The following is a 288,358-nucleotide window of genomic DNA, read 5'->3' on the forward strand; positions in this document are numbered from 1 at the left end:
GGTCTCTATACAGTATATAAGTTGGCAAGAGAAGGAGCTGGCAAAGTAATCACTTCCTTCAATGAGCTACCAAAGAAACAATAGGTCTATAACATAGGTCCTGCAACATAGGGTCCATAATATAGGCCCTGTAATATAGAAGCCAGTCACATTATACTGCCGTTATTACATTTTTATTCCTTGTGTCCCCCTAATAGGTTTCTTATTTATTTTTGTATCAAAAAGGTCCCTCCCTGAGCTTACCACATAGTAAACATTCAATAAATATTTGTGGAATAAATATATGCCTGAATAAATTTTCTGTGACTTGGCCAAGAAAAATTTTAAAACATATTTATGGGCAAAAATAAATGGTCCAAAGCAACACTTAAATCTCCTATTACTGGAAGACCATGATAATGTATTCCTCTGTAAATCAAACATTTTATTTTCTCTAATCTCATAGTTTATTATTGACACCTCAACTTTCTTTCAATTTGTTTTTACCTCATTGCTTCCGTATTTATAACTCTTTCATATTCTGTTACTTATTACTTTTCTCTGTTTAGAGGCCAAGCATCTTTCCCATCATCAACTTTATTTCTATCACTGACTGTTCTCTCCACCATTCCAAATGCAGATCAGTTTCCACAAGGATGCTCAGTCACTGTCTATTGGCTCAATGGTCAAACTTTAAGGTATACACAGCATATGAGACTAAATACGATAGAGTATACAGGCTCTCTGATAGCACACCTATGCCTGCGGGCAGGTATCTGCAGATGATTGGCTTCAGGTGTTTGCCTGTGGGAGCTCATTGAAAGTCAATGCAAATGAGGCCATTTTCCCTAGCAGAAGACATTAACCTGCAGGAACCTTGTAGGCACAGGTGTATTTTGGGACCGTAACAGTGTACTTCTTAAACATATGTATAATATTATACATTAATCATAAATACTAGGTCAACAAAGTGAGGAGTACTCAGTAAAGTAGGCAAAAGAAGTGATGAGTCAATAAGCAGAATGTTACAATTAGAGGGAATGTTTTTGTCTACCTCTGTATCTCGTATACTTCGTCCCCGCCACCATTCTGGCTCTCATTCTGCCATGATTGTAAGAAAAGGTAATTTGATAACTAACCTTAAAGCATGTTGATAAATGGAAAATATGAGTGAACAAAATGCATCTTATTTGAAATTCTGTTCTGTTTTAAATACAATAAATTAATTAAATTTAAGCTGAGCCACATAGGGTTCAAAAGCATTTTTCTATTTCTGACTTATACCAAGTGTTCATTGCTAAAGTTTAATAATTCTACAAGGTCACATTGAGCTGTAAATCTGGGTAGCAATTGAAAGGTTGTTCTATACTTTCTGCTTTTTAAAATTGTTAGCACTTGGATACATTTTATCAGTGAAAGCATTATATAAACTCACCTCCTTCCCTAGCTAACCACCTCATGGTGATCTTTTCCTAACCAAGAATCTCCTCAGATGCACTTCATCACCACCCACACGCTTATATGTTGCCTTAGGAACCAACTATTTCACTTATATAAGGCTTTTTTTACCCCCTCTTCACTTACATTATAACTTTCCTTAAACTAGGAAACATATTCTCTATTTTCTATATATCTTTTCACCCCTGCCTCCACAACATGCATTCTTATTGAATTGAATTGTATAGAAAATTCTTAAAAATAAACTGTTTCTTTGAATATACAATGGAGTTTAATATATGTGATATTCTTCAGATTCAAGGCAGTACTGGAGGGCATCGAAGAGAAGTTACAACGCTTTATGCGTATTATGCAGCACACAAATTAAAACATATATATTCGACAATTGCAAGGGATTTAGACTCGGCTATAATTTCATATGCAGGTGGGTGCTTAATAAATAATTTTTGGTGATAAGCCAAGAATGTGCTGTATATAGGATTTGAGCATATGCTCCATGATATTAATGATAAAACATATGTTTAAAAACATTTCCATCCAAGCCTGAGACATATTGCCTCCATCCTTGACTGAACATCTCCTCCAAAAAGGCCTCCTCATCTTGAAATAAAACCATATTAAAATCTAGGAACGTTCCGCTGCTCTAGTTCTTTCTCCCACTTGCCAATAGCGTGACCTTCAGAAATATGAGTCTGATACTGCCTGTCTTGCTTAAAAACTTGCCAAGTCTATAACATGGCACCTGGGACCCTTCACACATTTTCAATCTGATCCTAGTCTACTATGATTTTCCTGTCTTGTTTTTTACTGCGCACTCCTCCCACCCTATTATACAGCTATATCGTTCACTGCTCTCTGAACACGTTGTGAAGTTTCACACCTCCATGCTCTTTTTAGTACTATTTAATCAGCCTGGAATGGATTTTCCAACCTTCTCCGCTTGGTGAGCTCGTCTGAGACTCTAATACCCTTTTGAGAAAGTTTTCTCCACCGAGAGTTCTTCCTCGATTTCCTGACCCTTCTCTGCCCTGTCCCACTTCATCTACAAGCTTAATTGTTCCAACTTGGCGACTCTCTTATTTGCACTCTCACACTCTCCTTGGCTTATGTTTATAGAGTGTGGGATATGGCACAGGCGACAGGGAAAACCACGGTTAAGCCGGATTCCTTAGGAGAGTCTTCACGTCTATACTGCTCACTCTGGATACTCCATACATTTATTTATTTTTTTGGTAACTAGCTTTTAAATTTTTTGTTTATTGCAGTAACATTGGTTTATAACATTGTAAAAATTTCAGGTGTACATCATTGTACTTCTATTTCTGCATAGATTACATCATGTTCACCACCAAAATACTAATTACAACCCATCACCACACACATGTACCCAATTATCCCTTTCACCCTCCTCCCTCCCCCCTTCCCCTCTGGTAACCACCAATCCAATCTCTGTCCCTATGTGTTTGTTTATTGTTGTTATTATCTACTACTTAATGAAGGAAATCATACGGTATTTGACCTTCTCCCTCTGACTTATTTCACTTTGCATCATGCCCTCAATGTCCATCCATGTTGTCACAAATGGCTGGATTTCATCGTTTCTTATGGCTGAGTAGTATTCCATTGTGTATATATACCACAGCTTTTTTATCCATTCGTCCCTTGATGGGCACTTAGGTTGCTTCCAAGTCTTGGCTATTGTGAATGAGGCTGCAATGAACACAGGGGTGCATGTACCTTTGCAAATTGGTGTTTTCAAGTTCTTTGGATAAATACCCAACAGTGGAATAGCTGGATCATATGGTAGTTCTATCCTTGATTTTTTGAGGAATCTCCATACTGTTTTCCATAGTGGCTGCACCAGTTTGCACTCCCACCAGCAGTGTATGAGAGTTCCCTTCTCTCCACAACCTCTCCAACACATGTTGTTTCCTGTCTTGTTAATTATAGCCATTCTGACGGGCGTGAGGTGATATCTCATTGTAGTTTTGATTTGCATTTCCCTGATAGTTAGTGATTTTGAACATCTTTTCATGTGTCTGTTGGCCATCTGTATATCTTCTTTGGAGAAATGTCTGTTCAGGTCTTTTGCCCATTTTTTAATTGGGTTGGTAGTTTTCTTGTTGTTGAGATGCATGAGTTCTTTATATATTTTGGAGATTAAGCCCTTATCAGATGTATGGTTTGCAAATATCTTCTCCCAATTGTTAGGTTGTCTTTTCGTTTTGTTGATGGTTTCCTTTGCTGTGCAGAAGCTTTTTAGTTTGATGCAGTCCCATTTGTTTATTTTTTCTATTGTTTCTCTTGCCCGGTCAGATGTGGTGTTTGAAAAGATGTTGCTAAGACCGATGTGGAAGAGCGAACTGCCTATGTTTCCTTCTAGAAGTTTCACAGTTTCAGGTCTTACATTCAAGTCTTTAATCCATTTGGAGTTAATTTTTGTGCATGGTGGAAGGTAAGGGTCTACTTTCATTTTTTTGCATGTGGCTATCCAGTTTTCCCAACACCATTTGTTGAAGAGACTTTCTTTTCCCCATTGTATGTTCTTGGCTCCTTTGTCAAAGATTATCTGTCCATAGATGTGTGGGTTTATTTCTGGGCTTTCGATTCTATTCCATTGATCTGTGTGTCTGTTTTTGTGCCAGTACCATGCTGTTTTGGTTACTATAGCTTTGTAGTATATTTTGAAATCAGGGAGTGTGATACCTCCAGCTTTGTTCTTTTTTCTCAGGATTCCTTTAGCTATTCGGGGTCTTTTGTTGTTCCATATAAATTTTAGGATTCTTTGTTCTATTTCTGTGAAAAATGTTGTTGGAACTTTGATAGGGATTGCATTGAATCTATAGATGGCTTTAGGAAGTATGGACATCTTAACTATGTTAATTCTTCCAATCCAAGAGCACGGAATATCTTTCCATTTCTTTGTGTCTTCTTCAATTTCTTTCAGAAATGTTTTATAGTTTTCGGTGTACAGATCTTTCACCTCTTTGGTTAAGTTTATTCCTAGGTATTTTATTCTTTTTGTTGTAATGGTGAATGGGATGGTATTCTTAATTTCTCTTTCTGCTACTTCGTTGTTAGTGTACAGAAATGCAACTGATTTTTGTATGTTGATTTTGTATCCTGCAACTTTACCATATTCGTTTATTACTTCTAAAAGTTTTCTGGTGGATTCTTTAGGGTTTTCTATATATAAAATCATGTCATCTGCAAATAGTGACAGTTTCACTTCTTCCTTTCCAATTTGGATCCCTTTTATTTCTTTCTCTTGCCTGATTGCTCTGGCTAGGACTTCCAATACTATGTTAAATAGGAGTGGTGACAGTGGGCATCCTTGTCTGGTTCCTGTTCTTAGAGGGATAGCTTTCAGTTTTTCACCATTGAGGATGATATTAGCTGTGGGTTTCTCATATATGGTCTTTATTATGTTGAGGTACTTTCCTTCTATACCCATTTTATTCAGAGTTTTTATCATAAATGGATGCTGGATCTTGTCAAATGCTTTCTCTGCATCTATTGAGATGATCATGTGATTTTTGTTCTTCATTTTATTAATGTGGTGTATTACGTTGATTGATTTGCGAATGTTAAACCATCCCTGCATACCTGGCATAAATCCCACTTGATCATGGTGTATAATCTTTTTAACGTATTGTTGTATGCGATTTGCTAGTATTTTGTTGAGGATTTTAGCATCGATGTTCATCAGTGATATTGGCCTGTAATTTTCTTTTTTTGTGTTGTCCTTGTCTGGTTTTGGTATCAGGGTAATGTCAGCTTCATAGAATGAGTTAGGAGCTTCCCCCTCCTCAATTTTTGGAAGAGTTTGAGAAGGATAGGTATTAAGTCTTCTTTGAATGTTTGGTAGAATTCACCAGGGAAGCCGTCTGGTCCTGGACTTTTATTTTTGGGGAGGTTTTTGATTACTGTTTCGATCTCCTTACTGGTGATTGGTCTATTCAAATTCTCTACTTCTTCTTGATCCAGTTTTGGAAGGTTGTATGATTCTAAGAATTTATCCATTTCTTCCAGATTGTCGAATTGGTTGGCATATAGTTTTTCATAGTATTCTCCTATAATCTTTTGTATTTCTGAGGTGTCTGTTGTAACCTCTCCTCTTTCATTTCTGATTTTACTTATTTGTGCCTTCTCTCTTTTTTCTTGGTGAGTCTAGCTAAAGGTTTGTCTATTTTGTTGATCTTTTCAAAGAACCAGCTCTTGGTTTTATTAATTTTTTCTATTGTTTTTTTGGTCTCTATTTCATTTATTTCTGCTCTGATTTTTATTATTTCCCTTCTTCTACTGATTTTGGGCTTTGTTTGTTCTTCTTTTTCCAGTTCCTTTAGGTGCATTGTTGGATTGTTTATTTGAGATTTTTCTTGTTTGTTGAGATAGGCCTGTATTGCTATAAACTTCCCTCTTAGAACCGCTTTTGCTGTATCCCATAAATTCTGGCATGTCGTATTTTCATTTTCATTTGTCTCCAGGTATTTTTTGATTTCTTCTTTGATTTCTTCATTAACCCAGTCGTTGTTCAGTAGCATTTTGTTTAATCTCCATGTATTTGTGGCTTTTCTGATTTTCTTCCTATAGTTGATTTCTAGTTTCATACCTTTGTGGTCAGAAAAGATGCTTGGTATTATTTCAATCTTCTTAAATTTATGGAGACTTGTTTTGTGGCCTAATATGTGATCAATCCTGGAGAACGTTCCATGTGCATTTGAAAAGAATGTGTATTCTTCGGTTTTTGGATGGAATGCTCTGTATATATCTACTAGGTCCATCTGTTGTAGTGTGTCATTTAAGGCCAATGTTTCCTTATTGATCTTCTGTTTGGATGATCTATCCGTTGGTGTAAGTGGAGTGTTAAAGTCCCCTACTATTATTGTGTTACTGTCTATTTCTGTTTTTATGTCTGTTAATAATTGCTTTATATATTTAGGTGCACCTACATTGGGTGCGTAGATATTTACAAGTGTTATATCCTCTTGTTGGATTGTTCCCTTGATCATTATGTAATGCCCTTCTTTGTCTCGTTTTACAGTTTTTGTTTTAAAGTCTATTTTGTCTGATATGAGTACTGCTACCCCAGCTTTCTTTTCATTGCCATTTGCGTGGAGTATCTTTTTCCATCCCTTCACTTTCAGTTTGTGAGTGTCTTTAGGTCTGAAGTGTGTCTCTTGTATGCAGCATATATATGGGTCTTGTTTTTATCCAGTCAGCCACCCTATGCCTTTTAATTGGAGCATTTAGTCCATTGACGGTTAAAGTAGCTATTGATAAGTATGTACTTACTGCCATTTTTAACTTTTTTTTTTTTCCTCAGTGTTTTAGTAGTCCTTCTCTGTTCCTTACTTCTTCTATACAGAATTGATGGTCACTTTAGTTTGACCTCTGTCTGAAAGCTGTACTCTTTAACTACCCTCCTCCCTCCTTTTATGTTTTTGATATCATATCCAACCTCTTTTTTGTGCATTTGTATCCATTACGTTCTAATCGTGGAAATAGATAATTTTTCCTATTTGTGGTCTTCTCTTTTCCCCTTAAATCAGTCCCTTTAACATTTCTTGTAACACTGGTTTCTTGGTGACAAACTCCTTTAATTTTTGCTTATCTGGGAAAATTTTGATCTCTCCTTCCATTTTGAACGATAACCTTGCTGGGTAGAGTATTCTTGGCTGTAAGTTTTTTCCTTTTAGCACTTTAAATATATCATGCCATTCTCTTCTAGCCTGTAAGGTTTCTGCTGAGAAGTCAGCTGATAGCCTTATGGGGTTTCCTTTGTAAGTAACTTGACATTCTCTTGCAGCTTTTAGGATTCTCTCTTTATCTTTAATTCTGGACATTTTGATTATGATGTGTCTTGGTGTGGGCCTCTTGGGGTTTATCTTGTTTGGGGCTCTCTGTGCCTCCTGTACCTGGATGTCTGTTTCCTTCCTTAGGTTAGGGAAGTTTTCATCTATTATTTCTTGAAATAGATTCTCTGCCCCCTTGTCTCGCTCTTCTCCTTCCGGGACACCTATAACACGGATGTTAGTGCGCTTGATGTTGTCCCAGAGGTCCCTTAGACTGTCCTCACTCTTTTTAATTCTTTTCTCTTTTACCTGTTCACCTTGGGTAATTTCTTCTAGTCTTTCTTCCAGCTCACAGATCCGTTCTTCTGTATCCTCTACTCTGCTTTTGAGTCCCTCTAATGAGTTTTTCATTTCCAGTATTGTATTCTTCATTTCTGATTGGTTCTTTTTATATCTTCCATTTCTTTGTTGACATTCTCACTGAGTCCATCTATTCTTCTCCCCAGATCAGTGAGCATCCTTAACACTCTTAGTTTGAACTCTCTGTCGGGTAGGTTGCTCATTTCTGTTTCACTAAGTTCCTTTTCTGGGGTTTTGTCCTGTTCCCTTACTTGGAATGTATTCTTTTGCCTCTTCATTTTGCCTCTTTCCCTGTGCTTGTGTCTACGTATTAGGTTGGTCAGCTACGTCTACTGCTCTTGGATAGGTGACCTTATGTAAGTGATGGCTTAGGAGGCTTCCAGTGTGCTTCCCTCAGTTCTCAATGTTCCAGGGTGACCCCTATGTGGGCTACGTGTATCCTTCTGCTGTGGCCTGTTTGCTCTCCCTGTAGGCGCCCAGGGAGGCTGAGTTATGCTCCTGGCCAGCTGTTGTAATGCTCAGCTGCTTGTAGTTGTTGTGGGCCCTTCAGTCTCTTTATCAGCTGTGGGGAGCCCCAGCACAGTTGGCTGCAAGTTCTAATACCACATTTGTGTTGCAGTATTTCTTTTAAGTGAGTAGGCCCCCACCGTGGCAGGTTGTTAGGCTCAGGGCCTTACAATTGCTGTAAGCCTCTAGCCTATTAGGTCTCTTGTCAGCTCTCTGAGGATTGCAGCTGGGTGGGGCTGGCCTCAGGCACAGGAGCACCCAATTGTTTCAGGTTTTGGAAGGTGGAGCAAACCTCCTATGTGGGTCTTTGAGAAGTACAAGTCTTCTGTGGCTGAGAAGCCCTGCCGCCCACAGGTCCACACACACAGTCAACACAGTCCTGCCCGTGTGAGCGCCCCGACCTCCCCAAGTGGACCCAGTCTCTCCACGGCGGGAGCCCCACACACTCTGCCACCGCCCCACACTCTCCACCCGCTCCTTGTGCACACCCTGCCCCGCTCAAGTCAGCTCAGTTGCCAGGCTGCAGAGAATCCAGTCACCAATCTATGCCGGCCCACACGTTGCCTGAGGGCTTGTTGTTGGGTGGGGCCAGTCTCTAGGGTGGGCTGCCTGCCCTGGCTGAGCTGGATTAAATCGGTGCTCTAGCGGGTGGAGCAGACCCTGGGCTAGCAGGTCTGAGGGAGAACTCCAATGGCGTGTGTCAGCACGCTCACACCAGGCCACAACAATGGCTGCCGCCAATGTCCCAGTCCCTGGAGAGGTCTCACCCCTCACCGAGATGCACTCAGGGCCTATTAGGTGAGTCTCTTGTCACCAAAGCACTGTGCACCTTTCTTTCTGGTGATTTTAGGATGCTTTCTGGAACAGGTGAGTTTGTGCGTGGGCCCTTTAAGAGCCAGTTTTAGTTTCTTTGTGAACCGGGTTTGCTGGCGGTGCTACCCAATGCTTTAGTAGCAGGCAAAGTCAGATATTATGCCGCTGGTCTCAATTGTGCTGGGTCCACAAAATGCCCACAGCGGGGGCGCTCCCCGGCTCAGGGCCCCGCGCCTCCACGGACGCTGCGTACCTGTGAGCTGCTCCCGGCGGCCGTGAAGCTGGTGGCTTGTGAAGGCGGCGTTTTTCCTCTCCAGAAGGGAGTCTCTGCCTCTTCTACCCCAGTTAGGATTGTCCGTTGTTGCAGGAGTTCCTCTTATCCAGTTTTCAGTTCTGTCTCAGGGGTAATTTTTCCACGAGTAGTTGTAAATTGGCTGTGTCCACGGGAGGAGGTGAGTTCAGAGTCTGCCTACGCCGCCATCTTGACTCCGCCCCCGGTAACTAGCTTTTAAACTTCACAAATAACATGTTTTTTTAGGAATAATGTGATCAGTAAAGTTGTACACGATAAAGATATGGAGAAAATATGTAGACAATGTAGAAAATTATTCAGTGACCTCAGTTCCTTAATTCAGAAGTAAATATTTCAAACAGCCTAATGTATATTTGTTCAGAGTTCTTTTTTTCTATGCATGTTCTCAGATATAGAAAGCCAGCTAGATTGTTTTTAATTGTATCTTTTTAATATGCACCTGAATTTTGCTCAATTGTGGTCCTCTTTGTACATCAGAACAGCCAGATCTACCTTATAACTTTATATCTAATATCTTATACCTTAAATCTTTAACATCTGCATAGGTGGCTGTGAATTACTTATTTATAGTTTTTATAGGTATTTAGGCTGTTTCCAGTTGTTTATTATACTCAACAAAGCTACAGTGTATTTCCTTGGATATATGTCTTTCCCCATTTGGGACACCAAAAACTAGGGTCTACCTTGTTCAGCTTTCTATCCATAAGAATAACCAAAAGATTGATTACTCCAGAAGAAATAAATATAAAAAAGGAAATAGCAGAGATACTATGAAACATGAACTGTGTATGTGGCTTCCTTACTTAAGCATGATTATATATAGCAAACCATAACTATTAAGTAGCAGAGTTCTCTATATTATTTTCCAATTCCTCCTCACTTAATCTTTGAAGCCCTTAGCCTTGTGGCTCAAGAAATTGCCTTTGACCTGATCTGAAGTATTTCTTTTCCTTAACAATCAACAATCGTCTCTTTTTTTTAACTGTATAAGGTACTTGTTCCAGGCCCACCTAAACTAGAGTAGTCTGTTTTTTGTATCGGAATTCTTAATATTAATTACAGATTGTTCCCAGTTCCTATATCACTATTGCTGAGGGGTTAAATACTGAGTTTCCAGTCACTGCATAGAACAGGAGTTACTTTCCTTTAATGTATTGCAAAATGCCAATTTCTTTTCATCAAACCATGAAAGCTGTTACCATTTGCAGGGCTCTGAGGCATTCTGCTCTTTTTTAAGCTGTAGTCATGTCTCTGACCAGTTGTGTATTTGGATGGGCAACTACTTTTAATTTTATTTTTATGCTATTTGCTACTCTTCAGGCATAGAAAATAGCGCTCCTTTTTGGAAAGAAGAACTCCCAGATTGCGGATGGTCTGTTCAGCAGATCCTTGTGTGGAAGAGCTATTGTGCACCTCTCTAGCCACAGCAGCCTTTGCTTTCACTATTTAACCATTTCCTACCACCATGTTGTAGGCTATAATGACATCTGTGCTCACACGATATTGTGTCTATTTGTACTCATGTCTTTCCCCCCAGCGGAAATTTGAGCTACTAGTAGGAAGCGCAAATTCATCTTTGTTCCCTTGTGTTGGGCAGAATACTTGACTCAAATTAGTTGCTCAATCAACTTTTGATGAAAGCGTTAATATATATATAAATGAATAAAATTTCTCTTTATTAAAGATGGAATTATAAAGATAGTGCATTTTTAAGTAATTTAATGATATTGATCATATTGATTCAGTTGAAATTGTATGTGTTATATGGAAAGAGAAAGGTAGCCATAGCTTAGAATTTTTATTCTCAAATATAGTGTTTAAAATTTTTCATAAGGGCATGAACAACCTCTTCTTTTGGGTATAGCTTTTTTAAAAATAAGTTCTGGAAAAACTTCTTGCTATGAAGCATTGAAATCCAAGGGCCATTTTTTAACCTTTTGCACAGAAACAAAATTTCTTACTGAAAAAAAAAAGTGCATGAAAGAAAAGTTACAGTGCAACTAATATTTGGAGAAAATAATGCTTATTGGGAAAAGGAGAGTGTTTATGCTTCAACTTGATGAATCATTTTCCCTCATCACAATTAGAGCTTATTCTTTACAGTTATTTTCTTCATCTTTATCTTAGAAGACAAATTAGAAGGCAGCTAGAAGGGGCAATCTACAGTTTTGTCACAACCAACTGTTCATGTTGACCATCTGATGATAGAATGAACATATAATGGAGGCAGCAAACTCTGAGGCTGTTCAAACCCTTCATTTTCATTTCTGCTAGTGGCCTCCACCATACTTCTGCAAATAATTATATTTCTCTGTAGGAACAATTTGACTGTCATTGCTCCTAGCAGATCTCTTTAAATGTGCTCTTTGAAAATCTGGCTGGAAATTATTGTAAAACCATATACAGTTCCTTAACCTCAGAGCCTGAATGTACTGTTGCCCGTCCTGAATGAGACTAGGAACTAGAGAATGCAGTTTCCCATGAATTCAGTCTCCTGTGTAAGCATGAGGCTAATCCATGTTTGGCTTTCTAGAATATACTTTCTGGTTACTGGTAGTAGCTTGTACTGTAAAAGAATTCTGGACACATCCACTGACCTTTGCAGGTATACTCTCTGATCACTTTGTATATTTTGACAGTTGCTATTGAATATATATGTGACTACTCTGGTTTTGTGTGATCACCAATTAATTTACTCTCACAATTGTCTTTTGTTGTACACTTTCTCAATCCCATTTTTCGGGTAAGTGAACTATAAAAGTGGAAACATCAGCCTCCGAATCACTTAGATAGAAAATATTAGATGTGAAATTTTATTTATAATTCGTTTGTCCAGAGGTACTAATATGTTTTATTTTTAATTCTTTCCCCACCATGCTAATGGTGAGTAAAATGCAGTCAGAACCCTCCAGGCTTGCTTAAAGACTTGTAGCCCACTGAAATTCAGCAGACTATATGTCAGGCATTTTTTATGGGTCTGTGTATTTACAAAGTGTTTCTCTTCCCCTGGAAAATGAGCAAGCGTAGAAGTATAATATATTCACTATATAGTATTAGGTTTAAAAATATCTACATAACACATTGGGAAAATACCAAATGTTTTTAGCCTTTAACATAAGCATCTTAACAGTATGCAGGAATCTTCGAAATGCCAGGCAGTTACACAACTTTACTGAAACATTTTTTTTCCTGACTAAAAGTATTCACCTAGAAGTCCTGAAACCCCAAGAAATTATTCCAAATGAGTACTAGACATCCAATTGTCAACTTTAGTTGACATATTAATCTATCTCTCCCTTGGCTATGCTTTGGTAAGTCAACTGCAATGTGTTCATCAGAGGGCTAGTGGATGGGATTGGATAACAACTTTGTAAAAGGGGGAGAATGTAGGGAAAATGCATACATTCATATCTGGCTTAGCATCGAAGTAGGAAATTCTAAATAAATCTACAAGTTAGCTGTCAATTCATATGCACTAAAATCAGAAAGCAGCAATCTCCAAAGATACTAGCTGATTCAAATTAATATAATTTTCAAAGAATTTGGAACTTATTTACAACTTATCCTACAAAGAGTAGGAACTTATTTCTTATGAGCAGACATTTCGATCTATGGACAGTCATGCATGCCATAAAAACAGTAATAAAAGTACACTGCACCTTAATTCATTAGGGTGGCCATTCTGAGCCTGTTCAGTGGTTCTAAGTTAACCCCAAACGCCACTTGATATTTCCTATTAAATGACATTTGAAAATCTAATTCCTAGCCAATTTTTATTTTCTGGTTTATGGTAGATATCTAGAAGGTGAAGAATACTCTCAGGTCATTATTAATTCAAAACTTATTTGTTAATTCTAATCAAGAATTTAGTAGTGCTTTCATTAATTCTACCTCTGTAACTCCTCAAAGAGATGCATTGTGTGGAGTTATCAAGTTAGTATATTTTTATGATTTATTCAATTTGTAGTTATAGAACATTGAAATTATAAATTTAATGTAACCAAATGACCACAGTGAGAAATAATGTTTTCTACTTTTCCAGTTCTGATATTTTGGAACAAAAAAAAAGGGAAGCTTTTTCTTATTCATCCTCCAGGTAGCCTTAAAATATTTGGCCAACTTAAAATAATAAATAAAAATTCACAGAATGTTTTCTCTTTGGTACTAAGTTGTAGTCAGGAATGAATTTGTAATAAATATGAAAAGACATAAGAACAGGAGATCTTGGCACGTTTGTAGGAATTCACAACTTTGTTCCTCACAAAGATACTTTTAAATTATTTTAATTTATCTACATTTTACACATAAATATTTTTTATTCCGATGACAGAAAACAGTTTAACTCATAATCATATCTAATTAGGAGACATTTCGCCAATTTAATTTTATAGGTGGGTTTTCCAGGATGATTGCATAAAATCTCCTGATGTGACTGTAAATATTAAAAAAAAAAGAAAAGAAAAAAACTGAAACAATCTTCTCCCTAGTGATTTAGAAGCTATATTTGTCAGCATGTAATAGCAACCCTCCTCATCTATGTTTCAATCTCAGACGTCATTTCCGATCTCTAAATTTTTTTTTGTAAATTGTTAATAACATAACATCTGGATGTTAGGCATTGAAAGAAGAGGAAAATATCTAGTGAATGGAATGGAATGTCTCTCCAAGCCATGTTCACTAAAGTGTACATATATTGCTCAAATTCTAAGAATGTTGCCTTGAATTGAATGTTATGGTCCAATAAAATTATTGATAAATTCTAGAATAAAATTTAAAAATGGCAGGCTTATACTTGTAGCATCTGAAAGCTCTGTATTTGCAGATATAGAGTTTGTGGATTTCAGTGGGACAGTAGGAAAAGCAACAAAGTAATTGTGGATGGAAACAGTCTAGTTCATTAACAGGCTTTCTTCAAGAACCCAGGGAGGGTATGATTAGAGCCAGTTCTTTGTGGGTAGTAGAGTATCTCTTAAAGACATAGCTGCAAAATTAATGCAAGCTTAGAAATGGAAGCCAAAGGCTGTGTTATCGTCTTACAAATAAACACATATCTTTCAGAACACTAATATTTTACCGTGAGCAAGTAATTCACAATTTAGATAGAGAGAGAAAAAGAGATAAACTTAAGCTTCTCTCATACTTGAAGCTGGATTTTTAAAAATCCTGTTGGTAAGTCCTTTGTATCTGGGTGCAGGAATGTAATATACTCTCTTGCTTGAGATAAAACATTAACATCAACCCAAATCACTAAAGAAAGTCCAATTTTCAACAGGAATTTTGGATAATTTGAGATCATCATAGAGATAAGCCCACATTCATCAGTGCCCCTGAAGGGTCTGGAGTGATTTCCTTGGCTGCCTGCACATAGCGGTGCCCTAGCTTCTTAATATATCTTGTTTTACAATATGTAGACTCTGAAAATACGTCCAATCCAAAATAAAATTCGACTCAGTTCTTTTGTTCTTTCTACCATATAACTTTAAATCGTTTTTTAGAAATAATCACCAGCTTGATTTCCAATTTCACCGATTTCAGAGGGAAATCAAATTTCTTCTTGTTGAACTGTGCATTTTGCATGAACTTATACATTTAATTTCTTACACCATTTTCCTGCTACGGGAACACACATTCAGCAAGATTTTGTGTTTGTTTATTTTTAGTGTTGCTTTGATTTTTTTGTTTTTCTCAACCACGGATGCCTAATGCTAGGACAACTAACACCATTGGCACGATCTAGGAAATTCGTTATAACCTCAGACAGTGCTTTTGTAAAAGACAGAATCAGTAAAGGGAACGTTAGGGATTGGGGAAAGGCATCCAAAAATTATACAACAATCAAATAAAGTGAGTGCCATTGGACAGTTATAGCACATAATATACAAACTTTAAAATGTTGCCTTTCAAATATCTGTACTTCATTTGTTAGGAAGGAAAAGAAAATAGATGTCACGCAGTTAGGGTGATTATAGGAGTGAATCAGTTTTCCAACTTTTGAGCTACTCAGTGCTTGTTATGCTGATTGCCAATCTAGTTAAAACAAAATGACCAAGAACCAAGACTTTGCTTCCTACGCTGCTTATCTCAGAGGATTTCAGGGTTTTCTTCCCACATTGTACCCTGGCTACCCTTAGAGTGTTGGCTGCCCAAGCTCTGTTCAGTTACAAACCTAATTTATAAGTCAATTCCATACAGATTAAATCAGTGCTAAATAAGGATTTTTAATAATGACCTGTGAACTTATCTGAACCAGGTAATTCATAGTTTACAAAATCTTAGTTTAAATTAAATTTATATTAGTTCACAAAGGATGTTCTATGAGGGTTTTACCTTTCAGTTACTGTCAGCATAGAAATTATATTAGGTAGCACAAAAGAATAAAAAGGAAGGAGCGTTTTCATAAAGCCATCGATCAACCTAAAAAACTACCTCTCATTATGTTATGAAAATCAAATCGTATTCCTGCTAATTTTCTCTGTTCTTATTTATTCAATGGCCATATAGTCAAATCCAGGCCTCTTTATTATGTCATTAATTATTTATAAATAAATACTGTTACAGTAACCTTTTTGCAACCTCCAACTAAAATGTCCAAGAAAAGCTGTATTCTGGGACTAAATTGACAAAGAGATGGCAAAGGTATTGCTGAATCAGCTAAACATGACAAACTGCTTAGAGTAAGCATCTAGGTTTCACATACACAAAAATCTAGTTTTCTTTTCCCAAGTTACTGTCAGTTTTTTAAAATGGCATGTTAAACTGCTGCTTCTGCTCTTTCATAAGTGTTTATTCGAAAATGATTGGGTACTGTCGATTAAAATCACGTAGAAAAGTGTTTACCTATGAAAGAAGCTATGTTGTTATGTTAATTAGCACCTAACATTTGATCTTAGGTTTTCATATATGTTTAAAGATTTGCTGCTGACAGATGATCGTTGTGATGACTGCATCTGGGACTACATAGACTTTAGGAGAGCAAATTTACTACAGCCATAAAAATGACATTTGATTTCTGCCCATTTTGACCTCTTTTACTGGAATAGCCACTAGATAAGGCTAAACTGGAATTGATTTATTATACTGGGTTCCAATGTACCTCCAAAGTGCATGTTATTTTCTACTGTTTCCCACTGACTTCCTTTTCAGCTCTCCTTTCAATTTCTTTCTCTCTCAGTTCTAATTCTTGGGCAAATCCTAAGCATTCTCTTTTCCCTCCTGGCTATTTCCATCTCTTCTTTATCCCCCCAAATTTCCAAAGTTGTATTCTGCACATTAAGTCATTCAGCAGATCAGACAGACACGAAAGGAAAACTACCCTGCCCTTCATTGTTTCTGCCCCTTCAAATTCTGTCAAATTTAGTAATAAACATGGAACTTGCTGAGTTTTCTATCACGACTTTTATTGCTATGCTTAACATTTTGATGCTGCATCTAAAGTTTCTGACATTTTAATTCCATTTGCTTCACAAAGTCTATATTAATTTTGCTTTATCTTAAGAGATATGACTGGAACATCACATCTAGAGATGATATGGGATTATAACAATCTTTAAAATTAGAGAAATTGATGCCTTTGTTTGAGGTATGTCAAATCTCTAGTACATAGCAAGTATCCAATTAAGAATGCTTATTATATCAGGTTCATATTTTGCTGTCATTTTAAGGTATGAATAGCCCTCTAAAATATTAAAAACATTCCTATGAGGATTATTCTAAAAACTAGGAAAAATAGAAAAGATGAAGAAAAAGGGAAGTAATCATTCATAATAAACTAGTACCCATTTGCACAATTCTTTTCAGTCTTTCCTTTATGTATTTTTTGCATCACAAAGTGATCCTGGACATGCAAGTCAATATCTTGCCTTTAAAAAAAATCTATTAACGTAGTTTCATATCACCAGCGCTTTCTAAAGACATTTTATGTAGTAATTAGAACATAGACTCTGGAGCCCATCTTCCTGGGTTTTACTCCTGGCTCCGCCACTTATTAGCTGTAAGTGAAGTATTCGATTCTTGTCACGTAATTAGTGCTGATTAAGGGTAAGCTACTATGCTTTACAAATATTTTAGACCATTTAGTATTCCAACATAAGTTGTAATAGATTTTATTAATGCTTTTCATAATATTTTACACAGGCCATATTTAGTCTTAACTATTATAAATAATGCTGCAAAGAACATCTTTAAGAGGTATCTTTCTTTTTTTCTAAACTTCTGCTTGTTTCCCTGAAGAGAGATTCACAGATGTAGAATTACTGGGTTAATGGGAATTACTGTTTAAATGCTCCTGCTACATACTGGCAAAGTAATTTCCAGAGGTGTCACCACATTATTCTCAAGCAATCTATGAAGGAGCCACATTCAGTACATCCATGTCAATGCTGTCCTTTTGAAGTGATGCTCCTTTCTGTCTCTATAGTGACATAAATTGTGCTTCTCAGATTTAGAAAGGGTTTTCTCTTAGAGAAGGTTCTGGAAAAGCTACACGTTAGTGTATCATGTACAGTGTGCTATGTGCTGGTCTTGCATTTGGTACTTCTCTGGTGAACCGGAATTGCTTTCCAGAATATAAAAATGATTTTCACATTTTTTTTTTGTCTATACATGTTTATTTACATGAATAAAGAAAGCACATTTCTAGATCAGAGCTGCATCGAAGTACGCTGGCCGATTGATCTACTCAAATACCCATTCTACAGTCATATAGGTAATTCTTCTCTATTAACAGTTCTTCTTCCTTGGCAAATTTGTAGATTCACCTCCCTTGTAAACCATTAGTTGAATTTACTAAATGCTTTGGTCAGGATTCTCTTATTGTACCATGTGTGTGTGTATTTGTGTGGATTTGTTTGTGTGTTTTAATCTGTCTTGTGGTAGGTCAGGTCCCTATGATCTAACTTCCAGCCTCTCTACCAGAAAGTGAACTTCTCAAAGGCAGATATAAAAGATCTGCCTATATGAAAGATCTGATCTATATAAAAGATCTTTATAGATCACCTTTATTTTACATAAGACATATGTCAAGGAAAATAAAAAATGTACAGGGGTTTACAAGTAAGTATGGAGTAATACTATGAATATTTTTTAATTCTTAGTATGCCCTGAAACAAGCTGGTGAGTGAATTTATTGTTTCAAGGATCATCTGAAGAATGGGCAAACATTTGAAACTAAAGAAAGAGTAAGGCCTCTAAATATGCTTTGACCTCAGGTGAGAATGGCTAAGCAGTTCTTTCTCTTAATTTACTCCTCTGATTTCATCCTCTCGGGTTTTAGAGATTGTCACTTTATTGAGCATTAAAACAAAAAAAATTCTTGCAAGAAGTGTAGACAAAAGGATGGATTTGAGACCTCTAAAAATTAACTTGAGGCTAATTCTTTTAATTTTAGTTTGTGAAGTATCTTTCTAGAAATAACTTGCTGCTAATGAAGTTTCATATCCCCCCAAATTTTTGTTGTTCTCAGCAAAACTTCATGTAGACGATTTGTGTTTTAAAGTCACTTTATAGTCATAAGCCAAATGCTGTTAGCTTTAGAAATTCTTAATGTTCAGTGAATCTTTTTTTCATAGAAGATTACAAAGAGTCTCAAAGGAGAATTCACTTTTTAAAATAAATTATTTTAGTGTTTTGGATGATCTGAGATGACTAAATAACATGAGTCGTATAATCTAACTTTATAGAAGAACTTAACAAAATGTTTGGAGAAAGCTGCTATACAGGGAAGCTTCAAGATAGTAGTTACTGTAGAATGGAGCCAGGGCAAGGAGACAAAATGTAGCAGGACCTAGTTGATGGAAGAATGGAGTTGGTTGTGTCTATCTTGGGCTTATTTACATTGGGGAATATTACATTCATTAGCCTGGCTCCCTGAATGCTAAGAACAGTACCAGGCTTTCTGACTTCTCAGTAAATTTGAATTAAATCTAACGAAACAAATTAATGGAGTAAAATAATCTTGGTAATTTCTTCTACTATATTGTTCATAATGTATATCATTATTTTAGTTAGGAATCATGTCACTGTGAATAATAATGATAATAGCTAATATTATTTTAGTGGTTTCTAGGTTTCAAGCACAATATTAAACATTATATCTAGATTTTTTTTTTTAATTATTCCTCACAGCAATGCCCTGAGGTAGGTTGTTAATGACACAGATGAGAAAACTGAAGTTAACTTGCAAGTGATACAGCAGAGATGTAAGAAATATGCAATAGAAGCCAGCAAAATTATGTAAAATGAGCTATGAAAAAGTCCATTTTTAGTTTTGAGAAGCATTACTTCCTCTGCTCTATATTTCCTCATGGAAGACTATTACCAGGTCCCCAACTTCACTTGTGGGTGGACGCTTGATCTGTTCATGTTAGAGAAGAACAACACCCATGTGGTTCTTAAACTTTCTAGGTTGATGGGACCCTTGGCGTTTCAATAATTATTTCATGGCACTCTGTGGCCAAAATAAATACCTAACGGTTTCATTTATGAAGTAGTTAGGTCCAAACAACTTAAACATTTGAAAAAAATAGTACATGGAAATTACAAGAAAAAAATTTATTTTTAAGTATGATTACATAGATGGAAGGTCTATACCTGCTGAGTACTGTACAATTAAACAGTATAATCTGATCTGATACCATCATCTTAATTTCCTGTTTTTTGTTTTTTACTTGGGACTTGCTTTCTATCACAGCAATTTCCAAAATCCCAGCTTTGTGAAAATACGACATCTTCAAAAAGAAAGTAATAATCAAATGTTGAAACTTGTGAATTGCCTCAACCTAGTAGTTTGCATGGTATTCGATAGATATAGAATTGAAGGATACTTCAAAATTTTTAAATATTTCACAGTGGTTCTGTGTGTTTCTTGCAGTGCTCCAGAACACCTCAGCACAAAGGTTAGAATCTGTGGGACTATACCTTATGGGCTGGTCTTCAAGTCACATCATTCATGTGTGAGTCACCCTCTCTCATATGGGAAGATAATTTTCAGAAATTGATGTTTTTATTTAGATACTTCCAGCTATGACAGAGTTGTCATTAAAATTTGACTCTAGTACAAATTTCTGACTCTGTTTCTTATCAGATTAAGAGAGAGAGAAGGAGGCAATAATACTGACTTAATGGGTTATCCTAAGTTCTCAATTAAATAGTAGATCCATTCTTATTCCTTCTATCTGACATTAATAGCCACGAAACCATGGGCAATCACTTTGCCTCTGTGGCTTTAAATTTCCTCGTGGATGAAATGAGGGAATTGAGCTAGGCAGTCTCTGAAGAAAGTTTCAACTCAAAAATTCTTTGTTTCCATGACACTATGTAGATAGATTTCCTTGACTCTGTTTCCTCAGCTCAAAGTACCTTGCTAGTATTCTGTAGGTGTTGGCATTTACGAGCAATTAAAACCACACACACAAAGCTGACTTGCAGATATGCTTGTTTTCAATTATTTTCCTTTCTTAGCAATTTCTTTTGATTGAAATTATATCATAGGCAGCAGGGTTGTTTTTTTGTTTTTTTTTTTGTTTTTTTATCTTTTGAACTGCTACACACACAAAAAAATCTATCAAAATCTTCAATAATGGAAAAGTCAGCAGTTTGGAACTACGATTTTCTTTCACAGTAAATTATGTAGGTCAAATTTCTTTTAGAAAAAAGGATTTCAACATCTATTGTTAATTTGTATGTGACTATACCATCAGACATGATTTATTCATCAAAATTTTGGGGCTTTTTGGCTATATGTTCCCTGGAATGCTTAAATACGGTCAAATGAGAAACAGAGTCTCAGTTTACTGTATCAAACAAGAGAAGAAAAAGAATATTGTATATCTCTAAGGAGGATGGGTTGTAAAAAATCGTAATCTCTAACCCAACCAAAATTGAAAGACGCGAGTTTAATTTACATGTTGATGAGTGTTTGTTACCCCTCAAAAAATACTACAAATTCTGGAAGTTTGCTAACCTCTGTTGACCAATTTAGAATGAGGAACATGTTCAAGAGGGAAATTTGCTCATAAGAAATTTGATTAAATATTCTTAAAAATATACCTTGAGTTGTCCAAGCCTCATCACTTAGTGGGTAAAAAGAAGTCTAAATTAACAGAATTAATTCAAATGGTTCTCACTCCCTTCAAAATCTTAGCCAGTATTGTGTAAAAGTCCTCAAGTGCATCTCAATGACCTAAAAAATACGTTTCTTGTCCTTATCAACTTCTATTCTCTCCATTACTTTTCAATATTTTGGAAGCTACTTGGATGCAGTTCCTAAGTGTTACAAAACTTGTTGGTGCTGCCTGAGGTCCATTGTGACAAACAGCAATGGGGGCGCTGGTATTGCTTAAAATGCCCGACAGGCGCCATCTCCAATTTCTAAATATATGACTCTGAAATCTGCATTTATAATCATGGCTTCAATTTTGACCTCAAGACTCTGAAAATCTATGGGGCATCTCTGGCTGGATCTTATATAGGTATTTCCAGTGCAGCAAATCAAAACAGAATTCAATAAATTTCCTATCAGATCTGCTGGGCCCCTGTGCTTCCCATTGTAGCTACTGGCATCATCATGCCTCCAGTAATTCACTTTAGAAAATTTGAAGCTATTTTCAAGTCCAACTTTTTCATCAACTTTCGTATTCAATAGGAAACCAAGCCCTTGATTTTTGCTCTATAGTGTCTATGAAATCTATCTGCTATTCTTCATTCTCAAGTATTGCCTTGGGGATATTCCCTCCTATGGTGATAACTCCCTAATTAGTTTTCATATTCTTCTCTTTCTCACATTTAATTTAATCTATACACTAGCTCTACAATATACTTTCTGTAACTTAGATCTGTCATTCTTTGTTGCCTACAAAAACAAAAACAAACAAAAAATGTCTAAACCAACTTTGCACTTAATTCTCAATGCAATCTAATCTCCAGTCTACTTTTCTAGAATTATCCTATTAGATCTCTCTTTCACGCTTTACATTTTCCAGTCATGGACAAACTCAACATTCATCTGTTTTTGTCTGACAGCCTCTTTGCCCAAGCACTGAATTCTAATACCTCAACCTGAAACACTGAGGAACCTTTCCTTACAACCTTAAATTCTCTGTTAAAATTCTGCTGAGTTTTCTCTATTTAAGGCTCAATGTTTATGGAATCTTATCCAATACCAAAAAGAATTAATCAGTTCCTTTTAAGTTCCTGTAGCATTTAATTTTTAGCTCTGTTATATTAGAGTCTGACATATCATAGCTCTCTGCAAAAGATTGTGAGTTCTTTGAACAAAGGAATCATATCATCTTTGTTTTTGTACTAATATATAGTTTTACATGGGGCAGATGCAGAATAAATATTTGTTACATTGAAGTTAATTAAATTGTAGACTGACCAAATAGAATTGTTATAAGGACTGAGTGATTTGGTCAAGCTCAAAGTGGAGAAATAAATCTCCCCATTCCCCAAATCCCAGCGCCTCTGCTATCAGCAGCAAAGCTGCCACTGCCATTGTAAGAAGCCACTGAATCTGAAAGCTGCAGATTATAGAACCTCACTGCCTTTGCTCCAATGGAGAATGCTGCCCACACCATCGCAGGGAGTCGTCTAATTAGGATCCTTGATGCTTCTGCTACAAACCTTATCAAAATGGATGCATCATGTTCTGCATCTCTTGCCACAAAACTAAGTTCCAAATAGAAGACACAAAATGCATTTGGCAGAAGATAAATTGCAACAGAACTCTATAAATGAGGAGACTGGGACATGGAGTTTTTCATTTTCTAGCCTCTGCAGTACAAGATAGCACAGTAAAGCGTGTTTGAAGCCAAGGTTGGGTGAGCCAATGCATGGTACCTAAAAGTCCTCCCCTGTAAGTATTTGCCATCCATACATACTCTTCATCCTAAATGTAACTTTCAAAACAAGAACAACTTGAACCACAACATGATCTCAGAAAACATGATGCAATTATCCCTCTACAAATGAAAATGATGCCTATCAAGCACTGTTCCCATCTCTGTGTGATCATTTCTCCTCTAATTCAGTCACAGCCCTGTCTGGATATCTTGTAAACCAAGGATAAAATTGTAAAGTTAACCATCACCAACACTGAGTATAAGAATTGTAGGAGAAAAAAAAAAGATGGAGGAAAAAAGTAGAGTTAGTTAATATAAATATGTATATAGATCACAGAACAATGAAGAGTATGTGGTTACCTACTAGAGGCTTCATTTGTATAGCTGGTAGTAATGCCATGATTGATATGTATAATTTCCTTCCTCCTCCTTGAAGTCCATGTTTCATTTGTTTCTCAGCCAAAGCCTGACAGGATTCTTTATTTGGATGAGTGACTCAAACATTCACATCTGAAGAGTCTGAACTCTCAGAGGTCCTCCCTATGTTGAGGTGCTATAGTTTTTCCATTAAATTTTTAGCAACAGATATGACAGTTCTATCAGGCATACCAGATGGTGCACTGGGTTCCAAATCTTCCCTATGTCCGAATGTGCAACAGCCACCCTCTTTCCCCTGATTAATGAGGATCAATCACCATAGCCCACACAGTAACCTTCTTTTGTGCGTGTTGATTTAAGTGTCATGAGAATATAGAATGGCCAGATGGCAAACTCAACTCTGAGTCCAGTAGAGCTATCATGGTGTCCCCTGGTGGAAGAATTTCTTCCTTAGGGACTAAGATCTCTAACCGAGGAGAGGCCAAGGTCACAGAGATTGGAAGCCACATTTTGTGAATGACTCATAAAGTGAAATAGTGAGAGGCACCACTCTCTTCCCACTCTTGCTTCCCACACCCATGTATTCCAGCTGTGGCAAAAACAGCACCATTATACTGGTAGTTGGTTAAGAAGACTACCCATATGCACACATCACCAAATCTTATAAGGTTATTTTTCAGTTGCCACCATTACTGAGTAGTAAATATAGTCTTCCACTCTTTTATAAGGCTCTCCTCTCTGGATGATGGAGCACATGGTATGACTATCAAATCCCATGGTAACTATCCCCTTTCTTCACTTCTCTTGCTATAAAGTGAGATCTTTGGTCAGAAGCAATAATGTGTGGGATATATTAGAGTGAGGAAGGCAATCAGTAAGTTTATGGATATTGTTTGCAGAATCATTGTGGGCAGGAAAGACAAATCTATATGCAGAATAAATGTGTTCGATTGTGGGCAATTTGCTACTTATTCCATTATCAAAGAGGTACAACGTAGGCAACATTTTGCCAGGCAATAGGTGGTTTTTCCCAGTTATGGTGCCATATTAGTGGCTTAGCTTTACTTTTTTCTATGCTAGTAAATAGAGCACTGAGTCTAGGAAATACAACATTTATTTCAGATATCCTTGTGGCCAGCTAGAAATCAGGAATTCTATTACTAAGGAAGATGTCAGGAAGCAACCTGTAGTCTTTGCCACAACACTTAAGCCAATGATGCAGATGTAAATCTAGTCTCAGTTTAAATTCAAATAATAATAATAATAATTATTATTTTTTTTGTGTGTGAGGAAGATCTGCTCCAAGCTAACATCCATGCCAATCCTCCTCTTTTTGCTGAGGAAGACTGGCTCTGGGCTAACATCCCATCTTCTTCTGCTTTATGTGGGATGCCGCCACAGCATGGCTTGACAAGTGGTGCATCAGTGCGTGCCCAGGATCCGAACCTGGGCTGCCAGTAGCCGAGCGTGTGCACTTAACCTCTACGCCACGGGGCCGCCCCTCAAATTATTTTCACAATAGATAGAAGTGAAATTTATAAAGCACTATAAATTCAATGCTTATATAACTTTATTGAGCAGTGGTGCTAGGTCATTTCACACACTATCTCATTGGATTTTCACAATAGTCCATAAGGTTTGTTTTAATAAAGGTACGAAAAGTATATGTTTTAATATAGGCATTTGATATAGGCATTTAAAAGGCTAAGATTTTAAAGATTCTGCCTATGATCAGAGGGTCAGAATTAGAAGATAAGCCCGGTGCTTTTCAAACTCTACCACCATTTCTTAAGCAGAGATACTGGTTGACTTATTATGTGGTTGGATCGAGTGGCTAAAATTTATTGAATATTTACAATGTACTAAACACTGTTGTACCGGGCACTAGGTTAGCATATTATATAGTTTCTCGTTTAATCTTCTTGTTGACCATATGAAATACATGTTATCATCTTCATTTTGTAATTGATGAAATTGAGGCTTAAAGAGTTTAAACAATTTTCCCAAGATCATATAGCTAATAAGCAGGACTTGATCCAAGGCCATAAGACATCAGGGCACACACTGCTAAGTACACACAACACTGCTTTTGGAAGTAAGATGAGATGGAAACCAGTTAACAGCTTAGACACTGCGTAATTTGTTTCAGGAGTTAGGAAAATGTAAATCAGGGATGTTACCATAAAGAAATACCTATTTCTACATGAAGTGTTGTATACACGGTATAAAAAATAAATCTAAACAAAAATTCAACAAAATTTATATCCTACAAAAATATTGAAGCAAGATTTCGATAAATTCCTTTTAAATCTAATAGGTTACTATGGAAAATTAACATTGCACATCATGTGTGTTGTCATCCTAAAAATAAAAGGCATTCAACTTTATATAAACGTCTTTATAAAAGTCTTCTTTTTAATAGCCATTTTATGACCTAGATTTATACTCTACAAACAATTGAGAATTGACATTTAAATCAGATATTTGTGTTGAGAATTAACAATTTTTTTAAAATAATTCAGCATCATTTCTATGGAATGAAAGTTTAAATGTTCTGGCATATTTGGGGAGTTTCTGATGATTAAGAAAATCTCGAAGTATCTGATTGTGCTCTAAATGTAGAAAAGACTCATGTACCATACAGATCAGAGCAAATATTTTATCCAAAAGAAAAAAAAGTCAGTGTAGCAGCACTCTGAGAAGAGTAAAATGCTTAGTTTCCATGGAATGTGTTTGACAGTAAGATTTTTAAAAGATCTAAGAGGCTGACCTTTCTTCCCCCCAAAACTAAGTAGACTTTTTAAAATGAGCACATCTGGTTTATGTTCCTAAACCTCTGGCCTTTAAAAGCTTTGTTCCCAGTTCACACAAAATACCATTCAGGATTGCTTGACATAGTGACCCTTCCCTGTAGGTGGTTAGTTGAATAAAGTGATTAAATAGAATCAGGAATTTAACATACATATAGCAAGTTAACATTTGCATCCCGAAATGATTAGTAAACAGTTACTGTTCATGGGCATATCTTAAGCAATTTACTTTTTTGAAGTTCTAATTATAAAATATTGTTTTTCAAGTAGCAAATCTGTCTTTTTTGTAAATAGTTCTAGTGCCACTATTTTCTGGCAATTTAGAACAAAGCACATAGTGTTAAAAACTGAAGGTTTTTTGTTTTATTTCAAAGCTCCAATGCTGTCACTAGAAAAAAAGCCAGTAAAAGGAAAGTCAGGTTGGATCCATAAATCCAGATGGCCATTCAACATTTAACAAACTCTTTGGTACTCAATTGAGTTAAACATTAAATGGTGCATTGGCAAGGAAGATTTCGTTTCTATGAGGGCTGCTAATAAAATGCTCCGAGTTATTTGTGTAGACTGTAATTCCTTCTGACTTTGCCTTCCATTTGCCTTGAGGACATACCAGTTTAAAAGTGTTCAGCACACTACACCATGCATAACAGGTAATCTGCCTAATTAAGTCCTATAAGGATGTTCTAAGTAAAATGCTGAAGAGCTCCCATAACCTCTGCGTCACCCTCCCCATGCACCAGAGCTTCTGAGACTGAGAGACCCCAGCCATTAACTCAAGTGTTTACACTTGAATCTCAAATTCTACTTTGCCAGAATGGCTCATTTCACATTTTACAAATCTGTTTTCTCATTTGTAGGCAGAAAGAATCTGTCAATTTTTTATATTCTAATTCTCAACTCTTTCTGATAGTGAATGATCCGAACACAACTGCAAGTCATATTGCAAAAATCACACTGTGACTGGGACTGCTATAGTCAGAGACCTAATAAGATTTACATCCATATTTTGAGTGCATTCATTTGGTATATTTCAATGAATTATTAATTATGATCAACAATAAAATATTATTTTGCTCAGATGCACAGCAACGGGAAAGATGCCCAAGAGAAATTTATCTGACAGCTCAAAACAAAATGGCCAAAATCCACTCATAGGTTACTCATCCAACGCAGCATGAAGCATATTTGCCCATCAAATGCACTCAGTGAATGTTTTTCTCAACTTGTCAATGTTTTATCAAGAGAATAAAAGCCAAACATAAGGATTCAGATAAAGTAATCTCAATTTCATGGTTAAAAATAAAATATGATGGGTGAACAATAAACTTTTTAGAAAGCTCCTCGATTATACTAGAAAGTGATAACAATGATTTTTATTTATCTAACATCAATGCGGCTAGAATCATTATACTACATAACCAAACAGCATATATCTTCTTTAATCTACTTCTATTGACACAAAATACCCACTATCTCTTATCATACTCCCTTATAATCATCCTTTCCATTCTACTCAGTAAAATACTAAAAGAGAAACCTCATACTAGTCACTGACTCATCTTTTTTTCTTTTACTGCATACATTGGACAGATTGCCAAATCAAGCCTACTTATTCATTCTACACACATCTTTCAAATTTGTTTCTTCTTTACTTATCCTTAGATGGACTGCTTCCGACTCGGCTTTTGGCAGCAACTGTTTTCTCAACTGTACAAGTAGCTCAGTAATAAACCCTCCAGTCTGTTGCCTGGCAGCTGTCTTAGAGATATTTCAGAAATGTCACCTAAGGTACCGGCTAGTTACTGGTAGGCCTCCTCAAGGCCACTTAAGTTGAGTTGCCAGTGTCTAATGACCAGTCACTAGTTTCTCAGCCCCAGAAAGAAATTAATTGTAAACACCTAGAGAAAATGAGTCCTATGAAGAGATGATGTTAGTCAGCTAGACATAAACATCCCTGATTTTAGACTCAAATAATTAGAGGCAGACTTCGTAGTCCAGAAGGACTGGATTTTCTTGCTATGTAGGGACCTCGGGGGAAGGTTCTTAATTCCTATCCATCTGTTTCTTCATCTGAAATAGTAATACTTTACCATGTAGGTCCATTCAGAAAATTGAGAAAACATTTGTGGAATGTTTGGAATACCAGGCACACGGACAGAGTGCCAATAAACAGTAATAATTATAATTAGATCAACTCTTAAATTTCTAAAATCAACCTTTTATGTCAAAATAGTTCTTTCTTGTCATCGCTTGGACTATATCTGCCATTATTCCATCTTTAAATTTCCACAAACCACTCATAATCTTCAAGCCTGTAGTTCAAAACAGGCATGCTGGATTTTCCACTTGTCTCCAACTGCTGCTCTTAATTTTACTTTGCTCTCTCATTTCAATTATTTTTTATAAAAGCTTTAGGGCAGAAATCAGAGACAACCAATTGATGTTGGGATTTTCTTTAACCTTAAAATTTGTTTAGAATTACTTGCTATCTTAAAATACAGTGTGAATTTTTACATAAAAATCCGGCTTTTTGCCTTCTCTTGAAAAACCCAAAGTTAAGTAGTATTGGGCCCACATTAGCTCATGGCAGAAATCAGTTGGGCCTGAGTAATGGTTTCCCTCTTTTAGCAGTTTATCCATCATAATTCAACCTCTTTCCCACGTATCTGTTACCTGTGTGCCCCTCACAGGCATTTAATCTTGTGTTCTCTGCCTCACAATCTTGTCCTAAGGCTAAATTTTGACTTTAAAATGTGCATGTATTAGGTTTTACTTTTCTGTTTTCCTCCTTATTTTGTAAGATATTTTGGCATTACTTAACTCAGTCCCGTCTAGACTTGAAACTTGTACAATTAGCCTCTCTTCACTAAGAACATATATATATTCTTAGCTTCTAAAATTCAATTAAAATCAACGGACATTGGGAGCCGGCTCAGTGGTATAGCGGTTAAGTTCGTGCACTCCGCGTTGGCGGCCTGGGGTTCGGTGGTTCAGATCCTGGGTGTGGACATACTCATTGCTTATTAAGCCATGCTGAGGCAGCGTCCCACGCAGAAGAGCTACAACTCTACAACTTTGATACACAACTATGTACTGGGGCTTTGGGGAGAGAAAAAAGAAAAAGAGACAGATGGGCAACAGATTTTAGCACAGGGCAATCTTAAAAAAAAAAAAAGTCAACAGACATTAAGTGATGGCTATGAAATATAGAAATATTATGAATATATGAAAGGTGATGCAATTTAAAGAAAAACAAATACAACACAGAGCCTAGTCTTAATGGGGAGAAAGGAAAGTTTGAAATAAAATTCTAATACGAGGCTCAATATAACGTGATATAATAGGGATACAAACAAGAACGCTGGGAGCACAGAGGAACAACCTCATGGCAGCGTGAGTGAAGGTACCTGGAGACAGTGACATTTGAGCCAGGCCTTGAAAAGTAGCATTGATTCAGAGAAGAGGAAATAAAGGGCATGGCAAAGGAATAGCAAGTTAATAATTTGGAAAGGCACACCTGAAAGATGTGATTGCTATTTTGGAGAGGAAGATGTGATGAGGAAGCGGGTAGAGGATACTGGAAGATAACCATATTAAGAATATTGCAACCAGAATGACCATTTGTTTGACTGCTAGGCCAAAGAGTTTGGATTTTATTTGGAAGGCAACAGGTAAACACTCCAGATGGTTTTTGAAAAAAAAGTCACATCATATTAATTTCATTCCAGTTTGCCACAATAAGATTTCACAAGCATAAGGTATCAATGAACAGGATGAAAGTAATCGAACCTTGTCCAATACAAATTTCCACTTATTTATAGACAAACTTATACCACCCAGTATTGGCAAGATGGGCATCCCTCTCTAGCTGTGAGAAACTGAAAAACTTTGGAATTTCAGGGACAGGCACCATATTGAATGTTAGTTTCCAGTTTTGTTCTGTAATTTGCAAGATCTGTACCGGGAATCCATTTTAATGTCCATTCTGGACAATTGTGCCATTAAATGCCATTAATTGCCAGGCATCCTGTGCTACACAAGAACAGAGATGACTCTTGAACAAACCCTTTCCAAATGTGATCATTTGTCTTCTATTTTTAATTTTAATTATCTGCCTTTCAATTCATCCTGCTTGCAAAAACTTTTAAAATGTTGTGATAATATATTAATGTGCAGCCCTCTTTAATATGTTAAAACCATCTTCTTTTTCAAGATCACAGAAAATATTATTATTCACACATTTTATCTCTCTGGCATTAGAATTTGCAGGATCAACATTACTAATAAATATTCCACTAAAAGTAAACAGACTTCCTTTACTTGCAAGGTTGCTATAAGAGGTTTTTCCACTTGCTGTGAGCAAATAATACTAGCAAAACGAGGTTTTGTTGCATTTTTATTATAAGTGAAAAAGATTGAAGAGAAAAACTGGGAAGTAAGACATTCTAAAAGTGGTGTGCATGTGTAACTCCAGATGTCTTTCTTGTCCTTGACTTCTACTTTTTTTACTTCTAACATCAGAATGTAAAATAATTTTTATTTTTGATAATATTTTTTTTAAGTTACTTGAAAAATATTGTGCTCTTGATATCTTTGTTTAATGTTATCCTCATAATCCACACGTTAGTTCTGCTTTACATGTGAGATTATTTTATAATAAATCTTCATGATTAAGATCTTAAAGAGATTCAACTTATATCAACATGTTAGAAAAAAAGGATGATGATTTCTTTATAGTTCAAAATATTAAGATATTTGGACTTCTTCATTCAAATCCCCACCATTGACCAACTAGAGTTAAATTCATCCACGAGAAAATCTATGACACAGTTAAAACTACTGTAAATATGGAAAGAGTTAATTAGATTAAATTAATTGGAAGTCAGGGCATATCAATAATTAATATAACAATAGTTACTCAGCTATGGGGCATCCCTGAAAGGCATGCTTTTTCTCCTATATGATATAACTACTCCATAAAACATACATGTACCCCGGGGCATAATGAAATTTTTTCTTTCTGGAAAGTAGTCACTATTCTTTATCAAGACATGTGGACACCTCTAGGTCATCTGGGTTGCTTTAGTTTACAGTCCTTGTCTCTTGCCTTACTCCTTCACCTTGGTACATGAGTTTTTGTTCAGTTATCAACTCTCAGCTAATATGCACTACCTTTGGCTTGTACATTTGTAGCAAGACAGTCATTCTTTAACATAAATTACCCTAATATCATAGTGTTTTAAAAGTTACAAATATTTGGACCCAGATCTCCACTAGAATATTAACTTCAAGAAAGAGAGTCATAATCTCTCTTGTCACTACTATATATCCAGCATTTTAGCTAGCTTTCTTTGATAACACTCCAGCAAAAGAAGTAGGCATGTTGCCTCATTTCTTTCATGTGTTTATAAAAGTCCAGGTTCCTCAGTCAGCCTCCAATGATAGCTAAGATCTTTTATGACACAGCACTGGAGGAGGGATTGAGGTACTTTGTTACAGCATAGAGAGGGTGGAAGTCTCAGCTCACCACTCAGCCTTTGCCAGCATGGATGGGGGTGAGGCAATATTTTTTCGGCTGTGTTTGAATGAAACAGAGTAGCCTAAAAGTATTATCTTGCTAGACTGCCCATTTCCTGGTCATTTGGTTAGAGAGAGCACACTTTTGTTGTTGTTGTTGTTTTCATTTGTTTGGTGTTTTTTTGGTCTGCACCCATTGGTGTGTCTAGGTTGCTAGCTTTTTCTACTCTAAGTCTGGGATATATAAAGCAAGAAAAAAACAGAACAAACTCACTACTGTATTGTTTCTTGGGTTCTGAGCTCCTTAGCCAGTCTTCCACCCACTATCTACCTTTCAAAGTCACCTTATGTTTGCTTTGTGTATAATGCTCATGGCTTAGAGTTGTACTTAGAAGGAGAAATAGAGAGAAGTATGTCAACTCCATTTTCCAAACATTTGGGAACTGACAATATACTTCTAAACAATCCATAGGTCAAAGAGGAAATTTTGAAGATAAAAATACATTAAGACATGGGGTCAGCCCTATGGCTCAGTGGTTAAGTTCAGCACACTCGGCTTTGGTGGCCCAGGTTCGCAGGTTCAGATCCTAGGTGCAGACCTACACCACTCATCAGCCATGCTGTGGTGGCAACCCACATACAAATTAGAGGAAGACTGGCACAGATGTTAGCTCAGGGCTAATCTTCCTTAAGGGAAAAAAGAGGAAGATTCACAACAGATGTTAGCTCAGGGAGAATCTTCCTTCTAAAAATACATTAAGACATGAATAAACCTACCTGAGTAACTGACAGGGCAGTGGATGAGAGTTGTGTCAAAGATATCTGAAGCTACCAACAGCCTGAGATCTAGGTGTGCAACCAAGAGACACCGTTGCTAAGAAGACTACTGAACTGCCTCTGTCTGATAACCATTGCCAAGATGTAACCACTGATGGAAATTGTGGCCAATGGAAATCACCGTGGAGAATTATAAGTTGAATACAGAATGGAAGGAGATATAATAACTTATTCATCCGAATAAGTTCACATTCACCAAGAATGTTCCTGTTGTTTCCGGGATAGCCACAATAGGGTAGCCATTGTTGAATTTTTTTGGGGGGGGAGTGTGCTTTTCACTGAACAGAAAGCATATCATCTTGGCAGTGTCACAGGCTCGGTGCTAAATATAACACTTGGTAGTGTTGAAGGCCCAGAATTCATTTAGTGTTCTAAATGCCTACACATTAAAAGATTATACTCAAGTTGCATATTGATCAAAGATATCTAAAATAAGACATTCTTTTACACCCCAGAACTTTTAGATAAGAAATTTTAAATTAAAATTTTATTTTTCTTTTGTATGCGTCACACTTTATTTTTTGTTTTAAAGTTAATTAAAGAATTCTCAGTTTCCTTTGCAATGTATAGATTATTATGTCATGGAATTTCGTTCTCAATTGATACGCCTTTGAGCTTCCTTTCCTATAGATTCATATACTGCAAAGGAGTCTACTATGCTCCGGGTTCCAGAAATGCCCTGAAGTGCTTCTGAGGAAAACTACCTGCCTAAAGTCCTGCAGCACTGCAGCAACTCTAGATTGCTCTGTATCTACATTCTGTGCCAAACCACCCTTTCCCCAACCGTAATGCTTCGGACCAAGAATAGAAATTGATTCACTAAAATAGGAAATTTGACGGTTCATGACTTCTAAACTAGCAGGAGATAAGGTTTAATTGCTTGAGAATACAATTTTCTGGATGATATAGTAACAGAAAATTGTCAATATATTAAGCAGCTATTGGATTTCAGAAACCATTGCTGTGCCTGATAACACTATTCACTGTTCAACTTTCTCTGTCTGGGAAGGATCCAAACCCCAGAGCTGATGGTCAGGGAAGGGCAATGAATACTTGGATCACTGCATCCCCAGGACACAACAAGAAAAGACTCTGCCTGTTCTCCCTGTCTATAGTTTCTTCCATGCAACTAGGTAAATAGGTAAAGCAAATGGAATTATAAGGACATGAATTATCAACTATATTGACTATCCAGAGCCAGCCCCAGAAGCAAGACTTTTGTAATATCTCCAGAGTTGTCAAGTGTGCATTTGGATTTAGATATTTTTGTAAAACTCAATACCATGCCTTTATATTCCCTTTTGAACTATACCTATCTTTCCTCATAGTGTCTCTCTTGAGAAAGTCAGTACCACTGCTGGGTGGCCCACAGTGCTGATTACTTCCATACCAAAATTCGGTTTATCCATGGTATAATTGTGTCATTGCAATATAGGGGATGGAGGTATGGCCTGGGTCATCTTGTTTGGCGCTTGCTTGTTTGTTTCTCCTTAGTGCTAACCCTAAAGCTTCTTGACTTTATTTTCAAATATGTGCAAATCATATGGTGCTATTTATGTAAAGAAGCAGGTTTTTACATTCTATTATATTTTATGGAGAGCAAGTGAAGTTAAGTTGACCTATTTTTGTCTTTCATTGGCTTTGTGCTGTTGGTTTTATTTCAGTTTTACACCTGTCTTTCTTCAAAAAGTCATCTACTTATATCTCTAAAGTTATTTAGATATCAACATACTAACATATTTTATTACCAACTTCATTCTCTATCAGTGGGATTAAGGAGTTCATACAATATAAATAAAAGCAATGGGTATGTTATAGAAGGCAAATATAAGACCACTTGTTTAGCTCTCCTTTTCAACCAGGTATCCTATTGAAAGCTCTTGCATTATGGAAATTCTGGAGATCTTTGCAATAAACCTTCATTACTTGAAATAACCTAAATGAGGCCTTTGTTTCTTGCATCCAAAAGTGCTTACCTCATGCAATTCTTAATGCCATAAAGATACACATGTCTTTTCCCGTTAGGACTTTACTACTCTCTTTATAAAACTAGCAGACTTGCAGTGAAAGATTCTAGTAGTAAAATTCTTCTTTTAATCATTAATAATACCTACATTTTTATAAGTATAAAACTAATGTTTGCTTTTAGAATTTCTGGTACTTTGCTGATACTAGAATAATTCATGCTGTTTCTAACTGAATTATACCATCAAAACTTTTCAGAGAAGCTATGTTTTAGAAACTCTCAAATATTTGTGCTCTAAATATGACTGTATAATATTTTGGGGTATTAATTTATGTTGAATTATTCTGTCTGCATTTTTTCTTTTTCCTTCTCTTTTCTAAGACAGTTAGCTGGCTCTGTGCTTCATTGCCTCAGAAGAGGTATGTAGCGACATTGAACGCAGTGGTAACCTACAAAGTATCCTGGAATTTGTTTTCTAATATATTAGTAGTGTATGGAAAAATATAGGGTCTGAGAGGAAAAGAGCTCTTGGTGGAGGCAGTGAGACTCCAGAGAGGTAAAGCTCCAGAAGGAATCTCTAGATACGGCACCAGAGGCATCACCAATTCTGTTCACACATGATCACCATATTCCAAGTGATACCATACGGAGTCAACAAATCTCCCAGACCTGACGGACAAGCATGTACAGGTAAATGGAATATCTCTACAGTCAAATTTGCAGAGTGTTAACTGATGAACGGAGAGACTGCCTCACCTCGCCCAACTACATGGACCCAGTGTAGGATTTCAGAATCTTGAACATGATGTCAAGTTGAGAATTGGGTAGAAGTTCCAACAATGACTAAGATTAAATTTATACTAATTTAATGGAATGTAAACTAAATAGCCAAACTCAAGTTAATTTAGAAAATAAATAAAATACATTTTCTACATACCTTATTTCTTTCACTGAGATTTTCACTTTTTATGTAAATTATAAGAAACCAGTCACATTCATACCATCAAGTATAACTCTACTTTAAAATACGTTGTACTATTGAGATTTTTTGATACATAATTTGATCATATTTTTTAATGGGGATAGTAGGAAGCATTTAAAATAGTTAGCATTCACATGTTGTCTTTTATCCATGTTCACAGGGATATCACCATTTTAAAGGTGACAAATTTACATCTTAAGCCAAGACTATTATTTTGTTACACAGTATGCGTTAGTGTAAAACCAAGAATTAAGGCCTAAAGACTTGAATTAGTTTTAGAAAAATGAGATCATAAGAAAGATCTCATTATACTTAGAATGTCTAAAAATTTCAAGGCACATCTTAAATTCTAGTCTTTCCTAGATTTCAAAGGTTTGACAGTTTATAGTCTTCTGTATTTCTTTCCTCTCATGAGACCAAATGCTTTGGAGAAATGACCTTCTAATGTGGTAAATTGAGATCTAACTACTAATTACTAATTGTTATTGCAATTCTTGACCTGATCTCTAGAGCTGGAAATCAAATCCTTGTCTCTGGAGTGTAACTAGATCTAATAGGCAGCTCCTGAGTTGATGCAAAGGGAGTGCATTAGCAATTGAGTGACTTTTAAAGTGTTACCTTAATAAACAGCATTAGATGTAATGTGTTTTGAAGCTCAGAGTAGGTGAATGGACTTTCCTTTTCACTGACAGTAGTTAAGTACAAAATTTCTCTATTCTTTTATTTAGACTGAAGAAGTATATTAGTGAAAAAAGTACAAGAAATTTCCCCATTGGTATATTTTTAACAGCTTCAAGCTGTTAACAGTTACATTGTCCCTAGGTATGTGGTGGCACATGTTATGGTTAACTGATTAGCACAGAGCCTCTTGACATACAGACATTTTTCTGTTACTGGTATCAGCCATGAAAATGTATTTCCAAGCAATTAAGCCTTAACTCCTGCTGGTTTGGAAGCCACGAACCTTCAAATTCCCATCCAAATTATTCAACACCTACCACTGGTGGCAAAAAAAAATACAACTTCATTAGTAAAAGCCACAAAGAAATCTATTGATAAGTTTTTAAAGTTTCTTTAACATGGGAAAAATGCAAAAGTGCTCACATTGTAAATTAACCACACAACTCCAAAATTACCTCACTTTCTTTTTTCATAACTCTAAGGAGTTACTTTATGAGGTCTTAGATTTAACAACATACTTCAAGAAGAATGTGGACAGCAAAATAAATATATGAAAGGTTGCATGCAGGGGAGCAGGGAGAAACCAGGGCAAAGGAAGTACAAAACTGTGTAGTTTCAAATTTTTTCAAACTTCTATATGAGTGAGATATCCACTTGGCTGTTCTAAAATTAGCACAAGTGGATATTGAACAAGTAGATATAGTATTTGCCAGCTGATTCCCATTATGTTTACGGACAATTTCTTCTTCCCTCTCACTCTCCCAGAAGTTTGTTAAGCCCTGTGGAGACATTTCTACATGAATCTGTTTTCTTATCTCTAAGAAGAATAGAACAGGAGGGTAATGTGAGGTGGGAATGCAGAGAAGCTCTTATCAGTAATACATAGTATTGGGGGATATGATAGGGATATATGTTTTATCCTAGAGGATTGTAATATTGTTTTCTGTGCCTTATAAATAAATTCGTTCCAATATCTCATAAGCAGATTCACCTCTACAAAGGTAGCATTATATTTTAAAAACATATGTGATAATGTTAGATGAAATAGACTTCACAACAGGTTAGTGAGAACTGGAGTGTGTAACTTTACCAAATTATTGATAGTAAAATGCTTTGTTAATGATTTCTCTTATATTTTCTCTTTATATTATACTCCTTGATAGTAGTTTGCTGTTTTTATTCCACATGTAAACTTAAAAAGTTCTGTTTTTAAAGGAAGTCATATCATAAGCTCTGCATAGGTAGGTGACCTACTCCTTTTTTTTTTAATACTTTGATAGCTCTGAAGTAGAGTTAGTAAATGACCTAGGGCCATTATGTTAAACATTCTCTCATTTAGGTTTTAACTTTGGACTTTGAATTGTTAGTCTTTTATTCTCACAATAATGGCAAGTTATCATGTTTTTAGCTCTTTGGGTGGATGTTATTATCTGTACACTACCAAATTATCTTGACAACTTCCTGGGTAGATCTTTCAAGGGTAAGAAAGGAGGAGGAGCCAAATAGAAGATCATTAATAAAACTACAACGTTAAAATTATCTCTGGAGAAGTAAATCTCTATTTTAAATCTATTTTCTCAATTGACTACCAGGAGTTATGTTTATGACAGCAGCATGGAAACAATCCTCACTAGTGAGTTAATTGATCATTGTCAGGGTTGGTCACAGCAGATTTAGAAATTTGCCAAAGTTTGTCATCTATTGTCACTTGCCCATTGTTGCTTTCATCCATGCTATTTTAAATGTTTTATAAAACTCTGTTAAAACCTACCAGAGGTCCTCTATAGAACTTAAAAATGCCAGAGAAGTGAGGACTCCTCTTCAGGAACTTAGAGTCTCCTCAGGAAGGCAAAACAAACATACTAAATTTTAAGTGATAGCCCACCAAAGAATAAAATATGTGTCAAATAAGTAGTAGGAAAAGCAAAGCCTTAAAAGGAGACCTCACTTATACATCAGTTGCTGGGGTAAAGCTTCTTTTGAGTTGGGTAGGTTTTGAGTTGTGTAGGTTTTGAGTTGGGTGTTGGATGATGATTGGAATTGCCTCCTGAGAATGACTGATTCTAAGTATGTATGGCAAAAGTAGTAAGGGGCACAGAAACGATTTGAGATTCATTGTTATATTAATAAAGGAGAAGTTCATTGAAGCCTGATTGTAGAGGGCACTGAATATCAGTTTAAGGTGTTTCACTTTTTTCCTGATAAACAAAGAGGAATATTCAATTATTTTGAACATGGAGAATGGCATGACAAATGTATTACCTCACAAGATTAATCTTCCAGAGGAGAAGTTTGAAGGGAAGATGATGAAAGTAGGAAAGTCTATGAAAGTATTCTGAGTCGGAGGTAATAAGACTCTGAACTAGAACAACGGAAGAGAGGAGATATTTGGAAGAGGCCTGATCTGAGAAGAGTGTGTATGACTTGGTTATTGATTCTATAGATGAGTGAGAGAAACTAGCCAACATGATTCTGAGGTTATGATTCTTTGCAACTGAGAAAACAATAATACCCTTAGAAATATAGAGACATTGTATATAATAGGGTATTATGTTAAAATTGAGATTTCAGCTAAGTACAAAGATACAATAGATGATATATACAAAATCATCAATGAATCTCATACAAAATGATACATGAAAGAAGTCAGACATGAGAGTACCTGCTATATGACTCCATTTACATGAAGTTCACAAATAAGCAAAACTAATATGGGTGCTGGAAGCCAGAATATGCGTTAACCTTGGTGAGTGCTGACTGAGAGGGGCAGCGGGGAATCTTCTGAGATGCTAGAAATATACATTTTGGTCTGGATTGCGTTTACATAGGTATATATCTAAGTAAAAATTCCTCAAGGTGCACCCTTAAAGCTTGTGCATTTTACTGCATATAAGTATTCGGGCAACAATATACAGAGAAAATGATTTATAAAGAAATGACAGGAAACCAATCAATAAAAATATTATTTTCTAAATTTTGTGATGTTTAGAGTACTCGCCATCATTTAAAATTTTTTAATTTGTAATTTCTTTCCTCAATCCTAATAAATATTCACTTTTGGACCTAAATTGAAGAAGATATATAATAGATATCAAATTCCAAAGAGAAGTGCCAAACCTCACTTGCAGATATTCAAAGGACATCTGTGAAAGCCACTTCCGTGACTCTTGGAGACTCCAGCAGAGCAAGGATATAGAAAGGAAGGATACATCGATGATAAAAACACATTTGAAAATATTTTTCTTAGAACTATTGCTATTCTATGAATCTCTACTCACTCCAAGTTGGAGGGCGGCTACCTCCTTTATGCAAACTTAATTAGAAAATTTGTAAAGGACATAAACACCCATTTCACCAAAGACGATGTATAGTTGGCAAATAAGCGCATGAAAAGATGTTCCGCATCATTAGCCATTAAGTAAATACAAATTAAAACTAGAATGAGATTTTACTCGATATCCTTAAGAAATAGAAAACAAAGTAGAAACCACCAAAGGATACCATATAAGAGTAACTAGCAAGAAGAGTGTTGTGTGAGCCACGTGAAGAATGTGCATTAATGGCATGAAGTGTATGGAATGCTGCCGATGGGTCAAGTAGGATAAGAACTGAGAGTTAACCAATGAATGTGACTTGCTTCTGTATCACACTGCCCAGCAATGCCTTGACACATAACTACACAGTGCAGCAGATAGATTCTCTAGAAATATGGGCTTATTGGGAGATGGAAATTGTGGTGCTCCAGTGTGATATTGTAATTTATAATAAGAAATATATATTTGGTCTTCATCCCTGCTTTTGGCACAGAGCTCCTAAAACTCTTGGAATTTCCTAAGCAATGAGAGCAGTAAAAGTGTCTTATGTTAAAGAGGTGACTTTTGGAAAGCACCTAATGATGGGGGTTTGTTGCCAAGGGAGGAAACCATGTGATTAGAGGTTTGGAACTTTCAGTCCCACCCCCACCATCCTGGAAGGGGAGAGGGGCTGGAGATTGATTTCAATTAACCAATGGCCAATGATTTAATCAATTATGCCTACATAATGAAGCCTCCACAAACCCCCAAAATATTGCGGTTCAGAGAGCTTCCAGGTTGGTGAACACACAGAGATTTGGGGAGAGTGGTATACCTGGAGAAGGAATAGAAGGTCCCTGCCCTTTCCCCATACCTTGCCCTGTGCATCTCTTCCATCTAGCTGTTCCTAAATTATATCCTTTCATAATAAGCCAGTAATCTAGTAAGTAGAATGTGTCTCTGAGTTCTGTGAGCCACTCTAGCAAATTAAGGAGAGTGTTGTGAGAGTCACCAATCTACAGCTAGTAGATCAGAAGCACAGATGACAACCTGGGGGTTTATGACTGGCAACTAAAGTAGGGGTAGGGGGCATTCTCATGGGACTATGCTCTTCCCCTGTGGAATCTGATGCTACCTCCAGGCAAATACAGAATTGAGTTGAATTGTGGGACACACAGCCAATGTCATAATATGTAACATTCACTGATTTCCTTGGTGTATATCATCACCATGACCTACTTCAAGCTACCAAAATGATGACATTGAACATGGGGTTGGGGAGAGATGTGTGTCAACTCTCCCACATTAACCCCAGCACACAATGTGGAAAGATGCAAAACCATCAGCTGTTGAGTATACTACTAAAAACAACACGTTAGTTTAAGCAAAAGTTCAAGATAATGTTCTCCTATGGTTCTTTCAAGCAGTAGGTATACATCAAACCTATTGACAAATAGTTCCATTTTATAATGAGAGGAATATTAGCCCTATTCATATGCTACATGTGATACCAAATAATGCTTCGTTCCCTTCTAAAATCATGGCAAACTTTCATATACATATTTCAAATTAATTTGGAACTACTATTTTCAGATGGATATCTGCAGAATGAAAGAGTTTTATGTTGGTGAGACTTTTTTTTAACCAGGTTTATTATGTGTCTTTTAGGAAGAAAAACCCCACCATCATTACTATAGCAATAAAAACAGAGTACCCTTTTATTTTAGGAAGGTCATCATGAAGTTGCATTGGGAATCTCAGGGAGAAGTAATCTATAAGAAAAATTTTATGACCTCTTTCTATAGGTCATGTCTCTTTTGGAAATTGGTCATATTACAAAACTTCATATAGAAATAGGTTTGAAAAATTGAGCGTAACAAAGAGATGTTGCACAACTGATTTTGTATACCCTGCTCAGTTTCTACACATTCCTTGGAAGTGCCTTATAGTTTCAATTGTTTCTGACCCTCTTTAGAAGATCATAAGCTAAAAATTGGGTAAGAAGAGGAGGAAGTGTGACCTTGGTATCCTTAACTCAACTACCTAAAACTGTCTCAGGTGACAATTTGTGGAAATAAGGAATCATCCAGTTTCTCAAGTGGTTTTAGTTATGAAAACTAGTATGATTGGTAAAGCAGCAATTTCACTTGAATTTTAAAAATCCAAGTAAAAAACATATATCATTTCAAATTATATCTTTTCAAAGTTTTCCTATAACCTAGGTTTTATATGTGTCCAGGGAGAAAGAATAGTTTACCATGTTCTAAGTAGTTCTCCAGGAAAAATAATTTTAAATTCTCTGTAAAACTGTGACATAAAAGAAATATATGCCCAATCACTCACTCATGGGAGGAAATAGAAAAACAATGATGAAAGCAGGGCAAGTTTTTCCAATACTTATTCCTGCAATAATTTCATTTTAACATTTCATTAGCAAAAGTCACTTTTCTACTTAGAATAAGGAATATGAAATATTTTGTCATAAAATTGATTATTTCTTGCTCTTTACATTTACATGTAGTACTGAGAAGTTTCTGAGCTTCCTGGAATTTCTGTTAAGAATTTAGATATTCCAGTAAAATTTAGAAATGCTCAAGCTTCTGATAATAAAGCAAGCTTAGGTTGGATAAGTATCAGCCTAAATAATTTAAAAATGTCCATTTGGTTCATAATGCTTTGTTTTCAAGTGTCATGCACATACTGCCTTTTTTTCTGTGAATGTTTTAATTTCCTTTCTTTTCCTAAATGGGCTGTATAACCAAATTTCCCTAATAGGCTTTGGTGAGAAATAGCTAATGAAATAAGACAGTACAGTGCTATGCAGTCGCTTCATAGTGATATTTTTGTTATTAAAACATCTATATTGAATTCTCTTTAATGTTCAAGGATCCTTGCCTCACTCTGTCAAACTGCTTCACACTATTCTCATTATTTCTTAGAGTAACCCAATGAGATTTTTAAAGTGGCAACAATTACTATTTTATTTCAGTAATGGGAGAAACTGAGGCAAAAAGAGTATAAATGCATCACCTAGCATGCTGGTGGCAGGCCTGGGGACAAAACCAATGTCTTTAATTTTCCTGCCAAAAACATAAAATGGAAGAAATTGCTTTGTCTCAAACAAAAAAATGGGTGAAAAATCATACAGTAGTACAATCTCACAATTGTTAGTTGTTATGAGGACTAATTAGTGTTTCTGAAAAATGTCTATAAGATTTATTCATTGCTAATAAAACATTTATTATTTAACAATGGTGTAGAGACTTTCTAGTGCTTAGATGTAGAGTAACTACAAAAGAACAGATTATGAGAAAAACACATATAAAATGAACACATTATCTTGAGTTACTTAATTTTGCATCTCAACCTACAAATTATCACTTTGTAAAATAATTACATCATTTTCCCAACCCCTCTCAAACACACATAGACAATCATAACCCCTTTGCTTAAAAGGACTTTAAAATAAAATTTAAATTATTAATTGATGCTTATGGATAAGCAGAAAGACATCTTCAAAAATGGATCAACAGATAGTAGTGGATGAGCTTAATATGGTTCTTATTTAAGCGCAAAATATAGTGTCTGAAATGTCCAGTTTAGGCTGAGTGTTACAAGAGACTGTCTGCTGCTTCATCTTGATTAAGGACTTGTTAACCAAGCATTATGGACTGTTCACTTAATAGAAGCTGCTTGGTCCGGTTGGACATTAATAACATACATATGATAAAAGAGTTCCCTTAGAGTCTTTCTTTGGAGAGTTAAATCACTGTATTTCCCATATTTTCCAGGGCTGAAAGCCTAAAATCCCCATAATTGTTAAGTGTATAGGCTGTAGAAATTTATTGCAGAAACTCTCTGACAATAAGCGTATACAATCCTTTTCAATTTGATTCTACTTCATTTATGCAAAACTCAATATTGTTTCTTCAAAACCTCCTGGTTTCATTTCCTCCTTCTTGGAAAGCAGTTATATTTTATTTAATCAGCATTACTGAAGCATTGTTATTCTCTTACTCTTGTTATTTTGTTGTGGGAATCTGTTTCTGGCATATCAAATAATTGTGTTTCTTATAAGCTGAGCATTTTAAATTTTATCAAATATTTTATTATTATCTGTGAATTTGGAAATATGATAGAATACATTATTTTTAGTATAACTTTATATTATTTATACAAATAGGGGTTGCAGTTCCTTTGCTTTTATAGTATCATCAGATATGAATTTTTTTTGTGATTTCACACTTTTAATTATTTTTGTCTACTTGTTTAAAAATTAGAACTAACTTCACTTATTTGCACATCTTTATTTCACTGACTTTTTCATGACACAGTAATTTCTTTATTGTGGTTAAGAAAAAAAAACACATAACATGACATCTATTCTCTTAACAAAGTTTTAAGTATACAATACAGTATTGATACTACCAGCACAATATTGAACAATAGATTTCTAGAACTTCTTCATCTTGCATGGCTGAAACTTTATACCCATTGAACAGCAGCCCCCTATTTCCTCCTCTCACCTCATGTTTGCCGTTTATCTCTTACTTGCTATTTCTTTTATTGTCATTTCATTTTAGACCTCCCAGTGGCTTTTATATCCTTCAGTTTTCCATGTACATCACTCATTATTTATTTAACATAATTAAGAAAACAGTGTTAACGGGTGTAACAAGATCCATAAATATTAATGTATAAATGGTCACAGCATCTTCTCATGTAGGCATCCGCTCTGCCTTTCCACACTAATCCCTCTTATTGCCACCATCATTCTAAGAAGAATTTGTCAAATCCTATTTCTCTTGGATATCATTATAAAATCAAGGTTAACGAGTGAGAACAAGAACCAAAAGAGCAGAAAATTGGTGAGTTGACACTGGAAAGGGCAATTGAAAAACATAGATCTAGAAACAGTGAAAAAATGGACCAGGAGCATCAAGAGCCAATGTGGACTTTGCAAAAGGTGGAGGCTTTGAGATTTTTGAAATAGGAGTTGAAAATATTTTGCAAAGCAGAATAAATCAACTCCTCTTTGAAATTTTTCAAGGGAGACTGAAATCAAGATTCAAATTGCTTCTATTTGGTTTGGGTTGATAGATTATTGTTTATTGAATTTGAATAGCTGTGTATTTTTGGGGGGCAATTATTTGGGATTTTACACATAAAGTAATTTACTATATATTCTACATGTGTATATAAACCAAAAACTTACTTTCACAATTACCACCAAACTGTTATTAAGCAAAGAGTACAAGTTGATAAAAAATGACCACAGTGTTTCCTGGAATGTGACAGTATTGTCAGAGGAAATTTCAGAAAATTCTTTGAATTATACTTTTGGAGGACAAAGAGATAATCGGGAATGGATGGTCTAAAAAGAGAATTAAACTTTTGAAGTTTACTAAATTAAGAAAACCTAATACAATCCATCATCAAAATTGTAAAATGGACATTAGTTTTTAACCCATCTTCCATGGACTCTCATATTCATAGAAGGTAGAATCCTGCTGGATGGAAATAGATCCAAGTCAGATGCTTCTGTCCCACGTCCCTTCACAGAAGCTAATGCCTTGATACTTAGGTGCTGTTGTAGAATTATTAACTAATTTCAACCAAAAGAGGGTTTTGCTGTCAGAAGACTAAGGAAGGAAGAAGTGATGGGAACAAAAAATAATAGAAGGTCAGTACTAGGGCCCTAGACATTTATCTATGATTTTTCTCTCTCACTCATAAACACATACACACACACTTGGCAAAATTCATTAAATTCTCCTGTTATTGAATCTGTACAACTGAATTCTTGTCTATATCTTTCCCCACAGATCTTGAATTACCTTCATTGATATACGTGGCATGCCTTGTAAATCACCTACTCTTTGTCTGCTAACAGCTTCTTCCTTGCTAACAAGATTCCACTATTGTTGTATACAGCAATATGCCCATGACTAGGTAACATGGTATATAGTAAACATGACAATTATGTTTTTAATTCCTTAACTTCCCTGGCTATTTGATCAAATATCTCTAAAGAGTCTAATAGCATATATTTTGGGGAAGCTTTTACTTTGCTAATCAAAAGGGATGATTGCTGCTGGCACTATCCATTGCCATGTTTTCCTGGGTTAAATACAGATATGATGATGTGATGTCTGTAACTGGACCACTTATCTTGCAACCACAAAGTGACAAGCATCAGGAAAGCTAATGAGTTAATGATGGTCCAGTGGAAAGACAGAAAGAACCTAGTTCCCTTATTGTAGACCCACTGAGGATACAGCCTCCATCTAGGCCATTAGTATGGTCCCTGTCGGACTGGGGTATGGGAAATGGGTATGAACAGGACAGTCATGCTGCTTGCTTTATCATGATTAATAAATCCTTTCTTTCTACCTAGAGCCTCGTGTTTTCTACCAGCATCCAGAAAACTGTGGCAGACTAACTTGTTAACTTGAAAATAGGGTAAAATATCAGATACTTCAGAGTTCTTGACACTAGGTACTATGTTTTAAAGTTTTCTTCCTGTTGCTATGTGTACATTTAATTCATTATTTCCAATTATTGCATAATAGCTCATGTAACATTGTATAAGCAACTTTGTATATGCCCCTTTATGGATTTGTGAGAGAGTAATTATTGTTTGTTTATTTGAGAGGTTGTTATAAACCCAAGAATAGGAATTCTATGAATATATGTATACCTAATTTGTGTACTAGGGCCAGATTGCTCTCCAGAAGGGCTGCATCAATCTGTACTCCCACCAGTAATTCATGTACATATCACCTTCAACATTTGGCACTATTCAGTTTTCTATTTTTTGCCAATATAACTATCATAAAGTTATGTATCATTTTAGCTCTAATTTGCATTTCTCTTTTTACTAATGATTTTGAGCATCTCTTCATCTGCTTCTTAGCTTTTGGGATTTCCTCTGTAAATTGCCTGGACACATCCCTTTTTTTTTTTTTGCAAACCCTAAAAAATATACACTTCCATACTCTGCTAGAAACCACACTAAAGATTATCCTTCCTTGAATTGGTGCTCCAATTTAATAACTCTGTAGAATGTACTTGACCCATTTCACTCTTTGTACCTAATTTAAATGTCACTCTTCCCCTGGGCAGATTTTTTTTTTTGTTACTGCAATTTTACTAGGTTGTACAAATCTGTGTTTTGATGTGATTATTAATTCCTAATAACAAGAACCATTCCTTACTCATAAAAAGAAAAAAACAGTACAATTGGCTTGAAGCTGATAAGGAGAGGTATTCTGTAACAACTTCTTGAGTTGGATCTCAACTTTAATTTAGGAGATTCCTGTGGCAGCAGCCATTACCTCTTGAAAGAAGAACTTGAGAACCAGAGAGAAACATGATTCCCTTAAGCCATTCCCTTTTACTTACATATGGAATACCCTTGGCCGTTGCAGACACTCTGGCTCTTTAATAGAAATAAACTAACAATGGACAGTGGAGACTTACCTAGCAATATTTGTTGGAGCCAGCTTAGCTTGAGAACGTCTCAGGCAAGGATATCCCTCATTCTCCTTTGTCCATTCTGATGCCTCATTGTTTGGCATCACAATGAATGGGTAAACAAATCAAAGATTGTTATTCTCAAGATTTTTACTTCTTAGATGCAACCTTATAGTAATTCTACTCTCAAAAGCAACAAAGTCTGAAGGTTAGACTATACTGTGAGACATACTGCTGGGGAGTTACTTATTTGTTTATAGAACTTCCTGGAATATTAGAAGTAGGTAAGGTTAAACACCAGAATCTAGCATTGATTTCTCTAAATCAGGATGTTTTGCAAGGAGCTGAGCCCCATCCCCTACCCCATTTTAATCAAACTTACACATTTATACAGTGAAAGCAATGTTTCCATTTATCTATGAGTGTGGTTAGGTAGTTGAATCGAAAGATGTGAGGTGAGGGAAGAAAAAATGAGGAGGAGAGTTGCAGGTTGAGGCACATACAGAAGACAGCCTGGAGAGAAGCAGGATATTCTGGTTGCAGCTGGAGAGGTGAATGGAGGGGGTAGGGTAGGTATAGTAATTACATATTTTTACCAGTATTTAGGGTGTGTGTAGAAGAGTGGTAGAAGATAAATTCAGAATATTATCTTATGGAGGTATTATAGACAACTAAAAATGATGTAGGACCTGGGAAATAAGTACAAGATTTTGAGCAACAGAGCAATTTAACAAGAAATATATTTGAAAAGCTCATTTTGGCCATTTACTGCAGGGTGAGTTTATGTAGAGTAAAACTGGAAGCAAGGAGACCCTTTGGCATAGAGTGGTCATTGTACAGCTGGGAAGGCAAAAGAAGTAATGCTACTGAGAATGGAAATAAAGGGGTGACAGATGCCATGGAATTTGGAAATTCTCAGATGAAGGTAAAAAGAGAGAGATAGGAGACTTTATGATGACTTTTAGGTTTTAAGTCTGGGTTATTGAGAACATGGTGGCTCTATGAAAAAGAATCAGACAAAACTATTTTTATAAGTAAATAATTAAGTCTGATTTAGTATCAATAATGTTTATCATGGTGATAAAATATCTGAATGTAGGTCTTTATCTGGACTTTAAAGATAAGGATAATGAATAAATAGAATGATTGGGCTAGATTTACAAAGTAAACATTAGCTTAGAATTGATAATTAATTTGTGATCAAGAGTAAGTTTGTTGAGGAAAAGGGCAGAAGAAAGAAAAGAAATTCTTTGAGAAACACCCTTATTTAAGGATGAAAACATCTCTTTAGCCCATCTTTTGATAGAGACATAGTCTTATAAAACCTTATGTCACTGAACCACTAAAGGAAAATTGTATTTACCACTGACAAAATATTTTACTGGTCAAATTCAGTGAGATTTCATTGAAGGATAGTTCAGTCATGGAAACAAAATTTATCAGTAGAACTTCTTTAGAGTGAGAGATATTACATATTATTGCTTTTGCAAGAGAAAGAGAAATCACATTATTGGCTTAGATTTGAAATAAAATTGAGCCATCATAAAAATTGGTATAATCAAAACTATAAACTAATCTCTGCCTTTATTTTTGGAAACTTGATAAACTCACTAAGCGGGGCAGTACTGTGTGTGTGTGTGGGGGTGGGGGTGTTACTTGAATATTCCAAGGCCAATTGCAAAGGTTGGTTTTAATTTTAATTTAATCAACACATATTTTCTATTTAAACACTTACCATATCCCAGATACTCTTAGAGACAACAGTCAGTAATTCTCAAACTTTTGGTGGAAATATCACCTGCCTAACTTGTTGAAAATTCAGATTTACAGCATAAATGTTATTCATTGATCCAGAAGATTTTAGTTTAGTTTTAGTTAAGTCAGAGTGGTGCTCACAATTCTATATTTTTAGTAGAATTGTGCATCCCTGGATGATTCTGATACAGGTTTTCTATGGGAAGCAAGATGAAGGCAAATAAGACTCAGGCCCTTCCTTCAGCACCTAATATGGAAAGCAAATGTGCAAACTAGTAAGTGTTACAGAATGTGATTCTTTAGAAATATGTATATAGAAGTATGTGAATGGTATGAGTAGAAATATGTATGATCTTTAGCAGTAGGGGCAAAAGGAAGGCATTACCAATCACCTTCAGTGTAATCACAGAAGTGACTCATGTATTTGTCTTCTATATGCATATCCACCATGGTGGTCAAAGTGAAAGAAAATCTAAGCAAAGTGAGCATCGCGACCAAACCCATGGAAATATAAAGCAGAATAGTATACTACTAATATACTAGTCCCTGAAAACCTATTGCATGTTTTTAGTTTGGGTTGTGGTAAAAGATGAGATGTCATTTTAAGAAGACTGGATTCATGCTGTATGCATGGGAATCAATTGAAGGATTGGAGGCAAAGTAGTGATATTATTAGGGCTGTTTTTCAGAAAGCTCTGTGGCAACAGAGTGGAGGAAGATGCTCTGGAAGGCAAGGAAGTCACTTGGGTAAGCATTGAGGTAATCTAGACGAGAAGCCATTGTAGTTTGAAAATATTTGAATGCTTCTGTTCAATCCTTGCTGAGAACCAACATAAGGTCATAAGAACCTCTATGTCTACTAAAAAGATAACAGATAATTTGCTTTAGGAATTTTGATTAGAGAAATGCTTTTTAAACTTATTTAAAAATTTATTTTCAAGCAACAACTTTTTCCCAATAAAACCTTACTTAGAGCCATAAAATTTAAAACAGAGAATAATGGAGCTGCTCTGCTTCTGGTGGGTGTGGTAGAAGGTAGAGGGAAGACCTTCCCCATGGACTTCTCTTCATCTCAGCTCCTGATATGGCTTTTCAGGAAACTTCGTGAAATTTTAAGGTTGTGAAACAGTCTGAAAATGACTAGATTAGAGCATGCTGTAGGAATTTTTAGGTTTTATTATTTAGGTGATAAATTAAGATGGCAACATTGTTTTAAAAATGAAACTTTAAAGCTGTGTGTAAGGGAACCTGTTTTTATAGGTTTCATACATATGGAATATATATATTCCACATAAGCTGTAAGGTTGATTTAAAAAGCAGAGGTAGGGTATTGTTAACAGTTTTCACGGAATTTAGACATTACAATTTTTAGACCAACTCATTTTTACGTTTAAAATGGACTGAATTGTGAACAAAATATTCTGTGTACTTGCGTGTCTTTACTATATTTAATAAATATGTATTCCACTAGCTCCGGTCTCAGAAACAAATCACTGCTATTTTCTTTTAAGCCTTAGTCTTCTTCGTCTTTCTGTGTAACACTTTACTATAATAGCCTAATCATTCTCAACTCCTTTGGTATTTATTGCAAGGACATTAATTCTGATGGGCTCATTTAGTATTAATGTGGATGTCATAAGTACTTCAGTAGGAATAGGATTTCTACTGGAATTCAGCATTAATTAGCCAGATCATTACTTCAAAGTGTTACTCTTTCCTTTTAGAACAGCTGCACTTCAGCATACTCCTTCCTGCAAAGTACATCAAGGCTCTTTCTGTTAGCAGGGGCACTTCCAAGTACTTGAATCTATTGAGAGAAAGTTGTGGAAGTGAACAGGATACAATAGACAAGGTGTGGTAATTACTAGACAACTGATTAATAGAAAGCTGATGTTTTAATTGAGCTTCTGTGGTACCTACAATAGCTTGAATTGAATAAGGAACTCGATTGCTCTTGAATTTCTCTGGAGCATAAAGAAGCAATAGCATTAAATAAAATGTTCAAATAAGTCCTTCAATTTTTCATAGAAAGTTAAAAAAAAAACAGATCTAAATCCATAGCAATTAACGCATTAATCAAGAACTATCTTGGACTAGAAATATTTGTATATTCATAACTGAGGGTAATTTTTAATGCTTAAAATTTGTTTTTGAATTTAGTGGTAATTGTCTGAAGAAATATAAATTTCTTATGTTATTGTGATTTTATTGCATTACTCTAACATGCTTTTCAGTATCTTAGTTGTTTTTACGTGTATCCATGGTGCCAAGTTCAGCCTATTATTCATTAAAATAACCAGGAAGTTTAAGTGTCTTAACTATGTTACTAGGATGTCTACCACATTATATATCTTTATGAAAAGAATTGACTTGATAAAATGAAAAATTATTTGACTCATAAATGTGCGGGTGAATTCATTTTTTCCTCCAGTGACCTCTCAGTAACTAATTCTCTAAGCATTATGGCATTGTAGCAAATACCTTTTTAAAACTTCTCAGTTTTAGTCAAAACAAGAGTAACTTTTCTGTTACTGCCTAAGAATGACATTTAAATTCCTAATTTATCTATACGGATTACAGCTTTAGTTTCAAAATAATTCCAGGTATTCTTTTTATAAAATCATCTGTATCAGACTTACTTTCAAGTTTTTTATGACCCATCAATGACCATGATTAAAGGAACTCATCAGTTCTAACAAATGGTAATTATCCATCTTATGCTACAAAAATACCAAAACAAATTTCTGAATCAATCAAAGTCGAAGTTTATGAACTTCCTAGCAAATTTCCCAATAGGTAAATTAAAAAATTATTTGATGTTATTTAACACAGAGTAAACATCTTGATTTTGAAATACTTTCAATTTAGCAACAGAAGTTGGATGGTATAGTGAAAAGACTGAGTGCCAGACTTGCTAAATTCTAATTCTGGATCTACCATTAATTGCTTAAGCTTGAGGGTTGTCATTAACCATGATTAAACCTCACGTCTCTTCTTGGTAACAGAGAGAGAACCAAGATCCTAGGATCTACACAGTTCTAAAACATTATGATAGATATTACCAGTGACAATTTCCTTTTGATATTTTGATATTTAAAAATATTATGAAACCTTTAATGGCATATGTTTCTCCATATTTGGAATTGGAGATCTTCCTTTGTTTCTTAAAAATGTGGAAAGGTTTACCCGTAAAACCATTACAATCCAAAGCCTTTGGAGAGGTAATTCTTTGACAGCTTTTCTGCTTTCTTTCAGTTATTGATCTGTTCGTATTTTACTTGGATCCTTCTTATCTTTTCTACCTCTGAATGCTAAATGCCTCAGTTTTCCCTCCTAGAACTTCTCTTTTCTTTTTGCATTCCTTTCTTAGGTAATATCATCTGTTCTCAAGGAAGTGATTACATTTTCATGTTGACAATTACCAAATACATTTCTCAAACCTCAAACTTTTCTAGAACTTGCTTAATATCCAGCTATCTTCTTTTCTCCTCCAGTTGAATTGCTTTAATAGACATCTCAAATTGACATGACCCAAACCAAGCTCAAAATTCCCCTTACCTCAACCAAACTAGTCCCACTCCAGTTTTTCCTATCTCATAAAGTGGCACCTCCATTCATACATCTACACCCTTACTCTCATGCCACACTTCTAATCCATCATTAGATACCAGAAAGAGGTAGTAGCTGGCAAGAGACCAACACTGAAGCTGACAATAACTAAAATTGTGAGATAAATTTAAAAAGCCATAGTTTAAAGTCCTTTTAATATCTGTTGAAGAAACAAGAATTGAATGGATAACTTTCTGGACAAGGAAGAGCTATTAAAGCCATGTGGATGATTGTCTTTGAATTTCTTTCCTCTGGGGTCATTTGCTGATTCTAAGGATAGGGCTTGGCCCGGGCAGAGGGCTACTACGGTGTGTGTGGGGGTGGGGCAAGGAGGGGAGAGGAGAACACTGAGAAACCAGAGGGGCTTTTACCATTCCTTCAAGACTGGTATGACAAGCTTGGAGAACTGAAAGGGGCTTGGGCACACAGCTAATTGTCCCTACAGAACATTTGCTGAAATCTGAGACTATGCAAGGATGATAGAGTCAGACTGAAAATGTCCAAAAGTCAGAAAAATATACCTCAAAGTCTCATGCTGTTTAAGAAGCAAATACTCACCATGAAGAGGTGGCCTTGTAAATGAAACAGGCAATTAATGAAAACCCTAGAAGGAGTGATAAATTACAGCTAAGATTTCTATTCCTTTTTACTGGGGGCACTTACAGCATCTGGTACAGCTAAGGGTGAGTATCCATGCTTGGCTCTAGTAGAAGAACTTCCTGGAAACAGATAAACCAAGAGTGACTTTGCCATTCACACAAGGCTGGAGTGGCCCTGAAATAGCTTAAATCACATGACTCGTCTCTCTGTCAATAAATCTGCAAATTTTGAAACTGCGTGGAGCAGGAAGATAAAGAGCTGGGTTTAAAGCATCTGAAAGACAGAACTGAATATCCTATAATCATTTGAGACTAAGGAGCCAAAGAATCAAAAGGCCCACAATTAAAAGGTGAAGCTCTAGGAAAAAAAGTAAAGGAGAAGTAGACTGAGTTTTACTCAATCTTCAGCCAAAATCCAACCCACCTCCATCCCCAATTAGACAGCAGGAAGAGCTCCTCTGCCCTATATATCCTACTAAAGAGAAAAGCAACCTCTGTTGTGGAAGAGACATCATCTGGAAGATCTACAACTTTCCTTTACACAGTATGTGAGCTTTAATTATTAATAGATTGGATTGATGATTCAATCATTAATATATAGCTAACTATTATAAGAGAAGCAAATAAAAAGAAACCAAATTTATGCTAGAGAAAATCAACAGATCAAATAGATTGTTCTTTGAAAAGATTAATAAAATTGGTTAACCCCAAGCAGGATTAAATAATAAAAAGGAGTGAAAATATAAATTTCCAATATCAAAAGTGAACAGATCCTACAGACATTAAAAACATAATAAGACAGTAGGAACAACTTTAGAAATTTAGATATTTATAATATATGAAAAAATTCACAAAAATAAATTTGATAATTTGTATAAAATGGATAAATTATTTGAAATTACATCTTACCAAAAGCTAAAATAAGTACACATTTGAATAGTTTACCTGTTAAAAAATGTGAACCTGTTATTAAACATGTTCCCACAAAGATACCGGGACCAGCAGTCTCCACTAATAAAGTCTTTCGAAAAGGTAAGGAATAAATGACCAGTTTGACACATATGTTTATGGATAACAGAATAAGAGTGAAAACTTTTCAGCTCATATTATGAGAAAAAGACAAGGCCAACATAAGAACATTATAGGAATAAAAAATACAGATCAATCTCTCATGCAAAATTCTAAACAAAACATTAGCAAATTGAATCCAGTAATGTGGAAGAAAGACATAAAACCAAGCAGAGGTTAATCCAAGAATATAACAGTGGTTTAACATTCAAATGTAATTAATATAATTAATCACCATAATGAAATAAAAGAGAAAATCATTTGATCATCTTGATAAATATAAAAAATTTGATAAAATTCAAAACCCATTCATGAAAATATCTCTTAACAGACCAGAAACAGAATAAAACTTGTTAACCTGTTGAAGAATATCAACATATACCTGTAGCCAAAAACTTTCTTAATAAATATTTCTCTTTTAAATCTGAATATCTAGTATCGCCAGTCCTACTCAACATTATACTCACAGTCCTAGCTAGTGCAATTAGGCAAGAAAATTAAAAAAATAAAGTTTTTAATAGGAAAAAATTCTATTGTTCGGAGATGATCTGATTGTGTGTGTAGAAAATTTCAAAATAAGGAAAAACTACTGCATTTATTAAGTTTATTAAACACATTGGCCAATATGAAAATAAAATAGTATATTTATATAACTGCAATAAATAGAAAATAAAATTTTAAAAAGATATCACTTACCAGTAGAATAAAAATCTTTCAAATGCCAAGGAATAAATCTAACAAAATATGTGCAAAGTCTCTATACTGACCGCTGAAAATTATTTAAAGAAAGTAAATAACTAAATATATGTTGAAATACACCATATACATGGATTGAAAGACTCAATACAGTAAAGATGTCAAGTAAAATTTCTCCATATTAATCTATAGATTCAATGCAACCTCAGAGAGTGGAGTCACAAACTACAGAAGACTTTTCCCAAGGCCTTGAAACTTAATGCTCGGCTGAATTTCAAAATTGCTTGGAACCAATGACTATTTTCTTCCTTCCATTTTCTCCTCTTTTAAATGGGAATACCTATAATTGTAATCCTATGTCTATCTCACCATTGTGTTTTGGGGATCAGATAGCTTGTTTTTTTGAGTTTCACAGGTCCACAGTTGCAGAAAAATTTTGCCCCAGTCTCTTGTACTCAGAGGCTCACTGATACCTGATACATAGGATGAAATTTGAGACTTCTGAGCTAAGGAGATTTAAGTGAGATTTTGGAGTTTGAGTTGGTGCTGTAATACATTAAGACATTGGGTATACCATGGTGGGGTGAATGTATCTTACATGTGGGACTTGCAAATATTTGTGGTCCAGAAGATAACACTATGGTAGGCAGAATATTGCGCCCCCCCCCCCCCAGCAGTCTATAACCTAATCTCCAAAAACTTTGACTATGTTACCTTACATGGCAAAAGAGACTTTGCAGATGTGATTAAATTAAGAATTTGAGGATGGGAAGATTATGTCTGTGTAGACCAAATGTGGTTACAAGGGTTCTTATAATAGAGAGGCAGAAGGGTCAGAGTCAGAGAGAGACCTGAAAAAGCTATGCTGATGGCTTTGAAGACAGAGGGAAAAGCCATGAGCCAAGACATGTAGGCAGCCTCTAGAACTTGGAAAAGACCAGGAAACAGAGCCTTCCCAAGAGCTTCTAGAGGGAACGCAGCCCTGCTGACACATTGGTTTTTGCTCAGTAAGACCCATTCCAGATCTCTAATCTCCAGAACTGGAAGATGAGAAATTTATTTTCTTATTTTATTTTTTGTTGTGGTAAAAAACACAGGAGGTCTTCTCTCAACCAATTTTTAAGTATATAGTACAGTATTGTTAACTATAATCATAATGTTGTGTAGCAGATCTCTATGACTTTATCATACTGCATAATTGAATATAACCATTGAATGGCAACACCCCATTTCTCTCTCTCCCTAGCCTCTAGAAACCACCAAACCACCTCTGTACTTTCTGCTTCTATAAGTTTGACTCCTTTAGATAGCTCACGTAAGTAGAATCATGTAGTATATGCCACACATGACAGTATTTCTTTCTTTTTTAAGGCTAAATAATATTTCATTGTATGTTTATACCACATTTTCTTCATTCATTCATTCATTCATTCATCTGTTGATGTACACATTTAGGTCACTTCACATCTTGACTGTTATGAATATTGTTACAATGAACATGGGAGTACAAATATCTCCTCAAGATCCTGATTTTGATTCTTTTGGATAAATACCCAGAAGTGGAATTGCTGGACAGATCATATGGTAGTTCTGTTTTTAATTTTTTTTGAGGAACTTTCATACTGTTTTCCATAGCAGCTGCACCATTTTATGTTCCCATTGACACTGCACAAGATTCCTAATTTATCCACAGCCTTGCCAACACTTGTTATTTTCTGTTTTGTTTTTTTTAAATAATGGGCATTCTAACAGTTGTGAGGTAATATATCATTATGGTTTTGATTTGCATTTCTCTGATGATTAGTGATGTTGAGCATCTTTTCATGTAGCTGGTGGCCATTCATATGTTTTTGAAAAAATATCCGTTTAGGTCCTTAGCCCTTTTTTTTTGGTGAGGAAGATCAGCCCTGAGCTAACATCCACACCAATCCTCCTCTTTTTGCTGAGGAAGACTGGCCCTGGGCTAACATCTGTGCCCATGTTCCTCCACTTTATATGGGACCCCGCTACAGCATCGCTTGATAAGCAGTGCATTGGTGTGCGCCCGGGATCCGAACCCGGGCCGCCAGCAGCGGAGCGTGCGCACTTAACCACTACACCACAGAGCTGGCCCCCTTTGTCCATTTTTTAATTGGACTGTTTGTTTCTTTGCTATTGAGTTATATGGGTTCCATTTATATTTTGGATTTTAACCCCTTATCAGACATGTGGTTTGCAAATATTTTCTCCCATTCTATAGGTTGCCTTTTTATTTTGTTGATGGTTTCTTTTGTTTTGCAGAAGCTTTTAAATCTGATGTAGTCCCACTTGTTTATTTTTCCTTTTGTTGCTTGTGTTTTTGGTGTCAAACCCAAAAATCAATGCCAAGACCAATGTCAAATAGCATTCCCCCTATATTTTCTTCTAGGAGTTTTACAGTTTCAGGTCTTCTGTTCAAGTCCTTAATTCATTTTGAGTTGATTTTTGTGTATGACATAAGATAGTGGCCTAGTTTCATTATTTTGTATATGGCTATCCATTTTCCCAGCACCATTAATTGAAGGGACTATCCTTTCCCCACTGTATATACTTGACTCCTGTGTCAACAATTAATTGACCAATATGCGCGAGTTTAATGTCTGGGCCCTCTATTCTGTTTCACTGATCTGTGTGTCTGTTTTTATACCAATATCATACTGTTTTGATTACTGTAGCTTTGTGATATAGTTTGAAATCAGAAAGTGTGATATCTTCAACTTTGTTCTTGTTTCTCAATATTGCTTTGGTTATTTGAGACTTTTCTGGTTCCACAAAAGTTTTAGTGTTATTTGTTCTATTTCTATGAAAAATACCATTAGAATTTTAATCGGAATTGCATCAAATCTGTAGATCACTTTGGATACTATAGATATTTTTACAATATTAATTCTTCCAATCCACAAACATGGAATATCTTTCCATTTATTTGTGTCATCTTCTATTTCTTTCATCAGTGTTTTATAGTTTTCAGTGTAGAGATATTTTACCTCCTTGGATAAATTTGTTTCTAGGTATTTTATACTTTTTGATGGTATTATAAATGGGATTGTTTTCTTAATTTCTCTATCTGATAGTTTATTATTCATGTATAGAAGCACACTTGATTTTAGTATATTGACTTTGTATGCTGCAAATTTACTGAATTTGTTTATTAGTCTAACAGTTTTTTGGTGGAGTCTTTAGGGTTTTCTATATATAAAATAATGTCATCTAAAAGCAGAGAAAATTTTACTTCTCCCTTTCCAATTTGGATGTGTTTTGTTTCTTATTCTTACCTAATTACTCTAGCTATGACTTCCAATTTCTATGTTGATTAAAAGTGGCAAGGGTGGGCATTCTTGTCTTGTTCCTGATCTTAAAGAAAAGCTTTTAGCTTTTCAACATTGTGTAGGATGTCAGCTGTGGGTTTATCATTTATGGCCCTTATTTTGTTGAGGTACATTCTTTATATACTCAGTTTGTTGAGAATTTTTATCATGAAAGGATAATGAATTCATCAAATGCTTTTTCTGCATCTGTTGAGATGACCATATGACTTTTTACTTCATTTGGTTAATGTGGTATATCACATGGATTGATTTGCAGATGTTGAACCATCCTCGTATCCCTGGAATAACTCTCACTGGATTACGGTGTGTGATCTTTTTAATGTATGTTGAGTTTGGTTTGTTATTATATTATTGAGGATTTTGCATCTATGTTCATTAGAGATATTGACCTATAATTTTCTTTTTTTGTAGTGCCTTTGTCTGATTTTGGTATTATGGTCTGGACTTGTAAAGTGAGTTTGGAAGCATTCCTTCCTCTTCTATTTTTTGGAAGAGTTTGAAAAGAATTGGTATTAATTCTTCTTTAAATGTTTGCTAGAATTCACCAGTGAAGCCTTCTGGTCCTGGACTTTTGTTTGTTGTGAGGTTTTTGATTGTTGATTCAATATCCTTACTAGGAATCAATCTGTTCAAATTTTCTATTTCTTCATGATTCAGTCTTTGTAGGTTGTATGTTTCTGGGAATTTATCAACTTCTAGGTTGTCCAATTTATTGGTGTATAATTGTTCATAGTGGTCTCTTATGATCTTTGTATTTCTGTGGTATCAGTTGTAATATCTCTTCTATCATTTCTAATTTTATTTACTTGAGTCTTTTTTTCTTGGTGAGTCTAGCTAAGGGGTTGTCTATTTTATTTACTTTTGAAAAAAACAGTTCTTAGTTTCATTGATCTTTTCTATTGTCTTTTTAGTCTCTATCTCCTTTATGTCCTCGGATTATTATTGTTTCCTTCCTTCTGCTAACTTTGGGCTTAATTTGTTCTTCCATTTCTAGTTACCTGAGGTGTAAAGTTAGTTTATTTATTTGAAATCTTTCATTTTTCTTAATACAGCCATTTATCACTATAAATTTCCCTCTTAGGAAATTTTTTTTTTGCTTTTGCAGCTTTTGCTGCTTATATAAATATCTTATATTTGTAAGAGTTGATTTTAAGTTGATAATGACTTAACTTCAAACACACACAAAAGCTCTACCTTTTTACACTCCCATCCCCAAATTTTATGTTTTTAGTGTCACAATTACTCCTTTTTGTATTGTGTATCCATTAACAAATTATTGTTGTTATAGTTATTTATAATACTTTTATCTGTTAACCTTCATACTAGAGTTATAAGCAATTTACCCACCAATATTACAATATTAAAGTACTCTGAATTTAACTATATATTTACCTTTACCAGTGAGTTTTATACTTTCCTATGTTTTCCTGCCACTCATTAGTGTCCTTTTGTTATAATTTAAAGAACACCCTTCAGCATTTCTTAAGGTCAGTCTAGTGGTGATAAACTCCATCTTTTGTCTGACTGCAAAACTCTTTATCTCTCCTTCAATTCTGAAGGACAGCTTCACTAGGTAGAGTGTTCTTGGTTGGCAGTTTTTTTCTTTCAGCACTTTGAATGTATTATTCGACTCCCTTCTGACATGTAAAGTTTTTCCTGCAATATCTGCTTACACTTTTATGGGAGTCCCCTTGTATGTAACAAATTGCTTTTCTTTTGCTGCTTTTAAGATTTTCTACTTGTCTTTAACCTTCAACAATTTAATTTTACAATGTGTCTCAGTGTGGGTCTCTTTGAACTCATCTTATTTGGTACTTTTTGGTCTTCTTGGATCTGGATGTCTGTTTCTTTCTCTGGTTAGGGAAGTTTTCTGCCATTATTTCTTTGAATAAGGTTTTTGCCCCTTTTCTCTCTTTTCTCCTTCTGAGATCCCTATAATGCACATATTGATCTTCTTGTTGGTGCCTAATATATCCCTTAGCTACCTTCACTCTTTTTCATTCTTTTTGTTCCTCTGATTGGATGAATTCACTGCTGTGTCTTTGAGTTCATTGATCTCTTCTTCTGCTTGATCTAGGCTGTTGTTGAAACCGTCTACTGAATTTTTCAATTCAGTTATTATGTTTTTCAGCTCTATGATTTCTGTTTGGTACTTTTTAATGTTTTCTGTCTCTTTGTTGAAATTTTCATTTTGTTCGTGCATTGTTCTCCTGCCCTTGGTGAGCATGTTTATAATTGTTGTTTTGAACTCTATCAGTTAAATTGCTTATCTTCATTTTATTTAGATCTGTTTCTGGAGATTTATCTTGTGCTTTTGTTTGGAACATATTCCTCTATTTCTCCATCTTTCTTGACTCTCTGCATTAGTTTCTGTACATTAAAACAAACAACCACCTCTCCCAGTCTTGACAGAGTGGTCTTATGTAGATGAACTTCATCAGTCACCCTGGCCTGAACTCCTAGTTGTCTCTCAAACCTTTGTGATTGTCCAAGCTGCCTTCTTTGTTATTAGTGGTTCCCAATAGTTGAGGGTGTGCCAACACCTGTCAGTGTCCCAAAGGAGAAACTGAGGTTAGCAACTACATCAGGCTATTAGAAGGTGGACCCTCAGGCAGCAGCTGGGAAAGCATGTAGTTAACCCCTTCCAAGGATAAATGGGAGAAGGATGTTTTTGCCTGCTCCCCCTGTACTGAGCCGAGGTATATAGCTGTGGATGGATACTTTTATAACTGTTGAAAAACTGCTCTTTGTTTGCTATAGTTCTGTGGGACTCATGAATGTAGGCCTTGTTGGCTACCAGAACTAGATGACTTGGGGGACTGTTCCTCAGGTGGTAACTGCAAACCTGGGGTTCCAGACATGTGTACAAGCTCTTTCCATGGAGATACTGGTGACATGGGACTTATTATATGTATATTGGATCACTTTATGATATCTCATAAGCCCTTTAGACTTTCTTAATTTTTTTTCTTCCTTTTTTCTTTTTACTCCTTTGACTGTATAATTTCAGATGACCTGTGTTCAAATTTGCTGATTCTTTCTTCTGCTTGATCAAGTCTATGTTGAATTTGTCTAGTGAATTTTTCAATTATATTATTCAGCTCTAAAATTTGTTTCCTTTTTATATTTTCTATCTCTTTGTTGAAATTCTCATTTTGTTTATATATCATTTCCCTGAACTCATTTTGATGGTTATTTTGAATTCTTTACCATATAATTCATATAACTCTATTTCTTTTGGGTAGGTTTCTGGAGATTTTTTTTTTTTTCCTGTTATTAGGCCATGTTTCCTTGTTTCTCCATGTTCCTTGTAGGTTTTCATTGATATCTATGTACTTGAAGGAACAGCCACCTCTCCCAGTCTTTACAGACTGGCTTTGACAGGGAAAGACCTTAACCAATCAGCTTGACTGAAGATTCTGGGGCCTCTGAAACCTTTTCTGTTGATATATGTTCTCTGAACTTGTGCATATAGATTCCTAATTAGAGGATTTGCTGGGCTTTATGGTTTTTGGTTTTTATTTTTGTCAGGACCTTGTAATCTCTTGCTCCCTCTAGTCTTTATTTGCTGTACTGCATTACCTCTGAAAAACTAGTATGCCATTCAGCTCTTTTTTGTCTTCAGCAGCTCTAAGGCATCTAGAGTATGTCGGGTCTTATCAGTATACCGAGTCAGGTGTGACAGAAGCCAGTTTCTTGGGCAGCTCCCACAAAAGTCATAACATTGGATGTACACACCACTTCTCTCCCTCCCTCCTAAGAGAGAATCATCAAGTTGTGTGCCTTCTTCCAATGGCACAAAGCCATGCCAGGCACAGCAAGCCACTCACTGCTTTCTTTTGTTCTCAGCAATCCCCATGCATCCAAACTATGCCAATTTAGTCAGTGCTCCAAGGCAGTTCTCCAAAGGACTGGGAGGTTGAACTCGTGCTCCACTCTCTTTCCCTCTGAGGAAGAAGCCATGGGCCAGGGCATTTTCTCTTGGCATTGAGCTTTGCTGGCTTGGGGGAGAGACTGATGTAAGGAAATTGAATTGCTCTTCTTACCCATTTCAATGTGGCTGTCCTCATCTTTGTATTTGCCTGGTGTACTAGAACTTCCTAACAAGGTTCTGAAATTCACGTGTGGGCTTTTCAGTCTGTATATCATTGTTAAACCTGTGTTTCTGTGAAGAAACAAGGGCTGGGACTTCTATTCTGCCATCTTGATGATGTCATTCTCAAATTTATGTTGTTTTAAGCCACTAAGTTTGTGATACTTTGTTACAGCAGCAATAGGAAATTAATATATGGAAAATTTAATATACTAGATATAACAACATATCATAAATATTTATTATTATTTGGAAGACAGTGTAGGATCAATATAATAAATAGGAAGATAGATCACTAAAATGAATAGAGTATTCAAAAACAAACCATATATGGTCACCTGATATATAAGAAAAGTGCTGCTGCACTGTAGGGGGGCCAAGAATGATCTTTTCAATAAATTGTGTAGAATAAATTAAATATCCACATGAAAAAAGTTTTAACCTCCATTTGACACAATACACAGAAATCAGTTCTAGATATATTATAAATATAAATGTGAAAGGTAAAACTATTAAGATTGTAGGAGAAAACACTGGAAAGCTAAATATGGCTGAAAATTGATAATGAGACTATATTAAAATAGAAACCTCTGTTCATTAAAGCACATCATTAAAAGAATGAAAAGGCGACTTACCAAATGGGAGAAAACATTTTCAACATATATATCCAATAAAGGATGAAAAATCTATTAAAGTTTCTATGAATCAGTAAGAAAAAGATGGCCAACACAATTTTTTAATTTTTTATTTTTTTAATTTTTTGTGAGGAAGATCAGCCCTGAACTAACATCCATGCCAAAACTCTTCTTTTTTTGCTGAGGAAGACTGGCCCTGGGCTAACATCCATGCCCATCTTCCTCCACTTTATATGGGACGCCGCCACAGCATGGCCTGACAAGCGGTGCATCGGTGTGCACCCGGGATCTGAACCGAGGCCGCCAGCAGGAGAGTGCGCACACTTAACCGCTACTCCATGGGGCCGGCCCCCAACACAATTTTTTAAATTGGCAAAATACTTGAATAGACGTTTGACAAAAGGTGATATACGAAAGGCCACTAAATATATGTACACTTGTCCCGCTTCAGTAGTTTTCAGGGAAATACAAATTAAAACCAGAATGTGATATTACACTTTCACAAGAATGGTTAAAACGTGAAAGATAAACAATACCAAGTGTAAGCAAAGATGTGGAAATTCATACAGTGCTAGCGAAATGTGAAATGTTATAACTACTTCAGAAAACTATTTTGCAGTATCTATTAAAACTGAACGTGTTATCTACCCTATGACTTAACAATTTCACTCCATGATATATGCCCCACAAGACTGCATTCATACATTCTCCCAAAGACATGTATTGGAATCTTCATGCCGGTGCTATTCCTGGAAAATGCTTAGTTTCCTTCACCCTGAAGGTAGCATGTCCTAGATAAGACCTGCTCCTTACTGTGACTCAGAATCAATAAAAAGTGAAGACCAGCAGCGAAACAGGATGAATATAACATGAGAAAGCTTTGTTGTCATAAGTCATTGTATTTGGAGTTTGTTACCACAGCCTAATCTGATGAATATATTATTCCTAATAATAGTAATATTACTATTTATTATTACAATTATTATTGTGTTAAGAGTATTTATAATCATGGGTTGTCTAAAAGCAAAATTATTGTGTTCTATTCAAAAGGAAGTAGTAAGTGCTGTTTTCACTAATTCAAAAACCTCCTTTGTTTACTAGGACAGTCAACCATCAGAAGGCATCTACTAAAGGAAACTGTTGATATTTGATGTACATGTGACCTTAGTCCAATTTAAGCTTTGGATATAATGGCTTGTTAAATTTAAAGTAGAAATGAAATCCAAATGTAATCTTAAATATTGTGATTGTGCATATATGGAAAACTCATTGAATCCTTAAAATGTGTTTTTCTTTCATAGAAATTCGCATTTTGAATTTTCAAGTATCACTAAAATAACTTTTATTTATGAGTAGAATTAGATGGGGATTAATACTGCTTAGTGACATCTCTTTCTATCAGGAGTCTTTAATAATTGGAGTACAACAAAAAGAGATTTTGCATTATATATTTAATTGTAAAAATTGATAATTGCTGGATAATTTAAGTAAGTCATAAATTCTGTAGAACTTTCAGGATAAGCTTCAAACGGCTCTAGGAAAACAGATATTACAAATGAGCTCTTTATGAGAGTGTGACTTCTTAAATTTCTCAAAATTAGAAAAAATTAAAATCACAGAATAAGAAGTTTTAAAAGGTAGAAAAGTATTCATCTTAACATAATGTAATAAAACTAGATATCAATAACAAAAGTATGAACAAAACAACTCAGCCACTCAAAGTTTTTAAAAATGCTTTCAAATATTAATGATTTAACAAAAAAGTCAAAGTTGCGAATATAGAATAGTTGAGCAACAATAATTAGAAGAAGCTCACTTATCTTAAAAGGTTTCTAATATGTATTGTCCAGGGAGGCGAAGTCATAAACTATTAGTGTAAAACTTGCCACATTATGCATTCCAGTTTCTTTGCAATTTCACCTGGATTCGTCTTTTCATTCTTGGATTTCTGCCTAGCCTTCTAACATTTGGAACTGTTTAAGGCAGAATGTTAATGGGATTAGCTTGTTAAATAGTACAATGTTATTTTTGTATAGGCTTGTGCTGGATTGCCATCCGTGACATCTTTCTCAGAATTTTGTAAACTGAAAAAACATTAAAGATTTCATTTTTTAAGGAATTGGATGATGCTGTTTTAACAAAACACATGCTATATAATTTTCATATCAAATACCACACGTTTGTACACAGTGAATGTCTATATAATATTTTCTAAAATTATCTTAAGTCTGCAATTCCTCTTCTCTTTTATTGCTGAAGTTTATCCATTTCACAGCCAAGATTAATGGGGAAATAGCAAATAAAAAAGAGAGACTGAAGGAAACACTATACAGAATTATCATTTATTATTATTATTTTTTTCTATCTTATGCAACATACAAGAGTTTATTGTAAAGATCAAGGAGTGTACCAGGGATCTCAAGAGACAAGGATGTATCCTAGCCTTGGGAATGAGCTAGAAGCTGCAACTTAAACTTGACACCTCTCCCTGCCACTCACCTCTGCTCTTCTCTATTTCTTTTTTTTTTTTAATACTTTATTTTTTTACAGCAGTTTTAGGTTTACAACAAATTTCAAAGGAAAGTACAGAGATTTTCCATATACCTCCTGCCCCGGCACATGCATAGACTCCCTCATTATCAACATCACTCATCAAAATTGAACGTTTGTTACCACGAAAGAACCTACGTTGACACGTAATATTCACCCAGAGTCCATATTTTACTTTAGGCTTTACTCTTGGTGTTGCACAGTCTATGAATTTGGACAAATGTATAATGACATGCATCTGTCATTGTAATATCATACAGAATATTTTCATTGCCCTAAAATACCTCTGTGCTCTGTCTATTCATCCCTCTCCTATTAGCAACTGCTAATCTTTTTGTTGTACCCATAGTTTTGACTTTTCCAGAATGTCATATAGTTGGAATCATACAGTATATTGCTTTTTCAGATTGGCTTTTTTCACTCAGTAATATGCATTTAGGTTCTTCCATGTGTTTTCATGGCTTGATAGCTCATTTTTTTGACCAGTGAATTATAGTACATTGTCTGGAAGTACCACAGTTTATGTTCCATTTACTTCCTGGAGGACTTCTTGATTACTTCCAACTTTTGGAAATTATAAATAAAGCTTCTATAAACACCTGTGTTCAAGTTGTTGTGTGGATAAAAGAAATTGCCATATTGTTTTCCAAAGTGTCTATACCATTTTGCATTCCCACCAGCAATGAGTGAGAGTTCCTGCTGCTCCACATCTTTGTCAGCAATTGGTGTTTTCAGTGTTCTGAATTTGGCCATTCTAATAGTTGTGTAATGATATCTTGGTACTTTAATTTGCCTGACGTATGATGTGATTTTTTCATATGCTTATTTCCATCTGTATATCTTCTTTGGTGAAGTGTCTGTTAAGGTCTTTGGGCAATGTTTTAATCAGATTGTTTTCTTATTGTTGAATTTTAAGAGTTCTTTGCATAGTTTATCAGATGTATCTTTTGCAAATATTTTCTGCCAGTCTGTGGCTTGCCTTCTCATTCGTTTGACATTGTTTTTCACAGAACAGAAGTTTTTAATTTTAATGAAGTCCAGCTTATCAGCTATTTACTTCATGGACTGTATCTTTGATGTTGTATCTAAAAAGGCATCACAATACCCATGGTCATCTAGGGTTTCTCCTATGTTATCTTCTAGGAGTTTTATAGTTTTGCATTTTGCATTTAGGCCTGTGATCCATTTTAAGTGAATTTTTGTGAAATGTGTGAGGTCTGTGTCTAGATTCATTTTTTCCCATGTGGATATTCAGTTGTTCCAGAACCATTTGTTGAAAAGCCTATCTTTACTCCATTGTATGTCTTTTGATCCTTTGTCAAAGATCAGTTGACTGTATTTATGAGTGTCTATTTCTGGGCTCCCTATTCTGTTTTATTGATCTATTCATCTGTTTGTTTAGTTCTTTTGCTAATACCACGGTCTTGACTATTCTAGCTTTATAGTAAGTCTTGAAGTCGGGTAGCATTGGTCCTCCAACTTTGTTCTTTTCCTTCAATATTGTGTTGGTTATTCTGTTTCTTTTGCCTCGCCTTATAAACTTTAGAATCAGTTTGTTGAAATCCACAAAATAATCTGCTGGTATTTTAATTATTTTACTTTTTAACTAATGAGAACTCCATTGTGCTGTCCCCTGAAAATACTTCTTCCACCTCTTCTCAGATTCGGGGTAATGGGAAGAATATTGCCTTAACTGAAAACTGCTATTGGTCTGCATTTGGTACTTCTCTTTTCTGAAAGAAAAGTCATGGAAACTATGAACATGTATTCCCTGGTTATCTCCGTTAGTAAGAAGTTTGTGTCGTGATAGGAATAGCAGCAAGATGAGATTTCTTTTAATCAATTATTTTTCATAAAATGAAAGGTATCATGTTTATATATTTGGCACCTTCATTAATATATATTAAATTGGTTTGATTGCCATTTTATTCATTAGGTTTAAAAATTAATCACATATCTAACAAGTAAAATATTGGTAATTCTAATAAGAGCAATTTCAAGGGTTAGTATATACGGCTTTTAAAAAAGTTTTATAGAATACTGGATTAGTCTCACAAATTCTTATGGGACAAATAATAGCATTCTGGGAGATTAATAACCATTGTCTACTTCTGTAACTAACGCTATGTAAAAATGACACCTAGAAAGCATTTTCTAAACTCCACCGAGAAGCATATGCTAAATTTTGGACAGTACCTATCTGCCCATCTGTCTCTGCAAAATGGCATCTTTGGACGACTTGGCTTGCTCCAGAAAGCCCACTGTTTAGCTGCTGACTGTTCAGCTGAGAATGTTTGTAGAGCTGTTGACCTAAAATCCATTTATCAGAACAACTCCCTGAAGAATTGTCTTTTTATCTATTTAGTTACTGTAAATTTCTTAGGAAATAACAGAGACTGGTGGAACAAACACCTGGATATCTACCACCCAGAATTAACAAATGCTTCTACCATTCAGAATGAACAAACTTTAACAGTTATGTTTCTGCTTCAGAAGAAATAGCTAAAAAGACTCATATAAAAGTAAAAGCCTTTTAAAAATCCCTTCCCTTTTTCTATTTACCATCCAATCTTCCACAGATATAAACCTATTACAAATTTACTGTGTATTCTTTCTGCCTGTGTTTTTATTTCACTACGTATTTATTATCCATGAATAATATACAACATTACTTAATGAGTTTTTAAACTTTTTCACAAATGCTAGCATACTGAATTATCTAGGACAGACCCATGGACAAGTCTCTTGTTTAATGAGTGAATTTTTGCGACATACATGGGAGACCCACAAGTTTCTTGAGAATTTTATATCAGTGGAAATACTGCCAGATTAACTAAAAGGGACAAAAAAGACATAAAATAAATAAAAGGTATTAGATTCCCAAAATTATAGCAGCAAGAGATGAGCTGATAAAACTACTCAGCTGCAAAGGTACCTGTTACCTTTTATGAAAAAAGAAGGATAATTCAGAGATCAGAGCCTTGAACCAGAGGGCGGAGAGGCAAGCTGTAGATGATTATTTCTAGGCCTTGAAACCTAATGGAATTCGTGTGACTGAATTTCACAATTGCTTGAGATCAGTGCTTCCATTTTTCCTTCCATTTCCTACTATTCTTAATTACTATATTAACTTTTATTCTATGCATGTCCTACCATTGCATTTTGGCAGCATTTAACATGTTTCTTTAGTTTCACAGGTCCACAGATGGAGAGGAATTGGGCCATAGGATGGGTTATACTGACTCACCCATACCTGATCTAGGTGGCAAAATTTTTGACTTTTGAGATGATGAAACTTCATTGAGATTATTGGACGTTTAGTTGATGCTATAATAGGTTGGGTACCTTGGGATGAGGATGATTATATTTGGGATGGATGTGAACCTTTGAGGGCCAGAGGTTGGACTCAGTGGTAGGAAGAACAATGGCCCCCAGGGATGTCCATTCCCTATTCATTGGAATCTGTGTATATGTTTCCATACAGAGCAAAAGGGATCTTGCAGTTCTGATTAAGATTAAGGACTTTGAGATGAGGAGATTATCCTGGATTATTCAGGTGGGCATAATCTAAGCTCATGAGTCCTTAGAATTGGAGAACATTTCCTGGCTGTAGTCAGAGACAGATGCAATGGTAGAAGGAAAAAAGTGAGTCTTAAGATAGTAGTGTGAGAAGGATTTGACATCTGTTGTTGGTTCTGAGATGTGGGGGTGATATGCAAAGACCAGAAACGGGTTCCTAGTTTTTAAGGGCAGCCCGCAGGCTGACGGGCAACAAGAAAATGGAGACCTTAGTCCTACAACCACATGAACTGAATTTTGCCAATGCATGAATGATCAAGGAAAATATTCTCCCCAAGAGCCTATAAAAAGGAAGACAGCTCTAATATCATGTTGATCTTAGCCTGATGGGCCTTATGTCAGATTCCTGACCTAAGGAAGTATAACATAATAAATTTGTCTTGTTTATGCCACTAGCTTTGTGGTAATTTTTTATGGCAGCATAGAAAACCGAACCACTATGGCTAACTCAATATTATATTTTTAGATTTATCTAGATCTATATTCCTAAAGTTTATTCATTTTAATTGCTGTATTATATTTTAACATACAAATAAATCACACTTTATCCATTTTTGTCCTGATGGGTACTTATATTATTTTCAGTTTCTCTCTATAAAAAACAATGCAGGAATAAACAAAAACATCCTTCTTTATGTCTACTACTACTCAAGGCAAAAGTTTCTTGACCACCTCAAGAAAAATAAAAGTATTAGGTCATTAATTATGAACGTTTAAAATATTATTAGATATTTCCAATGCATTCTAGAGTGGTTATAACAGTTTTAACTTATGATGATTACTGATATACTTAATCCCTCCTGTTCTTTTCCTGCTTTTTGCTGGATTGATCTAGTTTTCATCTCTCTCATTTTACCTTATCCAACTTTAGAAGTTTTGCATTTTATTTCCAGTCGTTTAGGGCTGCCCATAAATTTTAACACGCATGCTTATTTAACAAAATCTCTTTATTTTTGCCCTAACTTCTTTTAGAATAACACAAGTACATTAGATGACTTTGTCTGATTTACCCCATCCTATTTTCCCTGTAATTTAATTTTAGTTTTATTTTGTTTTTAAGTGCCCCATTGGTCATTATTATGAATTTTTTTTAATTCATTTTATTATGAATTCTTATTTAAATATACCAGCATTTTACAGTTTCTTTGATAATCACTAATTTTTGCATAAACCTCCTTTTTTTTGAATTCAATTACCTTCTTCCTAAAGTACATCTTTTAGTAATTCTCTAAGAGATGATCTGTGAATAGTTCATTTGACATTGATACCTCTTTTACATTAGTACTTTAAAGTTATTATCCACCATTTTCTGACATTTATTTTTCCTAATGAGAAGTCTGCTGTAATTCTAATTATTGTTTTTCTATAAGAAATCTTTCTTATCTTTTAGTAAATTTTTAAAGTTTGTGAGGTCTTGCAGATTAATTGTTATGTGTTAAAGAGTGGACCGTTTTTGAGCTTTTAAATTCTGATTAGGACTTGAATGGCTCTCCTGTCTAAGAACTCATGTATTTCTTTAACTCTGAAAAGAAAATGGCTCTCTACCATCATCACTTGAAACTCTGCTTCTTTACAATTGTCTCCACTTTCTCCTTCTGAAATGCCTATTAACATGCAGGACCTTCCCATTATATATATCATGTTCAATTCACCTTTTACATTTTGCATCCCTTTATTTTTTCTCGTTGCATTCTAGGTGATTTTCTCAGATCTATATTTAAATTCTTCAATCCTCTTCTTAGCTTCTTTATTATATTCAACACTTCTATTGTGTTCACTTTTGTTTTTTTAATGTAATTCTATTATTCTAAATTTAATTCTATTACTCATTTCCAGACTTTCTTTTTTGTTCTTTATTAAATTGTCCTGTTCCTTTTTCATACTGATCTTAACATCGAGCAAGTGACATCTGTTGCCTATTATCAAGAGTAGAAGTCTGAACACTTCTTCCTATTGATCTTGGCATCAGTCACCAAGGAAAACACAACAGAGTCAAGCACTGGATGGAATGACACTTTACTCACATAGAGAACAAGTAAAGCAAGATGTGAGCTTCAGTTGTGTGTGTCAGCAGATCCCTCTGCTACTGCCCAAAAAGGGGGTTCGTCTGCCTGCCGCGAGACATGCCAATAGTCAAGAGGCAAGGGGTTAGGAGAAAAAGCACTTTTTATTACAGCTTGCTAGCAAGAGGGAAGATGGCCAACTCATGTCCAAAAGAACCATCTTAAGGGGCACAAAATCTTACAGCAGTTATATAGGCTGGTGGGTTATAGGGGAGGGGGTTAGGAATGTTGACCTTCTGGTGTTACAGACTGGGAGTGCCACACCAGATCTTGCAGTTTCCATTGATGATGGCTATCAGCATAGACTCTCTGTTCGGGGGTCATCACATTCCTAAGGAACTCAAAAGAACAAAGTTATCATCTTATCGCAGCTGGGAGGTACATACACAAGCAGGGGTCGTAAAATCTACAGAGCAGTGAGATCTCCTGGAGGGTGCATATCCAGCTGGGTTAGTTTGTCAGAGGTCATTCAAAGTTACAATAGGGTTTCTTTTCTACAATGGCTTCCCTCATGTCAACCTTGTCTTAAGCCGGTATCACCTCCAGCAGGTCCCCTGGCCAGCAGGTCACTCCTGGCAGCTCACACAGGGCAATTGGACTGCATGGCCTTTCTTACGCTACATTGAGAGGACCCCACGCCTCCGCAGGGGACAGATATAGTAATGGGATTGGCCAGGTGTCATATGACACATATGCTTACACAAGGCAAAGGAGGTACACAGAGTCTGAAACAGGGAAAGATATTCCCACACAAGGCAACAAGCCCAGGACAGGCTATAAGGACTCCATCTTTTGGTAAGGAAATCTTCCAGGACCCATTCTCATGGGGTCAAGAAAGGATTGAAAAACTGTGCACATAATACTGCCTTTCTCAACATCTTATATTTTCTGTCCCGTTTTTGTCCTCTTTGATATATATATATTTTTTTTATTTTTTGCAGGGGAGGATTCACCCTAAGCTAAAATTTGTTGCCTATCTTCCCCTTTTTCTTCTTTTTTTCCCCCCAAAGCCCCAGTACATAGTTGTGTATACTTGTAGGTTCTTCTGGTTCTTCTATGTGACCTACTGCCATAGCATGGCTACTGACAGAAGAACGATGTGGTTCCTCACCCGGAACCAAACCTGGGCTGCCAAAGCAGAGTGTGTTAAACTTGAACCACTAGACCATTGGGGCTGGCTCCCTCTTTGATAATTTTAAGCACACTTCTCTGAACACTTCTTTATCAAGCCTAGTGCATTTCCTCTTGTGGCTTATAAAAATGTCAGTATGTGTTTGTTTGCTGTGGCGTTTGTTTTCCATAGTGTCCTATGTTGAGAAATGGCCTCCGTGAAGTATGTTTGTAGGTGACCCTGCCCAGGGCCCTATGTTTTTTACTGATTTCAAACTTGATTTTAATTTCTTCACTTTTGGGTTTCTGCATCATACTTTCAGAGTGAGGTACATCCCACACATATGAGTAACAATGAACTGAATTTCTATTATTTTTCTCAGCAGGCCCTAGGTAGATATAAAATTTCCTCACTGCTTCCCAATGTTTGTGTCTAGAGCCTGTAGGCTGAATCCATTCTAGAAGCAAATGTTACAGCCTCAGACTCACCATTAGAGTTTTTATCTAAATCATAAACTACTGAATATTTCAAATGTATTCTCTGTCTGTTCTTCTAATTTTGAATTTTCTTTTCATTTTTGGAACTTAGTATTTCCCTTTTTTTGACTTGTTTAGCTATACATTTGTTATCCGCATGTATTGGGCTTGAAGTCATGTGTTTCTGAGTCAGATTGGCCTACCGTATTTTTTACCTTAAAGAAATATCTTTAACTTTAATATATATCAGTAGTAAAATATCATAAATCACCAATTGTGAGCTAGTTTTCCATATTCTCTTGCTTTTCTCTTGTAGACAATGATAAAAGGGAAGGATATTATAGGGTTTTTAAAATAGCATGCTATTTGTTTACCTCTTCAAATTGTTTATTTAGAAGAGAAGCTGATTCTGGCGTCTCATCCCCCTGAATTGCTGGTGTTCACTTAGACAGCTGCGCTATGTGGCAGCAAACCAAAAATGTTGGTACCACTGCTGGCATTCATTAAAGGTGATGGGGTATTTTGGTCTGGAATGTATTCAACTATTCCCACACAGAACATCTCCTGTGCATGATCATGGGGAAGAAATGACTAGTTCCAGGGACAAATATGAAATGACTATAAGATTTATGGAGGAAAAGGAGAGTGGAACAAATAATAATTTTTGATAGCAATGTAAATCATGTGACCAGGCTGTTCCAGGGTTAAAATAAATACAAAGTAATATTTCTCTGATTTTGCCTCTTGTGCATATTGCAGGCCTTCCAACCATTTTTCCCCAGCTAGTTTGTAGATTTCTTATGGGGTGACTTACGCGTGCCATTGAGCTCTTCTCCTTGATGGCCACATGGTTCCTGGTGTTTTCATCTACTCCTTTTTGAGCTTGCTATGATCCTGTGTCCTTATGCTGCTGGTGCTGAAATCACCACTGCCACCAAGCCCTCCTGAAGGCACAAAGTGAGCCAGCAGAATATCCCCCTCCTCTTTTCTACTTTTCCAGATTTAAGCAAGTCCAGCTTCCAGCATAGCCTGTTAAATCTATTCTGTGCTTTAACACACTCCAAAAGTATTTTAATATTTTTTAACAGCTTCTAGAAACAATAGGAATAATTTAATCAGTATTTGTTATGAGCTTAATATGTGCTGGGCATATAAGTGCATTGCTTGTATTATCACATCCAAACAGAACTGACAAACGTAATATTATTATTCATTTTTGCATCTGAAGAAAGATAAATATGGAAATTTTGAAGCTTTCCCAAGGTCTCTCAGCCAGTAAGTAGCAAATCCTAGATGGAAAATCAAATCTGCCTGAAACCAGTCTTCAAGCTCTTAAACAATCTATCATTTTACATACTTAAAAAAATATATTTTTGAAAACTTATTTCTGCCTATCACTGTGCTAATGTTTTATATACTGTATTGCATTTTTTCCTTGAAAAAAAAATACTGTTATTGTTGTAATCCTAATTTAGAAATTCAGCTAAACTTCAGAGACATAAAGTAACTTACCAATGATCACTTACAATTAGTAGCAAATATGATTTAAATCAAAATCTGTCAGGTGCTTGTAGACTTAGCCATTATTTGGTTACACATTCTCCAAAACAATGCTGCCTTGAATTCTCAATGACTTGCTGAGTTTTAAATAAATTCTTTCTATTATCAGCTGTGTTTTATTTCAGGTTCTTCTTTCAAGACTGAAGCTGGGAAAGAAACATTGGTGCTGTAGTTAAATAGACCTTCCTTATCTAGACTTACCCTAAATCCTTATACTAAAATTTTATCCTTGATAAACTTTCCAAAGAATAAATTATTTACCTCAGAAATTAATGTAAAATAAGTCCCCACTGTGCTGAGCATCAAAATCCAGGGATGACCATGGTTTGGGTTCAATCTTGGAACCCTAGAGAAAGGCGATATAAAATCCTTCTTTTAATTGTAATACTTGAGCATAAAAACGGAAGTTGGACATGTGCCTTAAGAGAGCTCAACCTCACAGCAAAAACATCGAAGGCATTTCATACACTTTCTTTTCCTTTTGAAGCAATAGAACTTTACTGAATGTCCATTCTAGTTGCCAGTTTATATAACAGTTAAAAGTATAATGTCATCTGTACGTTTTGATTTCAGTTGGTTTAAACTGTTTCCAAGAAAGAAATTGGGAGAACCTAATTTTCCTTCTATGATTTGATATAGGCATAGAAAAATAGACACTGATTAATTGATCATTTGAAGAAATGTTGATTTGAAATGGATTTTGTTATTGATGCTATTTTTTGTCTTTATCAATATATATGTTGTCAAAAAAATGCAGTTTACTAAATCAAAAGTATTCCCAGTAATACTAAGTCCAAAGTATTATTTCTTAAATGTAATTAAAACCAAGTAACAGTCCAAGATTTTATTTTTTTTTCTGCACTACTCTACAATATAGCATTAAAAATCCCTGGAGGAAGTTATAAATATTTCCAACAAACAAAATGAAGAGAAACATTAGTCAGTTTCAAGCCTCATTTACTCAATGATGGGTGGTAACAATGTCATAAGTCACTGACTGCCTTTTAAGTCATACGATTTTTTTGTTCCATGGGCCTTTCAATAATCTTTTTCTTTAACCAACATGGATATATATGAAAAATAAATATTTTTAAGAGCCCAAGAACATGGAATATCGGCAATACATTAGAGTAATGAAGAGTTCTAAAAAACAATCCAAGGCAGTTTGGAGGCTGCAGTTCATAAATGTCACTTATTAATGATATTTGATAAAACCAGCTCTGTAAAGAAAAATCTATCCAAAAGAAATGCATATTTGATAACCAATAAAAATATGTGCTGCAGTGCCTTAAGATAATTTCAGTATTTCCAAAATGAAATACACCTTCATTTTGACTAAACAATGTACCACTATTGCTAAGCTAATGAACTGCATGTGCTTCACATCATATCTTAAGGACCTGTTCTAATATTTAGGATGGAAACAAGACATTTTAATGGAGGTGTAAGATTATGAACAATGGTTTATACTTCAAAACTAAACCCTGTAATGAGAGAATATATTTTGAATAGTACAACCCTATTTAAATGCCAGAGTTGAAATTGTAAATCATAAGTAATTTGTTTAAAGCTTAGATTCATTCCTCATTTTAAAATGCTACTTCCTTTTATTAATGGGAAACAATATTTAAAAGCCAAAGGCATTGCTAAAAGAAAATGGTATGTCTGGAAAAATCGTAAATAACTCTAAGCACTTTACATGTTAGATCTACCAGAAATGCAAAATAATTACATTCAAGTACTGTTTAATGAACATTATACATTTGAAAAGTCTACTGATACTTTTGAAAACTTTGAAAGAGCTATGTGAAAATTCTATATCATTTTATTCCTCAGTATCCATTATAAGTTAAAATAATGCTTGCATTCCAAAATGGAGTTATTGAAAATATATCAACAGATTCACATAGTTTCCAGTTTAAATTTAAACATAATATGTATACATGTCTCTTTCAAATACAATTCTTGGTTATATTTCTTCCCTCCACTTTAATAGTAGAGACTCATTTTCTTACTGGTTTTGTTGCCGAATATATTCTCCAAGGTGGGGTTTACAAGTGAAGAAAGGGATGAAAATTTGGCTCCTTTGAAGATGGCGCAGAAGTAATATCTTTCATAGCAAAAGGAGGTTTTAGACTTTCTGACTGTCTTTGGCAGAGTTTACTGCAAGGGGTTTCATACTTAGGTAGCATTGAATTCAGAGAACAAATGACTGTGCTTTTGTAGGAAATGTTCGCTTGTCCTTGTCTTCTGTCTTCTGAGGATGGAATGAACAAAAGAAATTCTATAGAAACTAACCTCTCTGGTCTTTGCTGAATGTGGATACATTTTTTTTCCTTCTGTATAACCAATTTACTCAATGCACAATCTAAAAATATGGATTGCCTAAAAATTGTTTCAATCTTTATTTTTTGCAATTATTATAAAACTTTAAAAATTCCTGTTTAAGGATAGGTTGCATAAAACTCACTCTCTAATATAGCAAGCTATTCACAATTTCCTTGATGCAGTGGAAAATATAAATTGGCAGATAAATAGGTCTTTTACAAAAGCAAATATTTTTATATTGACGTTATATTCTTCTTCTTAGAGTTATAAAATATAATATTGCTAGTAGAATAAGTGTTTAGCAACAATTAAGATCAAAGCCCAAATAAAAGTTTTCATTTGAAAAATAAAAAGAAACTGCTTTAGAGTCTGTATTCACACTAGTAATGAGTGTTCCAGAAACTGAAAGGAAAAGGATTTTTTTAAAAATCTAATGAAAATAAATTGCTTTTGCTACATTCCTACTCATATGTAGTTGATAAGTTAGAAAATAGGGGTTGAGTACATCATTGTTACCCATTTATCATCATTACCACCACCACCGTCATCACTATCATCATCATCCAAAACAAAAACAATTCCCTTTAGAGAAGTTATTTAGTTATTATGTACAAGAGAATGTTCAAGTGCCTTTGAAGTAGATAATTTGGGGTTCAAATTCCTGTTCTGCCTCTCGAGCTGTTTGAGTGAGTTGGGCAATGTACTTGATTTCTCATTTTTCTTTGGGTAAGATGGTTAAAACACTGCCCTAGTATAGAGTGAGCAACTAATAAATACTATCTATTGTTACTACTTTAACTATCCTTATTAATAATAATATATTTTGTTCCAAAAATAGCTCTATAAGACAGGTACTATAATTATCTCCTTTTTAGAGATAAACCATTGTTTTAAGTTATATATTTTGAAAGAAATAAGGCAGGAACATAAACAGGCAGTCAGTCAGCTCCGGAGCCCAAACTACCTAAATGTACTGTGAAAATGTAAAAATAATGCTAATTTATCTCTCTTAGTGAACAGTAAAGTAAGCTCACTCAAGGTAAAATTCATGTCTGAAAAATGAGATATTGTCAATAAATATGCATTGAATAAACAACTTGTAAAGCACATTGTGTGCTCAAGTGCAATGCAAACATAGAAGCATATCTGATTAAAACTGAAGAAGCAAATTGGTTAAAACAAAATGGGATCAATTAATTAAACAAACTTATAAAGCAAATCTGATTAAAATATAGTTTGAGAAAAAAATGTTCATGTTTCCAATCGTATCTTTCTTTTTCTAAAAGAATTTGGATATAAACAAATCTAACCACCAGTGAAAGCAGAGGCAACTGGAGGGAAATAAATCACCCATCATCATCTGTGGAAGTAGCAACCAACACAGCAAAAATTCCCATCAGATGATGAATAATAAATATGTTAGCCTGAGTTTAGAGAAAACTAAATAAAGGAATAAGAATCAGGAGCGTTCACTCTCAGGAAGAGTTACAGTCTAGTCCCGTGGAAGATTAAAACAAAACAAAATTTAAGGGCAAACCTACTTGTTAACATTATTCTAGAAGAACAGAAGCATAATTGAAATTAAGTTAGTGATAGACAAGAGATAAAATAATAGCTTGCCCAGGGCAATTTCTGGGAAGGGATTTGGCCACGTGAACTGGGAATATAGCATTAAGGCACAACAGACTGTATTTTATTGGTCCTTTCATACATGCCTAAGGTGCATTCTGAGGCAGAAGGCCACAGGCTATTAACTAAAATATTTTTAAATGGAATCATTTCACAGGACAAAAAAAATATGATTAGCTACACAAATTCTGAGCTAAAATATACCTTTAAAAAAGAAAAATGAGAATAAATTTAAATTTAAGTAGCTCTCCAATTGATTGAAGTGAAATTTCTCTAGGTACGCATATTAATCCCTAAGGAGTAAATACAGTTCAATTAAGAAAGATGCCGTACTGGGAATTAGTAAAGAATATCTTAGTAAAACAGCAAAGAAATCTTCGTCTTATGCATTTGCATTAAATGCAATTTTACAGAAAAATTCTTACTAAGAATGTAATTGCACTCAATAAAAATACTTTTATTTTGAAGCTACATAGGATATTTAAGTAAAGATCAGAAAAAAATAGCAAAGACAATAAAGAAACAGCTTGATAGAGAAGAAAAAAGTGGTAGTTACAAGACTTGAGTGTATAAAATAAATGGTAGAATAAAACACTTCACAAAATATGATTGATGTTTATACCATTGGGAAGCATCTCATCCATGTAAATGCATTCCAAAAGTATTGGTGAATATAGAGTAATCAATGCATTTGTTGGATTGCCCAGTGGATGAAGTCAAAGGCAGTTTTGAACTCGATATTCTGCCCTGATGACTGATTAAATTATGTGGTTCTCTACCTAATATTCTAGATATATCTTCAGCAGTCCCTAGAGTAGTCTGATCACTCAGAATCAACTTTCTGTCTTGGAGCACTAGTGAATTTTTCTGACCTGGTTCCGTCTGATGATCACTATACATAAGTTCAAACGGAATGTAGATACAGATACATAATTTGGTCGATCCCATCGCGAAGTTCATTAACAGAATAACAGCAAGACTTACACAGAAGAGAGAGAGAGGGAGAGAATTTGGGAAGGAGAGAAAGAAAAAAGCCGTAACCAAAGGGCTGGCAGCTGAGAAGAGGAGAGAGACTATATACATAAGAAATGGCTGCATGAAGACACTGCATTGCTTATAGTCCATTTCTTATTGTTTGTGTGCTAGAGTTCAGTAACATATAGCTTCTTTGTCTCTAAATACAGTTTTGTTTTAGAACATTCCAATTCCAGTGTCTTTTCCTGGAAGAAATACTCAGCAGAGATAGCCAAATTCCTTTTAGTCAATGATCATTTTGAAATATCCTCAAATACACTAAGGGAAGAATTAGAGAGTTTTAAATGAGCTCTAATCCATTCTCTCCCTCTGATTAATATTAAGACATACCAAGGCAAGAATTCTTGCATATCTTATTGCACATTGCATATCCCCCTATGCCAAAAAATTTTATATCACCTGACTCTTGAAATTCTGCACCTAATAGTCTTTTGGGAAGTTTTTTTCCCCACAGTAAAATATAAATCCCTTTATTTCTATTATACAAATTTTCCTTTTACATTATTCAACTACATGATTTAATTACAAAGATTCATGTGGTCAACAGTCTCTGTATGCTTAGCATTCTTAACCTTGTAATAATTATTATATTAGCAACAATGATGACAATGCCTGTATTCGTGTCCTACTGCTGCTATAACAATTTGCCACAAATTCAGTGGCTTAAAATAACACATATTTATTATCTTACAGCTCTGGAGGCTGGAAGTCCTAAAATCAACGTCAGCAAGGCTGCATTCCTTCTGCAGGCTCTAGAGGGGAATCTGTTTCCTCACCACCCCCAGTGTGACGGTATTTGGAAGTGGGGTCTCTGGGATGTGATTTGGGAGGGGATTGGGAGGCTCTGCCCTCACGCATGGAATTAGTGCCCTTATAAAATAGATCCCGGACAGATCCCTTGCCCCTTCCACCATGTAGGGACATAGTGAGAAGACGGCTACCTATGAACCAGGAAACGAGTCCTCACCAGACACCAAATCTGCCAGATGCTATGATCTTGCACTTCCCAGCCTCTAGAACTGTGAGAAATAAATTTCTGTTGTTTACAAACCACTCAGTCTAAGGTGTTTTTGTTATAGCAGCCTGATTGAACTAAGACACACAGTTACCATATACCCAAATATAACTGGGAAGATCAGAACCTCTTTTGATTCCACTGCCCCTTAGTTATGTCGGGATGTTTTGCCATTATCCAGTGGAGGTTCAGTGCCAGCTACATAGATAGCAAGTTAATTCCTTGTAAGCTCTTTGACATGCTCATAATCTGGTTGGGGATGAAGACAAATATAGAAACAATGCCAAAGAGAGCATTAAGTGAGATTAAACTTATAGTATCATTCCTTCTCCCCTACTATGATAAATGCTGGGATATTTTCTTTTCCTTTATAAGGTAAAAACAATAAGGCAGATTTAAAATGGCAGGGTTCAGAGGAGAGAGAAATAGCTCATTACTGGAAATCTCTGGGAGTTTCACAAAAGAAGTGGCATTTGAACTAAACCTTAGATGATTTTTGTTATAATTAGCAGAGGGAAAGCTATGAAAATTCTACAAAAACAAGAGAAAGGGAGGGATTTATATTTGAGAAAAAGAAAATAATCCTTTGTAGATGCAGCGTATGTCATGTGAAAGGTCAAAGTTGGAAATGAGGGCAGAAATAGTATTGAAGACAGATCACAGAAGACTTAAGAACCAGGCAAGATGACTTTGGCTTTCTTCTCTAGCCAACGAGGAGGCTTCAAGAGCTTTTGAGCAGGCAAGTGACGTGATAAGATATGTGTTCTAGTGTGATTCATTTGACATATATATCTAGACTGTATTGAATAGAGAGTTTGAAAGATGACAAAAACATCTGAAATATTTATTTGATAAGACTGACACATGTTACACATATTAATTTTTGTTCCTTCTGCTTAGAGCATTCATTCTCGGGATCTTCACAAGACTGGCGCTCTAATTGGACTCCAATTTCTGCTGAATAGTCACTTCCTTAGAGAGGCTGCTATAACTACCTATCTCCTCTGAGACACTCCCTCAGTCACTCTCTTACTTAGCTTTATTCTTCTTCTTAGTACTTATTGCTGTCTATTTATGTCTCTAACTTGCTTAATTTGTCTTCCATACTAGTACCCAAACTCTAAGAGGACAGTGACTTGGTTTATCTTGTTTACTACAAGACTTCCAGCCTAAAAGAGTTTCTGGCACATAGGAAACGACACATTTTCATTAAAATGAATAAATGACTTGAAGACTAAGAATCCAGATCAACAAAATAGTGTCATTAATAGAAAACAGGACACCAAGAATACCTATTATACTAGAAAACATAAAAAAAAAAAAAAAAACACCATTTCCTCCTGCCCTCACTAAGCCTAAAGCATTTTAGGAGATCTACATAAATATATTCAAATGTATTTGAAGGATAAACTCAAAATTTAGTAACACCTAGCTCCCAAACCTATCCCTTCTTGATCCTAGCATATTTTCACCTTGATTCATCAGCCTTGGATTTTTTAATTCCTTGGCTCCAAATTCAATCTACCACTGTCCTGGTTTGGCTTTCATTCTGACTCTTAATTAGAATTTAGATCTAAGAGGGCATGATGAGAGATCCTTGCTCCAAATTTTGTTACCCAGAAACCAGAACCTCTTTCTAGTCTCCAGATCATGCCCCAAGGGTAGGGGTAATTCGGATTGAAATTCAATGAACTATCAATCTTCAGATTTAAGGAAGTGCACAGTGGTCGTGGTGCCATTTTTCTGCCCTATTGAAAATTTCAATATTCTGTCTCCATTCAAAAAGTATTTAGGGGCTGGCCCAGTGGCATAGTGGTTAAGTTCGCATGCTCCGCTTCGGCGGCCTGGGGGGTTCGCAGGTTCGGGTCCCAGGCGTGGACCTATGCACTGCTTATCAAGCCATGCTGTGGCAGGCGTCCGATATATAAATTAGAGGAAGATGGGCACAGATGCTAGCCCTGGCCAATCTTCCTCAGCAAAAAGAGGAGGATTGGCAACAGATTTTAGGTCAGGGCTAATCTTCCCCCCCCCCACACACACACACAAAAAGTAGTTAGTTAATACCTACCATAAGTAGAATCTGGCCAGCTTAGATTTATGATGAAAATGCACCTTTCAAATGCAAATAAGATAAAAATTAGTACCACCCATTTAGATTTTAGGGGCAGGTTCAATTTAAAGTAAGGAATAAAAGCCCATATCAGAAACCAGAAAGTTAAACTATATTATATGAAGCTCCCATGTGTTGAAGTTAGTTCATGTTTATACACTATACCAATATAACTTTAATCAATACGTTCAAAATATGTAGTGTATATTGCTTATAGTTTTTTATTGTTGCTGTAGAAAAATTGAGAACGTTCTTTTGTTTTCTAATGTAGCTTTGAAGCATGTCCTTAGCTACACATAATGATCAAAATTGCACACTTATCCTAATAGCTTTGTTTCATTCATAGTCTTAAATCACAAGGCAGCTCTTTGTGCTTTAAGAAAATAAATACAAGTTGTTAGTTTCGTAAAATGCATTTATTTTGACATAAAATAATTATTAATCAACTAATATGCTGGTTTCCATAATACATGTTAGGTTTATAAACAATAAGACCAAAAGAATTATCTAGGTAAGGAATGTTGATTAATATGATGAAAATATAATGTAACTTCTTTTCTATTGCTTGAAATTATATTTACCATAAATTGGAGATTCTGGTACTGTAAACTGCCTGTGATATTTGAAAAACTCATTAAACAAGGAGGCAATTTGATTTAAGGAAATCATTCTCATTGCTTGTGCATCCTGTAAATACAAAAGTAAGAGATGAGAAAGGACTTAAGCAATAAGCCAAGATTTTGAAGCATTCATTTATTTTTCTGCTATTTAAAAATATCTATGTACAAAAAAGGCAAGAAAGCTTTTAGCCTAAATAGCCTTTCTTCCTCATGAACAACTAAACCTGAAAGGATCATTCCATTATTGGACAATTTCTTCTTTTGAGATCTTCCAAACTCTTCAAGAGTAAAAAGGCTGATGTGTTCCTGACTTAAATCTTTTGGTAAATTACAGACTTTAGCACCTATCTACATAACTACAGGCATTTTTTGTTTTTTAATTTTCCTGAAATAATTTTTTTTTAAATTTTTTGTTTATTGCAGTAACATTGGTTTATAACATTGTAAAAATTTCAGGTGTACATCACTGTACTTCTATTTCTGCATAGATTACATCATGTTCACCACCAAAATACTAATTACAACCCATCACCACACACATGTACCGAATTATCCCTTTCACCCTCCTCCCTGCCCCCTTCCCGTCTGGTAACCACCAATCCAATCTCTGTCCCTATGTGTTTGTTTATTGTTGTTATTATCTACTACTTAATGAAGGAAATCATACAGTATTTGACCTTCTCCCTCTGACTTATTTCACTTTGCATTATACCCTCAGTGTCCATCCATGTTGTCACAAATGGCTGGATTTCATCGTTTCTTATGGCTGACTTTTATATTCTGAGTATAGCTCAATGTAGCCATGCCTTTCAGTTAATGTAGTTATATAATTATCATACAGCTATCATTTCTCTTACTAATACCTGGCTTACTGTGGTTCATTATAGGAGTCAATTAGTTCTAGTCACTAGCTGATTTATATGTGGGATCCTAGAGGAGAATGAGAGAGAAAATGTCATTATTTTCTGTAAAAAAAACCAAACTAACTACAACATTATGCTGAAATTATTTATTTCATGTCTTTCTTCCTCCCTGGACTAAAAGATTCTAGATAACCACATTATTTACAGCTTTATCTCCAGTGCATAGCACAGAGCATGGCATATAGTAGTTGCATATTAAATACTATTTTAACAAGCCTGGCAATCACAAATCATAGAAAAATTGTTTGAAAGTAGTAGAAAAGTTTAATATGAAGAAGAAAAACCAAAGAGTTTTCATGATTTTCTTTAAATGTTCACTTAGCAGAATCATTAATATCATCACCATCATTAATCCTATGGAACTGATATGGATTTCTATTTTATAGATGAGGAAACTGAGATTTAAAGAGGTTATGTAATTTTCCCAAGTTTGTAAAGCTAGCAAGTAGGTGCTGAGGGGCCTGGAATATACACTGAGGTCTAGCTCCAAAATGCAAACTCTTAACTACTACTATACTGCTTCTCCCACTGCATAGATGAGCAAATAACCTGAGTTGACCTTGCTCCCATGTATTGAATGGCAAACTACTGAGTGTCTCTGTCTATATTAGCACAAAATCTACCCTTTTCTACCACATTTCTGGGCAAATTTCTTTATTTCTTTGTTTATGATCTATTTTCCCCAACTAGAATATAAACTCTTCAAGAGTAAGGAACGTACGTGTCTTGTTAACCACTCTATGTTGTACCTAGAAGTGGGCTAAAAGTTAGTCTTTGTCTTAGTTCCTTTGGGCTGCAGTAACAGAAGAGTGCAGCCTGAGTGGCTTATAAAACAACAGAAGTTTATTTCTCATAGTTCTGGAGGCTGGGAAGTCCAGAATCAAGGTACCAGCATGGTTGCGTTCTGGTGAGAGCCCTCTTCCGGGCTGCAGACTATTGACTTCTGGCTGTGTTCTCACATGGTGGAAAGCCTAAGGAGCTCTGTGGGGTCTCTTTTATAGGGGCACTAATACCAACCAGGAGGGCTCTGCCCTCATGACCTAATCACCTCCCAAAGGCCCCACCTCCTAATACCATCACCTTGGGGGTTAGGTTTCAACAAATGAATTTTAGAGAGACATAATATTCAAACCATAGCAATATTGCACTAGAATTGTACCTAGTAACAGCTCAATACATCTCATTGAATTAATGAATGTGTGGTAGTACAAGAAATGAATGTCAGTAATGATTAATCTAAGTTCATTGTTGAGTTGTGACAGAAATATTATTATTATTGCTTCTCAGCTATTGGCCTAAGATGAAATGTGATATTAAAATATAGTTAGAATAGAGGACCAATATGAAAAAAAAATTTTATACTCTTAACATCTTTCATTTTTAAGAGGTCAACCAAAGGCTAGTGGCTTGGTTATGAGGCAGTTCTCTATAGCGTGATGGAATCAAGGAGTAAAGAAGTCAACCTAGGTTCAAAATAGAGCTCACATATGTATTAGTTGTGTGACTTCCCATAAATCACTTAATTCCTTCAGTAAATGGCAATAATAATAGTATCTGACTCTTTGATTTGTTATGAGACTAATATGTTATTAGAAAATAAAGCCCTTAACTCAGCACTTAGCGTATGATAAATATTTAAAAGAACTGTTATTGTTTGAGAGTAAACTCTAGCTTTCAATTATATTCAATTACTTTATAAAACCTTGTTTCAAAAATAAAAGATAATTTAGATGTTCAGTAACATGCTTTTAAGCTCCTTTATAGCTAAAAGAAGTTTTTGTTTTGTTATTTCTATGAGTGATTTGCACATTTTTGGTTAATTCTTCATATTGGGCAATGCTAAATAATTAAAGGTAAACTGTTTTATCTGTAACCTTAATTTTAGTAGTAGTAATATATGTTAATAATTGCATCAAACTGCTAATCCAAGTAATAAAAGCAACATTATTGTAGTCAATTTTTAGGCCTATTTACTATACATTATTTTGTTAAGATTTTCCTTTAGGCTTCTGCTTACTTGAGCATAATATAGCTACGAAAAGTTATCTGGCATGCCAAAGGAAACTTTGAAAGGAGAAAACAAACAAAATTTTATTTCTTCAGATCATTTGTTTAATGTATTAACAAACTTATCAAAGCTATCTGACCAGGGTTAATTTTAACTAAAGCAACCCACGGCATAAACGTACATGGCTTGTTTCAAGGATCTAGAAATGAGTCAAGTATATTAGTGGGTTAAGTATATTTATTCACTGTATGCTTTTATTGGATAATGAAGAAGAAGAAAAATCATTGACAATTTCTGAATCAATATTTATTTCCTAGTTCCATCATTTTAAATTTTCAAATTTTAAAAGTTTTGTTAATTTTTATACAAAGTTTTTCTTTACAATCTTATTTTTTAATATTTGGTTCTAAATGTGTTCAAAATTACTAATTAACAAGAAAAAATTAGACTGTACTAATTCCTTGTCCCTGTCACAGCTGGACTTTTACTGATATTTATGTATAATTTACCAATGGCCCAATGAAGGCTTTAAAGGATTCAATAATTGTTAAAAGTATAAATAGGGACATACCATTGGAAAGATTTGTCTTATCAGATACTTTTGATAATTTTGTCTTCTCTTTGGGAAAACCTTATGAACAGCAGTGAAGCATTGTTTGATATAGCCCCAAAAGATGAGAGGAAGGAGCAAAAAAGACCAGGCAGGGTTCCGCTCTGCTGTACACAGGGTCGCTAGGAGTTGGAATCGACTGAAAGCACTGACAACAAATGGTCTCACTATCAGTTCACTTGAAAGTCTAGAGGTCTTAAACTTCCTTATCACATTCTTGTCAATAGGAGAAAGAAAGAAAGCTTCAAAAACCTCTGCTTCTATGTATTTCTGCCAATCAAGCTAATCCAGGAGATAAATGCAACAATAAGAAAAGACCCTTTTCCTTTGTTCACCACTAATTCATCACACTTTTCACAGCTGGATCTCAACTGAAGCAACACAGATTTGACCTTTAAATCTTAGCTAGGCTGCCTTTGATCTTATCTCCCACAGGTATAACTTCGATGAATTCACTACTTCCATTGCCCTTTTTCCATAATTTGACTTTGATTTATCTTTTAACTATCAGCAGTCAACATTAACACACTAAGCCATAGGTGTGAAAATCAAGTGATGTGCTTTATCTGGCCTGTAATCATATATTTCTATTCAATACCATTCTATTAACTTTGAAGCAAAAATACAATTTGATTTTATTGATTTAACAACAGAACAAATTTGCACAATTAGTTATCTCTTGTTATAACTACTTTATCTGCCTTGGGATTTTGAGACTCAGGTACATTTACAGGCAGAAAATATAGATATTAATGAGGTCAAAATATAGCAATGATTCAGGTACAATATTGTTATTCTTATGATTTCACATAAAACATTTTATTGATGTGTTTCTGTGTTTTTTTCCCCTCCAACAGACACTTGGTGCATTCTAAAACTGCACTGAAAGTTAATTCAAGGAGGTTTACTGAACAATAAAAACTTAAATCCGTAAGGACCATTTTTTCCTAATAATTGTTTCTTTTAAATTGGTATAAACCCACCTGACCCTCCAGTAATTTTTTACTTCTAACCAACTGAAAGTTAATGAACCACAAATTACACTGGGGAAGAGAATTGGCTTTTTACAAGGAGCTGGAATGTGTTGAATGTGGTGAGAGAACATTAACAAATCTGTCAATTAGCCTGGAAGGTATTTTGACTTTTATGTGTTCTGTTTGCTGGCTCAATATATCAAATGAATTCCCTTCATTTTGTTTGGTATTATTTTTAATATTAACAATACTCAAATAGCCTGTTTCTCAATCTATAATTTATCTTTCATGACAGTCTTCTCAGAAGTTTCAGAGACCTAAGCACAAACTTTTCAGACTCACAGTGTAAATATTTTTAGTTGTGATCCTACTTCATGACTCTTAGTCCAATAATTTTGAGGGAGGAGATAGTCATTTTTCCATAAATTCCTTATGCTAGTGACTGCTCTTAGTGTGAACCAGGCTCCTAACCATACCATTTAACAAATCTCAAATGGAGAGCAAGAGATAGATATTACAGCATTTCCTCAAGCTTTCAAAAGCTTTTTACAGATAACTCTAATCTAATACCTAATAAGATTATCCATTGACTAGTGACATGGTAGATTATTATTTATAGCCATTCATAATCTTACTAATAATTTTCCCAAGTGCAAAGGGAAGAAAATCTGTCTACTAATACTGTCCACTACTTCTTAAGCCGATAGTGTTCAAACCTTGGCAAACCTGAGGGCCTAAATTCAAACAAACATAAACAAATAAGATAGGCTTGGGGAAAAAAAAAGAAAAGAAAGCAAAGAAACATTGCTAAAATGGAAGAGAATCCTCATTTTCATTTGTTTAATTTTCCAGTGTTTAAGAATTAAAAACAAACAAAAATAATCACTATGTAGACTATCCTGAACTAGCATATAAAAATTGATTGTCCCATCTTTGGAGAAGTAACTATAATTTGAAGTATCCAATTTCTATTTTTTTTTTTTTTTGTGAGATCAGCCCTGTGCTAACATCTGCCAATCCTCTTAATTTTTTTTTTGCTGAGGAAGACTGGCCCTGGGCTAACATCAGCGCCCATCTTCCTCCACTTTATATGGGACGTCACCACATCATGGCTTGTCAAGCAGTGCGTCGGTGCACGCCCGGGATCCAAACTGGCGAACCCCGGGCCACTGCAGCGGAGTGCGCGCACTTAACCGCTTGCCCCACCGGGCCAGCCCTAATTTCTATTTTTTTTACCATAGGTAAATATAATTTTAAGAAGAATTATGTTTATTAATTTTTATTCTAGAATTTCCTTAATTGCTTTCTACCAGGTGTTAGGTCTAGGAATAACATTTAAGAAAACAAGACTACAGCTACTTTATAATATGAAAGGAGATAATCCTCAGGATGAGAAATTAAACTGTGTCTATCAGTGAGCCAACCTTACAGGTGACTGTAAGGGAACTATATTATTCTTGGTTTTAATTTTCCAAATACTCAATTTATGCTTCACTATTGTACCAACCAGAGAATGACACTTTAATGCGTTTGACACTTTAATGCATTATGAATTAAGTTGGAGAAAACAACCTGTGATGATTGTTAAGTCACTGAGGTATGTGTGGTATATGTAGTAATAGAGATATCTTATAGGGCCAGCTCAGTGGCATAGTGGTTAAGTTTACACACTCTGCAGCCCAGGGTTTGCAGGTCCAGATCCCAGATGCGGACCTGTACACCACTCATCAAGCCATGCTGTGGCAGCATCCCACATATAAAATAGCAGAAGTTGGCACAGATGTTAGCTCAGGGACAATCTTCCTCACCAAAAACAAAACAAAACAAAAAAGATAATTTAGAAAAGAAGGTTTTTGTTTTGTTTTGTTTTGTTTTACTATTCCACTGGTAAAAAGAACAGAGAAAAATAAAATATAGTTACTAAATATTTTTGTTCCATAAACAATCCTTTAAATGCTACATATTCTACCAATATTTTGAGAACTCCATTTACATGTAATATGGCCATTAAAAACATATTCCATAAAATATGCTTCTCTTCATCGAAGACTTTAAAAATAATTGCCTGAGAGAGCAGTGTTACTGCAGAACTTAACCCTTACTAATTAATATTTTTTGAATTTGAATTGTCATTGCTTGGCTTGGTAAAGTATTCTGTTTGCTTATGATTTTACCTACATAATTCACAGCCTATGAAATTCCAATTAGTAAATTATAAATTATCTTCAGAAATTAAAATAAATTATATTTCCTTGCCTATTTTTTTCCACAAATAGGTAATGTCATCAAACAAGAAGTTATTTTCAAAAAAAGATGATATATGATGTATGATAATAGATTACACAGTTAAACTGAGAAAGCAAAATTTAAACTTCAAATATTCAGAAATTCAACTTTCCTACTATATTTTTGAATTTTTATGTTCTAGAGATAATGAACAGTGAATGTCCTTGCACGTTAGAAAATATTTATGGATCCACTATCATAATAATAAGATTGAAATTATAAACAGCAAATATGAAAAACTTTATATTCATCTTTGATTCCTTCTCTCTCTCATTCCAGTGTATCAGTTATCTATTAATAAAATAATTAAAAAAAAAACAAACATGAACTCTCAAGTGCATACAACATCCATCTATTATTTCTCAAAAGCCACTGGGTCGTCCGAGTGGTTCTGTTGCTCTGGGCCAGGTTTGACTGATCTTCTATGGGTTCACACATGCAGCTCTGACACTTCAGCTAGGAACTGGCTAGTTTTAAGATGACCTCAACTGAAACTTCAGTTGTCCCCCATATCCTTGGGGGATTGATTCCAGGACCCCCCACAGATACCAAAATCTGCAGGGGCTCAAGTCCCTTAGGTGGCCCTCCATATCCACGGGTTCCACAGCATGGATTCAACCAACCACGGATGAGACACACACACACACGCACACTCCATAGTTGATTGAATCCATGGATGCAAAGCCTGCAGTTACAGAGGGGCGACTATACTTAGCTCTGCTCTGGATATTTCTTATCCTCCAGTAAACGGACTTAGGCTTGTTTCCATGGTGGTCGCCGTATTCCAGGAAAGAAAGTGGAAATAAGAAAGCACTTCTCAAGTCTGTGCTTGCATTGCTTGTTACTATCACAGTGGCAAAGAAAGTCATATTACTAATCCCAGAGTTAGTTTAGAAAAATAGAACCCACCTCTTGATGGAAGTAGGTGCAATGCCAAATTGTAAAGAGCTTAGATATTTGTATGGGTAGAGCACTGCTAGAACTTTTGCCAACAATCCATTACACTCTACATCTAGTTGGTTATCAGTTCCCTCTGAATATAAAAGCATATGGTCTCTGGTTTCTTCCTGACTGGTTTCTAATATTACCACCCAATGTAAAATCTTGTTAACACTCATCTGAACCATGATATTCATCTTAAAGCTAGATTTCCTTCTTCTAAGTCTTGCTCCTCCTCAACATTTCCTATGCACATTTCAGGTATTTCAGGGTTTTTTGTTTTGCTTATCTTTTCTACCATGTTTAATGACACTAATTTGAGCATAAGATTGTGATGTACTCTTCTTTATGGCTTCCACAGTATTTGCACATATTGGACACAAAATACGCTTACTTGTTTTCAATTAGGGAAATAGACGAATGAATAAAAGAAAAAGAAATCACAAAATAATCAAATCTAAAATCTCAACCACAAATATATTCAGATATAATTATTTCCTTGGGATCCCTATGAATTCAGGTCAGCTTTGCAAACCCTTAGAAGTATGACTTTACTCAAGTCTTAATTATATGCCTTATTGACTGTTAGATACCAGATGCCAGTTTTCTGACATTCTGAAACTTTCTAAATATAGTTATGCTCACTCCTTTCTGCATTATTATTGTCTCTTATGCCTATTAAATACAACAGGGTATTTATACTAGAGGTGGTGGTGTCTTTCATGTTATATTTGAGTTTATAGAAGGTATAGTCTTCAGACAATTCTTACAGCGGTGGAGAAGTAATGTTATAACAAATTCTCAATTCCCTCTTTGATTGATTGTTATCATAATTATTGTTCCAGATCCTCTCAGTATGTAAATCACCCTTGAGGACTAAATTAGTCCTTTGGGAAGTTTCATCAACTCCTTAAAGCATATACTTCATGCAATTATTGTTTTAAGGAACCGGCTGATACCAGTGTGGCTTAAAGAGTCTTATGATGTTTCCCAAAGGCTTAACTACATCAGCTAATAATGCATTTACTAGTGTTTTATGATTCATTGCAGGTTCTGAATGCATAGTTTGTATCAGAGAATCCTTGGAAGACAATCTTTTCCTGAAAATAACTACATCATGATGGATTAGACACCAATAGTGTTAAAGTAATCAAGCAAGGAGGCCGTTAGCCTCAGGTGGCTCTACTGCCTTGGTAGCCTATGTAAGCAAACCGAAACCTAAGCCACAGTCAATTCCCGTAAATGCCTAAGGTAAGAAGAACAACCAATCACAGCCAAATAGGCTTTCCCAAATAATGTGACTGCTTTAGCCATCAAATAATTGCTTTGTTTCCATGTCTTTTATATAAAACTTTGCCCCTAGCTCCTGTTAATAGAGTACTTCTAACCACTTCTGCTTAGGCACTGTACAATTGGAATTGATTTTTGCTCAAATAAACTCTTAAAGTTTGTAATATGCCTCAGTTTATTTTTTGACAGTAGAATGATCATACGATTTAACCAAACCAGGACACTACCAGCTATTAATATCTAACAGAAAATGCAGGACTCTTCTAGGCAAAATGAGACGTATGGTCACCACAGCAATCAGCAACCCTTTATAATAAGATTCTCAGATCAAATTGGAGTGTGCAATGTGCGTATTTCTAGGTGGAGGTATTTGGAGTCAGATCCTGAGATCTTGTGGTTAAAGGAAACCAGAGCCCGTCAGTAGTTAAAGCAGTAAAAACGGATTCCATTCAAAAATTATTGCACTAGAGGAAAAGAGATCTCAGTATAGAACTGGGCTCAATTCTGAATACAGCAAGGGCATGGTGGGGATCTATAGCCAAGGGGCAGGAGGAGAGGTCAGTGGATGGAAAATTTCTAAGAGGAGGCATCAAGGAAAGGTAGGGGAATTCTTGCTAACCTGACCTAACAGGATTCTTGCTACAGGCAGGTCACATTGATCAGATACCAAAGATGGGAGATGAGGAATTTGATCATATACTGAGAAGGATCAGATATCAAGAGTGGAAAATTCTCTGAAATGACTTATGTGGGATTCTCACTAAAACTGGGCTATGTAGGCCAGTAAGGACTAGGGGACCAAGGCCTAGTTGAGAAAAGGGCTCAGAGGAGTCTGACTAAAGTTTGGTCAAGGAGGGAGTCTGTCAGTGGGCACATTCTTGCCATCCTAATGGAATTTATTGGTAGATCTTGCAGACTAGAATATGGACATAGACTGAAGAAGAGAATAATAGGATGTTTGGTATTATAGGATAAGTGGCTAGTTGGCTAATAGCTACAGCTTCCTTCTGGTTTTTTTTCCTCCATTCCTTTCTTTCTTCCAAAATTATTTATTAAGCAAGGTTTGAGGGATATAATAATAATAAATATACAATTAGTCTCTGTTCTCAAGGAATTCACATTTTAGTTGGGCAGGAATTTGCCAAATAAAAATTATACAACTGAAAGTTACTTACTTTTAAAGGGAAATGCAGATTGATAGTAGATCTGCTAGGAACTGAACTCTTAGGCTTGGGAAGGATTTAATCAGAAAACTATTTTCTGAGGAAGTGAGGTTACAATATGATCTATCAGATAATTAGAATTTAGATACCCAAAAGAAGGGGGAAAAGATTTTCAGCCAAAGGACTCAGATAACGCTACTGTTGTGAAAAACAAAAACAAACAAACAATAAACACCAAAAAAGAAATGATGAGAATGATTAGGAATAATAGCCAAGAGGATATTGAGAAATGAGGAAAGAGTTCCAGCACTGAGAGCAATTTAGGCCATTTTAAGGATTTTAATTTGATACAAAGATCATGATAAGTTAGGATAAGAAGATAAGACAAATCCCAATATTTCAATGAGTTAACACAATTACAGCCTTACCTAACTGAAGAAGAGGCTGAGAATTGTAGTTCAGCTGTATTTTCAACGTGTATAGGAGTCAAATAAAACAAGTTTGATGGGCAAATAGCATACTTTGTGAGAACTGTATTCATTAACATTTATTTATTTTCTTTTCCAGGAGTTTCTTTCTTAGAAAATGGTTTGCTTTTTCATTATAGGAACATTCTAAAAAATTCATCAACTCTTCAATGGAAAGCATTAAGAGACAGTTGGATCCTAAGATTCTTTAAATGTCTCACCTCAAAATCCTCACTTTGCTGTTTTCACCAATCCTGCACTGTTCTCATAATCCTCGTCAATTCCTAATCAACACCCTGCATGAAAAATTCACCTTAAACCAAACTTCCAATTCTTACTTAATTCTGACCTTACTTTTCCTCTTCTAGGATACTGCCATAGCGCTAAAGAGGTAGTTTCTCTCCCTTATGGCAGTAAAGAATAAACTCTGCCTTGTGTTATCAACAATTTGTGTTGGGAATATTTGGAGGAGCTAGTATTCAACATTTGTTGAGTTAAAGCTTTTATTTATTTACAACATACAGTCATACCTCAGAGATATTGTAAGCTCGGTTCCAGACCACTGCAATAAAGTAAATATCACAATAAAGCGAGTCACACAGATTTTTCTCCAGTGTACATAAAAGTTATATTTACACTATACTGTAGTCTATTAAGTGTGAAAATTCATTATGTCTAAAAAACAATCTCTATATGTTAATTAAAATAGTTTATTGCTAAAAAATGCTAATGATCCTCTGAGCCTTCAGCGAGTCGTAATCTTTTTGCTGGTGGAGGGTCTTGCCTCAATGTTGATGGCGGCTGACGGATCAGGGTGGTGGTTGCTGAAGGTTGGGGTGGCTGTGGCAATTTCTTAAAACAAGACAATAATGAAGTTTGCTGCATCGATTGACTCTTACTTTCACGATTTCTCTGTAGTATGTGATGCTGTTTGATAGCATTTTACCCACAATAGAACTTCTTTCAAAATTGCAGTCAACCCTCTCAAACCCTGCCGCTGCTTTATCAACTAAGTTTATGTCATATTCTCAATCTTTGTTGTCATTTCAACAATCTTCACAGCATCTTCACCAGGAGGAGATTCCATCTCAAGAAACCACTTTCTTTGCTCATCCCTAAGAAGCAACTCCTCATTTGTTAAAGTTTTATCATGAGATTATAGCAATTCAGTCACATCTTCAGGCTCCACTTTTAATTCTAGTTCTCTTGCTATTTCTACCACATCTGTAGTTACTTCTTCCACTGAAGTCTTGAACCCCTCAAAGTCATCCAAGAAGATTGGAATCAACCTCTTCCAAATGCCTGTTAATATTGATATTTTGGATTGTATGATTCTAAGAATTTATCCATTTCTTCCAGATTGTCGAATTGGTTGGCATATAGCTTTTCATAGTATTCTCTCATAATCTTTTGTATTTCTAAGGTGTCTGTTGTAACCTCTCCTCTTTCATTTCTGATTTTACTTATTTGTGCCTTCTCTTTTTTTTTCTTGGTGAGTCTAGCTAAAGGTTTGTCAACTTTGTTGATCTTTTCAAAGAACCAGCTCTTGGTTTTATTAATTTTTTCTATTGTTTTTTTAGTCTCTATTTCATTTATTTCTGCTCTGATTTTTATTATTTCCCTTCTTCTACTGATTCTGGGCTTTGTTTGTTCTTCTTTTTCCTGTTCCTTCAGGTGCATTGTTAGATTGTTTATTTGAGATTTTTCTTGTTTGTTGAAATAGGCCTGTATCGCTATAAACTTCCCTCTTAGAACTGCTTTTGCTGTATCCCATAAATTCTGGCATGTCGTATTTTCATTTTCATTTGTCTCCAGGTATTTTTTGATTTCTTGTTTGATTTCTTCATTAACCCAGTCGTTGTTCAGTAGCATTTTGTTTAATCTCCACGTATTTGTGGCTTTTCTGATTTTCTTCCTATAGTTGATTTCTAGTTTCATACCGTTGTGGTCAGAAAAGATGCTTGGTATTATTTCAATCTTCTTAAATATATGGAGACTTGTTTTGTGGCCTAATATGTGATCAATACTGAAGAATGTTCCATGTGCATTGAAAAGAACGTGTATTCTTCGGTTTTTGGATGGAATGCTCTGTATATATCTACTAGGTCCATCTGTTCTAGTGTGTCGTTTAAGGCCAATGTTTCCTTATTGATCTTCTGTTTGGATGATCTATCTGTTGGTGTAAGTGGAGTGTTAAAGTCCTCTACTATTATTCTGTTACTGTCTATTTCTCTTTTTATGTCTGTTAATAATTGCTTTATATATTTAGGTGCAACTACATTGGATGCGTAGATATTTACAAGTGTTATATCCTCTTGTTGGATTGTTCCCTTGATCATTATGTAATGCCCTTCTTTGTCTCTTTTTACAGTTTTTGTTTTAAAGTCTATTTTGTCTGATAGGAGTACTGCTACCCCAGCTTTCTTTTCATTGCCATTTGCGTGGAGTATCTTTTTCCATCCCTTCACTTTCAGTTTGTGAGTGTCTATAGGTCTGAAGTGTGTCTCTTGCATGCAGCATATATATGGGTCTTGTTTTTTAATCCAGTCAGCCACTCTATGCCTTTTAATTGGAGCATTTAGTCCATTGACATTTAAAGTAGCTATTGATAAGTATGTACTTACTGCCATTTTTTAACTTTTTTTTCCCCCAGTGTTTTAGTAGTCCTTCTCTGTTCCTTTCTTCGTCTATACAGAATTGATGGTCACTTTAGTTTGACCTCTGTCTGTAAGCCGTACTCTTTAACTTCCCTCCTCCCTCCTTTTATGTTTTTGATATCATATCTAACCTCTTTTGTGTGCATTTGTATCCATTACGTTCTTATCATGGAAATAGATAATTTTTCCTATTTGTGGTCTTCTCTTCTCCCCTTAAATCAGTCCCTTTAACATTTCTTGTAGCACTGATTTCTTGGTGACAAACTCCTTTAATTTTTGCTTGTCTGGGAAATTTTTGATCTCTCCTTCCATTTTGAATGATAACCTTGCTGGGTAGAGTATTCTTGGCTGTAAGTTTTTTCCTTTTAGGACTTTAAATGTATCGTGACATTCTCTTCTAGCCTGTAATGTTTCTGCTGAGAAGTCAGCTGATAGCCTTATGGGATTTCCTTTGTATGTAACTTGACATTCTCTTGCGGCTTTTAGGATTCTCTCTTTATCTTTAATTCTGGACATTTTGATTATGATGTGTCTTGGTGTGGGCCTCTTGGGGTTTATCTTGTTTGGGGCTCTCTGTGCTTCCTGTACCTGGATGTCTGTTTCCTTCCTTAGGTTAGGGAAGTTTTCATCTATTATTTCTTGAAATAGATTCTCTGCCCCCTTATCTCGTTCTACTCCTTCCGGGGCACCTATAACACGGATGTTAGTGCGCTTGATGTTGTCCCAGAGGTCCCTTAGACTGTCCTCAGTCTTTTTAATTCTTTTCTCTTTTACCTGTTCACCTCGGGTAATTTCTTCTAGTCTTTCGTCCAGCTCACAGATCCGTTCTTCTGTATCCTCTACTCTGCTTTTGAGTCCCTCTAATGAATTTTTCATTTCCAGTATTGTATTCTTCATTTCTGATTGGTTCTTTTTTATATCTTCTATTTCTTTGTTGACATTCTCACTGAGTTCATCTATTCTTCTCCCCAGATCAGTGAGCATCCTTAACACTCTTAGTTTGAACTCTCTGTCAGGTAGGTTGCTCATTTCTATTTCACTTAGTTCCTTTTCTGGGGTTTTGTCCCTTTCCCTTACTTGGAATGTATTCTTTTGCCTCCTCATTTTGCCTCTTTCTCTGTGCTTGTGTCTACGTATTAGGTAGGTCAGCTACATCTCCTGCTCTTGGATAGGTGACCTTATGTAAGTGATGCCTTAGGAGGCTTCCAGTGTGCTTCCCTCAGTTCTCAACGTTCCAGGGGTGACCCCTATGTGGGCTACGTGTGTCCTTCTGTTGTGGCCTGTTTGCTCTCCCTGTAGACACCCAGGGAAGCCGAGTTATGCTCCTGGCCATCTGTTGTAATGCTCAGCTGCTTGTAGTTGTTGTGGGCACTTCAGTCTCTTTATCAGGTGTGGGGAGCCCCAGCACAGTTGGCTGTAAGTTCTAATACCACATTTGTGTTGCAGTATTTCTTTTAAGTGAGTAGGCCCCCAGTGTGGCAGGTTGTTAGGCTCAGGGCCTTACAATGGCTGTAAGCCTCTAGCCTATTAGGTCTCTTGTCAGCTCTCTGAGGATTACAGCTGGGTGGGGCTGGCCTCAGGCACAGGAGCACCCAGTTGTTTCAGGCTTTGGAAGGTGCGGCAAACCCCCTATGTGGGTCTTTGAGAAGCACAAGTCTTCTGCAGCTGACAAGCCCTGCCGCCCACAGGTCCACACACACAGTCAACACCGTCCTGCCCCGTGTGCTCGCCCCGACCTCCCCAAGTGGACCCAGTCTCTCCACGGCAGGAGCCCCACACACTCCACCACCGCCCCACACTCTCCACCCGCTCCTTGTGCACACCCTGCTCCGCTAAAGTCGGCTCGGTTACCAGGCTGCAGAGAATCCAGTCACCAATCTATGCAGTCCCACAAGTTGCCTGAGGGCTGGTTGTTGGATGGGGCCAGTCTCTAGGGTGGGCTGCCTGCCCTGGCTGAGCTGGATTAAATCGGTGCTCTTGTGGGTGGAGCAGACCTGGGCTAGCAGGCCTCAGGGAGAACTCCAATGGCGTCTGTGTCAGCACGCGCCCACACCAGGCCACAACAATGGCCGCCGCCAATGTCCCAGTCCCTGGAGAGGTCTCACCCTCACCGAGATGCACTCAGGGCCTATTAGGTGAGTCTCTTTTCACCACAGCACTGTGCACCTTTCTTTCTGGTGATTTTAGGGTGCTTTCTGAAATGGGTGAGTTTGCGTGTGGGCCCTTTAAGAGCCGGTTTTAGTTTCTTTGTGAACCGGGTTTTCTGGGGGTGCTCCCCAATGCTTTAGTAGCAGGCAAAGTCAGATATTATGCCGCTGGTCTCGATTGTGCTGGGTCCACAAAATGCCTACAGCGGGGGCGCTCCCCGGCTCAGGGCCCCGCGCCTCCAGGGAGGCTGCGTACCTGTGAGCTGCTCCCGGCGGCCGTGAAGCTGGCGGCTTGTGAAGGCGGCGTTTTTCCTCTCCGGAAGGGAGTCTCTGCCTCTTCCACCTCAGTTAGGATTGTCCGTTGTTGCGGGAGTTCCTCTTATGCAGTTTTCAGTTCTGTATCAGGGGTAATTTTTCCACGAGTAGTTGTAAATTGGCTGTGTCCACGGGAGGAGGTGAGTCTGCTTACGCCGCCATCTTGACTTAGAAATGTACTTCTTAAATAATAAGACTTGAAAGTCTAAATTACTCCTTGATCCATGGGCTGCAGAATAGATGTTGTCCTATCAGGCATAAAAACAACATTAATCTCATTGTACATCCCCATCAAAGCTCTTGGGTGACCAGGTGCATTGTCAGTGAGGAGTAATATTGTGAAAGCAATCTTTTTTAGGAGCAGTAGGTCTCAACTGTGGGTTTAAAATGATCAGTAAACCATGTTGTAAACAGATGTGCTGTCATCCAGGCTCTGTTGTTCCATTTATAGAACACAGGCAGAGTAGATTTAGCACAATTCGTAAGGGCCCCAGGGTTTTCAGAATAGGAAATGAGCATTGCCTTTGACTTAAAGTCACCAGCTGCATTAGTCCCTAACAAGAAAGTCAGCCTGTCCTTCGAAACATTGAAACCAGGCATTAACATCTCTCTAGCTATGAAAGTCTTAGATGGTATCTTCTTCCAATATAAGGCTGTTTTGTCAACATTGAAAATCTGTTGTTTAGTGTAGCCGCCTTCGTTAATTATCTTAGCTAGATCTTCTGGAGAACTTGCTGCAGCTTCTACACCAGCACTTGCTGCTTCACCTTGCACTTTCAAGTTATGGAGATGGTTGCTTTCCTTAAATTTTGTGAACCAACCTCTGCTAGTTTCAAAGTTTTCTTTTGCAGCTTCCTCACCTCTCTCAGCCTTCATAGAGTTTAAGAGAGTTAGGGTCTTGCTCTGGATTAGGCTTTGGATTAAGAGAATGTCATGGCTGGTTTGATCTTCTATCCAGACTACTAAAACTTTCTCTATATCAGCAATAAGGCTGTTTCATTTTCTTATCATTTGTGTTCACTGGAGTAGCACTTTTAATTTCCTTCAAGAACTTTTTCTGTGCATTCATAACTTGGCTGTCCGGCACCAGAGGCCTAGATTTTGACCTATCTTAGCTTTTGCCACGCCTTCCTCACGAAGCTTAATCATTTCTAACTTTTGATTTAAAGTGAGAGACGTGTGACTCTTTCTTCCACTTGAACACTTAGAAGCCATTGTAGGGATTATTTATTGGCCTAATGTCAATATTGTTGTGTCTCAGGAAATAGGGAGACCCCAGGAGAGAGAGAGAGGCTGGGGAATGGCCAGTCAGTGGAGCAGTCAGAACACACAACACTTATTGATTAAGTTCACAGTCTTATATGGGTGTGGTTTGTGGTGTCGCAACACAATTACAATAGTGACATCGAAGATCATTGGTCACAGATCACCATAACAAATATAATAATAATGAAAAAATTTGAAATATTGCATGAATTACCAAAATGTGACACAAAGACATGAAGTGAATAAATGCTGTTGGAAAAATGGTGCCAATAGACTTGCTCGATGCAGGGTTGCCACAAACCTTCAATCTGTAAAAAATGCAATATCTGCTAAGCACAATAAAGTAAAGCACAATAAAATGTGGTATGCCTATAGAAAGATGTGGTCTGATTTGTGTTTGCTGAAAAGCCCTTATGGTATAATTTATTTTTTAGAATTTTACTAAGATTTACACATGATTGTGTAGCCTGTAGTAATTGCAAATAGATAACCAAACTCTAGGAGATTAGAACCAAATGCTGGGGCGTTATATCCAGCAGGATGAATTATAATGTCAAAAAGAGGAAAGATCTCAAATCACCAATCTAACATTATACTTTAAGGAACTAGAAGAAAAAGAACAAACTAAACCCAAAGCTAGCAGAAGGAAGGATATAATAAAAATTAGAGCAGAGATAAATGAAGTAGAGAATAGAAAAATAGAGAAAATCGATGAAACCAAGAGTTAGTTCTTGAAAAAGATCAATAAAATTGACAAACTTTAGCTAAATGAACATTACATATACTCTGTTGTTTGGGATATAGGATTTGGAAACATCACACTTCACCAAAAACACTCATTTGCAGTTGGTTCTGTGAGTCTAGCAGTAGCATTGTTTGTCATCTTTTCTCCTACAATTATTAGCATCTACAAATTTAAATATTTTTCTAATATAAAAAAAGGGTATTCTTACTCTGGTCTCCTCCAAATCACCAGTTAAAGTTCAAAGATACTAAGATATTTCAGTGAAATAAAAGAAGTCCTGTCTATGTTTATATTCCACCTGAAAACAGAACATGAAACAAAAACTTGCGTCCAGTAATTTTGGGGAGGATGATTGACCCCAGGAAATAGAAGTGAGGCATTGAAGAAAGTAAGACAGGAAAAGGAGTAAAACCAGGAAAGGGTGCATTAATGAACTGGTTACTGCTGAGGGCAACTAGGGCTCAGTCCTGCTGGGACCTTCTAAGGAAAAGAGTAGAATGTACTTCAGAATTTTCCTACCAGTCTATGGGAGAGTTGGAGTATTTATCCACAATTCCTGTGCCCCGTAAGTTAAGCGTTGCCCTGAGGAACATTAACACTTTTTGTTGCATCTACATATGATTAAGTGGCCTGTTGCTGCTTTGAGGAGAGCGAACTAAGACTTGCAGAGGCTAAGACAGGCTTGATTGTTTGATAGAGGACAAGCTTTTAAGACGATTTAGAAAATTGGAAGATTAAAAAGAGATAATTTATTTGTCAAATGTGTTTGTTTTTTGGATAGAATGAATTATTATAGCTTTAGTCAAAACATTTATCTCACTTTTTCTTTCCTCATATCAAAAAACCATGGATAAGCTAAAACTAATAGAAACTTCCCAATGTCTCACTTTCAAGGAACAGAGATTTCATGGCATGTAAAAACAGATTTTAAGACATTTTGTAGTACGCATAAAATTGTGTTGTTATTCAATATTAATTTGAGATTTGTTAATTTCTCATTTATACCTCATCTACATCACAAACTGATTTGAAGCTACTACTGAACTGAGAGATATTCAAAAATAAAAGAACGACATTTTTTCATTGATGTTTCAATTTCAACTACTTAACACCAGCCAAAATAATGCCATCTCAATATCATGTAGGGTTTTGTGAGATACCTCCCTTTTCTTTCACTATATTTTGTAACTTTAAATATTCGGAAATAAAATTCAGAAGAAAGACATAATTGCTGAGCAGAAATTAGTAATTATGTAATAAACTAAGGGAGTTGGGAGAAGTTTTCCTTTCTTAACTCAGTAAATCTTTACCTTTGCAAGAGAAAAGTAGGTACAGCCAATATAGTCTAAATTAGAACTCCAAATGAATAACAAAGGAGAAAACACCAGTAGTAATCAAAAGAGCAAAAGTGAACGCAAACCACTTGGAAAATAAAATAAATCTTCTAGTTATTCTTGAGTAAAAGAAAAAATCAAATCTACACTCAGATAACAAGTACACATGTCAAAACAAATTGAACAAAATGAAAGGTATATTAGAGAAAAATTTATAGCACCAAATGTTTAGGGAAAAAAAAACTAAAGAAAATAAACTAATGATTAAACACATTTTTCTAAAAAAAGAGAAATAATATATATAAAATATGAAATAAACATTACAAAAAGCAAAAATTCCATTTGATAAAAATATAAAACATTCACATTTGGTCTTTGAAGAAACAAATACAAATGCAAGATGATATCAATAGAGAAAATAAATATAGAAGATAATGAATGTTAAAGATGATAGTACAACAGAGACTGTTTTTAAACATATGACAATTAAAATATGTAATTTTTTAGTCATAATTTAAAAATCTTGAAATAATTATTTTATTGGTCAATGTTAATTGAACCAAGAGGTAAAATAATTGAAAAATTATTCAATTATTTGTTGAAAAGTTGACAAATTTTTCAAAAAGCTAACTCCTAAATGGATGTTGGTTTCAGGTAGTTTCATAAGCAAGTTTGTTGAGGAAGAGATCACCAACCAGTTACTATCATCCTTCTTAGTTTTGAAATACTAGACAATTAACATAAATAGTTGAAAGAAATCAAGGATGTCCACTACCACTAATTTTATTTGACGTTCTTCGATACCTCTAAAAAAAGAAATGAAATATAAAATATAAATAGGATTTTACTGGAGAACTGAGAAAATTAACTTCAAAATATTTATGATTAAGAATATTCAGCACAGCATCTAGTTATAAAAGAAAACAGTGAAAAGGATAGTTAATGTATTGCTAGTGAGATGATAAATTTAACAGTATTCTGTAAACTAATTTTATAATGCCTATCAACGTACTTAAATAGCACATATCTTTTGAACTAGCAATTAGTCTTCCAGGAATTTATACTATTGAAATAATGAGATAAATGTGCTAAAACTTATGCACATACATGCTTATTACCACTTGGTGTATGATAGCAAAATATGGAAAATATATTAAATGTTTAACAGTGATGCCTTAATAATATGGAACATTACATAATTTTTATTTATTTATTTATTTATTTATTTATTTATTTATTTATTTATTTATTTATTTTTGGTGAGGAATATTAGCTCTGAGCTAATATCTTGTTGCCAATCCTCCTCTTTTTGCTAGAAAAGATGGGCCCTGGGCTAACGTCTGTGCCCATCTTCCTCTACCCTATATGTGGGATGCCTGCCACAGCATGGCTTGATGAGCAGTGCATGGGTCCACGCCCAGAATCTGAACCTGAGAACCTAAGCGGAGCGTGCAAACTTCACCACTATGCCACTGGGCCGGCCCCACATTACATAATTTTATATGCAGTCATTTCAATTTAGGTTCCAGTAGACGGCTATAGAAAATGAAAGTATGTATATTTTTGCATAGCTAGTGGTACATACTATGCTCAAGGACTTATAATATACTAATTACACTATTTGGAAGCATGTGCACCAAAATCTTAAATATGACTATCTCTTGTGGGGATCATGTACTTTTTTCTTCCACTGTATTAGTGTATTTAAATAAGTAAAAGAAAAGAAAGAAGAGGAAAGGAATGGAAGGAAGGAGTGATGGAGGAAGGAAAGAAGGAGGGAGGGAGGGAAGGAAGGAAGGAAGGAAGGAAGGAAGGAAGGAAGGAAAAGAAAAAGAAATTGCTATTTTTTTTTTTTTTTGATGAGTAAGATTGGCCCTGAGCTAACATCTGCTACCAACTCTCCTCTCCTTTTGCTTGAGGAAGATTGCCGCTGAGCTGACATCTGTGCCAATCTTCCTCCATTTTTGTACGTGGGACGCTGCCACAGCATGGCTTGATGAGCGGTGTATATGTCTGCGCCCGGGATCTGAACCTGTAAACCCCAGGCTGCTGAAGCAGAACGTGCAAACTTAACCACTATGCCACCAGGCTGGATAAATTGCTTTTTATTATGGGGGAGAGGAAAACAAAAGCGGATGTGGCTATAGCCCACCCAATTGATGCAGTATAGAGTCCATTGGAGTATTAGGACAATGATACAAGGCCAATACTTCCTGAACGTAACTGCCATTCATTGACTAAAAGCCACATCAGCCAGCATTTTCATAGCACAATAAAAGCAAACTGCTTATTTGAAAAGACAGTTAGATTAACGTGACCTTTTAAAATTGCTAGATGAAAGTATTAAATGTTCTCCGCGATGAATACTAAGCAACTATATACGAAGGAGATTTTATTATGATACCAACAATCATGAGATGTAGACAAGGTCAATAAGAAATCTTAAATAAGAACAGGAGAGAGACTTTCCCATAGTATTACTTGTGTAGTTGGTGACCAGGATCTGGAAACTACTATTACACAAATATTACAGCAGCACTAGAGCTTTTTGTCTTTGTGGTTATTCTTTACTTAACTATTTAGTTGCAAAGAGTTCTCATTCTGTATTAGGATTTCTAACTCTCTGTCTTTTTGTGTCTATTATCAGGTACCAAAAATAGATATTTGATTGCAGCCAAAGTTATTTTATCAAGGTCTAGTTGGAGGCTGCTACATCCAAGTGGCTATTTGACATTCATTCAATAATAACTTTTAATAAATATTCTTGAGCACCCACTATGTGCCATTTATGTTTCTATAGCATGCAACATGCCCCAGAAAAATGACTTCATGGTATTCCCACACACACTTAGTCCTCTTCCTGTTGGGAACTATATATCCAGTTATGAAATCAAGAAATGTTTCCAGGAACCTCGTACCATTACCCGAACACCATGTGCAATCATTCACTAAGCCCTGTCCCTTTGCTACCTAAATTGTTCTTGGACTCATCTACATTTCTCCAATACAAGTGTCACTATCAAGTCTCCACCATTTCTCTTCCGGATTTGTCTTTCTATTTGTCTTTCCTTCTTTCACTGTTGCTTTTCTCTCAGATATTTCTTGCATCTTCCTTATATTCAAAGAAAAATACTATCATGATACTCTACTTCTTGTCTCCACTTAAAATTCTAGAATGGCTGTCTCTTTGCTCATCAGATAAATATGAAAGTCTTCACAAGGCCCCCGTAGTCTTCCTACTTTCTCCAGACTCATTTTACTTCACTCATTGCCTCATTCTCTGTGCTCCAGGCCTATTTTCTCAAGTTTCTTGAAAGTATCATGCCTCTTTCAGTCATCCCTGGGATCAGCTCCTGTAGTACCTCATACCTTTACTTCCTAACACTTACCAAAATTTATATTGATGCATACTAATATAATTATTTCTCAAATGTCTGTCTAGCACATTAGACTATAAGCTGCTTGAGGGTAAAAAAAGTGTGTATTTTTACCCAATAATATTCTCAGCACATGCCCTATTCATGGCACTTGTTTACATGCCCTATTTGTTGTTACTTAATGAAGCCACACACACACACACACACACATACACACACACACACACATAAAGCACTTCTTAATGCAGTAGTTCTTTTTTTTTTTTTTTTTTGATTGGGATATAATTTACCCACCATAAATTTCACCCCTTTAAACTGTACAATTCAGTGATTTTTATATATTCGCAATATTCACAAAATATATTCACAAACTTATGCCACTATCATCACTATCGAATTTCAGGACATTTTTACCACTCCCAAAAGAAAGATGCATTAGCAGTCATTCTTCATTGTATGCTCCCTCTGGCCCCTGGAAAACAGTAATTTATTTTCTATCTCTATGGATTTATCTATTTTTGACATAGAATAGAATAGAATAATACAGTATATGGCTTTTCTGTTTGGCTTCTCTTACTCAGCATAATGCTTTCAGTGTCCAGCCATGTTGTAGCATGTGTCAATACTTTATTCCTGTTTATGGCTAAATAACATTTCATTGTATAGATATACCACATTTTGTTCATTCTTTCATTGACTGGACATTATGGGTTGTTTCTAGTTTTTGACAATTATGAATAATCCTGTACAAGCAAATGTGTATGTTTGTGTGGACTTACTTTTTCATTTCTTTTGTACCCAGGAGTAGAATTTCTAGATCATAGGATGACCCAATTTTTAAATTTTTTAGAAATTGCCAAACCGTTTTGCAAAGCAGCTACATCGTTTACATTCCCACCAGTAACATATGAGGGTTCCAATTCTCCACATCCTTGGCAACATTTCTCTCTTTCTTATTATAGTCACTCTAGTGGGTACGAAATGATATCTCATTGTGATTTTGATTTGCATTTTCTTAAGGACTAATTATATTGAGATCTTTCCAGATGCTTACTGGCCATTTGTATATCTTCTTTGGAAAAATGTCTGTTCAAATCCTTTGCCCATTTTTGAATTGTGTTACTTGTCTTTTTGTTATTGAGTTGTAAAGGTTCTTCATATATTCTCCATACTAGTCTCTCGTCAGACATATGATTTAGAAATATTTTCTTCCATTCTGTGAGTCATTTTCTCATTTTTTTCTTGGTAGTATCCCTTGAAACACAAAAAGTTTTAATTTTGATAGGTACAATTTATATGTTTTTTTTTTCTTTGTGTTGTGTTTACTTTTGATGTTATATCTAAAATATCTAAAAAAACATTGCTTAATCTAAAACCACTGAGATTTACACCTATTTTTTTCCCTAAGAGTTTTATAGTTTTAGCTCTTACATTTAGGTCTTTAATCTATTTTGAGTTAACTTTTTGTGTGAGGTAAGTTTCCCACTTCATTCTTTTGCATGTGGATATCCAGTTGTTCCAGGACCATTTGTTGAAGAAACTATTTTTTCTCCATTGTCTTGGCTCCCTTGTTGAAAATCTATTGGCCATGAGTAAAGGTTTACTTTATTTTATGTTTACTTTATGTTTACCTTACTTATGATCAATTCTGTTCCATTGATATGTATGTCTATTCTTATGGCAGTACTGCAATGTCTTGATTGCTGTAGATGTAATATGTTTTGAAATCAGAAAGTGTGAATCCTTAAACTTTATTTTTCTTCAGGTTTGTTTTGGCTAGCCTGGATCCCTTGCATTTCCATATAAATGTTAGAATTAGTTTGCCAATTCTTGCAAAATGGCAGTTGAAATTTTCATAGAGATTGTGCTGAATCTATAGATCAATTTGGGGACTATCGATATCTTAATAAGTCTTCCCATCCATGAACACAGAATAACTTTCCATTCTTTCAGGTTTTCTTTAATTCCTTTCAATGATGTTTTGTAGTTTTCAGTGTATAATACTTGTACTTATTTTGTTAAATTTATTCCTAATTATTGTATTCTCTTTAATGTTTAATTATTTTACTGTGTTTAAATAAATGGAATTGTTTCTCTTACTTTGGTTTTTGATTCTTCATTGCTAGTATATTAGAAATATAATTGATTTTTGTATATTTATCTGGTACCTTGTCACCTTGCTGAACTAGTTTATCAGCTCTCATAGCTTTTTCGTGGATTTCTGAGCATTTTAAATGCACCAGATCATGTCATCTACCAATAGAGATAACTGGACTTCTACATTTTCAATCTGATGCATTTTATTTATTTTTCCTCACCGTTTGCGCCTGCTAGAGCCTCCAGCACAATGTGGAATAGAAGTGGCAAGAGTGTATATCCTTGCTTTGTTCCTTACCTCAGGGGGAAAGTTTCAGTCTTTCACCGTTAAGGATGATGGGAACTCTGGGTTTTTCATGCATGCCCTTATTAGGTTGAAGAAGTTCCTTTCTGTTCCTGCTTTGTTGAGTGTTTTTATATATACCTGCATTGCCTCATCCCTCCTTTATGCTAATATTCTCATAAATTATATCTTTATGCATTATATGTCCATCAGTCCATATTTATAATTATTGTTTTATGCAGTTGTCTTTTTTTTTTTTTTCCCTGAGGAAGATTGGCCCTGGGCTAACATCTGTGCCCATCTTCCTCTACTTTATATGGGATGCCACCACAGCATGGCTTGACAAGCGGTGCATCAGTGTGCGCCCGGGATCCGAAACTGTGAACCCTGGGCCACCACAGTGGAGCACATGCACTTAACCACTGTGCCACTGGGCCGGCCCCACGGTTGTCTTTTAAATCATATATTTTAAAAAGAGTTAAAAACAAATAAAAATATTTTATACTGTCTTGCATATTTACCTATGTAGTTATGTTTCCTGGTGCTCTTTATTTCTTCATGTGAATTAGAGTTACTGTCTAGTGGTCTTTTATTTAATCTTGAAGGATTCCTTTCAATACTTTTTGTAGGGTAGGTCTTCTAATGACAAACACTCTCAGTTTTTATTTATCTAGAGATGTCTTAATTCCTCCTTCATTTTTTGATAGATAGTTTTGCTGGATACAGTATTCTTGGCTGATAGTCTTTTTCTTTCAGGACTTTGAATATGCCATGCCTCTGCCTTCTGGCCTACTTTGTTTCTGATTAGAAATTAGCTGTTAACTTATTGATGATCCCTTGTACATGATGAGTTGCTTCTCTTTTGTTGCTTTCAAGATTCAACATTTGTGTTTTGCTTTTGATAGTTTGATTATGATGTGTCTAGATGTGGATCTCTGAGTTTAGCCTAGTTTATTGAGCTTCTGGGATTTGTAGATTAATATTTTTCATCAAATTTGGGAAGTTTTTGGCCAGCATTTCTTCAAATACATTTTCTGCTCCTTTCTCTCTTTCCTTTCCTTCTGAGACTCTCATTATGTGTATCTTGGTGTGCTTGATGTTGTTTCACAGGTCTCTGAGGCTCTGTTCATTTTTCTTCATTCTTTTTATTCTCTAGTGATGGAGTAACCATAATTGACCTGTCTTCTAGTTTGTGATTTTTTTCTTCTGCCAGTTTGGATCTGATGCTAAGCCCCTCTAGTAAATTTTTCATTTCAATTATTGTACTTGTCAACTCCACAATTTTTACCTGATTATTTTTTTTAAATTTACCCCTTAATTGGTATTTTCCATGTGGTGAGACATTGTTTCATATTCTTCTTTGGTTCTTTACCCCTGGTTTCCTTTAGTTCTTTGGACATATTTAAAACAGCTTATTTAAAATCTTATTTCACTATGACCAATGTCTCCTCAGGAACAGTTTCTATTGACTGCTTCTTTTCTTCTTGTGTATGAACCCTACTTATTTCTTTGCATCTTATAATTGTTTTATTGAAAACTGGACACTTTAAATAATATAGTGTGGCAATTCTAGATATCAGATTTCCCCTTTACCCAGGGCTTGCTGTGGTTGCTGTTGTTAGTTTTGTTTGTTTAGTTACTTTGCTGAAATCATTCTGTTAGGTCTGTATTCACTGTAATGTGTGGCCACTGAAGTCTCTGATTAGCTTAGTGGTCAGCTAATTATTAGATAGAGATTTACTTAAATGCTTAACACAAATAAGTCTCCTAGCCTTTGTCAAGAGGCTCCATGTATATGTTGGGGCATGCTTTCATCCCTCAAGCAGGCAGTTTACGACTTTGCCTTGATCTTCATTATCTGATTTCACAAAGCCTCAAGGTCAGTCAGCAGTGACAGCATAGGACCTTCTCAGGTTTTTACTGGGCATATGCTGAGCTATATGAGTGAATGTAGTCTTTAAGATTCCCAAGAATATGTCAGAGCTTTTCAAATCCCCCTAAGGGTATCATGCTCCCTAGCTTTTCCTTTTAAGTTTTTGGTCAGCTTTTTGTTGGCCTCAACTGCTATCACTGCCTCAGGCCTGTGTGATGTTAAACAATTGCTGCTGATTGTCTTTGACAATTGCCCCTGAGGAAAAGGCTGGTTTCACTGGGAAAGCTCTGAGTCAGGTCAAATAAAGGCAAGCCTTGTGAGTTGGACTTTCCAGGGAATTTCCAGAGAGGTCAAAAATGACAATTCTCTGAGACTGATGCTTTTGGGGAATTCCATATCTGTTCTGTCTTCTCCGGTGGCAGCTAGGCTGCTCATTTTTACCATAATTGTAAACTGTTGGTTTTCAAGAGTACTGTGGAGCTAGAAAGAGGGGGATGAATATAAGGCAAGTTAAAGTGCCACAAAACTCATTGTTTTAAACAAGATTAAGCTGCTTTTCCTGAATAAATGCTCCTTGAATTGTTCCATGTCTAAATTTAATTTCCAGAGTTCTGAAAAGTTGATTTTGACAATTTGTGCCAGTGTTCTCATTGCTTTTATGGAGGAGAGGATTTTTGGTGATTTGGAACATCTTTATTCTACAATTCCTACCCACATCACTCATAACAGTAGTTCCTAACCTTTGTTGAATCACCAACATTTTGGGGAGTCTAATAGATACTGTACTTTTAATATGCCAAGCATTACATTTCCTCATACTTATAAATCAATCACTGACTAATAATAATGATGAAGATAATAATAAACATATTATGTACTTACTATGTGCTAGTCATTGCTTAACCCTTTACATATATTAAGTCATTTAATTTCTTATCATTCTTATCATTTTCAAGTTGATATAATTGAGGCACATAGAGGTTAAGCAACTTAATGAAAGATGTTTGGAAGCCAGCGTATCTCAATAAATACTTAGTGAATGAATAAAATTCCAGAAAATTTACATAGAATGTACAAGGTGTTAGAGAGTCCCTGAAGCTTGTTAAGGGACCAAAGATTAAGCAGCACTGAATTACAAAATGCTATTTATCAAATTTTTCTATCATTTTTGCTCGATATTAAACATTAATAGACATTAAAAGGCATTAATAGACATTAATAAAGATTAATGGGTGGCAGATGCAGGATGTAATGAATAAATTTTGTTAACGTGTGACAGAAAAAAAGTTTTTAGTGAGGACCTAATATGTGTCAGTCACAGAGCTATTTGTTCCAGGCATCAAGCCGTCAATAAACAGACAAGCTAATGAAAACATATTGCATACTATTGAACTTCCAATGTCATTCTGCATATTAATGATAGCGTGAGAAATTGATCTAAGTTATAGTTGATTCAACATGTCTTGTGGTCAAACTCTGTTACATCTAAGATCTTAATCATTCTTTGAATTAATGATTATATCGATAATGCCCCATGTCAATAGGGTATAGAAATGAAGTTATGTCTACAATGACAAGAGTCACTTGAAGGCTTTTGAGGGGCCAGCCCCATGGCTTAGCGGTTAAGTGCGCGCGCTCCACTACTGGTGGCCCGGGTTCGGATCCCGGGGGCGCACCGACGCACCGCTTCTCCGGCCATGCTGAGGCCATGTCCCACATACAGCAACTAGAAGGATGTGCAACTATGACATACAACTATCTACTGGGGCTTTGGGGAAAAAAAAGGAGGAGGATTGGCAATAGATGATAGCTCAGGGCCGGTCTTCCTCAGCAAAAAGAGGAGGATTAGCACAGATGTTAGCTCAGGGCTAATCTTCCTCACACACACAAAAAAAAAACAACAAATAAAGGCTTTTGATAAGTAAAATGTTGAGTACTTTTTTAAAGGCATTCTTAATTCCTTTAAACAAGAGATAAATTCTGTACTGGTAATAAGGTTTAACTCATCCAATTCTAACTCTAGGCCAGAGTCCAGCAAAACCTGGACTGATTCCATCTGCCCCCTCACCACTTCCCACACCTTCCCTCTCCTTTTCAACTGTTTTAAACATAATTCAGGAATATAGTTCCAAAACCATATTGTGGTTTTGTACACTAATTTAAAGTGGTTAATAACGTTTCTATATTCTGATAGTCTAGAATATAACATGGGCAAAGAAAGTCAGAAAAAATTGAATACCTACTTTTTCAAACTTACACTTTTTTTAAATTTAAAAATTGCTTTTCCATTTATTTTCTCATTTTACTTGTATTGTTTTTACTCTTTAAATATAAAATTAGTCAGGAAATACTCTTAACTTTTATATTAAGTCTCTTAAATCTGTAAATTTTGGATTTATCATATTTTATTGTGCTATTCACAAGGTATTGTAGTTAATTATGTTGCATTGTACTATCCTTGGAAAATCTTAACTTCAGAACTTCTGACATTTACTTACAGGAAACACAGAGCCTACTATAGTTTAGAAACTACAATAGCCAATCACCTGCTCAGGTTCCATAGTACACTAAGATCGCGTTTTACATATTACAGCTAGGAGCAATGTAATATGTTAGGTATTTATTTTTCAAATGCTAGAACAAGTTTCTTTGTCTTTCCTTAAAAATGTAATTTATTTTGGCACTTTCTAAAATTTCACAGAACTTACTTTAGGTTTGTTATTTTTTAAAATAATGTTTGTTCAAGGAATTTCTATTCGCTGTTCCAGAGCATGAATGGGGTAAATATGAGTTTCTTGCATATTGTGCAATTTCATTTAAATTGCATTAGAAATGTATTAATAAATATATTTACAATTCTCTTTCATGGAAATAAATAAATTATTTTCAGTTGCTTCACAGCATAGTAACAATTATTCATAGATGACGCAAGATGTACTTTGTGAACAGTCCGTTTTGGTAAATATTAAAGCCTACATTTATAATAGTTAACAACTATTTTTAGATTACTACTGTAATGACTTGGGATGGGTATTACCAAGATAACAATGCCTGAGCTGAAAGAATTAATATTGGCTTTCATTATAAAGAGTGCTGTATTGAGCTCAGAAGTACTTTTGTTTCATGTCGTCAACACAAGTGTAATTACGGCATTACAGAATAGATTCGATTGCACACTGTTTATCACTATCTGTGGGTAGCAGAGAGGTTTTATTAGGAAAATGTCACCATTTGCCTAGACTGTTACTGATTTAATAATCAAGCTAAATGCTACATCACAATGATCATACAGCACATTTAATGCTGTGCCACTGTAATAATGTTGATATCTTAATGAATTAGCCTGCCATCCATATCTCATATAGCACCATTATATTTCAATAATATTCTAGTTACATATTATTAGAGTGTATTTTACTGTAAATACATGTGGTCATAAAAACTTATTATGTTAGTGATTGAGACGTCCAACGTTTTTTCCATGGCTGGTCCTCTAATAGGGGTTAATTGACTGATGCTGTTGACTTCCTATAGGGTTAATGATCACCAATGACTATCACATTAATAAATCACAATTTAAACATCAAGAATAGCTTTTAAGTTTTCATAGATATGATGTGTTACTATGGAGAGTGTCTGTGACTTAATCCTTTATAATTTGAGAACCGACAAACTCAACACTTGCTGATGTAACCCTCTGTGGTTCGAGTATTATTGGATTGGCAGATTTTTGCTACCGACGCTCTTTCCATTTGCACATAATTAATTAGTAATAAGTGTGGAAATTGTATTATGACCTAGTTATATATCTCTGTGGACATCTGTGTATTTAGAGAAAATGATAGTTCTAGATAAAATGCCTGAAACTAATTTCAAATGCCATTCAGGTGCTTTTCAGTTTATAAACATACTTGTGGGTGAGATGGATCTCATTGGAACTTTTTAAAACTCTTGTCCCTGAACATGCTTTAAATATTATGGAACATATTGACATTTTGAACTTGTAGCTCAATATCTTTGGATGTGAACTATCACCTCTGATGAGATTATTATTGATCTAAACAGCATCTAAAACTACTTGGATGTTTGGAAAAAGCATGGGGTTTTTTTGGTTTACTTTTTCTACTTAATATGTAGTAAGCCTATGAGAAGTCTCTAAACCACATACCTTAAGTGAAATTCTAGACTTATGATATATGATCCTTCCAGCTAGGCTAACTGACTAAATTTTTGAGCACAGGTGGTACCTTTCCTCACTATTTGTGGAACACTTTGACTAAATTTGTGGGATGGAATCTTATGCATGGACATTTAAGAAAACCAAAGCATTTATCCCTGAAATATTGAAAAAGTAGTATTTTGTATAAACGTTGTTAGAGATATGACTGCATATATGTGTATGTTTTAAAATGTATTTTATTTGTACACTTACACAAACCTAGATAGTATAGCCTGCTACACAGCTAGGTTGTATGATACTAATCTTATAGGACCACTGCAGTATATGTGGTCGATTATTGACTGAAACATCATTATGCGGTGCATGACTGTGTATGTAAATTAATAAAAACCTGTGATTTCATTTAAAGATGATTTCACTGAACTTCTTTCTGTGGAGAAGTAACTTATGCCAAAATCCAGTGACGAAGGAGGGATGAATATAACGCAAGGAAACAAAATTATTTCCACTTTTGTATCAGTCAATGCTTGGATTTTCAGGCACAAAGAGGCCTGTGCAATGTATGAACTATATTCATTTTATTAAATACTTATTCTTCATGTCAGGAGCATACTCTCAGTTTCTTTTCTTTATAGTCATTTAAAATATTTCAAGAATTAAATCCTGTGGTTGCTATATAATTCCAACCCTATAGTGTCTGGTGTTCTCCAAGATTTCCGAGTTTCCCGAGTCACCTTATGAAAAGTGTACTGAGAGGGATCTATTTACTTCAGCTAGTTTTTTTTTTTTTTTTAAAGAGAATTTTACTAAATGTCAGCATAAAGAGTTTCTAAGAAAAAATAATGGAAACTATCTTTAATGAAATTTATTGCTTAGCAGTAAATACTGACCAAAAGATGATCAACACACTTATTTTTTAATGGTACACTCAATTTTTGCACTCATCCATTGTCCATTTATTTAAAAGATATTTACAGAGCATTTACAAATGCTAGTTGCTGTGCTTATTGCTGGGGATATAGCGAAAGAGGTCCTGTTCTCTCAGAACTCCCAGTCTGTCTGGGCATTGGGTATTTAACAAATCATAACCTTCCAAAATATTTTATTACCTTTGTGATATGTGTTAGCAACCTAGCATAGACGGTGCTATAAAATCCTACAAAAGGGAAACTTGCCAGATCTATGAGGACGGTTCAGAAAAAGACCTCCCTGAAGAAGTCACATTTAAACTGAGATTTGATGACTAATAGTCATTCAGGCAAGAAGAGTAGGAGATGGATGTTCTGGGGAGACCGAACAGAAAACAGAAGGCTCATCAGAACCCTGTCCCTCCACATATCAGGAAGAAGCATAGCATGTTAAAAATAGAACAACCACTGCTTTATGAATTGGTTCAACTTATACAAGAAGATTTTATAATAGCTGTACACGCACATTGTAATGGCATATAATTTATCCATCTTTGAAATAACAAGATTGAAAGAGCATCTTCAAAGAAATATATTTCCCCTATAAACGTACATCTAATTGTGGGACAATAAATACATATTACTCAGTGCAAGTTCCAAGCTGTATGACTCATAAATACATCTACTAGTAAAAAGAAAACAAAAACACAACTTACTCCCTGCTCCATGGGCTGTCTTTTAAGACAGAGTACAATGAACAGTTGACAGAAAGTTAGAAAATGCTGGATCTATTTGCAATTTTACTGTGACCAGCTTGAACTTCAGTTTCCTTTTATACAACAGCTAATATTATCTTATAGTGATACTGCGAGAGTAAAATTTGATAATATCTGTTATGCATTTTGAAAACTGAAACTATATAAATACAATGTTTTATCATTATTATTTTTTCCTGAGCATTCCATGCATATTTGGATTTTTTTTTTTGTCTTTGATCAAATATATTCCCTTTATTGGAATGTTTTCAATGTGTTCTTTTCTTTTCCTCCCCAAAGGCCCAATTCAAATCCCCTTACTTCTTTGAGGCTTTTTCCCACTATAGAAGTTATTTATTTCTCCCACCTCTAATCTTCTTTAGCACTTATGAGTTATTTGGTGACTGGCATTTATTGACTTGCATAGTTATTTTAATGTGTATTTCAAAAGCATAGTATTTTGATGATGAAAGGGAAATTAAAATTCATTTGGTCCAGCAGATTTCAGAGGTTAGGCTCTCCTCCGAATCATTTCAATCCACTTGTCAAATAAATTTTGCTTGAGTAGCTCTACTGACAGATAGCTTGGTATCTTTTGATAAGGTATATTTTACTTCTTGGCATCTATAAGAGAAAGTTATTCTGTAAGTTTAAAATAAATATTTCAACTTGCTTTCATATCTAGCAACTATCTTCTGATGCTCTCTATCATCTTCTTCCCTTTTCCTGGCAAAGCAAGATTTCCGGGACCAACTTATGTACATAGTTGTATTAAAATGGAGCATTCAGAGCTAAATATATTATTCAATTATAATAAAACAACTGTCTTTTATTTTAAATATTATAATTCTGGCATTGCAGCCTAAAAACCCATTATACTTTTGATAGTCATGTCAAGTTGAGCTTACTTTATATTAAATCCCATGTCTCATTCACATGTGTTGCTACTAAATCATATACAGATCTTCCTTGACTTATGACGGGGTTACATCCTGATAAACCCATCTTAAGTTGAAAATATCGTTAAGTCAAATGAAATTTAATATATCTAACCTACCAAACATCTTAGCTTAGCCTAGCCTACCTTAAACATGCTCAGAACACTTACATTAGCCTACAGGTGGGAAAAATCTTCTAATACACAAAGCCTATTTTATAACAAAATGTTGAGTATCTCATGTAACTTATTGAATAATCTACTGAAACGAGAATGTTTGTTTGGGTACAGAATGGTTGTAAGTGTATCGGTTGTTTACCCTCATGATTGTGTGGCTGATCAGGAGCTGTCATTTGCTGCCACTGCCCAGCATCACAAGAAAGTATCCTACCACGCATCAATAGCCCAGATCAAAATTCAAAATTCGAAGCGCGGTTTTTACTGAATGTGTATCATTTTCGCGCCATTGTAAAGTTAAAAAATCTTAAGTCAGACCATCTTTAAGTCGGGGACCATCTGTATACTCATCATTGTTTACTGAAATATATATTTTTAAATACAATTTCCAGGAAGCTAAAATACTTCCTGTTAGTTCTGGTGGTAGACACTAGATAGTAAACCAGCAAACTAAGAGAAAAAAATATGTTTCCTTTTCTTAAACATACTTTAAGTAGCATATAATGAGAATCCTATTTGCTTTCTCATCTTAACGCCATTACATAATAAACTGCATAGTAAATAGGGGCTCTTTCAATTTCTAGGGAAGGTATGATGATGATGTTTGTTTATGTGTACTTTTTGTTCACATATATGTACATATGTGTTTGAATATATTTGCATATTCATTGTCAAAATGAATAGAATGGTAGACTAAATGATGGCCTGCTCAAGAAAATCTTATTTACATATATGTGAAGATGCATTTGGCTTAAGTTTTTAATATTGAGAAATAATAAGGTGTGCCCCATTACTCTATAAGAGTTATATAAACGTGACTTTCTTTAATTTTTCATTCTGTAAATGGCAAGAGTGGCATGCCTATTTGAGTTACTAATAGGAACTAGTAGGAAAGATACTGCCATATTGTGAAACCCTTAGATTTTAACATTTCCAGCATAATGGCATATCATAACCTGAATATAGTATAGTTAACTGAATCTATTGTATTTGCCACACTTCTTTCTTTCTAATCTCATGCTTACTTTTCTCAAGATAAATAGCATTGAGATCTACCTTATTTGTCATGCATTCCTGTCAACCTTTAGATTTTAACCTTTCTCTCTTCCGAATCAGCAAAGAACAAAACAGGTTAAAAAAAATGTAATACTCCTTTATGCTATATAAAGTTGAATCAATCTAATACATTTCTACTCCATTAAAAAGTCACTTTCGGGGCCGGCCCAGTGGCGCAAGTGGTTAAGTGTGCGTGCTCCGCTGCGGCGGCCCGGGGTTCGCCGGTTCGGATCCCGGGCGCGCACCAATGCACTGCTTGGCAAGCCATGCTGTGGCGGCATCCCATATAAAGTGCAGGAAGATGCACATGGATGTTACCCCAGGGCCAGTCTTCCTCAGCAAAAAAAAAAGTGGAGGATTGGCAGATGTAGCACAGGGCTGATCTCCTCACCAAAAAAAAAAAAAAAAAGTCACTTTCTGTTCCTATCTTGGTAGAGGACTGGTTGAAATAACAGAAGTACACAATGGCATTTTATATGCCGGCCTATTCCCTAAGTTTGTGTGTCATGTTCAGAACATAAAGATTAAGCCATATTTTGACAGAGAAACAATGCCATCTTCTTTACTTTAAAAAAAAAAACCCTAGAAATCACACCAAGTGTTTCAGTCATCAGTTGGTTACAGAGAACAAAATCTGCTCTAGTTTAAAGAGAAAGGAATTTATTATAGGCTATTACGAACAAAGCCACACGTCAGAACTTGACCACCCAGGAAAGTGCTGCCTGAGCCGTGAGTAGCAAAATGTACAATCAGATGGCCAAGTATAGAATTTGGAAACTGCACTATAGCTGCTCAGGAGTTACACAGCTCTGTCACAATCTTCACCAGCAAAATGGACGCCTTCACTCCTGCCTTTCATCCCATGAAGCTCCCAGTGGAAGTCTTACCCCCAAGACCTAGGTCAGGGAAACTGAGCAATGTATTTTTTTAAGCTTTCCAGCCTCTGCAGCACAAGATAACACACTAGCAGGGGTCTGGAGTGGATTTCAAGCAGGCAGATCTATCAAATACATCAATCACATCAACCATTTATCTTCAAATTCGCATGTTGATTGATATTAAAAAATAATACTGTATATTAAGAAATGTCCATAATAACTATGTCTAGATTATTAAAATTAAGTGTTCACAACTCCCAAATTGATTTATTTCCAAATTGCCATTCCTTTTTCCTCCCCTACAGTGGGAGAGAAAGTGAGTCCTCAGGAGGGAGACCATTCCAGACAGAAAGAACCACAAAGCTGAGCAATTTATGTCTGATATAAAAAAAAAATTTTTTTTTTTAAGTAGAGCAAGTAAGTTAATGACACTGGAGAAGAGTGAGAAAGTAGGAAATTAAAAGAAAGTGAAGTCAGAGAAGTAATGGTAACACCTTGTCATTGGAAGGAATTTGCCTTTTACTCCAAGATAGGAAGCCCTTGGGGTTTTGAGCAAAGAAGGGACATGAACTGCCTTATGTTTAACTAGATCACTTGACTTCCATTTTGAGAACAGACTGCAAGGAATTAATCAAGAGCAGAATAACACAGCTAGTCAGCAGACTATTACAGTAACCCTGGAGAGAGATGATGGTGGGCTATATCAGATTGGTATCAATGGAGGCGGTAAAAGTCATTGGATTCTTGATATATTGTGAAATTAGAGGCAACAGGAATTTGCTGATGAACTAGATGTGGATATGAGAGAAAGAGGAGATTTCAAAGTTTTTGAGCAATTGGAAGAATTATGTTTCTATCAACTGAAATCAACAAATGTCTCAGTCTATTGGGGCTGCTAAAACAACGTACCATAGACTGGGTGACTTATAAAAAACAGAAATTTATTTCTGAAGGCTGAAAGTCTGACATCAACGTGCCAGCATGGTCTGCTTCTGGTCAGAACTCTTTTCTGGGTTTTAGACTACCACATCTTGTTGTAGCCTCATACGGCCAAAAAGATCTAGCTAGCTCTCTGGCTTCTTCTTATAAAGGCACTAATCCTACTAATGAGGGCTCCACCCTCATGATCTAATTACCTCCCAAAGGCTCTACCTTCCAATATTACCATATTAGGATTAGGGTTTCAACATATGATTTTTGGGGGCACACACCCTTTCTCTAACATCAAGGGTATAAAAATAGCAATTTGTGTGTGTGTGTGTGAGGAAGATCAGCCCTGAGCTAACATCTGATGCCAAACCTCCTCCTCTTCTTCTTCTTCTTTTTTTTTTTTTTTGCTGAGGAAGATCGGCCCTGGGCTAACATCGTGCCCATCTTCCTCTGCTTTATATGGGCTACCTCCACAGCATGGCTTGACAAGGGGTGCATCGGTGTGCACCTGGGATCCAAACCTGAGAACCCTCGGGCCGCCAAAGTGGAGCATGTGCACTTAACCAATACACCACTGGGCTGGCCCCCAAAATAGCTATTTTTGATAACAGGAATATCAAGAGCTCAAATTTGGATTGAACATCTAGGGAAGTCTAGGGAAGAAATGTTTCAAGAAGGACAAGTCTGTCATATGATGTTGATAGGTAAAATAAATGAGGCTGAGAGACAATTATGGGATTTATCATCAGGGAGTACATTGATGACCTTGAGAATGATAATTTCAGTGGAGCACTTGGGAGTGAAAACCTGATTGGAATAGGTTGAATAAAAAATGGGAAGAGAGGAACTTAGGATGAACATGGATAATGTTTTAAGAAGTTTTACTGTAAAGTGGATAAAATTAGTACAGCAGTAGTTGGAGAGGAAAGTAACATACTAGATTTTTTGTTTGTTTTTTGTTTTTATTTAGATTGGGGAAAAACCAGCATTGTCGTTTGCCAATGAGAATTATTTTATTTTGCCAATCACTTTTCCATGAAATGTTGAGAGTGATTTACAAAAGCTTTGTGTTTCTTAGAAGGAACAAAAAGCATATATATACATATTCATAAATACCAGTGTCATTTAATTCTCCTGCCGTGCAGAAACAGGAGTCTCCTATGGGATGTAAAAATGCAACTTGATCTACCAGTTACTAAAAGAATAAAACTGATTAAAAAATAGAAAAAATAAATATCTTTGCTACATGAATCACATTTTACTTAAATTTGGCACTATAAGAAATAGGATCAAAGTACACAGGGTTACATGTGTGTTAGATGTCAAGAAAGCAAGTTATTGTGAATCAGAAATAATGTGAGATAGAAATTCTATTAGTAAAGAAAACAGGTATAGCCTAGGATAATCCTACTAATTAAAGCATAACATATTACATTTCTTCTAAGAATAAGAGGGATTTGAAGATCAAATAACTTTATGAGATGCTGCTCAGTAAACGAACGATGGTATTGGAGGTATCAGAAAGTTGTAGAAAGGAAGATCTGTAGAAGGAACCAGTTAAAAACAGAGAGCTAAAGTTTGCAAGGACAAGTCTGAAGGTTTCCAAAAATAATCATGGGTTAATCTTAGCAAAAGAAAGCCAGGAAAATAATATGTATAGTATGTATTTTTATCAATTTATGTTGAGAAAAGAAGATAATCAAGAGAAAATAGTTTTTCTAACGAATATGTAAGGACATATAATTTCTGATAACTTGAAAATTATTAAGATAGTACAGTTGTATAAAGTTTCCTTTTCTGAAAGAAAATTAAGAAGAGAAATATGGTATAATAAGGCACAATGTAGATCTTATACAAATAGCTATTGCATAAAAGGGAGTGTAAGAAATGTAACGGATACTTATTAATTTAGATACATTAAACAATTTCTTTCAAAATAAAATGTCAGTGGCTTAAATTGGTCAGTTAACACAGTGTCAAGTAGATCACCTCCGTCTCTTACTAGGTGTTTGACTTGAGACAACGTACTCAACTTGCGGTGCTATTTTCTCATCTATAGAGTAGAGATTAAAAAAGCATTTACCTTTTGGTCTTGTGATAGATCAAGTGTTTAGAATAGTGTGTGGCACTTAGGGAAGATTTGATAAATGTTAAATATCATCATCATTATTATCACTATTCTAAATTATTCCCATATAACTGAGCAGAATCTAACACACTGGAGACTGATTCTGCATTCTATGTTATGTACTGTCGGAATTAATTTAACAACTCTTTATTGCTTACTTCCATTGTTTGAGACTCTGTGCTAAATGTTGAAATAACAACAGTGAACGGGATAGACACTGTCTTACTCTCTTCAAGACAGTCTTGCTGGGGACATACGCAATTAAGCGAGTTGAAAGGGAAAAACAAATACCTTAAAACAGTCAAATGTGGATAAATGTGCTTTAAGAATTAGGTCTTTACAAGCAGTAATTTCAGAGATTTGGACTGATATTTGTAAAGCTAAAGAAGCTTTCATTAAGAGGTAGAAGTCTCAGTAACTGCCCATTTCTTAATCTAATTAAGTCTAAGAAAACATAATTTGAAAAAGTGGCTAGAGGGTAATGAATTATGATAGGAAAAAGAAGGCACTATGGAAGAAACTAATAGGAGCCAAAAAAATGTTCTGGGAAGAGAGAGTATCGTACGGACAACCCCAAAGAAAGAAGAAGAAAACTATATTCTTTTAATTGTTTTGTAGACCTATCATACGAATACTACACCAAAATATACCCTTTAAAACCAATGATTTATTAAGGAAATGGAAAGATTGATTAGTAAGACTAAAGAACTTGGGTAGATAAACAGTAAGATGGGATAACTGTTATTTAAGCTGCATTTGACAAAAACAGGAAAACAATTTGAAAAAAAAATGAGAGTAAAAATTGTAATTTGGTATTAGGAATATCAAAATAGTGTTTTATCCCCCAATTTTTTCCATAAACTCCAATATTATGAGGAATACTATACGACATTAGTGTAAAATATATTTTCTCTCTTCATTCTCACTCCCATCACTCCATAAAAGAAAATGCCAGGCGTGGTCATTATCTGAAGAAATGACAGAGAAAAGACGATGAATCAATTCATGAAATTCACCAGATAAAGGCCTTGGACATAAACACAGTAGAAATTGAAAAGGTCACATACCTCATTTTAGAGAAGACTCTTTACCTTGACCAGTACTGTCAGTAAACACCATGTTTCTTTTGGAGAACATTGTTTTTGTCTCCTTTCCTTCTCTTCCACCCTACTTCATGAGGAGAATGGAGAATATTGTACTAGTAAACCTCAAAGTCATCTAGAAGATAATTTCAATATTCAAAAAGTGTATAGCTGATCTGTAGTCTATTTAAAACCTACCCTTAACAAAAAAACCTGGCAGGAGCCGGCCCCGTGGCTTAGCGGTTAAGTGCACGTGCTTGACTACTGGCGGCTCAGGTTCCGATCCCGGGCGCGCACCGACGCACCGCTTCTCCAGCCATGCTGAGTCCGCGTCCCACATACAGCAACTAGAAGGATGTGCAACTTTGACATACAACTATCTACTGGGGCTTTGGGGAGAAAGAGGGAAAACAAGGAGCAGGACTGGCAATAGATGTTAGTTCAGAGCCGGTCTTCCTCAGCCAAAAGAGGAGGATCGGCATGGATGTTAGCTCAGGGCTGATCTTCCTCACACACACAAAAAAACACACAAAACAAAAAACCTGGAAAAAAACTAAATATAATGTGTCAAATGTAAGTGCACTTAAGACGTCGTTGTAGTCCTTCCTGTTAACATTTAACCTCCTGGTGTTTGGATAACTTATTCATTAATCCGTTAGCTCCCTTTCCAGCAGGATTTGCCTATGAATTTTTTAACAGGGGCCAAACCTCCAGATGTCTTCCTCCTCCAACTAACTTCTTATCATTTCTTTTCTACCAGGCTTAACTGCTCACCTCTTATTTCCCATAGTGAATTTTTTTTTTTTTTAAGATTTTATTTATTTATTTTTTTCCCCCCGAAAGCCCAAGTAGATAGTTATATGTCATAGCTGCACATCCTTCTAGTTGCTGTATGTGGGACACGGCCTCAGCATGGCCGGAGAAGCGGTGCGTCAGTGCGCGCCCGGGATCCGAACCCGGGCCGCCAGCAGCGGAGCGCGCGCACTTAACCGCTAAGCCATGGGGCCGGCCCTCCCATAGTGAATTAGTTAACATCTAAGAGAGCCCAGTCTGCATAACTCTCCAACTAAATATGACATCATTCTGAAAGTTCAGTACTCTTTAGAACTATAAAAATATTTTAAGCTCTGTACACGATGTATCATAGCCTCATATTTACTTATATTTTGCCTCCATTCCAATAATCATATGTTTCAAGGTATTAAGTAGAGTAAAATAGTCTCTTAACACCCATCTGTAATTCTGGTTCCTTTTATGTTCAAATCCCCTAAATAGGCTCACATGTACTTTTCATAACATCCTAGAGAAGATCTAAGGAAGAACTATGAAATCAAAGACCAATTACCTGACTCTTATGTGAGTCATTTTGCCCTCTACAGTGACTATCACTTAATTTTACTGTCTAGTGTCGTGATCTGCCTTTGAGTATTATGTATAGTGTCTAGCATATTTTGTCACTTTTTAAATAATATTTGTGATTATTGTTATTATTGTTAGCTCCCTGGGTCTATGTAAAACTAGTTCTTAGCTTGATGATATGGCAACAGTTTTAGCTATAACTTTTATCTCTTGCATTCACGTAAAGAGAATATTTTAAACAAACACTTTTGACCATTAATAATGTCGTGTGTGTGTGTGTGCGTGTGCGTGTGTGTATGGAGCGAGAGTGAGAGTTTAATCTAGGCGTTAACCCTAGGGTCTTGGAAAAGTTCCCATTTGAGTAATTGAATTTTTATTAACTCACTTCCTCTTGCAGGTATTCTCCATTTAGTGCAGTACACTGTTCTGTATTATTTCTAGCTGTTAAGCTGTTGCTAAATTTCTCCCTGCGGTGACTACATTTCATCAACGAATAAAGCATTAATGGATAAATGAAATCGTTTTATTTTAGTAAGTGTGCTTTGGAATCCTCCCTTATTTTAAAACAGATACTGGAAAAGAAAAGAAAGATGATAGCAATATTGGTAGAGGAAATCAAGATGTTTGGAGAATTCCTATTGTTTGAAAAATAGTCTATATTTTATTTCAATATCATCCCCTAATTCTGTTAGGTTTTTGTTCCAGAAAACAATGGAAGTGAATGGTTTTACTCTTTTATAGGTGATCTATTTAGAGAGTCTGTGGGAAACAGTAGAATGGGCTTCAAAAATGAAATGTAGTAGGAGATAGATATGGCTGTTTGTTTTTTGTCCTCTGAATAATGGCTGGTGACAACACAGATGTTAAACACGAAATATTACAGGGATTAATTCATAGTGCTCTAGTTTGCATCCAAGGTCATGCGCAGTGCAAACAATAAGTTACAGCCAGGCAGTCTGTACTGGCAATTAGGGACCACCTAGGGTGGGGGTGAGGCTGAAGGTGGTTCCAACCCTAGGAGGTCTGCAGTCACTTCAGTGTACCTCCTTGGAATGCCTTCATGTTCATATAAATGAAACAAACGTGAATTTTCTCCCCTTTAGGGAACAAACAATCCGTGGCTCAGATCCTGCAGCCTAAGCATTTCCTTTTTCAGAATTGCAACTGAATCTCCACTAAACAGCAATTAGCATTTTAATAGTATTAATAACACTCGTGATTTTAGCAATCTGAAGCTTTCTGCTTTTTATTGATGTCTTTTGTTGCAGTTTTGTCTAATAGTGTGCCCAGGGTAGCAAAACATAACCAATTAGAACATTTGCCAAACAGCAAGGAATCTGGATAGTTTCAATGCTACTCAACTAAACATAAAAATGCTTGTATGAAAACAACATTTCCAGCCAACACGACTAGGCGATATACTGGAAATATAAATTGGGCAGTTCCCTTACCTTACTATTCTGCATCAAAATTAAAGTGACTTGATCAATGTTGCATAACTAGTGTCAGATGAGAAAAATCAATACTGGCAGTCTATAGAGTCCCCCGAAGCCTAAACTCCTTATTCTACAGAAAGCATAAACATACAGAAAACTGGAGAGTTTTAGTTTAAAACCAGGTTGCACTATTTGTCTGGGAAGACTTCTTTAAATCTAATTTTAATTAATTTTCCTTATTTTATATTCTCTTAACACCTTGCATTTTTCTTTCTATTAACTCAGTATACCTATTTACATAATGATAATAAAGTAACTAACATTCATTGATCCCTTACTAGATGCTAGGCTTTAAGTCAAAAACTTAATGTGATTTAAATCTTGTAACCTTCACAACAATCTTTATTCTGGGGTCTATCATCATTTTTTTTTATTAAAGACACGAAAGCTTAGAGAGGTAATTAGTCCAAGGTCAAAAAGCTAGTAAATAATAGAGCAAGGATTTGAACCCAAGTTCCTCTGCCTTCAGAGTCCATATCTGACATTACATTGCCTCCCTTGTATAATTTTTTAGGTGGCGCTAGGAGAGTGTTGGTTTTATTTTGTTTTTGTGGAACGTCTACCTCAGTGACTAGACTCTAAGATCTATGAGGGTAAGAATTGTTTCTATTTGTTTTACTCTTTTCTCTCTATATTAGCATGGTGCTTGGTACATAGAAAGGGATTGATAGATCTTTCTTGAATGAATGAACGAGTCTGGGTAGATGTGCTTTGTCTACTCAGATTGCCATGTGGCTTTTGTTTTCTGGCTTAGTGTCATTTAGGCCCTCTGAGTTCCTGATTCCTAAGGGAAGCATACAGAAGTTCGAGCAATTACAGGTACTCCATCTTCTTGCTGACATTCATTTTCCTCTAGGTTTGTGTGTTTATACACGTGAATAACCTTATATCCTGTATTGGTTCCAAAAAGAAGTTTTAAATGATTACGCCCCTTGGTAGTCTCTCTCTCTTGTGCTGGTGCATGCACACGCCCCTGTGTTTGCTGGGAAGGAAATAGGAGTTATGAGGAATGGTGTTGGAGCACTTTAGTGCTCCTCTTACCCAATCTGACCTAATTTAGCTAAGAATATTATTATATTAAGTCATTAGACTATTAGAAAGCAATGATATTCTACTGTAAATATGAAAAACTATAAATATATATATATATATTTTTTTTTTTTACATGATGGGATAGCCAGATGAGTAATAGCATTGGAATAATTTACCCAAGAAAATTCAGGAAATAGAGGAATAGATGATTAATTGTGGAAGGCAAGGACTTTCCCAAATGGCAGAATAAATTCTTAGGACCTTATACCCTTTGATAGCTATGCTTCTCAAATTTAAGTATGAGAAACACCTGGAGAGCTTGTTAAAACACAAATTGTAGGGCCCCATAGGCCAAAGATTTTGATTCAATCTGGGATGGGAGTTGAGAATTTGCATTTCTAACAAGTTCCCAGGTGATGTTGCAAGGCTACACTTTAAGTAGCACTGAACTAGAGTATATTAGAGCGACTGTAGGTCTGAAATCAGATAACAAGAGAAGAGGCACAGAAATGCTTCTCATTCTCTGCTACCTGGTGCCTCAGCCTCAGGGGATCAAATATCTACTGCTAGATGCCTATCAAGCAGTGTGATACTCTTGTATGTCCCTTCCAAAGGGAAATGCAGCTCAGTTTTTAAAAAAGAGCATCTCTCTCCTATTCTTTCCTCTGATTCTGGATTTGAACATCTATATTGGCCCTCATGGAGTTTGACTCAATCATACTACCATGATTTTCTCCTATAACACCAATACTCTGGTTTCCTTCTTCTAAGGTTGATGGTCCACAGTCGTGGTTGGGAGCATGGTTGGAGAAGCAGGTTGCCTGGGATCAAACCCACCTCTGCTCTGTTCTAGCTTTCTAGCTTTTTGACCTTGGGAAAGTTGCTTAATCTCTCTTTTTCCTCAATAATAAGATAGGGAGAATAATTGTATCTATCTCATGGTATTGTTAATACACATTAAACACGAAACGAATATGCTTTTATTATCTTAGCAAATGGCTGTTTAATCTTTTTATTCAGTTTCTTATTCATGGTGATTGCACTTGCTAAACCCTTGACTCAGCCAACCATGACCCCCTCTTTGAGTTTCCAGGCTTTCTCTTATTTTTGCCTTTGTAAATTATATTATTGGGAACTTTAGGCAGAAATGACATTTCAATCCATAGCCAAGTATATGCTTGTATTTGAGGTCTGAAAATTCTAATGCAGTCCTTCACTAGACTGTAACTTATAGTCCAAAGATTCAAATTAAAACAAAAGCAAACAAAGGTGATGTCACTCCGTGTTGATTCAATCTGTATAGGGAAAAAAGGGAAACCTAGTTCCTGTAATTTCCTTAGTATAACCACATCATAGCATTTACTTCTTAGCATTGATACTACTGATGTATTGAATCCTCCACTTGACAGGAAGCTCTTTCATGGAAAAAAACGATGGTTTCTTTATCATTGTATCCCTTGTGCACAGAATTTAGCCCACTGTAGATGCTAAATCTGTTTATTTAGTCAAATCAAACTCCTTCCTTGAAAGTCAACTTGTATTCTAATACTGTTTTAACATGAGATTTGAGCACCCCCAAACTTCAAGTGAAAACATGGTGGGAAAGAAAGGATGAATTCCCTTTTAGGTTCAAATTTCCTGTGTTTTATGTAAAAACTTAAATGGCTTATTACTTTAAAAAATATTGAGCTATTTACAATAAGTACCATGAATATGAAAATCAAAAACAATTTCCTTGCCCATTCAGCTTTTGATACAAGCTTTCCTCTTTCTTCTTTGATCCACTAAGGTCTCCTTAATGAGCTCACACATACTTCTGTTGTTGTTATATGAAGTACTAGGCATTCTACGTTTCACACACTTTATATCTAGCTGTTTCTAGCTAGGGAGCTCATTAACAGTTACTTTTTGTTGTAAATAAACTGCCCCATGAGATATAAGAACACTCCAATTCACAAGTACACATTCTTCTAAGAGGTCGCTTAACTTTCCAAGTCAATTATAGAATATTAACAATTCTCTGCTTCTGAAGATTATTTTTTCAGGTATGGAGTTGTAACTGTTTAAGGCGTGACCAGACATGCAGGCTCTATCACTCAGGTCTGTCTGAAAAGGCAGGGTTAAATTAGTTTCAAACGAGATGCAAGTTATCAAGGGAAATACCTCACAGTTATTTTGACTGCTGTAGCATCAATATTCAAAATAATATCTGGAAATGATGAAAAAATAACAGTAATGAAATTATCCTTTTTTATTAAGTTAATGCAATGATTGTGAGAAGTGCAAGATTGACAGTCCAGGCATCTGAAGTATTCTTTTCAAAGAACAGATATCATATTCATAGCAGATAGGAGAATTTCCTCTCTCTTTACAGTAAGTCTCAGTCCGTTTAAGACTGAAGAGATGAGAATGGTGCTGATCTTGGGATAGTGTTGTCACATATTAATATGAATACTCATAAAATTATTGATAACAAATGTGGTAAGTAGTGTAGACTCAGACCTAGGCATGGTCCAAACACATTAATACCTGCATTCTGAATTGGTCCACATTTCCAGAGGGTCATAAATGTGAGCCATTTCAACTGTAGACTTAAGAACAACATAAAATAAGCCTCACCAATTTCAGTCTCTCTTAGATAGAAAAGAGATAGAGGTGAAGGGGAACCTTGATTACATTTATCCAGCAATGTGGGGAGGTGCAAAATTTGTTTAAAGTTTCCAATCCCCTCAGCTACTCAGGGTAGCGTATTTTGACTAGTGTGACTCTAAAACTTCAAGCAATGTTGGAATTAATATTAAAAAAGTTCTTATGCCTCAGGGAATATGACTCACCTAATAAAATTCATTTATAATACAATTGAAATATTACTCTTTAACTAGAAACTAAACAGACTTAGGACATTGTTATTATTTTTAATGTCATTCTTAGAATGTTGAATAATGCTTCAGTAAAAAACATTTGAATCTTACAAAAGCATATCACACGATATGGTGTTGTAAGCCACGTGTTCTACAATTAGTTGATGTTTTACCCGAGATTTTATTAACTTTGAGTGTTGCTTGCAATAATTTGTTTTAAATTTACAACATTCACAGAGTAGTGCTGAGTGCTTTGGAGAGTGCTCACAAAATGTTAATTGTAAATTGACACCCCCACGCCAAATGCTGCCATTTTTACTTCAAACTGCAACTCTATACTGCTCATTTAAGTAGTTTTAGTTTAGGTTCTAAATGAATGATGTCTTTGAGAAAACGGAGAACAAGGGTCTTGCTCCTTTAAAAACGTAGCCCAGAGATAGGGACTCCACATACAGTTATAGGGACCAGGTCAGAATCTGGCCCAAGCGGCAAATCTGTTCCTTTGCAAGGGGAAGAAAGATAGTATTACACTTTAGACTTGTGATGCCTATGAAAACTCACACACCAGAATACCTTTATGGGTATATGTGAGTGTAAAGTCTATCAGGAGATAAGGCAATAATTTGGGGTTATTTCTTTCTGGAAAAGCAATCATTCTCTGTTGTTGCTTTCTACAGTTTTCCTATAGTGAAAGTATCTCTTGGACTTTTTATTGGATAGCCAATCAAGGGATCTATGATTCCTTTATATAATGTATTTTCCCACCTACAATTTCCAGTTTCTAGCACAAGGAGGAAAGGTTCAAAACCTGCATAACTATGATATTCCTCTGTTAAAAGCACCAGTGTGGTGAAAGCCTGATGTCTGTTGAAATTTGTTGGTGTCAGTGCTCAACTAATTGTTAAATATTTTGAAAATCATTCTTGTAATATAACCATGAGAATTCCTAGGCAGAGCAGGGAGGCCACAGCATTGCTCTTGTTAAAGAGTATGCGGTAAAGAGAAAAAGAAAGTTAAAAATTATCCCAAAGTATAATTTGCACAGCTCTAGAGTTGACATGAAACAGAGTGATGGTTAGTGCTCCAGCAAGGCCTGGACTCTACCACGCATTAGAATCTGTATCACACACACACAAAATCTGCAGTCTCTCTCAAATGCAGAACAATTGACAAGAAACCTAAAGACTAAGAACATGGAAAATAAGAACATCCTCTAATTTTTCCTGTTGGTCAAGATCATTGCACTGGAGATAATGAAGCTGGCTTGTTAACAGATCCATCACATAATCACATCACTAATTTACCTTTTTTATTACCAAAAATGAGTCCAGTAGGACGAAGCATTAACTGAAAACTTCTTGAATAGATTGAAGAGTCATACATTTGACATGAGCTTTATCAAAGATCAAGATCTGGGCCAGCTCTGATGGCCTAGTGGTTCAAGTTTGGCGCTCTCACCTCTTCAGTGGCCCGGGTTCGTTTCCCAGTCATGGAACCACATCACTCATCTTTCAGTTGCCATGCTGTGGTGGTGGCTCACATAGAAGAACTAGAATGAGTTACAACTAGGTTATACAACCATGCACTGGGGCTCTGGGGAGAGAGAGAAAAAAGAAGATTGGCACCAGATGTTAGCCCAGGGCAAATCTTTCCCTACAAAAAAAAAAAAAAAAATCAAGATTTATATAATAAAATGGTTACAGATTCTATTCATCCAAAAGCTCTTCTAATTTAGCCTTTTTTAAATTTTCAGAAATGAAGAAGTTAATAAAATATTTAGTTTTCTGTAAAATATTTGTACCGTCTTTAAAATGTTTTAAAGCAGTGGATAAATGAAATCTTTGTTAAGAGCAACGGTGCACAGATTTTAATATATTAAACAATATATTTTGTAAATTCATGAGTAAAATAAACATTTTCTTTAATGATTATAGAGTTTATTTGATATAGTAATATTAATATCGTGTTTGCCATTGAAAGGGAAATGATAATAAGCCATGGTCAAAAGCGTATCATACAAGTTTTTACTGGTCCCAGATAAATATTATTCAGGCATCACCAATTGAGGATGAAAACATTATTTTTCTTGCCTGATTTTTTAGAACAGTCAATATCTTAAAGTACAGTAACTATTGTTTTATTTGTGGTATAAGGGATAAAAAATTATTGAAATTCTAATCATCATTCTGATACTCTTAATTTTTTAATCTCTTAATGTTTTAGTTTCTTTGTTGATCTGGTGGAATTTAAAAAAAATGCCATGCACATATTGACAACAAGTAAATTAATTATTTATTGTTTAGAGAGAGCTTTGAATCATTATGAACCTCTAAAGTATTAGGACTTATTGCTAAAATGTCATTCACTAAATGAAAGCAAGTGATAAATGTTGAGTCACAATGGACTCAATACTAAACTATTTTTTCAACATGAAAGAATAAGTTTGTCTATTATTTTGATCAAAGTATTGTTTTCATAATGGTCTCTTTTATATTTCCTTGTCTCATTTGAGCTTTGAAATTTTAAAAATCTTCAATTCTTCACTTGGAATTATATTATTTCTCAAATGAGAAAAAACGATGATAATATTAACATATAGAGATAATCATCAGCAGGCAACCTTGGTACTTATTTTACTAATGTGACAAAGAGCCAAAGTTCCTTAAATCTGAATGAGTCTTTCCAACCCATGTTCTCTTATGGTGAGTAGAGTAGAATTTTTAGAAGCAGACAGATCACAGAAAGAAATATCAAAAGCCAAGGTGATGTCAAATCAATGCCTAGGTTGAGTTGATTTTTGCTATATTTGGATTCAGCATTGATCTAATCTAGAAAGTGCTGAGCTCACTATGAAATCCAAACAATGTGCTTTTTATGTAGTGGTATGTTTGTTAATAAATAGAACACAACCTATCAGAAGGCAAAATAAAATACCATCAAAATAAATATAAATAAAAAAGTATCTTCTTCAGTATTTAAAGAGAGTAGAAAAATCACTGTTTTTTTCTCTGTTATCTGTGTATAGTGGTTATCACTGAGGACTTGAGCAATCACCTTCTTAAAAAAAGAATCATCATGTCTTTCTTGTCCTTCTTAGTCCCCAAGTCTGTATTTTACATTATTCTTTACCACATTTTAGACCTCTAAGATATTTGATTCCCTTTAGTAGAAAAATCTTATAAAGATGGAAACATGTTGATTTGTTTTAGATTTTATTGCAAACTATCGCTATGCGATAGAAGGTACTGTAGCCAGTCCCTCTTTCTCCTTCATGCACAAGTGTTGTATAAGGTTGGATTTTGATCTTAGGTACAGATAATGAACAGTTTTCATAGTTAGTTTTTAGCTCGTGGGCAAGTACGACGAGTTTACTGTTTGGTGGTGAGGATACTAACAGCACAGATAGTTCACTTATTTTGGTAGCTTTTTTCTATAGAAAAAATCACCTGGTAGGTCTTACACCTCCTAGTTGTGCAAAGATTCTTTGGGCACTAATCTGTTTTTGTTTTGGGACATGTCAATTACCTGAAATACATTTATCTTATGGCAACCAGAAGCAAAATAATGAAAAAAATATGCATAGAGTTGGAAAATCACTGTTTGTAGCTCTAGTAAAAATGTCTGTGAAAACAAAAATATGAATGTGTAACCCATTTAGTAAATAACTTTTATCTCCTTTCCCTCCTGTACAAGGAATTCAGTAACATAAGGATAGATTTTGAATATAGAATTGAATTTTTTTGATAAGTCCATTAGTCATTAATAATCATTTGCATGTTATAACAGATGTAATAAACCCAATTTTGATATATTTTATACTTTCCTAAAAAGGTTATTTATATGAGCAACTAAAACTAAGCCTTAACATAACTGGCCTTAGTTTCATGAATTAATGTGAATACTCTTTTTGAGTAAGGGCACTAAGAATGAAGATAGATAAGTAGATAGATTTATTGATTAGATACATCAATCAATATCTCTTTCCCACTTCTATTTAATATGAAACTCAGTTTTTTTTACGTAGGTCAGAATATCCTGCATTTTACAGGATGGGAAATTGAAAAAAAAGAAGTGGCAAAAAATCTGTCCAATTTTAAGGATAATTCCATCTCCTCTACTAAAGACTTGCATTCATTTCAACACAAGACCGACTCATGAGTAACAATTAGTATTAAATACAGTCCAGTTTTATTTTGGTGCAGGGTTTCCATGACCCAAGCCTCTTGTAGTTCTACTATCCTGGTGACAACTTCTCAGGTGTTATAAATACATCAAAGTTCACAGAGAAGAAATCTATTAAGTTATGAAAGGCCATTGTAACATCTTCCAAGAGGTAATGGAAAAACCAAAGCGCTATTAGAACAAAGCATGAGTATGGCCCTTAGAGTAGTAAATATACAACCCTGAGGCCTGGGAATCCTATGGGTCTTATGATGTCTCTGGACACCAGATCATACCCCTGGGAGCAGTCTTGCTTCTGTGTGGTATGATTTTGACAAATGAAACTTCACATTCCTCTCAAACAAGTAGTCTTTTCAAGGATTAAAATGTTTAGTGGAATAAGTAGGAAAAGAAAATCATTTTCACAGAGAGATGGTAATGAATCAACATCAGAGTATGTGATATTTGGAGTTGATTATGGAAGTTAGATCATTGTTGATTCAGGTAGATGATAAAAGAGGAATCAAGAAAAGGAAATAGAGTAGCCTTGTCCAAAATATTTTTACATAATCTTTTAGCAGCACAATGAATGTGTGATTCACAGAATTTAGTAAAAACGCAGAGATTTCACGACAAACTCAACTTTGATAATGAAATTAAAACTCTGGATTTAAGAAGCTGCAAGATTTTAAAAATTTCCATACTATTGGTTAAATATTCAGAAATGTGCCAAGAAGTGACAATGAGATAGTTTTCATTAATTGAATGTTTTAAAATATGATAATGTGTTGAACTTGAGAAAAACAAATTGTTTGAAAATTGACAAAAAAATTACTTGATTTTTTTTTTCCTTCAGTGGATAAGACCATCAGTTTGTTGCTGAATATATATGTATATATGCACAAACCAACTGGACGTAAAATAAATAAGACAATGGCAACTACAGAGGTAATTGGAATTGTGGATAATTTTTTATCATTATTGCATAGATTTGCTTCCAGCATGTGTGAAAAGAGCAGGAATTATCTATTCTTGCTTGATCACTAGTCAACATTTGTTTTCTTCATTTCAGAGACTCATATCAAGATACATAAAAATTGAAGGTCATGTTTTTCCAAAGCATAACACTGATCTACTCTTTAGACCAACATTGTAGTTGCCCATTTATGATTTGTTATTGCCCTGAGGTATGTACTGCTGTCTTCTAGTGCTATATTTCTTGAAAATTTGACATAGAAATCTGTGACACAAACTGTCAGCTTGGTGTGGAAAAAAAATCTCAAGTTCTCTCATTAATATTAAACTTCTGGGGGAAAAATGTGTTGCTGAAACAAGCATTTCTTTTAAGGATGAAGGAATTCATATATTACTATTCACATGATAATTGAAATCATATTCAGCGAAATGAATGATGAAGAAATTATACCCATACATTCTCAAAGAGGGGACAAAGATGCATCAGAAGAAGGAAAAGCATGTTGTCACAAAATATGCAAGGACTCAGACATCCTTATCAGAATGATGAAACAGTGAAAAGGAAAGTTATTGTGACCATCTATTATTGTTTCTAATGAGCATCCAAGGGATTGTGATAAAGAAAAAATATTGTCAGTCATTGCAACAGAATATAGCTGAATAGCTACATCTTTTTATGACAGTGCAGGCAAGTATAATTTAGATGTAAATCATGTCCCTTGTCCCCCACTTTATAATGGACGTTCATTATACTTTACACAACATTCAAGCATGGGAAGAGACAGAAAGTCAGATACTTGTGTCTGCCTTTCCCTCTCAGCACTCCTTATGCAGAACTCCTAGTGATTTCGGAGGACCCTAAAAATTGTGGACAGTGTAAGATCTGTTCTTGGCAGCTTAAGAGAAATAGCATTCCCCTTTTGGCCTCTTTTTTTCATGTGGCATAAAAACTGGAGGCAATTTTTTTTCTCTCTATACCTCAACTCAAAGATATTCCTTTGTAGTTAAATATTGGTATAGTGATTTTTTTTTTAACGTGCCAGATTTTTTCTTCTCTTTGTCCCTGTTGATATATTCTGTTCATTTGAAGTAAGAAAAGTTTTATTTTGGAAAGAAATCATTTGGGTGCAAAGGAAAATAAAACCTTAGTCTTGTTAGCCAATTGACTATAGGACTTAAACTTTCCTATGTTGCCGTAGTATCATTGCTATAATAATAAAATCATGTGAGAGTCAAGGCAAAATTATCTTCCAAAGCCAACCCATTTAATGGTAACTAATGTTAAAACAGCACTTCAAGGTTATCAAAACATATTAACATACATTGCTTCCTATGGTCATCATAATAACAATATGTTAAGGATGATATGTTATTGTCACTTTGAATATAAGAAAATTGAATTTCAGAGACATACATTAACTTGCTTAGTGTCATGCACCTAGTAAGAAGCAGAGCTGAGTGTCTTAAACACAAGATTTCTGATTTAAATCCTGGGTGCTTTCTACTATATCACATAACCTCAACTGATGTTTTTATATCATAGTAGATTTTTTTGAATTACCAAATTAAACAAGAATTAAAATTTTGGTGATTGCCAATATTTTTCTAAGGCCTAGTAATTACCTAAAAATATGAGTATTGTTTTCATAATTAATATATTTTTTGAAAAATTGAGGGGAACCCAAATTCAATATGTAAAAAATTAGCTGGAGTGCTTATTAAGAATGTATAATCCTGGTCCTAACCCCCAAAGATTCTGATTCAGTACAGCTAAGTGAAACTCTCTAATCTGAGTTTTAAATGAAGAACTACATTTGGAAAAACTCTATTATAGCACACTGTTTGATAACTCAATGTCACAGATCCATACTCTAGTCTTTTGAATCTACAAGCAACACATTTTCTTCCTTTTCCTTTCTTCTTTATATTTTTCTCTTTTCTTTTCCTCTCTGTTTGTTTGTTATTCATCAGACTGATGTTCTCCAATTATATTACCTCTTTTACCTGCTAAGCCAATGATTTTAAAAATTTACAAATGTATAATATCGCCAAGATTCTTGTAGAAGTTAGTTATTTCATGAATAAGTTAGTTATGTCCTGATTGAAAATGGATACATTTTTCTTGGAACAAGGTGAGCAGGTGGCAAGGGGCTAGAGTCAGGTTACCTGGGTTTAAGTATTCTCTGTTATTGCTACCTGGCTGAATTTTTTTTTTTTTTTGGGGGGGGGAGGTTGTTTTTGGTTTTATTTATTTGTTTATTCTGGCTGAATTTTTAATCTCTCTATTCATTTCCTCATCTGTAAAATTGGAATAATAGCATTTTAGGTCATAGACATTTTATGAATATTAAATAAGGTCATTGTCAACCTTTATCCAATACATAGCACTGTGCCCAGAGTATGGATAATGCTCAATAAAAGTAGCTATTGCTATAGTTATTACTGAAGTTGTTATTATTATTAATTAGCCAATATTATCATGAGGAAAAATCTTGATGCTCCCACTGACCATCCATTTCTGATTTTTGGAACATCTCCCAAGAATAATTAAATAAATTAATTTTCAGAATAGTGTTACTTGATATGACTATTGGTCTTTGGAAAATGATGACCAAAAGCAAAGATGCTCCCTTCATACAGTCGCTATCGACACATTCCTTCCAGTCAGCTACCATGATTAGTCATATATTGAACCATGCCTGGGCCCCCATATATTTTTGTATTATTTGATGATTTTTTATTTTTGTGGTTATCAATTTTGTGGTTTAGCAAGTTGTATAAACTCTTTGTGTTACATATGCCTGTATAATCTCAACATTTTAAGCGTGGTTAGTACTTAACGATAGGGAAGGAAATCTACCCGAAATGTAGTTATATGTGAAATTCTAAGATATATTTTCTCAAAGTACAGTTAGACTTTACTTTCACATGATAATCTCAGTCAATTGATCTGCAAGTATCCAATGGTTATATAAAAATATCATCCATTAATATAAAAATATTAACATTTATAGGTGTCAGATGAGCAGGGAGGTAATAATTTTAAGAATTTCATGTCTTTCTGAGAATTTGTTTTCTTAATCTTTATGAAATTAAATTATTATATATAATATTAAACTTGTGCTATCTGTTTTGACCTTAACAGAGAGTATACAATAAGAATTTTAACCTCCTCTGCACATTTATTAAGTCAATATTTTTTAGGCATTTTAAGCATGTATTCATTTATTTAAAGATTTAAAAATTCTAAGAAGTAGAAAACTGTCAGAATTGAGTGTAAATACTATGAGAACCCTTAAAGGAAGTACAAACGAAGCATTAGAAAAGGAATTAAATGAAAGAAGACAGGAAACATTGAAAAAAGAAAAAAAAAACATTATAAATGAAATGCCATAAGAAAAATAAAAGAGAAATAAGTATATTGGGTTAGAGAAATCAACTTATTTCATCCTCAGGCTATTTGCACTTGCCATTCCATCTACTTAAGTTTTCGTCTAGATAAATTCATGATTTGCTTCTTTTTAATTACATATCTCAGCTCAGATATTGCCTATTAAAAGAGACTTTCCTAGACCACGCCACTAGTAGCAACATAAATTCCCAATTGCTATCTCTCTCATTATTTTTCTCTTAATTCTGCAAATATCTTCCTCATTAAATGTAACATGAGGATGATTAGTTTCCACTAGTCAACATGGGAGAGCTCAGACACACACACACACACACACACACACACACACAAACATACACACACATTTACTGCTTGATCATTGCAATTTAGGATACTGAGCAGAAATATAAAACATCAAATAAACATACCATATATGGACACAATATAATGATGGAACAGTTTCACTTGATTCATTCTCTGAAACACCTTCTCTATTAAGAGAACTGCTGTTTACAGGAACATAGTAAACTGAAAATATACACGCAGAGAAAATTAACTAGCAGTGAAACAAAATAGGAGATGCTGTGTTTGATTCTTAGGCCATTAAATGTTTTTAAGAGGAACAATATTGTTTATTATGGTTAAATATATATATACACACACACACACACATTATCTAATAATATTTAATAATAATATATAACAATTGGGTACTAGCCTTAATAGTTTACATGGCTTTTTCTCATTTAATCCTCAAGCCATCCTATGAAGGAAACAATAATGTATCCTTTGTAATGTGTTGACTTGACTAGGCTAAATCCCCAAATTTATTTCCAGGTATGTTTCTTGTCAGTGAGACACGAGAGATTCTTGTGCAAGATTTGGAGAACAGAAATAAAATAGCAGTCGTTCAGTAACTCACACACATTGCTTATCTGATGACTTATCTCTGTAGTATGGGGCAGTAGAGGGTTGGCAACTGTTCCACCTCCCCTAGATCCTCCTGTAATTTCTCTGCTACTGGATCAGATATGTATTTAGCTCCACAAGGAAGGGGGCAGATTCTTCTGTGAGCATGAATACCATCAAGATAAGAGGTAGAAAGAACCGCCAGCTCACGCTTGTAGATTCAAGATTGTCCTCACTCCCCTATTTTACGTCCATCATCCCTTCCTAACTGCCCGTCTCTGCAGATTGGAAGCTACAGCATCAGATGTGCAAACAACAACCTTACAGAGACTTTTTAACCAGTTCTCACAATTAAGTAAGGCCAAATCCCTGTAACAAATCTGTTTATCCACCATCTATCGATTGATTGATCTATCTACCTTCTATTTTTCAATCTACTTATTATCTATCATCTAACTATCCACCTATCTATCGACCTACTTATCTATCATCTGTCTATATCATATACCTCCTAGTTGTTCTGCTTCTCTGATTGAACACAGACTAATGCAATCATCCTTTAACAGATAAGAAAACTGTGACACAAGGTCACATAGTTAGTGAAGATGTTTCAATGGCATATGGTAACCCAAGAAGGACTGGTAGTTAAGTAATAAGTTACAGATACCTCAAAAGGTTTTAGTAATAAGGTTATCTGCAGTTGTTTTTTATCTATTTTGCCCTATGATAGAAATGGAAGGGGGGACAATCAGCATTTATTTGATAGATATTTTGTGAAAAATGACTTAACAGTTCTCAACAATTCCTGTTAACTATCTTTATTAAATCTTCTAGTAAATACCTACATGAGATACATGGGAGAAGAGTATTCTAGACAAAGAAAAGTAAATGCAAATGTTTGAATAGGGAGCTTTGTTTGACATGCTTGGGAAGTTTGAGGGAGATCAAGGAAAACAGTTTGTATCAGAATGAGGGAGGTAGGAATGGTAGAAGATAAGTTCCAAGACATAGAAGGGGACCAGATCATATAAACCCTTATAGCTAGGGTGATATGTATCCTTGTCTGCCCAGGACAGCCCATTTTTATACCTGTTGCCCTGACATAATTATTAATAGTTCTCCCTTCACTGAAAAAATTGTCCACGTTTGGATTATAAATCATAGGGTCACCTTTCTTATAGGCCATTAAAATGACTTTTTTTTTTTAATCTAATGAGATGGAAATTCACTCCAGTTGTTCAATTGATAATAAAATATATGGGGGTCAGGGCAAAACATGGATACCAATTAAAAGGCAATATTTCAGGTGAGAGAACCGATGGTAGTTTAGACCAGGGTAGTTGTGGTGAATGTGTCAAGCAGTGGCGAGATTCTGTATGTAATTTGAAGGTTAAGGCAGTACATTTGCTGATGAGTTGGATGCTAGGTGTAAGAGAAAGAGAAATCAAAAATGATTGTAATATTTAGGCTTGAGCAACTGAAAATTTGAAGCTGCTATTTAAAGAAAGAAGAATGACTGAGGGAGGGGCTGGATCAAGGGGAGGTTTATAAATTCAGTTTTGGATGTGTAAAATTTGAGATATTTAATAAATATCCAAGTGTTGATGTGAGATAGACACAGGGCTCCAGAGTTCATGAGAGAGGTATAGGTTAGGGTTTATATTTGAAAGTTAGCAGGTTATAGATGAAGTTTAAAGTCACAAGGTGGGATGACTTTATCTAGAGAATGTTGTGCGAATTAACTCCAAGTTTCTGTTATATTTTCTAAGCAAGTGGGTACTTCATGTCAGAGATATCTAGACAGATAGTTTAGATAAACCCATTAATATTGGGGTTCTAGGGACCGGCCCGGTGGCATAGTGGTTAAGTGTGCCGGTTCCGCTTCAGGGTCCCAGGGTTCACAGGTTCGGATCCCAGGTGCGCACAGATGCATCGCTTGTCAAACCATGCTGTGGCAGTGTCCCATATAAAGTAGAGGAAGATGGGCACAGATGTTAGCCCAGGGCCAGTCTTCCTCAAAAAAATGAAAAATATATATTGGGGTCTAAGAGATTAGAGAAGGCCTGAGCGTGATGGGGAATGGAGAATGTTTTGTTATAGCGAGGCAGGAATGTACCATCAGATCAACTTGTCGAGAGCTACAGAAAACCTTTGCAGATGCTCACAGATTGTATTAAATGATACCTGGTTTTCTCAAACTGCCTATTTCCATCCCTAAGTTTTCACATAATTATTTGTCTCCCTTACCAGAATTTGAACTCCTTTGAGTCAAGAATTGTGATTTATTCTTCTTTGTAGACCCATGACTGCCATATAGTCATGCCTATTTAATAGGGCAAATATGCAATTGTCTTTTAACCTATAAAACAGCAATTTCATATGGTTTGACCTAATAGATACATAATGACTAGTAGTTGAACAATGAAATGAATGAATTGGAGGGAAAGACAATAAGTCATTTACTAAAGTAGGTCACAAGGTGTTCAGATCTGTTAATATTATCAATAGGCCTTGGGACAAAAGAAGTGTTTACTTACTGGGCAGGATTTGCAGAACATCCATTTTGATGATGGTCAAGTTAAAAACTACTTAAGATTCTAGAAATTTCCTCAAGTTTTGTTCAGAATTGGCTCCACTTTAAGGGTTGGGAGGTATTGACAGGTTGAAGGGAAGAGGTCCAATAGCTAAGGGATAAAAGAGTAGTAAGATAAACAGATTATACACCTTACATTCTTCTAAACTTTAATAATTTAGATTTAGATGTGATGAAAATATTCAGTAAATTACATTATAAGCAAATTTGTTAAATTCAGGCAGTTATAAACAATTCACTAAAATACATTAAAAATGTTTGCTTTTGGTAGAAAGATAACTGTTAAATGGCAAGCAGGACTAACGTTCTTTTCTGCTATGAGAAAAAAATAATTTTTGCCTTGAAATATAACTCACAGATTAATTATGTCAGCACATGGTCTAAATTATAAAAATTTAAAAATTGCACAGACATTTTACAAAAATTTTGCGTGTATACTCAATACGTAAAATAATTTTACATATGTATTTTATTAATATGTTATCGAAACTACTTTTCTCATGTTTTATTCTTTTTGATTTATTGCCTAGAATATTATTTTCGGAGTCTGCTATAAACTGAATGTGTATGTCCCCTCCAAAATTCATTTGTGAAATCCTAAACCCCAAGGGGTTGGTTTTAGGATGTGGGGCCTTTGGGAGGTGATTAGGTCATGAGGGCAGAGCCCTCATGAATACAATTAGTGTCCTTCTAAGAGACTCCAGAGAGCTCCCTCACCCCTTTCCACCATGTCAGGTTACAACAAAAAGATAGCTGTCTAGGAAGCAGTTTCTCACCAGACACTGAATCTGCCAGCACCTTGATCTTGGACTTCCCAGCCTCCAGAACTGTGGGAAATAAATTTCTGTTATTTATAAGTTACAGTCTGTGGTATTTTGTTATAGCAGCCCAAGCAGACTAAGACAGGGTCTACCTTCAAATGTTTCCAAATTTCCCTTATAGTATATTGATTTTTTCAGGTTTTCAAGTATTGACATAAAAAGTATATCCTTTGTACTCAGGGCTAAATGAAGAAACCCTAAAAAACTTATGTCAGTATATCTAGGAAAACATATGTGTACATAATAATGCTATTCAACACATATTTTTATATACATAATATTTCAGAAATTATAACGTGATATGCAAGTTATTTTAAATATGTAATGACCTTGAAAAATAACAGAAGCTTAAAAAAATTACTTGACTTCATGAAGATCAAGCCCTGTCTAACTAAATTAATCTTTTCCAGGGTAAAAGACCCATCAGATTGAGTAAATTGAAGAGAAATAATAGACATAAGCCATCTCGACTTTGATTTTTGTTCTGCATAACTCAATTTCCTTAACACTTGTCAAAATTGACTACGGTGGAGCCATTTTAAAATGGAGTCAGAGCTGCCTTTTCAGAGAAACTGTTTTGCTGTCTTGAACCTTGGCCTGGGCCAAACCTTTGGACTAGACTAAAAAGGCAATTGTTTTACAAGCAATTATTTGAGAAGTCAGCAAGAGAATGGACATCCTGATAACGAAGATTGACGATTGTGGACTTTCTGAAGATAGAATCAATAGTCAATCAATGTTTAGCCGAGACTGGCTTTCTGCCTCCCACTCCAACTAAAATTCTTTGTAATACAATCTCCCTTCTTTGTGTTTAAAAGCCCCTGACTTTTACTCCCTAGTGGGACTCTATTTGGGTTTCTACTTGAATCTATGCTCCCCAAATTGCAATTCTTTGATCCCAAATAAATGCTTTGCCTCTTACACTGGTTTCTGTTTTTGTGGGTTGACACTCTAAACAGAGAAATACAGGTTTTGATAATGTAAATTTTAAAGAGTGATCACCTTAAGTGGTTTTCCATGTCCTTTATGGTTATTAACATATTACAATTAACCTAAAGGGGCATAATTAATACATTGATTATTTTTACAAATATTTATTGAATACCTAAGTAAGGGAACAGCCTTTCTTATTAAAAAGAGAGTCCTCCAAGATTAGAGCGGAGAATTGTTTCAGAAAGACAACATCCAGCTTGGAAGGAGATGGAGATTAATTTAACCCTGAACCATTCCTTAGCCTGGGTGTTCTCTCATATTGATTTCCACTGTAGCAGAGGGCAAACTATTCCCCTTAACATCTAGCCAAAAACAGAATAAACAAAATAAATCTTTTTTTCCCTTTCAACACATTCATAGACACAAGATGAAAGCAAAAGTTAAACATAAAAAAGTTTCTGCCCTCAACTGAGTGTATATTCTAGTCCTAAAAGCATTACATACACATAAGCAATTAATATATGAGAATAATTGGTAGTGCCATAATAGTACCATAATACAGAACACTACAGAAGTACAGAAGAGACCAAGTTAGTTCTGTTTGGGGGCTGTAGAATGGTGAAGAGATGGATGAAGGAAATATGGTTTGGGATAAGATGGTTTTGAATTGTGCCTAAAATATGGCTGGTGTTTTATAGGGACAGCTATAAGATGGTAGCCATTCCAGGCAGAGGAAATATCTTGACCAAATACTTGGAGATGGGAGTATGTGGGGCATCTATGGAGAACTACAGTAAATTCAATCTAAGTTGTGGGTAGGGTACATGAAGGAGTATAGTGGGAGGTAAGGCTTACAAAAATCATCTGTGAATCTTGAATATCACTCTAAGGTAAAATGCATGTTGTTTTGTAAAGATGGGGGGTAAGCTTGGTATTTTTTCACATTAATAAGAATTACTGAAATTAAATGTATCTTCAGAGGAAGAAAGAAGATATGTGAGGCTTTCTATGTGGAAAGAAAAAAAATGTATTTATTTATTGAACGCTTTTCTCTGGACCCAGAATTTAACATTTTATCTCATTTAATCCTCAAATTTTATGAGGCAGGGGATATAATGTCCATTTTATACATGAAAATACTGATTTCAAATGATGTTATGGAACATGCGTTATGTAACACAATATCTGTGCTGGTATTTAAACCTAGCTTCTAACCCTGGCTGTTCATTAGAATCACCTAGAGAGCTTCTTATCAGTGTTTAAAAATAGTGATGCCTAGACCCGTTCTAAGAGATTGTAATTTAATTGACCAGTAGTCTAGACCATAGTTCTTCACAAAGATAAGATTAAAACTCATTGATTTTCTTAATTGAAGGAGTTGTTATGAATAAAAATAGACTTATTCAATAAAGTTGAGTTAAGAGTAATAGAGCTGGGAATTAAAAAGAAAAAGTAAAACTGTGACAAAATAAGTAGATGATTGTTTCCCAAGGTCCCCCAAATGTAGATTATGCATAAAAATAAAACAAATTTCTAATTGAAAATATTTGTATTGGAATATATGTGTGCATGCACGTGCACACACACACACACACACACACACCGTTGATCTTCATTATTCCTGGATCCTATATTTGCAAATTTTCCTACTTGATAAAATTTATTTGCAATCACAAAATCAGTGCTCATGATACTTTTGCAAGCATTTGCAGGCATGTGCAGGGTGGGGGCAAAATTTTAAATTGTCTAAGGTGCACATTCCCAGATTAGATCCAATCCCACCTTAGATCAAACAAGGTGACATTCTGCCTTTTTGTTTCAGCTCTCATACTATAAACAAATGTCCCTCTTGACATCTATTTCATTCCATGTTTTTCACATTTTTATATTTTTTGTTGATTTCACTGTTTTTTTTTAAAGGCCCCCAAGTGTAATGCTGGATTGTTATCTATTGTTTCCAAGCACAAGAAGGCAGTGATGTGCATTACAGAGAAAATGTGTGTGTCAGCTAAGCATCATTCAGGCATGACTTATAGTGCTATTGCCCTTGAGTTCAATGTTAATGAATCAACAATATATATTAAATAAGATGTCTTTAAACAGAAACACATAAAACAAGGGTACTGATTGATAGGTTGACAAAAATGTTGTGAACAGAGGCTCACAGGAACCTAACCCTGCATTTCCCCTAGGGGCAATGATTCAGTATTTGCTAATTCAGTGTTCCCAGTGTAGAAGAATAACAAAAACCAACCGTATATACAATCATAAATGACACAAATTTCTCAAGAGGGACTTGAAATTGATAATTGTAACTATATTTATGTATTTCTTTGTTCAGTGAATATTTGTTGAATATCTACTACGTACTGGCACTGCACTTGGCCAGGGATTCAGCGCTAAGTGAGAGAGAATCAGTTTCTGTACTCACAGTTTATTGATTCATTCAACTCTTATGAGCAGCTACCACAAACAACTCAACTGGCTATCCATGGGATCCAATAGGCAGTAAGGAAAAAATTCTGCCTACTTAGGGTCATACTTACTCAGTTTATGCACCTCCCTAGAAATCTGCCTCTCTGACCAGCCTCTTGCTAAGAGTAGAACCCCAGGCCATGCTGCTCTCAATTCACCTAACTCAGCCTCCCCCAAGGGGGAGAGCTGGCTTCCTGTGTAGCTACATTGATGTGCAAATCTGACCTGACCCTCAGAAGCTCTGCCCCCACCACCGCCAGCACCAATTTTAGACTTGGAATGTGCCAGTGGGAGAAGTTTCCGCTGCTGCTACCTAGAGGGAACGACTGGCAAGTTTGAGGGAGTCAAAGTCAATTCTGACCAATGAGATCTAGGGGGCGGAAGAGGAGGATGAAAAGACTCCTCCCCTTCCTCCCTGACTCTCCAAAAGAATAGATCCCAGGTGCCAGACTTATGAAAGTCCTTTTCGGGAAATCCTCTGCAGGACTGAAGGTTGGTTATATTGTCTTGTCAAGTTGTAGCCAGCTCAGTAATTACGATTTTGTATTTATTTTCTTTCCTTCTCTGCTCGTTTCCTTTTCCATCACTCTTGCACGTTACTGGGAATCCCCTCCTAATAACACCATAGTATGGAAGCTTTCTCTTAGGCTCTGTTTTCTGGAGAACCTAGACCAAGACCCAGTTATTTCAAATTACAACTTGATCAGTTCACCCCATGTATAATAGATTCATTGCTCCTTTATGTACTAAATTTCTTTCTTCCTTCCACTTACTAAATATTTATAGGAAATACTTGGAATAATACAAGAGGAAAAACAAACTTCATTATGCTTTCAGGAGTTGTTTCCTGTGGCTCTGTTTCTTCACACTTTAAATAAGTTAACAGAACCAGTCTCTTAGTATTGTGGTGAGGATTAAATGAGATAATGCATGTACAATGCTTGGCACAGTGGTGTTATGTGCTCAATAGATGGATGGTATTCGTTACTATTGTTATCATTATTATCATTACTAAAATTTACTGGGTATGTTGTTTGATTGATCAACAGATGGATTGGCCAAGAAGCAGCTAAGATAGTTTGCTTTGTAATGCAAAGCTGAGATTCAGACAGGAAAGATATCTATAAGAGTAATAATAAAATGAATTTAGAATCACTTCATAGAAAAGAAAAGGATGTGGGCTAATTTATTAAAAATATTTTCTAATTATTATACAGAGGATAGTGATTATGTAGAGGTTAGTAGTTTCTATTTTCACCGAGTTTATAAATAATACGGACAAAAAGGTTTAAACAAGAACATTTGTAGTTCCCTCTAGGGAAAAGACAAAAATGTTAAATCTTGAACAAATTATAATTGAGACTTAAGCATTCACCTTAGGATGCGTTTTAAAAGTAGTTGATTACTCTTGGTTGAGAATGTTTTGAATAAGTATGCTACTTAAGGATAGGACAATGGAATAGGTCCAGAGGTTCCCACTCAAGCATTTGACTTTAGAGACTCTGAAGTTTGTATTTATGTATTGTATATTTGTTATACATGGACATTAAATGAAGGATGAAGCAACTAAGTAATTATGAGATAGCCAAATTATATCATTCCCTGTACATTTGAGAACCAGATTTTCAATGTGGAAGGAAACACATGTAATATGAAACAGATTAAGTGACATTACATAATCCAGAATTATAGTTGGATATCAATATGAATTTATGAGGTATTTTCTCTTCATATCTATCTCCTATCCACTGAAAAAGCCTGGAAACAATGACTAACCTAGTAACAATAACTATATATTGCACCCTGATTGTGGTTTTGAAATACCATTTTTCTATTAAAAGAAGGAAATCAGGATTTCTTAGAGAATAGTTGAGTCCAAGTCTGGGAGAAGAAATGTACAAGATTAGCCTGGAACCAATCTTGTCATTATGAGTAGTAAGACTACCAAAGACTAGTAGAATCTTGTACAAAGCTTCCTATTGTTCCCAAATGGGTCAATCTGAGCTTCAATAAAATGAAGCATTTTAATAGATTGAAACAACCAGTTTAAATCTGTGAGTTCAGATTTGGTTATTATGTTTGCTATTTATTACTATGTAGCAAATTACCCCAAAATTTAACAACTTAAACCAACAACACTTTTTATCTCACAGTTTCAAGGCTCTCGTAGGACAGGACCTGTTCTCAAATTCACTCACGTGGCTATTGACAGGCCTTGTGTTCTTACTGGCTGTTAGCTGAAGGCATCAGTTCTTTGCCACATTGTCTTTCCCTAGGGCAGTTCACCACATGGCAGCTGGCTTCTGTCACAGCTAGTGAGGGAGAGAGCGAGACAATGTGAGCAAGACAGAAGACACAGTCTTTTTGAAACCTAATCTCAGATATGGCATCTATATCTGACCATATTCTGTTCATTATAAGTGAGTCACTAAGTCCAGCCCACACTCAACAGGAGAGGACTAAATAAGGGAGAAATCTTTGGGAGCCATCCTGCAAGCTGCCTTTCTTGAACAGAATCAACTCATCGTCTTAAAACTGGGCCAAGAAATCAAGTCTTTCGGGAAAGGGTCAAGCCTTTCTTATATTACCAAGTAACTAGTACATGAGACAAAGTATTTTCTTATAAAATCATTCCAGCTAATGAGAAATGAAATTGTAGAATTCAAATATAAATATTTTCCAACCCATATTGAATTAACGGATGTAGGTATTGAATATCAATTTATCTTAATTTTTAAAAAAGAATGATTAGGTAATCAGCAAAGAACGCAGTTTCTTCAACAGATAAAAAGAAAAAGAAAAAGATGGAAGAGGAGCCTGCAGATTAAAAAGACTTAACCAATTAATCAAGCTAAAAGTAAACAGACGATATTAAATCATAGTGTCTAGAGATGTATACTGGAGGTAAAAGCATAAGGAAATGATAACATTATTACCATGAAGCCAGGGAAGTAGACAATTTGCAGGACGGAAGGGGCTATGATAGGGTGGGGTGCATGAAGAGGCTTCTGGGGAGGTGTTTTCAAGATTGTTCACCTTATAAGTCATTAAGATATTCATTTGAGCATGTTTCTGTATCTGTATTATACAATTTTAAAAAAATGTTAAATAACACCTCCTAAGATCTTCAATATTTTATACAGGGAAGGGCATATTAACACTCCTCACAAAATTAGGAAGATATAATCTCAGAATAAAAAGCCAATCTCTCAAGAAAGAGTAGTTGGCAACTTTGCAATATTGCTACCCTGCCAGTACCCTCAGTGGGTGTTTCCTTTTGTTTCCTGGCATACACGCTACATGCAATATCTTAAATTTTCTGGATCATTCTTTGAGAATTATGGCAGGTTATATTGTCCAAAAATGTCCTCAGTGATAACTTTTATGCCACATGTACTTCTGTGATGAGATCTTGTCCCCTCGTCAAGAGATGGGGTCTAATCCCCTTTGCCTGAATCCAGGTGACTTAGTGACTTGCTTGACCAATAGAATCTGGCACAAGTGACATTCTGCGAATTCCAAACCTCAATTCCTTAAGAGAATGGCAGCTTCTGACTAGGTCTCTTGGAATACTCACTGTTAGGACACGTCTTAGAATCCAACAATCATGGTGTATGAGGCCCAAGCCACACTGAGAGGCTATATGTAGGCACTTGGTAAAGGCCCAGCTGAATTCTCAGCCAACAGCCAGCATCAACTGCCAGTCATGTAAGTGAGCCAACTTGACATTCCAGAACAATTGAACCCCCATATGACCGCAGCCTCATGCAACATGACATGAAAAAGAAGAATCACCAACTTAAGCCCAGTCAAGGTAAGAGCAGTAAGAGATAATAAATAGTTGTAATAAACCATTAAGTGTTTGGATGGCTTGTTATGCAGTAATAGATACCAAGCAAGGAATCTTTAGGGGTAAATTACTATTCAAGATCCTCCTTGTACCACATGGCAGAGTTCAAGTCAAATGTATCTGATATTGCCTTGACTTTTTCGTGGGGAGACAGTCTTTATTATTATCATTTTTAAAAATGTAATCTATGATAATTGCATTACACCTTTCTTGAAAGCAAACTTATAATCTTGTTTTGATGTAATGATAAATCTATATACTCTGTTCTGTAGATGGTCCAATTCATGATACAGAGAGAGATCACTCTTCTTTTCTTCTTTATTTCTCACGTTTTTGAAGAGACTCTTCAACCACTGCCTAAACATTTGTAACCTTTTGAATTTTTTTCTGATGTGGGGTAGCGCTGAATAGATAGACAGAGAGAAAGAGAGAGAGACAGACAGAGACAGACAAATAGCATTTTCATTGCATCATTTTCCCGGAAACATCTGTCTTTTTAGTTTCTGTACTTCACCAATACTGCCTGCATATGGCTACTTAATGCTTGCATTACTCTTAAACTCTCTTTCGCCTCCAACGAAGTATGGAATTTGTACCAAAATTTAACTAGTTATCAATTCAAAATATACTTAAGATTTTTCTTTGTTTTGATTAGTAGCTGCCAAGACAATAGCTAGTCAATGCACCGAAACACTTTCAAACACCACAAAATTTAAAGAATTGATGAATTTGCACTAAAAGTTCACATAAAAGAACTTTTCTGTGTTTACTTTGTGTCTACTTCTATCTCAAACTTTCTTCTTTCAAATATATACCATGCCAGTCAAATACCAGTATCTAAATTGAATTTGTTTATGATCAGTATAAACAAATGTGTAGCCAAGCGAGGCATCTGGGGAAGTCTTCAAATGTTAACCTTGATATTTTAACAAAACACATTTTGATATTTTTTATTGTTGTTGCAATCTTTGCTGTAGAGATGGACTAAGGTTATGTCGTTTCCTTTTCTTATAATCTTTGACTCAAGAAAGAGGAAGGATAATTAATGCTTGGTATAGTCTGGGAAATGCTATCAGCTTTTAGCAGACTTATTAAAGTATGCTTGGTTTTTAAAAACGTACTGCGTGTTTTAACTGGCTGTCTATTGAAACTCTCATGAGTTCATGAGGTCATATAAACATAAGAGGATGTAAATACTCTGTGAGAATCAAAGTGAAGAAAATGAAGAAGATCAAAGTGATCTAGTTTACAGCTTTCATGGAATGTGAGGCGAGATTTTGAATTCTTTCCCTGATGATATTAACCACAGACTTTGTAGATCAATGCATGTGTGGTGGGACATTGCTGAAAATGCCATTTAAATTACTGAAGAATAAGCCTACTCCATCTTTCCTAAACTGAAATGAAAAAATATGATTTAAAACTGGAGAAAATTAGGAATATTGGAATAAACTGGAAACTTCAAATGGAGTCCAAAAGTCTTTGGGAGGAAGGGTGCTGAGAAATAACAGGGTAGATCCTTTCACTATCTCCTTCACAATTGGGCACAGATATATTTTTCCACAAAAGTAATAGATTGTAATTATTAAATCATTGTGAATTATGGAACTGTAAGTGGACAGAATATTTAAATGGTTATAAATTTCTTGTGAGAATTAGAAATATTTTTTAAAGAAATCCAAACACTTCCGAAGTCAAGATGTTGCTTTAAAAAAAAATTAAAAGATGGGACTGGCCCGGCGGCACAGGTGGTTAAGTGCCTGCACTCCGCTGCGGCGGCCCGGGGATCGCCGGTTCGGATCCTGGGCGCGCACTGACGCACTGCTTGGCAAGCCATGCTGTGGCGGCGTCTCATATAAAATAGACGAAGATGGGCATGGATGTTAGCCCAGGGCCAGTCTTCCTCAGCAAAAAAAGAGGAGGATTGGCAGATGTTAACACAGGGCTGATCTCCTCACAAAAAATAAAAATAAAAAAAAAATAAAAGATTTTCTATACAGGAACTTTTCACATGTACCACAGTGCACAGTGGACATGTAGTGGACACTGTCACATGAGACATGTGATTGACTGGAATGCCCGTTTACTGCCCTCTATCATTTTTTCTCCACTTTCCCAGCTCCAGAGGATTTCAGGTCTTAGAAATAGCTCCTCCCATTTTAAATTCCTACTTTTGAGCTCTGCTAGCACCCCCACTGTATTGCTTTCTTACAGTGTGTTCTCAGAGCTGAGAAAAGAAATGAAGAGTACTTTGTAGTGGAAGGGATCATTTCAAGCGGAAGAATGCATTTTACGTCATCAAGTTATAGAATCACTTTGGTGATCCTCCAGTACCTCCTGTCTTTCAGTACCTGTTCCCTCCGTCTTCCGTCATAACAGTTTTTTTTTTTTTTTTTAATCTTTGGCAGTTTGCAGATAGATATGTTCAAGTAACATATTATGTTAGATAGTTTCTTAAGTGGGAGTGTTTTAAGTGAGCGTCCAGGGCAGCTTCCGGAAAGCTTCCTTAAGAGTCAGCTGGCCCATGCACTGTGTCCTCTTTTTCTCATTAGCCCTCTTTCCATGTGTGGCCTGTATGGATACCAGCTTGGGCTGGGGAGGAAGGACACACCCTGCAGTTGATGAAGGCATGAGTTGCAAGGAATCCTAAGTTTCTGAGAACTTGTTAGAATAGAGGCATCATACTAGTTCTAGACTGCCAAGCTATGGACTTTTATGAAAGAAAGACATACATTTCTATCTCATTTAAGCCATTGTCTCCCCACCCCTTTTCTGAGTAGAGGCATTTTTTTCTCCAATGGAACATAATTCCAATGAATATAGTCACAATCAGATTTTTCTACCAGTCTGTGGATTCATGACTATATTTAGCTGTTGTTTAGGATTTACATTCTAGACCAAATGTTATGTAAAATGTATTGAGAAATTGTTCAACACTTATCATAAGTACAGTAATTTGATACATAGGATGGTGAGTTGATCTTGATGAAAATAAAATGGACTCGACAGAGAGTCATCTATAGCCTGTATGTTGAGGCAGCAGCCTGGGGAATGTGACTTTGGGACTTTATAAAAACCATTTCAATTTAAATCTGAGCCTCCTCATCCCCTTTCTCCCCATTCCTCCTGTCAACTAAAAAGACTTTAAAGCCATATTAACCTTGCTAATAAGTGAGGCATTTACCAGAATGTTTTCTCCCTCCATTTTTACCTCACTAGCCTTGTGCAAGGAGGAAAACAAATATTAAAATCAGCATTCAGAACTTCTCGCCTGGCACAAACTTTACTGGCCTCAGGCACGGGGGTAGAATAGCTTTTAGCAGAAATGTAGAGTTTGTTATTGTATAAGTTATATGCATCCTTCCAAGTAATATCCTTTGGAATCGAATGACCTTTTCTGATTCTCTTGCATCATTCAATAGCATGCCTACTCTAAATTCCAAAGACCATGAAATTATTTTTAAAAAAGCAACGATAAAAGTGTAGTCTAAAGATCAAATACCAAATGTGAACCAACTTCAGCATGTTATCTTTTCCATGGATTCAATTAAGGTCTCATTTTCTCAGAAAGCAGGTTCCCTAGGAAAACTTTTGCACTTTCAAGATGGTTGCCTGGTAGGACATTTTATAGAGAGCTGGTGTCAGTTTCTCTACAGAGTCTGATTTTTGAACCAGAGCAAACTAGACCCCTCTAGACTCACAAACACTCCACCATTTCCCCTTAGGCGTATCTGGCTGAGAGGCAGCTGCTATGACACTGAGTGCTGGGGTCCATCCCGCAGCTCCTGGGATGAAACAAGCATGTGCGATCGATGTGAAAGAGCGGCCGTCAGGTGGATGCACAGGACGAGGTTGTCTTTTTCATATATTAATATGAAACAGTTCTGTGAACTAGGGGGAAAAAAACAGAAACGGAGTAGGATTTTACAGCAGGGAGTATTGAGGATGTTAAAATTGATTTTCCCTTTCATCTTTTATTTTCAATTTGACAGTGTCTGCTTATGTATTTGTAAAATGACTCTCTGTAAACAAACCTGAGTAGATGCCATGAAAGGTTAAAGGAAATATGGGTGAAATAATTTCCCAGTTTTTATTACTATGTTTAAGTAGTTTTCTACAGGGAAATGAATCTGTCATTAAAGTACATCTTTCTTTAACCTGTTTCCTTTTCTGAAGAAAAAGTGTAATTTATAGCAAGTTTTAATGACTATATTCTAAGTGATCTATTTTTCAAAAAGATTATGGCTCAGGTAAAGGAAAATGATCCTACTTCCCCTTTCCAGTGTATCCTGGACTCCTCTGGGGTGTTTTTACAAGATCTGAGATACAATTTCATTCAGTTTCATAACAGACTGAAGAACTGCCCCCTTCCAGCTGATGTGTCCTGTCACATCTGAGAAAGTCCGCTTGAGACTGCAAGCTATTCTTCAGTTTATTCCCAATTTGATGATGATATTTCTTTTAGGAAAATTATTTTGAGGGAAAATTAATGGAATATATGAAGGAAAGTTAAGAGCAAGTGAGAAAAGATTGAGAATGAGATGAGAATAAACTACAGAATAACAGGATTTTGGTTTTTCTCAAAAGGAGAAAATTCACAATAGTTACCATTTTCTACCCTAACTTCCCCCAATTCTCCTTCACTTTTCCTTCAAATCCTTTACCTTTCAGTCCTGAACACACACACACACACACACACACACACACACACACACACACACGTTCCTTCAGGCCAGTGCTCAATTCCCTTTCCTGTTTTGACAAGAAATGCATACTGCAGTCACACGCCAGAAGCCATGGTTATACAAAAGTCACAGGTCAATAAAGATCACTTACATTTCTTATGGGCCTTTTTATCTTCCTTTCCTCTTACGTGGGCAGGGCCAGCAGAATGGGAGAGAAAGAAATGTCAAGGGGCCTGGCTGTCAACTTCTTAGAGAAACTCCCACTCCCTCCAAATAATTTGATGGCCCTTAAACTTTTGTTACCTTGCCTTAGGAAAAATGGCCTTTTCTCTTTTCCTCATCACAAGATGTTCTTCTCTCTTTCAAAATGAAGTTAAAGCCTTGACCCTCTTCCTTGATGATATACAATAAAGTAAGAAAAGATTAGTAGATTTTCTTTAAAATTGTCCTTTAAAAGGAACAAGACAAGTGATCTACATTGTACTTTAGTTTAACATATTTGACATATGTTCTGTGAGTTCATACATGTTTCTTGAAGGTCATAAAGCTAGACTTTGCAAAATTAGATTAACTTTACATTGGGGAATTTTAGGTACCATTTCTAATGTATTTATATATTACTAGTATTTATTTACGTGGTCATTTTTTTTTCGTAAGTGACCATATACATGATCCGAGATTATGCCCAGAAATAATATTATCATTATCAAATTTGTGCTATTCAAATGAAAGTGAAGAAAAAGGAAATAGTTTACAATCCAGCCATTCCTTTTTTCTTTATTTTGGACATTTAAAAATATTATAAAAATATGGAAAATTTCTATCTCAATTTTCTGCTTCAACAATATACTATAAATGAACATATTCTGTCAAAAAATCCATGCTCAAAAGGTAGTTCAGGGATCTCAGTAATTCTCAAGGAACATCCTAAAGTTCATCCCAGGAATCATCTAATATAGTTTCGGTACCATGAAAAAATAGTAGCATATTGTAAGGTCAAAATTATTGTTAGAAATAGAACTTGGACCCTGATTCCCATTTAAGTATGTAGAGTCACATCACGTTAATGTATATATGCTTGTATATACATGAATATTTCTGTTTTTGTCTTTAAATTATACATGAGAGAGAGAGAACTGGTTTTCAATGTTTGGTGGGCAATAGAATCTTTAGGATAACTTACAAATTATAATAAAAGCAATAGAAATATTTGGTGCACATCTCTCTTCTTTTCAAAGAATGGAACAAGAGAATTTTTCCCAAATTAGATGGAGGGTAAAGGTTACTATCTAATTAGAGAGGCAAAGGGAAGCAGATTGTTCAAGAAAATATTTCTTTCAAGGACAATTAGGACATAGTGAGTAAGATAAAAAAATGTAATCATCATTAATAAATTCAACTATTAACACAGTTTAAAATATACTGGTTTGATTTTTCAATTGTGAGATAAATGTGCCTGTGTATAATAGTAAATATGTATGAAATCGACTGTAAGCTAGGACTCTGACCTATGGACCTGCAACTGAAACTTGTCTTACCAAATTTAATGGATGAAAAATTGAGAAAGGGTAGGATCCCTGCACATGGTCGTATAATTATAAGCTTAAAAGCAGTAGGGTAAGGATTAGTATTTTGTTCTCCTGATGACCTATATTTATTCATTCAGTCTTACTTGAAGAGCTACTATGGGTTTAGGTTGCCTCTTTATTCAAACATCTAATCTATAGAATTTGAATAAAATTACAAAAGAATAAAACTATGATTAGATAAGTTATGTTGTTTGTACACACGAAGAGACGTTTTGGGAACTTCACCCATTGCTTATGATATTGGCTTAATTTTATGAGGATTATATTTCAGTAACTCATTCTGCTTCTGTGGTAGTCTTTTTTTCAAAGAACATTTATTATTGTACAAGTTACTTATTTGTATTAATTATCTTAGCTTGTCACCAAAGAAAATGCACTGCATCAATTCAGCAAGAGAGACATGAGTTGGAAAAAGCTTTGGTTTTCTTAAAGATACATGTCACATATTACATTTGTAGGGGTTTTACAACAGAATGTTCACATTCCATCCTGTGTAACAATTCCTCAAATATAGATTTAGTCATGAATTATATCATAAAAGATGATTCTTCCTCATAGAAGAGTGCTTTTAGATGGTGTGACAATTTATTTCCAGACTGTAAAATCACTGACCCTTTAGTTAAAGGAAAATAGGTAGTTTTATGATTAGCATGTTCGTGGAAATAATGAAATGCATATTCACTTAGCCTAGGAATATGGCTCAGAAAATAAATTAGCAAGCTGTTTCAAACTTCTTGTCACTTAATTCATCTTCAGACTTTTCCTATAGTGGTGCTTTAAAAATCATCAGAGAAAAACCTATTTATTCATGGCCTATTTCAAGGTGCTTTTGCAGTACTGGAATCTTTATTTTAAATTGATTTTTATAATTATATTCATAATTGCCCTCACTTTGGCATACTTTGCATTGACTGCTTCCCTTTTAAATCAAGATAGATAAAAAATAGACAAATTCTATTCAAGAGTAGAAAATGTCCTGCTTAATTTCAAACCACAAGCTGTCAAAACCCTGGTGTTCTCCTAGCCCAGTCATTTTATACTTGATAAGTAAACCCACTTGAGGGATGTTTATATGCCCTGACGCTTTTGGACAAGTTCACTCACAGAACACATTCTTTGAAGAAATACATCACAACTGTTTATCTCCCTGAGTGTTACCCTAAACCCTGTCAGTGCTAATGATAGCAGGACGTGGATTAAATAAATCCTTTTGAGAGTGACTATGGGTATTTCTGCATTCAAATCACAAATATAGGAATTTTGGCTGTGAAAGTGGGCAACAGATATTTCAACATGAGCAGCATCCTGCTCGTATGAAAAGCTTTAAAAGAGAAGTGCTCCGGAGAAGCACTGCTGTCCCTTTGGGGTTTAACATACGACTGCTGCCTTCCATAAGCAGGAAAGAAAGGTACACTTCTGCACAGACTGCATACGTGTGTATCACAGTTCTGTCACAGGAAAGCAGGAAAAAATAATAGCTATTTTTAAAGTGGTGAATATACAGGTAATGCTGGTTCTCTAGGTGATGGTAGTGAGTGCAAATTGTATGTTCCTCCCATCTTCTGTTTTCTCAACATAAATATAGATTTTTTGCCTTTCTATTAATGGAATCAAGGCATTAAAATCTATATGAATGATACTGTGAATTCTGAGACTAAATCTATTATTTTTATTTTCAGTACAATGACATCCTTTTCCTTTTTTTCAGTGAAAATTGTTTTTCAAGGAATTGCCATTTTTCAACATCGTTTCTCTGGATGTAAGTAATCATTTATTTTAAAACAATCCCAAATAAATATTTTGCAACAGTTTTAAAAATAATTTATGTGAATTTTGTGTCCAAAGGCTTTTGTGATAGTGATTCTTATGATAAGAACTATCTACTTAGTTTTATTTAGTTTATTTATTTAGTTACAAATAATTACCATCTGTTCATGGGTGGCAAAATAGCATCAAAACATGTATACTTAATGTGTAGATTAAATTTGAGAAGTATTAAAATTGTTTTAGTCCTAAACAACAAATAAACTTGCTTTTGTTTGAATAGCTTTTAATATAAAGGTATCTTTTGACCTTCATTTCTCAAATATTTTTTTGATTAGATGTGATGCAAATTCTCACAGCTGTCATTTATACTCTGGAATAAGCTGATTTATTGTGTTAGAAGTCCTTCTTAAAAATCCATAGAAAAATAGGTATTTCACCTATTTTCAAGGTAATCATGTATTTGTGTGTTACCCCAATGAAGAGTTTTGTTTCTAGGGCCGGCCTGGTCGCACAAGCGGATAAGTGCACATCTCCGCTGCGGCGGCCCAGGGTTCACCGGTTCGGATCCCGGGCACGCACCAATGCACTGCTTGTCAAGCCATGCTGTGGCAGAGTCCCATATAAAGTGGAGGAAGATGGGCATGGATGATAGCCCAGGGCCAGTCTTCCTCAGCAAAAAGAGGAGGATTGGCAGATGTTAGCTCAGGGCCAATCTTACAAAAAAAAAAAAAAAGAGTTTTGTTTCTGACTACACAGTCAGGTATTCGATTGTTTATTTATTATTGGCATTGCAGATAAAATTATTTTTTTAATTATTTTTGTATTACCTGTCTAAAGCATTATGAAAAAGTACATTTCTTAAAGTCTGGGAAAAAATATGACTTCCTATTAATTTGAGAATTAATCTCACAGTTGAGTGATATTACAAAACTTGAAGTTATTCAGCTTCTCACAGCAATTTTTTTTAGCAGTTTTTGAAGTTTTAGTAAGCAAACAACTGAATTAAGACATTCACAATCAAATTATAGAAATAACGGATTCTTGTTTTTATCTTTCTTTTTATTTCTCTTCTTAAACATAGTATAAATAAAACTCTTTCTTATGTGCTATGTCATAGTTGCCACTAAGTGAAAGAACCAGATAATTTTCAGAATCAATTGACCTTTTATATCTAATATTATAAATAATCTTTATGAATGAAATAATGCTGCAGAAAAGTTGAAGAGTGGTTGCATATATAAAGTCAAATCAAGATCTATGTAAAATATTTTTAAAAATGTATTTTAGATGTATGAGTAAAACATATATATGATATTATAATTGCAACTGTAAGGTACTATTTTTGATCTCTTTCCAACAGTTTCTATCAGTATTTATAAAGTGGACGAGAAAAACCCACCGTAGACAGCTGCATAACAACCCATTAAACCAGAGCTGCTCCATTATTGTAACTAACTCTTTGAAATTGATGTGGCCAGCTTCAATGAAAAAAGGAATTTCAAAAACAAACAGTATTTTGTATTTATTTTTTGGTATTCATGCTATTCAGAACTAAGTTCTGAACAGAAGAAAAGAAACTTTAACAAAAAGCAGATTTCTTTTTGATTGCCAGCTTCAGCCCAAACCATGTTAGTTTCAAAGAGACAGTGAGTAGAGTTGATAAGCTACAGTTTAAAAGGTTGATGTGGGGCTACTTACTGAAGGCTGTGTTTTTTATTCTATAGACTAACTAAACCCCACTGAAGTTTAAATGTTTCATATTAGAAGAGAGACTTTGTGTTGTTAAATTGAAAGTAAATAAATGAAACAAATTATAGAAGAAAAAAATAACTAAAATGTATCAGTATTCATTTCTCTTATTAGAAATTAACATATTTGTATTCACTTATTTCTTACCTTAACTGATACCTGTAAAATGCCTTTTACTCCAATATCCAGTATACTTATTTTTATGTATAATCTTTTATATTTATAATGCATATAAACGACCACTATATGCATATATAAAATAATAAACAATAATGTATATATAGACACATGTATATATCACATAACTCTGGTTTGGTTCTAACTTAGATTCCTAGGCACTGCTACAATTTTCTCCTACTTTATTTCTCTGTTAGTCAGTGCATTTGATACCATTCTTAGGAATAAGCTTTAAAGACTATTTTAGAATACTGCTTTCTATCTTAAATAATGCATTTCATGGAGTACACCATAATGAATGTAAACTTTTAAAAATAATCCTTTAACTGAATTTTTAAAAAAGAATTCAGTTTTCACATATTATGTCCAGAGTTTAATATATAATTGTATATTATTATTTTTGAGATTTTTCTATTAAAGTCTATATCTTTTGCTCACTGAAATTAGAAAAATATTACATTTTATTGAATCAAAATTCAAATGAAATATAAAAACAGAGAATATTTTCGTATTTACATTTTTGTCTTGTTTATGAAGCTGAAATTGTTTTTAATGAATACTTTTTTATACTCGTTTTGTATTTTCAATTATTTATTATGATAGGGTAGCCACTAACACTGATTTTCATGCTTGATTTGTTAGAAATAGCCTAAATAAATATGGTAAATATTGGTATATTTACCATGAAATCAGATAAGAAGTAAAGATTAGTTGGCTAAAGTAGCAAGTCTAAATGATTCCTGATATGCCTTCTAAAATGGCTCTAAGTGGCAAGTCTAAAATATCCTGATATACTTCCAAAAATTACCTCAGAAGTCAAAATTGAAGATTAACTTTTTCTGAATTCCTACACTCCGAGTTTTATTTACAACAAACCAAACCAACCAAACAAACAAACTCTCATTGCTTTCATTGCATCCTTGATACTTTCAATTTATTTCTGAATAAGGTTTTAGGTCTTCTAAAACTTGTTATGCTGGTTTTACCCAGGATAAATTTATGAGACCGAAGGATTTGATTCATATATATGATGACTTAACATGCAGATGTTCACACTTACAAATTTCTGAATAGATGACATGTTTATTGTGTCTAGAACACAAATGTTCTCTATTAGAATATTGCAATAATAAATAATGTACATTCTATTTAACATACTAAGCGTTGGTTATAGATTTGTCAGTGAAGATTTCTAATCACGGAAGAGCTGGTTAAGTATAACCAGTTTTCTTCCACTTCTGCTATGTTATGCAGCTTCAAGATGGGCAATACATACGCAGTACTACTGAGATAACTGACAAAAATATTTTATGCTACCAATTCAGTTTACTTTTGGTGATTCGGATGTTATTTTCCCGGTTGCATCTGCTTGTTAGTGGACTAACTTATTGAGCAGGCTTGTCTGCAATTTGGCAGATTTTAAACTGCTCAGATACAAACATTCCAGATCAAATGGGACTAAACTTCTTCCCATTAATTGTGAATTGGTACCATTGTTGCACAATAGAGTTTAAGATTTCCCTTTCTTAATTTAAAGTTCTGTCCTTTTGCTATCTCTGCAATTTATAATCATTGTTTTCCATGTCAATATTAGTATATGATGAACTATTTTGAAAGTAATTATGCATCCATGAATTACTTTTTCAGAACGTGTTGTACGTATATATCAAACAAACTCAAGATCATAGATGTTTTTTAAAATTTCCATGTCACAATGTCTTGAATTTTTCAAGGCTTTGACTTAGATTCTGAATTGACAATTGTTTTAGGTTACAAGTAACATAAGACTCTGAGATGGGCATATATGCAAAAACATCTTGGCATAACAGCACATTTCTGCATTCACTTTAATGATTACTTACGGAAATCATATGAGAATTTAAATAAATGCAGCCAGTTTATTTGAGTTCATATCATCCATTCTAATGAATATATATTAATTCAAAGGTTTGAACAATCACATCATTCCCTTCCCCTCATTTTTCATGTGAAAAGCAAGGACATTCTATTTGAAAATAACAGTAACACAATGTCATGATTGAGTATTTAAATGAACAAAAGTCAAGAAAATCTTTTTCTCATTTGTCTAGACATATACCTTGGCAACATAGTATATATCTTGAAGAATAAAACTGCTAAAAAAGCATGAGATGTTCCTAAATAAAACAACTGTTTATTCATTTTCCTTGCTAAACATTTTTAAAGAGAAAAAAAGGTAATCTCAAGTCATTGACAAACGGATATTAACAATGGAGCAAACCAAATGAAAAATCCTTAAATTCTTCTAGTCAATTCAATAAAGCTTTGCCCAAGGCATGTAAAAATATAGATGGTTGCAAACTAAAATAAGTAAGCCACATGGGTGAGGGGAAAATAATTGTAATCTGATGACCACCTGCTCTCTCAAAGTGAATTATTTGTATTCAATATTTAGCAAAGATTGCCTAGGATTTTCTCGTGAACATTCAATATTTCTAAACTGAGCCCATACTTACTCAAAATTAACACAATGATTGAAGAGGAAAATTCTTCAAGTTTTTCTATTCAGCTAATTATCCCCCTGTCTTACTTAAATCTTCTACAACATAATTCAGAGTGACACCAAACAATTCCAGTTCTCCATAACTAGATATTTGTCTTTGTAAACTGGATTTATTCAGAAAAGGAAAAAAAAAAAAAAAAAGAACGAATTCTAGTTTCCATGATCTTAAGTGAACATTTTATCTCAAAGTGTATTTGATTACTTTTTCTCCCTAGAAGAATTTAATGCTCAGGAAACCATCGGATAAGAAAGATTGAAATCAGAACATTGAACCACTTTGATTCTGGTGAGGTTATATTAATGGCGCACCGTGAAAAGTAGCCGTATAAATAAACCCTGGCAACTCAGAAAGACGGTCTCGAGCTTAACTCAAGACAATTTTGCTATACTCTTATGGATAAGTCTTTCTGCATACAGATAGCCAAGTCAGGAGCATATGACATAAATATTAGAGATGGAAACATTTGATCATAGAGTTTTGAGAAAAATAGAAAAGGGGTTATTGGGGATTTGGGATAAGAAAAGATAGGTGAAATGGATGGAATAGAATAAGGTCAATACATACTCAGTGAACTCATGGGCTCTGTGATCAAAAAGTCTCCACATTAAATATTATTTCATTTCTCTTAGAGAATAACAATATGCAGTATATTTTAGGTCCTGGGCAACTTTACAGGAATGTAATATATTCAACTTTATTTAGTTATCATATTCCACATTGTTTGACATTGGAAACCTTTATTTAAAAAATAACTAATACTATAACAGGATATTTTTTTGTCCAGAACATAATTTGGAAAAATTATTTATAAAATTAAGAGTGCAATTACTATTATTGGCAAACTACATAAGTTACAATGGCTGAATTATAGAATGATTAGACCAAGAATCGCTGGAGAAGAGCTTAGAGAAGTCAGTAAAATAAAGGATCTTGAATATCATTGCTAAGGAATTGATACATTATCCACAGGCTGTGAGGCTATGAGGAATTGTGAAAGAATTTTTAACAGGCATCTGATATAATCAGATTTACATTTTAGAAATATCCCTGAGATGAGTATTTAGAACATAATTGGGGAAACAAGAATTAGGACTGATAACACTGGAGTCAGAGAAACCAGTTAAAAACCCACTGCAAAAAGAGGAGAAAAATAAAGGCCGGAAATGTTGCTTTGGAGATGGGGCTAAAATGAAGGGAATAGAGTTGAGAGATATTAAAGGAATAGAATTAATAGCATTAGGCAGCCAATTCAATGTAGGAGATGAGTGTCTTTTAGGAATCTGGGTGAATCCCAAGTCATCATGGAAAGGTCAAGTAGAATGGTTGCTCAGAGAACTAGAGGAGGGCGGCAGTGAAACTTTTAAATTGTTTTTGTGACAACTTTTTAACCTAAATCTTCTTGACTAAAGACATTAGAAAGCTCGATGGACCAGTTAAGGTCTCTAGTGCATCGTTAAATAAAGATTATAATAGAGGAGCATAGTCCATCCCTGTTATGGCTTAGTAGGAGAATTTAAGCTCCTTATTTCTAGTTCCATCACAGAAATGAATGAATTTCTTTTCTGCTTTATTCTCTACCTTTATTTGGTGAGGTTGGGCTCTTGGATGGATTACTCATATGGGAAAGTGTTGAATCATGCAGCTGGATGAAATCTCTGGGTATGGGTAAGCATTATTACACATTGAGAGGTCAAGGGGTACTAAGTTGACTTCTAAGGATTGGTGTTTCTTACTAGATGGGAAGGAATAGAAACCTAGCACTAACTCGGCTTCTACGGAGCTTCCTGGCACTAATTGCACTTCCTCATAGCTTCTTAATGTCATCCTGTCCTGTCTGATAGTACCTAACCCCCAAATCTTCTCCCTTGATTAGGACCTGGTTTTCAAGAGAATCGTAGGCAATAACATGGCCTCAGGGAGCAAGGGTGGGAAAGAGATTTGAGTCTATTCCATGATCATCTTCAATCCCTTTTAGCCTCCAGTTGGACCATACTTTGACCTTCCTTAATTTGTGCATTGGCCTTTTGACACTGTTTATGTTGCTGATAAATATAGTCCCATCTCAGCCTATTTTTGTCGTTCCACATATTCTATATCATCCTCACTTTTCCTACTAAGGGTCTCTTCTTGTTCACTCTCATCTACTTTCTCTCTTCTAAGGAAAAAGAACACTTATGCTCTCCTATGCTGCTCTTGGAAACCCAATGGGAGAGTGTTAAATCCTTTCTGTGTCTAAATCAGGGGACCACCAACTATGCCTCATGGGTCACATCTGACTCATGTCATGTTTTTGTATGGGGTGTGAGCTGAGAGTGGCTTTTACATTTTTAAACGGTTGAAAAATATCAAGAGAAGAATGCTGTTTTGTGACATGCGAAAATTATATGAAATTCAAATTTCAGTTTCCATAAAGAAGGTTTTCTTCATTTCTTTATTTATTATCCATGATTTTTTTTTCTCACTGTAAAGGCACAGTAGAAAAGTTGTGATAGAGATTATACGGCCCATAAAGCCTAAAATATTTACTATCTGGCCCTTTACAGAAAGTGTTTGCTGACCTCTGGTCTAGATCATTGTTTCGTCTTTTAATACTTTACTATTCCAGCAGCATATGGGACATAAAACCTCTCTGTAGGGCTTACCCCTCCACCCCAGGAAGTGAGACATAGCCTTTATTTTGATTATTTCCTAAGCTTAGATGAAGTTTCTATCACTCTGTGACTCATCCTGAGAGAAAGATGAGAGTAGCAACTAACTCAACAGCCATGTTTTAGCTCTCTTTTAGTCTTCTGTCTCTTTCAAGTCCCTTACACTAGCGTAGGAAGAGTTTTATATCTCCTGTCTGTACCACTGCTCTTAGCCTTTTGAAGAAAGCAAAACATTTTACTCTGTCACCAAGAAGTCTGGCTCCTATGATAGAAACCCTATATATCAAGGCTATTATCTCTGCTGTGAATTTATAAATTCAGTTTAAAAGCTCAAAATTTGCTTCTCTGTAAACATTATCCAGAGTATAAATGTTTATAGAAAGCAATTGATTGTGTGTGAATTGTAGGTTAAGAGTAATGGGTGCACAGAGCCCCGGGGGGAAATTCCCAAATTTCCTCTTGCTACCATTTATTGAATACTAATTGTTTGTTTGTTTGCTTTCAGGAACTGTGATAAATGGTTTACCTGTGTTTTACTTTATTTGTTTGTAACAACAATTCTATAAGTTAGATTCTGTTATTATCTCATTTCATAAATGAGGGGACAGAGATATAGAGATATTAAATAAATTGCCGAAAGTTGCTTAGTTAATAACTGATGGAGGTGAATCTTGAACCTTTGCCAGTATGACTCCAAGTCTGTGTGTGTGTGAGTGTGTGTGTATGTGTCAGTGAGAGAGAGACAGAGACACTCAGGAAACTTGCTTAAAATCAGAAAAGGCAGATTATTATACTAATCCTGGATAAGAGTTTTGCTCGCATTGTTTTTCTAAGATGTGTCGGGTATATGAAACAGAAGTATCTATCCAGCACTTTAGAGCATAGTTTTCAATGCCTCCATGGTCATCATAATAGTGAACATTTAAGGGTAGTTTTTTAAAAGCCATGATTATTCTGAAGTTATTATCGATATGTGTAATAGTGAATTGAAAGGTTGAACACTTCAATTTAGTATGTTCTGTAAAGCATACTTCTCATGATGATGTGTCAATGGTAGAGGTATGGACAGAAATGGCAGAAGAAAAATGCAGTAAAATATATAAACAGGGAGAGTTTCTGATAACTTCTGTTTACTGAGAATGCATTTACATTTCTTTTGTTAATCTATGTGAGGCTTTCCTTTCATGTTGATGGCCTTTCAAAAATATTTTCCTTTCAGACTTGAAGCTGATTTTTAATAATAATTTTAGTATTCTAGAGGTTTTGGTCAGGGAGCATTTTAGAAATGTTTTGATATTGAATGGTATCAACAGCTTCCTAGGCTGAACCCAGAATAAAATAAAGTATTTCCACAGCATGATTTCCTTGAATTTATAGTTCACAGTATTCATGCTTTCAGAGACAATGTGAATAAAGCATTTTTAAACTTTAAACTAAACAAATGTCTATATATCTACATCTATGTCTGTAAATCTGGATGAAAACATGATCCGCACATAATAGGTGATAAAAATTATTCTGTTATACATATAGGGCCTAATAATACATACACAAAAGAATAACAAAACATAAAAATAAACACACTAATTAAAAGAAGAAAGGAAGGAAAAAAAAATGTTTTCACCTTCTCCATGAAGTAATGTTTGGCATTGCTAAGAATGGTTTCCTGGATTGTACTTGAGAAATAACAAGGCTTTCGTATTATAAATAGAAAATAACTGAGAAATTCAAAATTTAATTAGTCATTGTGATCTAATTTGCTTTCTTACATTGGCATAAAAGATTTGGGGCATATTGCATTCAAGAGAATACGGTTGTATTAGTTTTTGTAGGGCTGCCATAACAAAGTACCATAAATTTGTGACTTAAAAAGAACAAAAATTTATTCTTTCATAGTTCTGCAGGCTAGAAGTACAAAATCAAATTATTGGCAGGGCCATGATCTCTCTGAAGGCTCTAGAGGAGGGTCTTTCCTTGCTTCTTCCTAGCTTCTGGTGCTTGCCAGTAATCCTTGGCATTCCTCGGATTATAGACACGTCACTCCCTCTCTGCCTCCATGATTACATATCTATTCCTGTGTGTGTCTGTCTGTGCCATTGTGTCCAAATTTCCCTCTTATAAAGACATCAGTCACTAGATTGGGGCCCATTAATCCAATATGACCTTATCTTAACTTGATTACATCTGCAAAGACCCTATTTCCAAATAAGGTCACATTCACAGATACCAGGGGTTGAGACTTCAAAATATTTTTGAGGGGGACAGAACATAATTCAATCCATGACAACCGTAATACTTTAAGAATATTTCAATCTAATAATTATTAAAGAGATGATGGACATTGATGATTAGGTTGAATATGCTACCTGAGTAGCAAATCTAGTTCAAATGCATTTATATCACAGCTCATTGGAAATTCAGGTATTTTTTTTTTAATTGAAATTCTTATTAAGACAATTTTAGGTTAATATTTTTAAATAATTTTTTAAAATTAAAAGTGTTAAAAAATAATGCAAAGAGATCTCATGTACCCTTTATGCAGTTTCCACTATTGGTAACATCTTGAAAACCATAGTAAAATATCACAGCCAGGATATTGACGTTGAAATACATCACCAATCTTATTCGGATTTCCTTAGTTTTATTTGGACTCATGTATGTGCGTCTATTTAGTTCTATACAATTTTATAACATGTGTCTGTTTGTGTATCCACCACCAGTCAAGACACAGAACGGTTCTATCACAGAAGTATCTCTTGTGTTGCTCTTTTATAATCATACCCCTTCTTTCCTGCCCCCACCTTCCCACCTCTAACTCCTGGCAATTACTAATCAATTCTCCATTTCTAAAATGTTGTCATTTAAAAATTTTACATAAATGGAATACATGGTAGGGAACCTTTAGAGAATAGCTTTTTCACTCAGCATAATTCCCTGCAGATCTGCGCAAGTTGTTGCCTATTGCTCATTGTTTTTTATTGCTGAATAGCATTCATGGTATGTATTTTTCAGTTTGTTTAACCATTCCAGCTGTCCTATTTCTAGGAGTAGAATTTTATTTTAATTACTGTTTAGATATAAATAACTTTCCTGAGTTCATTCCAAATATTCCTCTTTTTTTCCCCAAAGTTCTTAGGTCATTTTGTTTTACAGTTTAGAGTAAGAGTTTTGTATTGGTACTTTGGATTTTTTGTGATGAATTTAAGTGAGGACAATTTGAAATCATAGATTGCTAAACCATAGAAAATGAAAGAGCAGAACTTTGGATATCATTTAATTCCCTTCTCCTTCCCCTTTCCAAGTTTTCCAATGAATTATTAAGTGTAAAGAGTACAATGTTAAATCTTCTCCTCCTTTTAAAAAGCGAGAGAAGGGATATTTGTTACATAAAAGATGTTTATATTATTTGTTATAAGTATGAGAAAAAGGTATATTACTTAATGTTATATGAAAAATGACCTTATATGTAGAGCTTTAAAAAAATGGTAGTCATCTTAATTAGGTTTTTCCCAAATGCAAAGAAAAAGAAGAGCTTATATAATTAACATTGGGGAAATAACCAAGATGTTTTGTCAAAAATCTTTAGCCTCCACTACAATACTTTCTATATCTTGTTCTTTTCTCTCTTTCACATTATTTTTGGCATCAAACGATCTTCTCTTTAAGGAAAGATAAAAGAGAAAATTATAATTTATTGAGTTAATTTTGTGTCAGAAACTTTACCCACACTGTTATCCCAATTAGTCTTCACAAAATCTCTATGAGAAAGTAATTTTATGTTTATTTTTACAGATGTTAAAGTGTTCAGAACAGGTATAGAACACAAATATGATTAAGAGCACAGATTTTGAAGTTACACGTGTCTGGATTCAAACTTCTGCTACCACTGACTATTAGAACATAACCAAGTTACATAACCTCTTTTGAATTCCAATTTTCTCGTATGTTATCACAGGGCTAACAATACCTATCTATCAAATTTTTCATAAATAAGTTAATTAATGTATGCAAAACACATGAGATATTGCCTGGAGTGAGCTCAGTTCCTGGAATTTAAAATAATTATTTAACAATATTTAAAAGAAAATAGCTGGGAAATCACAGAGAACTTTAATGTAGGTCTAGGTGTATTTCAGTTAGGCTGAGCTAGGTTTTGTTGCAGTAACAAATCACCCTGTGTCTCAGAAGCTGGAAATAACAAAGGATCGTTTCCTACTATTGCTACATGTCCATCTTGCGTCAGCCGTGGTTTCTGCTCATCTAAGTCATGAGAAACATAGATTAATGGTGCCCACAACATCTTGAATGTTGCCAGTCACCACACCAGAGAAAAAGCAATTATATGAAGTACCCATTGTCTCTTAAGACTGTCTACAAATGACTCCTCGCTTTTGTTCATATTTCATGCATAAAAGCAAATTACGTAACTACATCTGAAGTCAAGAAACAGAGAAGTGCTATCTTATCTTGTACCCAGTTTAGTTAACAATCCTAATACCTTTTTCTCTAGAACTGTAATAACTCCAGATTTTTTATATTTCTCTTTTTTCAGCCTACTGACAAAAGAAAGATGTGGAAAATTACTAATTCCCATATAAAACATTTTGTGGGTACAAAATGATAGGAAAGATGGTTTTTTAAAAAAGAATGAGGGGCCAGCCCCGTGGCGTAGTGGTTAAGTTTGTGTGTTCCACTTCGGCAGCCTGGGGTTCGTGGGTTCGGATCCTGGGCGTGGACCTACACACTGCTCATCAAGACATGCTGTGGCGGTGTCCCACATACAAAAATAGAGGAAGATTGACACAAATGTTAACTCAGTGCCCATCTTCCTCACCAAAAACAAAGGAAAAAAAAAAGGAATGAAATGGAATTTTCCTTCCTCACCTCTACATATATATCCACATACTCACTCTTAAAATCAACATTGAGCCCCTAATATGTGTTGGACATCGTTAGATCACTCATCCTTCTCATGTTGTAAGTCAGGGCAGATATTACTCATTGTACCACCCAGATAGGAAAAGAGAGATGAAAACTGCAATCCAATTCCCAGTGAAACAACCGGCAAAACAACAAACAACAAAAAAAACCCAAAACATAAAAACAAAAAGTGGTTGTGCTTAGCCGAACTAAATGATGTGAAATTGAAAAAACAAATTGCTCACTGTTGTCTAACCTGTTCAGCGTTTGAAAATGATATATCCTTCTCCAGCCACCTGACAATAGAACACAGTTTGTAAGTGGGATCTTGCTGCAAACTCTGTGCTTGAGAGCTAATTAGTATGTTGGCAAAGCTGTCAGCTAAGAATTTTTTTTATATCAGTGGAAAATAAATGAGGATATATTTTAGAGATATATGAATACAACTTGGTGTCACACATGCTCATATAAATATCCTTTATCTCACACCTTTGAGAAACTAATAAAAGTTGTTGCTTTAATTTGCCACTTGTACTTGATAAATAGAGATAAAATGTGCTCATATAAAAGAATTCACTCTTATTTAAATATATAATATACGCCCAGTTATAGCAACTAGTATAAGTATGTACATAAAATATGAAATCTATTCAGAGCACACAGGCTGTGCTTGATTACTTTACCTCAAAGGACTTAAATAATTCCTTGATTGGCAAAGGTGTTGAACATGAGATGAAGCGGGGGAGCTGGGAGTAATGGCAGGGATTTTCTCTTGCTAGCTGACTGTTTTAGGTTGCAGTGCTCAATCACTAACAAATGCCAAGAGAACCTGAGGATGCAGCTAAGATCACTCTCAACTGATCTTCTAATCGCCAGTACTTATTCAGTGACATTGCTAGCCTTTCACTTTACATATTTTTAATTATCCCCAAAACTCTATGAAATATTATCTCAGGTGTTATAAAGAAGAAACTTAGAGAAGTTAAGCAATGTATTCTAGGTCTGAAGTGAGTAGTCATTTGAATGCAAGTTCTCACACATGCTTTCATCATGCTGGACTTTTTTTAGTCTCAGGGATGTTCCCAGTCCTTGCTCCCTCTGGGCTCAGAACCTCTATACATGTAGTACCCTCTTCCTCTCACTCTGACCTGGCAGACTCCTATTTTTCCAATTTGCAGCTAAACTGTAGCACGAATCATGCCCACGGACACCTTGAGGCAGTTAGAAAACTGTAGCATAGTAGACCAAAATAATGGGCCCCCCAAAGTCATCCACATCCTATTCCTCAGAAACTGTGAATATGCCACTTTACATAGCAAAAAGGATTTCACAGATCTGATTAGTTTAAGGATCTTGAGACGGAAGGTTGTTATCCTGGTAGACCCAGTGGAAGACACAAGTGTCCTTATAAGAGGAAGGTACGAAGATCAGAGAGAGGGGGGTTGTGACGACAAAGCAGAGGTTGGAATGATAGGCTTTGAAGTTGGGGGAAGGGGTCATGAGCCCACAAATTCAGGTGACCCCTGGAAGCTGGAAACAGATTCTCTTCTAAAGCCTGCAGAAGGAATTCAACTCTGCTGACAACTTGATTTTAGCCCATAAGAGGTATTTTAGTCTCTGACCTCCAAAACAGTAAGATAGTACATGTGTGTTGTTGCAAGCCACTAGGCTTGTGGTAATTTGTTATATCAGCAATAGGAAACTAATACACATAGCTTATTAAAATCTCAACTAATCCCTTAAGCCTTAACTTAACATCTTCCATCCTCAAAAAGGTCCTCATAAATAAAAACGGAGCACAGCTCTGAGGTCAAGATTCAGAAGCACGGTCTTGTGGAGTAAGAAAAAAGTCCTTGTAAATATAATACGAACCTTTATTTGAACCTGTCTTATCGATTTTCTCATGCTTTTCCCTTCACCTGCCTCAAATATCTATATGCCACGGGAAAGAGAAGGCGCTTGATAAAACTAAAAAGATTGTAGCTATCAGTTCCAGTTCTTCCACCAAGGGAACCCTCCAGAAAAAGCTAAATCTTGAAGAAATGATTTTTTAAGCATCATTCAGAAACTGGATCAACAGAGAGAGTAAAGAATCTCCTAAAAGAGAAGATGACAAGATTCCCTGGGAGGCACTAGACACATAGATCAAAACAACATAGCCACACAGATTACATTTGTACATCAGTACAGAGTTTAATTAGCTTAACTTGTAAGAGTTTTCAGTACCATTTTATTTATATTTTTAACTTCACTTTTATAAATAACCTCTACAGTGTTATGGTGGATATTATTTGAACCAAGGCACATCATGATCCAACGACATGTTTAAGTTCACATGTCTATTTGGTGGTGGAGATGAGATTTACATTCAGGATTGCTTGATTCCAAAGTCTTTGTTCTTAACCACTAACGTGAAAAGAGCCTAGACATTTGATTCTAATGTCTACGTAGAAATATCTTTCCAATGTTTGACAACAAAAATGCCCAGGGTTCTTTTGTACTTCCATGAAAGAAAACCATGAAATGGAAACCGTAATAATCAAAGGAAAGTTTCAGGCCAGGGCTCCTCTAACTCTGTTGGGAAGAATCAGGTTTTCGTTTCTTTGTTTTAGTTTTTTTTTGTTTTTCCAATCTGTTGAAAGACCAATGCTTTGTAAAACACTGTAATAACAAATTGCTTTCCAATTTTAACTTAGTATCGTTGTTGACTGGTAAAAACAAATTGACGACTGACACTAGTTTGTGGACCATACTTTACATAGCATTGTTTTAGACAACACAGTGATCCACAAAATATATTTTTCAGAGTTTCTGGGTAACACAAATTAACAGGTGTCCCATATCACTGAATCAACACCTGCTGTACATTCAAAGGAATGGCACTTTGATGCTAAAACCCTTGCTGAATATCATAGATACCCATAAGTTGCTGTGGGGAGAGGGCAGGCGATTGCTCAGAACTGCATATAGAAAGTTTCCTAAAATTTATATTCAGACTTTTGCTCTACTCTTCAGTTATTCCAACTTACAGCAGCAGCTAAAATAGCTTCCTCTATTACGCTACACTCCCTTGACAAATAACCTTTATATCACCCTGCACCACCTCTCTCCCTAAAATTGTCCCACCAGCTGACCATAATGGGTCAATCTTGTACAGTCTAAAAACTTCATGATTCTGTGGCTTCCAGTCCAGACTCATTTCTCTCTATTCTTCAGTCTCCTCATCTGAAAAAAGTAGGGGATAGAGGGTTAGGTGGTGGCATAATAACTGTATCTACCTCATAAGATTATTACAAACATTAATATGTACTGTCTTTGGCATAAGACAAATGCTTTGTAAGTGTTAGGTAATACTATTATTTCTCATAAAGTTAAGCCCAAGTGATTTCCTGGGAAGTATAGTTCATTTTCTTTAAAGAGGGTTAAAAAAAATTCTTGCTTTTTTATCCAATCTTAAAATTGTTGTCTTTTAATTGGGGGTGTTTAGACCACTTACTTTTAATATAATTGTTAATATTGTTGAGTTTAAATCTACCATACTGCTCTTTGTTTCCTAATTATCTCAGTTATTTGTTCCCTTTTTCCTTTTATTATGCCTTCTTTTGCCTTAGTTGAATATTTTTCTAATTCCCTTTTATCTCCTATGTCTGCTTTTAAGCTATAACTCTTTGTTGTGATGTTTTAATGATTTCTTTATGGTTTATAGTATACATCTTTAACCTGTCATAATCTACTTTCAAGTTAATACTATAAATTTAACACATAGTATAAGAACTTTACAACAGTATACTTCCATTTTTCCTTCCCAATCTTTGTGTTATTATTGTCATACATTTTACTTTTGCATATGTTAAAAAACCTATAATACCCTTGTAATTATTTTTGCTTTAAATAATCAACAATTCCTTAAAGATATTATAAATACTAAGAAAAGACTTTTACGCTTATCTTTATAGTTATTATTGTAATGCTTTGTCACTACAGGCATCCCTGTGGTATCATTTTCCATTTGCCTATTGGACTTCATTTAGCATTTATTGTAGTGTAGGTCTGCTGGTGATAAATTATTTCAGACTTTCTCTAAAAACTCTATTTTGCTTTTGTTCTTGAAAGATATTATTGCTGAGTATTGAAATGTAGATTGACAATTTTTGTTCAGTACTTTAACGATGCTACTCTACTGTCTTCTGGCTTGCATTTTCTAAAAATAAATCTGCTGTCACTCTTACTTTTGTTCTTTTGTACAAAATGTGTTTTTTTCCTCTGGCTACTGTTATGATTTTCTCTCTGTTATTGGCAATTTATAATGTAGTTTATTCATATTTGTTGTAACTGGTTTGTTGAGCTTCCCTAATGTGTGGTTTATAGTTTTCATCAAATTTGGGAGAATTCAGGCATTATTTTGCAAATAATTTTCTAGCCCCCTCCTCCACTCTCCTTTGTGGAATATTACACCCATTTAAAATTGTCTCACAACTCACTGATACCTTTTTCATTTTTTTTCATTCCTCTTTCTCTCAGATTTCATTATGAATAGTTTCTTATTGCTGTGTTTTCAAGTTCACTATAATTTCTTCTGCATTGTCTAATCTGCTGTTATGTAGAGTCACAGGACAAGTGGTATGTAACTGCCAGGTAATATTATTATTTCTATCTCAGATGTTATAGTTTTCAACTCTAAAATTTCACTTTGGGTTTCTTTTATATCTTCCATGTCTCTTCTTAACTTTCTGAACATATGAAATACAGTTATAATAACTGTTTTCATGTCCTTTTCTGCCAATTCTAACACTTGTGTCTGGGCTTCCATTGATTGATTTATCTTTTCAGTATGGTTTACATTTTCCTGCTTCTTTGCATGCCTGGAAATTTTTTATATGTTGCTAGACTTTGTGAATTTCACCTAGTTGAGTACTGGATATTTTTGAATTCCTACAAATATTCTTGAACTTTGATTTTCAATGCAGTTAAATTACTTAGAAACATTTTGACCCTTCGGGGCTTGCTTATAATCTTTGTTGTACAAAGACAGAACAGCATTTAGTCTAGGTGTAATAGGTCCCGCTATTGAGGCAAAACCATTCTGAGTATTCTACATAATGCTCCTCTGTGAGTTAGGAGGTTTTCTACTCTGGCAAGTATAATCAGACATCTCCAGTACTTTAAGAATTCAGAAGATTGTTCCCTCTAATCCTTTCAGTTATCTCTTTCTCTGGATTTGGGGTATTTTTTCTCACATAAACATGCTGATCAGTGTACAAAGCTCAAGACATGAGGGGTTTCCTCAGCAGTCTCTGGAGTTCTTTCTCTGAAGAGTTCCCTCCTCTCTGGTACTCTATTCTGCAAACTCTAGCTGCTTTGTCCTCCCTGAATAACGGTTCTCCTTATCTTAGAGGGAGTTCTTGGTTCCCTGGATCCCCATCTCTGAGCTACAGACAAGAAACTCTCTCCAACCAGAAAGCTGGGGCACTCATAAGGCTCATCTGATTTGTTTCCCACATCTCATGGATTATTGGTTTTTGTTGCCCAATGGCTAATATCTTTAGTACTTGTTTTTTTCTTTTTAAAAATATATTCTGTACATTTTTTTTAGTTGGTTCAGACAAGAGGGTAAATCTGACCCCTATTATTCCACCTTAGCTAGAGCAAAAGTTCTATTGAATATAATTTTATCTTACTGATTTTCTTCTGGAAATTTCTTGTACATATGATACTGCATTACATTACATAGATAAAGGAAGAATTTAGGGACAACATTGAAATTTATATCCCATACTCATAGACCTTGCAAAAATACAAAACCTTTTTAAATAATCAGATTTTGACAAAGAGCAAGTTTAGTATTCTTAGGAATTCATCAGTAACTGCAGGCTATTGTTTATGGTTTAGTGTTTGTATCTTAGTGATCAAAGCCTTAATTTAAGTAAAGTCTGAATAATAGCGTAAGTAGGAATGAATAAGACCTCTTGCTTACTTTAAAAAATATTTCCTATGTAGTAGTGTTCGCACAACAAGAGAACAGAATTCTGATACCAGAATACAATTTTAAAAATGTGAGCACCTTTTTATAAGTAGGTTATGAACACCATCAAAATCCCATGAAGATGATCAATGGAAAATTGTCACATTATACAATACAATAGTCTCTAGTCACATGTGGCTCTTGAGCACTTGAAATGAGGCTAGTGTGACTAAGGAATTGGATTTTTAAATTTGTTTAATTTTTAAAACCGAAATGTTTTAAAGTATAATTAGAACCACTTGTGTTTGTGAATCTAATTTTGCATGTGTAAATTTTATAAACTCTAAATACACATTAATATTTCTGATGAAAATTTGGAGTCCAAATTGAGATGTACTGTAAGTGTATAGTAGACACCATATTATAAAGACTTTATAGCAAAGAAAAGAACCTAAAATGTTTTCTTAATAATTTTTCATATTGATTACTTACTTAAATAATAACATTTTGGATATATTGGATTAAATAAAATATGTTATTACAATTACTTTTTCATCTGTTTCTTTTTACTTCTTTTTAATGTAGTTACTAGAAAACTTAAAATCACATAGGAGCCTCTCATTATATTTCTATTGGATTAGTGCTGATATAAATGATTATGTTTTGATATGTATATCAAATATTCAGTTGTTTATTAAGAAATGCTTTGAAAAGTTAGCATAATTCTATGATTGGCTATAAGCTAAGAGAATTGAAACTACCGTAGACTCTCCAATACAAGAGAAATCCTACATACTAAGAATTTTATAGGAATTGAAGATCTGAAACCTGTCACTGAATTTTGCTACTTAGGCATGCATTTTTAAATGGTGCATTAATCACCATAAATCAAAGAATTGAAAAAATGAGACAATCAGTCTGTCTTTTGGAAAACAGAGAAAGAAAAGGGCCAAGGTCTCATCAAGGCTCCAGACATCGCTAACTAGCAGTTTAATGTTCAACAGTTTATTCAGACCTTGAGTCCTTAGAGAATTTAACTAGGTGATAAACTCCTTTCCACATTAATTTCATGAACGTGAGAAGAAATAAATCAGAAAATATATATTAAGTACCACTATGTGAAGAACATATTTAAAATTCTATGGTTAGGAAAGTGAGACTTCAACAAAACAATTTTTGAACAAATGCATTAAATATGGTAGAGATTCTTTGAGACATAATGAGATAGCACTGCACTGGACTTTCTGGAAATGTGTTAAGGTAAAGGCTAAGCTACTTTAACAAAGTAAATGAAATAGAAGTTTATTTCCCTTTTACATAGTGTCTGGTCTATCCAGGCTTGCAGAGAAAGTGCTATTAAACATTGCCATTTAGTGGCCTAGGCTAATTACTTATTTCTGAACGATCTTCTAGGGTGTTAATTTTATCTACATGGTTACATCTGGATTGCTGCAGTATCCATGTGCTGGTTCATGGGAAGACAAGAAAATAATTTCAGGGCAATCAATTTACTTTTAAGCAAGTCACATGGAAGTTGCACATATTACTTCTGCTCACGTACCATGGGAAAGAATTTAGTTACATGGCCACATAAGCTACAAGGGAGGCTGGAAAATATATTCCCAAGTGGGCAGTTATATGCCTAGCTAAAATTCTTTTATTGTGCAATAGTGGGAATAATGAAACCTACTAGAGATAGAGAAACCTGGTTCTGATTGATTATCTAAGAGAATGGAAAATTTATTGTGGGGAAGGTAGTTTTAAGGGGAACCCCAGAATTGTGATAAATTCTGATCCTCTTCCATCTGCTTGCATCATTGTTTGTCATTGCACTACATCTACAGAGATCTTTCGGAAAAAGGGAGAATGAGTTTTGCAGAACAATTTGCAAATTTTATTTCTGCCCCTATCTTTTCAAAGTTGTTTGACTTTGAGTTAGTTTTTTGGTCTCTCTGGGTCTCACTTTTCCTATATGTTAAAGCGAAAGAAGAGAACGTATTTCCAATAGTTTTTATGGAGATTAAATTAGAAAATATATGTGAAACTACCTAGAATATGATTGGCATTCAGTGTTGGTTATGTAGATGAATAATCAAGATAAATGAGTATCTCTAGTTGGGTTTTATGTTATGTAATATAATAACCATAAGTATATTTTGCATACAAAACTTCAACAAGGGGTGTTTGAAAGAGATTGGATCATATGTCTTGCAGGTCATGGTAAGGATTTTGGACTTCATCACTGAAGCAGTGAGAAGCCATTGAGAAGTTTAAAAGAGTGCAATTAGAGGATTAAGTTTTTATATTTTACAAAGATTACTCTAGCTGCTATATGTAGAGAAATTTAAAAATATAAAAAATATTTTGAACTAAATTAAAATGAAAATACAACTTATCAAAATTTGTGGGAGGTAGCAAAAGCAGTGATTAAAGGGAAATTTATAGCATTGAATGCCTATATTAGTAAAGAAGAAAGATCTAAAATCAATAATCTGAGTTTCCACCTCATGAAACTAGAAAAGAATAGCATATTAAACCCAAAATAGGTAGAAGAAAAGAAATAGTAAGTAGAGCAGAAATCAATTAAATTGAAAATGGGAAATCAATAGAAAAAAATCAATGAAACCAAATGCTGGTTCTTTGAAAAAAATCAATAGAATCAATAAGCCTCTATCTAGGCTAACTAATAAGAAAATAAAGAGGACACAAATTTCTAATATCAGAAATTAAAGAGGGGATTTCACTACAGATCCCATGGAAATTGAAAAGATAATAAAGAAATACTGTGAACAACTCTATGCCCACAAATTTGATAACCTAGGTGAAATGGACCAAATCCTAAAAGATACAATCTGCCAAAACTCACACAGAAAGAAATAGATGATATGACTATGACTATATCTATTAAAGGAGTTGAATCAGTAATTGGTAACCTTACAAAACAGGATGGACCAGGCCTAGATGGGTTCACTGCTGAATTCTACCAAACATTTAAAGAAGAAATTATACTAATTCTCTACAATCTTTTGTAGAGAAGGAAGGAAGTATTTCCTATCCTTGTAGGACGGTAAGCAGAGGACATACTTTCTAACACATTCTATGAGGCCAGCATTAACCCTAATACCAAAACCAAGCAAAGGCATTACAAGAAAAGAAACTACAGACCAATATCTCTCATGAATATTGATGCAAAAATCCTCAACAATATATTAGCAAGTCAAATCCGACAATGTATAAAGAGAATTTTACACTATGACCAAGTGGGATTTATCCCAGTTGTGCAAGCCTGGTTTAATATTTGAAAATCAATTAATGTAATCTATCACATCAATAAGCTAAAAAAAAAAAAAATAGGATCTTATCAATAGAAGAAAAAACAATACTTAATAAAATCCTTCAGCCATTCATAAAGAAAACTTTCAGTAAACTAGGAATAGAGAGGAAGTTCTTCAACTTGATGAAGAATATCTACAAAAAACCTATAGCTAACATCATACTTAATGGTGAGAAACTTAAAGCTTTCCCATTAAAGTCAGGAACAAGGGAAGGATGTCCCTTCTCACCACTCCTTTTCAACATCATGCTGGAAGTTCTAGCTAATGTAATAAGACAGGAAAAGGAAATAAAAGCTGCATAGATTGAGGAGGAAGAAATAAAACTGTCTTTTTTTTACAGATGAAATGATCATCTATGTAGAAAATTTGAAAGAATTGCCAAAAAATCTCTTGTGACTAATAAGTGATTATAGCAAGGTTGCAGGATACAAGGTTAATATACAAAAGTCAATTACTTTTGCATATACTAGCAATAAACAAGTGGAATTTGAAATTTAAAATGCAATAACATTTACATTAGCACCCCCATAAATGAAATACTTAGATACAAATCTAACAAAATATGTACAAGATCTATATGAGGTAAACTACAAAACTCAGATTAATGAAATCAAAGAACTAAATAAAAGGAGGAATATTCCATGTTCATGAATAGGAAAACTGAATATTGTCAAGATGTCATTTCTTCCCAAATAGACTTATTGATTCAATGAAATCCCAATCAAAATCCCAACAAGTTGTTTTGTGAACAATTGAAAAACTGATTCTAAAGTTTATTTGGAGAGGCAAAAGACCCAGAAAGCCAACACAACATAGGAGGAGAAAAATAAAGTTGGAGGACTGACACCACTTGACTTCAAGACTTATTATAAAGCTACATTAATCAAGACAGTGTGGTATTGGTGAAAGAATAGACAGATTCAATGTAACTGAATAGAGAGCTCAGAAATAGACTCACATCAATATAGTCAACAGATATTTGACAAAGGAGCAAAGGCAATACAATGGAGCAAAGATAGACTTCTCCACAAATGGTTCTGAACAACTGAATGTCAACATGCAAAAAAATGAATATAGACACAGATCTTACACTCTTCACAAAAATTAACTCAAAATGGACCATAGACCTAAATGTAAAATGCAAAACTTGAAAACTCCTGGAAGATAACATAGGAGAAAACCTAGATGACCATGACTGCGGCAATGACTTTTTTAAATACAACACTAAAGACATGATTCATAAAAGAAAAAATTGATAAGCTGGACTTCATTAAACTTAAAAACTCTGCTCTGCAAAAGATAACATCAAGAGAATGAGAAGGTAAGTCACCGACTGGGAGAAAATATTTGCAAAAGATACATCTGATAAAGGGCTGTTATCCAAAAAAATATGAAGAACTTAATAATAAGAAAAAACTCAATTAAGAAATGAGCCAAAGACTTTAACAGACACCTCACCAAAGAAGATATACAGATGGCAAATAAGCATATGAAAAGATGCACCACATCATACATCATCTGGGAAATGCCAATTAAAACAACAATGTGTTAAATATTAAATGTGTTAAAAGAACACACCTATTAGAATGACCAAAATGCACAACACTGACAACAGCAAATGCTGGTGAAGATGTGGAGCAACAGGAACTCTCATACATTGCTGGACAGTTTGGTAGATTTCTTACAAAACAGAACATACTCTTACCATACGATCCAGCAATTGTACTCCTTGGTATTTACCCAAATGAGTTGAAAACTTATGTCAACACAACAACCTGCACACAGATGTTTATAACAGCTTTATTCATAATTGCCCATACTTGGAAGCAACCAAGACATCCTTTAGTAGGTGAATGGAAAATAAACTGTGTTACATCCAGACAATGGAAAATTATTCAGCACTCAAAAGAAATGAGCTATCAAGCCATGTAAAAACGTGAAAGAAACTTAGATGCATATTACCAAGTAAAAAAAAACAAACTAAAAATGGTATATACTATATGATTCACATTATATGATAATCTGAAAAAGGTAAAACTGAGGAAACAGTGAAAAGATCAATGGTGGCCAGGAGTTAGGCAGGAGGAAGCATGAATAGGCGGAGCACAGAGGATTTTTAGAGTAGTGAAAATACTCTTTATGATACTAAAAGATATATGTCACTATACGTGTGTCCATACCCGAAGAACGTACACCACCAATGTAACCACAATATAAACTAAGAACTCTAGGTGGTGATGATGTGTCAATATAGATTCATCAGTTTCAATAAATTTACCACTCTGGTGGAGGATGTTGAGTTGGGGAAGCTATGCCTGTGTAGGGTCAGGGAGTATATGGGAAATCTCTGTACTTTCCTCTCAATTTTGCTATGAACCTAAAATACTTTTAAAAAAAGTCTTTAAATACACACATACATACACATGCCATATAATTCCATTTATATAAAGTTCAAAACTATTCCATTACATTATAAAATGATATTGGTTACCTTTTGTGAAGAGGATGGGGACAGTGGTTGGGAAGGGTCACAAGGGATCTTCTTGGGTATAGGTTATGTTGTTCTTTTTGACCTTGCTGGTAGTTTCCTGAGCTTGTTCATTTTGTGATGATTTATGGGACTTTAGGATGTTTGCACTTCAATAAAAAAAAAAAAAGAGAGAAAGAAAGGGATATCTAACCCAGAGTCCCTGTTCTTATTTTACTCTCTCCATGTAGAAACCATTGTTTAACTCCTATTCTTGATTATAACCTAAGAATTCATGTTTTAAATTTAGAGCATGGCTAAACAGAGTGGAAAGCTGTGAGATCCATGCTGAAATCAGGGTCACAGGATATGAAAGAAATATAAATGACTTAAATGATTGTTATCTTGGGCCAAAAATCAAAGTATACATAGGAAAATGTACTTATTTGAATTTCCAGGGAATCTGGAAAATGTGGCATCACAGGCAATTTAAAGTATACAGGATATTACTTACCACAGTCACATTCCCGTTACAATAATTTTTACTGGGGAACATGAGTTTATATAATGTCTTTGGGAAAAAGAGTTTAATTGTAACAAGAGAAAATAATGTCAGTATTCATTTGAATGTGTGAACATTTAATATTGACCATACAGAAATTTCAGTGGGGATTTAAAATGTGATGTATGAGGGAATTTTAAGTGCAATAAATTTAATAAAATGAAGGTTCCCTATTTTACTAGCAAGAACTAAGTTTTCCTCATCTACACAACATACTTAGCAATGTTAATGTTCATTTCCTATGGCTGCAAATCATATTCAGAAAAATTTGATAAAATGTCTCATCATATTCAATCTAATGCTGACACTATGTAGTTAAGTACGGCTATGTGTTTTTAATGACTCATTTCATGGGGAAATAATCATTCTCTGAAACTTCCTGGAGAAAGTATAAAATCTCTTCTGTTGTAAGGAGAAAGAAATCTATGCAAGGCCTATTATATTAAAGAGGGGGGAATAAAAGGACCTTTGACAATTTTCACCTCTGAAGAAGATGTCTATTTATCGATTGACATTTTCTTGACAGTAGGTTATTGAGATTTAATGTGGAAACTTGGCAAAAGATGCATAGATTTTTTTTTCTAAATTGTTTTTTATTGAACTTCACACTTTGTGTCTAACAGCTGGAGGCTGGAGGAAGGATATGCAGCCTTAGCGAAGACTCGCTCTGATGTCACCTTGACATTTAGGCTCTATCAAATAGCAAAACAATAAATTATTAGAGGAGAATAGTGGTTATTAAAAGACAGAAGATTCCTTTCACCTGGTCTACAAGAGCTTTAATTCTGAAAAGCATTTTGCCAGATATAGCAAGAAGTCTTACGGAGAATCAAATCACAGAATCTGGTCATATTTGTTAAGGTATAGTTCCAAGATATCTCTATAGGGTCAAGCATAAATGGACATTCTAAATATTTATTTAAGAACCTCTCATTTTCCCACAGTTGCCCCTTGTTTATAATATGTCTAGAATATTCTTAAAGCTTCCATTAGGGGCTACCAGCAATCAGCCATTGTGGTCAACTGTGGCGCATCCATGAGTATAGTCCATGTAGCAGGAAATCAGAAGCATTTGTTCTCACCTCAGTTCCCTTCCCAAACTTTGTCATCACTTTAGTTTTCCAATTTCATTTACTGTCATGACTCTAACTTAATGCAATATTATTTTGCAGTTACCTTTTAAACAATAGACTACTGTAAAACTTATGCAAGTTGGATTTTAACTTGTAGGTAAGGAAACTGAAGATCATGTCACGTATTTGATTCTAAGTCACATAGTTGGAGAAAACATGGTTTGAGGTAAGGTTTGTCTGATTCCGTAGCCAATGTTTATCCACTACTTGACTCATGCCATCCTCCTTGAGGAAAATTTAAAAAACAAAACAAAAAACATACCTCTTGCCAACTGCTAATAGTACACATCAGTTATGTCCCCTTTGTGACCAGTGGCATCTATCTGTGACATGGTTAATCTTCGGAGTACCATCCAACTTGAGGAATGGATTAAACTAAGTGCCTTTGGTGGTGGCAAATTCATTATTAAGTTCATACATTTAAAATAAATAAATAGGCTGGCCATGGAGGAGAGTGACCCAAGATGGCAGCCATTATGGGCTTGGAGAAAAAGTTGCTCATGTTGGAAGAACTCAAAGAAGGCCAGAAAAGAGTAGGAGATGGCAAGATTAGCTGGAGTCTAGAAGATAACAGACGACACTTACAAGCTGGACAGAGATGCTAATTGGACCTCCAAGAAAAATTTGTGAAAACCAAATATATAGCCTTAAATAGAATGTGGACCTAAAGACCTAGAAGCACCCCCCCCCCCCGCCTGGTAAGATTTATAACAATAATTAATATGAAAGGAGTTAATAGTTTTAATGGAGTGGTGAACTCAAGAGCCATTTCAGTGCTAGAAAAATGGCAGCATTCATATAGCATCAAAGTTGTCCTACAAGAGCTTTAACATCTAATAATGTTGAAAGAAAATATGAAACTCCCTCAGCCATCTGAAGGACAGTGTTATAGAAATTAATCAAAAAGAAAAAACACAGACCGTCCCCTCCCCCTCTATTATTTAAGCAGTCTTCATTTTCCACTGCAGTAAATGTTTCAGATACGTCTTGTAGACCTTAAAATACTGGAAAGGAAATTCCCGTTCAAAGTAATTTATCCTAAGATACTACAAATGATACTAATTTTTTGTCCATTTGAAATATATAAGTTGTACTATAACAAACAACCCTATCAAATGTAACCACTGTCCACTTAGTTGAACTTCTAGAATCAAGAAAATATATTTAAATTGATTTCCATCTTAACCGATGGGGTGCATCTAACTCAACTGTGAAAAGACATCACCCAATCACAATCACCTTGCTGCTGATTAGATGGCCTGGGTCTGCCTTCTCTCCCATCACATCCCCACGCCTCCCTGCCTCCCTCCTTCCCCAGGATAGCCTTCCAGCTTGGGGTGGCTTGTTAGATGTGAAGATTTCAGGTCGCAACTTGTGAGACTGCTGGTGGGTGTATGGGGGTGTTTTTCTGCACCCTTGGTTTCTTTTTTTTTAGTCTTAAACTATGCCCACTTTCCAAGTTTTGTCCTTTCCTCACTCTCCTCCGCTACCACCCTTGGCCGAAGCAGAGATTGTAACCCCCTCTGCTTTCTCTGAAATTGGACTTTTGTGAGGAATTCAAGGCATGTCCCATATCTTCTCTCCCCTACTTTTATTGAGGAGTGCTGCTTTTTCCCCCCTCCTCCTCAAATTCCTTTTTGCACTGTCACCACCCAAGACTTTCTGTGACATTTTCGTACTTTGATCAGAGCACATCAGGTAAGTTTGGAAAGAATCTCTGACCTCCCTCATTTAGTTTTGGAACCATATTTAATTACTCTCCATCAGCCTGGAAAATGAATATTAGATCCTTAGCCCTGCCATGCTCTGCTGTCATCATTAGTTGATACATTTTTTAGCTCAGATTTTGATATGGTGGAAAGAATAGTCACCAGGCTTGCTCAGATGTGCCAGCTCTCAAAGTTCCTTGTCGTTAAACTTGGAGAAAGGTCGCATGAAGACACTTGTAAGCACAAAGAATTCCTCTGAATGAATTTTCTGTTCCCGTAATTGCTTTTGCTTTTAAAAATTGAAGAGGTTTTAAGTTCTTTTTAAATTAAGAAGTTTTAAACAACAGGGCTCTCATTTGGTGATCCTTGAAGTCCACTTGGGTCTAGTTTGGAATTGGACAATTGGAATAAAAAGAACCTTGAATTCGGTGCATGCTCTGGTTTGGTGCTACTGTTTCTCGTGATCCTCAGCGGGGATTAAGAAAGAACTCTGTGCAAGGCAGATCCCCAAACTAGAAGGCTTGACTTCCTGCCAAATTGCTGCATTTTTCCACTTTTCTGATAAGGACCACTAAATGCTGAAAATGTGGATGCATACTGAAATAAAAGCAATTCATTGTGTTCTAATACATACATACATACACAAATACATACTGTGGTATAATAAGATATTTAGTCTTTGTCTTCGGTTACTGGCACATAGCTCCTAAAACTCGAGTAATTTTCTGAGTTATAAGAAGAGTGACAGGAGTATCTTTTGTTCTAATGAGGTGATTCTTGGCAGATCCCTAGATATCTTTAGGATTGGGGATGGTTACCAGAAAGAACAAGCCTTGATTAGAAGCTTGGAACTTTCAGCCCCACCCACCAACCTCCTGGAGGGGAGAGGGCCTGGAGATTGAGCCAATCACCAATGGCCAACGATATAATCAATCATGCATCTGTAATGAAACCTCCATAAAAGTCCCTAAATGATGGGGTTTGAGGAGCTTCCAGATTGGCTAACATATCCCTGTGCTGGGAGGATGGCACTTCCGAACTCCCCAGAAACAGAAACACCTACTCTGGGGATCCTAGACCTTGCCCTATGTAAATCTTCATCTGTCTATTCATTTGTATCCTTTATAACTGGTAAACACAAGTAAAGTGTCTTCCTCAGTTTTGTGAACCATCCTAGCAAATTTTCGAAGCAGATTGTGGGAACCTCAATTTATAGCTGGTCAGTAAGAATTACAAGTGACCTGCTACTCCTGATTGACATGTGAAGTGAGGACAGGCTTGTGGGACTGAGCCCTAGACCTGTGGAGTCTGACACTAACTCCAGGTAGTTGGTGTTAGAATTGAAGAGAATTGTAAAACACTTACATTGTGTCAGAGAATTAGAGAGCGAGAGAAGTGGTGTTGGCAAAGACACCACATGTTTGGTATCAGGAGAGGGAAAATAAAACTCCACAAGTAAATGAATACGTAAACAAATAAATAATCATTCCAGACACATGGAAGAAATGTTTATTCCAAATCTCAATCTGTATGTATTTATTTACTGAAAGGTACTTTCGATCTTGAAGCCTTGATTTTTAATACATCACACTATATCTGACATTTAACAATGAATTCATTTAACAATGAAAGAATGAATTTGTCTTAAGACACTATAACTACTACTTCTAATAGGTCCTAATTATTTGCACGGGTTTGCAGAAAATCTGTGATCCTACCCTAGCAGTGATGATTCTATTGGGCAGGCTAAATTCCATCAATCAATTATAATATTACATAATAATTAATATGGCAAAAGAAATATAAAGTGAAATGGGAATATATAGTATAGACAACTTAATTCTAGTGGATGAGCTAAGCACTTAATCATAGACAGATAAATGAATAAAAATTATATACAATGTTAGAGGGTAATATATGCTTTGGAAGAAAAGAAAAAGAGTAAGCAAGGGTCGCAATTATAAATATTCTATTCATAAAGAAGATTTCATATGAGCAAAGACCTGAAGGAGGAACAGGAGTTATCCAAGAAGTTATTTGGATGAAGAGGATTTCAGGATGATAGAACAGCAGTAGAGATAAATGCTGAAGGGTCACAGCATAAGAGGAATTTTGGAGGAACTTCAAGGAGACCAGTGTGGCTGGAACAGAGTGAACAAGGATGAGTTGAGCAGAGATGAAGTCAGAGAGGTCATGGAGAGGCAGATCTTAGATCATTAGAGAATTTGGCTTTTTCTCTAAATCAAAGTTCCTTACAGGATATTGAGCAGAGGAATGATATGCTCTCTGGCAGCAATGTTGAAAGTGAAGAGGAAAGGAGAGTCAAAATAGGAAGGCCAGATAGAGAGCTTTTACAGTAATCCTGGGGCACGGAATGATGATGACCCTCGTTATAGTTGCAGCAGTGGAGGCAGTGAGAAGTGAGTGGATTCTGGATATATTTTAAAGGTGAGCAAACATCTTGTTTTTACACATTGATGACCAGATAACCAAGTTGGTTTGTTTTTTATCTTTACTATTTCAGCTCATTGATCATTGACGGCAACAAAAGAACTAAAGCCCCTCGAGTGTATTTCAAAAGGGGATGGCACAAAAATGGAAAACATGGCCGTTGGTTGCAGAAAGGAGTTGTTTGTGAGCCCTCTCCTTGGGACTTTCAGAAATAATTAGAGTGAAAGACATTCTGAAGAACGTAGAGGTGCTATAGTAGTAAATAATCCAAGGAAAGTGTTAATTTTGCATCCTTATTCTCTAGTAAGATTCACTTAATGTATGTTTTATAAAGAAGTGAATGAATGAATGAATCAATCAATCAATCAATCAGAGCAGCTACTAAACCAATATGCTAAAAGTCAGGTCACTTTTTAAATTTTATTTATTTTTTTGAGGAAGATCAGCCCTGAGCTAACATCTGCCAATCCTCCTCTTTTTGCTGAGGAAGACTGGCCGTGGGCTAACATCCATGCCCATCTTCCTCCACTTTATATGGGACGCCGCCACAGCACGGCTTGCCAAGTGGTGTGTCAGCGCACGCCCAGGATCCGAACTGGTGAACCCCAGCCACCCCAGCGGAGCACGCACTTAATCGCTTGCGCCACTGGGCTGGCCCTAGTCAGGTCACTTTTAACATGTAAAATGAAACTGACAAGATGGATAATTCAGGGGTTTATACATATTTATATGTAGGTATTACAAAATATTTATTTTACGTAATTTTATTTTCTTCAATTATAGCATTTATTTTCCAATTCTTCTGTTTATTTTTTATTTGAAATGTTATATGTGAAGATAATTTCTTCTTAAAATCCATATAACTTAATTAATTTATTGGCATAAACAAAACATTTGGTTGTGTCTATCTTAATATAGTGTGTCAATCATGAATTTTTAAGATCCAAAATATGTCAGAACGTACAAGAGCTAAGTATTGCATGAGTGATTAATGAATATATGATTCATAGTACCTAGTAATAGAATATTTAAATAGAATATGTAAAACATAGAAGTTTTGTGCCAGGTCTGCAATTCCTATAATCCTCCTGTATGTCTCCTCTGCTCCCAAGACTGTACTTCTGACACTTCTGGGACCAGAAGTGGGGAGTCTTTTCACACCAAACAATTCTCCCACACCAGTTAAGCATCCTACTCAACTCAGTTCTGACACTATCTAACTGGAGTTAGCATCAGGTCCCCGAGGTTAAGGGCTCGGTCCCACAAAACTGCCCCCACCCTCCCACCATTTTGGACATCAATTGCAAGTCCAGGTTCTTAGTTGTGCTTCTGACCAACTGGCTGTAAATCAGGTTCCCATGAGCCCCTTCTCAAATTCAATTATTTTGCTAGACCTGCTCACAGAACTCAGGAAAACAGTTTACTTACTAGACTACCGGTTTATTATTAAAAAATAATTCCATCAGGAACAGCCAGATGAAAGAGATGCAAAGGGCAAGGTATGTGCCCTTTAAGGCACAGTCACTCTCTTACTGTCTCCATGTATCCACCATCCTGGAAGCTCCCCGAACCTTGTTCTTTGGGTTTTTGCAGAGGGTTCATTAAATATGCAATATTGAGTAAATCATTGGTCATTGGCGATTAAGTCCATCTCCAGCCCCTCTCTCCTCCCTGGAGGTGGGAGGGGTGGTTGGAACGAAAGTTTCAATCATCTAATCACATGGCTGGTTCCCCTGACAACCAGCCCCAATTCTTAGGAGCTTTCCAAAAGTCACCTCATTAATATAAACTCAGGTGGGGTTGAAAAGGGCTTGTTATGAATAGCAAAAGACATCTGTATTGCTCTTATCACTTAGGAAATTCCACAGGCTTTAGGAGCTCTGTGCCAGGAACTGGGATCAAGACCAAATATATATTTCTTATTGCAAATCATGATATCACAACCATACAAACTTTATGCCAAGTTTACGATTTCTATCAATAATTTATGATCAGATTCTTAAAATCGGAAATCCTCTACTTCATGTTTTATTTTATGAATTCTTGAAAACAATTTTTTCATATAGGTAACTTGGGCTTCTCAAATTACACACACTAGTTAAACTATTTGAAACATAGGAGTAGTTTCTTTTTTTTTTGTATCTGGCATTCTAAATACACCAAAATAAAATAACCAGTTAATTTTACATTAAATAGTATGAAACTGTACTAAAAGGCCTCAAGGAAACTTGCATACACCAATGCATGTTGAAAGTGTCAAAAATGTGGTGGTACTCCACTGCCAGTCCTAATACAAGGTGGTCTTCAGAATTTCTGACTTGATTGGCAAGTAAAACTTTTCCAAGAGAGAATGTGACAGAAATAGAAGGATTTGGGGGTTTCTTGAAATGTGTTCTACCACATTTCAACTACATCCCTGCATAACTATACAACCAAAGGAGGCTATCTGTTCTTTTTACTTGCAGAGAGAACAGCAGATTTGTCAGTGCTTCAAATGTGTGAATGTCAGATAATTCAGAGTTTTGTTTTGGGGGTGTTGTAGAAAGTAAATAAACTAAGGCACAAATATGGGCAAGAACATTCTGAGGGTCCAAATGGGTAGAATGGTCTGTGTTAGGTATTGAATGCAAGGAAGAATGAAGTGGAAACAAATATCAACAAGCGCTTTTTCGTAGCTAACAAAATTGTGGAAATAAATTGTGCAAAATATACTTTTGACCAAGTCATAGATAAATTGCTACAGCAGGGATAATCAAAACATATCGTTAATGTTAACTGGGACTGGCCCGGTGGCATAGTGGTTAAATTTGCATGCTTCACTTTGGCGGCCCAGGGTTCACAGGTTTGGATCCTGGGTGTGGACCTACACACCATTCATCAAGTCATGCTGTGGTGGCATCTCATATACAAAAAATAGAGGAAGATTGGCAACAGATCTTAGCTCAGGGCCAATCTTCCTCACCAAAAAAAAAAAAGAAGAAACCATATTGTTAATGTTAATTTACATTTGCATAAGCTTTTGCTTATTAGAGACTAAAACACTCTTATTTGGCAATGAGAATTTCAGTCATTTTAATAAGAAATATGAACTTAAAGCAGAAGCAATCCAATTTATAAAAATAGTGAACTACAGTGTCTTCCAATACATCAACAAAGATTCAGCTGATCATCCAATCCCAATATTTAATATTTGTGGCATTTCAATGGAATTTCTTGATACTTTAAAACAAAAACAAAATTTGTTTTAAGTCTTGAGCACAACTGAGATGCAAGAAAATTGTAGGTTTGGTGATAGTGTTTCAAAAGGTGCCTGAAGTTGTGGAAAATGGAAACAAAACCAGTTGTGGGAATACGCCCTGGCATGCTATGAATAAGTAATTGTATTTTTCACGTTTTGATCTACAAAAGTTTTGTTGTCCTCTTTCTCAGCCAGAGCACATTTTATGGCTTATTGTATTTTATACTGACTTTGAGTGGTTTGTTCTGGCGAATTAATGCTTAAAAAAATACATATGCTTTACTACTGGTTTTTCCAGACCAATTAATCAACAAAATTCAAGTCAGAGAGGGGCTATTGGCCATCTAAATAAGAGAATAAATTTTAAAACTTTGAAAAAATGTTTTGTGCCTGAAGGAATTCTCCTTCAGAACATCTATCATTTCACAAATCCGTTCAGATAGGAGACATTTAACGATGCTGACACTCAGCCGTTCACTTGGCTATTTGTAGGGCTTTACTTTCTTGTCAGAACCAATCAATGGCCTTCAGAACAAAAACTCAGCAGTAGTGAAACTGAGAGAAAGGAAAAGGGGCATTTTGTGGCCCAGGATGCATTTCAATAAGCTCAAACCTTAAGTGACAGATGAGGAATTGAAACTGCTCGGTATAATTCTACAAATGAGGTGTGTGACAGAGGTTTTCATTAAAATGAGCCTCACTTCACACGGGCTTATGTGTCTTCCTGCCGTGTTCTCTGACTCTCATTAAAGGACTTGCAAAGTGTAAAACTTCTCCGATATAGTTTTTCACACTCACTCCCTATATGTTTATGTATGTGTGATATATGAATTTCACCAGGAAAACATTTGAAAGAGTTTTGAACTGAAAAGCATATTCATCACATGAATTAAACACGAGTTCTGTTTGATCTTTCCTTGAGACAAGTGCATTTACATTTTCAAATGTGACCGTTTATTCAAGTGCCGTAGTTTGTGTTAGATATGGCAGAAACGGTCCTGCCTGCTTGCCGGGACACAGACTTGGGCTACAAGTGAATAGATTCACAAATGAGTCTTAGGGTACATTTTTATTATTCAATAAATCTTTTAATTCCTTGTAAATGTTATAATTATTAGAAACATGCTTTTGATGAATATCTCCAGATGATGAATAATAAAATAAGTGAAAATCAGTATTTAGAAAGTCTAGATTAGTATTATCATCATGTTACTTGAATTATTTTGAATGGAATATCTATAATCAGATTCCTCATGTGGCTTCTTTTATTTTTATTATTTTCAACACATTTATGTTACTCTTTGTAAATAAGCACATGTATTTGCACAAGCTATTTTTCAACAGGAAAATATGTTTGATGTCTAGGTATTTAAATTTCAAGAAAGATAAGAAGACATTAAGAAACACTGAAACCTAAAGACTTGATAGTATTATGAGAAAATTGTTTTTTATTGTGATAAATTAAGAGAGTTTGTTGTTTCCTATTTGCATAATGAAATAATTACTCTTGTATAGCTATTTTTATGTAAATGAACTCTACATGCCTTTTTAAAAATTCAATTTATATAATAGAAAACTAAATGACACTGAGATTGCCATGACTTACCTTGGTGACTTTTATAAGCTGAAAGTTTTAGTCTTGTGATTTATGTTTAATAATTTAACACATTAATAATATTTTAGATGTGGATTGTTGAACATAAGCATGCAGATTATTTAAATGAATATTTAATTTTTATTCACCTTGCCAGAAGACAGAACATGCATTTAATTGCACAATATAAAAAATGGAAAAAAAATCAGAAAAATGGTAATGTAAAAAAAGTTTAAAATAAAATATGTACATTTCTTACTTTTTGGGCCATGAAATAAATAATAATTGACTTGGCATTTTATATTATATAATAAAAATTAGAGTACAATTTTACCTTACTTTTCAGCTGGAAAAGATTGGGTCTCTATGAGGCACATACTCAAAATGTACATTTTAATTTGAATCTATTTTTTTTATTCTGGGTATCTTACATAACTTTATGAATATTTTACATAGTGAGTCTAGCATTTGGGAGAATATCCATTCTATGCACAGAATGGATACCGGGTGAATAATACTTCTTTTGTATTTTTCTTCTGTGTTGATTGCCAAGAAAACACTCTAGAGAAAACTATCATTAAGCCAGGGTGGGACCCTGACCCCCTCTGCTAGAAGGGCAGGATGTTGCAGTGAGCAACACTCTGAATATTGCAGAAATGAATATTTCAACACTAATATAGAAGGGTAAAATTTATGATGGAACTAAAGTCTAAAATATGTAATCAACATTTCTATATATTGGATATTTTCCTATTTTCTTTGGAGTAAATCAGCAATTTAGTAAACAATGTATTACAAGCCCACACACACACATACAGCTTTGCTATAACTATAGAGACTCATAGCGGGTGAGTTATAATGATTTCCTTTTGCAAACTAAGACTCTGACTATGGTTCACATGCTGAATTCTGCTCTACAGCAAATACTGTTGAAGGACCCTCCAGGGCGCTTAGAGTATGTAATGTAGCAGGCCAGTGAGTGGAGAGAGTTGATATGCTAACAGCTACGCTTGAGAATTTGCAAATCAACTGCAGTGTTTCCCTGGAGGTCCATTTTCACCCACCTTCTCCATTTTTTTTTCCCTTTATGCTCTTTTTCCATTCTCATCTTTTTAGTTTTAAAAACCAAAATTGTGAGTGAGGGCATAATCAAGACTAAAGAGTATATTGCCATTCAGGCTACTTCCTTTCCCCGCCTGACCCACACCTCACCACACCAATCTCATCCTGCCCCTACTTCCAACCTCCATTCTTTTGTACATGACTTGATTTAAATTGTCCCAATTTTGAAGATACACTATAAATAAAGAAAGAAAAGTCTGTCCTTCTACAGTAGGCTATAATTTAAAGGAAGAGAAGAACACTCACTATAACACCTTTTTTTGTGTGTGGAAATGGGGATAAATTCTTTCAAATTGTTGGGCTGAAATTATCCCTGTAACCTCATCTGCAATTTTCTCTGATTGGGGAAAATTATTTCTATCTTATTCAGTTTAGCTACAGGCAAATTTAGATTCAGAAACTGAAATTTGAGAACATTGGAATGTTTCAGATACTAACCTCTGCATTTTACTGTCTTATGAATTAACAGTATATTTAATTAAAGTGAATAGAACTGACTATGCTCATAAAAAAGGGAATAAATGGTTATCTTTACATAGTTTAATTAACTCAATCTAAGCATCCAGATTTTTTCCTAGAAAGGCACGATTTATTACCCTTCCATTTAAGAGTAAAAGCTCTGATTCCTTCTTTCTTTCTTTGTTTCTTTTTTAATAGTACACACATCTCCATGAAAGAAAACATAGAGAAAAATCCCATGTAAAAAGTCTATAACCGATGCACTGTGCACGAGTTTTTCCCAAGTTCAATCCAAGTCTCAAACTCCCTTGAAACTCTCACAGCAATATGTCGTGTAACAATTTAGTTAGCTCTTTGAGGCACTTACTGCCTGGAAACTTTTCCACTTAGAATTTATACACAGTACACCAGACTAGTTCTCATTTTTAAGAATTTCATGAAAAATAGAAAACAGAGGTGTTTTTTGTTTTATTGTTCTTTTTTTTTAATTAAAGGGAGAATTTAGATGTCACGATGAGAGGCACTGTTGAGTTTTATAGTCATTTTGTTGGGTGATATATTTATTTTAAACAAATATGCAAACTCTAAGTCAGTGAGCCAGGAGCTTCTGAGTTTTGATCCCAGAGCTGTCATTAGTTTCCTGCACTGTAATGGATATGTCACCTGAGCCCTGTCTGCCTCCCTCTTCTTATCAGTAATACCAGAATAAGACTGTAGTACTTACTGACCTCAGAGGGGTAAAATAACAAGTATTTTAATGTAAGAAATATACATTTTAAATGTCTGGGAAAATTGCCTAACCTTTTTTATAAATGTACGAGAAAAATATGTTAGGTATATTTATCATTTTTAAAAAAATGTCTACTGTACTTATTGCAAAAGACAAAGCATGTATTTGTGGGCTAAAAAAGAACTAAAACATTTTTTTCTTTGAGTTTCTTGACTCCCAACACAAAGACTTCAGAATGCAACCTCACTCCCAGACTCTTAGATGATTCCTGATATTTGTGAGGTTTTCGTTCTATAAAATAATCAATCACAAATGATTCCCTGAAATAGGAAGATCTTGTGCCTGTATTGAACTGTAGAAGCTATAGCGTTAAAAAATCTATTTAGATACAAAGCAAGTAAATAATTTTAACAAGGTTAACATAGCCAGTAAGAAAGACAACAGAAGACAACACCTCAAACCATTTATTGCATGAGGGGCCTCAAAATTCATTAGGCTGTGCCACTTTCTCTTGTTAAATGGTATTGGTCCTTTAGAAATGTATCTTATCCAATATCTGCTACAATAACGCCTCTTAGGGATTATGAGAATTCAAACCTTTTCTCCTGTGACACTCACTCCTTTATAGCTTAGAGCCAAAGTGAATTAATTCTTCCTACACAAAGAAAATATCAAATTTCAAGAAACACAAGTTTAGTGTTTATATATAGTCATGTAAAACACTCTTTGAGTTAAAGATATTTGCTGTGTTTAAATAATCTCTTGCTTAAATCAAACATTTAACCCTTAAAGTGCATGCCCAAAACCTTAGGTCTATATTTGGTAAAGGAATACTTTAATATTATTTTCTCCATATACCTCATGTAACTATGGATGAATCAAATGTCTTTGCAGTTTGAAATTGGTCTCTTACCTACAGGGAACTAAGACTTGAAAGCCCCTTATGTATGAAGGAGAATAAACATCACACATTGATTGAGCTGGATAAGGTTTAAAGATTATCTGAATTTTCTGTTTGTATAAATTCATTATTTTTGTGAGATGAAATTAAATATATACATGAAATTTACATATTTTATTAATATATGTGCATCTTAACATAAAGTGTGAATTAATGACAAATTGTTGAAGATAGGGACCTTGCTTATTGACTCTTTTTAGCCTTAGCACCAGCTATTTTATGTCATTATTAATTATCTATAATACTTTTGTCAAATGAATGAATTATTCATTTTGAATTATGTGTATCAGTTAATATTGGAAGGTTTAAACTACATATGAATACAATATGGGCTCCATAAAACAGAAGAAGAGCCATATTGATAATACAAAAGCCTAAAATATATTAAAAAATTCATATTCAGGAATAATTTCAACCTCCACAAAAATTAAACTTCTTTCTGAGTGAAAGGTAGTTGCTTTTTAATGGAATTAAAGAAAACTGCAAAACACAGAGTGTCAGAAACCTTGAAATTCTAATCTCTACTTTGCTAGTCACTTCTACTTACTGTGTGGCCTCAGACAGGGCACTGAACCTCTCATTTTATTCAGTTGTGGGATAAAAATACTTACCTACTTTATATGGGTATTGTGCGTAGTAAGTAAACAATGATTGCAAAGCTCTCTGAAGACTAGAATATACTATAAATACTGAGCCAAATTCTACCATTTGGTATGTTCTGTTGGGTTATAGTCACAGAAACTTCCATGTATATTGGAAAAATATGTGTGAGGAGTAACTGATAATGAGACTTTGGGAGAATTTTTGGTGGGCAGAATGTTATTATGCAATTAAGAAGCTACTGTTTGCCCTGTATTTTAGAGCTAACGTTTCTCAGTTGCTGAGAAAAGCTATGGGACTTCTAACCATCAGCAAATGGTTATAAAATCCAGTTTAAATATTGAGTTTTATAGTATAGAACTGACATATGTAGAATAAATTTAAGATCTGCTTCACAATTATATTCATCAGATGCCTGATAAGTTAGGATTAGAATTAGTTGTGAGTTGCAAATAACCCCAAATTAGAGTATCTTAAATAAAATAAAGCATACTTCTCTCTGCTGATTACCTCCAGGTCATTGGTCTAGGGCTGGGATGGATTGCTGAAGTGTCAGATACAGTTCTGCCATCTTATCGTTTGCCTGTGGCTTCTGCAACACCGTCTAAAATGCTTTACCCAGCTCCAAGAATTACCTTCCTTTTCCTGACAGAAAGAAAAGGAAAAGGATAAAGAACAGATAGAAAGGACATATACCAGCAGAATCTCTAAGAAAGCTTATAAAATCTGCCGCGTGACTCTACTTATATCCCAGGGAACAGTACTTAGTCAAATGACTGTACCTAGTGATGGGGTTCAGAACATGCTACCCCAAAATATGGCACCATGGCATATTAAATAGCTTAAGCTGAAGGAGTTTTAAAAAATGGTGGAAGCAGGAAGATCACTCTGACCTCTCCCCCTTGTGCTTTTCTTCCCTGAAACAGATTATAAAACTCCCATGTGAAAGACACCCTCTCTGTGCCAGGAGGAGGGAAGACATTCCTATCACCAAAGACAGGGAATTTGGGGCCAAGAAATCTATACAGACAAATCTTGTCAAGCTAACATTTATCATTCCAGTTATTTCTTCAGCATTTACTACCCTAGCCCAAACCCCTCTGTTTTGTCAATTCTTCACAAATTTATTGTTTCTTTGTCTAAAAGATATAACAGCTTCCTGCTCTGGTCACTCCTTCAGGTCTTCATTCTCTTGGTAAGACTCCCATGTACATGTAAAAATTTAATCAATTTGTATAATTTTCTCCTTTTTATCTGTCTTTGTCAGTTTAATTTTCAGACACAGCCAGGGACCCTAAGAGGGAGAAGGAACACTTTTTCCTCCCCTGCACTAGCTACAAAGGAAGCTGGGAAATATATTCTTTTTTCTGAGTGCCATGTGTCAAACCACAACTTCTATTACTCTGAAAGGAGAGAATAGATACTGTGGCACAACTAACAGTCCTGTAGTACAGCCTTTATTAACAGACAATTTCAGATTATTAAAATACATAGCCATATCTCAAGATGTAAAGAGCCACAGAATATCTACAAAAGGAAAGAAATTACAGATAGAGATTTTTTAGTCTAATGCTAAATGTGTGTCACGTGGTAAATTAAAAAATATATTAATAATAAATTAAATATTAAAACTGGTTTGTTTATTCTTACTGAATCTCTTACCCCAAAGAGGGCTGTGGTCCTAGAGAGATGAAGATAGGAGTCTAGGTCAGAAAATTACTAAAAGAGGAATCATAATTTAAATATACTGGAATGATTATAATGGGCAAGTTTTGTTGGATCCAGTATGATGTTCCTGAGAATAAGGTAGACGTATAATTCTTATATCAGGGACCAGCCGAGATAGTTTCCATGGGTCTAGACAGAACTCTAGACTTTAGTGGCTTGGATTAGAAACATGTTGTTTATTGTGTTAAAGAGATTAACCGATTAGAGACACTGGATGGGACAATGAAAAGTTTATTGCCTCCACTGGGAAAAGAGCTCAAAGCCTTATTGAAGTTAAATAAATGCAGGACAAGAGAAAAAGTCTAACGTTTATTAAGTATCTACTATGTGCCATACACGCCGGACACCTCTTCACATGTTGCCCATTTATTCATGACAATGCACTTGCGAAATAGATATTATAATATTCATTTTCCAACTAAATATTTGGAAGTACAGAAAGATTAAACCGTCTGATTCAAATTTGACAGCATGTTGAATCACAAACCCAGAATGCAAAGCCAGATACATTGGATTGGATTCTCAAGTGAGTGTCCTTTCTACTACCATGAAACATCCTCAAAGAGGTGCAGTAATATCATCTTTTTATTTGAATGTATGTTGTAGATAACAATAAGTAACATACATATTTTGCAAATTGAAATAAAATATATTGTTATAATTATCCCTATATCATTAGTTAACACAGTGGTTCAAGAATAATCCATTTTTGGGCCTGCCCCGTGGCTTAGTGGTTAAGTGCAGGCGCTCCGCTGCTGGCCGCCCAGGTTCGGATTCCGGGCGCGCACTGATGCACCGCTTCTCCAGCCATGCTGAGGCCACGTCCCACATACAGCAACTAGAAGGATGTGCAGCTATGACATACAACTATCTACTGGGGCTTTGGGGAAGAAAAAAAAAAAAAAGAATAATCCATTTTTTTTAACCAAAAGTATATAGTTATTTCAGTGTTTGATTTAGGTCTAATAGAGTGGTTCTCTAAAGGTGAAATAAGAGGTATTAAACACCATTTAAAATATTCACACTCAATCATACATTAATCAATGATATATAAATTTTTACCTGTAAAATTGTCAAATACTTATTTGAAAAATATTTATACTCTGGTTTGGGGAAAGTGCCTTAAAGTAGGCCTTGCCATGCTATTAGTTGGAGGGTAAATTTATACCACCTTTTAGGAGAGCAAATTAGCAGTGTAACAAGAGTCTTCAAAATTACCCTACCCTTTAATCATGCCTTTGAATTCTAGTCTAGGAATCTACTAAACAACAAATAATTGGAGGTTAGGACACAGATTTATATACAAGGATGTTCATTGCAGGGGTATTTAAATTACTAAATAAGAGCGAACTTAAATATCCAAAACGGTAAATACTTTCTAAGCCATAACCTAGTAATGTATTAGGATAATATATGATTAAAATTATGCTGTAATACTATTTGATGACATGATGAAATGTGGCACAATTGACGAGCAAACCAATGTCTTACAAATAATTTGGGGGCTCTTTTTACAGTGCCAAAAATTCACTAGGATCTTACACAAGAAGATGGGATTTCTAGGTCATATTGCTGTACTTTAACCAAAGGAAGAATAATTAAGAAATAAATCTCCTTTTCTCCCCTTCAGAAAATCTGGATGTATCAGATTAGAAGGGTTAAAATAACCTAGTGATTTTTTTCACCTGAAAATAATTTAGCTACTGTAATATTTTATTCTGTGTATACCTATTACTGTGAAAGGATTGTGTCAAGAGTTTGGAATTTATAAAAATGTAGTCTGTACATTTTGCAGTTGATATCTTTTTAGAAGAACTTGACTAAATAATTTTATCTTTCCCCATGCCTCGGTTTCCACATTACAAGACAAAGACATCAATGATAAACTACCTCCCAGGGATGTTTCTGAGCATTAGTTAATGTTTATAAAGCATCCACAGAGAGCAGAGGATGAATAATGAAATAGACTCTCAAAGTAGTATTTTCACTCTCGTCTGTCTCATTAGTCTCTAAGAGGCTTCACGCCAACTGTTAGCATTTCAGCTGCCAGAATGAGGGGTTTCTATTTTAATTTTGCCTAGAAAAGTGAGCATTCCTTGAACATCTGGGGTTCACCTCGGCGTACTTCCAATAATGCTTCCATGGAATCAGGTACGTGAAGTGTGATGACCAGTACCACAAAGGAATTCAGATCTAATTTTAGGCCTGCTGTTTCAATTTATAATTTAGCTTACATTTTAAACCTATTAGGAAAAGCAGTATCTAAGTAACGCATTTATTTGAAGTATTTATGTGAGAAAATTTTGCTTTAAATTAAATTACATTAAAACCATGTCCATGGGGAGTGGGAAAACTGAATGGGATTAGGATTTTGGCTAGCTCCTTTCACCTTCTTTTTCTCTATGTATTGTGTCATGGCCAAGACATGAAAAAATAAATACAAATAGAAAAATAATTTATTCACTCACTCTTTCAAAAATATGTCTTAGAGGTGCTTATTGTGTATGAAATGGTGCTAGGGATACAGCAGGGTACAAAGCCAATGAAAATCATACCCCCATGGAGGGCACGTTCTAGTAGAACCTATAAGATCCAGGATGACGACGATATTTTTATATGTTCCCTGCGTCTGTCACACTTCTTGTCACAAGTAGTCACTCGGTGCAAGTTTGATGAAAGAAAGAATGAAAGAATGGTTCAAGGGCACCAGGGTTGTGTAGACATAGCCAAGACTTTCATTTGCATTAACTAATTTCTGATAATTTATTGGTACTGGACCATATGGGCCAATCAGAATTAAATAAATAATTAATTTTACAAGGTAGTTGTTGTTTTTAAGATTAAAGTGTTTCCACTAATGGAATAAATGCTAGACACATAAATATATATTGATGAGCATAGTCAAGTTTTTCTCAGGATTCAGGAAATTAATTTTCGTGAGTGATAACTAAGGAACGTGAGAAGGAATAAAGTAGAATCACATCACAATATAGTGGTTCAAAGAATATAGACAATGGTCAGAGTATCTATGACTCAAACTGCTCTTCAGTGCAGCACTATAGAAATTATGTCTGATTTTTAGAATACATTAAAGAACAATGCTATCCAATAGAGCTTTCTGCAGTGGTGCCATGTTATCTATCTCTGCTATCCAGTATGGTAGTTGCAAGCCACATGCAGCTTTTGAGCACTTGAAATGCACTTAGTGCAAATAAAAAACTGAAGTTTTAATTTTAATTAATTTAAATTTAAATAGCCACATAAGGCTAGTGGCTACCATATTGGACAGTGCAGCTCTAGGAGAAAAATTGAGTAAGAACTGAAAGAACCGTTTTGCTAAAGTACTTATGTGACAGTTGGAGCACATACCAGATTGTGGTGGCAACAGCTTCAGAAATGATGGATCATAACTTGGCAGCTGGGAGTTGGGAAGGCAGAGGGCAGGGAGCAGTACAGTCTGGTTAAAAGCTCCAACTAAGGAACGAGACAAACCTGGGTTTAATTCTGGTTTCAGAACTTCTAGCAATGAGACTTTGGGCAAATTAACATGACCAAACTCAACTGTAAGGCATTGATAATAATATCCAGGGCCGGCCCCGTGGCTTAGCAGTTAAGTGCGCGCGCTCCGCTGCTGGCGGCCCGGGGTTAGGATCCCGGGTGTGCACCGATTCACTGCTTCTCCGGCCATGCTGAGGCCGCGGCCCACATAGAGCAATTAGAAGGATGTGCAGCTGTGACATACAACTATCTACTGGGGCTTTGGGGGAAAAGTAAATAAATAAATAAATTAAATTAAATTAAAAAAAAATAATATCCATAACTATATCATAAGCTTGTCACAAGAATGAAATGAGATAATGCAGGCCTAGTGCCTGCCATTCGCTCAGTGTGCAGTATGTGATTGCAATTATTATTACTACACTATCATTATCCAATCTGAAGTCTTCTCAGATGATATGTATATAAAGAGACTAACATTATAAAGTGATCTGTTTCTTGCTCCAGTATTCATTCTTCCTGCATGCCCACTGCCCTCTGCCTCCTCTCCATAGTGAAATTTTGTTCCATCAAGTCTTGACTAAAATAACATACACTGAAGGTTTACTACTTGAAAATAGTAAGGAAAATGTAATCACTCTTTTTTGGAGGAGAGAGTAATGTACACATGGTACTTTTTGGTAGGTTGTTCATATTCCTGCCATACTGTTTAGGATATACTATTTAGGATTTTTATATAGTTAACCTCTGTATTATTTTTACTCCTATTTTATAAATAAGGAAATACAGGCTCAGAGAGCTCTTCATTCCAGAAGTGTTACTACTTTGGCTGTCATCATTAGCCCCTTGTGAATAGAATATAATCCAGAAATTTGGCTTTCCTATTTTTGAAGATGGAATGCTCTAGTTTGTCCTAGAGTTGGTGAGGCTGTAGTCACTCTATAACATCCAAGAGGAGTGGTTTAGGCAATGCCAGGTGCATGTTTAGCAGGTAATCAACGGGGCCAATAGATGACATTGGCCAGTGTACCTCATACAGTCTATATTCTGAGAGGTCAGGTGGCCGGAGTGAGTTACCTTAAAGCCAAAGGTTGTGAAATAAATTCAGTTATTTGTGACCAGGATTTTACAAATAAATATGATAAAATAAATATGAGAGTGCATCACACAAATAAAGATTTTTCACAAAACTTTTGTTTTCATTACCTAAGCATATATGTGAGTCTGTACTAAGTCAGGATGTATAAAATATTTTTTATTTGGGTCACAATCAAAAAACTTTGAAGGCTTACTCTTGAGGATGCCATGTCCCAAAATGTATTTTTAGGAAATACGTGGCCAAAGAGAGAATACAGTGTCAGACAATTATGCCGAGAATAGTAGAAGATGAGAGATGGTATGTAAGGACAGTACAATATTGTATGCTGCATGGATGTTCAGAGACATTAGAACGATAACTTAAAAACATTAAGAGAAAATGAGAAATAAATTATGATAGCTAAGAAGAAGAAAGGAGGAAAGGAACAAATAAAGTCCTCCAGTCAGTCTAATAACAATCAGAAGGTTTCCAGTAACGTTTGCAAATCTTTGCAGCATAATAACTGGACTGAAAGTTGTACCAAGAAAATTTGAGTTTCTGCAGAAGTAGATGTAGTATTTTGCCTCCTAGCACCAGGAGTTCGCTTCCCACCTCCCCATCTTCACCTTCCCCCCGACCCCCCACCTCTTCTGGGAACTGTTGCACATACTTCTACAGATATTTTACTTTCAAGGAAGCTGATATTATCCTATGTGACCGTCCCCCAGAAACCCTTGATTGATACAGAGTTGGGCATATGACTAAACCAAGTGGAATTTTTTAATTGAAACTGAGAAAAAGTTACTCTCCTGTGATGGATTTCCTAAGATATAAAAACAATGTCTTCCAGCATATTTGGGCAGCTGTTCTGTAGAGACAGGTTGAATCTGACACCCAGAGAGAAGCAGAGAAGAGAATGAGAGACAGAGCCCTGGTGGATTTGCTGTCAGGGCTCCATTTGTTCCTGAGGCCCAGCTGTGTCTCTACCCTTCCCAGGGTTTCAGTGTCTAATCCTTTTTGGGTGCTGAGATCCAACAAGTCCCTTTTATAGTCTAAAGTGTGAGAGGAGGTACTATTACTTGACTAATACAGTTGTTATGGAAGTGTCACTAATAAGGACAGTCAGAAAAGACATTCTAAGAACATGAAAAGAACAGCAAAGATCAGCACAGAGTAAGACACACAAAAATGAGAAGGAAATACAGAAACAACGCGACCAGACTAATATTATCAATACCTGACAGGGAAAGACCAGTGGTCAAAATGAGAAATAAATCTGAAGAGATTTTAATGACTTTGCTTTATGTACATACGTAGAAAAATAGGTATGTCTATATGACACATACATCTAAGTTAAGTATTTAAGAAACCTGTTGTCCATCGTGCTGAGGCTGAGAATGCCGTGTGCTTACCAAACTGTTTCCTTTTTCCTCCGGTCTCAGAACTATGCTACGTCCTTCTTGGCAGTTGGGAGTTGCCCTCCCATTGAGTTCTGACCTGCACGCATTGTGATGCGTGCAACTTAGAATCCTGGCCCAGAGAAAACTCCCTCAAGTGATTCTCTCTTTACCCACCTGTTAGCTGACTATAGAGGATTTTGATGGTGGAGAGGAGGGGAGAGGCACACTGTGAAAAGAGCCTAGGTCACTAAATGACCACATGGAAGACTGTCCAAGCAGGAACAACTGCTTGGACTAAGACATGGGCTAAAAATATACCTAATGTCAACCTACTGACTTAGGACAGGTGGAGTTATCTGTTCCAGAATCAGTGGTAGCTTCAAGAATGCAGTGTTATTCAGTTGTTTTGGAATAATTCATTTGTACATGATGTTTAGTTAAAGGACTAAATATTAGATACTGTTAGGCTAGCAATAGCCGAATGGCTTGATCCTACCCATTAGCAAGAGGCTGACAACGGATAATGTACCTGAATTTAAAACTGTGTTTACATCCCTGCTTCGATTTGCTCAACTTCAGTAGACTAAAAAGAATAGCCTTATTCTCAAATGGCTGCAGAAAAACTTAAGTGTAACTCTGATATTTTTCCATATCTGCAAGGAATTTCTGAATGTACTCCGCATTTGTAACATGATTCCATTGATTCTCATACATCATGTTATTGGCAAACAAAGGTACCTAAGGGATAGATACAGTCTGATAGTCCCAATCATCAATGACGATGTGAACGCTGCTGAGAATTGCAAGGTTATACTTAAACAGATATGAGCATGTCCTGAGAGCTTTGTGCTTCTTAGTGAAATTGTCTGCAGAGGTGATCTTTGAAGAATATAAGAATCTTAATGAATTTCTAAATGTACCTATAAAATCTTATTTGATTTCTCCTTGTTGAAAAAAAGCAATCTATCTACCGCTTTCAAATTTATTTTATTCATTACAATTGCTGAACTTTAAGACAGACAGTCTGCTAAAGAAAATGAGTAATTTAGGAAGTATGTTTGGGTGCCCATATTTTTTATTGTAGAAATAAAATGTCATAGAGATTTAATGGAGATGAGAAAGCCATAATTTTGCCTCAGACTTAGACCACCAATGCTTGCACGAGAATTGATGTCAACTGACAGAATAAAGCTATTTGCTTTGCTTTGTGTGTTTTAGATAAAAGCAGGCTTTTCTATTAATTCAGGTAATTTTCTCAATTTTGCAACTTTCTTCAAGTTTAGTGACCAGTCTTTGTCTCTTCATTGTCCTTTGTCAACCCTAAACCCTACATTATATCAAATGCCAAACAGTGGATTTCATTCATGTTATCTCTGGAATTGTATTTGCTTTATCTATTAGGTCTACTACATTACTTTAAGCTGCATCTCTGTGGTCTGCACATTTCTATTTTATCAGAAATGGTGATACCAAATCAACTTTCCACTATGTAAATCAATGCTTTAACAATATTAATTTTACACATATTAATTCCTTTACTTGGGAGGATGATATTACATAGTGATGTTGCAAAGTATAGGTACAAAGTCAGATTGGCTGGGTTCAAACCAACTATGTTCTGCTGTGTAACCTTGGACAAGCTCCTTAGCCTCTCTGGACCTCAGTTCCTTTATCTGTAAAATGGAAATAGTAATAGTGCATACCTCATAATGGTATTGTGAGGATAATATGAGCAAGTGCATACTATGTGCTTAGAACAGTATCTTAATAAACGCTAATGTTTGCTGATGTTTTTTGTTACTATTGTTACTGTTGATGTTACTGGGTATAATGTATGATATTGGGTAGTGTGGTTGGGAAAAAAGGGACCAGATATGTTCCTGCCCTTCAATACTTTAAATTACAGTAGAGAAAATTTATGTTACACAATTGATTATTATATAATATGATATAGGTACATGTAAAGTGCTTTAAGAGTTTAGAAAAAGAAGTGACTTGCTATTTTGGGATGTCAGAAATTTCACAGGGAGTTACATTTGGTTTGTCTTAAAGAAAAAGAATTGTGTTAGATAAAGATAGGAAACTGGAGCCAGCCTGGTGGCATAGTGGTTAAGTTCGCATGCTCCACTTTGGCAGCCAGGGGTTCATGGGTTCAGATCCCAGGCATAGACCTACACACGAGTCATCAAGCCATGCTGTGGCGGCATTCCACATACAAAATTGAGGAAGACTGGCACAGATGTTAGCTCAGAGATAATCTTCCTCAAGCAAAAAGAGGAAGATTGGCAACATATGTTAGCTCAGGGCCAATCTTCCTCACCAAAAAAAAAAAAAAAAGGAAACCATTGAAAGCATATAAAGCAATGGGCAAAGCACAGAATAGTGAAACATGATGCATGTTCAGGAAATAAAGAGTAGTTAATTAATTCCAAAGTAGCTCAGGGCCAGTCCTGGTGGCCTAGTGGTTAAGTTTGACACACTACACTTCAGCTGCCAGGGTTCGGTTCCCAGGCACGGACCTGCACCACTCACCTGTCACTGGCCATGCTGTGGTGGCAGCTCACACACAAAAAGGAAGATTGGCAACAGATGTTAGCCCAGGGCAAATCTTTCTCAGGAAGAAAAAAAGAGTTCAGCAGTTCCCTGAGGTTAGAGCCCTGGTTCTCAATGGGTAGCAATTTTGCTGCCCCCCAAGAAACATATGGCGATATCTGGAGACGATTTTTATTTTCATGACAGGGGGGTGCTACTGGTATTTGGTATGTAGAAGCCAGGCATCCTGGTAAACATCCCCATGCACAGGACAGCCCCCAACAACAAAGAATTATCTGGCCCGAGACATCAGGAATGCTCAAAGTGAGAAGCCCTGAGCTAGAGAATCGGGCAGGTGGGAGAGTGGTGGACTATACAGCTAAGAATTTGGGTTGGGATCCACTTCAAAGATAATTTTATCCACTGATAAAATTATAAAGATGCAACATTATGATGACTATCTGAACTCTGGCCCATTAACTCCCTGAGGTTCCAGGACATTTATCATTTGATAATTGACATATTAATAATCTACCATTTAGAGTCTCTTCACTCTAATCAGGAAAACTCCACATTTTCTTCAGAAATCTGCTTTTCTTAGTCATTGAAACCAGCCTTCTCATCATTTAAGGTGAAAATTCTGTCCTCAAATGTGCCATCCATGTCCCCCTCAGGCCTTAGAATACATTTCAAAACCACTTTGTCCGTGAGACATTTCCCGCCCTCCCAGTCCCTTCAGCCAGTTTGTAGCGGCTCTTTGTCTCCCCGCCTCCCTCCAGCAAATGCTCCTCTGCTCGGTGGTCTTCCACTTCCCTGATTCCTTTAGTCTTGGAAAAAACAAAAGAAGGAGAGTCTTTTTCATACACTTTTGTTTGTCTTTTTAGGTAATTGAAGGCACGAAGAGAAAGATAGAGAGGAAGGAAGAGACGTGAAAGGATCAGAGTAAACAATGACTTTGAAGGCTTTAGCTTTTTAGTAAAAATGTTTCTCTAACAACACACTGCTGTATAACTAAAGGAATTCAGGAACGTTTAGATAACAGGAACAACAAAACAACATCGTTTGCTGCTTTTCCAGAAGAAAATCAAAGTATTGCTGAGGGTCTTCTACTTCCTGCTGATTTTGTTTTTCTAAAAATGTGTATTGATTTCTTCCACCTCAGAGATCCATAAATGTTATTAAAAATGAATGGCAGGTCTGACTTAAATTAAATGTCAGGTGGTTGATAGGTTTCATAATACTTTTTTTAAATTTTAATGACATTCTTACTTGATTTTGTATTAGAGGCATGCAAAACATAGAATACCAAAATCCACAGTAGTGTGTGCTAAATGAATGCATGAATAATGAAGCTCTTGCTTTTTAGAAATGAAAAGGAACAGTATTTCTGTATTTGTTATGGCTTATTCCAAAGCCACACAGGCTAAAAAACACCAAGCTTCTACTCATTAGATAAGACAGAAACCCCACCTTAGACTCTTTTGCTCCTATTCCTGTCTTTTAAGCACAATAATTACGAGAGCCTTATCAAATTCCTTGCTGAATTGGAAAGCACTGCCAGATATCGGTGTGTAAAAAGTAGGACGAGTGGTTGCATTTTATTATAGTCTATTATAATCTCTTTGGGGTGAGTGTCAACCTTTCAAAATGCCGCACTGTATAAGACTTTGTAAATTCCTTTTATTTGCCCAAAGTGGCTTGTCATATGTTTTAAAGGTCTAGAAGAGTAACATATGCTTTCCATGCATATAAAGGTAGTTTCTTTTCCACTGGTTTCTTTTGCTCAAGTTGGTGTTCACTGTCCATAACCACTTAGACATTATACATTTTCAAATGTTTTATCCTCAAACACTTGATTACTCTAAATACAACCCCTGCACTGAATCACCCCCACCTGAAAGACACTCAATTGACCAGAAGGAAGAAGCGAGGATGTTCTGAAACCACTACTCCAGGAACTTGACTAGTTTATCACAGGTAGACAATTTGTGTTATTTTCTCTCTTTGTGGAGTTCAACCCATGCTGCTTCTTACAATCCAAAGTAGCGCTTTCATTTTTTCTGATGGTGCTCCCGGCGGATGCTGAGACAATCTGCCACCTCCACTTTATTGATGTGTGGATTTCACCCCCCTGTGAATTACCTCTGTTGAATTTTCTTTTGCTTTTTTTTCCAGGCTCCTGCTGACAAAACCTGCAGACAGCAATGTACATCCTTAACAGACAGAGCACCCTGATCCCAGCAGGGCAACCCAGGCGTTCACAGCTCACACACATTGTTCATCAAGGGCTCCACGGAGAAAGCTATCTGTGTGCCACAGGCAGAGGGTGAAAAACCTTTGACAATTCTCAGAGGACCTACCCACTCACCCATGCATATTTTTTTCAAAGTAGGAAAGAAAGCATAAAGTCCATGATATTGTATGTAAAGACCTTTTCAGATTCCTTGCTTCCTTTGTCGGAAAAAATTTGTGTTCTGGGATCAGGCATTAAGAAATGAAAAGGCTCAACAGAGTATAAATTTGAGTTCATGCTTAATTGCATCCCCATTCTATCATTCATTCATTTAACAAATATTTTTCAATCCCTACTATCTGTCAGGTGCTGTTCTACACCTAATCAGTCTTTAAAATTTGTCCTATTACTTTTATTTTTAAGCATGTTGATTTTTCCCTGTTACTATAAACATCTGCAGAAAAACAAATGTAATTGATCACATGTGCTATTTGTTGTGGCGTGGCACCTCCTATCAGGTAACACTGAGTTCTCTGACTTTTTCAGCAGTTTTCAAATTAAGAGTTCTATGTAGAATTGTGGTGCTGAGTAGCACTGGAAATATCCATCACCTACATGTCTTATTTTAGTGTCACTTTAACTCAAAAGTCCACATAAATGACGCAGAAATTATCTAACAGATCTTACAGAAATAGAAATAACTCATTGTATTGTGTCCAAAGATGGTTCATATAGATTTATTTGAAGATAATTGCATTTTAAAGCAAAGAATAATACACTTATGTTGGCAGAAATTATGATTGCAATTTATTATCTCCTGCTTGCTTTGTAAAGCTTAGTTCAAATGCTAGGATTGTTTTCCTTTACAAAACTTTTTATATAGTCTACGTTTATCATAATGGCTCTGTTTACATAACACCAAAACTACCAATTAATTTATTGGGGAAAAGAAAAACAGGTAAAACAAATCTTTAATATGACATTTCTTTAAAAAGAGCTATTTAAACCTTTTTTTATTTTAAATGGGAATTTGAAAAATATGCTAATAGTATAGCAAAAGAATCAGATTACAACAAAATAAGTCAATGCAGAATAGTTTTCCGATATCGCAGAAAGAACTTAAGACTTTGACTTTGAAATCACGCAGAGCTGCTGGAGTATAAATCCCAGTCCTAGAAATTACTCAATCCATTGCTTTAATCTTTCAGAATATGTTTCCCTATTTTTCATGTACATTTAATATGTCTCCTGCCAGGTTGTGTGAGGTTTAAATGAGATGTAGATGAAATGAACAAATCATAGGTCCAACTGTACTACAGAACCTAAAAAACCTGACTTTTCATAACTTTAAGGAATAACACTGTCAACTTTACTCTTTTTTTTTTTTGTATTTTGTATTTGTTTAGTTGTTCCTCTTTCCCAATCAACTATGAGTTTTATGATAATGTGTCAATGTCTACCATTTTATTAGTACTGTCTCCCAGTACCTAGCTGAGTATCTGGCATGATTGTTTTCCAGCTGGTAACAAAACCACAGATAACAATTGGAGTTAATACAAATGAAACTTTTTGCCATCTCTGATCAGATCCATAAAGATGCAAACTTTTTGGTTTGCTCCATTGTTGAAGAATATATTCTTTCCTACAAAGGCTGTGGCTCTCCCTAACAAATGAAAAAGAACTAACTTGTCTTGAGATCTAATTTTATCCTCAGTGTCAAGCACAAAGACTAAATTGACTAAGTTATAATTCACATTCATTAAAATGATATAAGTAAATTAAGCAATTAGACATGTGTTCAATCATCCTTGAATGAATGATCTCAATATTTAAAAATAACAAAATTTGGAGAGTGATTAAAGGTACAAATGATTCAGTTCATTTCAATTTCACAAAACTGAATTCATAAAATGGTGAAGATAGGTGTTAAGCAACTTGAATTTGAGTTTCAATTTTGGCCACATAATCTTGAAGAAGTTACTTCAAGCCTTTGTTATTCTTCATCTATGAAAATAAGAATTATACTACCTTCTCTCCCTCCTATACAAGACTTCCGAGAAAGATAATGTCCAACTCACTTTATAAACTCTTAGGCATCATTCAAGTGAATTCTATCATTGTTACATGCATGCCTTTGTGAAAAGTCTCATAGAGGATTCAAATATGAATAAGATACAATCTTTATCCACAAGGGGTTTATAATCAAAGGAGTTATTAGACTCTAAGAAGTTATTAGCTACACTGTCTTGGGCCAATATTCGTGTGAATATCATTTTTCATTTTTGATTCATTCTTTATCATTTAGACTGTATTCAGTTTTCAGTTTGAAATGTGTCTTTTAATTTGAGCTTACTTCAATTTACATTTAATATAATAACTGATGGATTTTGGTTTAATTCCTCAATCTTATTCTGTAATTTCTGTCTGTGCCTTTGTTTATTTTTCTCTCCTTTCTTTCTTTTGGATTAATTATCTTTGATTATTCTATTTTTTCTCTGTCAGTTCAGAAGTATAATATTTTACTATTCTAATAAGTGCTTTTGACTTATAAAAATTGAACATACATTTACCCTCATCCCATGCATCAATGGCACCTTAGGACACTGTATCTCCATTTGCTTTATTCCTAATTATATCCTATTTTTCATACATTTTAATTCTATATATACATTGCACGCCATAAAGCATTATACATACCATTGTATATAGGTCTATTCAATTAGATTTATCCAAACATTATCATATTCATTTTTCTCCATTCTCTCTCTCCTTCCTCTGTGGGAGTTTTTTTTTAATATTTATTATATATATTATATTTAAATATATATTGATATATGTGGGAGATATATATATATATATACATGGGATAGAAACAGAGATTTTAAGGATTTGGCTCATACAATTTTAAGGGGGGGGGGGTTGGCAAGTTTGAAATCTGTAGGGAAGTCCAGCAGGCTGAAAATTCAGGTAAGGGTTGATGTTACAGTCTTGAGTCTGTAATCTGGGGGTCAGGCCAACAGGCAGGAAACTCAGGCAGGGTTTCTAAGCTGCAGTCTTGAGGCAAAACTACTTTTTCTTCAGGAAACCTCAGTCCTTTATCTTAAGGTTTTCAACAGATTGGATGAGGCGCACCCACATTTGGAGGGTAATTTACTTAGAGTCAACTGATTAAAAATTACTTATCTCCTCCACAAATACTTTCATGGGAACATCTAGAGTAGTGTTTGACCAAACAACTGGGCACCATAGCCTATTGAAGTGGACACATAAAATAAATCATTACACTAGACAAATAAAACTATGAGAATTCTAATTTAGGTAAGACATTAGTAAGTCAGCACTGTATATGATAATCACCAGGTTAACTACAAAAAGTTTAATTAAAAAAATATAAGTATTAAGCTAATGAGGGTTATAGGACAATAAAAAGAACATTTAATTAACCCAAAAGATACAGAAAACGTGAACATAGCAAAATTAACCCAACAATAAACACATAACAAAGGGTAGATATATCAGTAATTACACTAAATGTAACAGATCACATAATCTATTCAAAAGACAGTTTATGTGACTCAATACAAAAGCTATAATCTGCTTACAAGAGAAACTGTTCAAATATAACAATAGAAAAAGTTTTAAAGTTAAAAGAAAAAAGATAGACTATATGAGTACTCCCAAAGGAAAAAGAGAAAGAAAGAGAGAGAGAGGGAAAAAAAAAGAAAGCTGATACAATTATACTGATTTTAGATAAAATACACTTTCATGCAAAAAGTATCTTTAGAGGTAAAGTAGAACATTTTCTCATTATAAAAAGAGTCAATTCACCAGGAAGACATAACTGCTATTAGATAAGCGATAAATTACAAAATGTGCTAAGAGAAAAATACCAGGAAACTTAAAATGTCATTCTCTCTAAGACCAAACTGGTTACAATATAATAAAGGACTTTGATTAGGAACTGACAAGTATCTTTCTTTCCAGGTATTTAGTGCACATAAAAATATATTATTTAAGATATCCACTTCAGCATAAATTTCAGTCATACGAAATACATACATATCTAAGGAAATGCTGGCTGATCAATGTAGCACTGGCAAAGTCAAAGAGAAGATTTTCCTTTTTACAAGATATGCATTGCATTCTTCCTCTTAACACTAGAAGAACATGTGTTATTGTTAACTGATGGTTGATTAGAGCTTTTCCAAATGCATGGTGGGATATGTATTTAGGAAAAAGGTCACTCTCTTGGAATAGAATAGGAAAATTCTAAAAAGCTCAAATTTTAAAAGATTCTCATTTGGATGAAAGATCTAAAATTTAAAATATAGATCGGGAAAGGATTAATCTAGTCATTTGAAAAAAATTTTTTATATTATATTTTAAAAATATATGTTTTTTAAAATATTATGTTTTGCAATATATTGCAAATATATTCAGAACTGAATTTACTCAGGACTATAAATAAAACAAACACAATATTTTACTAAATTAATATATTGCTTGAACTATGACTATATAGTTCAATCAAAACTATGTAACCAAAGTTTCTTCTAATTCTAAGATTTTTTTTTTTAGTGCTTCAAGGAGATTTTTTTGAGATGCAGGAGACCTTTCACATTGGTCTTAAAAATAATATAAAAATAAGCCAGAAACTTAAAAAATTCTAGAAGATTGTTGTGATTATGTCTGGCCTGAGAATCCCCAAAAGAATAAATAAGGCAAAAAGAACTGACGTAATAACCCTGTTACATTCACAATCTATAATATTTTTCTGGAAATCAATACATTTCATTTAATTTCAACAGCAATTATTAAAAGATTGTTATGTGCTTGGCACTGTGCTAACTGGTGGAAGTTATAATGATAACTAAGACAAGGAAGTTCCTTTCCTTAAGGAGTTTAATATTTGATAAATAAGACATTGCATGAGATATACAATAAACAAAAATACTTGGAGCATATTTTTAACACAAACAAATTAACCAGGTTAAGATCATGTATTACACTATACAGTATTGGATAAATAGTATATAAAAGCTTATTTCATCACTAATCCTGCAAATGTTTTCTCTCTCTCACTCCCAGCCAGCTATCTTTCTAAACTTAACTTTAAGGGGCAAGATAGAGCAAACATATTTTAAAATAAATCTCCATTTATTTCTTGAATGTTCTGTCCTATCATTTTATTTGGTAAACACAGGAATAGTCGTGATTGTAAATTGCATTATTCACTCCCTCAGATGATTGAAGGATCATGACATGGCATCTATGGTAGCTAAAACATGCCTCAGGCTAAACTGAATACAACAAAAAAGAATATTTACTTTTAAAGTCCATCTGTGAATTCAGTTCCATTGTAATAAGCTGTATTCTTCAGCTATACTCATTGCAACATGAGAAAACATCCTTTTAAATTTACTCTAAGAGAAATTGGCCAGCAAGTCATTTACATTCAAGGGAATCTTTAAATGCCTGTACAGAAACATTGAAGAATATTTCAAAAAGGTAGCAATATTAGCCAAAGAATTTGATCTACGAACGGGTTCTTTCTTCAAGGACTAATTAATAAATTGAACAATAAAAAGCTTAGCACTAAAGCAGTATAGAAGTATCTAACACTGGGACAAGTTCTCAGATGTGAGGCTGCTCTGGTTAACTATCTCGAGCATTAACCTGTAATCACCTGAAGGAGATATCCTATTGTCCATTGCAGTGGCATAGAGGGTGAGAATCAGGTGGTCTGAATCACCATAATATTGGAATGGAAAGTAGGACTGTTACTTTACTACATGAACACTTGTTGAGTTGTATATAGTTTGTATCCTTCATATTGAGAAGGAGAATGTCAAATTAGAAGAACTGAGAGAGATTGTGCATGTATGTGACATAAGCAATAATTGGGGGAATCAGAGATTATTTGGCTGTTTGGTTAAAGATGACAGTTTAATTCAAACATTTAAAGGGCTATCATGAGGAAGGAGTAAATGTTCTGAGTACTTCCAAAAGACGAGGGGTAAACATTCTAAAGACGGCATATTTGAGGTCATCATAAGGCCCAACTTTTAATTAAAGTGTATCCAGTCATGAATATAGGATTTTATGTACAATATTTGTACATACAGAGGTAGATTTATGGTAAAGCTAATGAAGCTTGTGCCTCACTCATCTTAACTTTACCAGTCTGTTCCAAGGACCTGAAGTTAATTTTGTACTTTTAATTTTATGGTTTTTTTAATATGGATTCTTCAGATATTAACATTTGGTGCTTGAGTATAATCACACATGCATTTGTACAGTTTGCATGTAGACAGGACAAGACAAAATGATGTTCTGTATGTTTTCATTAGTTTTAGTGCGTTTGACAGCTTTCTTTTATGTGAATATACTTTGCTATAATTTTAGAAGGAAAATATTGACAAATGTTGCAAACACAAGTGCTATTCTTTTCTAAATATCAAGTCTTCCTAATGTAGACAAAAAAAGTACAGAAATATACTAATACTTTAGAAATTAAGAGGCAAAGGAGGGACTCAAATATTTTGAGGAAGTTCTGGTGACTAATTCATTAGATTCAGAAATGATTTAGAGATGGATAAAGTGGCAAATTGAGTTCATCTTGACATCACATAAGCAATCAATACAGAAAAGTAATAGAATGGAACTTTTAAGAAAAAAAAATTGGTGTCGAGGAAAAGAGTGGTAAAAATCAAGGAAGTATTATTGTGAAGAATACTATTTGTATAGTGCTTTATAGTGAAAAAAACACTTTCGTAAACATTAGGTAATAACAAATGTATTAGAAATCAACTCTAACTAGAGGGGATTTGATCTGTGAACCCAAATTTTAAAACTGTTCTTATTGTAAACCTCCACATAATAGACCAGCACTCTATGTATATGAATAATGTGGGCATGTGAAGTCTCTAACCAATAATGAACGTAATCCTGTGCCAAATTGATTGGTTTTAGGCCAATGCAATTAATAAATCAACGCCAATAAGGAAACATGATGGCTGATCCAAAAGGCAGAAAACTTTAGATTTCATCTATGCGTGATTGGACGCAATGAATAAAAATGGTTCTGCCAAGCAATGTTTTGCGCAAGTGGTAGAATATCCATGAAAAAAATTCCTAATGAGATAAAAGTATGGTGTAATTGATTCAGGAGTATAATTGAATAGCATAACAGAATTTAAAGAATTAACAATGCCCCTCTCCTAAAATAATGTTTTAAAAATTTTTGAAAAAAAAGCAAAGCTAAATCCATTAATGAGGAAGAATACTTTTGCAATGGGTATTTAATATCTATGAAATGGGGAGGAAGGGGTCATTGAAGGACAAAAATTTCCCATTGAAAGTGCCAAGATCCAAACATTAAAAATATTGTTTTGAAGAAATTCTTGTAAACTGAATCAATAATGAAAGTTTTCAAGACAGCTGACCCTAATTTTGAATGCATTTCAGAAGTACTTAGAAAATGAAATGTACCGATTATTCCCACAAAAGATTTACCATGAAAATAAGCATCCTTTATTTCATTCTAAGAAGAAAATTTCTCTTAAAAAGACCACTTATGATGTAGCTTTCTTATTAAGTGCTTAGTTTCACAGATCTTGAGATGTTTTTAGAAGACTATATTGTTTGATTTTACAAGTTTCTTTTGGTGACCAGTGTGGTTCAAAGCCTAAAATTAAGGATCAGTGTCATGTGTGACCTTGACAAATGGTACAATTGAGAGGGCAGTGATGACCTAACTGCAGGTTCTCCTCCCCACTCTGCTCCCAAGGTCCTGTAAACAACTCTCTTATCAAGGGGACCAGGCACAGTTCCTACTTATCTTTGAGTAACGGGTTGCCGTTCCTTGCCAGCCCACTGACTTATTCAAACAGGCCAATCACATCTTCCTGCAGGAACCAGGATGTCACCCAACCTTCTTGATACTCCAAAGCCTGCCTCCAACAGCCCCTGGCTGTTCACACTCTTCCCAAGTACACCCTCTGTGTGGCCCTTCATGGCTTTTGGTGTCCTCCCTGGGGTGTGAGTATATGTGACTAATAAAATGCTGTTGATCTCATCTGTCCAGCATCAGGTGTCATGTGTTTGGCCATCTCCATAGCCCTGGAGTGGAAATCTCTCCTCATCAATTTGAGATGAAAAAAGAGGCTGTAAAAATGACAACAAAAATGTTTTATTATTTTTATGACACATTTTATTTTCAGGTACAGAATCTCAATAACATTATGTATGTAGGAAATAAGATTTTGGCTTATTTTGTGATTTGTTATCACTCTCTAGAAACTAATTAGATTCTAAATCATAGGGTACATTTTATAAATGCATATACTGAGGCACAGTAATATATGAGACCAAGTCACTTACAGAGAAGATTATGGAGAAGGACATAGATCACAGCTCTCCTCACTTCAAAGTTTGTTTTCTTTCTATCACACGGAATTGTCAGAGTATTATAGAGACCTGAATATAAGAATCCATTTTCGATAATAATCCAATACCAAAAATGTATTTCACATGTTTCTCCTATTTTCATTAAAATCCTTCCTTTGAACCTTCTCAACAATATTCATGGCAAAGTCAACTGGAGTTTGTTTTGGTCAAGAATGTCTGCTCCATAGGATTTTCTCTTCGATCAAATGGACTCCTGGGATAACTATTCTCTTCTTTCTACCATCTTTTCATGATTGTTCTACAGCAAAATCATTGATTTCTTTTCTTTTATTCAATCAAAATATAATTAGAACAGTAACTGTCAAGTGTATACAATTCCTAACCCTAACTCTGTTCCCATGCTCATTAAGATTTGAACTCTCGGGCCAGCCCCAGTGGCCAAATGGTTAAGTTCAGCAAGATCCACGTTAGGGGCCTGGGTTCAGTTCTTGGGTGCAGACATATACCACTTGTCTGTCAGTGGCCATGCTGTGGTGGCAGCTCACATACAAAAAGAGGAAGGCTGGCAGTGGATGTTAGCTCAGGGTGACTCTTCCTCAGCAAAAAAGAAAAAAAAAAAAAAAGAAAAAGATTGAACTCAGTATTTCAGATTCTAGTTATTTGAAGGGTAGAGAAACTAGAAATGTAGTCTCTATTCATGACAAACAATATATTATTGTGACAAACAGTATACTGTTTACCTCATCTCTAAACCAAAGGTTGGAGATGGCTTCAGTTTCCTTTCAAATGGAGCATTCGCTCTTTACTTCCCTTGATATTGATGTTTATATACTGCCATGAAAGTTAGGGTAGAAAAAAAGAGCAATTAAAAAAATGATAATTAAGTAAAATGCAACTATTTTTGACTTGTCTTTAAAAAAATCTGCCTTAATGATTGGACAACACTATGGATTGTTTTAAATATATGTCTTTCTGAAATAATATATTTCTTATGGCTACCAATAGCTGATTTGACTATGACATATTAGAAATCACCTAATGGATACTTGTTCTGCTATATAATAATTTCTTTAAAAATTTTGTTATTAACTAGTCTCAAATTAGCATGTTCATTGACATGGTATTCAATATTTAATTATTTGTACATGATAATCCTAGACATCAGGGCAAAATTATAGTTACCTAGAAGTACAGTTTATGCATCCAGTTCCTATCACAGAGTTCACCGTATAGTTGGATTGTAAAAAAAAAGTTATATTAGTGTCTTTTTTAAGGTTGTGATGGAAAACTTGTTATATCTGCTTTAAATATTTCTAGACTAAAATTATTAAAGCTCTTCCTAAAGTAGTAAATCTTTGCTTGTTGACTATCCGTTTGCCAATGTGTTGGATTAGACCCAGGGCAGTGATCTGAGGCAGGTTTCTACTTGCTCATTTAGATGCTCTGTACCAGTTGTGTGGATGTTGGATGGCTTTCCATTCAGGCACCTGTTCTAGCTAGTGTTCTTTCCAACCATAAGATAACTCACCCAATTGTCAAAGCATACACATCAGCCCTTATTTGGTAACACAAATTGTAGACTCTAGGTACTTAACAGATAATCTAATCTTGGCTTCTCTACTCAAGTTTTTTTTTCCCCCAAAAAACTTTTGTTGTGAGAAATAACATTCGTGGAGTTTTTCCTAAGTCACACGCAGTTTATCCACTCTTTTCTGTCATATTTATCTTAAAATCATGTCAATTCATCAGAGATTTTGCATATTTAGAATAAATTATTGTGAACTTTTAAGAAATGTTCCTTACTGAACTTCACCATGTAATCATATGGTTACGAGATGTTGATAAAAATGTAATTATTTACATAATACAGCAGTGTACCCCTCATGAGCATCAAAATTTTTTTAACTTGTTTGTTTTTCTTATAAATGTGATTTTTTTTAAACATTGCACTATTGCTTATATCCTTTACACTTAATTACGCACCCAACAGAATTCAGTTCCTTGCCTGCTCTCATGACTCTATTGACTGGGTCCTGCGGCTCCATTTGGGTATAGTCATTTCCCTCCCTTATTAGGTCTAACATGTCCCTGTGTTGGTCGTGTTGTTTATATTGTTGTGACTTAACCTTAGTTATTGGCTTAGTGATCAGTAGGGGAGGTAGGGACAAATTCTGAGGAGGGGTGCATCTCCTGAATGTTTTAACAATTGCAGTGATACCTTGTACCTGGGGCTATCGGTGTGACCCTCACCACCGGTGACGGAGTTTTTGTTACCAGCCAGATGGCAGACAACTATCCAGTTCCCAAATCCCATTCCATCATCTCTATTCTCAGACCACACCTGTCACTCACTGTTACAGATTGGGTTTCCAGGAAGTAGCTGGAGATTAGGAAGTGGGAAGTATATTAGGGAGTACTTCTAGGATTAACACTTAGGAGAGGAGAGGCAGGTAAATAGAATTGGGGAAGGGTTCTGATGCACTTTTAATGGAGGCCTCAGCCAACCTGACTGGGGAATCCGAAGCTGGTGTAACTCTTCACTATTGTCCTGAGTTGGAACAAAGGATCCAGGCCTTTGTGCCCCTGCATTGGTCAGTCCTTGGTTTCTGAATAGAAGCTCGGATGAGGCAGTTCTCTTCAGTTGATGTCTTCCCTCAGTTTCCCCAAGGGAAGCTGACTGCTGAGAGCTTTCCTATGGCAGCATTTCCCACAGCTGAGGGAATGAAAGTCCGTTCCTGAGAGGGATCTGGGAAATGCCTCACAGCATCTTCCAAGTGGATTATTAAATATTTGCCCATATAATGGGTTCTACTGAAATCTAGAAGAAATCCACTTTACTTCATCATGTTTATAAACATTTTTATGTTTGTTAGCCATTCAGGTTTTCTTTTCTGTGAATTGTAGTTTGGATTTTTTGCACATTTTAAACTGAATTCTTTTGTTTTTATGTTGAATTGTAGGAACATATACTACTTATACATGATCATTGTGGTTTTTATGCATTACATATAAATTCAGTGTCTGTACCTTGTCTTTCACTTTAACTATGAATTATTTAGGTGCACAGTAGGTTTTCACTTTAACACACTCAAATTCATAAAATTTCCTCTTTGGTTTGTGCTTTTTGTGTCTTGCTCAAGAACTTTTTATCTGTTTTGAAGGCATACAGATAATCTGATATTTTACTTTTAAATGTTGGGAAGCTTTGCTTGTTCACTTTAATTCTTCACTACTCCTGAAATGAATGTAAGAAAATTTTATTTTATTCTATATGGCTAACGATTGTCACAGCAACAGTTATTGACTAGTCCATACCCTCCTACACACACTTGCAATACCATCTTTGTAAAAAATAAATATTCATATATTGTGGATCAGTTTCTTATGTCTCATTAGTCCACTTACTCATTCCTGAGCCAATTTCACTCCGATTTATTTATGATAACCTTAAAATAAATCTTGAAAACTGGGAGGGAAAGTTTTGCTTCCAAAAAATTTTAGTTATTTTGAGCCCTTGCATTTTCCTCAATATTTCAGAATCAACTGTAGCAATATTATTTTATTATTATAATTATTGAATTTATACATTAATTTGGGGATAATTGAAACTTGAAGTCACTGAGCATTCTCCACAAACATGATTTTTCTTGCCATTTAATTGAAGTCTTCCTTAGTAATTTTTCAGATAAGTTTTAAAATTTTCTCCATAAAGGTGTTACTCAGATTTGTTTAAAAAATTAATATCTGCTACTTAATATTTTTGCTGTTTCTGTTGTTGTTACCTTTTAAAGATTTATATGAAAATATAATTTGCTAATATATTAATATAATTAATAACACAATTAATATTATAATATATTATTATTTTCTAATGTACGAGAATCAACTCAATTTGTGTATGTTGTTCTTTTATCAAGCAATCTTGATAAATCCTTATTAATTCTTACAATTTGGCTGCTCAGTAATTTAGGTTTCATTGTAGAAGATCATATTAGCTTTGAATAATCTCCTATCTATATGTTGTTGTGCTCTGTTGGCCTAAACAAATATAGCATTATATAGTAACTTTATATTCATATATATTTATATTTATTTAAAATCACCGCATAATTCTATCATGCTATATATAGATAGATCTATCTATACCTATAGATATTCTGCTATGGATAGATAGATTTATAGATTGATCTAGAGATCTATAGATAGACACAGCAGGATAGCATTATGCAGTGATTTTCTATAAATATAGATAGATCTGTATGCTCACACACACACATATATGTATGTATATATGATATATATGCTCTAGTCACAGCAGGCCTTCTTTATTTTTCCTGATATTAAAGAGAAGCTCTAACAGTCAATGTTAAGTACGATGTAGTTGTAGATTTGGGTAGATACCCATTGTCATTTGGAAGATGCCATTTAAGGAGAATGCCTTTTATTACTGAAATAGCAAGGTGTTTTATTATGAATATTATTAAGTTTTATCAGATGATTTTTCTGTACCTATTAAAATCACAATATGTGTTTTTTACTTTAATCTGATATTATAATGAATTACATTTATTGATTTCTCAGTGAAAAACCACCCTAACATTCCTAGGATAAACATAGTTGTTCACGATTAGATTTTTTAAAATACAGTAATGTGTTAATTTTGCTGATACTCTGTTTATAATTTTAGACTCTCTTGTTTATTATTAAAATGGGCCTATAATTAACCTCTAATATTAATATTCTTGTCAGATTCTAATATCAAGTTATCAGTCTCATAAAAGAATTAAAAGGCATTCTGATTTTTCGTTTTTGCGAAGTTTCTAAATGTTTAGCGTTCAATAGAAATCTCTTACAAAATTTGCTAAGCCTGATAGATTTTGCAGGATGTGGGATATAGATGTATTATTTCTGATTCTACTGATTCAATTTTGTTAATTGTTACAGGCCTATTCAAATTTTTCTTTTTTTTTCCCTGGAGTCAATTTTAAGTAATTGTATGTATGTGTGTTGTGGTGTGGGGGTGGATTGTTGCTTCTCATTTTTCAGTTAATTTACCTGAAGTTGTCTGTAGTAAACTTTCATTTAAAAATCCTCAGCTATATCTGTATTTTGACCTCTTTTTTTTTTTTTTTTGGTGAGGAAGGGTAGGCCTGAGCTAACACCTCTTGCCAATCTTCCTCTTTTTCCTTGAGGATAAGTGGCCCTGAGCTAATATCTGAGCCCATCTTCCTGTATTTTTGTATGTAGGATGCCTCCACAGCATAGCCTGATAAGTGGTGTAGGTCCGCAGCCAGGATCCAAACCCATGAACCCAGGCCACCAAAGCAGAGCATGCCAAACTTAACCACTGCACCACCGGGCTGGCACCTTGACCTCTCTTTAATTCCTACAATTGCTTATTTGATCTTTCTCTATTTTTTCTTGATCAGTCCTAAAAAAATCTTTTCTATTTTATTAGTCTTTGCAAATCACTAAATATAGGCTTTGTTGATCCTCTCTATTTTGTGTTCACTCTCATTATTTTCTGTTATCTTTATATTTTCTTCTTTCATATATTATTTAGGTATATTCCATTCTTTCTAACATCTTAAGTTGGATTATAGGCTTATTAATATTCAGCCTTTCTCCTTTATTGTAAACATTTAATGCCGATAATTTCTCTCTATGTATATTATATTCTCTTTCTGATGAGAATTTCTGATGAATTTCAATCCTTATAAATAAATAATGACTCTTCTTAATACTAAAAGTTCCATTTTGCCTTAAAGAAAGCAACATCAGCATTTTCTTGCTTGATATTTGCCTGATGTATCTGTTTTTCTACCTTTCCATCATTGCCAACTCTCTGCCTTCTGATATGTTAGATTGCTTACTAACAGCATATAACTGGATTTTGTTTTGTTTTTTAATCCATTTTGATAACATATCATTGAAAGAATAAATTCGTTTTATTTATGTTCACGTTTCATTTATAATTCAAATTCAATTTATTTGGATTTTGTATCTTAGAGTTTTCTCTTTACCCTCCCATTTCAACGCTTCCTATTTCTTTTTCTTTTTAATCTTCTTTTAGATGGGTAGTTTCAATTTTAATTCTGCATTTTTCCTGCTACTTGATTTTTTAAAATCTTTCAGTTGTTACCTATTGAATTTTTATATTCTATTTGATCTCATTATATCTATCTGAAGATAATTTCTGTACTCCTTCCCCAAACATATAGGACTTGAGGACAATACTTCTCAAAATACCAGTGGTAAATGAAATTTTTTTTTCAAAATTTCCAATTCTTCATGGACTGATAGATCTGTAAAAAAATTGGGCATATATTACTAGAAAAGTGAAATGATAAGACACACACTAAATACAAACCTACCTTTTTGATTACTAGATTTAACAGACACAAAATTACTCTGTCAAAATGCTTTTAAAGTTTCTAAACTCTTACTCTCAATTTCCATCTATTTCTTGTCACAGTTCAGTAAAAGACAGTCTGTGGACTGGTACTGATCAGGGAAAGTAGTTTGAACGGCACTGGCTTAGAATACTTTAATAGTAATCACTTTCTTCTCCCTCACATAGAATTGTTGTCAGGTATTTTAGTCCACCTGTTGTTTTTTAACCCCAAATTATTATTATTTGAACTATTTCATATAGTTAACATTTGTTTGGACTTCTCCATATATTGCTCAATTTTACTGCATGCTTTTTTTTGCATCTCAGACCTTCCTTTGGTGACACAGTCCTTCCTTCTGAAATAATCTTTTAAGATTTCCTTCAGTGTGGGTAGGTTAGTGGCAAATTCTTTCAGTTTTTCTTTTTCTCAAATGTCCTTACTTCTTCCAAAATTTTTAATGACAGCTTAGTTTGATATCTAACTCTAAATTGGCAGTTTTCTCCCCCAAACCCTTTCTCAGAACTTTGAGGATATTGTTCTACTGGCTGCTTATATTCATTGTGGTGGTGTAAATTCTGTAAGTAATCTTGCTTTTCTCTTTGACTACTTTTAAGTTGTTCTCTCTGTGCTTGACATTCTTAATTATGATTATAATGTGTCTCAGAGTGGATCTCCTTTTGTTTATTCTGCTTGGAAGGACATGTATTTCCTGAACCCAAGTATTCTTGTTATTCATCAAATTTGTAAAATTCTCATCCATTGTATTTTCCAATATTGCCTCTCTCATATTCTCTGCTATCTTCTTCTGCACATCAGATTAGATAGAATTAGACATTTCTATTCCATTCTCCATGTCTCTTAGTCTTCTGTGTTTTCCATCTTTTGAATTTCTGTGATGCATTCTGGGCAATATTTTTCAAATATTTCTTCTAGTTTACCAATTATCTCTACAGTTTTTCTATTTTTCTATTCTCTCATCTATTTATTGCTTTGTTTCAATGATTACATAATTTTTACTTATAGATGATCTATTTGATTATTCTTCAAATCCTTGTAATATTTCACATCATTTTTAATTTTGCAGATATTTGTTTCCATCTTATATTTCTTTAAACATTTTAAATATCGGTTTTTATTCTACATCTGTTAATTCAACTATCGAAAAAACTTACGGGTTTAATTCTGCTTTGATTCTGCTAAATAGTACTTATGGTGTCATTTTTATTAAACTTTTATAATTTTGGGCTGTGAGTTTAGGTTTGGTGGTCGTCTTCTGTGAGAATCTTGTGGGGTCATATTTGAGCTCTATTTTGAAAGGTAATATTTTAAAATATAGGTGCCCTGGAAGTGTACATAACTCATGATTATTTTATGTTAATTTACCTGTATGCTTTTCTGCAAGTTACATAGTATATATCTGATCATCAAAACCCTGATATGAGAGCAGGTTTGTATTTATGAATTCTTGCAAATTTGTTTCCACCACAGCCCAGGCTAAGCCAGGTAAGTAGATTTATCATGTTTATTTTTTGGCTTTTTTTCTTTTACAAACTTTCCCAGGATATGTAGCTCTTTCCTGGTCTGGGAAATGGAGTTATAGAGAAGTCTTGATTCCACCATCTCCCCTCCCCCTTCACATTCCGATTGCAAGGGCCAAAGTGCATTGCCTATATTCCCTGTTAAAATTTGATGTCTGACATTGGTAGAGACATAGCTTTTAGCTTCCCATACCTTTCTCTTTGATTTGGGTCCTTAGGTGTTTTTCTTATTTCAGATAGAGCTAGGCTTAACTCCACTAAATATTAAATAATGTTTACTATTATTTTAAACATCAAAATAATGTTTGGGGCCAGCCCTGTGGCTTAGCGGTTAAGTGTGGGCGCTCTGCTACTGGCGGCCCGGGTTCGGATCCCGTGCACGCACTGACGCACCGCTTCTCCGGCCACGCTGAGGCCGCGTCCCACATACAGCAACTAGAAGGATGTGCAACTATGGCATACATCTACTGGGGCTTTGGGGATAAAAAAAAAGGAGGAGGATTGGCAATAGATGTTAGCTCAGAGCCGGTCTTCCTCAGCAGAAAGAGGAGGATTAGCATGGATGTTAGCTCAGGGCTGATCTTCCTCACAAAAAAATAAATAAATAAAAATAATAATGTTTATTCATTTTGTTCAGAATTTCTAATTGTATTATAGTGAGATATTTTTCAGGTTATTTTTCTTGCCATAGTGCCAGAAATGTAAGCATGCAGTCCAATTCATGTTCTCTTTTCATTCTGTGCTCTAGTCACACTTCACATCTTTCAGTAACTCCAAAACCCTTGGTTACTCTCCAACTCACGCTGTTCTGGTGAGGCTAAGGTTAACCACAGCACAGCTGTAAAAATAAACTTCCAAATTTTAGTGGTTTATCAAGCATAGATCCTTTTTGTTTACTCATCTAACAACCTGATCCGGGTGTTTCTTGCAGTCTAGTGACTTTCCTTCGTGTGGTATTTGAAGTATCCAAGCTCCTGCCATCCTCGGGCTCAGTCAGGGAGAATAAATGACACACCACACACACACACCACACACACACACACACACACCACTTTCATTCAAACTCCTGGGATGGGAATTAGTCACATAGCCACCTGTGGATGAAGGAGGAGGATCAGAAACCATCCCTGCCGGGTCAAGGCTACCTCTGGTGAAGGCTGAACATCACAGTGGAGGAAACTTTCATTGTTGATGTACAGATACTCATTTCTGCCACAGACACTTTTGTGTATGAACTTCCCTGCACTTGGACATTTTCCCTCACTTTAACCTCTCTAATTCAAACCGTTTTGCACTTTCGCACCTAATCACAATCTAGGAAAGCCTTCCCAGATTAAGTCAGGGCTTGGTTTCATAAGGATGATCTAATAAATACTTCACTCCTTCTTAGCACTTATAAAATTGTAATTGATTTAATATCTGTGCAATTGTTTCCTCAAGCTCTAATTTCCCCACTAAAACACAAGCTCTGCAAAGGAAGAGCTCCTCTCTCTCTCTCTCACCATGATATTCCTAGTTTCCTGGTGTCTGGAAAACTGTAAACACTCAATAAATATTTGTTGAATAAATAATAAAGAAAGGGGTTTATATAAAATAGTCAAGAAATTTATAGTGGAAACCATAACATTCAGTATCATCAAACCGTTAAATGCTTAGCTTGTATAACTAAGTTAATCAACCCACAAGGTATTTTTATTAAAGATTCACTCAACGGAGCAGGTTCTGACAGAATAAAATGCTTATTCTCTATCATTAGGCATCTCATATCTACTTGGGGGTGGGGAGGTGAGGCATCCCCAAGCTGGAACATTAAAACTCTCCTATAAAAAATTTTAAATTAATAAAATATAGGTTATGATTATGCCTAGATATGCCAGCCTTGTTGTTGCCACAAATATTATTTTAGCCTTCCTATTGGAGACTCTGAATATAAGCTCCATGAGGGCAGAGACTCTATCCCCTGAAAACTGTTTATTCAACAAATGACTCAATAAATAGTTTACTGAATTAAGAACGTACTGTCAGGATATAGTTTTACTTTATACGTTACGAGAGAAGGGAGTTGTCCAGAATTAAAGAATTAACAATAGTGGTAGCAATATCTGTTCCCTCTACTTCCTTCACAGAGTCACCCCCGAGGTCAACACTGCTAAAGCCACATACTTGAGACTCATACACTGAAAAATCTACTCAGCATCAGTGGGTCAGAAGTAGCTAATGCTTTAGACATTGCTGATGGCAGTATCAATAGCACAAATACGTTGGTAGATATGGTAACAGTGGTTAGAGTTGCACATCTCCAACAGCTAGTTAAGAAGAGCAAGTTAACTTTGACAGGATTTGGTAGGTAGAGGGCTAACATGGTGCTGGTTGGGAAGAAAAGTTAGGTGTCCTTCCTGGTTTTCATTTCTCCTGCCATGTGTTCATTATGCCATCTGAAAGGAATAAGCACTTTACAGAAATTAGTTGTCAAAATGAAATCAGGCACTCTTCTTATTTATAGGTGAGTTTTCTTTAGGGCATTTCAGTGAAAGACTGACACCAATATCCCTATGATAAACCAATTTAAATTACTAATTTGACGCAAGCTAAGTTCAAGCTATATTCAGTCACTGGACATATATGGTTTCTTACACCTCCTTACTCTGGGAATCGCATTTCCTGTCTTATAGAAAGAATAAAACTTGCTCCATTTAGAGATCCCACAAAAGGAATATCACATAATTAAATACGCACTTGCTCCCACAATCATTATCTAAAATGTTCCAGTTGAGGATTTTAATGTGCTCATTCATTCTCTCTAATTTCAAGTGTTAAAATCCAGGTTTGATTTTTTTTTTTCCTCTAAAGTGAAATTACGTACTTCTTAAAGCAAATAAAATGAATGTTGAAGTATATTGTTTCATTAAAAATAGTAATATGCCAAATATGTGTTAACATTTTTTTCTTCAAATATGCTTAAAAATCCTGATACTAATGTAATATTTTGTCAGCTTTTATTTTTGACTTCCTTTCTTAAGTTTTTCTTTCTGTCTTTTTTTCTTAATAGAGTTCCTGGCTTCTCCAAGGAGCTCCTTGCTTTCACCCTGCTGGACTCCTCCAGACCAGGGAAAAAGAAGGCAATGACCTAATTTGAACTTTTGTGCTAGAAACTTGATGGCGTTTGTTAGTTGAAATATATGCGCACATTCTATCCAGGCTCTTTGACACACACACACACCACTATTCACCAGCGTGGTTGTCTGTATCTTAAGCTAGTCATTGGTAAACAGCTGCTCGTTGCTGCTTCATTTTTTTACCTATGTAATTTTGCTTCGAATGTATGTTATTCTTTTTTTCTTTTTTTTTTTCACCGTTCAAATTGGCGTTGAATGATATCAGGAGAACAGCCTTTTAGCAATCAAGGTCAATAGGAATCTCTAGTCCTAATAAGTCATATAAAGTCTTTGCTGTGTGCCATTCTACAGGGCAGAGAAGAAGCTGTTTTATTGACTAGCCTTCCTGAGGAGGCCTTGTAGCATTTGCAATTTTTGCCCTTAGAGGGCTGGTAGAGGAGACCTCTGCTGCTCTTTTAATCAGTACCAGAATCAGCAATTAACCTATAACTGTAGCTGGTGTCCTAGAAATGAGGCAATGTAATCTTTTCTCATTATTTCTTACGGGAAAATTGCCTTTGACATGTTTTAAGGCTGCTCACACTTTTCAAGAAATATCCCTTTAGCCTACAGGAAACAGTACACATATTACCATCTCTATAGATGGTCACATTTTGGCCTATCTGACCTAGACTGGTCTGCATTATATTTCTCCTTTATGCTTCCGAGGGTACCCTGTGCATATTTCTATCGTGATACTTATCACAATGTGTTTTAATCACCACTTTACTCCCTTGGCTTTAAGTCTTTTGAGATTAGAGAGCATTTATCTTGATAAGCTCAGTTCCTAGTAAAGTGACTGGTTCTTCGTTATTAATGGCATTTCGGATCAACCTTATGAACTATTTCTCTGCAGAGTGAAGAGTCCTAGCACATAGTAATCTCTCAATAAATATTTATTGAATAAGTTTCTTAATAATAACACCTAACACACAACACTTCTTTTATGATAGGCACAGTTCAACTTTACATATATTAATTCATGTAACTCTCAAAAGTATCCTAATAGAGAGGGCTGGTATTTTACTCATTTTACAGATCAGTAACTGAGACAGACGCGAGTGAGTAGGTTTCCAAAGGGCGCATATTTAGGAAGTGGTGGTGCTGTGACTTAAACCTAGTCATTGTGGCTCCCACGTCCATTCTCCTAATGTTACTGTGGGAAAAGTCAGCCTTAGTAGAAAGACATGACTTGCTAATGAAACATTTTCACGTATAAGAGGAAGAAATATTTGTACATATACAAAAGACCGACACTAAGTATAGATATTTGTTCTCATAGGTTATATGAGACATAAAGGCAAATTTATTTGTATTCCTGCGTATTTTTCCTGTAACAAAATTACATATCATTTTTCTAGAGAAGCTGATGAGTAAAATTAAATCTCTTTATGTTTTATATCTGGAGTTAAAAGACCCAGTGTATAATTAGAAGTGATGAAAAGACTTTTAATTCTTAATGTTAGACTATTACAAGTTTTGGGTAGTATCTAAATTAATGTTACCATGATAATAAAATACTACAAGAGAATGAAGATATGCCTCATCAAAATTTTCTCCTTAAGGAATAGTGTTTTAAAAGCTCTCATACTAATGAAATGGGACCTAGGATAAAGACATATCAGGAAATATTCAGTCAGTATATTCTTGATAATAAAATAAAAGATCTATGTAATAGTAGACCATGATACATTTTATAATTCATTTTAAAACCTTTTATTTTCATAGAGCTCTGAAATACTTGATTCAATTGCATTAGGAAACATTTACAAAATTTACTTTAAAATATGTTACCTTAAAAATTATAATGCACCTCAAAATACTTTAACAGAAAAAGAAACAAAGTTTATAGACATACCTAAAAATTGGATTTGAGAGACGGTGTGCTAATCTGACAGGTGCGTGTTCCTATTAAATGTATTCCAGTTAAAAAGTGTTGACTGTATAAATACACTCTCTGCATACAATGCTAAGGAGAAAAAAAATCAATCTTTAAATTTTGTTGTTAGGAATTATTACAAGAGAATTCATCTTCAAGTTAAAATGAATTTTTTTCTCCCACTGAAATTAGAATTTTTACATGTAATAATCTGAGTTTCCTAAATTTTAAAGATAAAGTTAATTGAAGTTGAAGCTAATTCCTAATTTTACACATGGTATTTGGTTTGTTTTTAAATTTGACTGAAATTGGCTACTTATATTACCTTATATTTTATTTCATTATAGATAAACATAAATACATACAGATGGATACAAAATTTCTAAATACATACAGATGGATACAAAATTAAGATGGTCCATCTATTCAGATGTGAGACTTTATCCTTCAGTCTTTCCCCCTCACTAGCTAGCTTCAAATGACTGTCTCTTCTTCCCTCTCTCTCTCTCTCTCTCTCTTTCTTGGTATTGTTTTGAGCTTGTATTGTAGATTGATGGTATTTTGCATTAAATTACTTGGATAATATGTTTTCAATTTTGGTTGGTTTTTTGTGTATGTATTTGATTTTAAGATACAAAGATTGAGTCCTGTGGTACCACCAACACTACTATTTTTAGATTCCACTTTGAATCACACATCCAAAGACTTTCAAGTGGGAACCAAGCTCTACCCGCTTCCTAAGAATTATAGACCCTGGGCTTTTCCAGAGAGATATTTTAGCACCTTGAGATATCATAAGCCCTTAAATTCCTAATATTATTTTCCACAATCTCTGAAGGACATGCGTTTCTGGATCATTGTACATTTTCCAAATGTTTTACAGGCTCATTATAGATTAGCCAGTGAAGAAGAATAGAGATTCTTTGATTTGACAGTTATGGAGTTATAATGCTACTATTTGGTAATGTATGGGTAAGTTACAATCTTCTTTACACCATGTTCTTTTTCTCATAACTCCTAAGTACTTATATCTTTTAAACAAGGTATATCTGTATCTGTTACTTCCTGAAAACTCAATTTCTACTGTGATGACATTCTTGGAATTTCCCCCACGTAGAATCTCTCATGGTCTTAAGGATATCATTATTATTGGGCCACCAGAATGTTTTAAACTCTTATCTTTGTGGAAATTGAGTGGATTAAGCATAAATACCAAAAGTTTGCCAACTTCGATTCAGTGGACATTCTCTGCAAAGACTACAAAGAAAATAGTTATGTCATGGCTTGGGGGCATATGACAATGCTCCACAGATAAAAACATGAGTAGTTCAGAAAATTATGCATCTAGATACTAGTAGCTGATTGGGATGCCTTAGAAACAAAAGAACCTAATTAGAATGTTTCTCAGTGGTAGTAAATGTGATGACTCTCTGTGTAACCTGTCTGTTATTAAATTCAATTAAATTCAATATACTACAGTATATAAGAGTTTTCATTCTAATTTACTCAAAATTGTAGAGGATAAGCAGACAAAGTGAAAGGTACTTGTGTGTGTTCTTTGAACTTTTCTGAACTTTTCAAATATCAAAGAAAAATTTAACTGGTACCATATCTATTATAGATTAATATAAGCAGTATAGCAATAATGAGTAAAATTTACATAACCTAGAATTTAGGAGTATGGATTAAGTACCCTATAAATACTTAATAACTGTGTGACTTTCAGTAAAATATACTGAACTATAAGCCTTATTTTGATTATTTGTAAAATGAAAATAATAGTAGTGTCTACTTCATATGATTTTTCTAAAATTCAAATAACAATAGTAGGACAATTGTAAATATTAAACGAAATAATGCATATAAATCACTAAGCAGAGTAGCTACCATTTGGTAAGGACTCAATAATTTTTTGTTGTTATTATGATGATTTACATATACATTTATAATTTATCAGGTATGTATAGTTTACATCAGTAAATTCTCTTAACAATGAGGTAGCACAAATATTTTATTTATTTTACAGTGTAGGAAATTGAGGCTCAAAAATTTAGGTCAATTGTAGAGCATCACATGGTAGATAGAACTGTGACTTGAACCCATTTTTTTTAATTCTAAGAACCATGCCGGGGGCAAATGAATTAAATAAATTATTCATTTAAAAATACATTCCACAAAATATCTACATCACAAAATCCTGATTTAACTTCTTTTGAATGCTCATCTCATTCAGAATCATGTATGAAAATTATAGATTATCTTAGGTAGTGATGTCCAATTTATTCAAGCTTATTCTGTTGCCTTGACAAGTTTCTGAGACTCTTTTATAGGTAGGTTTCAGCTCCTCGCAGACCTGGTTTTGAATCCTGGCTCTACTAATTACAAGCCATATGTGTGTTGGGGATATTCGGAGAATGAGGCAGAGCAGAGTTTCTGTTCTTAGGAAACTTCAGAGTGTCTGGCACAGAGTAAAAGATGAGAAACCATAATTCCTCCTATCATTAGAATATTTCAATTGCTGAAGAGCAGAATTCATTAATTTCTATACAATATCAAAGTGAATTTTATGTTTAATGACTATATATTCAATATAATAAATACTTCATAATTTCGAAAGTGTCCTCGTATCACAATTGCATTTTTCTTGTAATATAAGTAACATAAATGAGTGAGATCATCTAACTCAGCCTCTAGCACTTTAAAATTTTTACATCTTAAAACTTTGAACTATCCCAGGGACTCCGAGCTAACTCATTGACCCCTTGTTCCCGTCAACGCTGCCCTATGCTTAGGACCAAATGAGTCCTCTGTGACTTTCCCAGACTAGTCATACAAAATGTATCTATTCCTTCTTTAAATCTCTATTTTCCCAGGTAAATGTCCTTAGTTTCTTCAATTATTTTTCTTGCCACTTGTTTTAAAAACCATCCCACGCTGCTCACTTTTTTTCTGAAAGTGCTTCAGTTGTCTGTAAGAGTTCTTCTCCCAGTTCCCAGCCTCAGAAGCGTGGAGCAGCTGTGACATTGGAACTAGGTTCCTGACGTTTGCAGATTTCTAAGTAACAGTAGCAACTTCCTGACCGCAGGATAGGAGTTAAAGAGGTTTGACTTAAACGCTGTTGGCCAAGTCCCTGACTTTTCGTTTTCCAGTCTGATCAATGCTTCAATAAACTCGTAAATTCTTGAAATGCCTCACTTTTGTTTGTTTTCTTTCACTGAACTGTGAGTTATCAAGTTATTAAATGTGTATAGTGTCCAAACCACAAAGCTTAGCACTTAGTGTATTAAGTATGAGTACTTTAATAAGTTTAATTTCACTTAATTTCCTTTGACAGGCATCCCTATTACAAATCATTGAAAAAATAGTGACAGTATATTTTTAATATGCTTGATTAGAAAAAATAAGTTCAAACGTGATACCTTCTCATGTGTAAATTCATTTAACAAATATTTATTGATGGCCTATTGTGTTCTGGAACTTGTGAACATAATGGTTAGCAAAATAGACAAAGTTCGTGTCTTCATATGTTTTCTCAATTGGAAAATGTACTCTACAGAAACAGAAATAAAGGAATTAGGGACAGGTTTTTTTCTTTCTGATCAGGATTACATTTCTCATAAGCCGGAAAATCTAACGGACCTTGTTTGACTTTAATAAGAATATCCAAGGGGGCCATTTTGTATGTCTGTTCAGTCACTGAATTCAGTCACTGATATCTTTCCCAGTCTAGAAGGGGCCAACTCTATCACACAGGCACATGTGGGCTTTGCAGAAAATACTTCCTTTTTGACATCCCAACATCTACAACTTCAAATTTCACAAATGTAAAAGTCATGTAAACATGACTTTTTATGTTTTAGTGGTCTTTCATTGCCTTTTCTTGTTATACATATCACTTAGCACTATTGAAGATGCTCCCTCAGATTTCCTGATCAAGTTTTCATGGATTTCCTATTCTAATGTTTCTTTGGGAGCCAAGGAAACTTGTATCCAATCTCCTTCCCCATTTCCTGTCCTACTGGAGCAACAACACCTGTTGTATGGAAAGATTCCCAGCGGCTAGGACTTCTTTTCACGTTGCCTTCAACCAAGTGCATGATTCCACTCAACCTTCGTTAAAATCAATGCTCTGGTTTAGGGTCAAAGAGAATTTAGGTTCCTGAATACTTGTGACTCATGGTTCATGTGCAGATGACATGGTGTATTTAGAGTTCAGGCCCACTTTGAAATACTTCAGATGTTAAAAGTTGGGTAAATCAGCTTTCGTGGTCTGGCCTCAGGACCAATAACATTTTTGCCTTTACTTTTATGTGCAAGTTTGAGGTTAAAAAAAAAAATTACGTGTGAAATTTTTTGGATATGACTAATTTTTAAATTGGATATTGTAAGTTTGCCTCAAATAATAATTCTCTGAGTTTTACAACGTTAAGTGGTGGACCCATTTGTATAATCTATGGTCCCAAGTAAAACTATTTCAAATTAAGCTAACACTGAGATAAATGAGGATAGAACAGTTGAATATCTACTGAAAAAGCTATATTGGAACATTGAATGGAAAGCAACAGAAACCAAGGAGTTGATTATTTTCTCAAACAGACCTAGTTTGAGATTATTTAATCTGGTGTATTTAGTCTTCCTTCAGAGAAGTTTTTTCAAATCTACCGTCTGAGTAGTTTAATTTTCCCCCGTTCCTCAGGAATCATTTCTGTACTTTTCCTACGTATGCTGAGCCCAAGATTAGTGTACAAACCTGACTGCATAGGGAGCTGAATATTAGAGTTTGAGGGTAGACTTGGGCCCATAATGGGTACTGAAATGAAAAGAATAATGAATTGCAAACCTGTGTACTTAAATGTGTGTTTCCCATTTCTGACTGAAAATGCTGCCCAAATGAAAGCCAATTTTCTTTTTATGAACTGAATTCATAATTAGGAACCTGAATTATAATGGTCATGGAAATGGTAGTTATAATATAGACATATTACATTTGATTAGATTTTGCACAAGGGAAATTTTCCTTTGTATTAACTGGGCATTTAATTCCAACTCCACAGAAGGTGACTTTGAAATTGCAGGCCATGGCCTGTGCCCTGCTTGAGCACTGTGGCTCAGCCACGGCAGCCCACAGAGCATCAGGGCCAGCCGCTAAAGACTGACTCGAAAATTGTCATTTCAATTTTTCTGGGTTTCATTTGAAATTCTTTTTTAATAGTGCAGCTGCATTGTCCGTGGCATAAATCTGGGAGCAGGATTTGCATTTAGAATGCTATAAAATAGACTGTTCCTTCGGGTATACTAAGGAGGGTACCCCATACCAATTCACATAAATCAAGATAAGAATACTAAAAGCAAAGCAATTTGATTAGGTACTAAATTCAAAACATTACAAGATTGTGGTCTAACAGCCATCAGGAACTTAAGTCATCCTGCATCTATAGCATTGTCTAGTGTGGAAAATTAAAATGACAGTTTTAAGAGATAAAGGCAATCCTGTTTCTATTGAGCTTTAGTGTTCTTGCCAGTTTATCTCGGTTATGAGGTGTAATGTAATATTATATACACATCTACTATAAACGTTCAGACTTTTATAGACATGTCAAAAGGGTACCACTTGATGTAAAATAAAATGAATTACGACCTTGTAAAAAGTTCCGTGATTTACTCTAACATGGCTACACTCTTTCTCCACTCTTTCTGCCATCTTAAATCCCCAGGAGAAACTGAAGAGAAACAACTGTAAATTTTACTTTAAGAGTTATCAGAGCAATAATGTATAGTTTTTCCAATGTCAGGGATCAAAATCAACTTTTGCTTTTATTAGGAAATAATATCATCAAAGTTTACACATTACAAATGAATAAATTCTCTGAAGATTTTCAAGCTTATGTTCATGTAATGTATCTATGTAATTTTCTTTTCAGATGTCTTACAAAAATCTTAGATGTATTGAATTTGCCACAAAAATATGCTTTTTCTATTTCATAGGGTATCATAAGTCCATAACTTCCTTGCATTTCTAAAACAGATATAAAAAAACACATACATCTAGAATATAGATGAGGAGCATTCTCTTTTCAATGTGTCCTCTTTAAAGCTAACATAATTTTTTCTCATCTTATACTCTGTCAATGACACCGCTGTGGGGCCTGATTTTTTTTTCTTAATGTGTAGGAGATGTCTGGCAAGTAATAGCATTCCTTTCCTATCAAGTTTTACAGCTTTTATATAGCCAGCACAACCCATTTAAACTCATATTCATTCTATACATACTCGCTTTTAGTGATATTTCTTCTTTGTATGCCCTCTTATAATCAGGAAGAACGCCCCGAAGGGCCCAATTAGCCAACATGTGAATGTAATTATAACTCTTGACTTTTTTCTTTTTTCTCCTTGTATGTATGTCTGTGTAGTATATAGCATAAGCTACTTGGGAGAAAATTCCAACTAAGAATAAATTACATATTGAGCTTTTAGCTAATTTATGACAAACATTCATCACGGTTGCCGAAGAGACACTGTTTCGTTTCACCTATATTAAGGATAGTAGAAAGAGTGCAACCACCTTATGTAGCGGGCTTCCTCTCACATTAGGAAGTTGAACTAAACAACCCAACTTCCAGTCAAGCTTGTGCCTGGTGTCAAATTATCATGTAAGTCCGGGCTTGCCACCGGAGGGATTCTTAAGAGGGCTGCAGTTCCAGCGGTGAATTAGTGAAAGACGTGTGATTAGCCAGTATTGTTTTAAAGAAGACAATTTATAGCTTCAGGAAGTTAAGGCCTGAGTGCAAGAATCAACACTTCACTGTTTCTTAGTGTAGTATGAATTCTCGGGGCCAAATCTCCCAATTGTGACTGTCTTATTATGAGTTCTTCAAGGGCTGTCTCAGGCACTAACAGACACCAATCTGAGAAGGTCCGCTCTCTCATAGTTAAGAGCTTCTTTCTTCTCTTGGGACATTTAAAGTTCTCAATGCATGATGCATTTCCAGAGACCATATATCTCATAACAAAATAATACATTTTCAACATATTTGGGATTGGAAAGAATTTTTAGTCTCAGTTCATATTGAACATGCAAATGAATAACAAAATAAATGTTTTGTGTAAGTGCTTTTGTTTTATAACCTAGGTGGGTAACTTATATTAATATCATCATCTTGCACCAGGGCCACTGGGTACAACTATGCAAATTGTTCACTGTGTTACTCCAGGACGTGCCTTCCACATAAACTCTGATGTTAGTGATGCCCTCTAGAGGTCTGAAATGTGGTGATTTGAGCTTCTACTCTATAAGATTGCTTACTAATTTTCTTGTTTTTATTCCCAATTAGAATCAACTACCCTAATCTGCCACTATCTAAGCTTACTTGTTCGCATTTTATTCTTATCTCATCTGCCATAGATGAGTTATTTTGATAACAGTTAATAAGAAGTAACATTATTTAACTGCATTATCACATTTAATCCTCATGACACCTCTCTAAACCAGATTTTATTACTACCCTCACTTTACAGAGAAGAAAACAACAGCTTTCAAGGATACAGCTCTTAAATTGTGGAGCATGGATTTTTAATCCAGATATTTCTGACTTCAGAGCTAGAGACCTTCATCAGCAACTCACAGACAAGCTACTATTACATCCTTTTTTATTTTTTTTTATAATTTTTATTTATTTATTTTTTCCCCCAAAGCCCCAGTAGATAGTTGTATGTCATAGCTGCACATCCTTCTAGTTGCTGTATGTGGGACGCGGCCTCAGCATGGCCTGAGAGGTGGTGTGTCGGTGCGCGCCCCGGGTCCGAACCCGGCCCGCCAGCAGCGGAGCGCATGCACTTAACTGCTAACCCACGGGGCTGGCCCCTACTACTATTTTTTTTTTTTTTTTTTATGCACATGGTAACAATTTATTTTATTATTTTTTTCTTTTTTAAATTTTTTGTTTATTGCAGTAACATTGGTTTATAACATTGCAAAAATTTCAGGTGTACATCATTGTACTTCTATTTCTGCATGGACTACATCATGTTCACCACCAAAATACTAATTACAACCCATCACCACACACATGTACCGAATTATCCCTTTCACCCTCCTCCCGCCCCCCTTCCCCTCTGGTAACCACCAATCCAATCTCTGTCCCTATGTGTTTGTTTATTGTTGTTATCTACTACTACTTAATGAAGGAAATCATACGGTATTTGGCCTTCTCCCTCTGACTTATTTCACTTTGCATTATACCCTCAATGTCCATCCATGTTGTCACAAATGGCAGGATTTCATCGTTTCTTATGGCTGAGTAGTATTCCATTGTGTATATATACCACAGCTTCTTTATCCATTCGTCCCTTGATGGGCACTTAGGTTCCTTCCAAGTCTTGGCTATCGTGAATAAGGCTGCAATGAACACAGGGGTGCATGTACCTTTGCAAATTGGTGTTTTCAAGTTCTTTGGATAAATACCCAACAGTGGAATAGCTGGATCATATGGTAGTTCTATCGTTGATTTTTTGAGGAATCTCCATACTGTTTTCCATAGTGGCTGCACCAGTTTGCACTCCCACCAGCAGTGTATGAGAGTTCCCTTCTCTCCACATCCTCTCCAACACATGTTGTTTCCTGTCTTGTTAATTATAGCCATTCTGACGGGCGTGAGGTGATATCTCATTGTAGTTTTGATTTGCATTTCCCTGATAGTTAGTGATTTTGAACATCTTTTCATGTGTCTGTTGGCCATCTGTATATCTTCTTTGGAGAAATGTCTGTTCAGGTCTTTTGCCCATTTTTTAATTGGGTTGGTAGTTTTCTTGTTGTTGAGATGCATGAGTTCTTTATATATTTTGGAGATTAAGCCCTTATCAGATGTATAGTTTGCAAATATCTTCTCCCAATTGTTAGGTTGTCTTTTCGTTTTGTTGATGGTTTCCTTTGCTGTGCAGAAGATTTTTAGTTTGATGTAGTCCCATTTGTTTATTTTTTCTATTGTTTCTCTTGCCCGGTCAGATGTGGTGTTTGAAAAGATGTTGCTAAGACCGATGTCGAAGAGCGTACTGCCTATGTTTTCTTCTAGAACTTTCACAGTTTCAGGTCTTACATTCAAGTCTTTAATCCATTTGGAGTTAATTTTTGTGTATGGTGTAAGGTAAGGATCTACTTTCATTTTTTTGCATATGGCTATCTAGTTTTCCCAACACCATTTGTTGAAGAGACTTTCTTTTCCCCATTGTATGTTCTTGGCTCCTTTGTCAAAGATTAGCTGTCCATAGATGTGTGGGTTTATTTCTGGGCTTTCGATTCTATTCCATTGATCTGTGTGTCTGTTTTTGTGCCAGTACCATGCTGTTTTGGTTACTATAGCTTTGTAGTACATTTTGAAATCAGGGAGTGTGATACCTCCAGCTTTGTTCTTTTTTCTCAGGATTCCTTTAGCTATTCGGGGTCTTTTGTTGTTCCATATGAATTTTAGGATTCTTTGTTCTATTTCTGTGAAAAATGTTGTTGGAACTTTGATAGGGATAGCATTGAATCTATAGATGGCTTTAGGAAGTATGGACATCTTAACTATGTTAATTCTTCCAATCCAAGAGCATGGAATATCTTTCCATTTCTTTGTGTCTTCTTCAATTTCTTTCAGAAATGTTTTATAGTTTTCGGTGTACAGATCTTTCACCTCTTTGGTTAAGTTTATTCCTAGGTCTTTTATTTTTTTTGTTGCAATTGTAAATGGGATGGTATTCTTAATTTCTCTTTCTGCTACTTCGTTGTTAGTGTACAGAAATGCAACTGATTTTTGTATGTTGATTTTGTATCCTGCAACTTTACCATATTCGTTTATTACTTCTAAAAGTTTTCTGGTGGATTCTTTAGGGTTTTCTATATATACAATCATGTCATCTGCAAATAGTGAGAGTTTCACTTCTTCCTTTCCAATTTGGATCCCTTTTATTTCTTTCTCTTGCCTGATTGCTCTGGCTAGGACTTCCAATACTATGTTAAATAAGAGTGGTGACAGTGGGCATCCTTGTCTGCTTCCTGTTCTTAGAGGGATAGCTTTCAGTTTTTCACCATTGAGGATGATATTAGCTGTGGGTTTCTCATATATGGTCTTTATTATGTTGAGGTACTTTCCTTCTATACCCATTTTATTCAGAGTTTTTATCATAAATGGATGCTGGATCTTGTCAAATGCTTTCTCTGCATCTATTGAGATGATCATGTGATTTTTGTTCTTCATTTTATTAATGTGGTGTATTATGTTGATTGATTTGCGAATGTTAAACCATCCCTGCATACCTGGAATAAATCCCACTTGATCATGGTGTATAATCTTTTTAACGTATTGTTGTATGAGATTTGCTAGTATTTTGTTGAGGATTTTCGCATCGATGTTCATCACTGATATTGGCCTGTAATTTTCTTTTTTTGTGTTGTCCTTGTCTGGTTTTGGTATCAGGGTAATGTCAGCTTCGTAGAATGAGTTAGGGAGCTTCCCTCTCCTCAATTTTTGGAAGAGTTTGAGAAGGATAGGTATTAAGTCTTCTTTGAATGTTTGGTAGAATTCACCAGGGAAGCCGTCTGGTCCTGGACTTTTATTTTTGGGGAGGTTTTTGATTACTGTTTCGATCTCCTTACTGGTGATTGGTCTATTCAAATTCTCTACTTCTTCTTGATCCAGTTTTGGAAGGTTGTATGATTCTAAGAATTTATCCATTTCTTCCAGATTGTCGAATTGGTTGGCATATAGCTTTTCATAGTATTCTCTCATAATCTTTTGTATTTCTGAGGTGTCTGTTGTAACCTCTCCTCTTTCATTTCTGATTTTACTTATTTGTGCCTTCTCTCTTTTTTTCTTGGTGAGTCTAGCTAAAGGTTTGTCTATTTTGTTGATCTTTTCAAAGAACCAGCTCTTGGTTTTATTAATTTTTTCTATTGTTTTTTTGGTCTCTATTTCATTTATTTCTGCTCTGATTTTTATTATTTCCCTTCTTCTACTGATTTTGGGCTTTGTTTGTTCTTCTTTTTCCAGTTCCTTTAGGTGCATTTTTAGATTGTTTATTTGAGAGTTTTCTTGTTTGTTGAGATAGGCCTGTATCACTATAAACTTCCCTCTTAGAACCGCTTTTGCTGTATCCCATAAATTCTGGCATGTCGTATTTTCATTTTCATTTGTCTCCAGGTATTTTTTGATTTCTTCTTTGATTTCTTCGTTAACCCAGTCATTGTTCAGTAGCATTTTGTTTAATCTCCATGTATTTGTGGCTTTTCTGATTTTCTTCCTATAGTTGATTTCTAGTTTCATACCGTTGTGGTCAGAAAAGATGCTTGGTATTATTTCAATCTTCTTAAATTTATGGAGACTTGTTTTGTGGCCTAATATGTGATCAATCCTGGAGAATGTTCCATGTGCATTTGAAAAGAACGTGTATTCTTCGGTTTTTGGATGGAATGCTCTGTATATATCTACTAGGTCCATCTGTTCTAAGGTGTCGTTTAAGGCCAATGTTTCCTTATTGATCTTCTGTTTGGATGATCTATCCATTGGTGTAAGTGGAGTGTTCAAGTCCCCTACTATTATTGTGTTACTGTCTATTTCTGTTTTTATGTCTGTTAATAATTGCTTTATATATTTAGGTGCACCTACATTGGGTGCGTAGATATTTACAAGTGTTATATCCTCTTGTTGGATTGTTCCCTTGATCATTATGTAATGCCCTTCTTTGTCTCTTTTTACAGTTTTTGTTTTAAAGTCTATTTTGTCTGATATGAGTACTGCTACCCCAGCTTTCTTTTCATTGCCATTTGCGTGGAGTATCTTTTTCCATCCCTTCACTTTCAGTTTGTGAGTGTCTTTAGGTCTGAAGTGTGTCTCTTGTATGCAGCATATATATGGGTCTTGTTTTTATCCAGTCAGCCACCCTATGCCTTTTAATTGGGGCATTTAGTCCATTGACGTTTAAAGTAGCTATTGATAGGTATGTACTTACTGCCATTTTTTAACTTTTTTTTTTCCTCAGTGTTTTACTAGTCCTTCTCTGTTCCTTACTTCTTCTATACAGAATTGATGGTCACTTTAGTTTGACCTCTGTCTGAAAGCTGTACTCTTTAACTACCCTCCTCCCTCCTTTTATGTTTTTGATATCATATCTAACCTCTTTTTGTGCATTTGTATCCATTATGTTCTAATCGTGGAAATAGATAATTTTTCCTATTTGTGGTCTTCTCTTTTCCCCTTAAATCAGTCCCTTTAACATTTCTTGTAACACTGGTTTCTTGGTGACAAACTCCTTTAATTTTTGCTTATCTGGGAAAATTTTGATCTCTCCTTCCATTTTAAACGATAACCTTGCTGGGTAGAGTATTCTTGGCTGTAAGTTTTTTCCTTTTAGCACTTTAAGTATATCATGCCATTCTCTTCTAGCCTGTAAGGTTTCTGCTGAGAAGTCAGCTGATAGCCTTATGGGGTTTCCTTTGTATGTAACTTGACATTCTCTTGCGGCTTTTAGGATTCTCTCTTTATCTTTAATTCTGGACATTTTGATTATGATGTGTCTTGGTGTAGGCCTCTTTGGGTTTATCTTGTTTGGGGCTCTCTGTGCCTCCTGTACCTGGATGTCTGTTTCCTTCCTTAGGTTAGGGAAGTTTTCATCTATTATTTCTTGAAATAGATTCTCTGCCCCCTTGTCTCGCTCTTCTCCTTCCGGGACACCTATAACACGGATGTTAGTGCGCTTGATGTTGTCCCAGAGGTCCCTTAGACTGTCCTCACTCTTTTTAATTCTTTTCTCTTTTACCTGTTCACCTTGGGTAATTTCTTCTAGTCTTTCTTCCAGCTCACTGATCCGTTCTTCTGTATCCTCTACTCTGCTTTTGAGTCCCTCTAATGAGTTTTTCATTTCCAGTATTGTATTCTTCATTTCTGATTGGTTCTTTTTTATATCTTCCATTTCTCTGTTGACATTCTCACTGAGTTAATCTATTGTTCTCCCCAGATCAGTGAGCATCCTTAACACTCTTAGTTTGAACTCTCTGTCAGGTAGGTTGCTCATTTCTGTTTCACTTAGTTCCTTTTCTGGGGTTTTGTCCTGTTCCCTTACTTGGAATGTATTCTTTTGCCTCCTCATTTTGCCTCTTTCCCTGTGCTTGTGTCTACGTATTAGGTAGGTCAGCTACGTCTCCTGCTCTTGGATAGGTGACCTTATGTAAGTGATGGCTTAGGAGGCTTCCAGTGTGCTTCCCTCAGTTCTCAATGTTCCAGGGGTGGCCCCTATGTGGGCTACGTGTGTCCTTCTATTGTGTCCTGTTAGCTCTCCCTATAGGCGCCCAGGGAGGCTGAGTTATGCTCCTGGCCAGCTGTTGTAATGCTCAGCTGCTTGTGGTTGTTGTGGGCCCTTCAGTCTCTTTATCAGGTGTGGGGAGCCCCAGCACAGTTGGCTGTAAGTTCTAATACCACATTTGTGTTGCAGTATTTCTTTTAAGTGAGTAGGCCCCCAGTGTGGCAGGTTGTTAGGCTCAGGGCCTTAGAATTGCTGTAAACCTCTAGCCTATTAGGTCTCTTGTCAGCTCTCTGAGGATCGCAGCTGGGTGGGGCTGCCCTCAGGCACAGGAGCACCCAATTGTTTCAGGCTTTGGAAGGTGGGGCAAACCTCCTATGTGGGTCTTTGAGAAGCACAAGTCTTCTGCAGCTGACAAGCCCTGTTGCCCACAGGTCCATACACACAGTCAACACAGTCCTGCCCCGTGTGAGCGCCCCGACCTCCCCAAGCGGACCCAGTCTCTCCATGGCAGGAGCCCCACACACTCCACCACCGCCCCACACTCTCCACCCACTCCTTGTGCACACCCTGCCCCGCTCAAGTCAGCTCAGTTGCCAGGCTGCAGAGAATCCAGTCACCAATCTATGCAGGCCCACACGTTGCCTAAGGGCTTGTTGTTGGGTGGGGCTAGTCTCTAGGGTGGGCTGCCTGCCCTGGCTGAGCTGGATTAAATAGGTGCTCTAGTGGGTGGAGCAGACCCTGTGGCCCCTACTACTATTGCATCCTAAACAACATTTGTGCTGTGCTCAAGTAGGGTCTTCCCTCTGCCCTGTTATCTCCCTGGGCCTTGGTCACCTGCTTAGCTCCTTTGTTGCTTGCTCTGAACATCTTCCTATATCAGTCACCACTGGCATTTCCCATCCACCTGCCTTACTCTGCCAATCCTTAGTTGGGCGTATTAAAATAGATGAATGTATTATGGAGAGAAAACACTTGAACAATTCAGGCCCATTCTGCCGAGTGAAAAATCCTAAACTATGTCTGAATTTATTTTTCTTTAGGATAATATCTGTGTATCTTAGGAAATATGAATCAATATTAATGAATTAAATGTGTAATATGTTCACCACCCATGTCTAGAAATGTTTAGTTTCTTTTCCTTTAGCCTGAGAGTGTTTGGCTGAATTATCCTTTGTCTCCTTGCCACTCAGTCTGGGTGATATAGCTTCTCGAAATCTGCAGATTCAACATGAAAAGCTCACAAATATTGAAGAATGTTGGCTTATGGATGGAGGTTCCTCTTGAGCGCCATAACTGGATGTTTTTCTGAAGAGATACGTCAAGTGAAAGGAGGATGTAGGAAAATCACAGAAGTCTGAATCAGAGAGTGAAGGACTATAGCAGTGGGAATAGGCAGAGAAAACATAAGAGTAATGAGAAGAAAAAAATAGTGATGTTTTATGACTGGCAACTAAAAATAAGTTCTAAGAAACCAAACGTGCTCACCGGCCTAAAAGGGAAAAAAGTGACCCATTTGGGTGAAATATCTTTAGGTGTAACTTTATGTACTTGATATTCACTTCAATTTAACCAATATTTACTAGGCAATGGAGGAAAAACAAAATTATGATAGCCACTGCTATATGTTATCTGAAAATTTCAAAGGGTAAAAAGATATATATGCAAGAAATATTTATAAATTAAACTTCTTAATGGGGATAGTAAGTATTACGAGAGGTCATAGAAGAGAACAATTAATGTGGGCTACAGTAAGCAGGCCACAGTGCCATTTTATTTACTCTGAATTTAGATGTTTTCTGTCAAGTAGAAAAATGTGAATGTCATTTTGTGGCCTGCTAGATACTATTTTTTTATTACTTATCATATAATAGCATATTGTTTCAATATTAATTTAATTGATTTATTTTCTCTTTTGTGCTTTGGGAATACCTACATATTGTCTCAGTTCTAGAGAAAGATAAATAGCTAACTATCAGCAGATAGCTTGAACCCTTACCCAAGTCTGAATGTAAAATAGAAATACATTAATTAGCATTCAACCAGCATGGTCATTTGCTACATTTTTATCTCTTTAAAATATTGTATATTTTTGCTTTTTATCAATGAGTAAAACAATAATTAAGAGATTGTATCAAATGGCTGACATTCAATCCCTCGAACACTAGAAATGACATATAGAATGTGAATTTTAAAGACTAGTTTCGTAATGATTGGTGAAACAATAATGAATAGGTTCTGCAGACCACTGATTTGAGGAATCAAGCAAATTGGAACAGATGTATAGATAAAGCACAGGCTGATGAAGAGGAAAGGCTCACTTCAGAGAGAAGGAGCAGGAGGAGGCTGGTGCTTTTTGGGAACTATACCCAGAGATTTGATACTAATCTGTCCTTCTTACCTACAGTTTGTTTGCAACAGTATTCAGCAAAAGTATTTTTCTCACAGGCTGAACTTGAAAGTGTAGGTAGGCATTTGAGCTAGAAATGAAAAGGTGAACCCCTCGTAGATAATGACACTCTTAAAGGGTAGGCGATTCCTATAGAAATCAAAATATCGTTGTACCCAACCTAGTAGCACTTGATGCTTTTCTCCCAAGTCACTGTAAACATCATCCTATAAGCAGAGCTGGCATCCCCAGACACACTCAAATATATTTTCCAACACAGAAAGGGAGCATACAAGCATGAATTACTAAAACAAATGCTACAGATTATAACCCAGGAAAATGAAAAAATGAATCTGAGAAAGAAGAACACATAAGGTAAAAGAAATATTGGTACACAAAGAGGCCAATAAAACATATAGTTAAATCCAAATACTTGTTGGCACATAACATGAACACACTAAACAATATGAAACTGAACTACCAGATAATGTCAACATGACAGTATTGAGACAAGAGAAAGAAGGAATTAGAAGCTGTTTCCGAGATGAATATCTAGTGATATGAAAAACTCCAAATAGTGATAAAAATATGTTTAAATAGGTGAGTTAAATATTAAAAGATGATCATCAGAGGAAGAAATTGTTTGAATATCATTTACACACACACACACAGTGCACACACACACGTCTCAAATCCCTGAAATAAAAAATAAATGAATAAATACTAAGAAAAATAGAAGGAATAAATCCTAAGTATGTTATTAATTCCAAAAATCGTGAGGAGTGAAAATACTACTTGAAATGACAGAGACTCCTAGAATATAAGTTGCAGGTAAGGGGGGTAATCAATGGCAAACACAACTAAAGATCAAATTCCTGTTATATACTACTTATGAGAGACACACTTAATAGACAAAATGTTATATTTAAAAGATGGAAAAGTATTTATCAGACAAATAATAACAAATAGAAGCAAACAAAGAATTATTAACATCAGGCAAAATAAAAGTCAAGGTGAAATTCTGCGTACATCTTGAATTCCACAGACTGGATCTATTATTTTCCTTCTGCCTGAAGAATGACCTTATATTTTTCTTTTAATGCAGGTCAGTTGGCGGCACGTTTTTTCAATTTTTGTTGATCTGAAAGTCTTTATTTCGCCTTTATCTTAAAGGGTGTTTTTGTTGTGTACAGAAATCTCAGTTGGCAATTATTTTCTTTAAACATTTAAAGAACTCATTCCATTGTTTTCTGACTTTGTTTTTGGTGAGAAGTCACTTGCTAATCATATTGTTGCTCCTTTGATGGTAATGAGTTGTCTTCCCTCTTTTGGCTGCTTATAATGTTCCTTTTTTTTCCCCCAGTTTTAAGCAGTTTTGTTATTCTATGTCTAACTGTTGTTTTCTTTTGTATTTGTACATTTGGGGGTTTGTGGAGCTTCTACAAACTGTGTTTATTGTCTTTCATTGGTTTTTGGAACTTGTGGGCATTATTTCTTCAAATATTATTTCAGTCCCATTCACAAATGCATTCCAGTTGTCCATTGGTTAGACTTTTAAAGAATGTCTCATTTGGTGCTTATGCTCTTACTATTTTAAAATTCTTCTCTTTTAAGATTCATTATTCTCCTCTTTACATCAGTTTGTATATTCTCTATTGATATATATTCTAGCTTACTGATCTTGTGTTCTGCTGTGCCAATTTGCTGTTCAACCTTTTTCTCAAGTTCTTAATTTAATGTATTGTACTTCTTAGGTCTAGAATTTCTTTTTTTTCTTTTCTAGTTTCTATTCTCTTGTTAAATTTCCATATTTCCCTCTATTTTCATACACACACACAAACATACCATATTTCTATGGTCCAGTCTCTCGGATCTTCTAGTAATTTTTAAAGTTGAATATTGGATATTCTATGTAAAACTACAGAGGATCCGGAAGATATCATTGATGTCTAGAGAGTTTCTTTCCTTTCCGCTGTTAGGCGTATTGGAGGCTAGTCACCTGAATCCAATCAGAGACTGAGCTGAGGTGAGGCTGGGTTATGGTTTTGGTTTCCACGAGGCTCCATCTAACTGTGGTTAAGCTGTATTCCCAGATCAGAGTCATTCGGAGCATTCACTGAGAACCCTGTGCGTTCACTGGACCTCCTCACCTGACTGTCCCTAAATTCTCATCTGAATCTCCTTAGAAGGGAGAGAGCTTTTCCTGATTAGCTTCTTGGCCTGCTGTCTTTCCAGTTTCCGATGGCGACAAACGCCTTGGGAGAAAGCTGCCTGCGTGTGAAGCTCCGTTTTCCGCCCACCATTTGACTGGCATCTTGGCCAGTTTTGTATTTTCAGCCCCCACAGATCACCATAAACTGTTGGTTTTCCTGTCTCTCAGCAATGGCCATTTGCCCAGGCAAAGTACATATTCTCAGATTTATGCTCTGCACTCAGATGTGGCAATTCCCCAGAGCAAAAGGCAGCTACAGAAACTCAGCTCAATTCTCTCCGTTCTCCTCCCCTTAGGATCTTGGCCCTGTAATCCTTCTTGGGCTCAGCAGCAATGCTTCCTGCATTCTAGCTGGCTCATTTTTGGTTGCTTTGGTTGGAATGTTTGTCCACCACAACCTCCTTTAACCTTTCTGGAAGTAGAACTTCTTGAACCTGTTTTCTTAAAAAGTATTTACATAAAGAAATATTTGTTGAATGTCTACTGAATTATATACTATTTTACTTATTCCTCACAATAAATTTGAGATGTATATGTCATCTTTTCCATTTTTGATCAACGAATTAAAATTACTCCCCAAGCCACACAGTCTGTAAGAAGCAGATTCTTACATCATCTCCCTGTTTTAGGAAGGGAAATCTTGTGTCTTCCTGCTATATCCTGTTTCCTGATGCTGACGAAAATGAAGGAAAGGTAGAGCACTTTCAGAAACCTCAAGTCAGAGAAATTTGTGAATCTCAAAGAAGTTTGCACTTGTCCCATGGACCAATTCTGCGGTGCCACTCTCTTTAATCTCTGTTCAGGTAAATGTACCGGAGCAGTTGTAGCCAACCAGCCATGGAAAAAAATTGTGGAAAATAAATTACCATAATCATAGTATACATAACATGGATTAAGGATTATTTATGTGCCAACCTCTCTACATGTATTAACATATTTAAAGCTCCCAGCAATCCTATGGCTGAGATCCCTTTTTTATTCTTATTTTACTGAGGTTGAAACTAAGCCTCAAAGAAGGTAGTACCTTAGCAAAGCCTCGTAAGATAGTAGGCTGAATGGTTTAGCTTCAAAGCCCAAACATTGTTGACTAAATATACTGCCTCAAAAGTGAGAAGTAATTCTCTTTTTCTTGATTGGGAAACTAAAACACCCCAACTTAGGAGAACAAAGGAGACAAATTTTTCATCTTTTCAGTGATTAAATCTAAAAATTTTATCCTTATATCTAGAAACCTGTATTGGGAAATGATTCACTAGTGTTTTATTCTTTTCTATGTTTTACATTATTAATAGTCTCTTTCAAAAATACAATGTACTCAGTACATTTGAGTATGAAAATATTGTTGGACACTATATGTAAAGATTTTTTATATCAATTTGTGAATGAACAACAAACTGATATAGTCTATATTGTGGAATACAACTCTAAAGTGATGAAAAAGGGCCCATTTATGGGATGAAATATTTCCATTTTCTATGATTTTTATTATTACAAGTTGGTTACAATGGATTCATTATCTTATGAGTGAAAATAATTCTGATTCAAAGATCTCTGATGTACAGCAAATTAGAATTGCAGAAAAAGACCTACTGTATCAGAGACAGTTATGACTGCCCTTTTCCATTCTCATAAAAAGTGAAGCTCTGCAGCAGATGGGCTTCAAAGATATTTTAAAGATTTAAGTGCTAATGCATGGGAGAATTCCAACGCAAGCAGTTCCTTTAAAGTACTTCGGTGCATGCTGGGCTGTGGGAGGGACCTGGAGAGGCCTCTTAATCTTGGTTAGATCTTTCCATTAATAGAGTGCTATAAAATTACCTTCAACATGCATGAGAAAAGTGGTCTTACTGGGAGAAGCTTGGCTTCCCCCTGAATTATCTTCCCCTCAACTAAAATTTAGTAAACCGTTCTAAATAAAGAAACAAACGCAGTTGCAATGGCTGAGTTTTGGTTTGGGATTATTTTATTAAATATTGAATATTTTATTCTGTGAAAGCATATGGCTTACACATGTTGAGAATTACCAAAGAAGCCAACTTCTCGTTGGAATAGCATTTCATTTTTTTTAGTGCATCAACAATTGGTTAAAGTTAAATATTTAAAATGGAAATATGTTGTTTGAATTTCAGAGAGTACTTATATCACCACAAAGTTTGAGTCTATACAAATGTCTAGCAAAGTCAATGCAGGCTCACCATAGTCATATAAAGAATCATGGTGGTTCCAATTGTGAGGTCATTAAAATTGATAATCCAATTATCTAATTCACATAAGCAAAGTAGCTGCTAAAGAAAAAAGGACAAATTCTATCATCTCTAGAATACTACATTTGTTCCATGATCAAATTCCACTTCACTTTTACCTTTTTAGCTATGCAAAATATTACAAAATAATTTCATGTGCTAATTTGCTCTTGATAAATTTTTTTTATATTTAAGAATTCGATTTTTAGGTGATATTAACTTCTATTGTTCTTAATATTTTTACTCCAACCATTACACAGATTAAGTACAGAAAAATCAAATCATGATAAGAAATGGAAATGAAAAATGTAGCTTTCTGTTTACAAGAGAACGAATGTTCTTCTGGTTTTCTACGTTATTTCCATTTCATCCAACTTTGAAATGGAGATTCTTTATCTCATTATGAACAGACGCTCATCCTATCCATGCATATTGCGTATGACCAGCATGGTGAAGTAAATTCCATCCAAGGCTCTGCTGCTTACCAGGTAACCTTGTACACGTAACAAATTTTTGATAAATCACACCTTTGTATCCGCAACGTGAGAATAACTATACGTGTGCCGTAATATATTTGTGGAAGTGAAATTAGTAATATTTTGAAGTAATTTTTTAAATGATAAAATCCTACACAATTGTTAGTAATTATTTTGAAATTGCTCCTATAAAGGCTTTGCTCATATTGGGTCATGGGAAACTGTTCTCTCTCCCTCTCTTGTTTACAGCTACACAACCTCACTCCCCTCCACTTTATTTTATAGAGTGGGGAGTCCAGCTGTGAAAGCCTCCACTAAATTAGATGAGCAGGAAAACAAAGATCAGGAGTGACGTTCTCATTCCGTTGTTGCCACCCACCCAAGTTATCCCCACCATCACCCATATTTATATCAAGAGCTTTCCTTGATGAAGTGTCCCGTAAATCAAATTGAGGATTTACAAGAAGTTTTTTTTATTTCATAGATTTAAACATAGATTGAATGCTTGGGTAAATATTGTACCATTTTTGTAAAATACTAGCTTTACCATTAAATAGTACAGAGCCAATAAATAAACCAGCATTCCAATCCAGACATTATTAAGGGAGGAAGCAATCAGATCTGTGAAGGAGCTGTACATTATAGGAGGGTGAACTCTTACAAGCCAGATGTTTTAGTTTCTGTGTGGCCTTTGTATAACAAAATGTGTCCTAAGGTACTTTGTAGTCACAAATTAGAAAAGCCTCACTTAACCCAAGTACTTTTGTTCCTCCCAATTCTGAATGATGTGTCCAATTTGCAATGCTCTAGCATTGACCTTCAATTGCCTCAGATGAATAATGTCCATCTGAGAGATGAATAATGTCCATCTGAGATAGATGATTTCCTTTGATATCAACAATGTCCATAAAGTAAAAAAGCAACACATTTGCCCCTATTTACTTTCTCAAGTGCCAATCTCTTGTGTGTTTGTTTGATGTAAATCGGAATCTCAGAATTCTTTCAAAATTTTGATCCTCTTCTAGATATGTTGCTATTCCTAATCCTTTATAAGGAAGGCTTGATGTGGACTGTTTTCAGACATTTGTTTTAATATAGTTTTACCTTGTGTTGTTATCTTTGATAGATGTTTAGAACTCAAAAGTAAGTAAATAGAACAGTATATAGAGCCCCCAAAGCATCAACAAATATTTACTGAGGATTTCTTCAGAAGACTTATAAAGTGGGAATTATTCTGGCTCCTGTGGAGGTAGTAATGACCTGAAAACACAAATGGTCATGTGTGAGCGTTAGGCGGTGTGAATTAGAGCAATATAAAGAAAACTCTCTTTGGAATCTGTAGACCTAGTTTAGGATCCTTACTAACTATCTGACTCTGGTAAATTAGGTAATGTCTCTAAATATCAATTTCCACTGAATAAATAAAAGTTATTGTCATTAATGAACAATTCTGAATAGGATTAAAAATTTTTTGTCTTAATCATACATGTGTGTGTCACATGCTCTGTGAGAGGGGAAATCATCCAGCCACTCTGTTACCCTGTCAATAAAATACTTTGAGTTCCCTTGAAGGAGCTATAAGCCTGCAGGAAGGAAAGTGCTACATAAATCTAATTGTTGTGTGGAGAATGGTAAGGGACAGTGCTGTTCAAAGTCAATTATAATTTAACAGTAAGCATGTGCTTTCAGAGAAACAGAGGATGGTTTTACTAATGTCTTCTCCAGCCCTGCAAATTAACCAGGATCCAAGAGCAGCTTCTGCTAAAAAAAAATGGTGTGTTAGTGTACTAGGGCTGCCATAACAAAATACCAGACTCTGTGGCTTAAACAACAGAAATTTATTTTCTTACAGTTCTGGAGACTAGAAGCCCAACATCAATGTGTCACCAGGTCTGGTTTCTTCCAACGCTTCTCTCTTTGGCTTGCAGATGGCCGCCTTCTAGCTGTGTCCTTAGATAGTTGTCCCTTGGTGGGCACGTTGTCTGTGTCATAATCTCCTCTTCTTATATGGACACTAGTCATATTGGATTAGGGCCCCACCCATATTACTTCATTTTGCAATAATCATCTCTTTAAAGACCGTATCGCCAAACACAGCCACATTCTAAGGTACTGAGAGTTAGGACTTCAACATGTGACTTTGAACTCTTCAGCTTATAACAAATGTTTTCCACAAAATCCTAAAGCCAGTATCATTGGGGGCAATCTCTTAAGCAACCAAAGAGAATGTGAGTGACTGTGTGTGTTGGAGGTGAGGATAATACTTCAGAGATGGGCAGTTAGGTCAGAGTGGGCAACTTGTTCTAGGACTTTTACTTCTTCATATTAGTTCAGCCATTTACCACTAGCCTGTATTTATGTATACCACGTGATTTTATTCTGTTGGTCCCTTTTGCTCCAAAATAATTGAAGTAAGTACTTGATACATCTCTCATAGGAAAAAAAAAGAAAAAAGTGAAGTACCAATGTATACAGAAACTGGAAAATGGTCCTAAAAGAAATTCTGGTGGATCAGTGTAAATTTTTACAATAAGAAAATATAGATTTTTGGTAAATGTTGAAAATGAGAACTACGAATACTTCTTAGTTGTTTAACATCCGTGACTGTGAGAACTTGAGAAAATAATGGTTATATTTTGTGGGATCTTGAGCCAGCCCTGATGGCTTAGTGGTTAAAGTTTGGTGTGATCCACTTCAGCAGCCCGGGTTCAGTTCCCAGGCATGGAACCACACCACTCCTCTGTCAGTAGCCATGCTGTGGCAGCAGCTCGAGTAGAAGAACTAGAAGGACTTACAACTAGAATATACAACTATGCACTGGGGCTTTGGGAAGGGGAAAAAAAATGAAAAAAAAAAGAGAGGAAAATAGGCAACAGATGTTAGCTCAGGTCTAATCTTTCCCAGCAGGAAAAAAAAAAAAAACCCTACAACCACAGCAAATTTCTTGAGGTAAAAAAAAAAAAACTCTCTGAAACTTATTTGCTTTAACTTTACCAGCATTGATTTGGCCAACTACAGCCTGTCTGTTTGTATTCATAAGTGAATTCATAAGTGAATTTCTAGTCATGCATTTATGGTTTTATACAAATGAATAATAACACAACTGCTATGGTGCTACATGTGGTGGTGTTTTTGTTTTTAAATAGATAAACTATGAGGAGGTAAGGTGAGAAATTAATTTTGCTGAAGGAAGTGATTCTCGCTGTATAAAACACTAAGGTGTGTCTATAATTATGGATAAGTTTCAAGTCTTTGAAATCTAATTCAAAGTAAACACTAAATGCCTTGAGCAAGGACTTTCATTGCAAAAAATATAGGAAGGAGTAGGCTATAAAGTTTTATACACTCCTATGCCAAAATCAAATTTTAAAACATTATTAGGTATTTATTCATGGGATTAAATCATTGGAGATGTAAGGGCTTTTTAGTTGGCTGCGTAAATCAAATATCTCTGCTTAATTTCATATGTGAGTTATTTGCATTTTTAATTTTTTCCATATATCATTTTAATCAAAGGTCAGAATAAACTAAATTCAGTTAGCTATTTGTAAAGTGCAAGACAAGAACATTTGAACTATATAGATAATGATTCATAATTAGAAGTCTGATAAATTATTCTTTTGCATATTTTAAGATGCATCTTTGGAAAAGTTTTAAAAGATATTCTAAGCGATTTCTTTTTCAAGAATAATTAAGGGTAATATTACATTACTATAAAATCTCACTAAAAAACGCACCCTGTTTGAGAGAGAAGAAAGTTGTCTTTTCATTAATAGTATTTTTTAACTGTCTCACTGTACAGTTTCTCATTTTAAAGGAGGGAAACACTGAACTGTTATATACCAGATGTTTGATGAGATACTCTATTTTTCAAGTTTTACAGAATTCCCCTAGCCAATATAATATGGGATATCCAATGATCTCCATCCCCACTTATTTTTCTAATTCCTATTTCTTATTTCAAGCTTTTGTTCTAGCGAACTCTAGATTTCACCAGCATCTCGTCTCCAATTATGATTATCTCTTTTTGTTCACCACTGACCCAGAGAAAGATTCAGACCCGTATTCTTGTTCTCCCTGCCCACCTCCCTGACTACCCCAAGGACATTCACTAGGCATGTGATGTAACAGGCTTTGCTGAGTTTTGAAGCATGGAGGGGTTTTAGATGGAAACAGCGTAACTAACTTAGAAATGGATATTGGACACTCATATTCTGAATGCCCGTCTGACACTCCACCAACAGAAATTCTTTGTTGGACAATATCATCTTCCAGGTACAGCTTCTTGTCATTTGTTAGGCCTTTGTCTCTGTCTCGCTACCTTTTCTCTCTTCCCTATCAATTCTCTTACCTATGCAACTCTGGACTCTTGCTCTCTATTCATCTTGGTAGACTAGCTATCACATTGTTAGATCTTTCTACTTTCAATGTGTGCCCTGTTAGATGCTCACAAAATGAGAGACATTGCCATCAATCCCTTACCAAGACTTGGACACTAAAAGTTTTCCATGTCATTTGGATCTAAGAAAGAATGACATTTTAAAAACTTCTCTGGGTTATGGGCGCCGTGTTTTCAGTGACGTCATAAACTGCCAGAACACTGACATGATTATTTGGGCATTGGGATAATGAATGGATAAATAAATTTCAAGTCATTGGTTTAACCTATAATCTCTGATTCTATCTTTTTTTCCCCTAATCTACAGAGAAAAAATAATGATCTGAGCCGATCTCAGTTTTATCTGTTTTATTCTCTTTTGTTCTGATAGGAAGGCCACCTAGCTCTGTAACCTATAGCATTTCAGACAGATTACAGGCCAAAGAAGGAAGATACAAAATCTGGTTAATCAGCCACTGAGTGATTCAGCGATACATGTCTGAAGGAAAACAGATGGAATTCATAGGAGTAAAGTTGAAACTAGCCTAAGGGATGGCTCTGAGAAGCCTATGACGAAGGAATTTGCCTGCAGACCCCATTTGATGTCCTGCAACATCTTTTCTGATGATTTAATCTTCTATAGCCGTATATTCTCCTTCTGCACATTTTGAAGTTTGCATTAAAAAATCATGGCATAGTAAATAGTTTTAATGTAATATTAAGGAAGGTTAAGGTTATGATTGTTTAAAAAACACTAGAACTTTAGAAGTGTGAGAAGGGAATGGGAACTCAGGATTACTGGAGGCCATTACTTTTGTTCTGTTTACTTTGTTCTAACAAGTCAGCCCTTGGCAAAATCGAGAAGAAGGTATACAAGTTCCTTGACTTCTCTGATCAAATCACCTTTTCCTCTCAAATTTAGTGATGCTTATGTGAGATCCAATTTCTTTTCAAGAAATTTTATCTCAGTTTGCTCTTCTTTAAATATACGGTTTGCTGATAAAACATTTATTTTGCATTTACAATCTACTAGACATTGCATTTAGTATTTTACATGTAATTCACACAATTCCAAGAAGTAGGTAATACTACTATGACTGTATTGTAAATGAAGTATCTAAGACTTGGAGAGGTAAGCAAATTGCCTAAGGTCATAGAGCTAGTAACTGGCAGTGTTGTATTGAAATACTTGAACAGTATTTCCACAACCTGAATTCAGAGTATTACCTCCTGTGGTAGCCGGTAACTGCAAAAGAAGGACTCATTCACGTGAAGTGCGTGCGCGAGCGTGTGTGTGTGTGAGATTATTGAGGAAGAAAGCTTTTGTGATCCAGAGGAAAAATACCTGTAGTAGTGACATGATACGTGATGATGTTTTGGGATGTTGGCAAGTGTAGTTGGTATGAGGGATGGGATGAGATGGCTGCCCTGGTCATCTAAAATCCTGCACCATTCTCTTCTACTTAAAATAGACTGTGCTCTAATACCTAAAACATTCATTGACCTACAACTGAAAATGTTTCGTTGTAGAAGAAATCAACTCTTGTCTATCATACTAAAAATGATTTGCTGAACAACAACAACAGAAATAACAAACAACCATGGGAGAAAATATTCATTCGATAAATCTTTATTAAAAGCCTACTATATGCTAGGTGCTGTTTTAGGGATACAGTAGTGAAGATTGACATTGTCTCAGGCTAGCTACTTTTGGTGAAATACAAGCAAACAAAAAATTATAAGGAATAAGAGATAAAAAGATATCAATAAGAAAATTAACCAGAAAAGAAAAAACTTGGCATCACCAATGAAAGCAGAAGCTAGTCTAATCCCTAAACCTCCACCTATAAGAAACAGCTCTCAAATAATGTAAAAGTTACACGAAACCAAGGCTCAGGTAGTAGATATAGACCTTTGCAAATCTTAAACAGGTGCTGTATTCTGGAACTAGAGACATAAAGACGGTGACTAAATCCTTTCTCTGGGTCAGCAGTGTTCTTGGCAGGTTATGGATGAGCCACAACATTGTAAATTAGTACAGAAATATCTTCTAGTTGCAAGGGGTGGGGTTGGGGGGTAGAGTGGGGGGTAGAGGTCACCGAGAGCCATGTAGATTTCTGCTTTCCCCAAAGAGGACACACTCATTTCAGAGAACTCAGCAAATTTGTTGAGAAAAACTTTGAAACAAGAAGGAAAGAAACATCTTTTTTTTTTTTTTGTGAGGAAGATCAGCCCTGAGCTAACAACCATGTCAATCCTCCCTTTTTTTTTGCTGAGGAAGACCAGCCCTGAGCTAACATCTATTGCCAATCCTCCTCCTTTTTTTCCCCCTTTTTCTCCCCAAAGCCCCAGTAGACAGTTGTATGTCATAGTTCCACATCCTGCTAGTTGCTGTATGTGGGATGCCGCCTCAACATGGCCCGACAAGCAGTGCATTGGTGTGTGCCCAGGATCTGAACCCGGGCCGCCAATAGTGGAGCACGTACATTTAACCACTAAGCTATGGGGCCGGCCCCCCCAGAAAGAAACATTTTAATTTAACTCAACCCTATGTAGATAAAATTTACTTCAAAAATTATAAAAAATAAATATTTGTCTAAGAAAATATAAATTTCCAAAATTGGGTGTTCATCAGTAGAACACCTAACCTGACCCAAATGACATGAACAAAATTGGGAAAATTATCAGAGATACCAACCACAAAGTACCAGAGGGAATGTTAACAAATGTCCATAGACAGGTATTTCAAATCCTTTTAAACGCTTTCCACAACACAGATAAAGAAAAGGGGGAGGGCTGGCCCAGTGGTGTAGTGGTTAAGTGCGCACACTCCACTTGGGCGGCCCAGGGTGTGCAGGTTCTGATCCCGGGCGCACACTGACACACCGCTTGTCAAGCCATGCTGTGGCCGGCGTTCCACGTAAAGTAGAGGAAGATGGGCACGGATGTTAGCCCAGGGCCAATCTTCCTCAGCAAAAAGAGGAGGATTGCCATCGGATGTTAGCTCAAGGCTAATCTTCCTCACAAAAGAAAAAAAAAAGAAAGAAAGAAAAGGGAACCCACCACACCTTTTTATAAAGAAATCATAACATTACTATGAAAACCTGGGAAAGACAGTTTAAAAATAAAGAAAAAAATAACCACTGACAAATTTAATTATGAACATCTACACATTCCTAAGAAAGGAAAGAAAAATAAGCATGTGTTCTTTTCTAGATGCTAAATAGGAATTTTTAAAGTTTTAATATATATCCTTCATTTAAGACCTCTAAATAAAATACAAATAGATTGGAATTCCCTAATATTATGTAGGCACACACAAAATAATAATAGTAGAAATGATTATAATACTTATAACTAATGTTTATTAAGTTCTTACTATGGTGCCTGACATTCTTCTAACCACTCTTTAGTATATTGTATATAAGCCCATGAGCTAGTTACTACGATCATCTTTATTTTACAGATAACAAAACCATGGCACAGCATGTCAAGCACCTTTCCAAGGCCAATGATGTAGCAACTGGTAGAAATGGATAGAAACCAAAGCAGGCAGACTCGAGAACTCTCATATGTAGCCGAGATCATCTTCAGATAGAGGGGTCATAGAACACTCCATATGTGGAGACCTGTGTGAAGAACATTTCAACTCTCTTCTGAGAAGCAGCGGGGAGGGGAGGCAGACTTGAATAAATGGAAAAAACATTTTATTTTTGGAAAGGAAGACTTAGTATTGCACATGTACACAAAGCTTTTTACATATACAATATTTATTACAGCAATGTTTTCAATAGCAATGACTGCAAATATCCTGATTACATCTGTAAGTGAATGGTTAAATAAATTTGGTATATCCATACAATAGGATAGTATGCCATTAGTTAAATAAGGTTGATTGGTATGCATTGACGTGAAAAGATAGCCAAGCTTTATTAGTAAGTGATATAACGAAGGTACAGAACAGTACATATAATACTCCGATTAATCTAGAAAAAGATTTATAGATGTAATTTTACCACAGATATGTATACATATGAAAACTTCTGTAAGGATATACAAGAAACTACTAACATTGTTTAGCTCTGGGGAGTTCACCTGGGGCTTGGGTGGCACAGGAAGTGGAGAGACATATGTGATTTTTAAGAATATTTCTGTGATTTTTTGTGTTATTTTTGCATATTTTTTTATTTGTATATGTAATACATATATTATTATTATTATTTTTGTGTGTGTGAGAAAGATCGGCCCTGAGCTAACATCCATGCCAATCTTCCTCTTTTTGCTGAGGAAGACTGGTCCTGGGCTAACACCAGTGCCCATCTTCCTCCACTTTGTATGGGACGCCACCATAGCATGGCCTCACAAGCCGTGCATCGGTGCGTGCCCGGGATCTGAACCCGGGCCGCCAGCAGCGGAGCGCGCGCACTTAGCCGCTACGCCACGGGGCCGGCCCCTATAATACATATATTAAAATGATCTGCACAGATGAGGCTGGGGTGGAAGTACAAAGAATCAGCAAAGAAAGTATCTGGAATGGCCCTGAAATGAAAGGTATTAAGTAAAACATAGGAAGTAAAAAGGTTGAGAAAGATACCAACAGTAGTTTTCTAAATTGACCAGCATTTGACCCCTCACTGTAGCTGTGACATAAGTTCTGTAGCCCCAGAACATTCTTCTGTTGTTCCTAAGAGGTGACAATGTTTTAGTAATACACCACTAGTATTACAATAAGAAATTATAACTTTCATGACCTACAAAGATCATTTTAATGTAAAAAAAACGAGCTCCTGAGGGATTCAAAAGTCAGTGAAATCTATTGATTTTTTTCTATAACTGCCAAAAATGAATCTGTTTTTCTGAGCTATAATCTTATGCAGACTGCTCTAAACCTAATACAGAATGCATACAGAGCAAAACTTCATTAATTTGGACTGGGGGTGATATATACAGTATATTATTCTGTTCAAAGAAATCCTAATTTTACAATGATATCAAGCACATACAATAACTGAGAGCAGCTTAATAAAATATTGCCTGTTAAAGATTCTAGTAAATACATGTGTCTGTTCTCTGCTTGCACGTATTAGGGCCTCCTTAACTATGGTTCTGTCATGATAACATTTCAAAATGAGCCTTCTAATTCCTGAGGGATCTTCTGAATTATCAAATAAATATTTAGTGTTGTTCTATTGTTACAGATTTTATTCTATATGGATACTTTGAGGATTGTTAACTTAATGCTTGCCATATATGTTACTTTTCAAACAAATCATTTTATTAAATAATCAGATAATTACTCCTCCAAACATGATAGTGAACATTATGATTACTGTGTATATCTTATATTAAAAGGAAACTCATAGACTAAAGAAAAGTTTTATAGCAGCTTTCAAAATTGAGTATAAGCCAATTAATTGAATCTTTTAGAAAATATATTTTAATTTCCAAATACTGACAAGTGTGGTGGATCAGAATTTGTCACCCCAAAATGTATCTCGTTGGCTTGATTATTTTTAAGAACAAAAGACTTAGGGAGAAACTTTGACCTTCACCTTAACTGTCTAAAAGAATTTAAGACACAATGCCTATTCCAGGAAAGAGCTGTCACCATAAATAACTATAATATAAAATAAACTAAGTGTAGTAGACAGAGAGGAACCTAGCAAGGCCTGTTTGATCAAAGTCCTCTCCATGTCCCATTGTCTCTTCATGGCATGGCAAACATTTGTTTACCAAATATTTGCTTTTCTCTCTCCATACGAATTGTCTTTCTCCCCTTCAAAGTCCCAAACCACTACCCCCAACATCCTCGTTTGTCTTTAGCTGAAGATGGTATTTAAGTTGGTGGCTTTGGCCATTTTGGCAAGTTACTCAGTTTTCCTGAGTTTCTCCCATATGTACATATTATTAAATTTGTTTGATTTTCTCCTGTTATTTTGTGTCATGACAATGTAATTCTTAGACCATCCAGAAGAACCTGGAGGGTAGAGGAACATGCCTTCCTCCACTATAAGAGATAACTCTATAATTCAGTGTTTCACATTTCCTCCTAAATTAGTCAAGTCCAACGATCATGATGAAATCTAGGACCTCTAGGTTTTTTGAAACATTGATGATCACTGCACAATTGTGTAAATGTAGATGTAGAAAGTGGAGAAAAGTAAGAATGTATTTTGACAACATAATATAGTCTGGAAGATATTTTTCTGAATAAATTCCAAAAATTGCCCAGGGGAATTTTTGTCATTTGCCTCTTTCTTCTAGAAGTTGGTGCTGAAAAAGCAAAATAAAAATAACAATCACAATTCCTAACATTTGAGTATTCTGAGAGATTGAGGTTTTGTTAATTGTGGTTTTACACTATTTGGAGCTGGTTTGTTTAAAAAGAAATACATAGATGCATCCCTTGGGTTTTTGTCTGCTTGGTTCGCCCCTTTTGCAAGTCTCTTTTTATGCTGTCTACTGCAAAGAAGAAATATCAATCCAATCTCTAAATTCTAAATAAGTGAATTATGGGAAGTGGTTTTCTAATGTTTCTTTGCTAGAGTGAATTGTAATTTTCAATCTTATTAAATTGCCTAGGTTACCTTTAAAAGTATATATTTTCTACTATTTATTTCTATTTTGTCAATATAAGAACAATGTAGCTTTTTAGAAAATTTTGAAAATATGGAATATATATAATTTTTTTCACGTACCACACTCTCCATTGGTCTCATAAACTAATTGCTTTATTTTCTTTCAAAAACACTATAAAAGAATTAATAATAATAAATTTCCTGGATATTCCCCAGGATCAAGCCTTGTGGAACTCTTATAGTGACTGATCCAATAGGGCAAGAGTAACCAGTAATGTGACAGCTGAGTTACAGCCAGATGGCAAAAGAATAACAAGTGATTTTATTTATAAGTAACTTTATAAAATATTGAAAAATATTTGTCCATTTACTCATTCATTCATTTATCCAATAAATTGTATTACATGCCTAATATAAGCCAGGGAGTAAGCTAAGTGCTGGTTACACAGTGATGAGAAAATAGGCACACCTTTCTGCCCCCATGGAGCTTAGAATTCACGGGAGGAAATAGATATGACAAAATAAAAATCAGCTCATACCTCATTATACATTATAAATTGTGCAAACTTCTTTTTTCAACTGCTTATTTTCCATTTAAGATATCATGAAAGCATTATTTTCAAAAGTCAGATCATTCCTCTGCTCAGAACTCTCCAGTGACTTCCCACCTGGTTCAAAATAAAGTCCCATGCCCCTCCCTTGGCAGACAGGTACTAAATGCTGGTAACTGCTCTATGACTCTTCTTCAATTGCTGCCTCCTCCCTCACCCACTGTGGTCACACGAGCTTCTTTACTGCTTCTCAATCACACCAAGCCAACTTCCACCTAAGGCAGGGCGTCATGTTTCCTAGTCGTTTATCCTAGGGAGCTCTACTCCAAGGGTCTAACCTATTATTTTCAACTCTCTGAGGTCTTCATTGGCAACCCAACTGCATAATCCTATCCTCCAATCCATTCTTTAACTGACTTGATTCTTCTTTATCGCTTTTAATACATTGTGACACATTATATTCTCATACGGTTATTGTCAGACTCTCCCTTCTAGAGTGCTAGCTCCATGAAACTATGGATATTGTTCTCTTCACTGCTGTATCTCCAACATCAAGAACACTGCCTGGCACTTAATAAGTATTTAATGAATATCTGTGGAATGAATGAATAAATAAATGAAAAAAATGTAGATGAATAAACAGTTTCCCAGTCACTGAAGGTTTTTATTTGCAACATTAGAATATTTAATGATATAAATACATCATAATTTATTGAATGAATCTACAGTTTTTAACCATTAAGCTAGATTAATTTCTATTTTTTTTCCTTTAATAAACAGCACTGCCAGGAAGTGCATTGTGGTTAAGTCACCTGGTATTATTTCTTTAGGATAAATCCCAGAAAGTGGGATTTTTCAAAGATTATGTAATTGTTCAGCCAATATTAGATAATGAGAAAATATCTATTACTCCTAAGGAATGTCTATATCTGAAATAAACTGAAGTTCATTGATGAATTAGTTGCTGGGCCCTCTGTTCAACAGCAAACTTCAACTCAGATTGTTTGGGGAGCATTTCCATGCCCCTAGTCATAGTTTCTGTTGAATTCAATTTTAAGTTTTCTCCAGTCACAATTCTTAACCACAGTTTGTCTAGATAGGTAACACAAATGTGAATTTTAATGCGTATAATGTATATGCCTCAGAAAATTTTTAAAATCTCACTTCTAAAAATCCAATAACTTTATTTTAAGAATCAGAATAGGAAACATAAATAAGAACACATATAGCGATCCATCCACAACTATTTGACTGGGAAGTAGATTAAAATCTTAAATTATTGCTGAAGTTATCTAAGTTAAAAAAGACTCAAGTATAAGAGCTGAAACCAATCAAAGTTTCTCATGTCAGTGGCACTATTTCCTACGGAGATAATCTATGCAAGCAGTATTTATCATTTAAACAGTCCTGGTTCAAAGACCATTGATGATGTTATATTGCCAAAAGAAAGGACTGCTAACTGACAGTTTATTCAGCATGAGAAGGAAAGAATGGAGGAGACTATTTGCATTTAGCTCACATTTTAAAATAAAGAAAAAGTAAAGAGAACAGTTTCCAAATTTGACATCAACCTCCCTCCCTTTTTTTTTTCTTAAAGCTCTGTTTTAGTTTAGAAAGAAATTCTAAATTGACATTTAAATGGCGGCAGGGCAATTCTCCTCTGCCTTGTGAAACGGTCCCTGGAAATGTACAATTATGCTGTCATCTTTAGCACTCCACATTGGACAGAGTTTAATTATTAATGTGTTTCCCTCAGAGAATGACTCGATCATGTCACAACTCTAGACAAATACAGCTAATGCAAAATCATAAAATATTCACTTGAATACTGCTGAACTGACAGGAAATTAATTCTATGAACACTTTTGATATTACCAGAAAATTAGTTTCAAATGCATAAGACTGAAATAAATGTGTTCATAATTTGCTCAAGGGTAATGCTCATCTTGCAATCAGTTGGTGTCTTTTTATAAACGTTACAAGTATTCAACATGGCTTTATGATAAAGAGGGCCGCTAATGTAATGTATTATTTGTAGACAGTGTTTTACTTGTAAACAGCAGGGAGTGAAGAATTGCTCTCTCAGAAATATTTAAACTCCAGTAATATTCTGCTATTTATCATTTTGTAGAACTGAAGAAGTACCATCAAAAAAAATTGTTTTTCAGAGACTGAGAAGCTTAAGGAATGGTAATGAGATTTCAAACTTTTCACTACAGATCACTCTCCCAAGTCTTATAAAATATCTGAAAATGATTGAAAATAATTAGTATCTTAAGGCTACTTGGTGTCCAGCATTAAACAAATTAGAGATTTTATGTTTTTTGACAGTTAAAAGTATCCCTCAAAGAAATTTACTCTCTCCTATTTATCCAGCAGTTTGCACAAATTTTAACATATTATTTTGTAATTATTTGTGTACGTATTTTCATACTTGCTCAACTAAAAGCTCCTCAAAAGTACAAACTTTGTCATGGCCTCTATACTTGTGCCCAGTCAAATGCATGATGCAAAGGCTAGATGCATAAGTGGTTTGGTGTATATTTGAATGAATGAAAAAATGGATAAATGAGAAGAATCTCATTAAAAACATCAATGGGGAAATAAAATCAGTTGACATAAAGTAAATTCATTTTTACAATAAAAAATAATCTCTAAAAGACATTTTTAACTGTATCTCTGAGAGTGGCTTCCCTAGCCATCAATGATTTCTGCTTTTCTGGGCACTACTCCTGACACATAAAGGTAAGCGTTAAATGGTCACAAATTGGTATCTGGCTATAGCTAATTGATGCAAGCTAAGCTAATGAGATGTTTCTGCCTCAGAATTTGAAATTTGGGGTGTTGTTAGAGGTAACAACTGTGTTTGACTGTGTTCTAGTGAGAAAGTCCACCAACGTGTGTTGAAGTTCACATTTCCCTCCTGTCGTGAGTTCCAGCTTCTCTGTTTCCTTCTATAAATGACCTTCTATAAGCTTTTCTATTAAAAAGCTTAAGCTAACGGTAGTCCATTCTATTGCTAGAACCCAAAAGAAACTTGATTCACATAATAATGTATGATAAAACATGTTTTGACTGTGTCCCACTGTACTAATTCTATGTTTTTGTGTGTGTGTGTGTGAGGATGGTCACCCCTGAGCTAACATCTGATGCCAATCCTCCTCTTTTTGTTTTTTTTCTGAGGAAGACTGGCCCTGAGCTAACATCCGTGCCCATCTTCCTCTACTTTATATGGGGCGCTGCCACAGTATGGCTCGACAAGCAGTGCGTCAGTGCGCGCCCAGGATCCGAACCGGCGAACCCCGGGGCCGCCACAGCGGGGCGCGCACTTAACCGCCTGTGACACCGGGTCGGCCCCCTAATTCCATGTTTTTAAACAAACAAGATAATCTATATTGTTATGTCTAGGGTTTTCAGATCTTTCATGCTTTTTTCACATACTTATCACACATCTTATGTAGTGTGAAATAAAGAATTATTATAATTCTTGGACATTCATTTTATACCATCTGCAAAGATGCTGTAATAAAATATTAAAAGAAGCATGGCTATTAATGAATCATACCAGTGAATTTTAGTTTAACAGTTTTAACTTATTTTAAAAATTGCAGGAAATGAGGTTGTTCATTATGCCGTAAAGCTACTTCTTATAATGACAAATTGAATGAGAGTCTGAGTTAAATATGACTATATAAATGCAAAAAGAGCCAAATTGAGTATACGCATAGAAAGTGAAATATAGCAAATTAATTGAACAATGAAAATCTCAAAGCAATTCCTGAATGTTTTTTAAATTCAATATGTTAATATTATCCTTATAAAGGTAAGTTAAAACGCATACTAAACTTTTATGCCACTTTTTTACCCCTTTTTTTTTTTTCAGGAATGGTTATTCATTCAACAAACAGGAGATACGTTTATTTATTCATCTTGCAACAAGTATTCCAAACCTACTCTATGCGAGGCATCATGCTAGGTGCTAAACCGAGTACAAAGATGAGAGAGAAAATTTTTCTGTCTTCAAGTAGCTTTAAATCTAGCAGAGATAAGAAAAGTAATAAAAAGCTACCATATAGATCAAAATATGACTGAATGTTAAGAGAAGTATGCATTTAAAATAATATGAAATTCAGATGAAGGAAAAGAGGAATCATATTAAATAAGGAAAATTAAGAGAGGATTAATTAATAAGGTGGCTTTAACAAAATGGAATTGGTCAGGAAAGGACATTTTGAAAGACGGAGATAACTCTAGTTACCCAGAACTATATAAGCAAAAGAATTCTTGCTGAAACATAGAGCTTATTCAAAGACATCCAGTGATGGTAACATGAGTCTGGCTGGGGAGGAGGTTATCCCGCCCAACCAATAATCAAATCTTCTCTTCATATTTCCAAATAAATTTACTATTTACATGTTACAGCAAAACTAATAGAGTTGTTTTCACCCCCTGTATATTTTTCCTCTCTTCCCGTTATCTCTTAAAACCACTCCAATCAGATTTTAGTCTCTATCTTTTCTAGGTCACCAATAACATCTACATTGTCAAATCCAATAAGCAATTGTTTGTCCAAAATTCACTGACCATTAACAACATTTGAACCCTTGATCATTCTCTCTTCCTGACTTCCACATCCTTGCTTTTTCTCCAACATCAATGCCCATTTTTTTCTCATGATTATTTTTTTTGCATTCTCTCCAAGCTCTTAACCTTGAGGTATTTGGGGGCTTAGTCGTTGAGTGGCTTCTCTTTTTGCCTATTCCCTCTTTGTGATGTAATCCTGTTTCATGGATTAAAACAACAAATAGAAATTGAAGACTCCAAAATTTATACCAAATTAAGGATCATTAATGCTAGTCTCATTTATCCAACTGCCCTCTCCACATCTCCATTTTAGTTACTTATAAGATATTTCAAAGCGGCACCTCTAATTTCTTCCCCAATGCAAACCATCTTTACTCAGAGCCTTCCTCATCTTTGTTAAAGGCAACTCCACTCTTCTTGTTACTCATATTGAAACTCATGGAGCCATGTCTGACTACTCTCTTTCTTTTGCTCTCCCCAGATCCTGATGATGCTAACTACAAAATACAACCAGAATTTGACTGTTTCTTGTCACCATCACTGCTACCTCCCTGATCAAAGCCAATGGTCTCTTACCTAAATGTGTTCTTTGTTTCTGCCCTTGCTGTCCTTCAGTCTATTGTCAATACCACAGCCAAACTGATCCTGTTAAAATATAAATCAGATCCTATCCCTCTTCTGTTCAAAAATTGTGCAATAAATTCCTATTTCTCTCGGAGTAAATACCAAAGTCCTTTAAACGGCTCACTGGCTGTTTCTCTACCTGGAATACTCTTCTCCCCAGTATCTCCAGATTTACTTCTTATGATGGTCAGTTTTATGCGTCAACTTGACTAGGCTATAGTACCCAGTTATTGAATCAAACACTAATCTAAGTGTTGCTGTGATGGTATTTTGTAGATGTATTTAACATCTAAAGTCGGTTGACTTTAAGTAAAGATTACCCTGGATAATCTGAGTGTACCTGATCAAATCAGTTGAAAGGCCTTAAGAGCAGAGATTTCCCTAAAGAAGAAATTCTGCCTGTGGACTGCAGGATCAGCTCCTTCATGAGTGTGTAAGCCAATTCCTTGCAACAAATTCTCTCTCTCTATCTATAAAAATAGATAGACAGACAGACAGATATAGATAGACAGATAGATAGATAGATGATGCTAGATAGATAGATAATCTCACTACCATATATATTCGAATATATATATTTGATTCTTTTTATTCATGGTATTGATATTCTATAAAGTCACCAGGAACACTGAATTAGCAAATACTGTACCATTGCTTCTAAGGGAAATACAGGGTTAAGTTCTACTCGCAACATTTTTGAAAAACTGATCAACAGATAGCCTTATTTTCTGTGTGCTCCTGTTTAAAGGCATCTCATTTAATATATACTGTTGATTCATTAGCATTGAATTCACAGCAAACAGCATTGTAACTCATGTCTGAACAAAGATTATCTAACACAAGTATTTTCTTAATAAAGCACTTTTTGTGATGGAGAAAACAAGATAGTACTTTAATACTATGCTTTGGGGCCATTTTAAACAGTGAAATCACCAACAAAAAGCACAACAATTAGAAAAAAACGTGGTACTGAACAGACCGTGAGAAGTAGACCCGTTTACAGTATGAGAGCTAAAACAAGAAGGCCTAGTGTTGCCTCGTTCGACTTCAGCTAGGAACACGTGTGTTGGGTGACTCAAATTTTTCACTGCTCTGTGCATGACTGCAAAAGTGCCATGATTATTGATTTGTGGGTTACAAATAAATTTTAGCAAGTAGATAAATTTGCAAATATGGAATCCATGAATAATGAGGATCATACACACACATCTGGGAATAATACACACATATATCCATGAATATATATACACATAAGTCCGTGAACAATGAGGATCGAATACACACACACACACACACGCACACAAACACACCTGTCTCTCTCTGTCTCTGTCTCATTGTCTCTCTCTGTCTCTCTGTCTCTCTCTCGAGGAGGATATTTATACATCCTATTGGTTCTGTTTCTGTGGTGGAAACCTAACCAGTATAGTCCTTATTTATCTACTTTAAGTCTTTGCCCAAATTTCAACTTCTTAGTGAGGCCCATTCTGAGTACTATAGTACTTCCAACCTTCCTTAGCCTGCTTACTTATTTTTTGTAACACTTATCATGTTCCAACATTATATGGTATAAGTTGCATATTTATTCACTGTTTATTCTGTTTATTGTTTATTGTCTATCTCCCCAGATTCAATGTAAACCTCATAAGAAAAGGATTTATGTCTGCTTTGTTCACTGATATATCACCATTACTTAGAATGATATTTGTAAGATAATAAGTGCTAATGAATACTTTTCAGTGAATAAATGAGGTGCTTGATATAAACATTGAATTTTAATATAATTTACTTGTTGTTCTCTTCAAAGAACTTTAAACCAGATTGCTGCCTCTAAATTTATTCTTATTGGAAATTCTAGAGTAAGCAGCATAAAGTTTACTTAAATATATCCAGTGACTATCTTTTTAACAACTATATTTCACTCCCTGGTAGCTCAAATTTGAGAAACCAGCAGCACAGCCAGGTGGGGCATTTAATAAATAGTTTGCCATCAAGAAGCAACTAAGAAGAGAGATTAAGTTAGAGTTAAAGACTTAGAAGTGTGTATAAAGATGGTTGCTAAAATTGGATAAGTGTGCAAGCTCTCTGAGGAATAATACAGACAATTCAATAAGAGTGGAGAAGAAATAAATAGGAGACCAGAGAAATTCAAAGATCAAATATATTTAAAGAACAGGAGGAGGAAAATGAGATAATTTAAGACATAGTGAAGAAAACACTATCTCTATCATCTATCTATGTATCTATTTATGTATCTATCTATCTATCCCAATAGGGAAGTGCTTAATACACCAATAGGGAAGACACATTAATTTTTGTTTAAATAGAGTGTTTAATCCTGACAGTGGGGAAAAATTTTTCTTCCTTAAGAACATTATATATCCATCAAAACAATTAGCACTTTTGACGTCTCCCAGGACTGGTACACGGACTGGAAATGAAAGGAACCCCTAACAAAGGCTGGTTTTCCTTATGTGACTGTTTTGAATTTGGGGTAGTAGGGAAGGATAGGAGCTAAAAGCCAAAGCCCCACTGATGGGGTGACAGAAATAGCATGCATCAAACATACAATCAGTCTCCCACCATGACATCTGTCAGCTTTTGGACCTTCATAAACTGGGAGACTAAAGAAGCAGAAAGTTTAAAGGGCAGGATTTTTACTAAATTTTTACTGAAAGTGTAACTTAAAGTTCTGTCCTTAATTTCTAATTTAACAGAGATTATCATCTCTTCATCCTATTTTACTAGGAGAGCAAAGGGGAGAGTCTTTATGGGTAGAAGATATTATTTGTACCTATACATATCTTTTATGGTAAAATCTGGCTTAAAATTAAAAAAAAATACTATACATACAAGATGCAAGAAAATGTGACTAATAATCAAAAGAAACAATAAAAAATTGAAGCAGACCCTAACATGGCCCAGAGATTACAGTTAGCTGCAATAACTAAAATATCAACATTAATGTAGTAAAGATAGGAAAAGATGGACAAAATGGATGAAATATACAGAGAATTTCAACATATATTGAAATCTATAAAAAATAAATAGACATTCTAGAATTAAAGTGTTTAATATATGAATTTAAAAACTCATTGGATGGGTTTAACAACTGATGTAAAAAAAAAGATTAATGAACTCAAAGACGTCAATAGAAAACATTTAAAGTGAATTACACCATAGAAAAAAAAGAAGAATGGAAAGAAAGACATAGAGTATATAAATCTATGAATAAGACAGAAATCTAGATTTTGCTTGGTAACTTACTAACCAAAATTTAGTGGCTTGAAACAATAGCCATTTATTATTTCTTCACAATTCTGTAGGTTGACTTCTCACAATTCTGTGGGTTAACTGAATGGTTCTTTGGGTTTGGACAGACTTGACTGATTTCTCCTGGGCTAGAGTTTGTGCATCTGGAGCTATCTGGTGGTTCAGTTAATGGCTAGATATTCTAGGATAGCCTCCCATATCTGGTATTTAGCAGGCTATAGCATGGCAAATTGTTGGCTGGGGCATCTCATGCCTCTTCTTCGTGGCATTTTCTTCTCCAGGAAGTTAACTCAGATTAATTCACAAGATGGTTTCAGAGTTCTAAGCACATAAAAGAAGACAAGTTACAATGCTCAAGTGCTTTTCAAGCATTTGTTTGCGTCATAATTGCCCAATGTCCAAAGCCATTCAAATAGCCAAGACAAGATTTAAAGAGTAGAGAAACAGATTCCACCTCTTGATGGAAGAGCAAAACTTCCCCTTGAAAAATGGTGTGCCTACATGGATGAGAAAAACAATCATGGTCATTTTTTGCAATCTACTATGATTGGAAATTGAAATCTCAGAAGGGAAGTACAGATGGATTGAATCAAATACAATATTTAAAGAGTAAATGGTTGAGAATTTTCCAAACTGTTACAAGACATCATATCCTAGATTTTAAAAGACCAGAAAACCACAAGCAGAATAAATTTTTAAAAATTAATTAATTAAACAAATCAAAACAAACATCTAAACACACATTATTTCAATTGTTGAGAAACTTAAAAGTAGCCAGAAAAGTAAGCACATCTAAGCATACATTAGATCAACTGTTGAAAAACTTAAAAGTAGCCAGAAAAATAAGAAACATTTCCTTCAAAGAAACAATGGTAAGATATTAGCTAACTTCTGAACAAACACTGTGAAATCCAGACGATAAAGCAATAGTATCTTCATAGAAGTGAAAAATAAATATCTATCAGAAGTAGAATTAAATGTGTTGCTAGAGATGTGAAGCAAGTGGAGTATTTGCATATTGGTGGGAGTGCATATTGGTAAAGTCACTTTGGAAAGCTATTTGGAAATATATTCAAAAGCTAAACATCTAACTTTCTTGTAACCCAGTAACTTCATTCCTCATTATATATCCCTCCAAAACTGGGGACATATGACCACCAAAATATATGTACAAGAGAGTTCATAGTATCTTTCTTCATAATAGTTACATGTTAGAAACAACCTAAGTAGGTTAGATAAATACATTCTTATTTTTCACACAATGGAATACTAGTCTTGAGTTTTTGACATTCTTATATACTAGTTTTATCCTGAATGCCCACAAGAGGTGATCTGGACTATACATGGAATATCACTATTCACTTAAAAAGCAAGTAATGACTCTGCGGTTCTCATCTCCCAATACTTACTCCTGGGGTAGTATGATGAAAACCAGGTCAAATGTCCTAGACATAAAAACTTTAGAGTCTATATTATAGGCAAGAGATGAAGAAAAATTGATTTTCTCTGCTTATATACAGGAGAAAGATGGAGATGACTCCCTCTCTTCTCCCAAAAGACGGGAGAAAATTCTTTGCTCTTTGAAGAAGAGATGGAAAGGATTCTGAGTTCTCACTCCAACTTTTTGAAATATGAATAAAATCTCTCCAAGGGCAAGATAGTCCCAGGTGTCTTTAGATTTTACAATCTAGAAATGTCTCCAATGCCTTCGTTTCTCTTGAAATGTAAAAACACACCACTTATACTAGGTAAATTTCTCTGGAATTCTCTCTCTGTATATATAATTGTGAATTTAATTCCCAAGGCTTTCTCTCTGCCCAGGACCTCAAGCTTCGAGTAAAATTTATTCAGAAAGCTCCTACTCTATAGAAACACAAACATATTTCCCTATGCTTCATAACAACATAGCAATATGAAAGAATAGACTACTTCGAAACTCAGCAGCATGAACGAATTTCATAGATATATGATGAGTAAAGAAACCAGAGACAAGGAGTATGTACTTTGTGATTCTATTTATATGAAATTCAGGAATAGGCAAAACTAATCTATGGTGATAAAAATCAGAATAACGGTCCCCTCTGGAGAGCAGGGTGAATGGGAAGGGGCACATGGTCTTTTTATGTCGATATACATAGTGGTTGCACAGGTGTGTTTACATGTAAAATTCAATGAAGTTTACACTTAGAATTTGTGCACTTTACTGCATGTTATGTTTCAATAAAAAGAGTGAATAAAAATATTTCTGAACAGACCAATGTTTCAGTTAAAGTAAGAGGTCATACGTTTTGTGGAACCGATCAGAAGGGTTTTGTCATATTTCTCCAACAATACTTGTTATTCTAGTATAAAATTAAAGATAAGCAGTTGGATTTATCAGAAGATGGGATGTAAAAGATGCAATAGGAAATTTTTATTGATGGTGATTGCTTTTGATTTCAGTTTGACCATGTAATTCACACTAGGCAAATGAAACTACAATAGGAAATTAAGGAAAACTAAATAAAACAACTTCTAGTAATATTAAAAGAACATCTTTGAAAATTATCTCGCTTAATTTTATCAAAAAGTAAGACAGTAAATTTTTTACATTTCCAAAAAATAAAACCAATGAAATACCAAGATGTAAATATTAAAGTTACTTATTGGTGGGTAAGGACTGGGACTTAGACTAAGGTTCAACAATAACGCCCTTGCCTAGAAATGCTTATAGCACCGTGCTCTGTAAGATTAAAATTTTGAAATAGCCAAAACTATTACATAAATTATAAGACATACATAATATGGAGTATTAGTAGGTAAAAAAAAAAAGGGAGGAGACGTAGAAAGATCGTTGCTAAGTGGTAAGTATAAAAAATAATTGTAGATTTTCTTAGGTTGCGTTTCCTAGAAACAACCTCCTAGGAGAGATTTTTAATCAGGAGGCTTTAGCGATGGCATTCAAAAACGATATCTTTAATCAGTGAAGAAACAGCATCAGGCAGAGGGAGAAGTTGAACTATGATGCAATGTAAAAGAGGATTTAGTTGATCACACAGGGAGTCCTTGAGCTGGGATGGCCTCCCGAGCTTCCCAAATTGAGACAAGAGGTGCAGGCCTTGGTATTTCTACATGGACTAGTCATTGGATAAAGGCTGCCCCAGGGGACAGAGTTGAACTGGGGCAAGGCAGCTCCCTCCAGCATGGCAGAGGGCAATTTGTGGGGGGACCTCACTCACAGTGGCTGGCTGATTGAATGCCTCAGTCTGGAAGGTGGGAGATCTGAGTAACACACCACTGTATCCATTACAGGCCATTGTTTGTGCTACATGGGTCCACCTGCTTCTTACAATTTTCCCTTATGTAGAAACAAATTCTGCAAGATCCTGATTTGTCTCCTTTCCTGGGGAAACATATGAGGAAGATTAGTGGGACAAACTGGGGTCTTGCTACTGCAGCTGGTTTCAGGCCAAAACTGATATCCACCATCTACCTCCTCTACCCTCTGCGCCAGATTTCCCTCAGCTTCGGCCTCCACCTCCGCTAGTCTATGTGGTTTACCTTAGGCAGCGACCCAGACCCTCATCTCTGAAGGGTCTAATTCCCTGGTTTTTATGTCCTTCTCAGACTGTGTATGCTACCTTTGTCCATTTACCATCAAAATCAGGCAAGAGAGGACCAAAAGACGCTTCAGTAGACCACCTCAGGTTCAAATACAATCTTCACTTCTCATTTTAACTGCAGCTCTCTGGCCAATGATCAGTCATTTATGCTGATTCTTTTTCTTGACTGCTTTTGTTATGGCATGAGGAGCCTAAAGTGACGCAGTGGCAGCCATAGGCTAAAGTTTAATGGAAATCTTACTGTGACCCCTCATGGAAATTTCCCCTGGGAACCAGATCTTTGACACTCACAGAGCCTTAAGTTGTGAGGACTAGAAGCACAAATTTCCCACATGGTTACAGAGAGTAAAGCAGGGGTACTCCAGCATCTACCCCTTGGTTCAGCAACCCAGGTATTCTCCTTTCTGGAGACCTGGCACTATATTATGCGCATTGAATTAAGGTATACACTGAGTCCTTGTGGATCATACTCCATCCTTGCAGAATATTTTCTCTGAGTTGGTGTTACAGCCTCATCTTCAAGAAATTGTCCTACCACTTTTTTCTGCTAGTAGCTTCTGTGCTGTGATATCTGACATGAACCGTGGATCCTATAAAGAAGTAGCCAGTGTCACGCCTCCTTTGCTATAAAGTGTGTCTCTTGGTAGTCCATGTTATGAGGAATTACATTTTGGAAGATCAAATTCTCAGTAAACCCTAAAATCTTCTTCCTGGAGACTCAGCTTCTCCCGAAGTCACTGGGTAGCAGGTCTGAAACTGTTTCAAGCCTCGAAACTGGGCAAGTGCACCTGCCTTGAAAAGCAGAACTTCATCTGCAAGCAAAGGGGAGAATGAGCCATTAACAGGGAGAAGAGGGTCATTTTGGTGGACGCAGGAGAATGTGGTTTTTCAAGCTTCTCAACTGCATTGACTCGGTTGTCCCCATTCAAATTTTCAGGGTCCCATGCTTTCCCAATCACGGCCCTATTCTTGGATGAGGGAGATTTGACAGGGTGGAGAATTCAACTCTTTGGAGCTCTACTTCCATTCTAGGTAAGTCTTGAGTGTGATCCTCAGTACTTTCTGCCCTCCAACTTTGGAAGATAGAGTCTCTGTTTGCTGCTAAGGAAGACTTCTGGCTTTCACACATTGCTTGACTAGGTTATTGATCATCCTTAGCCTTGAATTTTTTTTCCCCATTATATCAATAACACCCAGCAACAGACATCCAATTTCATACTCCTTAAAATTACTGGGTCCTCTGTACTTTTCAAATACCTGAGATAATGTACCAGCCAATGTATTCTCTTACACCAATATCTTTTGCCAGTTTATAACCAGTGCAAGTTTTAATTATTACTTTACTACAATATGGCATGTGCTAAGTACTTCACCTACTATCTACCTATCCCCTATGATGAGGTCCTCACTGATGGCAACATAACCATTGATCCAGCTTCAAAATCCAATTTTCAAATCTGCTTCCTAGGATGATTCCTGGCTTGTAAAACACCTAGATGGCAAACTCCAATTTAGAGTAATTTAATAATTTAATAGAATCTACTCTACTCTAGTACTTTGGGTGTACAAAATGGGAAAACACAGCCTCTACGCTAAAGTCACTTGTAAGTTACACGAGTTGATAAACAAAAAGTAATTGTAAGTCAGTATGATTACTTTAGAATTTAAACTGAAGAGAATATTAATATTATTATTATTAAAAGTCACCATTTAGAAAGCTGAGATTCAGTCACTGGGTTTTTGAGTGATCTGACTCTAAAAAGAGAGAATAATTTTAAAGAATACTGTTAGAACCAACTGAAAATGAAAATATACTCTATATTACTGGTCTTTTATGCTTCCATATTTAAGATAACATACATGTGAAAAATTTGGAGCTAATTTATACTTGGAAAGCTCTGTGCTTCAGGAGAACTATCTAGCGATCAGAAAAATGCTATTATCCACTGCTACTCACTTTGAAGAAATGGCAACCAGCTGCTAAGTTTTAGTTGTCCTTTGTATAGGATTCTATTGTATAGGATTTAACAGCAATCTATTAGCTTTTAATCTTTGAAGAGTCAATTAAACATCTTAAAGAAGGTAACCAGCTTGTGTCTGCTCTTCAGTTGGAAGGAGTCTAGTTGATCTGAGGAAAAGAGGTCATCATTCTCTGAGCTCCTTCATAATATTCTTCCACACAGCAGATATCTTCAAAAGGAATGGTTAAACATGCAAATGCTATAAAAGACATTAAGATATTTTTCCCCCTGAAGCATGGCCCAACTGATGCAGTGGACTCAACTGCAATGGATATTCTAGTCCTGTTCTTCAAACTGCTTAGTTAATTGCGCCTGTCATTCTTTAGTTTTCAGGAAGTTCTTGAAATTGGTCAATTACATGTTTATTACTTTTTTTTAGAGAGAGGAAAAGAAGACGTAATGTGGTAATGTGATTGGAAGATTTTTTTTTTGTTTTCTTTTTGGTTGTTTTTGAGGAACAAAATCTAATTTTCAACATGTTAACTCATGATTATATAATGTTCATGATTTTAACTTTTAAAATTGCAATTTTGCACGGCACAAGCTTTCAGTTACAAAGAATGTTTTACTGTATTTGTTAGACATTCCTTTGTTTTGATGTTGTCATGAAATCAAATTTCTCTGCTGTCCCAGTTGCCAAATGGTGAACTACTCTGTTTTAGTGATTACTTTTCCTTTCTCCTAACTGATTACAAGCCAAATTATAAAATGCTGGAAGCATTCAGGCTTAAACCAGTTTTCAACTTTAAAGCAAGAAAAGCCTGTAGTAAGGATTTAATGAATTTACTTTACTTTTTCTTTGTATTTTATATTAGCAGTTGAAGCCTGCAGCAGTTTCTGTGTGTTGGGTGAATTTAACACCAGACCTGAGATTATAATGCAGGATTTATGATTGAGGTTCATTTATGAATCCCAAGTATTGCTATGAAGCTTCTTATTGTCACAACTGAATTAAAGAAGCAAAGCATAATACTCTTGTAAATGTGAAAAATGATTATAATTATTTCACCAATAAAGAAATTGAGATACAAAATATAACTAAGTATATTAATACTTTTATATATTTCTTCATATATAATAAAAATGGCAATTGTGCACAAGTAGAGGACAGCATCATCACAAAGACTTTTTTTTAAACTTGGGCATTTGCGACACCATAACACAGTGGTTAAGAAGAATCTTTGGAGTCAGACCATCTGGGTTCATATCCTAGGTTTTCCATTTGCAACTTTTGTGACCTTGGGCTAATTATCTCCTTTAAACCTTAGTTTCTTATTTATAATATAAGAGATATTAGGAATTACTCATAGGAATAACATTGATCTCACAGAGTTGCTATAAAGTTTAAATGAACTAATATACATGAAAACACTTACCAAAGTGACCAGAACTTAATTTTATTTAAAAAAAAAGTCTTAAAAACTCTGCAGAGAGAATTAAATAGTCATGTGGTAGATTGCAAAAATGGCTCTGAAGATTCTTTCTTCGCTGTACACTTGCCTTCCCCACGTAACTTTGCAAAATCTTTCCATTCTGCCCCTGGCCATGTGACTTACTTTGGCCAATCAGATGCGGACAAGTGTGATTCAATTAGAGACTTGAGAAGCACCCGTGTTTCTCTCTTTTGTCTCTGCATATGTGTTGTTGTTTTTTCTTTAATTTTCCACATATGAGTGAAATCATACGATATGTGTCTTTTTCCATCTGACTTATTTCACTTAGCCTACCAATTGGGAGAAGATATTTGCAAATCATACATTCAATAAGGGATTAATATTCAAAATATATAAAGGCTCATACAACTCAGGAACAACAACAACAAGAACAAAAAACGATAAAAAAATGGGCAAAGGATCTGAACAGACAGTTCTCCAAAGAAGACATACAGCTGGCCAACAGGCACATGAAAAGATGCTCAACATCACTAATCATTAAGGAAATGCAAATCAAAACCACAATGAGATATCACCTCATGCCCATCAGAATGACTATTATTAAAAAGACAAGAAATAAGAAGTGTTGAAGAGGATGTGGAGAAGAGGGAACCCTCATACACTGCTGGTGGGAATGTGAATTGGTGCAGCCACCATGGAAAACAGTACGGAGATTCCTCAAAAAATGAAGAATTGAACTACCATATGATCTAGGTACTCCACTGCTGGATATTTATTGAAAGAATATGAAAACACTAATTCTAAAAGATACATGCACCCCTACATTCATTGCAGCATTATTTACAATAGTCAAGACATGGAAACAACGTAAATGCCCATTGACAGATGAATGGATAAAACGTGGTACATATATTTACACAATGGAATACTACTTAGCCACAAAAAGTAAGGAAATTATTGATTGGTGGTAGCTTAAAGCCTAGTTGACTGTTTGTTATTAGTTGTCTAGATTTTGATTTTGATTTTGTAACCTTGAGGCATTTGCAGGCTTAGATTTTGGTTTGCTCAGGTTAGGCTGCCACGGCATTAGAGCCACCTCAGTCTAATGCCCTTCTTGTTTAATTAATTTAACAATAGCCAGCCAGCTTTCAGACATGTGAGCAAGCCAAGCTAAGATCTGCAGAGCTACCTGTTGGACACCCTGCTAATTCTACACATGTGAGCAATAAGTACTCATTGTATGCTATTGAGTGGTTTGGGGTTTTTTATTGTTGTTGTTGGTGTTGGTCATGTCCACTTTTTCTGGGATACAGAATTCTGGCATTTGTCACTATGAATTTAACCTAAATATCTCAAAAAAGTAGCAAGATTTAGCCAGGACAGTAGTATTTTGCGTTTATTGCTTAGATTGTCTTCAGATGTTTCTTCAATGGACCCCAGTCTATATTTAAATATTGAGTGGGCATGATAAACTGCCTACTCTTGTTTTCAGAGGTAGCAATATAATCATTTAAACACAAATAAAATTGCATACATAGGGTGCAATAATAAGTTAGTGCGTCTCCAACTATAATTGTATTTTCTTAAAAAATGTAAATAGGTCCATAGAGAGAGTAATTTAGAGTTTACATTTTTATTTCTATCATCTCATTTTTATGAATTTTTGTACCAGGATCAATACCAACTAATTTTAATATCATCCAAAATTATACATAATACACCAGAAAATTAATTAACAAATACACTAAATAACACCAAAACTAAGATTGAGTATAGGAAATAATCATTCAATATATCCCAACAGCCTGATTTAAAGCACTTGTAGTTCATTTTTAAATATGAATACCTCATTATTAGGTATAAGTAAGTTTTAAAAAATATTAATAGTAAGATCAGTTTTTAGACAGCTGAATAAGAAGTTTTTATGGAAGCATACAAATGGAGATGCTGGTTGGGTGTATGGATCTGGAGCTAAGGAGAGAGATCTGAGTTAAAGGAATGGCTATGTTGGTTAATATAAATCTTAAGCTGAAAGAGATTGACTATGAAATAAAATAGAAAGGAATAAAATGTAGACCTCTAAAACAAAAAATACTTAAGAAGCGGAATGAGGAAGAAGAGTCAGGGAATGAAACTGAGACAAAAGTCAAAGAATTAGAAAAACCATAAAAACTAAATTGGAAGAAATTGTTAAGACAATTAATGTGGTCATAACTCAACACATATGCAGATAGTTCCGCTAAAATTTAGAATGAGAAGTGACCACTGTGTTTAGCAATCAGAGTAGTGACTTCAATAGAGGATATTTGATGTGAAAAACATGGATCTATCTGACAGTAAGATGAAAGAATACATAGGACAAAATGGAGACTCCTTAGTAATTATAGATATGAAGAAATGTAGTAAAATAGACTAGAGCTAGAGTGCAAAGCTGTTAGAGAAAGATTATTGTTTGTCGTTTGGGGATGAAAGATGGTTCACCAGCTTTCTGTGATATAAGGGACAATTAGTGGGGAGGTATTATTGAAGATAGAGGAAAAAGGAGTTCATTGACAGTGAGATTTTTCCTGAAGAGATATGAAGGGATGAAACAATAATGCTCAGGAAAAACTTTAGACAGGAGTGCAAGACAGAAGGGTAAATCCCTCTGCTTCCTTTATGAAAGAAAAGGAGGTAAAAGATGAATGCAAATACAGATAAATGTAGATGATGGGACAAGAGATAGAGGGAATTATTGTCCAATAGGCACAATTTCTCTCGGGAGCACGACGCAAGATCGTCAGCTGAGGGAAGATGGAGAGAGAGAGAGAGAGAAAGAGAGAGTGATGAGAGACAGAGCAAGAGGTCGATAAGGGAAGAGGAGGGGAGAGAAGCAGAGAGAGGTCAGAGTTAGAATACAGAGAAAAGGGGTGAAGATTTTGAAATTGGTTTTAGGAGAAGTAGAGGCATACACAGATATTGCTGAATATCTTTGATGTCTCATTTGAGTTTGAAGCATAATTATTTAAGGTAGTAATTTACTGGGTCATATGCACATGTCACATCCTTTAAATAATTGTCCTCCATTATTAGTAGTATAATTTCAACCGTAAAAACGATAATCTGGGGCTGGCCCAGTGGCGTAGTGGTTAAGTTCACACGCCCTGCTTCGTTGGCCCGGGGTTCGCCAGTTTGAACTCTGCGCACAGACCTACACACCACTCAGCAAGCCATGCTGTGGCAGCATCCCACATACAAAATAGAAGAAGATTGGCACAGATGTTAGCTCAAGGACAATCTTCTTCATCAAAAAAAAAAAAAAAAGGAATGAGAATCTGAAAGTTTTTGTTTTCTAGATATTTAATTATGAGATAATATGAAAGTAGTTTTAAAAATCAGATCTGAGTCACAAAACTTAATCAGGTACACAGAAAACAATCGGCTAGTATATAAGCATCATTAAGAAACACATCACAATAAAAAGGAAATTTCTTGGTAGACTTTTGACATATGATATAGATAGATATAGATATTGATATATATTTCATTCTACTTTAGAAAGCAACTTGAATCTATGAATAAATATTTTCCCAATTATCAATGATAAAAATGACACATATGATGACCTATATACATTGTCTATCCATTGTAAAGTATGAAAATTTGAATTAAAATTATATGCATAGCACATATTAAAAGACTAGGATTTTCTTCCAAATAGCTTCTATTCTAAATTTATAGCTCTTATTTAAGGAGTAATAAAGTACTATGGAAGTGTTAAGTAAAAAGAAATGTTACGTTCTTTCAAGTAACCAGGGGCCAACTCAGAATACAAAAACATCTGTTTAAGCAAAATGGCAAACATCTTTATATTTGGCAACATAAACTACCCTAATCATAGCACAAAATGTTTTCATTTTACCTCATACTAACACAATAATTAAAGCATTCTGAATTTTTATGTTTACAAAAATCTATGCGTTTTTGAAATCATTGCATAAATGAGTCCATAAAGGTTTGCCTCCCATATAATGTATTCATTAGTTTGGTTTCCAATTTTTATCCAGAATTATGCAATTTCAACTAATCAGAAAAAAGCATAAACATCCATCTAAATGATGTTCTTAATTATTTTTGTTTACATAGATTCTGGGTGGTATGTTGTCTGATCACATTGCTTTGTAAGTAGAATTCTTCTTTTATTAATTTGTGACATCCTACCCACATGGCTCAGTAGATCTCAAAGCAAATTCTTTCTTTAAAGATTTATAGGGAAAAAAAAAAAAGGAATTTATGAACAAGGAAGGTCCAAGTTTTAAAGTCAATTATTTTATCAAGTGCATCGCCAAATCATTAGAACTAAATGCAGTTTTGATCCAGAGAGAAACGTGGAAAAACAATATTTTGCTATCGTAACCTCTTCTTCACATGTTTGTATTGAGGATTCATGAGACAAGGCATTTCTGCACTTGAACAAGAGAAGAAAAGACAAACTTGGAAAAAAAAGAAAGGCAAAAATTGTTCCCAAAATAACAATTACAAATAAAAGAGGAGAAACTAAAAATCAGCGGGAACATATGCTGCAGTCAGGTTTGGAAGCTGAGACAATTCTCTAACTCACTTAACCATTGATCATTGTAGTCTGGTCTCTAAAAGGGACCTTGAAAAGTTTTGTCATGCAGAGTTGTGACTTAGTTAGTGAAGATGAGCCTTAGGCTGGAACTTGCAAGTACTCAGTGTGCATGTGAGGGAATAAATATCTCAAGGAACTCACTTCAATAGACCCAGAGGCCGGAGTAGGCAGGGCTTCAGAAGCGACTTTCTTGTGTTCATTTCATGCTTCAGCCAGGCAGCCACTCACTAGGCAGCCACTGTGTTCAGAACACAGCAATAGAGAATAAGTGTTAACGCAACCAGGCGGGTTTTGGCCCTACTGCCACTTATCCATGCGGCCATAACCTCCATCAGAGATACAATCAGGATCCCCATTGCGTGTGTGATGATAGGATGACTCCTGGCAAACTGGATGGAAAGAAAAAAAAAAATTGCTTTTGTATTCAATTTGCTAAGGTTATAAAGACCCAATCATTGTATCTTTTATGATTTGTTAAAAGGATTCAAGGTACAAGGGCCATTGTGGCAGATGATATATAGTATTCATAAGGCACCACATAGGGAAATATAGAGGCCCAACAGCTTGCTTGATCTCTCTACCCTCCATCACTTTTGACATGTCAAGTGTCTCTGTCCTGGTGTCTCTTCCTTGTGAGAAAACACAAAAGGCGATGAATAACCCATTATCCACATAATAAATTTTAGACTTAGTTTTTGTCTGTGAAAATGAATAGATATCTTTGGAGCCAATTTTAGAAGTCATAGGTTCCAGGTCCTGTTGTCACTTACTATCTGAACTTGGGCAAGTCATTTAACCTCTCTGATCTCGAGTTACCACGTCAATGAAATTGAAATAATAATAGCTAACTCACAGGGTGCTGTGGGTCAAATGAAGTACTGTTAGTGAACCAGTTTTGGAAACCACAAAGTATAGTACAGTTTAAAGTATTATTACTGACCGTAGTTTCTCTTTTCTAGCACAACAGTAGGTAAAATTGGAATTCTTTTTCTGTACCTCCTTTTCATAAGTCAAATAGAGTTTATCCGTGAAAAATATTGTCCTTAGATGCCCAGAACTGGACATGAACATAGTTACCTTCATGACTTAAATGATTCCACTTCAGTCTTTAAATAACATATCCCTGGAGAGAGATTATTGGCTTCACAATATCTAATGGGCTTTACTTATTTTGAGTTGGGGAATTTTGTGAGATGTAAAGCAAGATGTTAAACTCTCAATTTCAATATCACTTTTTTCCTAGTCTACATTTAAGATTAAAACTTGGGGTTAGAGTTAGGCATGTCCATATAAGACTTTTGACAATATATTTTTTGTAACAATAGACAAAAATATGTAACACGAGAATATTCAGAGACGTTCCAACCCCACCTTCAACATTCTTTACCCTATAAAGGCAAATCTGCTTTTGCCTGCAGAGATTCTTCTCTCTTACTTTCAATGAAGAAGTCTACCATTGACAGATCCATTCCTGAGAGTTTGATATAGAAAACTGACTCATGAGGAGAGAGAATGAAAGGGAGAAAGAGAAGGAGGAATGAAGAAGGGAGAGAGAGGAGAAAAGAAGACAAAAGGAGAAAAGAGAAGGAGAATGGAGAGGTAGAAATATTTGATTTGTACTTCCAGGGAAAAAGTAACTCTTTGGGAAAAGTAAATAATAGACATAAAAGGAAAGAGGAGGTCAGGAAGAGAAAGAGAAATCTTCAAAAACTCAGTTTTCACAAAGCTTTGGATTTGTTGCTGAGAATGAGGAGGAATAAAATTAAAAGTAAAATTTTGGGGAAGAGTAGCTGCCATCAATGTATTGAAAGAGTAAGTAAGAATGGAGGATCTATGGTGTATATCACTATATATTTATTAATTTTTATTTCTTGGGCTATATGTCTCAGCAAAAAGACAAGATATCATATGATCCCAGGTGTATTCAGTTGATATTTTGATGTTTTCAATGAATGTCATTCAAACTGTATCAACCAAAAGTTCATATATCAAAGGGTGTTCCTTAAGTATTTACTCAGTTGAATTTAATCAGATTTATAGTAGGTAGCAAGTATGTTTCATATAGACCTGCTTCATATGTTCTTTTTTATATTATTTTTTCTTTGCTTCCTCACTACAGTAATTTCATACTAAACAAAGAAAAAACAAAATGCCTCATCAAAATTAACAGTGAATGAAATTTTATTCCACTTTCTCTAAAGTATATTTTATCGAAAATTATCTATTTTATCTAAAATATCTGCTTTGTAGAATTTTATTAAATACTGTTAATTGTTCTTTCTTTGTGAAGACTAATATCTATTACATTGAGTGGAAAAGAAAACTTGATTTAATTAGGCTGGGAAAGTGACATCACTTTGAAATTCCTTTTTCAAATGTAATACTATCTACTATTTATTCCACACCTACTGTGTGCCAAGCACTAGCCATCCAATACTTTTAAATCATTTTGGGGAACATTAATGGTCTCTTAATTGGATTGAAACTATGACTTAGCCTTAGGACCTTGGTATAGACAAAACCATTTCAAACTGAAAAATAAGATATATTATAATTAAGAATGGCCCTTAAATATAATTGCTTCTCTTTATTTTCCAGGTTATTCTTGAAAGTTACTGCATCAGTCATACTGTAAGTGAAATATATAGAATTGTTTTTAGCTTTGAAAAACAGGTTGGCCTGAAGTGCCAATATTTTGCCAATGACACAAATTTGAAGCACAGTATTTAAATTTAATTAACTCTGAGAAAAAATTTGTTGTTCATTCAGTGCTGGGGACCAGAGCTTAAAACGACCAGTAATAGCAATACTGTTGGAAAAGTACGTTTCTGAAGGTGATGAATTGACGTAATGACTCTTGTATTTCTTGGGAGAGTACGGGGATGGATTATAGATAGGTAAGCACAAACAGACAGCATTTTCTAGTCAATATTATTTGCTTTACACCTTGCTGGAAAAAATAAATATAATTTCCTTGTAAACATTCAATGTCCTGAAAACTTGAAGAGAAATTAAGGCCAGTTGGGAACTTGCATACCAGACCTTTATCTAAGCTCTCTCTCAATAAGATGAAAGACAGCTTACAGACAATTTAGTATAAGAGACTAAGAAAATTGATCCTCTAAGGACTTTGATACTAGGGAAGTTTGGAAGCTATGTTTAACCTTAATATTATTTAAGCCTTCTTTTGGGACAGTGGACTTGATTTTACTGACTTATACAAGCTTACCTCATTGTTTCTCAACAGAGTTTTCCATCTGAATGGGTTATTAATATTGCCAATTCTGTTTTACTCAGAAACAAAACTGGTGTGAACACATTGTAAAGTGAATACTATGCAGTTAGCTGTCACAGGAAACTACTGCAGGTGAAAGAAGTTATCTGGAACACTATTCTTCTATTTTCTGAGATGTATGGGGCTTTACTGTTCTACTAGTGTTAAGTATTTCTTTCCATCCTTCCTCACAAGAAGGCCTTTTCACTTTATGTGGTAAGAAGGAAATGAAGTGACTATTTCAACAAATGTGGGATAGAACAAGTAAAAGCAGAAAGCATGGTTTGTATTAAGAACAAAACACTATAAATTCCATTAATGTATGTTATCTGAAAAAAGCAATTTTATAAGCTGTAAAAATCAGGATATGAATATAAAAATATGACTTAGTAGGGGCTGGCGCGGTGGCACAAATGGTTAAGTGCGCGTGCTCCACTGCAGCGGCCTGGGGTTCGCTGGTTCGGATCCCGGGCGTGCACCGACGTACTGCTTGTTAAGCCATGCTGTGGCGGCGTCCCATATAAAGTAGAGGAAGATGAGCACAGATGTTAGCTCAGGGCCAGTCTTCCTCAGCAAAAAAAAGAGGATTGGCAGATGTTAGCACAGGGCTGATTTCCTCACAAAAAAAAAAAAAAAGAAAAAAAAATATGACTTAGAAATATGAGACTCCTTTGAACTGGATTTTCTTTGTCACTGGTCTGAGTACTTGCCTTTTGAGCCCACTTTTGGGATCTATAATGCTATGTGGAAGTATGAGTGACGGTACAATTCATGATCAAAGTGTGCCTTTTCTAGAAGGGTTGAAGCTCAACCTTTGCCTTTTTTCATATGGTTCAAATGTTATCAATAAAATTACTTAATACTTATTGTATGAAGTGATCACCTAAAAAATATTTTGGGTGGTATTGTACTTGCAATGAGCTTTAATTAGGAAATTATATCAAGAATGTGTGAGTGAGAAAGAGGCATTTCCTCCCTCTGGTTTTGAACCTGTGTTCTCTGCCCCCTTGGGGACCTTGGGCTTATCTGTTTGTTCCTCTGTTTCTAGCATGCTGAATCTCACCATCTTCTCTTATCCCTTTGACCTTAAACCTTCTCACTTCCAGAAAGCTGTTGTATTATTTCTTGCTTTTATTCTGATATTGCCCGACACAGTATTCTTACCATATTTTACTTCTGATCTCTACTGTACTCTAGGATCTGAAAGTCCACATATTAAGATCATTAATAATGTTCTTCCCAACCTGAAAGCCCTCTTTCAATCACTGAAATTTAGAATCTTTGAAATTTTGACCAAGCTATTGGTCATGCTCTCTTCGACTAAAACTCTTTTGTTTCAGGGCTGGCTTGGTGATGTAGTGGTTCGCACACTCTGCTTCGGCGGGTTCACGGGTTCGGATCCTGGGCACTGACCTACACACCGCCCGTCAAGCCATGCTGTGGTGGTGTCCCACATACAAAATAGAGGAAAGATGGCACAGATCTTAGCTCAGGGCCAATCTCCTTCACCAAAAAATAAAGTCTTTTGTTTCATTATGCCTATGACATAAAATTTTCCTAGCTTTCCAAAGTCTCTCATTCTTTCTTTCCTGAACATAAGTAATTCTCTACCCTTTTTTTCCTCAAGATATTCTTAGAGAAATTCTTACTTTCATCTCTAGCCTTGACCTTTCTACTACATAAGGAGTTGCAAGGATTTAATTACTTACTGAGCATTTGTACTTGAATGTTTTGCTGTCACTTCAAACTCAACACTCTAGAAAACAACTAACAGGATTCCTTGTCAAACGAGTTCCTGTCTCTCTTTTTGCTATTTCTCTTATCACCTGAGAACTATCTCTGGTATCTTGCTTACTTTCACATCCCAATACTGCCGTGCCTTGTCTATATTTAAAAAACAAACAAACTTCTATTTATCTCCCTTTTCATGTTCCTATAAGTCATTAATCAGTTCTGCTTCAATCACAAGGGATGAAGTGTGTAAAGGAACTTGTCACCTAACTTTAAAGTGACAAACAATGGTTACTACTACTCCTACCACCGCAAAATCCTAACTTATCTCTCTGCTTTATGTCTCCCTATTCAAAGACATCCAGCATTTAACCACCTGATTAATTTCCTGAAGATAATCACAATACAGAATAATCCCAACTTTAAATTTCAGCGTCTCCCAGCTTCTTGCTATAAGTCTTAGAACTGATATTTAAGACTCCCCATAATAAGACATCAATCTGCTATCCTTATGCATGCTTTTTCCTTACAAAGTCCGTGTCTATGCATTGTATACCAAATATGCCATCTTTGTTACCATCCATGTTATAAAATGCCATTTCCATTGTTCTCCAGGACTTCACTCTTCCATTCATGTTTTCAAATTGTTCTACCTCCCTGCTAGTCTCACTTCTTTTGCACTTACTGTCTGAAGTAAGCAGTTGATACTTATTGCATACAACATGGTATCGTTAGTGTTTTCTATTAGTGTGTTTTGAATATCACCTTAATTTTAAGTTCCTTGAAACAAACAAAGATTTTAAAAATTATTTTATTTCCCCACGATGTCCTTAAACAGCTGACTTTCTGAAAATATTAGTTCACTGCTAACTGATGTATTATTTTTAAGAAGTATCATCCTACTTTTGGGTAAAATAGAGAATACCATAATGGCAATTACATATTCATTCTAAAACTGTAAAGTACTCATTCAATTAATATTCTCTTAAAATTTGTTTGAATAATAAGTAGTATAAGAATATCACCACAAGAATTCTTTTAGCTTATTCAATACAAATATTATTCTGCCAACATATTTCTTTACTATAATTAGGAAAGTTTCATGAGAAAGAGTTGAAAAACAATCCATAGCTTGCCAACTGAAAGAAGTAACCAGAAGTTTAAAAACCTGTCATAATTTCTTGATTTACCTGGACTAAAGGATAGAAGGGGACTGAAATGATTTAGGCCAACTGACCATGAGTCCTGAGTTAATTATTGGGGGTTGGTATGCTTTCTAAGGCTAGCCAGCACTCTTGCAAAAAGCATGCCATTGACTGGACAAGGAAATGTGGGAGGACCAGGACAAATCCATTTCCCTTATTAGAGAAATATCTTAGAGC

General features: G+C 35.3%; 2 long non-coding RNA genes and 1 pseudogene across 5 annotated transcripts; all 3 read left to right on the forward strand.

The window, feature by feature from the left end:
• The first annotated feature begins 8,612 nt into the window (after positions 1–8,612).
• LOC147918075 (uncharacterized) lies at positions 8,613–208,700 on the forward strand. 4 transcript variants are annotated; one of them, XR_015556215.1, is made up of 4 exons: positions 8,613–8,897; positions 153,248–153,373; positions 157,505–157,555; positions 158,924–159,369. It is a non-coding gene; the product is annotated as an uncharacterized LOC147918075 (long non-coding RNA). The 4 variants fall into 4 exon arrangements; XR_015556208.1 differs by lacking the exon at positions 158,924–159,369 and adding an exon at positions 208,335–208,700 and having other exon boundaries at positions 8,624–8,897; XR_015556218.1 differs by lacking the exons at positions 8,613–8,897; positions 158,924–159,369 and adding exons at positions 146,116–146,164; positions 208,335–208,700.
• Positions 134,435–143,185, forward strand: LOC147918076 (uncharacterized). Its single transcript, XR_015556219.1, has 3 exons — positions 134,435–134,523; positions 134,648–134,762; positions 142,675–143,185. It is a non-coding gene; the product is annotated as an uncharacterized LOC147918076 (long non-coding RNA).
• Positions 183,524–183,979, forward strand: LOC101398606 (ubiquitin-conjugating enzyme E2 variant 1 pseudogene; annotated as a pseudogene).
• Positions 208,701–288,358: the final 79,658 nt, after the last annotated feature.

Source organism: Ceratotherium simum, chromosome 2, assembly GCF_057802395.1.
Source record: "Ceratotherium simum simum isolate JZ-2026a chromosome 2, ASM5780239v1, whole genome shotgun sequence".
Classification (NCBI taxonomy): Eukaryota; Metazoa; Chordata; class Mammalia; order Perissodactyla; family Rhinocerotidae; genus Ceratotherium; species Ceratotherium simum.